Here is a 278086-nt window from a genome sequence, read left to right as displayed (position 1 = left end):
TCTTCGATGGACGCCTGTGTCCCCCACACCACTGAAGTTGCCACACTGCAAGTCTAGAGTGCGGTGATTCATCTTGGAACTGGCAAGGAGTGTGTCTGGTACGCCCTGCTATGCAAGCCCTAATCCATCTGCCAATAGTAGAGGCAGTCACCTTCTGACCCATTGAAGAGGCCTGGAATGAAATGAATAGAGCTTCAGATTTGCGAAAAGAGGCAGTTCGCTTAACTATAGTGATGCAAGGCTCTACGAACGTCCAACGAAAACATGCCATTTATGTTCCAAATCGTGGGATGGCTCAGGACAAAAATCTGGCAGCACAATCTCCTGCCCCCTGTGAAACAATGAGTTGATTTTGGGGACAAAGGAGGCATCTAAGTGTACGACCACCCTGTTGTTATGAAAAATACATGTCATCTCTAATCGAGAGTGCTGCCAATTCCGAGATGCACCCAGCTGATGTGACGGCTACTAGGAAAGCGAACTTGAGTGTCAAGAACTGTAGAATGGAGGTTCTGATGGGCTCAAATGGAGGTGAAGTGAGAGCCTATAAGACCTTGGACAGGTCCCAAGAGGGATATCTGTGAATCACGGGTGGTTTGCTGTTGATTGCTCCCTTGATAAAGGAACCATGGGGTGTTGAGCCAAAGGTTCTGAGGTGCCATATGTGAGCACGGTGGACAGGGCAGCAACTTGTCTGCAGATTGTGTTGGGTGCTAAGCCCTTCTGAAGTCCCTCCAGTAAATAATCCAAAATTCCAGGAATAGGATCTAATTGTTGTCTCCTGCACCAGTTAAAGAAATTCTTCCACGTGGAATCATAAATTCTATTAGTTGCAGGCCTTTTTGAAGCCTGAATCATGGTAATCACATCTGATGAGTAGATCTCTTTTGTTAGGAGTCTCCTTTCAAATGCCAGGCAGTTAGCTGGAGCCACTGAGGCTCTGAATATTGTAGAACCCCCTGGCTGAGGGAGATCCAATCTTGGGGTATCCTCCATGGAGGAGAGATCGAGAGACCTACGAGGTCGGCATACCACGGCCATCTTGGCCAGTGAGGAGCAATGAGTATCACCTCTGCCTGTTCCTGCAGTATCTTCTGGATAACTGCCTGTATCAGAGAGAGAGGAGAGAATGCAGACAAGAGGTCTCTGGGCCATGGGCTGCAGAGGGGATCTACCCTTTCCACCCCTGGAGACAGGAACCAGGAGAAGAATCTTGGGAGCTGGGAAGTCGCCGGGGTAGCAAACAAGTCCAGCACTGGATGACCGAACCTCTCCAATATCTCCCTGAGGAGATCCGGGTGCAGGCACCATTCAGAGTGGTCCACTGTTGCCCTGCTCAAGAAATCTGTTTGACGATTTGTCTCTCCTGAGATGTGCTCCACCTTGAGGAAGGAGAGGTTGGTCTCTGGCCAGGTTCCTAATAATTGAGCGTTGGCCATGAGGGATGTGGAGTGGGTACCCCCTTGCCTGTTGATATGGGCTTTCACCGCCACATTGTCCATGAGGACTAGAATGTGATGCCTTGCCACTGTGTGACAAAAGTGGTGTAGAGTCAGATGTATAGCTCTGAGCTCCAACCAGTTTATGTTGCTCTTCAGATATGACCAGGACCAGTAACCCTGGGCCAACTGGAATTGCAGGTGTGCTCCCCAGCCAAACAAGCTGGCATCCAATGTTAGGACGAGTCAGTTGGGCTCCTTGAATAAAGTTCTCCTGGCCATCACTGGGGAGGCCCACCACTGGAGGGATTACAGGGTCTGTGATGGGACCCTTACCTTGTGGTTGGAGGAACTGGTGCCTAGTCACTGGAACAGGAGCAAGAATATTGGAGGGTTCTGGAGTGAAGTCGAGCCCAAGGAACCACTGCTATGCAGGAAACCATCTTTCCTAGCAGTTGCTACTTGCTCCCTTTGAATCGGGTGACTAGAGATCGGACACTGTCCCAACATTCTTGAGACAGTTAAACCTCACACTTCCTTGTATCTATCCCCATGCCCAGGTGAAAGAGGCGGGTTGTCCTGAAATGTTTATCTTCCCTTCAGTCTGTTCTTCTTGATCCTCAAGTTTCTTCTGGTTTATATAGAAAGTCTTTTTCCTTTTCCATGTTGTCAGTCCCTTTTCTGGGTTTTCCATTAACTGTGTTCGTTGATCAATTGAATCTTCCATCATAGTATTTAATTGTTCCACTTCTTCTATTTTGCGTAGTTGATTCTTTAGCTGTAATCAAAGTTTGAGTTTGTATATCTAGGCTGACATCTTGTTCTTTTCTGTAGCTTTTTATTTCAACAGTAGCTGTAAGGACAGTTTCATAAATTGCTTTCAACATAAAGAGAATCTGTTCTTCATCCATGTTCTCTTAGTAGTGTGTTAAGTTAAAAGCTTTACAATCAGAGAATGAAAATAATTTTGTCACTGAGTATAGAACATAGCTGGGCTTCTCACAGCTGATATCTATCAAAGCCTTATCTATAGTCTGGGCTTCAAGCCAAGTCTCTTTTAGGCAATAACAAGTTGTAATATCAGGTTTAGCCACAAGATTTCTCCCATACCATTTAGGGTTTTTTTTAAGTCCAAACTTTTCATTTTACTTCTTTTTTGTAAGTAAAGACCCAAATCTTCAATAATAAGAAGTCTTTTAGTCCACAAATTTTTATAAAAGATCCAGTTAGAATCAAGTTATTCTTGCAATGTTTTAAACTCCCCTGATAGTCAGTCGCCACTGTTTTTAGAGGGTGGGATAGAATCTCCCTTCCCTCTCTCACAAGGGGGAAAATACTTTGGGCAGCTTATACAGGTGAAAAAAAATAGGATTAAAGAGGTAGATCTCACCCAATCTCATCCACGCTGCTTTATAGGTGTCTGGTGGTAAGTTTGACTTCGGCTGTCTGCAGCCTAGTGATGGGCCATATTTCTATGGCTGGTCTTTCGTCTGCAGTTTGGAGGGCTGCCCCGGATCAAGCGGAAGGGCTACCACCCTCCCATGATCAAGCAGAGATCCCCTCCTTGCTGGTCGCTCCTACAGGGTGACTTTATACCCTTTTCAGGATCCCCCAGCAGTGTGAATTTGGATGTGGAAGATGGAGCTTGCCTTCTGAATGTCTGTGACAGCCGCAGCAGCAGACCTGAAGTCTTAAATTCCTTTTTTAAAAAAATCAAATTTTTCAATTTCTTTTTTTGATTCTTTTTTGAAATTTTAATCTTTTTTCAACTCAAATATCATTTTTCATTTTAAATTATTTTTTCAATTTTTAAATCTTTTTCAATTTTCAATTTCTTTTTCAATTTTTTAAGAATATTTTTTCAATTTTTATTTTTTTTCAATTGAAAAAAATTACTCATTTTAATTCTTTAGACATTTTTAAATTCTTAATGATCTAAGAGAAAAAAATAATAAACCACAGAAAAGGATACAGACACTTCAAAACAGAGAAGACAGTGATGAGACTGATGAAAATTTGGTAAAACAAATTAGAGATCAAGGTCAAGCACATATAAAAAGGATATATAATGCATTGATAGAAATTGACTCAGAAACTGAACTTGTTAAAGATTGTATGAAAAAGTGGGCCCAGAATTTTCAAGAAGTTATAACAATGGATACTTGGGAAAAGATTTGGGTTAGAAATGTAAAATTTACACAGGCCCAAAACTTAAGAGATAACTTTTATAAAATGTTTTATAGGTGGCATTTAGACTCTAAAAAATTAGCAAGCATGTATCCGAACTGCCAGCCCAAATGTTGGGGGTGTGGTTGTGAGGATGCAATGTATTTTCATATATGGTGGACTTGTAAAAAGGTTAAAGCCTTTTGGATTAAAATTTGGTGGAATATGCAAAAGATATTTAAGAAAAGGATAAAGTTTTCTCCACAATTGTTTTTATTGGGTATTATTACAGGTACTACTGTTATAGACACTAAGTTGATGTTGCATCTAATTACGGCGGCAAGACTTTTAGTTGCGCAATATTGGAAGAAGGAGGAATTGCCGACTATAGAAGAGTGGACTTTGAAAGTTTCCAACTTGGCGGAAATGGCAAAGATTTCGGCATATTTGAAAGACCAATCGCAACAAAGATATATTGTGGAATGGAGAAGATGGATTGAATATATTCAGAATAAATATGGGACTAAAATGTTTCATTTAGCATTTGAATAAGTAGTGGATTTTTATGATGTATGATTAGTTATTTGTTACTTTATTAATATTATGACTAGGGAGAGTTAAAGTCCGATAGAACTTAATGTTTTATTTTTGTTGTTAGCATATTTTAGTTTATGTTTGTATTATTATACCCTGTATTCAGCTCTGGGAAGTCGGGGAGGGGGGAGGGGAGGGGAGGGTTGGGGAGAGGGGAGGGGGAGGAGGGAGTTCATTGTATTTAAAAATTGTAAAACTTTTCAATAAAAAAAGAGAAGACAGTGATGAATTATTCAAGACAGAGAACAAAAGGCCAAGAACTTTTGTAACTATTGTAAACTGACAGTTCGCAACAGGGAAAATATTTAATCTTTAGAAATTTTAATTTTTTTAACAAAAAAACAAAAGAAGTCATGGAAATAGAGACTGACACTATAATGACTTGCAAAGTGTATCATATGTTTCAGTTTATGCCCACAGAACACCCAAACTGTGAATGTATATAAAATGTAAACTACTTGAATTACTAGAAGAAAAAGTAAAGAGTCTAAATGCAATTCTAGCCACTTTGAAACTCAGTGATATAAGTGAGAAATTCCAGCCTAAACAGTTTACACCAAAATAAAACACAATAGGGAGCAAACAGCTTCTTAAAATGACCCTATATATGAACATAAAGAAGAAAACCAATACACCCAAACTGAACACAATAGGAAACAAATAGGTTCTGTAAAAACAACTCTACATATGTACCTAAAGAGCAAGACTAATGGAAATATGTTACCAAGAACAAAGCCCCTACTATCTACCCTAGCCCACTCCAATGAAGCCCCTCTGGAACTGGACAATTGTTTTCATAGCCTGCTCCTAGAAGAAAATGTGCAGACACCCACAAAAGAGCATTCATCAATAGTTTCTAAAAAAGAAGGGACAACCCAGCAATCCTGTGACAGGAAGAAAAATACCTCAGATTTCCCTAAGAAAAAAAAGCTGAATATTGGTGACAGGAGATTCAATTTTTAGGGGAACAGAAACTATAGCCTGCAGACCAAGCAGTCAATCTATGGAGGTATATTGTCTTCCTGGAGCAAAATTCATATATGTAACTGAGTACCTTACTAAAATAATCAACCCCATGGATTACTACCCCTTTCTTCTTCTACATGTGGGGACCAATGACACAACAATGAATCTGAAAACAATTAGATTATGAACAGCTAGAGAAGAAAGTTAAAGAATTAGGAGCACAAGTGGCATTTTCACCTATACTTCCAACAAAAGGCCAACATCCAATGAGGGAGAAAAGAATTTCATAAATGAACCACTGGCTTGAAAATTGGTCAACAGAACTTAGGCTTCCTAGACCATGGTCTACATTACCTACATGAAGGGCTACTGGCAAGGGATGGAGTGCACCTCAGAAGAACTGGAAAGAATATACAGTATTCAGAAAATGAATGGCTCATATAATCAAAAGGGCTTTAAACTAAAATTGAGGGGGGAGGGCCCCCCAATCTTCATAGCCTTTAGAACATAATTCCAAGCAAAAACCACTAGATAACCAATCACATAAGGAGGAAGGGAGTAAAGAGAAAGAAGAAATAAAAAAGAAAAACAATGAAGTAGTGAGTTATGGAAGGATACAAACTATTCAAAAGAAATAAACCTAACAAAAGAGGAGATGGATTGCATTATATATAAAAGATCACTACATCTCTATAGAAATACAGAAAAGCGAGGATGAAAACCTCCTAGAATGCATATGGGTCAATACAAAAGGAAAAAAGAATGGCATTGCTATAGGCATATACTACAGGACACACAACCAAGCAGAAGAAATAGATACTCTTTGCTAATCAATTAACAAAAGCATGTAGGAAACATACTATAGTAGTAATGGGAGACTTTTACTACCCTGATATCAATTGGGAGACAAACTCTGCAGCAACTGGAAGATTGAACAGTTTTCTAACCAAGTTAGCTGACAATATTGTCATCCAAAAGGTAGAGGAGAGAATTAGAGGAAAAACTATACTGGACCTAATTCTTACTAATAGAGAAGTAGTGATAGAGGGAGTTGAAATTGCCGGAACCTTGGGCAAGAGTGACCACTCATATTGGAATTAAAATAATGCAAACACAAGCAATAGAATACAATCCAACCAGTATCTTAAACTTTAAAAGAGTTGATTTTAACAAACTCAGAGAGAGCCTAAGCAAAATTTCATGGATAAAAATCCTAAAGTGGAAAACAACTCAAGTTACATGGGAAACTCTGAAAAATATGACCATAAAAGTCCAGTCAACCAATTAAAAAGAAAAACAAGAAATCCAGTAAGAAACCAGCATGGTTGCACAAAGATCTCTCTGATAAACTGAAAGATGTAAGTACAAAAACAAAATGGAATGAGGGACACATAATTAGGGCAGAATATCAGCAGTTAGCCTGAATCTGCAAAGATGAAGTCAGGAAAGCAAAGGCTCAGAATGAACAAAGACTTGGAACAAAAGTCAAGGATAATAAAAAAGTTTTTTCAACATATAAATCACAAGAAAAAAGTCAAGGAAACAGTCAGTCCACTAAAGAGAGAAGATGGCAAGGAAGTAACAGGCAATAGAGAGAAAGCAGAGCTGTTTAATTCATACTTTCCATCAGTTTTTACACACAAAAAATCTGTGGCCCAACCTACCAAAAACATAACTGTAAAAGACAGACTTGAAATAAAAATTAAAATAAGCAAGAAAATGGTAAGAGAACACCTGTCTGATCTTGACGAATATAAATCACCAGGACCTGACAGATTACATCCCAGAGTTCTGAAGGAACTGGCAGAACCATTGTACCATATCTTTCAAAAATCCTTGAGCACTGGGAAACTATCAGAGGATTGGGAAAGAGCTGATGTGGTTCCCATCTTCAAAAAAGTGGGGGGGGGGGGAAACAGCCAGGAAACTACAGATCAATCAGACTAATATCAATACCTGGGAAGATACTGGAAAAATAATAAAAAAACAGATTTCTGAACATCTAGAAACAAATAAACTTATAACTAGTAGCCAGCATGGGTTTGTTAAAAACAGATCATGCCAAACATATCTTATTACATTCTTCGACAAAGTGACTATATTAGTAGACCAGCCAACATCCCAGAAGACAAGCTCAGGATCCAAAAAGATCTTAATAGTGTTCAACAATGGGCCCTATCCAACAACATGATGAAATTTAATGTGTAGAAAATCAAGGTTTTATGCCTGGGCAGGAAAAATCAAAGGTACAAGTGCAGATTAGGTGAGACCTGGCTCAAAAACAGTAACTGTGAGAGGGACATTGGAGTTCTAGAGGACAATCACTTAAACATGAACCAGGAGTGTGCAGCAGCCGCCAAAAAAGCTAATACAATCCTTGCTTGTATAAATAGAGGCATCAAAATTATGTGAAGTATTAGTATTGCTTTATAAATCCTTAGTACAACCACACCTGGAATACTGCATCCAGTTTTGGCCACCATATTACAAAAAAGATGTTGAAATTTGGAAAAAATGCAAAGAAGAGCAATTAAGATGATTAAGGGCCTTGAGACCAAAATATATGAAGAATGTTTGCAGGAATTGGGTATGGCCAGTCTAGAGAAAAGAAGGACTAGAGGTGACATGATAGCAATATTCCAGTATTTGAGGGGATGCCACTTATTTTCCAAAGCACCAGAAGACAAGAAATAATGGATGGAAACTAATCAAGGAAAGAAACAACCTGGAATTAAGGAGAAACTTCCTAACAGTGAGGACAATTAACCAGTGGAACAACTTGCCTTTAGAAGTTGTGGGTGCTTCATCATTGGAGGCTTTTAAGAAGAGACTAGACAGTCACTTACCTGAAATGGTATAGGTTCTCCTGCTTGAGCAGGGTGTTGGACTAGAAGGCCTCCAAGGTCCTTTCCAGCTCTATTCTGATTCTGAACCCTCTCTAACCTGGCATTAGCCTTCTGGAAATGGGATGTCCAGAACTCATCGATCTCATCACTCAGGTAATTAATAAATATGTGGACTAATATTGGCTTCAAGACAGATTCCTGTACTGGTTATTGCTTTCCAGTTTAACACAGTATATCACATCTGGTTCTATACATGTAATTAGCCAGCCAGTTGTGAACCTACCAACCCTGGTGTCATCCACCCCATACTTTAACAATCTGACAATTAACATATCAGATGGAGACTTATGAAAGCTTTGCTGAAATTTATAGATATCCCTGCATTTCCCTTGTTCACTGAAGCAGTTACCCAGTCAAACAAGAAGACAAGATTAATCTCACTTGATCTATGTTTGATAAAGCCCTGTTAACTCTTTGCAATCATCACATTGTCTTCAAGATACTTAGAAATGGTCTGCTCTGTTGCCTGCTTTAACACATTTCCAGGGATAAGTGTTATGCTTATTAACTGGTAATTATTAGGATCTTCTTCTTTTTCCTTTCTTGAAGAAGGGGACTCTGCTGCTCTTCTTTGATTTATTTTAATTTATTCTTCCAAAAAGGAATGGACAGAATACCAGTGAAAGAAAAAAGCAGAAATTGTACAGAGCATTGAGCACTAAAGATATTAACATGGATACACTCGTATTCCTGCCATTATTGGCACTTCTGGGGCAGATGGGAAATTGAAAATATCTTGAAAGAAGGCAGTGGAAACCTACTTCTGTACTGTTGCTACGGCCATATCATGAAATCACCAGAAGATGAGCTGACACAAAAGAATAAAATCCCTCTCTCACACTTCCTCTCTTTGTGTATAAATAGAGTTGAAAAAAAACTATACCCACATGCACACTTGCATTTCATAGTACTTGTTAAGGAATTTGGTTGTGCAGAGGTCTCCTTGTGCTACCAAAGAGTTGCACAGACAAGGAAGGGTACTGAGAGTAGTAAAAGTCACACACAGGAATACACTGAGTTATAAAAACAAAAAGTAGTTTTCTTTTGAGGTGGTGTAAGAACAAAAATGCACAGTCAAAAAATAAACAGTCCAGGTCATAAACAATAGCAACAGTCCAAGCTACAAAGTCTTCTTACCGGTCCAGAGGTCAATACACAGTTCAGGTTACAACAGTAGTAAACTAACAGCAGAGCAAAAACAGTAATAGTAGAGATCAGTGAATTCAGAGAGAGAGAGAAGCTACGTTCCTAGCTTCCTCTTATGGCCATGAGAACACTTACACACCCATTGGCCAATTAACATCTTAAAGACATAGCATTATGGTTAATATATTTTCAACCCAACATTGTAGGCTAACACCATATGCCTAACATTCTCCCCTTTGGGTAGAATAATATATAACTCTTACAATCTTATGCACATTTTTTCACAATTAGTATTGTGTTTCACAGCACTTTGTACCTTCGTAAAATGGTCTGCAATATTTACATCAGATGAACAATACTCTAGCTGTATTAATTTATCCTTGACACATTGTCTGACATTTAAATAACGAAGATCAGTATGTTTAGATCTTGTTCTTACTGCAGCATTATTAGCCATCTTTATTGCAGCTTGATTGTCCTCATATACAATGAATGGATCATTTACATTTAAACCCATATCTAACAATAATTGTTTGTACACTAGCAGTTCTGTACATAACACTGATAGACATGAAAATTCAGCCTCCATTGTAGATAAGCTTATGTGCTTTTGTCTAATGGACTTAAAGTAGTTGCCCTCAGACTGGGTGCAAATACCTCGTCATAATCCTCAGTAGTTTGGGCAAAACCTTGTGCAACCAAACGTGCCTTATGGGTTATAGTCCCATCTACACCCTTCTTTATTTTATATATCCATTTACAACCTATAGCTTGCTCACCAGGTGGCAGTTTTGCTTTCTCATAAACCTTAAGATCCTGCAAAGACTTCAACTCCCTGTTCATTGCAGCTTTCCATGATGCTTGTTCCTTTTCAGGATACATCCTGATCTCATCATAGTTAGAAGGTACTGAACTAACTTGACATATTACATTAGCTTCATAGCGATCAGGTGGATGTCTGATGCGTGTTGAACGCCAAGGAATTACAGGGCTTTGAATTTCAGTCTCCTTTCCTTCCTCTGTTTCATCTTTTATCTCCCCTATCTCCTCTTCATCTTTTATATTTACAGGAGATGTATTATCATTACTAGTTAAGTTATCAGAGGAGTCCTCAAACACTAGAGGATCAGTATTAACAGTTTCTTGCTCTAACCTATCCCAACCAACGTGCTCAAGGAATTTTGCACTCGCACTGTTATATACATTAGTTGTGCCTCGTTCCCAGAAACGATAGGATCTATGGTTAGCTTCGTAACCTACGAAGTATAATTGCCTAGCCCTATGTTGGCCTTTACTCCTGAGTTGTGCAGGAATGTGGACCCAAGCTGGGGTGCCAAACGTGTGCAGGTAATCAAGGTTTGGTCTTCTACCATGCCATATAGTATATGGTATTTTACCAGTAGAAGTATTAACAACTATATTCAGAACATGGTTTGTACATTTTGCTGCCTCCCCCCACAGTCTATCTGTTAAGCCAGAATCTTTTAACATAGATCTCATCATGGCTTGTAACGTTTGCCCACGTCTCTCAACAAAAGCATTATGTTGAGGCCTATAAGGGGCTGAACGTTTATGCTCAATGCCAGCAGATTCTAACATATCAACAAAGCGCTTGTTTGTAAATTCAGTACCATTATCAGTAATTATGCACTGAACCTTTCTTTTTGTTTTTCTTTCCACAAACTTCAGCCAGTTTGCAAATTGTTGGAAAGTGTCTGCCTTTGACTTAAGCAGATAACAAAAAACATATCTAGAGTAGTGGTCAAGGATACTTAAAACATAACATGATCCTCCTAAACTTGGTTTCATGGGTCCCATTAAATCAGCAAGCAAACTTCCAAAGGAACAGTTGTTTTGAAGCTGTTTATCCTGTTTGCAGGAGTTGCCTTACTCTTTTCCTGATTACAGGCATTGCAATTCAAATACTTACTACATGGCTTCAGTTTAATTCCGTGTACTAACTCAACTGTTTTACGTAGTGAGTTAAAGTTTACATGACCTAACCGCCTATGCAATAAATGTATACATTCGTCATGTGGCTTCTTGTTCTCACATATTGAGTTAGCTTTAACTGTACTAACCTGGTTACTTGTGAGAACGAATAAACCATCTTTCAAATTAGCAGTTACACAGGTTCCATTCCTCTCAATAGTGCATTGCTCCCCTCTGAATGTTACCACAAACCCAACCTTAACCAATTCCCTTACAGATAACAGGTTGAATCTTAGTTTAGGTATATATAACATAGGTAACTGTTCATCAATGCATGGACAATAGGAATTACCTTCACCAGAGGCCTTCATCCTCCAACCGTTTGCCAGTGAAACATATTGGTTGCTATTTTTCATATTAATAAACCTCTTTTTCTCTTTAGTAATGCATTGTGAAGCCCCACTATCAACAACCCACAATTCATTATTTCTGGATGTTGGTTCACCAGAAATAGCCAAACCAATGCCCTTCTTAGCCTTTCCACTGCTATTCACATTCTGTTTTCTACCCTTCCTACAGAATTTGGCTATATGCCCTCTAGCCCCACAAGAAAAACATTTGTTGACGTTGTAAGCAGTGGTGAATGGCTGCTCCTCTCGTGGCTGTGTCTCTCTCAGCTGGTCTCTGTCACGCCTCCTTCTGGACTCTTCCAGCAGTCTCCCAGTAATGTTAGTCAATGTCAGTTCCTCTCTGGTCAGGACTTCCAAAGAAGAAACATACCCATCATAACTCTCATCCAAAGATGACAGAATAATGTAGACCTGATGCAACTCTGAAAAAATCAGCTCCTTTTCATGAAGCTCTTGAAAAGTTGCCTTCATGTAATTTAAATGGGTCAGCATATCTCCATTCTTCTGCAGACGAGCCCTAAACAGCTTACGTGTAAGGTGTATATGTGCACCCACACTGTCACGAACATAAAGCCTTCGCAAAACATCCCAACACCTTGCAGCAGACTCCTCACCACGAATATGGACAAGCTGCTGGTCATTCAGTGTTAGTCCAATAATGCAAAGAGCTTTCTCATTGTTTCGTTTAAAGTCGTCTAACTTCTTTACATCCTCTTCGTCATCTGGATCCCAAGCAGTAGTATCTGGTGGGTTATTTACAACAGTCCATAGTCCTTCCTTGCGCAAAAGCAAGCAGCATTTCGTGGACCAGGAAACATAGTTTGTCCCATCCAACCGGGTTATCCAGGAGATGCCCGACAACAGTTCCTGTGCCATTTTACACCAAATAGCTAACACAAACTCAGCTAGGAATACTGTGTGTACTAACTCTCAGTACAGGCCTGTGCCCATAACCAGTGTTAAGGAATTTGGTTGTGCAGAGGTCTCCTTGTGCTACCAAAGAGTTGCACAGACAAGGAAGGGTACTGAGAGTAGTAAAAGTCACACACAGGAATACACTGAGTTATAAAAACAAAAAGTAGTTTTCTTTTGAGGTGGTGTAAGAACAAAAATGCACAGTCAAAAAATAAACAGTCCAGGTCATAAACAATAGCAACAGTCCAAGCTACAAAGTCTTCTTACCGGTCCAGAGGTCAATACACAGTTCAGGTTACAACAGTAGTAAACTAACAGCAGAGTAAAAACAGTAATAGTAGAGATCAGTGAATTCAGAGAGAGAGAGAAGCTACGTTCCTAGCTTCCTCTTATGGCCATGAGAACACTTACACACCCATTGGCCAATTAACATCTTAAAGACATAGCATTATGGTTAATATATTTTCAACCCAACATTGTAGGCGAACACCATATGCCTGTTCCAAAAACAGAAGACAATAGCACTGTTGTATAGCCGGTTCTTTGCAGGCAATAAACGAGCGGAAGGTTGCAAACAGGAACATGCATTATTTGAGTCAAGCAGAACAGAACTGGAACAGTGGCTGTTGCGCAGTTACTTATATGGCTGGCCACTAGGCGGCAGCCAATAGGTTTAAAGGAATTCATTCCCGCTCCAAATCTACCAATGATTTTCTTGGAGACAACAAATCTGGCTTAGTTAGTGACCATTACACAGACACACCACTGAGCAACCTTTAAGCAGGATTTAAACAGACACATGAAGCAGTACAAGTAAAAAACCCAATACATTACACCCCTCCCCCGTAGAATGTACACACATTATTTAATAACATAATCTTGAAGATATTTTGGTGGTCTACGCGACCGTTCAGAACACCTGGGGTTTCCAGGCAACTCCCGGTCTACCTGCTTGCCTGCCGGGCTGGATAGGCCAGGACTTTTGGGTTCACGTGAGTTGGATTGACTCAAGTTCCTTTGGCTGGTCTTTCCTGGTCGGCCCAAACCAAAGTCCAGTGAGGTAGCGGGGTCAGTGGAGCTGTTGTACAGTTCGGGTTGTCCTCCATCTGGAGACCCAAGTTGCATTTCCAGACTGTATCCATCTACGGCCACCTCCCCATTGTAATGTCTGAAAGAGTCCTCAGAGCATGTGAACTGCTCTGTTAGACTGCTGCTGGCTCTTGTTGAGGACCCTCTGGAAAATCCTTGTTTAGTGCCTGTTCAGCAAAACGCCATCACAGCTGATCAATATGTCGGCAAATGACTCACCCCACCCCATCCAGAACCACAGTCTGTGGCTGTTTTCACAGCTACATCCCCAGCATGGAGGGAAAGTTTAGGCAAATCTTGGATTGACAAGATGTGAGTGGCTGGAGCCAGATCTGGCTCTACTTGTGGCAATGGCAACCAGCTAAGGCTGTCTGTGTGGCCCATGTCTTTGCTGGGTTTGTAAAGGCTATTGCTAAGCACATTGATTTGTGCTTCTTAGATTGTAAGCTGCCCTGAGTCTTCGGAGAAGGGTGGGATATAAATGGGATTAAAAAAAAAAGCTGTAGGCTGACATAAAAATGGACCACCTTAACATTCTGGGGGAAAGTATTTGAGGCATCTGCCTGTCTGTGGTAAATAACACCAGCAATGGCTTGTGGTCAGTGAAGACCATGAATTTGCAGCCGTACAAATAATCATGGAATTTTTTAGCCCCGGCCACAATGGCCAAAGCTTCTTTGTCAATCTGATCATAATTGCGCTCAGCCGAAGACAAGGTCCTTGAATAGTAAGCAATAGGGAACTGAGTCCCATCATCTGACAAATGGCTTAGTACAGCCCCAACCCCATAAGGGGATGCGTCACACGCAATACAAACTGGCAAGTTTTCATTAAAGTGCGTGAGCACTGAATTGGAGGACAGTAGTGATTTTACTGCCTTAAAACTGTTTTCCTGGACCTTGGTCCACTTCCACGGGGTGTTCTCATCTAAGAGCCAGTGTAACGGCTCTGCCACTGCAGCCTTGTTAGGAAGGAATGCATGGTAAAAATTCAGGCGACCCAGGAATGCCTGGAGCTCTCCTTTAGGTCTGGGGCTTGGTGCCAGCTGAATTGCCTTCAGCTTGGACTCTTCAGGATGGATGCCTTCAATACGGAACCCCAGGAATTCTGTGGAAGGGATCCCAATTTTACACCTGTCCTTCTTCAGCTTGAGTCCCACTGTGTGGAACTGCTGAAGGACAGCTTTGAGCCACCTTGCCAGGACCTCAGTGGACTCTCCGGTGATGAGTACATCATCAAAATAGGGGCAGACACCCCCCAGAATACCCTTGAGTGTATGCTCCATGACTCCCTGGAAGATCCCTGGGGCTACGCTAACCCCTAATTGGAGGTGCTTGACCCTAAAAGCCCCCCATGTGTCACAATTGTTTGTGTGGCCACTCTGGCCTCATCCACTGGTAACTGCTGATAGGCCTGTGCCAAATCTAACTTAGCAAACATGGTACCCCATTGCAGCAATGCCAAAATTTGGCTAACAACTGGCACCGTGTACACGTGCTGCTGCAGTGTCCAGTTAATGGTGCACTTGTAATCAGTGCAAATCCTGATCTCTCCATTGGCCTAAAGTGGCGTAACAATGGGAGTTTCCCACTCTCCATCTATGGGCTGTAGTACCCCCTGACTGACTAGCTTGTCCAGCTCTGCATTGATTTTGTGTTTTAGTGCAAAAGGCACACAACTGGGCTTAATCCTAATTGGTGCTATGGAAGGAGCGAGCTTAAAGGCTATTGGAGGGCCCTTGTACTCTCCCAGGCTTGTGTCAAAAACATCTGCAAATTCCTCGCATACTGATGCCAAGTTCGCTGCTTGTGTATGGTGGATTCTGGTTACTTGAATGCCCAGTCCATCAAACCAATAAAGCCCAATAAAGCTTATTCTCTGGCCCTCCACCACAATGACATCTAGGGCCCCTGAAAACCCCTTGAATCTTATGGCCAAAATGGCCTTGCCCTTAATGGCTACTCGGGAATTTTGGAAGTCAGTTAGAATAATATCAGACAGCCAAAGCTTGGCCCATCTCTTGCTGTGGCTGCACACGAACCAGAAAGTCTCAAGGGAAATAATGGATACAGATAAACCAGTGTCCAGTTCCATCCTGCAAGGAACACCTTGCAGCTCAACTTGTAGTTGAAGTTTTTGTTTAAGGGGGTGTCAAGCTCCCATGCGGCAGACACTCCTGCGGCTGGAGCAAAACTCTACTCTATGCGGCCCCAGGGCCCAGGTACCTCTCCTGAATGGCTCGTCTGGTTGGTGGTCCTTCTGGCGATCTCTACAGATGGCTGTAATGTGGCCAGACTTTCCACAGGCCTGACATGTGGCTGTCCTGAATCTGCAGTCTGCTTGTTGTTGGTGGCTGCCACAGCCCCAACATTGAAGGAAGGGAACTGCCTTGTAAGGGGGTCTCTTCTCCTTGTTTTGGTGTTGTTGAATCTTGTCAACTTCATGGTCAGAGTCAACACCTTCTCATTGCTTGGTGTCCTCGTGGTGGACGGCTTCTTTGTGTGGTGTGCTTTTGGTGGGTCACAACACCTTCATGGCCCCGCCAGCAGCTTCGTCTACCATGACCCCTTTCAATGCTTCTTGGAGTGAGAGAGTCTCCTTCACGAAAAGTTTTTGTTGGAGCTCTCTACTCCTGAGTCCACAGATAAGACGATCTCGAAATCTTTCTTCCAAGTCTGTGAACTGACAAAGACAAGATGCCTGCCTCAATGCTGCAATGAACTCTGTGGCCATCTCGCCGGGTTGTTGTTCTCACTGTTTGAAAGCATGCCTCCATGCTATCACCGACAGCTTCGGTTGAAAATTGTCACCAAGCCGTTTCTTCAGGTCCACGTAAGTAACGGACTCCAGCTGTGCTGGTGCGACCAAGTTCTCTGCAATGTCAAACATTGCAGGCCCGCACACACAGAGGAGTGTTGCGGCCTTCAGGCCATCTTCGGTGACTTGATTTGCTCGGAGGTAGTTCTCCACCCTCGAAATGTAGGACAACCATCTCTCCGGGTGCGTGACATCAAATTCTTTGAGCTTTCCGACCTTCGACATGGTGAGAAGTCTTTGCGGCCCTGGGACTGGTCCTCAGGGTGGGTTGGTCTCCAGCATGGCTTGTTAGGCAGACTGAGGGGGGAACGCTGTCCCTACCAGGCGCTGTGCAGGTCTCACCCCCTAGTGACTTCAGGCTCTTATGAAGAAGCAGCATCCCACCTTCGTCACCAGTGTTGTGTAGCCGGTTCTTTGCAGGCAATAAACGAGAAGGAAGGTTGCAAAAAGGAACATGCTTTATTTGAATCAAGCAGAACAGAACTGAAACAGTGGCTGCTGCACAGCTACTTATACGGTTGGCCACTAGGTGGTGGCCAATAGCTTTAAAGGAACTCATTCCTGCCCCAAATCTACCAATGATCTTGGAGACAAGAAGTCTGGCTTAGTCAGTGACCATTACACAGACACACCAATTGAGCAACCTTTAAGCAGCATTTAAACAGACACGTGAAACAGTTCAAGTAAAAATCCCAATATATTACAAGCACCTTCTTTTTTGAGAACTCTGATGCTGAAACCAAAACAAATATGCTAGAATTAATCCATGCTGGGAATCATTGCTTTCTCAACTTCAATATGCATTCTTAGTTTTGATCTTATTAAGCAACAGCAAAACATTGCTTATCTTGGTCTAAGAATTATATCCTGCCCAGTCTTCAAAGCAATGGCTTGAAGAAAACATATTGATAAAAGCTTAGTATGTTGAACAGGTGTAAGCACTGAAAAATATTATTAAAATAATATTGCTGCTTCTTTGAATACTAAAGGTTTTTTCAAATAAAATATCTTCAAATTTTACTCTCCCACTTTTCACGTACTGTAATGAAGTTTTACATTGTTTTTGACAAATTCACTAGCAGGAGTTGTTCTAATTTCTTATCACTTTTGCAAGTGGTAGTCAGTGACAGTAAGGTGAAAAAGTGGCCTTGCCAGGAAGTGCTCAGAATAAGCAATTGTTTCCTACAAGGGTTTTGGCCTCAGCAAGATTCTGCTCCTAATTATTAATATATATATACTAGATGCTGTTTTGACATTGCTTCATATCCTCTCTTGCTGAAAATATGGTTTTAATTACTGTCAGTAATTTTGCATAGTGACAAAGCTGTGGCCCTCCAGATGTTGCTATCTTGCAATCCAAATAAACATGAGCAATAGTTGTGTGTGCTGGGAACTGAAGTCTACCAAGAACTGAAGGGTCACCCTTTCTTACACACACACACACACACACACACACACACACACACACACACACACACACACACACCACAGCTTTAGTTAAATGGAAATGGAAATGTACTTAAAGCTTTAATCTATTACCAAATTGTAATACAGTATTCAGTAATACATTTTTTCCTCAATGGAACGTAGATTGTCTTGCAAGTTGGAGAGATAACTACTATAACATTAAAGTTGGGAACTTTCTCCAGAAGAAGGAAATTAAAGTAGTATCCATTAGATAAGTTCAGCAAATATTCTATTTCCCAGACATGGTGATAAATAGTTTATATCTTCATAATTGCATATGTGCTCTTCCTCATGAGATATGTGGTCTTATCTAGTAGTAAAACCAATGATATTTAGCAGAAGAGCAATTATTTGCTGAAGGGTGGTGGTGGGAAGTTTGGTAACTAGTTGATGCAAATACTGACTCTGGTAATTTGTTATCTGTAGGAGCAGCAGGCTGTCAATAAATATTTTAAGCAGTGCAAATGATGCAGAGTAAAATGCATACAGCTCACCTTCAACTGTTAAATTTTATGGTGACTGCCCTTCCCCAGTTAGCTACATAACTATTTGAATCCATAGGAAGCAATGAAAAAATATAGGATAGATGCTAACTTTCAGGACAACCATGAAATGCTGGTCTGGTAACAGCATTTTGAATCTTCAAGTGCTTGCGGGTCCCAACGAACAGCATAGTTTATAGCTCTTCCTAGTTTATATGGTTTACGGTAATGCCTAGCTTGTCCTCCCTTTCTTTGCAAGTGACAGGTAGGTGGGTAGGTGTGTGTTCTGTGAATTTTAATTGCTACTTGTTTTTGTGCCATTTTTAATTGGTAGCTTCCTAGGATGATGCATTTCAGAATGGGCAGCCATATAAATTGAAGTAAATAAATACTGTACATTTTAAATTGCACACATTGCCTTCAAATTAGCTTTAGTCCAGTTTGTGCTGCTGCTGATCTGCAATGTTTTCAACCATTACTGATAATTCTACTTGAATTAATTACCATCAGGTAGTCAGGTTACATAAAGCAGGCCCTGGAGCTGAATATATGGGATGACATTTCTTTTACATGTAATTAAATCAGTGATTATGTTACATTGCCCTCCAGTGCCCTTTTAACATGTAATATATGAATACATAACTTTTGAATTGCTGAGTTGCTGCTGGTGGGTAAAGAGGAGATTATTTTTTCCCCTTAGATTTCATCCCTACCTTTATTTAATGAGTTGATTCCTCTTTTAAGGCTTGTCCTTCTTTATCCAGTTTTAAAAGTCCTAATATTAATTTTAATTTACTTTCTCAATACTACCCTTAGGTAAGAAGTGGGTTGGAGTTCACAGAAAAGCCCAGAAGAAATCATGTGAAAATGAATAATAAGTAATACCGCTAATGTTATTAATCATCAACAAATGGCTATATGGACATGCCAGCAGGTCGAACATGTTCTTTAGCATCTGTTCTTTTGTCTCAGTTGGTGGGAAATTGCTGGAGAAAAGGTTGTGCTACTATTGATGTCATGGAAGCCTGCAGTGAATACACATTGGTGCACTTTAGGCAATACCTCATGATTGGATTTTTCACTACTGAAGAAGAACCTCCAATTGAAAGTCATTATGGAATGCAGATTGTTTATGGTGATGACTATGTTGATGTGAGTACGATAATGCATCACTGGGGCAAAATGTATAAAGAGAGTGCTCCAAAACAAAGTGGATAACTTATGACAACAACCAATGAGTTTCACACAAGAGAGGTTGATGTACTGATTAAGGACAATTGACAACTCACTCAGAGGGAAATTGCTGTCAAGTTTGGTCCTTCACAGGAATGTGTGGGTCACATTATTAATGTTCTTCAATATCAAAATTCTTGCACAAGATGGGTTCCTTGCATACTGACAGCAGAGATGAAAGCTTCGAGCTGAAATTTGTCAGCAATTTTTGTCACACTCTGAGAAAGAAGATAACAAATTGATTCGCAGCATTGTGACAACTGATGAAACATGAGATCATCATTATAACCCAGAAATAAAATATCAGTCCATAGGATAGCATTTCAAAGTGTACCTGCCAAAACCTAGGTTTCAGGAGAAAAAAATCATGGGAAGATATAGATTGTGTTACAGTATTCACATGGCTTTCCTTGAACCTGTCACCACTATCAACTCAGAACAGCACATTGCAACATTCAAAACTTTGAAACAATGATTGAATGGAGTTCAGAAGCACAAGAAAGAAATTTTGTGCAATAGGTCAACACTAGACAGTCACTTGTCTGAAATGGTATAGGTTCTCCTGCTTGAGTAGGGGACTGGACTAGAAGACCTCCAAAGGTATTGCATTGCATTGCATTGCGTTGCGTTGCATTCTAGATTTCACATTTCATTAGCTAACCAAGAGGCAATTATAAATTAGATCTTGTCTTATTAATCCATCAAGCCCTGTGTGACTTCCAACTTTTTCCAAAATTGAAGGACATTCCTTGACCATCTTTTTGACTCAAATGAAGAAATGCAAGAGATGGAAAGTGTTGACAGAATCAGGTTAAAGAGAAAAGGTCTGTTGTTTCATGATGGCTTTAAGAAGTTTGTCTATCAATGGTAGAATTATATAGTGAATGATAGTGATTAAGTGAAGAAGTAAATAAAAATAAAACTAGTTGATTATTTTTTGTTTCCTATTTTAAAATATTCTTATTTAAATTAAAGTTATAGAAGTGGAGGCACAGTTTTTCATTCAACCCTCATATCTCCCAAGCAGATATAGTGTTCCACTTGTTTTTTGGTTCTGGCTTCTTTGGCTTCAATTTGCTTGCAAAAGGCTGCCATTGGATGTGGGCAGGGCAATCTGTGACTCAGTGTCCCTCCTTACCACATTGGAAACATGCTCCTATCCCCTGAAGGGGTCTCTCTCTCCTGGTCCTGGCAACATTACTCTTGCTTCCTTAGTCAGCTGGTTGTCTCTCACCCACAGGATGAGGGCAAAGATCTTGACCAGTAAGCTGTCAGTAATCCATCAAATATTAGTCCACCTCAGTAGTTAACTGGTACCTGTCACAGAGGAGATGGGGCATCCCTCTGGGTAAACAGTTGTAATATAGTTCCTTGTTTCTAACCCATCTCAAAATTGGTAGACTAACATGTGCTCTGGCCAACCTCTGACACAAGCAACCAAGCTACGAAATTCCCAGATACATTCAGCCACTGGTCTCTTTCCTTGCTTGATTATCCAGATTCTCACATCAGCCTTTCTTGCTTCAGTGGAATCTTCAAACCGATTCCATAGCTCTTGCATGAAAGTATCCACATCATGGAGCCCTGGGGCTGCCTCATCATAGAGGAGGGGTGTCAAACTCAATTTAATTGAGGGCCACATCAGCATTGTGGTTGCCCTTGGGAGGCTGGGTGGGTGTGGCCTACTGGGTGGGTGTGGCTGGAGTGGGCATGGCCTACTGGGTGGGAATGGCCAGCTCGACATCACTTGCTTCAGGAGTGCCTGGGCAGGACTGGGGCAGATCTGAGGGTCTCCGGCGGAGGATGGGACCAGGGCGCATGCTGGGACATGGTCCCTCTCACCCTCCCTCCCTTCCTCCCTCTGTTCCTTCCTTCCTTCCTTCCTTCCTTCCTTCCTTCCTTCCTTCCTCCTTTTCTTCCTTCCTTTGTTCCTTCCTTCTTCCCTCCCACCCTCCATTCCTTCCTCCCTGTTCCTTCTTTCCTCCCTCCCCTTTTCTTTCTCTCCTCCCACTCTCTTCCTTCCTTCCTTCCTTCCTTCCTTCCTTCCTTCCTTCCTTCCTTCCTTCCTTCCTTCCTTCCTTCATCTCACCCTCCATTCCTTTTTCTCTGTTTTCCTCTGTTCCTTCCTCCCTCCCTCCCTTTTTCACTCCCTCCCATCCACCCTTCCTCCCTCCATTCCTTCCTTCACCTTCTCATCTCTTTCCTTCCCCCATGCTCAGGAAGGGGTGATGGGAGGTGGAGAGATTGCCAGCACTAATATGCTGCTGCCGGCCATTCCTATACCATGTGGGCAGGCGGGGATGGTCCCGTTGAAAGGGATGCCTCATTGCTGCGAGGCTGGAGGTGCTGGTGTGGGGGTGGGGGTGGTGCTGATCTACAACCTGGTTGCGCTCATCAAAGCCAGAATATACTTAGCCTAAGACCCACTGAAACCAGCAAAGAGCTGCCTCGCCACTTCTGCCCCGCCTCCCTGGGTGTGCGCACAGGAGACGTCCATCACTGGCATCCTGGGTGAAGTTAGCCTGCAGGACAAGACAGCCAGCAGGGATGCTGGACTCCACTTACATGTGCACCCAGGGGGCAGGGCAAGGCTGCCCCATGGATTTAACACTAAGCACATTCTGGCTTTGATGAGCGCAACCAGGTTGTAGATCAGTGCCCGGTCAGCCTGGGCTGGGGTGGGCTGGGCCGAGGTGTGGCAGGCTGGTCCTTCACTCTTTCCAGAACAGGTCCCCAGGCTGGACGGAACCACATATCAGCCCGCAGGCCTTGTGTTTGACATATCTGTCATAGAGGGACAACAACCACTCTGTTGCTTCCCCTTTCAGATTCGCTGAAATAACATTCACCCACGATCCATCATTGGAATATCTGTCTCCATACCTTTCTACATAGTTTGACACCTGGGTCAGGAAATAAGACAGCTTTTCTTGTTGTCTGTCAAATTTCACTTTAAAAGGAGGAGGCTAGGGATCTTCCCTCACCAGTACATAGCCGGGTGGCAAACCTGCTGCCAGTAACACTGCCTGAGCCCCTCTCCGATCAGTTGACCAATGGTCTGGTGGTGTTCCTCCTTTTGTGGGATTGGCAGATATGCTCAACAATTTCTCTCAATTGTTCCATGGAAGGGCTGCGAGTTGGCGTAGGGAGCTTCCAATTCACCGGCTCTCCCCATTCTGCTACCCTCTTGGACACCTTCATTGGCCAAGGCTCAGATAGAGCCAGAGGAAACTGAGCTTCTGCTGCCTTCCTGAGGCTACTTACACACACATTTGGTGGTGCCGGACAAGAAACCTCTGTATCTCTTCCTCCTCCAGCAGTTCGAATTTGCTCAACTGCTCCAGCATTCTGCTTCAAATGAGCCCCCCTGACAAGTCAATCTTTCCCATCTGGATTATAGTCACCATCCTCTGGAGAGAAGTTTCTCCATGAGGTGACCCACAATAGGTCTTCTTTCGCATTTCAGAACTCACAATATACCAGCACTCCTGGGAGATAAAACCAGGTAGCTGTAAATCATTTGAGAGCTAGTTTAATGTCAACCTCCAGCCCGAATATCCAAATAAAGTCCAGGATTACTTTCATTTCTGAAAAGCTTGCTGGTTTATTGAATACATGGCATGGTATAGGTGAAGGAAAACTAAAATTCCAAGGCATCAAACAATAGCATTCCCAGCCAACCCCCCCAGTTGTCCATATAGCTCATGTAAACAAATTCTCCTTGTTATGAGAACCATCTGCTATCTTCTTCACACCTGCTAGAATGTCCTTGAAAGATTTCCAGACAGTCCTCTCTCAGCAAACTTCTGAAGGACTGGGGAGATTTTATTTCTCTAACTAACCCAGTTGGAAGCATCATCACCCACCCCTTACTCTAATGGCAAGATGAACAAGGAGGAACATAGCTGCCAAATTTTCACTCCTGACAACTTCAGTACATTCTAGAACAGACTGTCAAACTTTCTTGAAACTTCTGGTTTGTCAATAATACTTGTGGAAAAGATATTGAAATAAATAATAGTTGATTGCAAATGAAAAATGAGCCAGCAATGACTGCAAAAAGAGTAATGCTGATTTAGAATGCATCAGGGGAAGTATTCATTTTCACTGACAACAGCTTTTTCTGATACCAGGAAAAATAATGAGGAAAAATCACAAGTGATTTTAAAAATATATTCTATGTATGCTAGGACATCTGTGATTTGTGCCACAGAAAGAAAGCACATTACAACAACTTCTGGATTGCAAAATATCCAAGGGATCTTAATTCAGTTATATTTTGCATCAAAGTAGCAAATTGTTTTAATAATTAACAAAGTACAGTCTACAGAGATAACCTCCTATTTCTGTTCATTTTTCTCTTGATCATTGATACAAGTAATGGAGAGGAGGAAAAACTATATCCTACAAGATATGACAATTCCTAAAATCTCAGTGATTTACTTTACTCAACTGCATTATATTTTCAGAAGGCAGAAAAAAGTAATTGGCAGTTTTAATCAAGTTTGGAGTCTCAGTTCTGCCCCTCCCTTCATTTCTTAGCTTATCAATGTGAAATTTCAAGTTCCCTTTTCTTCTATCAACAGAAGAGAGCAGATTTCTGCAATGACATCTGGTCAGTGGGTTTTGCTTTGGTAATCAGCTGGACACTGCTGGAGCTGCAAAGCCATAAAAAGTTGAGAAATCAGATGGTACTTAGAGCTTGTATTTGAAGATAGTCATTAAGGACAAATGTTAAACACCAGGGTTAAATTTTAAAGAGGTTTGTGCTTTTATTTTGGATTGAATTCTTGTAAGATATCCTCTATAAACTATCCTAGCCCATCTCTATGCCAAACTTTCTAAGAGTGAATTTCATAAGGATAAAGTAGACTATCTGGGATACCGCATATCCCCATAGGGCATAGAAATGGACCCTGAGAAAGTCTGGGCAGTTTTAGAATGGGTGCCACCCCGCATGAGAAAGCAATTGCAGAGCTTCCTGGGTTTTGCTAACTTCTATTGGCAGTTTATTCCCTCTTTTGCCCAAATTGCCCTACCAATCATGAATCTACTGAAAACCAGAGGGGAGGGAAAAGCCAAGACAAGCCAGCCATTGAAATGGACAGTAGAATGCCAAGCCACATTTGAGAGACTTAAAAAGCTGTTTTCCATAAAGCCAATCCTAAGACAAATTGACACCAACAAACCTTTTGTGATTCAGGCAGACGCCAGTGATGTAGCAGTGGGGGCTTTACTATTACAAGAAAATGATGAAGGGGCATTGCATCCATGTGCATACACATCGAGAAAACTCACTGAAACTAAGCAAAGATAGGCGGTCTGGGAAAAGGAGGCATACGCAGTGTGCTGAGCTCTTCTCACATGGTGGCACTTTTTGGAAGGGAACAAAATTCCTTTCCAAGTGTGGAACGACCACAAGAACCTGGAGGCACTAAAGACGCCCAGGAAACTCACCCCTAAACAAGCACAGTTGTCACAGAATTTCCACTGGTTCAATTTCACATTGAAACATCGGCCAGGGGAAAAAATTTCCTGGCAGATGCATTATCCAGAATGCCATAGTATAATAGTACCCAGGCTAGTGTAACAAAGTCACTCATGCCAGAAACGCAATTGGCAGCACGAATAACTACCCGAGCACAAGCCAAACTACAAAACCCGCTAGTGAGCCAAGCAGGAATTGGATTCAGAAAAGCACTAGAAACCAATGAATGGTTCCTAGGACATAAGAACTTGTGCACTATCACAGATGGTCTACCCTGGGTGGGGGGTAAAACTACATATACCCAGAAGTCAGAGACTAGCATTCATGCAACTTTGCCACAACTCAAAATCAGCAGACCACTTTGGATTTGTAAAAACATGACATCTAGTTAAAAGGCAATTTTGGTGGCCATCAATAAAAAAGGATATTGAAAGCTACATAGGCAGTTGCCCAATTTGCGCATCAGCAAAAAGATTACAAGGGAAATCACCTGGGCTTCTAGAGCCGGTAGCAACCCCCTCAGTGCCTTGGAAGGAAATCTCTATGGACTTTATAGTGGAGCTAGCAGAGAGCAATGGAAACATAGTCATTTGGGTTATAACGGACCTGTTCTCCAAGCAAGTGCACTTTATCCCCTGCTCAAAAATCCCTACAGCAAAAACACTAACAAAACTGTTTGTTCAGCACATTTATTGCTTACATGGAGCCCTGCAATGCATCATATCAGATAGAGGAGTGCAATTCATGTCAGAATTTTGGAAAAAAGTTTTTGACTCTGTAAGGGACCACTCAGGGACTGTCATCTAGTCATCATCCACAAACAAATGGTGGGACTGAACGGTCGAACACAGTACTAGAACAATATATTAGATGCTTTATTAATTACCAGCAGACCAACTGGACTGACCTACTCCCATTCACTGCCTACAACAACGCCTTTCACTCCAGCAAGGGCTACACTACATTCCAAGTAGCCACAGGGCAATGTTTTAACACATTGCCAGAACTTTCCCCTGCAGAACCTGCTATCCCTTTGTTGAAAGAGTGGACTGCACAACTAAAGAACACCTGGCTGATAGTTAGGAAAGCCTTGGATGAGGCTAGACAAGCATATAAAACCCAAGCAGACAAAAAGAGAGTCGAGCCAGAGCCTTTTGCCATAGGCCTAGGGGAAATGGTTTACCTATCCACTAAGTACCTAAAATCCCTACAACCAGCTAAGAAACTCTGACCCAAATATGAAGGGCCATTCCCTATTGTTAGAATTATAAACCCAGTAACAATAAAATTAGAACTTTCCAAATCCCTCAGGCAAATCCACCCAATCTTCCACTGCAGCCTTTTAAAGGTGAGCAACAGTCACCATTAAGATCAGCTGTTGCTCCAACCCCTCCTCCCATTATGGTAGAAGGGGAACAACATTTTGAAATTAAAGAAATTTTGGATTCAAGGAAATACCATGGCTCCACACAATACCTAGTGGCATGGAGATACCTCCCATCCTCCCAAAACAAGTGGGTCCACAAATGCCATATTAAAGCCCCTAAATTGCTTTTAAAATTCCACACTGAATACCTAAACAAGCTGATTAGCCTATGCATATTTCTATGTCTCCACAGGTGGATCCTTCTTTTCTTTTTTTAAAGGGAGGCAGGAGGCAGAACCCACATTCTAAGGGGTCTCTTTTCTATCTTTGACTCAAACACTACTCTCTCTATGTTTCTGGGTTCTGCCATGCTCCTGGAGGAGGGGGGAAAGCTCTGGGTTTTATTGCTCTGTTTTCTTTCTATCGCTGCACTGTAACACTTTGCTGTCTCTGGATATTTCCCTTGTGAACTATCTCTCCCCTTGAGGTCAGCTAGAAAGTGGGGGAAGAAGAAAGGAATGCACCTCTGGCACTGGTTTATCTCCATGTTTGGAAGGGAAGGTGTGAAAAGCTGACATAGCATCGCTGCAACCCTGAGACAGCCTGGTGTTATCAGCTCTTTCCCACAATGGACTTAACACCTGGGGATTGGCTCATGAACTGACTGGATGAACATTGGGGTGGGGTTTGCTTGGGACACTTTTAATCTATTGATCTGAGTGGGAAACCCATTATTATGCCTGCTATCAGCTTCTCCTAATAAAAGTTCCTTTTGGAAGGAACTGCTTCCTTGAGTTCTGCTTTCTTAGGATGAGGTTTTGAAGTGGGCCCTGACACTTAGTTCACTGTCACATTGAATTACTCTCAGCTCCACATACTTTTTACTACATTTTGCTATTTTTCATATTATTATGATTGTCATTTTGTGTTGTTATTAAAAACTGTTATTAAAAAAGATTGTATAGTTAATGCTACTAGTATTTGATGCTTTTTAAAAAGTATTTAACTGACCTCTAAAAGAAAAGAAAACATGAATCTGAAATCCTAAGATTAGTTACTAACTTAACCTTATCAACCTCTGAGAGCTATGGTGAGGAGAAATTGTGTTGTTTACTGTGCTGTGCATGCTTCAAAAATAAATACAAAGAAATGTTCCAGGATCTCATCTAACTGCAGCACTGGTTTGCTGTTCATTAAGGCCACCTGACTCTTCTTCCATATGAACCTGAATAAAAGCTTCCATTTTTTCTTACAGTTGACTTAGTCTTTATAAATGGATTTTCAACAGAAGCAGCATCTTTTTTCTATGCTTGTATTAAAGAGCTGAAAATGGCTTCTACTTAATAAACAGCAAGTAGGTGCTGTGCTCATTGAAAGTGGGAAACTATTCCTTTGGAAAAATTTTGAGAGACGTACAACCCTATTTACAAGACAGAGAGAGAACAAGCATAATTCAACTGAAAAAGCAATTTGATTCAGCTGATATCCCACAATATCTATTACATTTTTCCCAACTGATATGTGTGCTTCAGCATTTATTCTCTATTTCCAGGTGAATTGAATTTTTAATTCAACACTAGACATACTTACTCAAAAGTTTGGAAGCTACAGTGTATGGAGTGTGATCTTTCTGACACAGTGAAAAATGTTCAGTGATATTTTTAAAAGACATTTTTTTCCTTTCCTAACTAAGGGCTTTTAGAATGGTTGGACCAACTCCCATAATCCCTAATAAACAATATTAGTTCAAACAGGCATATTGCTTGGTGCTTATGGGACTTAAAAGTGCTCTAAGAAGACTGGAAGTGCTCTAAGATAGACTTTCAGAGTGAAAATGTTCTTTGATGACACAAGATACTCCATGCAGTTCAAACTAAAGAATGAATTTTAAAACAGAAGCCTGTTTTTACACATCATCCTAAAAGTAAGTCCCATTGAACACAGTATTTTAAATCATAGTAAATATTCATGCATTAAACATGGTTTTAAAGTAAGAAATACTTCTTGTCTGTATTTTGCTTTCTCAAACAAAATGCAATATGTTGGGAATAATACAGTATTTGACTATGCCTGTCAGGTCCCTTCGGAGCACTGCCATACAGTAAGGAAGGGGAGGGGGAGCACATATTGGTGTGGATTGAGAATGCTTCTGTATTACTAGCATTTTTTCTACTTTTGCTTTGATGTATCTACATGGGAATTAGGGAGGGGGGAATACCCTTGGGGCCCTCTGTTTTCACTCCTGCTGACTGGCAAGACCAAGGTGCCTGAGAAACAGCTGGTTGGCTCAAAGTTCTCATAACACCTTCACACCAGTGGATTGGCTCCCGATGGACTGCGACATTGGGGTAGGGCTGAAGAAACAGGACTCTTAGCTTAACACTTTGGTGTGGGAACTTCAGATTCCACCTTTTTACTCTGCAATCACTATCTCTCAGTAAAAGATCCTCTTTGTAACAATGTCTGTTTCCTGAGTTGTACTTTCCTGAGGGGACAGCAGAGGCAGGTCCTTACAGTGCCTTTCAAAAACATTGCCCATGAAACTCTGCATTTGGATGAGCAAAACAATCTTCTTGTAACTGTTGTAATTCCTACTCATGGGGATTTACACCTGCCAACTAGGCTTACAATTGCTTATGATTTATTGTCTGCCACTAAAACATGGCAATGCCCCAAAGATTTCCACTAAAATCTTTCTCCTCACCCCCACTCCAGTTAAGATTTATTCCAGTCAGGGATTGATTTGGATTTTTAAAACATTTTCTCTATTTCCTGAGATAGCTGCCTTACATCCAATTGCAGATACAATTGGAAGTAAAGCGTATAAGTCATCCTGTTCTAATATGTTGAAGATACATAAGCCATCTCTGTGCCAAATGAATAACATAAAATATTTCTTGATTAGAGAAGATAGGTTTCTTCAATACTACAGAAAGGCCAATCCATAAGCATATTCAGCATTTCACAGCTTTAAAGTCTGGAATTCAGTGCCACAAGTATCTTTCTTTAAAATTCAACAGAGTTTCTATTCTCCACATTTTCATAAAGCTTTTTGAAGAAATGTAGTTAGGGAAACACGACAGTAGGTTAGCTCCTCAATGCACTGAAACTGTTTTAAAAATGAAAGTGAAAATATCAGTGTTGTTGTTGTTGTTGTTGTTAGTTGTGAAGTTGTGTCCGACACATCGCGACCCCATGGACAATGTTCCTCCAGACCTTCCTGTCCTCTACCATCTTCTGGAGTCCATTTAAGCTCACACCTACTGCTTCAGTGACTCCATCCAGCCACCTTATTCTCTGTCGTTCCCTTCTTCTCTTGCCCTCAATCTTTCCCAGCATTAGGCTCTTCTCCAGTGAGTCCTTCCTTCTCATTAGGTGGCCAAAGTATTTGAGTTTCAACTTCAGGATCTGGCCTTCCAAAGAGCAGTCAGGGCTGATGATCTTTTAGGACTGACCGGTTTGATCGCCTTGCAGTCCAAGGGACTCGCAGGAGTCTTCTCCAGCACCATAGTTCAAAGGCCTCAATTCTTTGGCACTCAGCCTTTCTTATGGTCCAACTTTCACAGCCATACATTGCAGATGGGAAAACCATGGCCTTGACTATACGCATTTTTGTTGGCAGGGTGATGTCTCTGCTTTTTAGTATGCTGTCTAGATTTGCCATAGCTTTCCTCCCCAGGAGCAAGCGTCTTTTAATTTCTTGGCTGCAGTCCCCATCTGCGGTGATCTTGGAGCCCAGGAAAATAAAATCTGTCACTACCTCCATTTCTTCCCCATCTATTTGCCAGGAATTGAGAGGGCCGGATACCATGATCTTGGTTTTCTTAATGTTAAGTTTCAACCCAGTTTTTGCACTCTCCTTCTTCACCCGCAACAAGAGGCTCTTTAGTTCCTCTTCACTTTCTGCCATTAGAGTGGTATCATCTGCATATCTTAGGTTGTTGATATTTCTTCAGGCAATCTTAATTCCAACTTTTTAAAAAATGAAAGTGAAAATATCAGTGTTACTGCTTGCTTAAAAGTGCTGATGGGGAGAAAGGTTCCTAGTTTAACTAGCCAACTGATTTTACAGAAAGCTACAGTAGGTACCTCTTAAGGGGAAAGGAACATAATATTGCATAATTATTGTTATTTGTGATTTTAGTCCCTCCTTTGGGAGGTCTAGAAACATGAAATATAAATATATGTAAATAAATAAAATTTGGCATTCCTTTGACCTTTCACTATCTCTGGGTTCTCACTTATATAATAATAGCCTTGATAAATAGTAAAAAATAAAATAAATAAATAAAATAAAAACTCCAAAACTCAGCATTTGGTAGCTTACATGAAAGTCCAGTCTTCTTGGCATGTTATGAAAGTAGTTTCCAATTCCCTTTTCCACACTTTTTTTAAAAAAAGGTTCCAGTCTAGTCTATAATCCTGAAATCCCAAATATCCCAAATTGATTAATTCCCACCAAGGAAAGATATGCTTAGAAAATTTGTGGTTTCAGATACTCAACCTATGAACCCTCATACATAAAAATGACAATAAAGTAGGATTACCTCTTTTTAAAAAACTTTAAAAAGCATCATATTTACAAAAATTATATTTAAACAAAAATTCTTTAAAACCAGTTGAAACTTTCAGCAGCAATAGCTGGTAGATTAGGTAGACAGACAGACAGATAGGTGATAGTTTTTATTAAGGATTTTTTAAAAGGAAGATAAAAACCTAATATGAACTAATATAAAGTAAGAAAGAGAAAACAAAATCAAAGAGAAAGCTAAAACTGCAAGAAAAGAAAAAAAGTAAAAGTAAAAACTGTGAAGAAAAAATAAAAAGAGGTACAGTAGCTTTCAATCTTCTTCACAGCAGTTATAAGTACATATTTACCTCTTACTCTACTCAGTTACAAGGTAATTCTTATTTCTATATCTTGTCTAATCATAAAAGCCATGAATCATAAGTTCATTTTTTTTCTGTTTTATGGAAAACATGGGTTTTCCAGTCAGCAATTAATGTAGATCTTGTCTTTTCTCTGAGAAAATAAGTCAATTTAGCCATCTCAGGAAGTTCCATCATCTTCACCAACCATTCCTCCATTGTGGATAGTGTTGAATCTTTTTATCTCTGAGCATACAATCTTACTGCAGTTCTCATGTACAAAAACAAAATACCATGACTTTTTTTCAACTGTTTGTCCAGGGGTCAGCAACCTGAAACAGTGAAAGAGCCACTCGGAACCGGTTCCCTCACAAAAGGAAGAACTGGGAGCCGCAAAAAATGTGTGTGCATGCGTGTACATGCGCACATGCACAGAACAAGGTTTGACTGAAGAGTGGAGCCAAGGCGAGATATGCACCTACCCTGCATATTTGAATTGATTGGTTAAACTTTTTTAGTCCCACTTTTTTTTGACTACACATAGCAGAAGATTGGGAGCCGCAGGAGATGGCTGAAAGAGCCGCATGTGGCTCCGGAGCCGCGGGTTGCAGACCTGTGTGTTTGTCCATCAGTCCCGAATCTCTGGCCTCAACTGTATTTTAATCTTTAAAATCTTCTGAATCAGTGTATGTAATTAAAATCCAGAATTTTCAAACTTTTTACATGTCTACCAAACATGATAAAATGTTCCTTCTTGTATACCTTTTCAACATAAATTTTGAAGTGACTTTATTATACATTCTAGACAATTTCTCTGGTGACATTAGCAATGGCTGTTCACTTTTAAGGTAGTATTCATTCAGAATATTAAAGTTTTGGAATCTCTTGTGAAGAACTCAGGGAATTTAGGTGTTGCCAACATGTTTATTGGAGTTTAATGATTCCAATTTAAGCAGTAAATTCTGCAGTGTTTATTTTATTTTTTAAATTTATACACTACCCTTCTCACTGTGAAGTGACTCTTTAGCTTACAACAAGCTAAAAACTACAATATAAAACATTAAAACAATAACCATTACATTTAAAATTACAAAGTTAGCTAAGGAAGGAGCAACATAGATCAGGGTGGAGGTAGAATCTTCTTTTAATCCACTAGCCACCTCGAGTAAGAAACATCCCATTGGGACACTATCCTTATTGAGACTCAGCATTCTTTGGCTATCTTGAATGGCAAATTCTGGGAAGCGAAGATCTAACAAGGAGTTTGTTAGTTGGGATAGCCTGGACTATGTCATTTGGCTACAACTCTGTTGTGGCTTGGTTTTGCTCATATTGTCTATTGGTCAATGCAATTGATTGGGGGAAAATTATGATTTTGTACAGAAAAAATATTTCAAAAACGGAAATTACAACTTCTTGTTATTTAAGTGCACATTCCTTCCTGACGTTTATTCTTATTTTTGTTCTTACAGTATATTATCTATTATCAGAGGCCTGGAGACAAAAACATATGAAGAACGGCTGCAGGACTTGGGTTTGGCTAGTCTAAAGAAGAAATAGGGGAGTCATGATAGCAGTGTTCCAATATTTGAGGGGCTGTCACAAAGAAGAGGGGGTCACATTATTCTCCAAAGCACCAGAGGCAGGACAAGAAACAATGGTTGGGAATTGATCAAAGAGAGAAGGAACCTGGAATTAAGGAGAAACTTCTTGACAGTGAGGACAATTAACCAGTGGAACAGCTTGCCTTCAGAAATCATGGGCGCTCCATTACTGGAGATTTTTAAGACGAGACTAGACAGTCACTTGTCTGAGATGGTATAGGTTTACCTGCTCGAGCAGGGGGCTGGACTAGAAGATCTCCAATGTCCCTTCCAGCTCTATTCTATTCTATTAAGGAGACAGAAATATCTAATTTCTTTCCATTAATTCTGAAACCATACACTCTCTGCTTTTCTCTTACATTACTCCTGTTTTCTAAGATAAACATAGATATAGATATAGAAGATGGTGGAATACAGGTACTCCTCAACTTACAACCATTCTTTTACTGACTGTTCAAAGTCAGTAAACTGACTTTGTGACTTACAACTGGTCCTTGCACTTATAACCAATGCAGCATCCCCACAATCACGTGATCAGTATTTGGATGCCTGGCAATCTACATGCATTTTTAACAGTTGCAGTGTCCTGGGGTCATGCAACAATCATTTGCAACTTTCCAAGCAAAGTCAGTGGGGGAAGCTAAATTCTCTTAATAACTGTATTATTCACTTAAGAGCTGCAGTGATTTGCTTAACAACCATGGTAAAAAAGGTCATAAAATTGGGTGTGACTCACTTCCTTAACAATCACCTTGCTTAACAACAAAAATTCTGGTCTCAATTCTGGTCATAAGTTGATGACTACCTGTATGTACTATTCTTAACTTATGTTTTTCAATAGAGACATGCTATTTTAGAAGCCTACGTGGAATGCTCTCTCTCCCTCTCCCTCTCCCTCCCTCCCTCCCTCTTTCTCTCTCACACACAGAAAGACCCCAAGTTAAATCTCTATCACTGTGATATTATTCCCTGTGCAATTTCTATTATTATTCCTTATCCACCAATGTATTATCTCAGCATCAATGCATCCTATTGTGCACATGTCCTTGCTATTCTATGACAAGAATAGAGGATTTCTAAAACAAGGGATGGGGCAGCAGGACTACGACCCTATTTCTCGAAGAGAGAATGTCTCTGAACTCCAGTCACGTTCTGATGGAACCAGAAGCATGCGCACAAGCTGAGCCTGGAGCTGTCCAAGTGCTGAAATTTATAGTCAATGTGTAAGATCACAGCCCTCCATTCCGGCACAGGGAGTGTAGCATTTTTCCTTTTCTTTCTTTTTTGAGCACAACATTAACCATGCACCTTTGATATTTACTACTTGCTAATAAAGAAATGGGTGACAAGCAAACAGCCTCTCTCCCATTTTGAAAATGCTTCAGACAAATACTGATTTGTAAGCCCAAGGGAACTGTAGACAGCTCCGGAAGACAGACCAACGTGGCAGCATTATTCTCATCTCCATAATGTTAAGGTAGAGAAAGATTTGGTTTTCCTTTGGGAGGGTGAGAAGACATTCAGCATTTCCAAAAGAAGCTTTTCAGAGAACTGGCAGTTCCAGATGGTTGTACCTTTTGTGTTGGCTTGGGAATGCTCTTTGATTTAACCTAACCATGATTTTAAGGACTGATACTTTGGATGTTTTTTTATCTCCAATGTATGCAAAGACAGATTTTTTTTCTTTCTGATTATAAAGAAATTTAAATTATTACTGGATTTGGAAATTTAATGAAGACAAGTACTTTCTGACAACCTCTTTTTACTGATGCTGGAATCGTTTATGAAATATTGTTTTCTCACATTCAATACAGAAAACAGGAGGAATGAACCGACAGCTAGTGAGCATTTTGACAGCCTTGTTTGCAGTTTTCCTAGAAACATATCATTTCAGGTAGGTAAAATCTTTCCTTGTTTGTAAGCTTCTATTAAAGATGCAAGGATTTAGAGGTGCTTCAGGCTCACTATTCTTTTTGCTGAATCCATACTCTGAGTATTTAGGCTAGGTATAATTTTGTCATTGGAAATAGCTGTTGCTTGGTAACACACTTAAAAATTCCACACAACTTTAGTCTATGGAGAAGTTACTGAGGTACTCTTCCCTTCAGGGTACAATGTTTATGGGTAGCTAAAATATTTCCTCAGATCAATGAAATTTCATTTATGTAATAATTTATAACTATCAAACAGAATAATTTCTTCTGGTGTGTAAAGTGAAATTAATTTGTGACTGTGGACATACTCTCAATTGTTATTTAATACATGTTAATAGTCCTGCTATATTAAAATTAAAAAGATAAACTAGGTGTGGGGAGGAAAAGAGTGTCCATGCTCCTCATGTGTACTTCCCTCACTACAGCAGTTCTAGTCTATGTTAACAAAATCATGGAGAACTGAAACTTTGCTGAATTAACTAAAATAATTTGTTAATATGACTTCATGTATAATATAGCTGAGAAACAGATTTTTACTAGTGGAAAAAATCTAAGAAGAAGCCACTGTCTCAATAGATGTTAATCAAGAAGCATTTTTTTGATCAGCATGCATATCTGATCCATATACTATTGAAGGAAGGAGTGAATGTTTAAATGGAAAAATCAGTGTTTGGCCTTATTTATTCTGTTTTATTAAATGAATAATTCTGGGGGATAGGTTAATTAATAAATATGTATATAAAGAACATTATAATTTAAAACTATGAATATTAATATATCAATACAGTATGCCAACTTAAAACAGAGAGTTTTGAATGTTACTCTATATAATTATCATATACAGAATTTATTATTATACATTACTGTATATCCATTTATAGAGCTGACTAAATTTAAAAAAAGGGAAAAAATCTTTGCTTAGGAAAGAAAAGGGTTTTTCTTTTTCTCAGAAGAAATGAACAACCAACTCATTTAATTAGTGCCTATTAAGTTGTTTGATTGTTTGTTATTTTTATATGGTTTGGACACTAACATTGTAAAAGTGTTTGCTGACTGTGTGATATGTTTGGCCAGACTTTCACAGATAATGTAGATCCATAATCGAAAAGGAAATGTATGACTCTGCTCTGCAAATATAAGCATTGTTTGAAAATAATTAAATGAAAAACTTATGAATTAAATATCTTAGTCTGATCTTTTTTGGAATTTGATTCCAAAAATTTTGATGTTCTTCACTGTTCTGTAAAAGTTATATTAACATTACACTTTTCCAGTGAAAGTGATGTAACTACCATATTACTCATGATAACTAATATTTTATCTAGGACAACTTTCTGTAAAGAACATGATTCCAGATCTGCAAAATCCCCTTCACAGACACTGTCTCCTTCAGATTTCTTGGATAAATTAATGGGGCGGACATCAGGTTATGATGCACGAATAAGGCCAAATTTTAAAGGTAAACCCTTTTTAGTACATACAAAATTGTTTGTAAAGCACACATTGTGATAAATGAATATGAAAATTTTCAGGTACATTATTCTAGAACAGTTGTCACCTACCTGGGGCCCTTCAGTTAGTTTGGATTTTCTGGTAGCTCCATCAATACTGACTGTTAGTCATAAAAGCTGGAGCTGAAGGGATTTGTAGTCTAAAGCAATTTAATTTGCTTCTGACGGGAACTGTATTTAAGATATATGGAGAGATTCAGATGGGGAAATCTTATGTGGGATAAGGTATGCAGGAGTATTGCTTTCACAGATAATTAGAAGTCTATATTTCATACAAGTAGAAACACCATAGCTGAAATAGCATAGAGATTATGTAATTTTGTATCTCTTCAAATGTTAAATTTAAAAAATAGTTGACATATACAATTTTATACCTTCAAACATCTGAGGCAGAGAGAAATTTGGTATCTGAAACATTTAGTTCTATAAAGTTTATTCTATACATTTGATCATGAATATATAAATTTGGGTGTAAAAATGCTCTTATGAAGATCTTCCTGTGATTCATTATTTTAGTTCTCCAATGATAATCCATCTATGAATCAGCTCTAAAAAGTTCAGCATTCAAACAATACGCATGACATCAGAACTGACTACTTTTGAGTTTAGCGTCACAGAGCTTTGCTGGTGTCAACAGGTGGATCATAGCACAAATCTAAATTTGCATAGCTAAGCATCTCCCACCAGTCATGACAATATGGCACAGGATTAGTACTTAGAATGTATTTAAGTTGAATATATATTAATACTAATGGAGACTTGTAAAATTAAATTAGGTTTGTTTATTATCAGAAGCAATTAATTTTGAAATGGAAGTAGATACAAATATATTTGGATTCCTTTTGTTTAGCCATAACACAATATTTAAAATACATATTCTAGGTACTTATTATAGGTTATGCTATAGATTTTAGTGTTTTTTAATGTATTCCAAAGTAGGTAAATGGTGATTAAATGTGTAGGACATTCAATTCTAATAGAAAGGAAGAAGACTTGGAAGATGGAACCTCTCAACTTAAAATACAGTTATTTGCTTGTATATTTATACTGTTGATTTACCCTATCCTTAACTATTTCATACAAGATCCCATCTTATTGGTTTTCCATCTCTTGTCTAGTTCCCTTCAGAATTTAGAATATCTTTATATGTCCATATTTTATCGAGACTGACTAGATTTGGATGTACAAATGCTTCCATTTTGAGAGCCATCCTGGAGTTTTCAAATAGATCTTACATTTTATTTTTTCCCATGTTAATAATAGTACATTTCTAATATAGTGGTTTTGGAAGTATTTATGTATTTTATTTTTTCCATACTATAAAAAAGCATGCCAAACAGGTTGTAGGTCATGTCCCTCCAAGTACAGCAATCTTTTATTTCTAAGAGTTATCCATTCTTTTACCCATGTTAGCACTGACGCTTGATAATATAAAATCCATTCTAGCAAGCGAAAACCTCCATTTCCCCTAGCTTCTTGTAACATTTTCAATTTAATTCTAGCTTTCTTTCCTTGCCAGATAAATTTTTGAATTAGAAAGTTTATATCCTCAAACAATTTTTTCTTCAGTTTTATAGGTATCATTTGAAACAAAAATAGTATTTTTGGTAATATATTCATTTTCACCATAGCAATTCTTCCTAACATCGACAGTTGCAGATGTTCTCTTTTTTCCAAATCAAGCTTTATTTGATTTAACAATTTAATATAGTTATCTTCTTTTATTGTTGAACATCTTACTGTCAGATATATTCCCAAGTATTTGACCTTCTTGACTATTTGCAATTCTATTTTTTTCTGATAGCTGCTTTTTTTGTTTATCTGTAAAAATTTTAACTATCACTTTGGTTTTTTCTCTATTTATCTTTAATCCTGCTATCTCTCCAAATTGTTCTGTCTTTTCCAACAGCTTAGGAATTGTCTCTAAAGGTTCCTCTATAATGAATACCAAATCATGTGCAAAGACTTGCAATTTATAGGTTTCACCTTTTATTTACAATCCTTTAATTTCTGGATCTTGTCAAATTCTTGTGATTCTTCTTCTTTGTAATTTTATACTTACATCTACAGCTGCAGAACATAAACTATATAATGTAATAGACCTGATATTTTCATCATCAACCTTGTAAAAAAATCCCATTTATATTAAACTGATATTTTATAAATCAGGAGCTGTACGCTGAAAATGTTACACTTTTGAAAATTATTGATTAACATGCTCTGCCTTCCATTTGTTCCACAGTAATTCATTATAATAATCTCGCCAGATAATAAAGTATATGTTTCAAAATATGGAAAGACATATAGTTGATTATATTGAATACTCTGCAATCAAATTGTTTCTCTGGTTAAAATGGCTAGTAAAGTTTCAGGTACACTGTACTGTACCCCTCAATAGCAAATGTTAAATTGTTGCCTTGAACAAGCTACTTCAATTATAATCCCATACCTCTCACATATGGTCTTCTAGAAAAAATAAACTTTGCAAACTTCTAATAAAAGTAGTAAAAACAGGTTAATTACTATGGGTATATAGAAACCACTCAAGAGTTATAAGAAAGGCAAGAAAAGAGAATGCCTCTTCTAAGAAACACCTCTAGTAATTGTGCCAAATCTCTTAGAGCAGTTTACAACCTGTAAAGCAAGATTCTCACAAATTCAGTATAGACTAAATATGTATACTTTCAGTGTGTATATTACGAGTGCCGTGTAACAGAGTAAGCGCCTGTTACTCGTCCCAGCTTCTGCCAACCTAGCAGTTCGAAAGTACGTAAAAATGCAAGTAGAAAAATAGGTACCACTACGGTGGGAAGGTAACAGCGTTCCGTGCGCCTTTGGTGTCTAATCATGCTGGCCACATGACCACGGAGACATCCTTGGACAAGCACTGGCTCTTCGGCTTTGAAACGGAGATGAGCCCAGGCCCCTAGAGTCGGAAACGACTAGCACGCATGTGTGGGGGAACCTTTACCTTTTATATTAATATGGGCCTTCTTGGTGCATTTGATCTTTCCAACTGAATTTTGGTTTAATAGGTAGAATACCAGATATTTATTTGATATTTTAAATATTCCATCTATTTTTAATCTGCAATGTTTTCACAATACCCACTTTAATTCCCAAGTCAGAGAATTCTACCACATAGTCTGGATTATATATCACAGTAAGCCAAGAGTTGGTTTGCTTCTTTATTGCTTACTTGCTATGTGAACTTAGCTATTGTACTTTGTATTTAATAGCTCATGATTTAGGTGAACTAAACCAATCATGACTTAATGTGATGTGTGGAACACAGTAATATGAACACTCAATGTAAGTGCTTGGCTTTCTAATTTAAATCCTTTATTATTTTTTATGAGGCCTATTAGGTATTCTGAAAGATGGAGTCATTTATCAAACTCTTGGCTAGTGCAATTCAGCTAGCCTAAAGGGGATTTTTCCTCTTCCCTAGAACTATCTATACATCCTCAAAATCTGCTTTAGAAAAATGAGGAAAAGTTTAAGGATATGAAGATTGCTTTAGGAGGGAGTTCACCCACACCCATGCTATTTTTATTGATGGAAATATATAACTAAATTTCATACTATATTTTAATTATATTGAATTCTTAATAGACAAGACTGTTCAAACTGTCGAACAGAGTTTGCACATAACTCTTTATTCTATGCAGTTTAAAAGTTCCCTTTTAAACTCCAAAGCATCATCCCACATTACTTAAATTGACATAGAAAAAAAAGCTTTCTTTCTTGAAGCTTTCAAAAGCTGCCTAACCTAACAGCTGGAAAGCAAGTAATTGTAAAAAAAATCTAATTGTGGGATAGTGGGACTATAACTGTGATTCAAATATATCTCATTTGTTGAACTCATGTAGCTTTTCAAACTGCCATGTGCAAAGATATTTTAATAAAATATATACAAGGGTACTTTAGGAATGATAATGCTTACTTAGTTGTTCACATTTCACAATAAACTGCTTTTTCAAATTTACTGAAACCCTGAACATTTTAAACAAGAACAGTGGCTTTAAAGCAAATGGACTAAAATTAATAAGATATATTTGGCTTTTATTTGAAGGCAAATAATAATTAAGAACAAGAAACTCTTTTTCTTAATGTCAATATACTAGTGAATCAGATTGATTCTTTTTAACTGCAAACACAAACACCCTCCATTATGACCAGACCCAGGCAACAATCCACAAATCTACAAAAAATATTTCAGTGATAAAGCTGATATTATCTTTCAGTGCCAGTCCTTCAATATCTCTTTGTCTTGCCAAGCATAGTTGCTTTTTCTAGACTTAAAGCCATTTACAACAGACACCCAAAATATGTAAATTTCTGTTTGTCAATTATTGTTTCAGGGAAACAGCTTTTATTTCACTGAGGACCAATTGATTAGTTCTTGCAAATCATGATAATCTTAAAGTACCATCTCCATATTCATAACTTAAAGCAATCTATCTTCCAGAACCTACTTCAGGGGAGGGAGGGGAAAATAATGAAACAAATGTGCCATTGCAATGCAAGTTTTGCCCCTTACATATTTGCATCATGATGCTTTAGCCATGCACAATAGAGGCAAGGCTTTCATCACGACAGTGTGTCACTTGTATCATCATTTTGATAAAAATCATCAGATCCTGTAAGCCAGGGGTCCCTAACCCTTGGTCCCTGGCATGCCAGAAACTGGCCCCTCCAGTCCATGGAAAAACCTCTCTCCATGGAACTGGTCCCTGGTGCCCCAAAGGTTGGGGGGCACTGCCCTAGGCACCTCTGCTATCATCTTCTTCTTTCTCAGTTTCTCACTTTCACAGACAATATACTGTATAGCCTCTGGTAAACCCATTGGTTTTGATCTTTGCGGGAAATAACCTGAAACTTTTATGAACTTGTTTAAGTTTGTCATTGCCTGAATTTTAATATACTTTTTATTTCTCGAATACTCAGACTGTCCTATTCCTGGGATCAAAGGAAGAAAGGGAGTATTTACCATATTTTCTACTGTATTGAGAGTGAATTCATTAAGCATGCTGAGTGACTGCAACTTTCTTTTAATATGTAACTTTAACCAGATTTTCAGATTTCATTTTTATTTTCCTAAAGTTCTCTTTTATATCTTCTTTACTTTCAGTTAACAAAACTATTTTATATATTTCAAATTGTCAGTCCATCAGTCCACAGCTGCTGCAGATTCCAGCTGCCACTTTAATATTAGAATTGTTTTATATACCGTTACTGACATTATGCATCTACAGTATATCTCACTCCTTGCTCGTATCACTATTTCTTCAATTGCAATTCTTACAGAAATTGCTTGCTCATTATAAAGTTTCTTCAAAATAATAATCAGTAGTTGAGATATCCTCTATCATTAAACTCCACATTCTAGTGTAATCTACAAAATTGAAGTCATTGTTATACTTCATAAAACAAAGGTAAAGTTCTTTATTAAATTCTCTTCCTTTTTCCCTTATTTGTCTGTTTCTAGCTGACTTCTTGTCCTGTTGCCTTTTCTGAAAACTTCACTGTTTCTCTTTTTGTGTATGGCATGTGTATTTAGTGCAATAATTCACTAATATGCAAGTGTTCTAACATATTCTTTGATCAATATAAGCATATAAACAAAACATGTCCAGTTTTGTACATTTTTCCATATTTGTTCACAATTTGCACACAGCAGCTTTAGACAGTTCTAGGATAGAATATCTTTATTGTCACTGTGTTTCTCACAACGAAATTAAATGCTGTCCACAGTGCACACTACACACAAGTAAAAACCATAAGTAAAAACATACTGTAAGGACCTACCTCAACCAAGCCACTCAAGAAAGCAGAACTCTTGAAACAGGAATTGTCTCAAAAGGAACTTTTATTAGGAGCTAGTGATAGCAGGGAAAACAAGGCGAGATGTGGAGAAAAACTCACGCAAGCAGTGTAATAAAAGCAATGTTATTACTCCTCCCCCCCAGGGTCCCAGTGTCCATTTGAATTCCAGCCAATCCACAGGTGGCATAGTGTTTTGGTAACTGGTTTCATTGGCATGCTCTTCAAGGTCTCCCTCACTTTCATTTCCTTCTGGCTACAAGCGCCAACTCTCTCCTAGATAAGGGAGATGCATTCTTTCTCCTGGGGAAGGGCATAGTGGCAAGACAGTGCAAAGCATCCCCAAGACATTCCCACTCCCAACAGACTAGCAGGCTCCAAATAATGGTTACAAAAGCAGCTATGTTTTGGGGGACCTGATACATACTTTATATAAATACATCCTTCACATTCTATTCACCATTGCGCTGCCCCTTCATTGCACTTCAATGTTGCACTATACAGTGGTATTTAATATGGTTACAGCTCTGGTATAAAAACTATTTTTCAGCCTATTTATTTATTTATTTATTTTATTGGATTTGTATACCGCCCTATTCCCGTAGGACTCAGGGCGGTTTACAGGGCAGTTAAAACCATGAATACAAAAAATTAAAAACAAATAAAACAATTAAATTAAATTCAAGCCCCAAGAGTAAATCTAAAACCCAGTTAAATTAAAAACCCCACAGTCTGGACCAAACAGATCGAAGAGCCAAGTTGTCAGGTCCCGGCAAAATGAGCAAAGGTCGGGGGCAGTCCTAAGTTCTGTGGGTAGTTGGTTCCATAGGACAGGTGCACCCACAGAGAACGCCCTTCCCCTGGGAATAACCCGCCGGCATTCATTAACCGGCGGTACCCTGAGAAGGCCCTCCCTGTGGGGGCACACAGGACGATGGGAAGATGATGCAGGCAGCAGGTGTTCCCTTAGATAGTCCGGATGCAAGCCATTTAGGGCTTTATAGGTCATTACCAGCACCTTGAATCTCACCCGGAGGGCAACCGGAAGCCAATTCAGCTCACGGAGAAGAGGTGTTACATGGGAGTATCGGGAAGCTCCCATCAAAACTCGCGCGGCTGAATTCTGCACCAGTTGAAGCCTTCGGGTGGTCCTCAAGGGCAGCCCCATGTAGAGGGCATTGCAGTAGTCTAACCGGGAGGTCACGAGTGCATGAGTGACTGTACGTAGATCATCTCGGTCCAGATAGGGATGCAACTGGCGCACCAGGTGAATCTGGGCAAAAGCCCCCCTGGTCACGGCTCCTATATGATCTTCCAAACTGAGCCGTGAATCCAGGAGGAATCCCAAGTTTGTCTTTGTTTTTATTATCCTTACTATCTGCCAGATGGTAATAGTTCAAAAAAAGAATGAACGGGATGAGATGAGTCTTTAAGAATGTTTTGAGCTTTCCTAAGACAGGGGGAACTGTAGAGTTCATCCAGGGGGATGAGGACAGGGGAGCCAATAATCCTGTGAGCGATGGTAATGACCCTCTGGAGCGCTTTCCTATCTGCTACTGTGTAGTTAGCAAACCACACACAAATGCAATTAGATTAGAATGCTCTCTATGAAGCAACGGTAGAAGACCACCAGCAGTTTTTCATTCAGTTGTTGTTTCCGGGCCTTTTTAACCAATGCTATAACATGAGCACTCCAGGTCAGATCATCTTTTATGGTAACACCCAGAAATGTCTGATCTATTCCTCCTATGGTCTACTATAAGCTCCTTGGTCTTAGTAGTGTTGAGAACCAAACTATTGTCTCTGCACCACAAGAGCAACTGCTCCACCTCATCCCGGTAGGCAGACTCATCCCCCTTGGAGATAAGCCTCACCACTATTGTATCATCTGCAAATTTAGTAATAATATTGCTGGGATGAGTGGGGGTGCAGTCATAAGTGTAGAGGGCATAAAGTAGGGGACTCAACAGACATCCCTGTGGGCAGCCAGTATTAAGGGCTGAAGAGATATAGTTGCCTAATCTAACTCTCTGAGGGCAGCCAGACAGGAAGTTCTATGGGTATCTCATATGCACCTGGTAGTCTTTTATTTATTCTGATTTATCACCTCTCATACCTAACTTTCTGGTGAAGTCTGCTCCTAATTAGATTTCTCTTTTATTCATGTTTTGGTATAATTCGATTTGTAAAGAATTTCATCATAACCTTTCCATTCTCTTGTAATCTCATTTGCCTCTATTAGTCTTAGTCTTCTTCCATGATTACTCAAGTAGTCTCCAAATTATTTTATTTATTAAATTTTTATGCTGCCCATCTCACTAATACAGAATATTGTAAGCCATCGAGAGCCACTGTATTAGGTAAATCCTCAGGTTCTGTTTATCATAAGTTGAGTATAATGAATTAGCTTTTTAATATATTAAACATATCCTTACTGTATGTCCTCTGGGTGAAATCTTACTATACACCTGTTTCTAGTTGTCTACATTTAACATATACTTTGACACCAGTAATTTATGGCCTGTTCTATAATCTTCATCTGGAACTATCTTGGTTAACTTGATTGTTCTTCTCCATTTTCCAGTTCCTATTATATAGTTGATTATCTTAACTTTTAAAATCTAACTTCTGAATTATTTCATTCTCCTAGTCTGGCATCTTCAAATTTGGCATTCCTGTCATTTATTGTTACTCATATTACCAAAACAATAATGGAACAATATTGAAGAATTCTATGGCAAATTAGAAAATGTGATAAATGCAATTTCTAGAAAGGATGTAGTAGCAACAAGTAATAGAAATACCAAGGTTGGAGAAATATAGGAGCCAGAAGTTGTAAAATGCAACAATGCACAAAATAGGTTTATAAAATTAAACTTTATCTGCAAGACTGAGTGCATCAGCAGCTTATGCCATGGATAGGATCATAGGAGTGGCTGAATTCTTCTACCTCTGAAATGATGAAGACCAAACAAAAAGACCACAAAAAGTTGTTCAGAGTTTGGGAAAAATTCAAAGAAGAGCAACTAAGATGATCAGAGACCTGGAGACTAAAACATACGAAGAATGGCTGCAGGATTTGGGTTTGGGTAGTCTAAAAAAAAGAAGAAATAGGGGTGACATGATAACAGTATTCGAGTATTTGAGGGGCTGCCACAAAGAAGAGGGGTTCACGTTATTCACCAAAGCACCAGAGGGAAGGACGAGAAACAATGGTTGGAAACTGATCCAAGAGAGAAGCAATCTGGAATTAAAGAGAAACTTCCTGACACTGATGACAATTAACCAGTGGAACAGCTTGCCTTCAGAAATTGTGGGTGCTCCATCACTGGAGATTTTTAAGAAGAGACTAGCCAATCACTTGTGTGAGATGGTATAGGTCCTCCTGCTTGAGCAGAGGCCTGGACTAGAAGACCTCCAAGGTCCCTTCCAGCTCTATTCTTTTCTTATTCTAAATCTATCATAGCCTAGCAGAAAACAGTACTTTTGGCAGCTTTTTAAAATATAACCTTCTGTATTGTTCCAACATGCCATGTATTTTTAGATTTCCCAATAAATGAAACATTCCTAAAGTGTACAATAATTATAAATTCATATAAACTTCATGAAATTGTTATAGGGCTTCTAAATCTAGTTTTGTCAGGCCTTCAAAGTAAACTAGATTAGGAAACCAAATATATGAACATTACTATTTTAATTATAAAGTTATAACAGACTCTTGCAGGTCTGAATGTATCTTCTGTCCCCCTATATTTTCAAGAGTATTAGGGAGTGGCAAGTTTGAGATAAGTTTGAGATGCCTGGAACTTACATGTCTTTTGTCTGACCTTTCTCTTGAATGTGGCTCTTCCTCCAGTTCTTCAAAGTTGTTCTTAGAGTCCATGTCTTCGATAATTCTTCTCTGGCAAGGAAAGGACTTGAAATAGCTCACAAGTACAGTTGCTCCTTAGCAGGGACGCGGTGGCTCAGTGGGTTAAGACGCTGAGCTTGTCGATCAGAAGGTCGGCAGTTTGGCGGGTCGAATCCCGAGTGCCGCGTAACAGAGTGAGCGCCTGTTACTCGTCCCAGCTTCTGCCAACCTAGCAGTTCGAAAGCACATAAAAAAATGCAAGTAGAAAAATAGGGACCACTACGGTGGGAAGGTAACAGCGTTCCGTGCGCCTTTGGCGTCTAGTCATGCCGGCCACATGACCACGGAAGACGTCCTCGGACAAGCACTGGCTCTTTGGCTTTGAAACGGAGATGAGCACCGGCCCCTAGAGTCGGAAACGACTAGCACGCACGTGCGGGGGAACCTTTACCTTTACCTTTACAGTTGCTCCTTGTGAGGAGATCACAAGACTCCTGCAGATTTAGAACTCTGTGAGATGAGAGAAAAGACATCTTGTTCAAATTGCAATCAGCTCCTTCGAAAGGACACCAAGAACACACACTTGCTGTTCTAATCACTTTTGGAAGCTGCTTGTTAGTGGATTTTCAGCTATTAGGAACCTTTGAACTGAAAAGTTTTACAGCAATAAGTTCATGACCTAGACTCAGAACTCAGATTCAGAATCAGTATCTGAAGAAGCTGCTTCAATTGAACCTGTGGAATATTATCCTCAGGAAACACCAAGCCAAGAATCACACAAGGCTGATCTAATAAAGGCACCACCTGGATTACTGGAGCAGTCAGATGATGTTGACAATGTCAGGCCTCCCAACTCCTGGACACTTCAGTGAAAAGCAGAACAGTGTGATTCCATGAGATTTCTTGCCAAACAAGAGAGTAAATCTCTTAATTTGTGACAGTTGGCTGCAGCCTGATTTAAGAAGCAAGTCTGAATAATATTCCTTTTCTGGAAACAAATTCTGATCACTGGATCTTGTGTGATGTTCCTGTGAATCCTCTTTGTGTTAGATACCTTGAATCTCTGACTTAAAAAATGACAGACAAACCTGTCCTCACTCTCATAACCCTGGATTGGATTTGAACTATTCTATGCATTCATACAAAAATGAACTCTACAGCCAAGTTTCTGTTTTGTTTACATTCTTTGTTAGCTATTTATCTCTTCAGTCTTGAAATAAAATGGCCAATCTCCATGGCAACTGTGTTTCAGTATGTACTGAAACTGGAAGCAGGACACCAGGTGAGTTTCCTTTGATCTGTAGTGAAAAAAGTCTTAACTGTAAGTTTAATAAAAAAAATTAATAAAGAACAAAAGGATTTTGAAATTTTGCTTTTATCAAGTTATAAATCAAGTAAGCATTCAGCTAAATTTGAAATAAGAGTTTGGAATTAATTTTAAGAAATAGTTCTTGGAAAATGCTTTTGATTAAAAAGAAGATAAGTATCTTTAGTACTTTAGTACAGATAAGACTTTCAGAATTGGACACTAAGGAAACTAGAGGGAATTAAACATAACTAAAAAATCCCACTCAAACCCCACTCATTCTACAATTATAGAATGAAGTAAAAGAATTTAACATTGGCTATATTAAAGATTATTTTGAACAATGGACCCAGAAATTAACTTTGATAGAAAGACTGTTTAAATACTGTTATGGAAGACGAACAAATTCTACCTGAACAAAATTGAGATGAGTTGAAAGTAGATTTAAAAGTGACAAACTACAAGAATGAGATGGAAAATGATGCTACATGGACATACAAAAAAACCAGCTGATGTCTTAATTAAAAGGGAACAAAGAGAGCTTCATGGATAATTTTCCTATATAGGAGTTATAAAAAAGGCTTATTAAAACTTTGAAGAAATTTGTTAAATGAGACAAAGAAACAATGAAAAAAATGAAATGCCAATGCATGATTTGAAGTGACTAAAGATGAAGATTGCTAGAAATAAAAAGGAACACATCAGTTTATTGTTCAAGGTTAAAATAAATGTATTGTTTTCTCCAATAATCCTTAATGTATTTTTGCTGGTGTCAGGACTCAAATGATGAGATATTATGGGAGTTTATTGATAAGAGATGAGATAGACAAAGAAGAGATCATTTGCTGTACTTTAAGATAAAATGATAAGTTACTTAAATTGTTGATATTATTTTTGGTCAAGGGGGAAGTCACTTCTTCCTATATTTTTTCTTTATTCTTATTTTTTTCTTTTCTATTTTTTGTCTTGCTTTGCTTTCTTTTATGGACCTTTGTACTTTTACTTTCTTAAAAAAAATGTACTTATTTTTATTGTGGTTGTAATCTTTACTAAAATTACTATAAAAATGATTTTTTGCTTCAATATCTGCTAGCTTCCAGTTTAATTAATAATTCATATAAACATGTTGTCAGGACCTACTTCAAACCCACATCTTAAAAAAGCAGAACTCTTGGAGACAGTTTCTTCCAAGTAGGAACTTTTACTAAGAATAGGAGATAGTAGGCGTAATAGACAGGATCTGAGGGATTCCCTTACAGATTGATATTTTAAAAGTGTCCCTAAGCAAACCCCACCCCACAGTTCATCTGGGTGGTTCAGACCGGCCAATCCCCAGGTGGAAGTCCATCGTGGGAAAGGGAAAATAACATCAATCCAGTTCCATTTGCAGCATGATCATTCCACAGCTCCTCACACCTCCTTTGGAGAAATAAACCAGGTCCCGAAGGTTTTTATCTCTTCTCCCACCACCCTTTTCTAGTTGCCCAGTAAGGGAGAAGAGGTTCAGAGAGATGCATAGTATAGAAAGCAATTTGTTACATTGTAATGGATACGAAGGTGAATAAACAAAAGGTTACATTGTAGTTAATAAAGGAAGTGAAAGCAATAAAACCCGTGTGCCTATCCCCTCTCCCTCTTGGGTGTATGGCACAATCTAGGGGAAGGTGAGATTTGGTTTTAGATCAGAGGAGATAGTTAGAAATGAAATATAAATGGATTCTGACACATGTATAGAACTAGGAAGTAATGGGAGCCATTATCAATGAGATAACTTGAATCTCATTGATAACGGCTTCCACTAGTTCATAGTACAATACTTGTTTTCTCACAGATAATCTCTGTTGAGTTCAGTACAATAGGGAAGTATGATTTTATGGTAACAGTCTTAAAGTACTATATGTCTTTCAGCAACTTTTAGAAACTTCTTCCTATTTATGCTGCTGTTAGTTGCGAAGTCGTGACCGACCCATCGCGACTTCCTATTTATAGCCTGGCCAAATTTTTCTTATATTTCAGTCTCTTCTATTGTCTAAAATAAATATAACTCAGTAACTGCTGTTTGGAAAGCTTTATTTATGGTGGAAAAAGCATTGTGTTTTGAAGTATTTTGTTTGTAAGCTAAATGAAATCCGTTTTTTGCAATAAATAGGAGTTCCATGGCATCAACCTGGAATTTCTTGATTTAGAAGTTGTTCTAAAAATGGAAGGTCTTAAATCATCAGCAACATGCCATTACAAATTAATGTTGTTATCAAATATTAAATATAATCATTTTATGTGGAGTCCTTGGTGCTCCCTGAGCTTGGTTGTTTGCTTGCAGACATTTTGTTACCTGACTTCAGTAGTACTGAAGATGTTACCTTGTTGGGTAACAACATATCTGCAAGCAAATAACAAAGCACAGAGAACCCCAAGAATTTTACATAGTTTAATCCTGAGTGTATACATATTCTCTTCTATTGATAACTATTGCATTTATTTGCAATATTTCTATCATACTTTTTTCCATTTCTAAAAATTCCAAAGGAAATTTTTGATGTCAAACTACTGAAGTCCTGAATAGTGGAAAATGCAAATATTTGTTTTGGGGGGAAATGTTCCAAACATTAAAAGAATACTTAGAACAAAGATGGTTATGTAATTCATCTAGATATTTTAGGGTTAGGGCTAAGCACATAGCAGTCCGAGCAAGTACAGCTGGTGGACTTGTGGCCAATATCTGGAAGTAAATAAATTTTCAGCTCCCAATGAGGAGATATTTCAAGAGGGAAAAAAGTGCATTCATTGCTCTAGCAACAGTTACAAAAAAAAACAGCAGATATACATTAAACGTAGAACATTCTTTCCAGTCTCCTCCTTTATTAAAGAGAAACCCAACTATAGTTTGGTTGTCATACTGTATATATCTTTATAGAGATGCAAGACATAAAATTACTGCCTACTAGACTTGTACTTCCTTTTAATAAATATTACTAATCTTAGTTGTGAGAGTATTGTTCCTTGGTTTAATTGCTTCCCATCCAGGGAAATTTTACATCTCACCAAAGTTCTCCATTTTCCTTTTCCCACCGGGAATCAGCATTATTGTGGCTATTGAGCATGCTCAGTTTGCAGAGGTTTGTGTACGTGTCAATTTAGGATTTGATTTTCCTTTTGGAAACATTTTGCTATGCATTTCTGTTGGACGCATTGTTTTCCCCTAATACAAAAACCTTCCTTTGTCTCTTATATCTTGGCTACAATTGTTTATATACTCCTTGCTGAATTCACAAAGAATTGGAATTATAAGGATATTTTCTTGGATTTATTCCTGTTAATTTATGCTAGCATGATGCTCTTGCTTAACATATGCTAAGATTGATACTGGCTTATTCACTACATTGAAAACCAGAAGGCAAATACTGTTTAATATATTGTCACTGTGTAAGAAATTTTATAAACTGGAATAGCCATAGCAACAAACCAGCCAATGATAACTGTTTTTGATTAAGACACAGTATTGGCTGTGTGATCCAGCCTAAGTCTGGGCATGTCTTAGTCTTCTCTCCCTGTGTCCTGAGCTCCTGACTTAGTTGTTGTTGTTGTTCTCTACCATGTTGCCAAGAACTGAATGAAACAATATGTAACATGTTTAAATATATAAGTTTTTTCTAAATTCTGCCTCCTGCTCATTTTGAATGTGTGTTTAATTTTGGGGCTTATTTTTGTGCTGGAAAGCTGTAAAACTCTTAACATACTGTATATACTCATTCATTTCTACTAAATCAGGATGCTATACTTATATTAAGAATTGATAAAAGTGCACCAATGTTTACTGATAAATGCTTTGCTACTATATTAATGTTTGCTATGTATCTATAATAGTGCAGCTGAAGTAACACAAGGCAGCTTGTGCCCGCCACACAAGGTTTTTTGTGGTTCTTTTGAAAATTACAGTGGTTAATTAATGCACACAAGTCTTCATCTGTATTAGAGAAGATATTACAAAATATGAGGAATTGATTGTATGATAAAGTTGATGGACTATGTGATAATGTGATACCTTAGACAAAAAGCCAGGCCAGGAAAGCAAGCTAGCATTAAAAGGGAATGAAAAGGTATAACAATGTATTCTGTGTTCTCTAAGATGGTCAACTTTTTTCCTGAACTCTTGCCCAAAGGCTTGAGTTTGCATGGTGGTCAGAAACATAATAAATGGAGCCCTCCTTATATCTGTATTGCAACTTTGGGGAAGGTCTATCATTCAGTATAAATATACTTATCTAAAATCTGGCAGTGCTGTCAATATCGGAATGTATTGAATTGAACTGACAGATGATCCAATTCATTAGAAAGCAGCTCTGTATAAGTTAAGTAGTGGGTTCTTTGGTGCAGGAATGAAGACGCAGAACAGAGTACAGGATAACTCATTGTTTATTTCTTGCTGAAACTGTACTGGGGAAAATGCCTGCAACTAGCCATAATATATAGTCTAGCCCCTAGGTGACAGCCAATAGGCTTGAATCAACTATTGCTGCCTGGGGATAACCAAGGAGACTTGATGTCTGGGTTGCTGGAGAGCCGTTAGCTGCTCCAGCAACCCACGTGGTGTTTTACAAGAACCCAGTACATAACAGTATATATATGCAAAGTTTCTGCTTCCTGTGCAGTTCTTTAATGAACAAAATATTAGTCAGCAGAAGAAATTTTATTTTTTTGTCTGCTAGATCAGCCATTAAACAATATTTTACCAGAGAGTTCAGTAAGGTTAACCTATTTAGACAAGCCTCAGACAGGAAAGGCACCTGATTTAGGGATGATTCAGATAAATTCAGAAAATGTCTAAATTGATTTGTTTTGCTTGATTTTATTTATATCCTACATGTATTTTTTAAAACTCAAAGTATTGTACAAAATACTCCCTCTTATAACAACAATCCTTTGAGGTGATTGGGTTGAGAAAAAGTGACTGGAACTGACTATCTCACGGTTTCCACTCCAGCACGGTTTCTGCCTAACGACTCCACTAAACTGCTTACACACGTGTTCCTGGTTTCATGTAAGCTCAGGAAACATGAATACGATACATGATACATGATAGATAGATAGATACATGATACATGAAGTTTTCATTTAATGTATCAGGGACAATACTACACTAGGTAAACCTTTGTGGAAATGCTAGCAAGAATGGATATAAAAACACTTCCCTATCTATAGTTTAAAGTGGTTTGATCCTGGGAAAATTGTACCATGTCAATTTTCATACAACAGTACTCATATTGTTCTTGAGTACATTTGTAACTAAATAGCACTATTATTTTTCTCTCTGCAGCTATTGACACCTCCCTGGATATTTTGAATAAATCAGGTTGTCCTTTATATAGTTTTATCTCATGATGACAGGGCTATTGTTTCATGTTCCAGTGTGCCTCAAGTTGGTCCTTCTGATGAAGATACGCTGCCTGAAACTTCCCCATAGCTCATTATTAGTGAACTACAATTTGGCCACCAAGAATCATAGTTATGAAAAAGAATGTTTGATTATAATTCATGTGTTGACATGTTATTCCCATGCTGGATCAATGAATTTTAAACTGGAATACTGCAATCATGTCACTCCTATTTCTTCTTTTCTATAAACTAGCCAAACTCAAGTCCTGCAGCTGTTCTTCATATGTTTTAGTCTCCAGGTCTTTGATCATTTTAGCTGCTCTTCTCTGAACTTTTTCCAAGGTCTCAACATCTTTTTTATAGTATGGTGACCAAAATTAGTTGTAGTATTCCAGGTGTAGTCTTACTAGGGTTTTATAAAGTGGTACTAATACTTCACGTGATCTTGATTCTATGCCTCTGTTTATACAACCAAGGATTGTATTAGCCTTTTTGGCTGCTGCAGCACACTGCTGGCTCATAGTCAAGTGATCATCTGCTAGGACTCCAAGGTTCCTCTCACAGTTGCTGTTTTTGAGCCAGGTCTCACCTAATCTGTACTTATATCTTTGATTTTTCTTGCCTAAATGTAAAACTTTGCTTTTCTCCACATTAAAACTCATTTTGTTGGATAGGGCCCATCGTTCAAGTCTGTCAAGATCTTTTTGGATCATGAGCTTGTCTTCAGGGGTGTTAGCTATTCCAGCCAGTTTGGTGTCATCTGCAAATTTGATGAGTTCCCCTTCTATTCCCTCATCTAAGTCATTAATGAAGATATTGAACAGAACTGGGCCTAAGATGGAGCCCTGTGGTACCTGACTGCTTACTTCTCTCCATGTAGATATAGTGTCATAGAGGACTACTCGCTGAGCACGGTTTGTCAGTCAGCTACAGATTCATCTGGTGGTGGTGTTGCCTATCCCACTTTTTTCTAGCTTACTAAGCAGCAGGTTGTGCTTTACTTTGTCAAATTCCTTATTGAAGTCTAAGTATACTATATCCACAGCATTTCACTGGTCTGCTAATTTAGTCACTTTATCAAAGAATGAAATGAGATTGGTTTGGCATGATCTGTTTTTGACAAACCCATGTTGGCTACTGGTTATAACTTTGTTTGCTTCTAGTTGTTCGCAGAACTTTTTTTTTGATTATCTTTTCCAAGATCTTCCCAGGTACTGACGTTAGAGTTTCCTGGCTCTGTTTTTTTTTCCTTTCTTGAAGATGGGAATCATGTCAGCCATTTTCCAATCATAAGGTACTTCCCCGGTGCTCCAGGATTTTTTAAAGATATGGTATAATGTTTCTGAGATTACATCTGCCATCTCCTCCAGAACTCTGGGATGTAATCTGTCAGGTTCATCAAGATCACATGAGGTACTAATAGTGCTCTATAAAGCCCTAGTAAGACCACACCAAGAACACTGCATCCAGTTTTGGTCACCACACTATAAAAAAGATGTTGAGACTCTAGAAAAAGTGAAGAGAAGGGCAAAAAAATGATTAGGGACTTGGAGCTAAAACATATCAAGAAAGTTTACAGTAACAGAGCATGGTCTGGTGAAGAGATGGACTAGGGGTAATGTGATAGCAGTGTTCCAATCTTTGAGGGGCTATCACAGTGAGGAGGGGGTCAACTTATTTTTCAGAGCATTGAAGTCCAGACAAGGACAATGGATGGAAATTGATCAAGGAAAGATTAAACTTAGAAACAAGGAGAAATCTGATAGTAAGAACCATCAACCAGTGGAACAGTTGGCCTTCAGATGTTGTGGGTGCTTCATCACTGGAAGCTTCTAAGAAGAGACCGGACAACCATCTGTCAGAAATGGTTTAAAGTCTCCTGCTTAAGCAAGGGGTTGGACTAGATGACCTATAAGATCCGTTCCAACTCTATTATTCTATTCTGTTCTGTTCTGTTCTGTTCTAAATTTTCACAAACTTCCAGAAATGTTCAATAGGGTTCTAGTCTGACTGAGCCACTCTAGGACATTCACAGAGTTGTCCCTAAGTTGTTTTGGCTGTGTGCTTAGGATCATTGTCATGTTGGAAAGTGAACCTTCAGCGCAGTCTGGCTCCTGTGTGCTGTGGAACAGGTTTTCATTGAGGATACCCATGAACTTTGCTCCATTCAGCTTTTCCTCAACCCTGACCAGTCTCTAAATCCCTGCTGCTGAAAAACAGCCTCACAGCTGCCAGTGCCATGCTTCATTTTTGGGATAACGTTGGGCAGGTGATGAATGGAGCCTGGTTTTCTCCAAACATAATTTTTAGAATTGAGACCAAATAGTTCAATCTTGGTTTCATCAGATCAGAGAATCTTGTTCCTCACAGTCTAAGAGTCCTTCAAACACTTTTTTGCAACTCCAAGCAGGCTTTCATGTGTTTTGCATTGAGGAGAGGCTTCCTTCTCGCCACTCTGTCATAAAGCCAGATCAGTGGAGTGATGATTGTCCTTCTGGAACTCTGTCCCATCTCCACACATGATCTCTGGAGCTCAGTCAGAGTGACCATTGGGTTCTTGGTCACCTCTCTTACTAAGGCCCTTCTTCCCCAATTGCTCAGTTTGACCTGGCGACCAGCTCTTGGAAGAGTCCTGGTTGTGCCAAACGTCTTCCATTTGAGAATTATGGAGGCCACTGTACTCTTAGGAACTTTCAGTGCAGCAGAAATTTTATTCCAGCCTTCCCCAAATCTGTGCCTTGCAATAATCCTATCTCTGATCTCTGCAGGCAGTTCTTTTGACCTCATGATTTTTGCTCTGCTACAGTATGCATTGTTAGCTCTGATTTTATATAGAAAGGTGTATGCCTTTCCAAATTACATCCAGTCAATTTAATTTACCACAGGTTGACTCCAGTCAAGATGTAGAAACATGTCAACAATGATCAAAAGAAATGGGAGGCACCAGGGCTAAATTGCAAGTGTTGTTGCAAAGGATCTGAATACCTATGCTAGTAGGATATTACAGTTTTTTTCTTTTTAATAAATTTGCATATATTTCAAAAATACTATTTTCACTTGTCATCATGAGATCCTGAGTGTAGATTTATGAGAGAAAAAAATGAATTCCAACAACTGTATAATCAGACTGCAGCATAACAAAATTGACAAAAGCGAAGGGGGTCTCGATATTTTCTGAATGCATTGTATAATGACTTACGTACTTTAGGTTTTATTCTCCCTGCACTTAAGCCTAATTGCTTAGAAATTGGAAACTTTTGCATGGAAAGAATGAATTACAAAACTATTTAGTAATAATAAGAAAAAAGTATTAAATATAGTATCAAGTAAACAATAGCATGAAAGTTAAAAAGAGTCGTTGAATGGAAAAAGCCATTTAATGGGCCATGAAAGGAGGTCTGCAAAGCAACTGGCGATGAGACACCATTTCACTTTTTCTATTGTTTTAGGTACAGCTCTATGCTTTGAAAAAGATTCAGTGTTGCTCTTGAATGGTTACTCCTTCTTATTTTATAAAGAAAGAAAAATAGACTGTCTGATGGTGGACAATATAATAGCCAGGACTTAAAGGGGAATCCTATCTCTGATATAAGCCAGGTCACAAATCTTTGTATGTTTAATTAGTTTTTAATCAAGTTTTTTTCTACTTTAATTGTGTCATTTATTTTGTGGGATGGTGATAAAAACTGTAATGAAGTTATGTAAATTTTTTAAAAGTACTGTTGAAAGAAAAATCAGCTGTGGAGGCTGAATCTGGGGACAGGGCCTTCCTACAATATCCCCCCTTTGTGCCATATAAGTGTGGGTGACACACTTTTACTGGCACAAAATTAAGAATTGATCTGATCAGGGAGACTTGATGGGTGCTTTTATTTTTCCAGGATGTGGGGGAGCAAGTTCTCAAATTGTTAATACAAATGGGAAGCAATTGATAGAGGCAGCAGAAAAGGATCCCTGCAGTGGTTCCCAAAAGGAGAGTTTCAACCCATGAAGGTAGAAATAAAATGTATAGTATCCAATATTTTGTGCCAATTCTTTTATATGTTTGGTGTCACTTTCTGTGAGCTTTCAGTCAGACTGAAGCAAGCACATACTGTATCCCATAATTCTTCGCAGCCATGGTTTTGCCTTAGTAAAGCATTTCTGGCTACCCATTTTCAAGGGTTGCTTCCTGAACCTGCCTTAGCTCTTAGTTTAGTGCATCTAGGGTTTATGATGTCAAATTGTGGTTAGTCAGTGTGCAAGCCAGGCTATTAATATTTCTTAAATTACACACAGCAAGTCCTAGGACTCCCACTAATGAGACCACCAGTACAACATATTCTGCCTTACTGGGCAGCATCATTTTTGAGTCACAATCAAGGGTTTGGAGATCTCTTTTCTGCTACCTCTTCAGTGTGGGCATATGGATTTTTAATTGTCTGGAATTGGCATGGGGCCTTAGTGCCACAGAGCAAGAACCAGCCTAGGGGAGTTTTACGTGGAGGTAGGTGAAGGGGATAGCCTCAGTGTGGTTCTGAGTGTGTGTGTGTGTGTGTGTGTGTGTGTCTGTGTGCAGTACTTGTACAAGGCAGGTAATACAAACATCCTTGACAGATTTCCCTCCCACCAGATAGAAGTCTGAAGTGTTCGGGACTTGCTGTGCCAACCACTTCCAAATGCCATCTCTCCATGAATCTATTTAACTGACTAATTACAATGTAAATGAGGCAAGGGAAAAAACCTTACAATGAGTTTCTGCCCTCCCCCCATAGTTTTTCCAGTTGTCTTCTGAGGCTTTACGTGGGGGCCAATGGATCCAGAAGCAGGTGAAATTCTTAACAAACATATTAAGTGATTGCATACAAGAGAGAGGGAGCGAAGAAATCAATGTTCCTATATTGTTTCCATTTCTTTTTAAGCAAAGGCTACTCTTTACATAATTGGCATGGACACTTCTTTTTCATTCCCACCTGGGTGGGTAACTTCCTTTAATCCCAGCTTTTAGCAGTCTCCCTAAAGGAGACATGGGCAGAACCTTGGAATCAAAGTTTCCAATATTTTCAGGCAAGACTCTGACTCATTTACCTGCAGTGAGTCTTTTTCCTTTACTCTCCTGCATCCCCAGGATGATTCTGTCCTGGAGTCCCCTGTTCTGGCAAGGCAGTCTCTCAGCCTTGGCCCCTGGTTAGGCAGTCTCTCAGATCTAACCCACCAAGGCAACTTTTAAGCTGCACTAGCCCATGCAAGGTGACTTTTAAGCCACCCTAGCCCTGTGCTCCAGTTTCAGACCCTAAGGGGATCTGGGAGGACTCTGTCTTCCTTTTTGTAGAGTATGAGGGTCCCTCCTAGAAGAATGGAACTATGCCCAGAGATTTCAGCCAGTTGCCCAAATGCCAATCCTCCACTCACCCTGTGTTCTTCTTTCACTTGACTTCTTTTCCTGTCAGAAGGTCCCACACTCTGGCCAAGCCCCTTGCCTTCCAGAATGCAAATCTGGGTGTGGCTAGGAAAGGCACAGAAGAGGTGAGATCCAGCTGAGGTAGAGGAGGATTGTCTCTTTGCACTTCCACACACTTCTTGTACTCACTCCCCCTTCGGGCACCCAAAGACAATAATTTTGTGGTACTAACCTTCTTTCAAGCAGCCATTGAGCTAAAGACTCAAAACTCCCTTTACTATCCTTGCTCCAAATGGGCAGGATCTGGGAAACCCTCCCACAGACACAAGACGACTGCTGCCGGCAAGGTAGAGACTTACCCAGGTCCAGTCCATTGGTCAGGTTAGTTAGGAGTCCCATTTGGGGTGCCAAATTGTTGAAAGAAAAATCAGTTCTAGTTCCAAGCCAGGAATAAGATGCTGGAAATAAAATGGAGGCTAAGATGTTGGAAATAAAATGGAGGCTAAGATGTTGGAAATAAAATGGAGGTTGCTTAGGAAAGAAGGTTCTTGTTTATTGATGAGCAGAACCAGCAACAGCATGCAATTCTGGGATAGCTGACAAAATCAAGTTGAGAGTGATGGGTGAAGTGGCTGAAGGACCACTCGGGACGACAGGTTAATCAACTAGGATTTATTTTAGAACAAGGCAAAGAACAGTATAACTTGTCCGGCTTTTATAGCCGGCGGCTGTCAGTGTAGTCCAATCAGGTTCATTTCTTTTGGCGCCGCGTCTTGTTGATCCAATCACCGCCGTCGCGTCTTGACAGTTCTTCTTTCCGCGTGGTGAGTCGGCTTCTGTGTTTTGACAGCCGCGAGCTGTCAAAATGGCCGCGCCTGCCCTCTGGCGGGGAACTTTGACAGCTGTCAAAGTTCCCGCGTGTTTCCCTGTCAGTGGTGTTTACCTCATAGTATTAATTGCTTATAACTTGTTAAATAACATTTATACATGTGTGTTTATATACATTACACCCCTTACCCCCCCCCGATTGTTTCCACCCTCTTGTTGGTTGTTGGAGCCGGCCCATTCATAGTCCTGTAAATATGCTGGTGCCCTTCTGTTCCGGTTAGAACGTCTTGGGGGTGGTGCGTTTCCGTGTTCTGGCGGCGGTATGTTTTCTTGCTCCCCTTCCTCCTGTTCTGGTGGAGGTATTATGTCCAGGGGGGGTGGGGTTTGGCTGTCTGGTGGGGGAAGGTTCGGGTGGTGTTGTGGTTGCCTTGGCCTGAGCTGATCTATGTGCCGTCGCAAGTTGCCTTCAGTTGGCGTATGTATTAAATAGGAAATGGGTCCTGTTTGTTGTAACACTGTCCCTTGGACCCATTTGTTCTTGGATGTGTACGATCGTGCCCAGATCATTTGCCCAGGTTTAAATGTGCGGGGTGGGGGGTGGTGGTCCGGTTCCGCTGTATAAGTGTCAGGATGCAGTCTGTCGAGCCGCGTTATCAGCCTCCTTCCCCATCTTAGCTCCGCTGGTGTCTTGCCGGTCGCCGAACAGGGAGTTGTGTGTTGTGCCATTAGGAACTGGTTGAGTCGTCGCTGCCAGTTCCCTTTTACAAACTTTTTTAATGTTCTTTAGTTGAGCGCACCATAATTTCAGCCATGCCGTTCGTCGATGGGTGGAACGGTGCAGAAGTGACCAGCCTAATACAGTTCTTCGTAGCGAACATCTGAAATTCACGAGAAGTGAATTGTGGTCCATTGTCTGAAACTATGGTGTCTGGGAGGCCGTGGGTGGCGAAGATCTTCCTAAGGGCTTGTATAGTGGCTCCTGAAGTGGTTTTCCTAAGGGGGATTACTTCTAGCCATTTTGAATAGCTGTCAACTATTATTAGGAAACTCTGCCCTTGCATTGGTCCTGCAAAATCTAGGTGTATGCGTGACCAGGGGTTTTTTGTTGTTTCCCATCTATGTATTGGGGCTTGGGGTGGTTCGCTTCTCGTTGCTTGGCAGGGGTAGCACCCTCCCACATATTTTTCAATATCCTTATCTATGCCTGGCCACCATACATAACTCCTGGCTAGAGCTTTCATTTTAACTATGCCTGGATGTCCTTCGTGTAGGGTTTCTAGGGTTTGTGCTATGTTTTTGTCTGGTATCACTACTCTGTTCCCCCACAGGAGGCATCCCAAGTGTGATGACATTTCGTTTTGTCTGTTGTAGAATGGCTGAAATTGTGGGTGTGGATTTTTGGCTGGCCATCCCGTGGTCGTCCACCTAAGGATTCTGCTCAGGACTTTGTCCTTGGCCGAATTTTTTGCTATGATTTTGGCGGAAAGGGGGCATTCTGGAAGTTGGGAAATTGCCAGTATGAGCCCTGCAGGAGCTGGGTCAGTGTCGTTGCTTTGAATGGGCAGTCTGCTGAGGCAGTCTGCGTGTCCTAATTCTTTCCCTGGCTTGTATATTAATTTGTATGAATATGCTGACAAGAAGGTGGACCAACGCAGTATTCTGGGTGATAGAATCTGTGGGGTTGTTTTGTCCCAGGTGAATATTCCTAGCAGGGGCTTGTGATCCGTGAATATAGTAAAGGGTCTCCCATAGAGATAGTCATGGAACTTTTTTACCCCTGCGACTATTGCTAGTGCTTCTCTGTCAATCTGCGCGTAGTTTCTTTCAGCTTTTGAAAGTGTGCGGGAATAGAAGGCTATGGGTCTTTGGGTGCCATCTTTGTACAGGTGGCTTAGCACCGCCCCAATTCTGTAGGGAGATGCATCGCAAGCGATGCATACTGGTGTGTCTTCTCTAAAGAGTGTGACAGTTGAGCTGTTACAAATAATGTTTTTCAATGACTGAAAGCTATTTTCGTGCATTCTGGTCCAGGACCAGGCAGTGCCCTTGTCCAGGAGCCTGTGGAGAGGTTCAGCTATAGTGGCTTTGTGGGGGAGGAAGGCATGGTAGAAGTTTAACAATCCCAAAAAGGCTTGGAGTTCTTGTTTATTTTTTGGAGTGGGAGCTGTTTGAATAGCTTTTAGTTTTTCTGTAGTGGGGTGGATGCCCTGGGCGTCTATTTTGTAGCCTAGGAATTCTGTGGCAGTGACTCCGATGGAGCACTTTTCTCGTTTTAGTTTGAGACCGGCTTCTCTGAGCCGGCTCAGCACAGCTGACAGTCTGTCAGCTAAGTTTGCTTTGTTTTCTCCGGCGATGAGGACATCGTCGAAATAGGGGCAGACCCCGGGTATTCCTTTTAAGGTTTTCTCCATGATACCTTGGAAGATACCCGGGGCTGCCGAAATGCCGAATTGAAGTCTTTTCACTTTAAAAGCTCCGCGGTGCGTGACAATTGTTTGAGCTTCCGCAGTGTCATTTTTGACAGGCAGTTGCAAGTACGCCTGCGTCAGATCAAGTTTAGCGAAAATGGCGCCGGAGCGGATAGAAGCGAGGACGTCCCTCACCGCTGGCACCGGGTAAGCATGGGGGCTTAGAGCTAGGTTAAGGGTCGCCTTATAGTATGCACATAATCTAATTTCCCTGTTAGGTTTCACTGGGGTGACTATTGGGGTCTCCCAGCTTCCCCCTTCAGTAGGTTCCAGTACCCCTAGTTTTACGAGGCATTCTAGTTCGTTCTCTATTTTTTCTTTGAGGGCGAATGGAACCCTCCTAGCCCTTATCTTAATGGGTTGGATGGTTGGATTTAATTTTAGGGAGATGGGAGGGCCGGTGTATTTTCCTAGTGTGCCATCAAAGACGTCTGCATACTTGTTGCAGACGGCTTCGAGGCTTGAGGCTTGCACTGTGTTTACCCCAGTAATGGCGATGCCCAGGGGGCTGAACAAGTTCAGCCCAATTAGATTGGTGCGGTTCCCTGGAGTCACTAAGACTTCTAGGGGTCCCTTGAATTTTTTGTATTCAACTGTGACCTTTGCCTTCCCTTCTAGTGGAATGGGTTTTTTTTGAAAGTCTGCTAGGTGGACCTGGGTTTTTTTAAGAGGAATTTCCCTGTTACTCCATTGGCAGATCTCCTGATACGTTTTAAACGATATTAAGGAGACTGCTGACCTCCACCTCCATGTTGCAGGTGACTCCTTGAATTTTTACCCTGATTTTTACTTTCGGGCTTAGACTGTGCACCTTGTCTATTGTTTCCACTAGGCCCCCCGGTGTTCCTCCCCTGTTGTCATGGGTGGTTGGCCTACCTGGGGGGTTGGCCTCCAGATCATGCACATTGTCGCGGGGCCGGCTTCGGCACACTGGCTTGATGTGGCCGGTTTTACCGCAATTGTGGCATTTTGCGTTTCGGAACCGGCAGCTCCCCCTGGCATGGTTGCCCCCGCAGCTGGCGCAGGTAGCCTGTTGATAGTGTCATGGTGGCAGGGGGTTTCTGGTTCTTTGACGGTCTGATGTGTCGTTTCTTCGCTGTTGTCGTCGCTCCATCCTGCGTTGTAGGGCCTCTCCGTTGGTGAAGTCTACTGACTCGTCGTCGTCGCTAAAGGTTGCGTTTTCGTGGTATATGGTTGCTTGACTTTCCGGTGTTGACGTGGTCGGTTTTTTCTTGTGGTTGTATTCATAGGCCATTATTTCTCGGGTAAGTTCGGCTAGGCTCATGTCGGGCTTTGATGTAAGTTTTTTCTGGAGGCGTTCATCCCTTAAGCCTATTACCACTTGTTCCCGGATGCAGTCTTCCAGATCTGGAAAGCTGCAGTTACGAGCGGCATGCCGCACCCCGGCGATGAAGTCATTTGCGGGCTCGTCCGGTCGCTGCTTCTTCTGGGCGAATTGCACTCGCCAGTACAGCTCTGGGCGAGCTGGCATGTAATGTTTGTTGAGCTGGTCGACCAGGTCCGCGTAGGAGACTTCAGTGATGGGCACCAGGCTGAACAGCCCGACGGTGGCGGCGTATACCAGGGGCCCGCTGATGTACAGGAGGGCGGCGGCCTTTGCTCGGTCGTTGGTAATTTTACTGACAAGGAGGAAACCCTCGACCTGCCCCAGGTGTTACTGCCATCTCTCCGGATGGCGGGTATCGAATTCCCTCACACGCCCAAAGTTGGCCATGTCGTCCGGTCCTGGTCTCGCTCCATTCGGAAGTTAAAACTTCCAGTGACTGCTCTTGGCCGGGAACTCCCTTCCTCGGCCGTGACTTCAGCTCCGGAGCGATCCCATCCTCGTCGCCAGTGAAGTGGCTGAAGGACCACTCGGGATGACAGGTTAATCAACTAGGATTTATTTTAGAACAAGGCAAAGAACAGTATAACTTGTCCGGCTTTTATAGCCGGCGGCTGTCAGTGTAGTCCAATCAGGTTCATTTCTTTTGGCGCCGCGTCTTGTTGATCCAATCACCGCCGTCGCGTCTTGACAGTTCTTCTTTCCGCGTGGTGAGTCGGCTTCTGTGTTTTGACAGCCGTGAGCTGTCAAAATGGCCGTGCCTGCGCTCTGGCGGGGAACTTTGACAGCTGTCAAAGTTCCCGCGTGTTTCCCTGTCAGTGGTGTTTACCTCATAGTATTAATTGCTTATAACTTGTTAAATAACATTTATACATGTGTGTTTATATACATTACAATGGGTTTTTATACCTTCTGATTGAGATGCTCCAGGGGTTTGTGCAATGTAGTGAGCCTTGTGTCAATGATGGTGGGTTAATCCTATTATGTCCTAAAGGTCATATCATGTCCTTAGAATTTGGGTAGGGGAATGTAAATTCTTAATCCCATCAGCTGTGGGGGCTGAAGGTGTTCTGTTTATGAATAGATTGGCCCAGTCTTTCTGAATATCCATTCAAAATGTCCTAATGACTGGCCTTTTTGCTTGAGGCTTTTTTCCTATAGTAGGAAGACTGGGGCTGCTTTCTGCCTTTGTTAAGATTTTTTCTCCATTTCTCCTTTAAGAGTGATATTCTACCCTGCCTCCTTTTCAATATTAAGAATAAAGAATACTTTAATCTAGGGAGGGGGGCTTCCTCCAGTACATAAAAAAGTGCAACTATCTGGGCACCAAAATCATGCTGAACTAGTTTACTGTGAACTGTACTGTGAACTGTTAAAAATCCAAGATGGCAACTGCAATCTCACAATAAAACTCCCATCTTGACTATTTTTGACATCTCTCCACATGTTTCTATGGTATTACTGTGGCAACTGATATACTTCTTTTCTACTTCACACCCCTGCCATTTTGCTAAGTTTTAAAAAAATAAAAATCTGATTAAGAGAGATTTCTATTGTATTATCTAAATCCTCAAATGCTCCCATCACCTTTCTTTTAGTCTGAATAAATCTGAATAAGTGAATCAATGAGATTATTTCCACTGCAACTATAATACACTTTGTAAAGAGTTATATATACACACACACACACACATACATACACACACATCCTCCCCAATGAAATTCTCCTCTGCATTAGCTAAAACTATTCTCCACATGAAAACAAATCATATTGTTTATACACTAATGCAGCACACCAGAAAAAAAGAGATGACAGTCCTAATTCACCACCATAAACAAAGCTGAAGACATACTTTCATGAGCTTGTTGCTTGGATGAATGAATCTGTCACTTCTTTTTTCTCTCACTCAAATGCTTTCAGTCCAAGGAAAACATACCAAACATGATGTTCACCTTTCTCTGATGGTATCAATCATAGGGATCTCATCCCTGAACATAGTCCAGTCTTCCACTTTCAGAACTGAGTGGGTTAATAGCTATCTACTCTTTTAACTCTGGAGCACTCTCTTTTAAAAATATATTTTACTATGGAAACAAAATATATTTGAAGCAAAGCTTCAATGACAATAAGCTTTCTCATATTTTTATTCTGCATGGAATAGAGTATAATATGGAACTGTAGCTATGAGAACACAACATAAAGTCACAGGGCATATCCAGTCCTCAAAGCTTTGACCTAAATATCTCCAAAGGTGCTTCCAGGTTGTGTGGTTTAATTAACTATGGAATAAACATATTAATTGTAATTTATTTTTAATTTAAATATAAAACTAAGTCAGAATTTATTTTTTCCCTTCACCGTATTTATTTCTTTAGCCCAGGTCTGTATACCTGCAAAGATCAAATGTAATTCAAAATATTTTCTGCCCACAAATGTGGTATACCCCTAGCATATTGGCCTTGATCTGGAGCTAACTTAGTATAAGATAAAATAGAAGGTTGATATTCAAAAGAATGGATCTTTCTGAAAATATTCTGATTCTTTTTTTTTATCTTATCAAAAACGCAGAAAACTTCGGTTTTTTTAAATGATCTAAAAGCAGAATTGCAAAAAATAAATAAATCTAAGGATATATATAGACATGTATACATATATACATGTGATTGTGTGTGTGTGTGAGAGAGAGAGAAAGGGGAGAGAGAGAGAGAGAGAGAGAGAGAGAGAGAGAGAGAGAGAAGAGAGAGAGAGAGAGAGAGAGAGAGAGAGAGAGAGAGAGAGAGAGAGAGAGAGAGAGAGAAGAGCCAGGGCACCAAGGAAGGGTACAGGCAAGTATTCAGGAATTATGGAGACTGTAATGTATTGGGCTTTGTCTTACCAAAGAGTATCACGTGGGGTTAATTGCTGGAAGGTTGCTTAAGCAGGGAAGCTGGCTAATGGCTCCCAGCTCCTCAGACAACCCGTCTCCAGCACCACCATTGGCTGCTTCTATGGCGGCAATAGGTTGCTTTAAACCTATTGGCTGCCACGTAGGGGCCAGGGTATAAATAGCTGCATTCGCAGCCCTGTTTCTCAGTTTAGTTCCTGTAAGCAAATAAAGAATGATTCTTGCTGAACTCACTCATCTCATCTCTTCAATCAAGCACAGAACCCAGTATATAACACTGGCAACAAAGGTGGGAACCTGCTCCTCCAACAGAGCTGAGAGTCACTAGGGGAGAGGCCAGAATGCGCCTGGTGGGAAAAAGCAATTTCCCCCCCATGGTCAGTCTAGCACAGCCATGCTAGTGACCATGTGCCCAGAGGACCAGTCCCTGGGCATATGGAGGAACAGGATAAGAATACAACGAGCTCCAGCCATGAAGACCAACAGAAATGGCAAAGGTCGGAAAGCTGGAAGAATTTGATATAGCTCACCCGGAAAGATGGTCTTCATTATCTATCCAGGGTCGAGAACTATCTCCGCGCCAATCAAGTCGCCGAGGATGGCCTGAAGGCCGCTATGCTCCTGTGTGTTTGCGACCCAGCCACATTCGACATTGCGGAGAACTTGTTCGCGCCGATGCCATTGGAGTCCGTAACATTCATGGACTTGAAGAAACGGCTCGGTGACCATTTCCAGCCCAAGCTGTCGGTAATCGCTTGGCGCCATGCATTCAAGCAGAGGTTTCAGCAGCAAGGTGAAACAGCGTCTGAATTCATCGTGGTGTTGAGGCAGGCCGCATTCCTGTGCTAGTTCCCCAACATAGAGGAGAGGGTCTGGGACCGGCTCATCTGCAGCCTCCAGAATTGAGAGTTACAGCAAAAACTCTTTGACAAAGAGACCTTGACATTCCCAGATGCACTGAAAGAGATCATGGCAGATGAAGCCACCAGCAGGGCCGTACGAGCCATGTGACCCACCAAAACAGCACAGCATGAGGAAGCCGTCCACCATGAGGATGCCGAACATGCGGAAGACCCTGAAGGCAACACGGAAGTTGACAAGCTTCATAGGCACAATGACCAACAGCGTCACAGCGACAAGCAACAAGGGGCAACTTACTAGGCAGATCCCTTACTTAGGTGCCCAGTGTGTGGAGGCCACCACCAATGCATTGACTGTAGGTTACGGACAGCCATGTGCTGGACCTGCGGGAAGACTGGCCACATGGTGTCCATCTGCAGAGGTCTCCAGAGGGACTGGCAATCGAATTGCCAGTTGGACATTCCGATTAGGAGAGGTACCGGGGCCCTTGGGCAGTATAGCATAGGGTTTTGCTCCAGCTGCAGAAGCATTTGCTGCACAGGACCTCACCGCCCTATTAAGCTGAAGTTTAGACTTAAGGTGGAGCTCCAAGGGGCCCCATGCAAGATGGAGCTGGACAAGGCTCAGCCGTATCCATTATTTCACTTGAGACATTTAATTTTGTCTGCAATTGCAGTAAGAGATGGGCCAAGCTGAGGCCATCTGACATTATACTGACCGACTTCCAGAATGCTAGAATTGCAGTCAAAGGTGAGGCCACACTGGCCGTCAAATTTAAGGGGTTTTTTGGGCACCTGGACATTGTTGTAGTAGTGGGTCAGCGAACGAGCCTGATCGGGCTCGATTGGTTTGATGCACTAGGCATCCAAGTAACCAGAATCAACCGGACGCAAGTCACGAGTCTAGCGACAGTATGCGAGGAATTTGCAGATGTGTTTGACTCAGATCTGGGGACGTACACAGGCCCACCAATAACATTTAAACTAGATCCAACTGTTGTATCAGTCAGGATTAAACCTTGTAGAGTGCCATTTCCTCTTAAACACAAGATAGACGCTGAGTTAGATAAACTCGTAGAACAGGGGGTATTTCAGCCCGTAGATGGGGGTGAATGGGAGACCCTGATCATCACACCACTAAAAGCCAATGGGTAGGTCAGAATCTGTGCTGATTACAAATGCACAATTAATCATGCACTCAAACAGCATGCGTACCTGGTACCAGTAGTAAGCCACATCCTGGAGTCCTTGCAAGGTGGTACAATTATTGCAAAATTAGATTTGGCTCAGGCCTACCAACCTGTGGATGAGGCCATAGCCATGGCACAGACAATTGTAACCCACAGGGGGCATTTAAAGTAAAACGCCTGCAATTTGGGGTCAGCGTAGCCCCTCGCATTTTTCAGAGCATTATGGAGCGAACACTCAAGGGCATTCTGGCGGTTTGCCCCTATTTTGATGACGTGCTCATCGCTGGTGAGTCTACTGAGGTGCTGGCAAGGAGGCTTAGAGCCATCCTTCAAAGGCTGCATGAAGCAGGCCTTAAGCTTAAGAAGAATAAGTGTAGTATTGGAGTCCCTTCAACTGAATTCTTGGGTTTCCGTATTGATGCCAATGGCATCCATCCTGCTGAGTCAAAAGTGAAAGCCATTCAGATGGCAGCCAGCCCCAAAATGAAGGGAGAGCTTCAGGCCTTCCTAGGCCTCATAAATTTTTACCATGCATTCCTTCCTAACAAGGCCGTAGTAGCAGAGCCATTACACCAGCTCTTGGGACAAAAATACTGTGTGGAAGTGGACTAGTGTTCACGAAAGCAGCTTTCAGAATTGAAGGCTCTACTGTCCATCAGTTCTACAATCACTCACTTTAAGGAATCGATGCCAGTATGCCTTGCATGTGACACGTCCCCATACAGGGTGGGGGCTGTCCTAAGTCACTTGGAGAGCGATGGGACTCAAGTCCTGATTGCTTTTTATTCCAGGACACTGTCCTCCACAGAGAGTAATTACACACAAATTGATAAGGAGGCATTGGCCATAGTAGCTGGAATAAAAAAATTCCATGACTACTTATATGGCAGGGACTTCACAGTCTTCACAGACCATAAACCGCTATTGGGGTTGTTAACTACAGACAGACACCCCACATCTTATCCCCTAGAATGGTCCATTTTTTTAATCTGTATACAGCTTTAAGCTAATTCACAAACCCGGCAAAGATATGGGCCATGCAGATGGCCTGAGCAGGCTTCCACTGCCTCAAATTGAGCCAGATCTGGCCCCAGCAGCCCACATTTTGTCCTACCCCCCCCCACCAGAAGTCAGGCAGACAGAATCCAATCATCGGCCAGGATGATGTTTTGGTAATATCTCTGGTCCAGGTGCTCCGCACCACTCTTGTACATACCATTCCCAGAACAGTTGGCACTGAAGATATTAAACAACCCAAGCTGGGGACTCAGAGAGACCAGCTGACTACTGGTGTGGGGGGGTAGGCTCTGGGGTAATATTCAATTTGTTTTTTTCTGTGTGCATTTGCTTCAGACCTTGCCCAACTTTTGTTGTATTCAGTTTGTTCTTAGTAAAAGTACCTTTTCTCTGAATCTATGGAGTCAAGGGTTTTCTTTCATAGGAATTGATCAGAGGCAGCTCTGACAGTTTGTCTGAATGCAAATTGTTTCCAACGTGATTCAGTTCAAACAGTTGTATTCTCAAAGAAATATTAATTGAGCAATGCAAACTGTTCTGTTTTCATCATCGGTTTTCAGCAATTCCACTCTCACACCACCTGTACACTTCTCCTGAATGCCGATTGCTCCCTCCCTCCCATTTCCATGGCAGATGGCATCAAACTTGAAGAAAGGCAATTATGGCCTGAATGACATTTCAGGGTATTTTCTGTAAAAGGTTTGGAGGAATTTAGGTGCCCAGGCATGTTTGGCATCCAGCCATTCAGATTGAGAGGGAGGAAATGCTTCCAAGCAATTAGGTACTGGATTTTCCCTTTATGTTTCCTAGAGTCTAAAATCTCTTTAATTTCAAAATACTCTCCTTCAATTAAAATGGGCACTGTTAGGGCATCAGGTGTAGGGTGAAGAGGAGAAACATTTTCAGGTTTCAGCAACCTGCAATGAAACACGGGATGAATATGCTTAAGTTTCTTGGGCAATTCCAATTGTACTGAATTGATTATTTAAATAATGGGGAACAGCCCAACATATTTGGGCCTAGTTTGTTGGGTGGACTGTAAATATTTCGTGGAAAGGTTAAATTCTATCACCTACTTTGTAATCTTTTGGTATCATGCTTTTTTGTCAGCTTGTTTCTTATGTGCTTGACGTGCATCCTCCAGAGCCTTAAAGGCTACCAGTCAAGTATTTTGAAGTTGCACCACCCTCTCCGCCAAGGAGGGTATTTGAAGTTTCTCTTGAGGCAGCTCTGGCATTGCTACAAAATCCTGACCAGAGGTCACCTTAAATGCAGTAAACCCTGTACATTGAATGGGATAAAACCTATGCACTGAATTATTATATTCCACTCTACGAACAGCAAGAGAGCAGCCCAGTTGTCCTGTTGGTAATTAATATAGCACCTGAGGTACTGTTCCAGGACCAAATTAGTCCTCTCACATGCTAGTTTGACGGTGTGGAAAGAGCTTAAGCCCTGGGTGATTCCTAACAGCTTCAAAAACTCCCACCAAAAGTGTGATGTGAGCTGCAGCCCCATATCAGAGATGCATTCAGGAGGACGATGCAATCTATACATGGGTTGCACAAAAAGCTTGGCTAATGTTTTTGCAGAGGGAATCTGAAGCAAGGGACAAAATGCACCTGTTTTGAGAAAAGGTCTGTAATAACCCAAATAACAGTGTTCCCTCCACTCTCAGATAGTTCCACTATATCTCTTTCCAAGGGACCGGGGCTTGCCACACTTTGCAAGAGTCCCATTGGCTTCCCTTGTGGTCTCTTTGCTGCTGCACAGACTGGATAGCTTGCCACATAGCTTTCAATGAGGGCCACCAGAGCTGCCACTTAATCAAGTGGGAGTTTTTATGAAACCAAAATGTCTTGCTGTCATGAGCACCCCCTGTAAAACAGTGCTCCTCAAGCTCAAGGGCACATACAATTTAGCTCCAACCCAGGCCAGTCCTTCGTACATGGTGCAGTCATTCTTATGAGTAGTGAACCACTCATCAAATTTTAGTGCTTCTTTCTGCTTCTTGCACAGTTCATTTGAAATATCAGACTCCTTTATCACCTGAAATCTAGTGGTCACTGGAGCAGCTAGCTGCTTAGAGGTTATTGAATCCAATGGACTTGCTTACATGGGGTTTTCGGAGCCTCTAGATTTTTATGATCAGTCCACACCTCGAACAGTGTTTTTGCTCCCTCTAGATTAAGAGCCACCAAGTAAGCAAAGTCCACCATACTGCATATATCTCCTTTTTCCATACTGCCCACCTCTGCTCAGTTTCAGTAATTTTTTTAGAAGTGTATGCACAGGGTTGCAGCAGGCCCTGGGCATTCTCTTGTGGGGGCATTCTCTCCCCATGGCTATATCACTAGCATCTGTCTGAATTATAAAAGGAGCATTTGGGTCAGGATGCTTTAGCTTGGGCTCTGCTGCAAACAGCTGTTCAAGTTTTTCTAATGTTGCTTGGCATTCCATAGTCCATTTAAGTGGCTGACTTGGCTTCAGCTTGTCCTGGCCCTTAGGTTTTAAAAGGATGGTGATTGGTAATGCAATTTTGGCAAATGAAGGATGAATTGCTATAGAAATTGGCAAAGCCTAAGAAACTTTGTAATTGCTTCCTGGTGTGGGGAGGGCCCACTATGAAATGCAGAATCTCTTTGGGCTTTCCCATTCTTATTTTCACTGCTTTCTCATTCTTATTTCTACTGGCTCAGTTATAAAATGAGCCACCCCTCCCCCCTTACTGTCCCATCCAGTTGGCAAAAAGCTATTGGCACCTTCAGTTGCTTAAGTCTCAGTCCCAACTTTTCCACCACCTCAGGACTATTCAGAGACCAACACCTGGTACAGTCTGAGTCTAGTAGAGCCAACATCCTACTCTGGGTCCCTGATGAAGGCACCACTAAATTCATAGGAAGGTTTATGGGGATTACATGTTGACTTATAAAGGAGTCATTGTCAGAATTGGTTTCACTCTCACCCGGGCTCCCAGCCCCTAATAATCAGGAGGAGCGAACTTACAATCTCCCTCCCTTTCAGCACTATCTCACAGGACCTCAGTTTGTTTCTCTGCCTTTCTTCTTGGAGTCATCATGGCCTTGGGGCTGGGTTTGGTGGATCAGCAAAGCATCAGAAGGCAAGACAAGAAATAACAGATGGAAACTAATCAAGGAGAGAAGCAACCTGGAATTAAGGAAAAACTTCCTAACAGTGAGGACAATTAACCAGTGGAACAGCTTGCCTTTCAGACATTGTGGGTGCTTCATCACCTGAGGTTTTTGAGAAGAGACTGGACAGCCACTTGTCTGAAATGATATAGGGACTCCTGCTTGAGCAGGGGGCTAGACTAGAAGACCTTCAAGGTCCCCTCCAGTTCTATTCTGATTGATTGGCATTCTGCAGCTCAGTGTCCCTCTGTCAAACCTTCAAATGCTCTGATTTAATATTTCTTCATTTTTTGTTTGCCACAGCAATCAGAGGAGGAAGATGCTTCTTGCAGCTTAGTCAAAACAATAAACTTTCTTGTGGGAACCAAAGTCAAGCAGCCTTAATGTTTGGTGGGCTAGAGCTACCGTTAGGGAGCCCGCCAAAGGTGTTAATTGAGGATTGTGATTTATGACATAGTGGTGGGGATTTCAACTTTTACTTTGTAACTTTTTGGGGGGTAACTTTCAGTCTTGCTTTCACCTTTGTTCATGCTGCTATTATATAGCCATTAAAAGTGTTCTTTGAGGAAAGCAATTGCCTCAGAGTTCTTATTTTTTCTGGTCTCATCTGTTGGAACCATGACATTAAACCAAGACTCCAAATTTCCTTCATTATGGGGTCCTGAGCCCTGGTCACCTACCCAAGCCTTGGGTGGACAACAAAGACTCAGGAAAGATGCAGAAATGGGGAAAAAAGTGGAATCACTCCCAAGCCTGGGAGCAGCTGCAGCGGATGGGGTGTGGGCTGCTACTTTCATGGAGAGTGTGATTGTAACAGCTGGAGCAAGACTAAAGACCTGTGAAGTCCCGGTGGATAAGCTGACTCAGAAAGAGGAAACCACCATCCTCAGGGGGACCTGGTGGTCTGATGCTACGCTGCCACTTAAGAGCACACTGAAGGCTGCAGAGGTTGAATTTCCACTGATTTCATTGCAGGGTCTCCCTTCACCAGTACCAATGAAGGCTAAGTGGCCAGCAGCCTGGGACGAATCTGGTGAGTGGAAGTGCCTGATGGCCATCTATAGCCACTCAGTGGAGCACCTGAGGGAGAAGTTCAATCGGCTGGACATGGGTGAAAGGAGACATGCCATCCACCAGATATTCACTTGTGGGCGAGAAGGCAAATGGCCACATGAACCGCAGCTGCCCTGGTGAAGACTTAGTCTTGCAGTGATCAAACAGGCTGCTTCCCCACTTCCAAAGCCTGACCTGACATCGAGCCCGGTGCACTGGTGGAGCCCTGACTGCTACTGATGCCAAGCCAGTCCGGATCATCCCCAGTGACAGGTTAGTCCTGAATATTACAGATGATCCGCTAGTCCCGAGCAACTTAGGTGTCCCCTTAGCCCAGATCGGCACCATCGGTCTCCCAGTCCTGATTGCTACTGATGCCCCACAAGCCCAGAGTGCTATCAGTGCTATGCTAGCCCTGATTTCCATGTGCATCATGCCAGTCCATATCACCAGCAGTGCCCAATACAACCTGACCCTTATCGATGTCGTGCCAGCCCTGACTGCCGTTGGCATCCTACCAGCCCAAGACCTCCATCAGGGGTGTTATAAAGAGGGAGATTGCAGCAGCCTCAACCACAGTTCCCTGGCTTAATGCAAGCTTTTTGGGATCACCACCCAGCCGACACACCTCACCTTAAGCCCACTTTTCATGGAGACCCCGAGAAAGTGACTACCTTCATAAATCAGGTATGGTCTCATGTTAATCATTATGAAAAGGCTTATTTGGACAAAGCAGAGATGATTGATGCAGTGGCTGCCAACTTAAAGGGGGAGACTGAGGAGTTGGTAGCTGGCCTATGGGAGGAGCAAGCACTTGAACTATGGAACTTTGACCTGTTCACACATGGGCTGAGGGCCAGATTCGAAGATGAATCCCAAGTGGTACAGGCAGAAAAAGACCTACACGATTTTAAGTAGAGGGGCTGGCCAGCAAGAGAATACATGAGAGAATTTCACAGGCTTACAGGGAAGATCAGGCAATGGCCTGAGCAATCGTTGATCCACTATTTCAAAGCAGGGTTGGATCGTAACCTATTCCAGACATGCATCTGCAGTGGCAATCCTGATCAACTCTATGATTGGTACCACTTAGCTACAAACATGGATATCGAGCTGACATGGTACCACAAGTCTGCTGCTTCAAAGTCTCAACCAAAGCAAGTCCCTGTGAGGTGTCAGCCATCGCAATGGCCTCCACCTGCCACAATGCATGAATCTGTTTGAGCATCCACTGGATCCCAGATCAAGTGCTTCAGGTGTGGACAAACTGGACATCAAGTTACAGAGTGTCCGGTCCCTTTCCCTCCACCAAAAAGTGCAACTGCAGTTCCGACGAAGCCAAAGAGACAGTCTTGGCTAATGCATGAGAAGTCAACCAGGAGCAAGTTGTACAAGCCACCTCTCCTCTCCAGGAGAAGCAAAAGGAACCAGCTGAAAGCCTGCCTGCACCAGATCATTATGACAGTGATGATGGGGTGGGGAGTCAGCCTGTCCCACCTTTTGCCTTTTCTGCCAGACTAGTGGTGCCTACATTAGGGACTCAGATGGACTTGAACATTTTAGTAGATTCGGGATGCACCCAATGCTTAATCAACCTCCCTACCATACTAAAATTGCACATTAGAGTAAAATTGCTACCCCTGCCCATGAGGTTTGAGCAGGCCGATGTATATGTCATAGGGGGAGCCCTAGTACCCACCTGACTGAGCTAGTGCGTCTAGAAATAAGAGAACATTCTGGGGTTGGCCTGGCTCAAAAAATGGCACCTTATGATTTGGTGGGAAAATGGAGTCAGGACCTTAAGACTAGCAACCAGACTGTTGCCTCCTACCTCAATCAGCAGCCCAGTTGAAAGGCAGGTACAGCACTTGGAAACCTTGAAATCTGCTGTTAGTTCTCCGCCAGGAGGACCTATCATCTCAAGTGAATATAGAGACTTAGCAGAAGCATTCAGTGAGGTAGAATGTGACATCCTGCCACCCCACCGAACCATGGACTGTGCCATTGAGATTTTACTGGGGACAAAATTACCAAACCAAAAATGTATTCTATGACCCCTCGTGAACTGAAAGACCTGAGAGCATATATTTATAACAACTTAGAAAAGGGATTTATCCAACCAGCAAAATCCCAGATGGCCACCTATTGCTGCTTAAGGAAAAGAAAGATGGATCAATGAGGCTGTGTGCTGATTACAAAGGGTTAAATTGCAGGAGCGTGGAGAACATGTACCCCCTCCCCTTGATGAAGGACATGTTAGCCCATTTGGCAAAAGGAAAAGTTTTTACCAAATTAGACCTAAGAGAAGCATACTACAAAGTAAGTATCAAGAAAGGAGGTGAATGGAAAACCACTTTTAACAGCCCCTTGGGAAGTTTCCAGTTCAACATCATTCCTTTCAGCCTGCAGGGGGCTCCTGCCATATTCATGCAATTGATAAATCAAGTAATGCATAATCACTATATAAGGGGGTTTTAGTCTACCTTGATGACATCCACATTTACACTAAGACCATGGATGAGCGTGTTAAATTAGTGCTTGAAGTTCTAAAAAAGCTGCTAAATGCCAAGCTTTACACAAAACTCTCAAAATGCGAATTCCATCAAACACGCTTGGTTTACTTAGGATACAGGATCTCCAGTGAAGGCATTGAAATGGACCCAGATAAAGTGAAAGCAGTACTAGTGTGGTAGCTCCCACGAACCCAGAAGCAACTCCAGAGCTTCTTGGGGTTCGCTAATTTCTACCGACAATTCATCCCCTCCTTTGCTGAAATTGCCTTGCCACTGACTGAGCTGTTAAAAACAGGGAAACGTGGTGGGAAGTTGTGACCCTGCCAACCGCTCCCATGGTCCATAGAATGCCAAACTGCTTTTGAAAATTTAAAAAGACTGTTTGCAGTCGAACCCATTCTCAAAACCCCAATCCTGAGAAACAATTTACCATTCAAGCCGACACCAGTGATGTAGCTGTGAGGGCCGTTCTTTTGCAAAAGAATGACAGCAGAGATTTACAGCTCTGCACTTACACCTCCAAAAAGTTAATGGACACTGAATGAAGGTGGGCAGTTTGGGAGAAGGAGACTTTCACTGTGAAAGTCTCCTTCTCCCAATACAAAAGCCATCGAGAAGAGATTGTAAACTCTGTTATTCTGCAATCATAGTTGATTTCTCAGGTAAAAACAGGGGCCCCATCGCAGCTGAAATCAACTGAAACTGACAACCTGATTACTAAGAGACTAAAGGAGTGGTTAAAAGCCGATCTCTGGTTCTTAGCAAATAAAACCATACTGACTTGTTGGGTTGGGTTAGCTTGGAAAGAATCAAAACTGTATCTACCAGAGACTCTCAGAGTTCAGGCTCTCCAATGCAGCCATGATAGCAAACAAGAGGGTCACTTTGACTATCCAAAAACTTCACATTTGATTCAACAGCAGTTTTGGTGGCTGGGACTAAAGAAGGACATTGAAAATTATGTAAATAGCTGTGCGACTTGTGCAACCATGAAAAAACTTCCAGGAAAAACCCCTGGATTATTACCCCCTGCAGACCCTTCCCAGCCCTGGGAAGAGATAGCCATGAATTTTATTGCAGAATTACTGGAAAGTAGGGAAAATACAGTAATATGGACTGTAATAGTCCTTTTTTCTAAACAAGCTCATTTCATTGCCTGCACTGGTCTCCCCTCCGCAAAGAAGTCGGCAAGAATGTTTCTCAAGCATATCTATTGACTCCATGGAGCTCCAAAACAGATCATATCAGATAGGAGGGTTCAATTCACTACCAGGTTCTGGAGAGACTTTTTGAAACTTATTGGGTTCACACAGTGTCATCCGTTTTTCATCTGTCTACTAATGGAACTGCTGAAAAGGCTAACTCAATGATGGAGCAATATATTAGGTGCTATGTTGACTACCAACAGATCACATGGGCTGACCTCTTCCCCTTTGCTGAGGTGGCTTACAATAACACAGTACATAGTAGCACTGGACTCACTCCTTTTAAAATCGCTACTGGTAGAGAATTCATTCCCATGCCTGAGCTCCCTGAGGATCTTCCTGTTTCTCAAACTTTAGATGAATGGGTGACTTCCTGGAAAACTGTGTGGAACAATGCAAAAGCAGCTTTAACAAAAGCCTCAAGAATTTATAAAAAGCAGGCAGACAAGAGAAGAGCTCCCCAAAGATCATTTCATGTGGGAGAAAAGGTTTACCTCTCTACAAAATATCTAAGACTCAAACTTCCAAGTAAAAAATTGGGACCAAAATTCCTTGGACCTTTCCCTATAGTGCGGATTATAAATCCAGTTACTGTGGAATTAAAACTTCTTCCTCTTCTAGGGAGAATTCACCCCGTGTTTCACTGCAGCCTCTTAAAACCATACAGGGAGTCCACATTGAGACCTCCTCCAAAACATGCACCTAGTACTCTTGTTGTGGAGGGAGAGACTCATTATGAAATAAAATGAACCCTCCATTCAAGGTTGTATAAGGGTAAATTACAGTATCTAGTGCAATGGAAACCCACTATCAGAGGCCACCTAGGTGAAAAGTGCTGATGTTAAAGCTGATAGATTAATACGTAAATTTTATGATAAACATCTGAATAAGCCTAGGAGTTGGATTTCTGATTCTGAATTCTTTTTCTATTCACAGGATTTCTCTCTTCTTTAAGGGGATCTGACTGTCAAACCTTCAAATGCTCTGATTTCAGCCATATTTCTTCGCTTTTCATTTGCCACAGTAATGAGAGGGGGGAAAGATGCATTCTTACAGCTTAGTCAAAACAATAAACTTTTTTGTGGGAACCAAGGTCAAGCAGCCTTAATGTTTGGTGGGCTGGAGCTACTGCTAGTGAGCCCGCCAAAGGTGTTAATTGGGGATTGTGATTTATGACATAGAAAGTGGTGGGGATTTCAACTTTTACTTTGTAACTTTTGGGGGGGGTAATTTTCAGTCTTGGTTTCACCTTTGTTTATGCTGATATTATGTAGCCATTAAAAGTGTTCTTTGAGGAAAGCAATTGCCTCAGAGTTCTTATTTCTTCTGGTCTCATCTGTCAGAACAATGACATCTTCCTTCCTGCAATTAAAACACATATGGAATGTTGTCTGTGCCCAGATTCATCCCTCACTGACTTCTGGGTCTCCTTTCATCCAGAGGTCGGATTTGTGCCACCTGCGACTGCCCCAGTGTTGGTCTCTGGCCAGGACGATCTCTACTTCATCTGCCAGCACATACCAGTGTTTTAGGATGCATGGGGCCCTGTGTGAAATGTAGGTGTGGTAAACATCATCGTTGAGGCCATCTTTGAAGAATTTGATCAGGATGTCTTCAGACCACGTGACTAGCCAACACACCAACCCTTGGAACTCTTGGGTGTACATGGCAACTGACTATCGACCTTGGGTGATGGTTTTCATCCAAGCCTTGCTCTCTGCCAGTGGGTCATCAAGCCATTGGTGAAGAGCTGTCATGAAGTGGTCATAGTTCTGCAGCTGGGGGGCATCATCTTTATGGAGGGAGACCATCCACTCAGCTGCTGCACCCTCAAGAGCTATGGTCATGTATCTTACTTTTACTCATCCAATTCAGCCCCATACTTCTGCATGTAGTTCCAGACTTGTGCTAGTTGCTTGGGGTATCCTTCATACTTCACTCACAAAGCTGGGACCTTCCACGTCCAGTATCTCTGAGAGGCAGCTCCTGCAGATGGAGAGGCCTGCACAGTGGCAGCTGCTGCTGGTGGTACCCCTGGTGCTGGTCCAGACAGAAAAGATGGCAGCTCCACCCAAAGCTTGGCTTGGGGTGGTCCAAGGAGCCTGAGTGGTCATCTGGGCAAGAGTTTCCTGGGCTCTCTGATTCTCAATGAGTTCTTGATAAGTATAAGGCATGGCTCAGCATGGTGTCCTCTGGGTCTGACTGTGCCTCAGCTAGCACTCCCAAGGAAGCAGAACTACTGAAACTGGCATAGTTTCGAAAGGAACTTTTATTGAGAGATAGTGATAGCAGAATAGCAAGGTAAGATCTGAATAATTCTATGCAAAATGTTACATTAAAACTCTCCTTTCAACCCTCCCCAGTGCCCAATGGTCCAGTATTATTTTGGCCAGTCTACAGGTATGAAGTTGTTATGGGAACCAGAATGATAAAACACAGTTCTCAGGTGTTTTATGTTCCTTCCTGTCTGTTCCTGGCAGAACAGAGATAAGACAGATGGCCCCAGGCACATTCCTTCTTCCTTTCACACCCAGAGGGATGCATGAAAGGTGAAAAGAACAAAGTAAATACATGGGAGTGTTGGGGTTATTTTATTTTTGTTTTTTAACTTTTCTGGGGGTTTTTAGTGTTGTATTTATATTGTTTTTAACTAGGGCAATTTGTTTAATCTTTTTTTTAATGTTTGTATTCACTATTTTATTCTGCCCTGTGAACCGCCCTGAGTCCTCAGGGAGAAGGGCGGTATATAAATGTTATTAAAAATTAAATACATCCCAAAGCCCACAGAGCTTCCACCCTCCCCAAAGAGCGAAAACTCCCCCCTTTTTCACCCCATGCCCAATGACCATCTGGGCATGACAGGTTCCTGGTTGATTTTCAGTTCCTCCAGCCATTCTTTTTGTCTCTAGCACAGGATGGCCTAGAAGGGGACACGCCCCAAACCCCGGTCTTCTCCAATTCATTTTCATGGTTGGACATTTAGATACTCAGTCCCCATGGTAGACTGCAGTCTCTGGGTTGACTGTTAAAGTAGACCCTGCCTAATGTCAGGGCTGCCTCTGATCAATTCCTACAAAAGAAAATCATTGACTCCATATATTCAGAGAAAAATTACTTTTACTAAGAATGAACTGAATGCAGCAAAAGTCAGGCAAGGTCTGAAGCAAACATGTGTGAAAAAGACAAATTGAAAATTACCCAAGAGCCGACCCCCAGGAGTCAGGCAGACAGAGTCCAGTCATCAGTCAGCATGATGTTTTGGGAATGTTTCTGATCCAAGTGCTCCGTGCTGCCCTCATGCATACCATTCCCAGAATGGTTGGCCTTGAAGATGTTAAACAACCCAAGCTGGCCTCTCTGAGTCCAAGCCTCCCCGAAGGTTTTCAGCAATTCCACTCTCACACCACCTGCACACTTCCCCTCCCGAATGCCCATTGCTTCTTCCCTCCCAGTTGTGAGGGTGACATAAACTAGTATTCTTCCATCTTAGTGATCATCTGCTAATTTGATTATGGTTGATTATTATGTATAGTGCTGTTGTAATATTATAGTTAAAATTTCATTCCGAATCAGGAACTTTCACTCTAATGTCATTTCTGTCTTGGATATCTTAATTACCCTTACTACTTAATTTTCAATACTTGGTTTCATCTCTTTTTCCCTTGTGCATTTATTTAGTAGAAAAATAATACTAGTTTATCTTTTTCTATGACTTTTAGGATTATATGTCTGTAGTACTGTCAGTATAATGCATTGCATATTTGCACAAAATATATATGATACACATACCAAATTATGACAATACCTTAATATGAAAAAGCATGTGATCCAATAACTGCTTAGTTGCTGTCAAGTTCTTGGCCACAGCTAGACCACAACTATCTTTCTATCTCTTATATATCGCTGCTGTCTTTAAAAAGGCAGGAACAAAACAACTATTCCAAAAGGGGATTTTCCCCCCTAAAATACACTGTCTCCAGTTTTACACTTTGCTTGTTATAGAAGATGGTCTTATTTTAAGGTTGTTTTTTTAACCCAAATGAATGCCATAAATCGTTGTTCTATGAAAACCGATGATTAGATCCCTACATTTACCCAAGAAAAATATCAGAAGCAAGTTTAGCTCACTTGTGTTATGTGGCTTTCTTCTAAGAATCCTTTTCTCCTCCTTCTATCCTCATTTAAGACTGACAAAGGGAAATGTGTAGGAAAACAATACATCCAAATAATCTAGTCTAGGTTTTAATACAATTTATCAGAAATGAGAATTCCAGATGACAGTACTTTCTCTGCAGAGAATCCTATGGTTATCTAAGATTACAGTGACTATTTGTGCTTCAAGATCACTTTTGCTGCATTTGTCATTAAACCATAAATTGTATTAATAAAGTTCACTGCAATGGGGAGAGGGAGGCAATAAAAAATTATCAGGGTTAATATCATTTGTTGTTTTGTCTCACATTTTGCTTAATTTTAGCAGTTACTGCTCCGGATTGCATAGATGCAAGAAGTTTTCTATGATATATATTGCAACATTTTTATTGCATTTCACAGGTTCTCCAGTAAACGTTACTTGCAATATTTTTATCAACAGTTTTGGATCAGTCACAGAAATCACAATGGTAAGTGTGGCAATGCCACTGGCACTGAAACAACTATCCTTAATATATGTCATAAACACAAACTGTCATTTTTTTCTATTTATTATTCAACTTGCAGGTCCTCCTGTAAATGTTACCTGCAACATATTTATCAACAGCTTTGGTTCAATAGCTGAAACTACAATGGTGAGTGGGGTTGCCTATTGAAGCTATCTTGTGAAGGAGAGGCATGTGCCATGGATCTGAGGTTTCCTAAATCTGGAAGCCTCAGATATGAGGGTGTCCAAGAACGTCTACTGTCTTTCAGAAAAATGTAAAAAGTCATTTTTAAGGGGAAACCCCCCCAGCAGTCAAATATATTAAAGAATGGTGGGCATACACAAATACAGGCAGTCCTCGACTTATGACCACAATTGAGCCCAAAATTTATGTTGCTACATTTGATAAGTGAGCTTTGCCCCATTTTACAACCTTTCTTGCCACAGTTGTTAAGTGAATTGCTGTAGTTGTTAAGTTAGTAACATTGTTGTTAAATGAATCTGGTTTCCCTATTGACTTTGCTTATCAGAAGATCACAAAAGGTAATCAGATGATCCCTGGACACTGCAGCTACCAGAAACATGAACCAGTTGCCAAGCATCCAGATTTTGATTATGAAACCAAGGGGATGCTGCAACAGTTATAAGTGTGAAAAACGGTCATAAGTCACTTTTTCAGTGCTGTTGTACCTTGGAACAGTCACTATGTGAACTGTTGTAAGTTGAGGACTACCTGTATCAGTTTTACAAGGCAGAATAAAAATATAATAAACAATGTTTCATGAAGATCAAAACCAGCCAACTGAAGCAGTTATCTTTCTTATATTCCTTATTGGCAAGGAAGGCCTTATGTTTTTAACTCTGCATGAAAAATTGGGCAAATTACAGTATAGCTTTTGCTTACATCAACAATGGCCAGCTGTTTTGGCAACTGCGTCACAAATCAATCCAGAATATAAAAGAACACTATTAGTAATCTATTACTATTACGACTCCATCTACCAAGTTGTGTTTTTCCTCTTAATTTAGTGGGATAGCAGAAGGAGAAACAACTGAGTGTGCAGGGTAAACATGAGGCATTTGGGCTTTCTTGCTTTCATTCACATATAATTGGTGCCAAATGCAACAAAACCTATTCAGATTAGGCCATCTGCTTCTGGAATGTTATGGACATAAACTTTATTTTTGAGAGGAAAATGCCATGAAAGTCATTCAAAATTTTAAACTCCAGAGCAAGGGAACTATATACTATAGTTCTATACTATGGTAGTGATAAAGCTAAGAAGTTGCTCCCAGACCACATTCAGTGGCTGATTAGCACAATGATATGAAAACTGGCAGAATTTTCTTTTATCTTTCTCACATATATTAAAGCCACATAGAAGATATTGCAGAAATAACAGAATCCTTCAGATCCACCTATAGTTCACTTCACCATAGATTTTTATTATTTTTTTGCTCTACTTGAGAAAGGGAAAAATAAAATTAGAACATGAAATGGAAGCCCAAAACCAGCAACATAAAACCAGACCCTTTAACAGTGTGCTGCTACGTACCCTGTTAAGTCTATACTTGGGAGAAAGGATTATGAGACAGTTTCTACTACAGGAACAGAGCTTCTGTGCCTTCCCCAGAATGGAGACGTATCTGAGATATTCTCAGCCATCCTTCAATTCACATTAGTTAAAAAGAAATATAAGCATTGTTCCATTAGTATTGATAAGCCCACCCCCTTATTAACTTTCTTCATTTTCAAGGATCATACTATTTAAATTCCTGAATCAACCATGCCTTGGAATTCACAAATTGACCACATGGTTTTATTTATCACTAAAGTAAGCATGTGTCTGTGAGCCAGTTCAGTAATACAAATTATGTTTCTCAATTAGTATGTGAGATTAGTTTCTGCTTCTTAAAGGCTGGTTTGCAACAGTATTTCAGAGGGTGGGGGTGGTTTCCCCCATACTTTCAGGATTTCTTCCACTCTGGGACAACTTTACATTTTACATCTTTACATTTTACAGCTTTATGCTGTATTTAAAAAGCAGGTATTTGCCGTGTTGCATTCTGCCCTGTTTTCATTCGTTATCATATAACCCTAAGCAGAAAACCAATTGGAATAAAGATCCTTTTTGCCTGAATTCTCCAAATTACATTGTTACCCTTAACTAAGTAATTTTTAAGTCCTATTCCTGATTATAGGTCAGCATGATTGATAATGAAATTTTAAAAACTGAAGTAAGGTGAATTCTACTTGCCACTGGCTTTGCAAGATGGCATTCAATGATGATATTTGCATGAACTAATGCTGATTGCATTAATCAGATTCATCCATTGCATTTTATTGTCTCTATAATATGCATCTATTGTGGGTTTACTACTGCCTTTCAACTAACAAAAAATAGCTAAATATTGGAGTAGCTTCAAACCAAGACTTTCAGCTGCCTCATTTGCTAATAGGGTCAAAGGAGATCTATTTAGTTCAGCGCTGTTCAGATGTCTGTGGGTGAGTTTCTTAAATCTGTCATCTCACCAATAAGTATCTTTGAAACTGAACAAAGGAATGCTGTTGAAGGCAGACATCAGCTACTACTCATCTGCTTTGCTTTATAAAGCCAATCTAATGATAACATAAGCAGCATTGTGATATAATAAAATTTTGAATTTTCCAGGACTTCCAGAAGTTATTCTGCTCAATATCCTATTTGCCTAGGTGTTTGAATATGGCTGGATAAAGTGAAATTGGAAAATGAATGCAAATTGAAAATTACTCATAGTGTGTTGATATAAACCTACTTCTTAATCTGGAATTATTGTTTCTGGCAAGGAAAAAAAACCCTCCTCCTGAAACTTCCTTTTTGATTCTCATTTTTATTTGAGATGGGTTTAACAAATATAAATGTATGTAGGTTTTAAAGTTTAAATTGAATATTGTCTGCAATTTTAAATTTAAACAATCTTTTTGTTTCTAAACTTCTTGCATTGAAATTTTTAAAATTGGGCTTGATATATATTCATGTACATTCATTTTAAATCAATGCACTAGGATATATATATATATATATACATATACATATACATATATATATATATATATATATATATATATATATATATATATATATATATATATATATATATATATATATATAATATTCATATACATTCACATTTTAAATCAATGCACTAGGCTTTTCTGTGGCTTTTTCATTTTCATCCCTGCCTTTTTTTTCCCTCCAAGTGCTTGGCAAGGTGACAAGTATTTCCAAATTTTTGTGTCACTATTTTTATGTTAAATATTTTTCTGAGTCAGAAAGCTAACATTTGTTAGATGAACAGCTCTTAAAATAACATGCTGCTACATTTTAACACAGTGCCAGGACTGAGCATTTCCAAAGATATCAAAATTATAAATCTATATTTTATACAGCTTTAAGAAGTTATATCTGTACCAGTTTTAATCATTTTATATACATATGTATGAATGTTGTCAAGGAATTCAGAAGTTCAGCTTACTTTATTTCTTTTATTGATATATTTATTTGCCAGGCAGATATTCTAACAGAACTAAATAATGTTGCCGTTTAAGATTTTGTAAACCTCCTTGCTTTGGACACATATACATTTAAATAGTGTATACATAGAAATATGCACTTTAAGAAGATTTACTATGAGAAAATATACTACCTTGATATATAATGTTTTACTATCTAGATAAATAGAGTATATTCTTGGTCTTAGATACATAGAGCAAGCATATAGCAAGAAAGTACCTTACATGATAAAATATAATCTTCAAGCCACTAATTGTACCATTTTAATTCTTTCCCACACTCATAATCTACTATGTCAGAAAGAAGAGACAGGATCCACTTAACCAGCTCTCCTTTCTACTATATGTCTGAAACCTTTCCCCATGCTCTAGTGTTGAAAAACCACTGGTGGGAGTTGGCTATACTGGTGAAAATTCCCCACTTGCTCTAGAATAGTAATGGTATATGAAAACCTCTGTAAAGAAGTGCTGATTCCTTTACAAACTAGATCCGGGTTTGATGTATGGAGGTTGACAGGACTTGATGAGGGTTGAACATCCACAATGGGGAGATGTCTATACTTGCAAAAACTTCCTGTTTTGCCTTTGAATGCTGATTGCATACAGTTGTAATTGCATGGAGAGCAATATATACATGACTTACACTATATTTTTTTAGTTTCAGTGACTGAAGGCTGGCCAACCTGGTCATAAAGAACTTAATAACAGTAGGAACAGGGAAATATTCTTTTTCTTTCCCCAAATAATGGGTTACATATGAGAAGGACTAGTAGTTATAAGGATTATGCCAAAGTCCACTTTTGGTTAATTTGGGATTTTTGCTGATCTATCAAAAAAATACACCCTAGCAAAGGGTACAAAGGAAATCCACTTTCAGCTCAACTTTGTCAGGTTGTGTCAAAGCATTGAGTTCATCCTCCAGTCTGTTACTTAAGACAGGAGAAAAATGTTTAATGTGCAGGAATGGCATTTAACATCCACGGACATTTTTAAAATTATAAAATATTTGAATGCTTTAACATTGCAATTCCACTTATCCGAGAGTAAGCTCCCAGGAAATTAGATATGAGAATCCTTTGTTGGACTGTAGATTTTTAATTTTGATGATTTTCCAATTTTTTTCAGTGATTAAAAATGATTCTCTTTTAAAGCTACTTCTAGGACCTCTTTTTTCTATTTCCCTGGAACAAAGATTATATTTGGTCACCCAAGTTAAAATCTATATTATGTCTGTTGCTAAATATAAATATCACACAACAGAGAAAATAATTAATTCATAATTTAGTGGACTGATAATAACTTTAAGAACAAACTCCATACTATCTAGATGTGTATATATGCACAAGAGCATATGGTATGCATTTGCATAACATGTGTATGAAACATCTAGTCATTGTCCATGTTTCTCTGATGGAAAACATCTTTTGATTGCCACATGAAAGAAATAAAACTTCAGAGCTTTATGAATTTGTTTCACCCAAGCAGTTAATTGTGATTAGAAAGCTCATAAATATAAATATTTATCTATCCTTGGATTATACCCACTTTATGATGACATATTACCTGTGATATATTCAGAAAATTCCAGAAAATGTCATCATGCAAAGCCCAGATACTATGGCAGATTCCGCTTTTACATAAGATTATTCTTAGGAACTGCTGGAATAACAAAACAATCTTCACTCACACCTCATTTTAGGATTTGGCAAATTGCCCAAGGTTAAAACATTTGGGGGGGGGAAATTGCAATCAACAGAGGATATTTTGGCCCAGAAAATTCCATTCTATGTGGAACTGATTCTATATCTTTTAAAGAACATTATATGCAGCATCCCCTTCATGGATTACTGCCTTGTCGTGGTGAAGGGGCTTGCGTAATTCAATGAAGCTATGCAGGGCCACCCAAGATAGACAGATCATAGCAGAGAGTCCTGACAAAATGTGATCCACTGGAGAAGGAAATGGCAACCCACTCCAGTATCTTTGCCATGAAAACCCCATGGACAGTACCAAAAAGCAAAAAGATATGACGCTGGAAGATGAGCCCCTCAGGTTGGAAGGCATCCAATATGCTACTGGGGAAGAGCAGAGGGCTACTACTAGTAGCGCCAGAAAGAATGAAGCGACTGGGCCAAAGCTGAAAGGATGCTCAGCTGTGGATGTATCTGGTGGTGAAAGGAAAGTCCGATGCTGTAAAGATTTTTTCTCCATAGGAACCTGGAATGTAAGATCCATGAATCAAGGCAAGCTGGACGTGGTCAAACAAGAGATGACGAGACTGAACATCGACATCTTAGGAATCAGAGAACTAAAATGGACAGGAATGGGTGACCATCAGGTATACTACTGCAGGCAAGAATCCCTCAGAAGAAATGGAGTAGCCTTCATAATCAATAAAAGAGTAGGAAAAGCAATACTGGGATACAATCCTCAAAATGACAGAATGATCTTAGTTCGAATCCAAGGCAAACCATTCAATATCACAGTAGTCCAAGTCTATGCCCCAACCACTGGTGCTGAAGAGGATGAAATTGACCGATTCTATGAAGCCCTACAGCACCTTGTAGAACTAACACCAAAAACTGACATCCTTATCATCATGGGGGATTGGAATGCTAAAGCAGGAAGCCAAAAGATTACCAGAATAACAGGCATGTTTGGCCTTGGAGTACAAAGTGAAGCAGGGCACAGGCTGATAGAATTTAGTCAAGAGAATATAATGGTCATAGCAAACACTCTTTTCCAACAACCCAAAAGACAGCTATACACATGGACATCACCAGATGGTCAACACAGAAATCAGATTGACTATGTGCTCTGCAGCCAAAGATGGAGAAGCCCTATACAGTCAGTAAAAACAAGACCAGGACCTGTCTGTGGCTCAGACCATGAGCTTCTCATTGCAAAATTTAGGCTTCAACTGAAGAAAGTAGGCACTAGGCCACTCAGGTATGAACTAAATCATATCCCTGACAAATGTACAGTAGAGGTGACAAATAGATGTAAGGAATTAGATCTGATAGACAGAGTGCCTGAAGAACTATGGACGGAGGTTCACAACATTGTACAAGAAGTAGCAACTAAAACCATCCCAAAGAAAAAGAAATGCAAGAAAGCAACATGGTGGTCGGAGGAAACTTTGCAAATAGCTGAAGACAGGAGGGAAGTGAAAGGCAAGGGAGAAAAAGAAAGATACAACCAATTGAATGCAGAATTCCAGAGAATAGCTAGAAGAGATAAGAATGCCTTCTTAAATGAACAGTGCAAAGAAATAGAACAAGACAATAGAATAGGGAGGACTAGAGATTTCTTCAAGAAAATTGGAAAGATGAAGGGAACGTTTCATGCAAAAATGGGCATGATAAAGGACCAAAATGGCAGGGACCTAACAGAGGCAGAAGAGATTAAGAAGAGGTGGCAAAACTACACAGAATAACTATACAAGAATGAGCTTAATGTCCCTGATAACCACGATGAGGTGGTCACTGACCTTGAGCCAGACATCGTAGAATGTGAAGTGAAGTTGGCCTTAGGAAAGCTGAGCATCAACAAAGCTAGTGGAGGTGACAGTATTCCAGCTGAGCTATTCAAAATCTTAAAAGACAATGCAGTAATAGTGCTACACTCAATTTGCCAGCAAATTTGGAAAACTCAACAGTGGCCACAGGATTGGAAAAGATCAGTTTACATTCCAATTTCAAAGAAAGGCAGTGCTGAAGGATGTTCAAACTATCGCACCATTTCACTCATTTCACATGCGAGTCCCTTTCACTGCAAGGCGATCAAACTGGTCAGTCCTAGAGGAGATCAACCCTGACTGCTCTTTAGAAGGCCAGATCCTGAAGTTGAAACTCAAATACTTTGGCCACCTAATGAGAAGGAAGGACTCACTGGAGAAGAGCTTAATGCTGGGAAAGATTGAGGGCAAGAGAAGAATGGGACGACAGAGAATGAGGTGGCTGGATGGAGTCACTGAAGCAGTAGGCGTGAGCCTAAATGGACTCCAGAAGATGGTAGAAGACAGGAAGGCTTGGAGGAACGTTGTCCATGGGGTCACGATAGGTCGGACACAACTTCGCAACTAACAACATCATATGCAGCATATTCAGGCTTTAATTTTTCTCCTATTATTTATATCACAATCCACTGACATCTGCTATGGCAGAAATGATACTAAGGTGTGGAATGTGGATCTATTGGAAAAATTAATTTCAATTATTAAAGTAAATTTGAACAATTTAAACTAGAGGGATAATCTGGATATATTTGGTTTCTTTTCACAGTAGTTCATCATTTCATGAAATGTTTGAATTTTATGCATGCATATGTACATTCAAGATGATAGATAGAGATAGATAGATAGATAGATAGATAGATAGATAGATAGATAGATAGATAGATAGATAGATAGATATGACAGATAGATAGAGATGATAGAGAGATGGAAATATAAAACATTTTTTAAATCTCTGATTTAGGAAATATGGTAATCATTCTTTCTGAAATACTCATTGGATATTATAAATAAATTATAAACTCCCCCTAAGGTTTTATTGAATTAACTTAGTTTCCAGATTATAAAATACATATTTGTTTTCCTTAAACTTTGGGACAGTTAGTTTTCGAATATGGAATACTCCAATTTTCAATTACTGAAACTTACTTTCATGAATAGCTTTTATAAAAATCCTTTCCAAATGAAGTTTCAGTCCTGCGAAAGCATTTAGACAATTTAAAGACTGTAACAAAAATAAAACTGGATGTATTGGCTTCTGTTTTAAGTAAATTGTATTCCTCTAGTGATCTTATAAAAGTTTTAAAATATCATTAATAATTACCTGATTGAAAATGTCTATCACATTGTCTAACTATATTTTTCAAATGTTTCCTACCCTTATAAATTTTAAAGTAGAATTCTTAATTTTCATGTGAATTCAAACAGAAAAATTGACTTCTTGTCCAGTTGTGCCCAGAAATGTATGTACATGTTTATGTATCTGATAAAAGGTTTTTTGTTTTTTTTTTTACAAAAAATACAATCCAAATAATGCAAAGGGAAATATCTAAAAAATAAAACCCCAAAATTTTAGAAAATAGGCATTCCAGAAACATCTGCTACCTATTCTGTCTAGCCTAAAGCCTGGGGATGAGTCCATTTTAAGAACTTCTTTATGTAATGTCAGAGTCGGGGTCCATTCAGAGCAGGGTTGACTCAGAATGGCCATGCTATTCCAGAGGGTCTCTAAGGTTATGAGGTGCCTTATTTGATGGAATATGGACCATGCTGAATCTGTCAGATTATATAGGATGAACTATTGGGAGACAGGCAGTCTCTTCAAAATGGCCAGTTTTTATGCCATGAATGATTTTATAGTGATAACGAGAAGCTTAAATTGCATTTGGAAGCCAACTGTTAACTGACAAGTATCCCTTGGTAGTGAATACATTGTAAGTAACAAAAAGTTCTAGATAGCCGAACAATTCTGCATTCACTTTCTGTATGGGATGAGGGGGGGAAAGAGAAATGTTTCCCTGTTCCCCAGGGTTGATGGTCAAATTCTTGTTATGTTGTTGAAATAATCATAAGTGAAATGATGATATTTCATTACAAGAACTTTGCCCAATCTGCTACAGCTACACTTAGTATATGACTGACTGTGACAGTGGCTAGGTATGTACTGTATATGCATTGAAAATGCAAACAAGTAAATCCATTCAAATGCAAGATTATGTTCAAATGAGCACATGTTTGAATGACACTCTTTCACATTTCTTGCTCAGTTAGAAAGCTAAAGAACAGGTGATTATAGCATGACTTGTGTCATTCATTTATATCCAAGAAGCCATTAGAACCTTTTTGGCACCAGGGACCAATTTCATGCAAGACAATTTTTCCACAGACATGTGGGGTGGGGTGGCAAGGGGTGTGCAACCTATATTCTTCACATGCACAGTTTACAGTAAGGTTCGTGCTCCTATGAGAATCTAATGTCTGATGATCTGAGTGGAGCTGGAGCAGTGATGCTAGCATTGGGGAGCAGCTGCAAATACAGATGAAGCTTCGCTCACTTGCCCACTGTTCACTTCCATCTGTGCAGCCCAGTTCCTAATAGGCCACAGATTGCTATTGGTCCATGGCCCGGGGGTTGGGGACCCTTGCATTAGGGTGAACATACGTATATGGAAAACAAAACAAATCAAGCATTATCTTAACTGTAGCTTGATTTTTTAAAAAAATGAAATTAGATATCTATTTAAAAAGATGAAGACTGGTGGGTCTTCATGCCATTGCTCCCCATGTATCTTTGATTAGCAAAACTAACCTCATAGTAGCCTTGAAGTAGATATCATGTCAGGACTCACTCATACAACATTTCTCATTCACAAAGATATAGCTGAAAGGTGAGGGGAAAAATCAGTAACAGCCTCCACTCACCTTCAAAGACATTCCACATCAAACAACTCTGCCAGTTGTTACACAATGATGCCATAACCATGTACCATTAAGGAAAAAACTCCTAAAGTTACTCAGTCAATATTTTCCATAATGTTTCTGCATAGCACAAAATGTCAATGTTATCAAATGTTAGTTCTTCCTAGGACCCACTGTGTTTACCTTCCAATAATTCAAAATGCATTCTCTGAAGTGAGTTTAATAAATATTATTCACAGATTCCTAGCTAATATTTATTTATAAATTACTCTGCTGGATATACTCTATGAATGCTTAGCTAGAGACTTGCAAATTAATCAGTGAGGAGGCAATCAAAATTAGTCTTTAAAATTCTGGCAGGTTTTTATAATGTTTAGACAGTTTTTATTCTCACTATTGTGGAATACTAATTACATTTCAAAATGTTTCCACTATGCTGAATAGATAAATTTTATTAATTTTATCAATAAAACATATGGTAAGTGAAAAGCTGGACTCTGTGATACAGAGTTTAATTTTGTTTTGGTCCTAAAAAGAATGAGGTAAAATTGCCACTCCATAGCTTTATGATTTCAGTAAACAACAACAACAACAACAACAACAACAACAACAACAACAATAATAATAATAATAATAATAATAATAATAATAATAATAAATCAATGGTTGTATCAGTAATAATAGGAGCAATAGCCAAAAGGCTGCCTAGATACATGGAGATTTTGAACTTATCAGATCTGAATATTCTGATTTTGCAAAAAACCATCTTACTCGGAACTGCCTTAGACGTTACCTTAACAGGTCCGTGATTAGGACTTGAACTGTTAAGTTTTTACCAGTCCCAGAATGTGAATTGAATTGAAGATTAAATCTTAAATAAAAATAATAATAATACACCATTGGCATTAATAAATGCGCCATCAGTCAATTGCAAAGGTGGTTTTACTGAGAACAGCTTCCATCCTGCTGTGATACCTGTAACACCATCAAACAACCAGATCTGCCTGTCCCAGGTCCTTGGTAAGGACTCGATAGATAGACAAAAATGCCAAACCCAGTCTGAACATCTGGTTGGCTGTGCGATTAATAATAATAATAATAATAATAATAATAATAATAATAATAATAATAATAACAACAACAACAACAACAACAACAACAACAATAATAATAATAATAATAATAATAATAATAATAATAATAATAATAATAATAATAATGAACTTTTGATTCCAAATAGACATTTGGCTCACAGGTGATGCATGAATGGAAGAAAAACAGTTAGAAAAAATTACAAAATACCACAATCTGCAAATTGAAGTTGAGTGATTATGGAAGAAGAAATCAATGGTTGTACCACCCTTGAAGCAATACCCAGAGGGCTGCCTAGATACTTGGAAATTTTGAATTTATTAGACCTAAATATTCTGACTTTGCAAAAATCCACTTTACTCAGAACTGCCTATATACTGAGACGTTACCTAAACAGCTCTTAGGTCCTTGGTTAGGATTTGAAGTGTTAAGTTTTTACCAATCCCAAACTGTGAATTGAATTGAATATTAATAACAATAGATTTTCCTTGACTAATATAAAGTATAATATTGTATCAGATAATTCAATAATTGATCTAGGGTTCAAAGTCTAAAAGCACAATCATTTGGACAAGAGATTAAATAATTGGTATATCTGACATTTCTATAGGACTACAGAGTGAACATTTTTTTGAGGCAGCAGTGGAACGATTCCCGTCTTGCTTATAGTGAATACCCTGATGACTCCTTGGATTTGGATCCATCAATGTTGGACTCTATTTGGAAACCCGATTTATTCTTTGCCAATGAGAAAGGCGCAAACTTCCATGATGTTACCACAGACAACAAGCTTCTAAGGATTTCCAAAAATGGGAAAGTATTATACAGTATCAGGTATGTACATGTTGGGCATATTCTTGGTTTTTGAAAAATGTGTCTTAGATCACAGAATGGAATTTAAATATCCAGCTGAGGTTTGAATCCAACAGGGCAGAAAAAAGGTCTCCACTATGCTTGGCTTTCTCTTCTCAGATGAAAAAACCATCAGATGATGATGGTTCTCATCAAGACCATCAAGGATTGATAAGACATAAAAGAAGCTTGCTGCTCCAAAACCACTTTCCCATCTTCATGAGCTGGGAGTGCACAAGACCCAGGCGCCTAATGGATCCTGAACAGTTCCAGGTGGCACTTGGACCTGTGCCTGCCATCTTCACTCACAGCCCGGTCGATGCCTTAGTGGAAGCTGGGAAAGGGCAGCCAGGGAGGCACTTGACCACGTTGTGCCTATGCAGTCCCTGTCCCGGCACAGATCCCGGCGGGCTCCATGGTTTTCCATGGAGCTCCGGAAGATGAAGCATCGGAGACGGAGCCTAGAGAGCTGTTGGAGATCCAGCCGGTCTGAATCTGACCGATTGCAGTTAAGAACCTTTACGAGGTCTTATCTCGCAGCGATGGAGGCAGCAAAGTTCAACTACTTCGCTGCCCCCATCGCGTCCGCAGATAATCACCAGGCTGCCTTGTTTAGGGTGACTCGCTCCCTCCTTAATCAGGAGGTGAGGGAGGAGCCCTTGCAGGGTTGTGCCAAGGAGTTTAGTCAACATCTGGCAGACAAAATCGCTCAGATTCGAGCCGGTTTGGACTCCGACTGGGCGGAGTCTGACGGGGGGGAGACGAGCGGTCTTGGGAACGTTATCTGGGAAGAATTCAACCCTGTGACTCCATAAGAGGTGGACAGGATCATGGGGAGGCTGAGTTCCACCACGTGTTTATTGGACCTGTGCCCCTCCTGGCTGGTATATGCAGTTCGGGAGGGGATGCAAGGCTGGCTCCAGGCAGTAATAACTGCTTCTTTGAGGGAGGGTAGCTTCCCTGCCGCCTTGAAGGAGGCAGTGGTGAGGCCCCTCCTCAAGAAGCCTGCCCTGGACCCTGCTATTTTGAACAACTATTGTCCGGTCTCCAACCTTTGCTTTCTAGCGAAGGTTGTTGAGAGTGTGGTGGCACATCAGCTCCCTCTGTTCCTGGAGGAAGAGGATTATCTGGACCCCTACCAATCGGGTTTTAGGCCCGGGTACAGCATGTAGTTGCGCTGGTGAATGATCTCTGGCGGGCTCAGGACAGGGGTTGTTCCTCTGTCCTAGTCCTATTAGATCTCTCAGCGGCTTTTGATACCATCGACCATGGTATCTTACTGCGGCACCTCAGGGGGTTGGGAGTGGGTGGCACTGTTTTACAGTGGTTCTCCTCCTACCTCCTGGGTCGTTTGCAGTCGGTGTTGGCAGGGGGGCAGAGGTCGGCCTCAAGGCCTCTCGTTTGTGGAGTCCCTCAGGGGTTGGTCCTCTCGCTCCTCCTGTTCAACATCTATATGAAGCCGCTGGGTGAGATCATTCGTGGTTTTGGGGTGGGGTATCATCAGTATGCTGATGATACCCAACTTTTTATTTCAACCCCAAATCAACCCAGTGATGCCCTTGCTGTGATGTCCCATTGCCTGGAGGTGGTTCAGGTCTGGATGGGGAGGAACAGGCTTCATTTTAATCCCGACAAGACCGAGTGGCTGTACATACTGGCATCTCAGGTTACCCAGTCTATTCCATCTTTAACTATGGGGGGTGAGGTGTTACCCCCCCCCCGTAGATAGGGCTCGCAACCTGGGCGTCCTCCTTGATTCACAGCTCAGTTTAGAAGATCATATAGGAGCTGTGACCAGGGGGGCTTTTTCCCAGGTTCGCCTGGTGCACCAGTTGCGGCCCTATTTGGACCGAGATGCCCTATGTACAGTCACTCATGCACTTGTGACCTCTCGGATATACTACTGCAATGCTCTCTACATGGGGCTGCCCTTGAGGACCACTCGGAGGCTCCAACTGGTGCAGAATGCGGCCACATGAGTTGTGATGGGGGTCTCCTGATAGTCCCATATAACACCTCTGCTCTGCGAGCTGCATTGGCTTCCAGTTGCCTTCCGGGTGAGATTCAAGGTGCTGGTGATGACCTATAAAGCCCTAAATGGCATGGGCCTGGATTATTTATGGGAGCACCTTCTGCCGGTGTTAACTTCCCATCGTCCTGTGCGCTCCCACAGCGAGGGCCTCCTCAGGGTGCCGTCGGCCAGGGAATGCTGACTGGCAGCCCCCAGGGGGAGAGCATTCTCTATGGGCACACCTGCCCTCTGGAACCAGCTCCCTGTTGAGCTCCGGATGGCTTCCGACCTTCGCTCCCTTTGCCGCCACCTGAAAACTTGGTTATTTGAGCTTGCCGGCCTGGACTGAGGGATTGGGATTTTAAATTTTTAGAATGTGATTTACTTGTTGGGGCTAATTTAATTTAATTTATTTTTAACTATATATATTGTGTTTTAACTGCCCTGTACACCGCCCCGAGTCCTTCAGGAGAAGGGCGGTATATAAATCCAATAAAACTAAATAAAATAAACTTGTGTAAATTGCATTTCAAAGCAAAAAGAAAATGTAGTCTACTATATGCCTGAAATCATGCCCCATGTGCTAGTATTGGGCTACTAATAATTTAATTTTTGCAATGGAGCCTTCCAGATAGAAAGTACACTTAAATTATGAAGCTAAATTAATATTTTCTATACAGGTAGTCCTTGATTTGCAACAGTTCATTTAGTGACTGTTCAAAGTTACAATAGCACTCAAACAACTGACTTATGACCATTTTTCCCAGTTACAACCTTTGCAGCATCCCCATGATCATGTGATTAAAATTCAGATGCTTGGCAACTGGTTCATATTTATGATGGTTGCAGTGTCCCGGAATCATGTGATCAACTTTTGTGACCTTCTGACAAGCAAAGTCAATGGGAAGTGAGAATCACTTAACACTAGTAATTATGTTACTAACTTAGCAACTGCAGTGATTCACTTAACAACTGAGGCAAGGTCATAAAATGGGGCAAAACATACTTAACAAATGTCTCACTTACTGTACCAACAGAAATTTGGGCTCAATTGTAGTTGTAACTTGAGGACTACCTGTATTCTAAATAGTTCTCTTTCTTGCTGCAATATTTTTTATTACCTGGAAGCTACATATTCATTTAGTGAAGAATTTGAAACTATAACCCAAAAGCTCACAATTCTACTTAGATGCAATAAAGATATAAGAATTTTCACCCATACAGAAACACACACACCCATTTCAGTGTATTTTCTACTTTATCTTCTACAGTTTCTGATTTTATTTATCCAACTGTGAAGAAAAGCAAATTAATTTTAACCCAAGTCCTAAGATCCTTTTTTAGGTTAACGCCAGGGACAAGCAAATGCTGGTTTTTTGAACTATTGTTGCATTGTTATAGTTGTTGCATTGTTGTAGTTGTTGCATTCCAATAGTCATTATAGGTTGGATACTGATATAATACTATTACTGGTTTACTGAGGACAGAGACAATATTTTAATTGGTTTTTTGAGTTTGCAGAGGGTTAGTATTTTTTCTCGTAAACGTTTTTAGGTATAGGAAGCATATTAGGGACTTTTACTCCCTCAAAAAAAAAAATCAGCAGAAATCACATCATCATTGCTTTATGGATTAGGCTGTGTTCTAGTGGCACAATCTCCTGGGCTTTGGAAACCATACAAAGCAATTTGAGTTGTTTGCAGAACAGAAACAAATAATAAGGATAAATAAAAAGAGAATTCAGGATGAATTCTAAGGTTAAACCTACAATCGTGGCTCTACATATTGCATAGAATTCAGTATTATTTAATTGTGACCTCTGCTCAGATTATGGAAGGCCTGGTCTAGGCTTAGAAAATCCAAAAAGCTATGGTCTATTGACTCCAAGAGTCAAGATAAAAGATAAGAGGACTTCACCCCCTGAAACTATTCTCTCAATAATTTTAGAACTGCTTCTAACAGACATAACTACTCAGCATTAGCATAAACTATTAATTCCAACTCAGCAGTCCAATCACTGAGATAATATCTTCACTCTTTCTGAGACATCTTTTGAGTTATCAGTCTAGACCAGAGTTTCTATGCTGGCTGGAGAATTCTGAGAGTTGAAATCACACGTCTTAAAGTTGCCAAGGTTAAGAAAAGCTGGTCTAGACTACAATCCAAGGATTAAGCAGTCTCACTTTGTAATGTATTAGCCATAACTGTTTTAATCACTTGCTTAATGTCTGACCTAGATTGCTGTATTGCTTAACAATTGCTGTTACTGAAAGCCAGACTGGCTGTCTCCAAGCTGATAATTAGGCTTGGGGCAGGAAACTGTTACTTTAAACCTATTGGTTGCTGCCTAGAGGCTAACGGTATAAATAGCTGTGCAGCAGTCATTAGGGCTGCTTCTGTTCTGAGTTAATAAACTTGTTTGCTATTTCAACACTTCCTCTCACTTAATGCCTAAAAAACCCGAAGGTACAACAACTTATATTTAGCTTTTAAGGCCAAAGTTAGCTAGTCGTGGTTAGAGGATCTTTCTGCAGGGATTTTGGCTACGCTTATGACTATCAGAAACTCAATCTCATGTTGTTATTTTTTGTTTATATACTTGTATACAAATACAATTATTATATGGTTACATAACTATACTTCTATTTTATTAAATTAAATTATTTTCTAACAATAAACCCAAATCCAAACATGCAATTAACTGATTTTCTGTATGAGAAAAATTAATGAGGCACAAACATGTTTATTCAGTGTGATATTCTTTCAAGATAGATCAGCAACCAGAGTGAATGACCACCTGAATTCTCAGTAGAAGTAAATGTGTTGTTACTTAACAGTTCTATTTTCACCTGTTTAGAATAGAATATAGCTGGAAGGGACCTTGGAGGTCTTCTTGTCCGGCCCCCTGCTCAAGCAGGAGAACCTATACCATCTCAGACAAGTGACTCTCCACTCTCTTCTTAAAAACCTCCAGTGATGGAGTGCCCATGGTTTCTGAAGGCAAGCTGTTCCACTGGTTAATTGTCCTCAGGAAGTTTCTCCTTAATTCCAGGCTGCTTCTCTCTTTGATCAGTTTCCAACCACTGTTTCTTGTCTTACTCTCTGGTGCTTTGGAGAATAGTTTGATCTCCTCTTCTTTGTGGCAACCCCTCAAATACTGGAATACTGCTATCATGTCACCTTTATTTCTTCTTTTCTTTAGACTAGCCAAATCCAAATCCTGCAGCCGTTCTTCATATGTTTTGGTCTCCAGGCCTTTTATCATTTTAGTTGCTCTTGTCTGAACTTTTTCCAAGGTCTCAACATCTTTTTTGTAGTATGGTGACCAGAATTGGCTTCTGTATTCCAGGTGTGGTCTTACTAGGGTTTTATGAAACGGTACTAATATCTCACGTGATCTTGATTCTATGCCTCTGTTTATACCATCCAGGATTATATTAGTTTTTTTGGCTGCTGCTGCACACTGCTGGCTCATAATCAAGTGATCGTCCCTCTCACAGTTGCTATTTTTGAGCCAGGTCTCTCCCAATCTGTACTTAAACCTTTGGTTTTTCCTGCCTAAATGTAAAACTTTGCTTTTGGTGTTTACACTGGGTTTCTGATAAGAAATACTTTTACCTAAAAATGAAATTCTCAGTCATCTAATATTCATGAAAAGAAAACAAACTACTGTTGATGGCAAAATATCAGAGGAAAGTGAAAGGAATTTACAAAAAAAAGCCAAAGGATAGAGTTTGAAGAATTTTACTCTACTACTTTATAATACTAAGACCCTTGATTAAAGGCCCAAATGATCACATTATTGATTACTGGATTAAATACTTGTGCTCATTCATTTATTTGTATTTGAGAGGGGGGAGAGGCAATAAGCCCTCGTTTTTTCTATCCCAAATGTGTCATTTTCTTTATTGCTGTCACTATGTTCTTTTAGTTTTTACATCAGGGAACTTAATGGTACTTGTACAAATATAATACAAATAGTCCTCGACTTACAACCACAACTGAACCCAAATTTTTTGTTGCTAAGTGAGACAGTTGTCAATGAATTCTGCCCCATTTTATGACCTTTCTTGCCACAGTTGTTAAGTGAATCACTGTACTAGGTATGTTAGTAACACCATTGTTAAGTGAATCTGGCTTTCCCTTTGATTTTGCTTGTCAGAAGGTCACAAAAGGTGATCACATGGCCCTGGGACACTGCAACTGTCATAATTTCATTTTAGTAGCAATTCCAAACTTACTAAACACATTTACATTTCTTTGCATTCCTTTAGGCTAACATTAACTTTATCCTGTCCTATGGACCTAAAGAATTTTCCTATGGATGTACAAACATGTACAATGCAACTAGAAAGCTGTAAGTCATATATTATATTTTTTTAAAAAAATACACCAGTCATAATCTGACTCTTCAAGATGTACTATTTAATATCACTTCATGTAGTATAATACTGAGCTTCTGGCATATACAGAATATGTCACAGAAAACAACTGGAGAAAGCAAACAGAAGAGGGATACAGTATCCCTACTACAGCTGCTATTATTTTTTTTACTTTACTGTTTTTGAAAAAGAAAAGGTAATTTTATTGGCCTTAATTTGTTCTTGTAATGGAACCTATTAAGGCATCTTAAGACCTGATGGCCTTTGAGAAGACAGAACTACATGTTCTAATTCAAATTCCTATAATTTGGCAGAACCTTTTATTCTCCAAATCCCTCAAAGAAGGTGACTGGGAATTCTGGGATTTGCAGTCCCCTATATGTTTGAAGAGAATCTTGGGGGGAAATGATCTTATTTCTCAACCTTGAGGAATGGATATGGCCTTTATGGATAGGGTGACTAAATTCTGAGCTGTCTGTTAATGTTTATCAGTAAGCAAGCTATTTGCTTTCTCTATTTCTTTCTCTTTAGTGATAGTATACTGTAAATGGTTTTCCTACTTAAGGTCCTGAATAAAAATTATCTTTGGATAATTGAAATTTTTGACTTGGAGGACTATTTGACACTTGAAATACAAAGCCAAAGAATAAATACATGGAGTAAAGAATGACATTTCTGAGGCAGGCCTTTGGGGGTGCATCTTTATATTTAACATACAGTATCAATCCTCCATATCCCCATAGGCAAACAGCATGAATTGGATGGGGGTAATAATAGTAAAAGTGATAGGTATAGAAGCACCTGGATATTCCTGAGGCACTCAGATGTAATATTTAAAGATGCTAGTGTTATTATCCAAATAGGATTGGAGACTTGATAGCATCTAATGCAGATGTTTCCAATATAGAGTTGTCCAAATATATTATACCTAAAAGTGCCTTAGTTTGTGGCTGCCATGCTATTGTAGTTTATAAATTGTAGTCTCAATTTATATCAGGGTAAAAGATGTAGAAAGTCCTATCCACTTCACTTTAATATCTTTGTTATAAATATGCTTATGGTCAAATGTTCCCCAAGTTTAATCTAGATATTCCTGATTTATTGATGTCACATCACTCCATGCATTAACCATAATCTGAATGTATTTATCTATTAGTGATCTTTTCTCTTTCAGAAATTAAATAATTTTCCAATTGTTACTATTTGCCTGTTGTAGCAATTCTATTATTATCTAATCACAAATAATTTGTTCTAGTTGGCTATACAATGAATGACCTGATATTTGAATGGATGAGTGATGGCCCAGTACAAGTAGCAGAAGGCTTAACTCTGCCGCAGTTTATTTTGAAAGAAGAGAAGGAGCTTGGTTATTGCACAAAGCATTACAATACTGGTAAGTATTGTATTACTCAACAATGATTTCCAAATTTTATGGGTGATGTTAGAAACTTATTAGAGAATCCTGGTTGTTAATATTAAAATTAATGCACACTTATTACCTAATTGAATCAACAAAATGGATTTGATTACATTTCTTTTAAAAAGAACTAATTCAAATCATGAGCCAATATACACTTATCAACAGTGAAGCTGCAAATTGGGTATTGATTTATTTAACAGTATTGCATAATACTTTGGCTATTGACATCCTGATGTCTTGATAAATTGCAAATAGTAGTATCTGGCCAAGAAAAACTTATCCATTGATGATAAACAATGATCCATCTTTAAAGTCATACCAACCCTCTTAAGAATTATGATCAAAATTTGAAAATGCTAGATTAAGGCCAAGCCATATGAATTAGCATTGCAATTCCTAAGTTAAACTTCTAACAACACATTGTATATAATCAGTTTTTATTCAATATATCCATGACGTCTGGTGCACCAGAAATAACATTAACATAACATAGTTGTGAACTTGTTGGTTTGGAATTTGGAAAACATAGGTTCTAGTACAGTTGCAGCTGACCTGGTTACTTTCTCCCAGCCCAGCCTACCTTACACGATTGTTGTGGGAAAAACTAAGAGAACAAAATAGTATGTGTGTTGCCTTGAAGTCCTGGCTGAATGGTGATATATAAATTTAAGAAGTTTTATAATGAAAGAAAGTAGCTTCATAGCTTTGAAAATAATCCATCAAATCTCATTAATAATGACTTTCAGTTTAATTTGTTTCCTTCAATTTCTTATAAAAATACTAAAACCAAAATTTCAATTCATTTTCAAGGTTTTAATAGATATGGAATTTCAAAGGACATGATTCAAATGTGTAACTGGGATATATCCAGCCACAAAAGGCCCTGAGGACATGCATTCTCTAGGAAATCCCAGAATCAGAAGGCATCTCATAGAGCCTTTTCTAAACTAACAAACTGTATTAAGAGAAATTAGGTTTTATTAATATACATCTTTATTATAGACCTTGGAATGGAGCAGAGCATGAGAAAACACTATCTAGGCATACCCAGATATTTTTATTGCAATTTGAAAAATACCAAAGAGAAAAAGTGATAAAGCCAAAGAATAATTTTTAGGAATACCAATTTATAAATGCAGTTGTGTACTGCAGCTCCATACCAGGTCTGATAATTATTTAGTTATTCAGATTTTTTAAAAAACACCTGGTCCCTTATATCAAGTCAACAAATGCTCTCATCAAACTCTTTGTGGTCTGAATCTTAAAATGCACTGTTTTGTTTATTATTTTGTTTAAAAAGTATAAAGCAGTATTAATTTTTAAAGCCCTCATTTTCAAAACATTAAAAATACTCAACAAGACAGATCAGTAAATTGAATCAATTGGTATAATTGCAGTCATCTTTGTGTAAAGTGATATACAACTCTCAAATGTCTAACTTGGGGTTGATTCCTTCAGGGTAGAATGTCAGTCAAAATATACCTTGTATTAGTACTGAAGGAACAATGCCCATCCAATTGAATAAGATCTGACATTTCACTGTTCATGTGCCTAAGGCAATTAATTTATTCTGATGATATAATAGGATTAAAAGTACAAAAATGATTTATAAAAACAATTTCGTGTTCTAGGAAAATTTACATGCATTGAAGTAAAGTTTCATTTGGAGCGTCAGATGGGATATTATTTAATCCAGATGTACATTCCTAGCCTGCTGATCGTCATTTTGTCCTGGGTATCTTTCTGGATCAACATGGATGCTGCTCCAGCCAGAGTTGCACTGGGCATAACTACAGTTTTGACAATGACCACTCAGAGTTCAGGCTCCAGAGCATCTCTTCCAAAAGTAAGTACTTTCCATTAATTCAGAACTAACAAACTAAATAGAGATGATTCCTATAATCTTTTGTGTTATGTTCCTTATTTTTTTCATGCATTGAAATTATAAGTAATGTATTTAATAAATTTGTGAACCAGATGTCTTTTATTTCATGTATATACAAGCGAGATTTATTATACATTATATGACTGAAGGGTAAAATTAAGATATAGGGCATTATGTGAAATACATTTCTTTTTATTTGCATTAAGGATGGCAGTTGGTTACACAACTTATTTTCTTATTTTTTATTTTTTTTAAGTACAATTTTTATTATATTTATTTAATATATAAAATACAAAGAAAAATAGATATAAGAAATTAGGGGAAGGAAAAAGAGAAAGGAAGAGAAAAAAAAGTGAGATACAAGGGGAAAAAGAAAAGGCATTGAATTCCAATTTTCTTTAGTGCAGTACAGAATAAAAACATGCCAGCTTCAACATTTTGCTTTTACACATTAGTATTTGACTAATTTCCATAATGACAAATCTATCTAATCGACAAAACCAGTCAAAATTTCATTTTTTTTTCATCACAAAAAATCCAGAAGTGATATCCAAGTGAAAAAGGTAGTTAAACATATTCTCTTCTTTGAATAAAAGTCAATTTAACCATTCCTGCTTTATCTTCTTTACTGTGGAAATGGTATGTATTTCTATTTGCAGCTAATAATCTTTGTGAACTATCCCCATTTTTATTAACAAGGTTCACTGTATTCTTTCAGATTCTTTGACCTTACAGGGAAAAACACTCTTTTTTCATTTCTTTTTCACCCTTTTTAAAATGCTAAACTTTTCTTTAACATTACTAAAATCAAAACTTTCTCATACATTTTTAATATCTTAACATACAGATTTGAACTTCAGTATTAAATTTAAATCCCTCCCTCCAAACTACTCTTAGAGAATAATATTTTTTTCTTTTATAAACATCCTTTTTAAAACTCAATTTTTTCTTTAACTATTAAAACATTTTTTAACTTCCTCTTAACAAAGATATTCTCAAACACTTTCAATAACATTTTGCGTACATTAAGAATCACTTAAGCATTCTATATATATAAAAATTTCATTTCCAAATTATGGATTAAGATTTTCAGTTACAAATATCAAAATCCATCCTCCAACCTTTCTTTTTTTTTATTGAAAAGTTTTACAATACATTTTTGAATACAAAAGAACCCCGCTCCTCCACTTCCCCTCTCCCCAACCCCCCCTACCCTACCCTCCCCCCTCCCCGACTTCCCAGAGCTGAATACAGGGTATAATAATACAAACAAGCATAATCTAAAATATGCTAACAACAATAATAAAACATTAAATTCTATCACACTTTAACTCTCCATAGTCAAAATATTAATAAAATAGCTACCAACTAATTATACGTCATAAAAATCCGCTACTTATTCAAATGCTAAATGATACTTTTTAGTCCCATATTTATTCTGAATATATTCAATCCATCTTCTCCATTCCACAATGTATCTCTGTTGCGATTGATCTTTCAAATATGCTGAAATCTTTGCCATTTCCGCCAAGTTAGAAACTTTCAAAGTCTACTCTTCTATAGTCGGCAGTTCTTCCTTCTTCCTTCTTCTTTGTGCTACTAAAAGTCTCGCTGCCGTAATTAAATTCAACATCAACTTTGTATCTATAACAGTAGCATCTGTAATAATACCCAATAAAAACAATTGCGGAGAAAACTTTATCCTTTTCTTAAATATCTTTTGCATTTCTAACCCAAATCTTTTCCCAAGTGTCCATTGTTATAACTTCTTGAAAATTCTGGGCCCACTTTATCATACAATCTTTAACAAGTTCCGTTTGTGAGTCAATTTCTATCAATGCATTATATATCCTTTTTATATGTGCTTGACCTTGATCTCTAATTTGTTTTACCAAATTTTCATCAATCACCTTCTTATCATACAATAAATATGCATGCCAACCAAATAACAAATCATGACCCTCAAGATTTAATAATCTCCCTTGTGTTAAATTAAACCAGTCACTTATCGATGACAAAGCAGCAGCCTCATAATATAATTTAAAATTAGGCATTTTAAGACTGCCTCTTTCACGCGTATCTTGCATTATCTTAAATTTAACCCTGCCCAAACAAATTTATTAGTTTATTTATTTTTATTTTATTTTATTTTATTTATTTATTTTAATCCCATTTATATCCTGCCCTTCTCCGAAGACTCAGGGCGGCTTACAATTTAAGCACAAACCAATGTGCTTAGCAATTCCTTTTTGCCATTCCTCCAAATTTAAATCCTTTTTAAGTATAGGTATCATTTGAAATAAAAATAAAAATTTTGGCAAAACATTCATTTTCACTGCTGCAATTCTTCCCAATAAAGATAATTGTAATTTTTTCCAACTATCTAATTCTTTTTGTATTTTTCCCCATAACATTTCATAATTATTTTTATATAACTTCACATTTGAGGCTGACAGATATATCCCCAAATATTTAATCTTTTTAACTATTTCAAATCCCGTTAGCTCTTCTAAAACAGCCTTTTGTGATACAGTCATATTCTTAGACAATATTTTAGTTTTTTGTATGTTTATCTTAAATCCAGAAACTTTCCCATATAACATTATTATCTCCATCAATTCTACAACTGAATAATCCGGCTGAGTTACTGTAATAACCAGGTCGTCCGCAAATGCCCTCAATCTGTAATCCTGATCTCTTATTTGGATTCCCCTGATTTTATTCAAATCTCGTATTTTAATCAGTAATATTTCCAATGTTAAAACAAATAATAAAGGTGACAGCGGACACCCCTGCCTTGTGCCCTTTTCAATATTACATGGTTCTGTCAAACTGTTATTTACTATTATACGGGCTGTTTGCTTTTGATATATTGCCCTAATAGGTTGTAAAAAAATTTCCCTAAATTCCATTTTCTCTAATACTTTCATCAAAAATTGCCAATCCAATTGATCAAAGGCTTTTTCAGCATCCAAAAAGATCAGCGCTGCGGGGATCTGATTATTTCTTTCCAAAAATTCCAATAGATCTACAATGTGTCTCACATTATTCCTCATTTGTCTACCACTTATAAATCCAGTTTGATCACTATGAATCACTTGTTGCATTACCTTCATTAATCTCTTAGCTAAGACTTTTGCAAATATCTTATAATCAGTATTTAAAAGCAATATTGGTCTATAGTTTTTGGCTTGAGTGGCATCCTGATCTTCCTTTGGGATCAACGAAATAAAAGCAGTTTTCCACAATGGAGGTACCCCTCCTCCCAATTGAATTGTCTTAAACAGTTCCCTTAAAGATTCCACCATTTCTAACTGTAAATTTTTATAGTAAACGGCGGTCAAACCGTCAGTTCCCGGCGCTTTACACACTTTTAATTGTTTAATTGCTAGAAAAATTTCTTCATCAGTTATCAATTGGTTCATCCCTTCCTTTTGTTCTTGCGTAAGAACAGGAATATTGGCTTTTATCAAATAATCATCTATATCTACATCTCTAATCTTATCTCTGGCATAGAACTTAGAATAAAAATCAACAAAAGTCTTTTTAATAAGATTCTGCTGATACACTACTTTACCCTTATGTTCTATTCTATCTTTGCTTCTTCCTTAACAAGTAAGCTAACCATCTACCCGGTTTATTAGCATTACAAAAAGTGTTATGTCTAGCATACCGTAAGTTAGTTGCCACTTGATCTGCCATTAACGTATCAAACTGACCCCTTAATAAAGTAATTACCTCTTTGATCTTCCCATCAGATGGATTCAGAATTAAAGCCTTTTCTTTTTCCTTAATTTCATCCTCTAATTCTTTCCTCTTAAATTCCAGTTTACGTCTATGTTTATTATTCAAATATATTAATACACCTCTCATATAAGCTTTACTTGCATCCCAAACCATCTCAATAGAAGTACCTTTATGCATATTAATTTAAAAAATTCTTTCATCTGTTTTTTACACTCTTTACACTCTTCCACATTTTCCTGGTATCTAAATAAATTTTCATTTAAACTCCAAGACCGTCTATCTCCATTATCTTTTTCTATCTCCAACCATACTGGACTATGATCAGATATAGTTCTTGGACAAATCTTGATCTTCCTAATCCTAGGGAAAAAATCATTAGTAATTAATACAAAGTCAATCCTGGAGAAAGATTGATGACTGTCGGAGAAAAAAGTAAAGTCTTTTTCTTGCATGTTTCTTTCTCTCCAAACATCTCTCAATTCCAAGTCATCCTTCATCTCAAAAAAAGATTTAGGCAGTTTAGCATGACTTGGCGTGCTTTTAAAAAGGCCTCCCTTGTCCATTTGTACATCCAAGACGCCATTCCAATCTCCCATAAAAATACAAGATTTATAATCCCACTGAATAATCTTGCTGTGTAGTAAATTGTAAAAATCTCCTTGCTGTTGATTAGGAGCGTATAGTCCAACCAAAATAGTTTTCTTGCCTTCTATTAATAATTCAATTATAACATATCTTCCTTGTTTGTCTGTTTCAATTAAACTCGCTGTTAAAGTATCCTTAACATAAATAACAACTCCATTTTTCTTATCAGGCGCGGAAGCAATAAACTGTGTGCCCAACCTAAAGTTTACCAAGTACTTTTGATCAGCCACTTGAATATGTGTTTCCTGTAAGCAAATAATATCGTTTTTAAATTGCTTTAGATATTGAAATACTTTCTTTCTCTTATGTGGTGAATTTAGACCATTAACATTCCAGGTTAGAAGCTTTGTCGCCATCTTTTGCGACCTGAAGCTTTTGGAGCGCCTCTTCCAAAATCACCTGCACTCTCTTTGGCCTCGCTCCTCCCACTGCTTCACTGTAAGTAGGTTTTTGAGATGCCGTCATAACTCTCTGCTGTTCTTGCTCTTATCTCATTTGTCTAGCTGCAGCGCGTGTCATTCTTTGGTCTCTGACCTCCTCCGTTGGTACTGAAATCTGATCCACTCCTGTAACTTTCTGGAATTCTCCATCTTTCAGCTGTGTGACTCCTTCAGCACCTTGTGTACTCTCAATTTGTGATTGACGCTCTCCTTCACCATTCTTCCTTTTGGATTCCAGAAGTGGTATGGGGACTGCCTTCAAAATGTTGGCATAAAAATCACGTGCCTGTAACACTGTGAGAAGACGATATCTCGTGCCTGCATGCATCACCACCATACCTACTGGGATCTCCCATCTGAACTGGATATCCCGTCTTCTTAATTCTTCTGCCAAAAATGCAAACTCTTTCCTTCTCCTTAAAATTCTTGGAGGGATCTCTTTTAAAATTAAAACTTCTTGCTCTGCAACTGCAAATTTGCTATTATAAAAGGCTTGAATAACATCATTTCTAATTGCTCTCTTTGTAAAATAAACCACCACATCTCTAGGTAGTTTCCTTTGTCTTGCAATCCAGGAATTGACACGAAATATTTTATCTATATCCACCATAATATCTTCTGCTGAGCGCCCCAAAACCTCTTCAAGGGCTTCTGAAACTACTTTTTTCAAATTTTCCTTAGGGTCTTCCTTCATCCCTTAATTCTCACAGCAAATTCCATCTCTCTATGCTGAACCAATAATAAATTGTCGTCAATCTTTTACATCACCGTTTCAGCATCCGTCATTTTGGCATCTAATCTCACACTATTTTGGCTAAGTTCTTCCACTCTCTCATCCAAACGTTCAATACAAACAGCCATGCCTTGAAGTGCAAGTAAGATGTCTGCCCTTATTTCTGTGTTCTTCTCCTCAATAAGTTCAGCTAATTGTTGAGATTGCTTTTTCAAAGCCTCTTGCAAAACATCCTGCAGATCTTTTATTGTCAAGGCTGGTGCGGGTGCAGGTGCTGGGGGGGCATTAAAGCCTGTAATGAAGATTGCTGAACTGGCCCGCGCTTCTAAGAACTTTAGATGATTTGGCAGCCATTTTCACCCACTTAATTCTGTTGCGCACTTTCACTTTTAAAAGTCTCCACAAAATCTACTGAGTTAAAGTTCATATACTTGCTCTGACAACATTTTCCTGTACAGCTCTTCCTGCATCCAAGTAATCCAAAGTTCACTCTCGCTGGCAGGGATGGTTGCAGCGTCCTGCTCTGCTCCAAAGCCCTGGAGCAGAGGCGTCCCGAAGTCTGGAGCAAACTCAGGCTTTGGGGGGGGCTCAATCCTTCAACCACCAGAGTTTCAACTCTGGCGGTCTAGGAGAGCTCTACCCCTGCCTGGGCTCTCACCCCCTCCTCTTCTCCTGAGGAGCGGGCTTCCGAGCTGCCAAACAGCTGATCGTTGCTGTTTTTGGTGGCTCTACGGAAACAACGGGGCTGACAGCCGAAATGGCTGCCGTCAACGGAGCCTTGCCACCCGGAAGTCCTTCAACCTGTCTTCATGGAGTAAGATCTTTTTCTTCTCTGGAAAGTTTATCAAGTAGTTATAAGCAGTGGTGAGATTCAAATAATTTAACAACTGGTTGTATTCATCATTATCACTGGTGTGTTGTGCATTATATTGACCATCACCGGCACAACATGCATCGCATTGACATCACCGGTGTGATGCATGTTGCATTGATGTCATTGATGTGACATGCCTTGTGTCAGCGGTGTCACCAGCCTGACATCCCTCGATTTATCCTAACCGGTTCACTGAACTCAACAAAAAGTTAGGTGTGAACCGGTGTGAACCGGCTGAATCCCACCACTGGTTATAAGCCTCCCTTTTTATCAAGGATTTCTCAACCTTGTTAATGTCCTTAAAGAAAAAGTCCCAAACTTGTCTTTTTAAGAATTGCAAATTTTCTTGAAGCTCTTCTTTCAATTGTGTAGAGAGATTTATGTTTAAACCATCAGAATAAAAGTTGGTGTCAGGTTTATATTCCAAAATTGCAGTTAACTCCTCTGCATTTTCAGCTACTTTTAAAGTTGCCTCAGTAGTTCGGTAACACATGTTTACATCTCTAAAGTAGTTTGAGAATTTTTTTTATCACCCTTGGAGCACAGCTGGTCAACAAACTAGTGGATTTTATTTAGAGAATTTTCAAATAATTTGCTCCTCCATCTTGACTCCCTCTTTGGTCACAGAATAGCTTTTTTTTTTGGTAAGTCGCTTGGGAATTGCTTTTTATCAGAAATAATAAAAATCAGAAAACATTTAGCCACCCACAGCAAAGAAGACCAAGCTACAAGTTACTACAATAACTTGTCAACAAACTGGTGGATTTTATTTAGAGAATTTTCAAATATATCTCTAATAATTTGCTCCTCCATCTTGACTCCCTCTTTGGTCACAGAATAGCTTTCTTTGTAAGTAACTTAGGAATTGTTATTTATCAGAAATAATAAAAATCAATTTTTTTAGCCACCATACAAAGAAGCTGCAAGTTATTACAATAATAAATTAATATCACAGCTTTTAGTCTTTATGTTTCTTTTCTTTCTTTTTTTTTTCTTTGCTCCACACTTCTTTATTTTGGCTTGCCTTAGCAGCCTTCTTTCTTGTTGCTTAACACTAAAAAAAATCCCCAAACTGGCGCAGGTCTTCAAAAAAGCGTAGCAGGCTGTGGCTAAAGAGAGCTTCTTTTAACTTAGTAAAGATTAATAGTCCTTAAAGGTGAATAAGAACTTACTGTCCATTTGAAAGATAAATTTCAAAGCGGCAGCTTCAACGACAAACAGATTGGAGCCTTTCTCCCCCTAGTATTTGGCACACAGCAGCCTTGAAGCTCAGCTTGTGAGGTTGCTTGCAGAACACAGCTGTATTGGAGGCTTTTGAAGGGTAATCCTTAAACTCTCCCTGATCCTGGTGGGTCATAAAAACTGAAGGAATGCCAGTCCCTTCAGTTAGCAATTGAAGAGCTACATGCCAGGGAAAAACCCTTCAAGGATCCTTCCCTGAGCATGTATTCAGTCGGCCATTTTCATTGGAAGTGACACACACAACCTATTTTCTAGGCTTAGGCTGAAGGCTGTACTCAACTTTGGAATATCTGACTAAAAAGTAGGTGGAGAAAAGAAAAGAAAAAGTAGGTTGATCAGTATAAAATTATACATGTTACATTAATTACAGATAATAGGATTCATCTTGTAACCTGCCTCCAGAAGCTGTGAATGCTCCAACACTGAAAGTTTTTAAGAAGAGACTGGACAGCCATTTGTCTGAAATGGTATAAGGTTTCCTGCCTGAGCAGGGGGTTGGACTAGATGACCTCCAAGGTCCCTTCCAACTTTACTACTATTATTATGATTATACATTTCTTAATTTTGTCCTTGAAAAACTTGGAGGGCTGTACCCAAAGTTTTAGGGGCTACATGGTTACATATCTCTATGACACAGGATGAGATTCTGTCAGACCATTAGTTTCTGACCTTTTTTGCCTTTCACTCAAAGCAAGTAGTTTTAGCACATGTAGAAGTAAATGTGTGACATTTTACAGAACAGTTGACCATATTTAATTGCAATCATCCATATGTTAAGATTATCTTTAGGCAACAACCGCATAAGGTGGTTGTGGTGGGGAAAATAGGAGGAGGAAGGAGTATTAGGTATGTTCACCACCTTGAATTATTTATAAAAAATAATGGAGGCAGGGTAAAAAGAAGAAAAGAAAAAATTAAATTCATTCATAAGTCACAGGTTACTTCATGTCTTCAATGTACTAGTAATCAGGGGCATCAATTTGTGTTTCCAGTATAAAAACTAATTTTTGGCAGTGTCAATTTCTATAAAGCATCATCCAAAACTATTAAACTTTATCACAAAGTCAAAATACTATATATAATTGGTTCTTCACAAAACATAGCAACTTAGGAAATTGCATGTGAATTGCATCTCCAACTACACTTTATTCATTCTTGTCTAAGTATCTCAATACAATCCAATAAGTTTAAAGTATTATTTGTTGTATAAGACATAATCTGAGATCTAGTGAGGTTTCTGGTATTAAGGTAAAAATATTTTCCTATTATTTAGACAAACTGATGATCTTCCATTCTTTATTCCATTCCATTGCTTTAAAATTTGCATATCAGATTGATTTACTGATAATAGATACGGGCTGTTGGTTTGATCGCCTTGGTGATTTGACTGCAAACATTTTGTGTTCATTCAAGCGGACATCTTCAGTGTGCTTTGAATTGTGCTCATCTGCCAGAGCACTGGCCTTTAAATATCTTCTTGTGTGATGTAAATTGGTGTGGTTGTTATTTGTCGAGATGTTTCTGAATCATGGTCTGGTTTCAGACTGTTTGATTGGCTGGTGGTTGTTGCTAGGCCATAGTCTTTGGTGTTTAAGTATCATCTGTGTGATGCAAATAGTGTTTGTTCATTTGGTTGCCTCTGAATCACGGCCTGGTTTTGGGTTGTTTGGTTGGCTGGCTGTTGTTGTTAAGATGTGGTCTGGTTTCTTGTGGGGTGTGTGTGTGATTTTTGTTGCTGTGTGGTGGGGTGCCTGTTTGATAATAGATATTTATAAAAATTGATTATGGAGTTTTTAGTGTTAGAAAAATTAATAATCTCTTTTTGGAGCCGTTGATTTAGGTGGTACACAAGTTTAATAAAATTAGTGGTAAGTAGGAATAATAATAGTACTAGTATAATGTCTCTATGCCTGAAAATGTCACTTTTCCTAATAGATATCTCACTAAGTATTGTAATTATAAATACTGCCAGTAGATTGTAACAAAAATGGCCTTTTATTCTTTAACGCAGAAAATAGTATAAATTCATTGTTGTAATCAACTAGTTGATTTAATGTAAAGGTCCCAGAATCCATTCAGATCTTCCATAAAATCATTTTTTTCCTATGAGCGTGATATCTGAATTGCCATAGTTTAGCATTAGAAAAAGGACCAAAATGCATTTTTCAAGAGTAATGTATCATTGAATTGATATAGGAAACATATTAAAAATATTATATTTTAAACTCCAATTTATTTCTAATTACCTAAAATATACAGATATTCCAAAAGAGCTCAGAAAGAAGAATCTGCAATAAGCAAAGATGTCCAGAATTTGTGACCAAAGTTATGTGATATAAAATCTAAAAAAACCTCCAAACCTCTTATTTTTACATATTTTTCTAATATAATTTTAGAATTGAAGAGCCCCATAGAAATGTATGAAATGATGTACCAGGTGGCCTACATTGAGTATCGTCTATATTGAGTATGAGCTATATTGAGTACATGTTAAGCTAACAGATCCTTATTGTAGAGAGTTTTGCACAAGTAATAGCTATTTTCCTACTCATCAGTGGGTAGCAATATATATTTCATTATTTTCTGTGTGCCAATTACATATCCATTCTAGATTCTATAACATCTGAACTTGGGGACTGTGGACATTTAGCAGCAAACTGCAGAGAGTCTAGTCATATTTTATTACTGTTATGACTTGTATTTCAATGTAATACAATCTGCTTCAATTGAATATCTTGGAGAAATGTTTGAAGCAGCACAGACTTTGTTTACATTGCTCTTCTGATTGTAACATGAAAAGTTAAAAAGGCTGATGATTTGTCATTGTTGGTTCAACCTACTAAGTTGCTTTACAAAAATCATGGATATTCATGCACACTGTGCAGAAGAAAATCCTTCATGGTAAAACTTAAGACTCAGTGTGTGAGTTAGTGACATGTTCTAGTTTGTTTTTTCCTAAATAGTCATACAATATATTGTTCACTAATATTGACCAGCAGGTCTTTTGTGAGCCAGAGTAGTTTTTCAGAAGTTGTTTTCCTTCTCATGCAAGCTTTTTTTAAAAAAATTATGATGCTAGCCCTGAAATGTAGATTGTGTTCATGCAAAAATTCTACTGTCCATCTGTTCAGTTTAGGTTATTGGCAGTTCCAGTTAGCAATTGCATAAGAGGTGCAGTTCAGGTGATCCAGAGATGTGATCAGAATTTTATATTGGTTTAAATATTTCACATTCACCTGCACGATGTCATGGTAAGCTATTGTTGTATATTGGTTAAGGTATTGGAGACTCAAGAGTCAACTCTGTCCTTAACATGGTCCTTGCCCATTTTCAAGGTTTTTGTAGAATTGATGCTGATTTGCTCTAAAATGCAAATTCTGCTGGAATTGAATTATTTGATTTAGTTATTTGATTGATCTTCTCTGCAATAATATATTATTAATACATGCTTGTTATTACTAAAATGTACTTACATGAAATTAAATGTTATGTAGTATTATTTAGCCATATTTTGGAATCGCATCCGCATGGTTACTTCATAATATACATTTGATAAGCATAATGCTCCTTCATTTCAAACTCAATGAATGTGACCATAGTGGTGGTTCCCAAACTGCAACCCGAAACCCACTTGTACATCACCGGGTGCTGGGGGCATGGCCACCAAGTGGGCATGGCACCAAGTGGGCATGGCCACCAAGTGGGCTTGGCTATGGTAGTCATGGTAGCATGGGTGGGTGTGGCCACTTCAATGTCGCTTCTGGGGAGGGATGCCTGTGGGGGCCAGGCAGGCAGAATTGGGGGAGATCCAGGGGTTCTCTGGCAGGTGGGGCAGTGGGTAGGAGGCTCACCCTGCAGGGTGAGGTGAGGCAAGGGAGGGGGCAATGCAGGGGTGCCATTGCCATGGGGCAAGGCAAGGCCAGGCAGTGGCTGGAGTTGCAGACAAAGGGAGACTCTGGTGAGGAGGAGGAGGTGGAAGAGGGTTTAAGCAAGCTTAGCAACCAGTGGGGATCTCCCCCCAAACAAACATGCTTTGTGGGTAATCTCAAAGCACGACAGAAGAGACCAAAACCTGCTTCAACCAGCCAGCAGATGGGAGGGGAATAAAAACCAAACAGCCCCCCCCCGCAAAAGCCTCGGAGAGGGGGAAGAGCTGGCAGGCTGGTGCCTTGCTAAGCTGGTGGCTTGGAGGAGAAGGGCAGCTACACCCCCTCCCAAACACTGCCCTCTCACGAAAACAGGATGAAAACTCCAAAAAGCGACAAGGAAAAAAAGTTAAAACAGAAGGGTGCCTCATGATGGTTTTCTTCCCCACTTCCTTCTAGCTGCAGGTTAAATATGTAAACACCAGAAAAGAAAAACTTGGCTTTCTCTCTTTTTAAATCAGAAGGTTAAATCAGAAGGAAGGAATGGGAGGATTGGGGAGGATTGTTTCAAAGGAAGGGAAAGAGGGGCTGGGGGAGCACAGCAGCAGAACGGTGATTGCACAAGCTTCTGGCTATGCAGGGGGGGCATTGGGGTGCGTTCTTTTTAAAACAGCAAAACGAGGCAAAAAGGAAAAATCCCCAACTCACTCCACCTCTCAAAAACACAACAACAGAGCTTTCAATGATACAAACAAGTTTTTATTGAAAAGTAAAAGTTTGCATTTGGCATGCTTTTAAAGAATTAATGTGATTTTTGCTATTATATGCCTGCTGATAATTTATCTACCCTTGGCTCATAGTTTGTAAGTTTGAGAGCAACACATGCAGCACTCAGGTCATCTGTTAGCCTGCTTCTGGTGTCTGATTTGATATAATTCATAGCTGAAAACAGCTGCTCACAAGCGTAAGATGATCCAAACAAAGTAAGGAAAGCAATCCCAAGTGCTTTCATGCATTTAAAATTATCTGGCAGAGAATTCCACACTTTGAGGATTTCGTTCTCAGAACTAACTGTGCTGTCCTTTCTCATCCCTTCCATCTTCTCTAGTGTTTCACTAGAGAATTTATTTTTCCAGATAGTATTTTTTTGGAATTCCAGTAGCTCCATTTCCAGATTTCCTAAATCTAACCACTCCAAGCAGGAAAGATCAAGTTCTTCAAATTTGGCTTTATCTGGAGAAGTAAGAAAACACAGGGTTGTCTTCATCTTACGGAACTGTGAAAATCTGTTACTAAAATTTAACTTTGCAGCTGCAACAGTGCTAGAAAACACCTTGTAGATTTCCTGATGGTTTGTAGGATTGTCTGCAAATGTTATAGAATTTTCTAAATGAACTTTTAGACTAGGAAAATATTTCAGCTGCCCACTTTCAAGGTCTCTTTCAAAAACCTGCAGTTTGCTCTCAAATGTTTTGATATCACAAAACATTCTTTCTGCTGTTTTCCCTGCACCTTGTAATTGTTTATTCAGCTGGCTGAAGTGGTGTGTAAAGTCTGTGAAAAACATGAGGTTGGTAAGCCAGGCCATATCAGTGAGCTGTGGATATTCTTGCATTTTTTCATGCATAAAAAGCTGAATTTCATGCAAGCAGGCCACAAATCTCTCCAGGACTCATCCTCTGCTCAGCCACTGGACATTGTTGTACATAACTAAACAATCATACTGTGCCTGAACCTTCTCAAGAAGTACTTGAAATTGCTGATAATTCAGAGCACGAGCCATGATGTAATTCACTATTTTTGTGACATCTTTGAGGACATTGTCAAATTGTTTGTTGCTTTCCTTGGCATAAAGAGCTTCCTGGTGAATGATGCAGTGGAATTGAATTAATTTATGTTTTGTTTCTTGAAGAAACAACTGTATGAAACCAGATGTTGCCCCTATCATAGAAGGTGCTCCATCACTTGTAACTGAAACCGCCTTTTCTGGTCTTACGTCTTGTGATAAGAAAGCTTCCTTCACAGCATTGTAAATATCTACACCTTGTGTTCTTTCAGGCAAAGACATCAGTTTCAGTAGCTCTTCTCTCATGGTGTCACCAACAGCATAATGCAAAATTACTGCCAGCCTTGCATGGTTATTGATATCTGTGCTTTTGTCCAAGCACATGGAGTAACAGGCTGCCTTTTGTAAGTCAGTGGTGAGCGGTTGATTAACATCACTTGCCATGTGCTGGACTCTATCTTTAATGGTGTTTCTGCTCAGTGGTATCTCAGAGATGTGTTGAATAATTTTATCCTTGTTTGGGAAATCATGAAAAAGTGAATCACTCCCAGACAACAGGGCCGTTTTGATAATATCCCCATCAGAAAGGGGCTTACAATGTTTTGCTATGCACAGTGAAATTTTAAAACTGGCAGCAGTCAGATGATTCGTTCAGGAAAGATAGTTGGAAAAACTAAGATGCTGGAAATGATAGCTCAACTTCCCTTCAAGAAACTCTTTCCTTTCATTATCACCAAGTTGGGCTACATTTTTATGGTTGGTTTCAAAGTGCCGTCTGACAGTTGATGTGCGACACACAACACTTTCGTTGCATAGAACACATAATGTTTCCCACTGCGTTCAATCACTCCAAATGTGTCCAGGCCTCTTGGAATGATCTTCCACTATATTTTTATTTTTTATTTTTTGGCTGTCGTCATTTTTGGGTGGGTGTACAAGACTCGGGGTCTAAAAAAACACAAAATCAAAAAAATGAAGCAACCAATACAAATCTATCAGAGTAACTAACACTATTAGTTAACACTAAAGAAATGGATATTCCCTGAATCAACAATATAGGAGGGGGGAATCAAACAATGAAAGCAGTGTCCTGGATTTTACAGGTTGTTCAAAAAGTACTCATTTTACCAGATACTGAAAATAGCAGAGAAATCTGAAGCAGAACACCTGTATTAGCAGATGCAACTGATATAAAATCTTGACAAAGGATGGTCAATAAAGCATTCTTGGTTGTCTATTTTTATCTTTCCTAATAAGGTGTAACCAACTTCCTCACTTAACTTTGCAAAACCTGTGGGTCCCACGCCACTCCACATACCTGCAAGAAAGCAGCTGCAATCTGGGTAGTGGAACAGGGCTTTTCCAGTCACCTAGCAAGGTGTCAAAAGCTTGATGTAAACTTGATGACACACACAACCCCAAAAAAGGGAAAAAAGCGATAAAGTACAGTAGTCTTCACCTTACACCAGTTCACTTAGTGACTGTTTGAAGTGACAACGGCACTTTAAAAAGTGACTTAAGACCATTTTTCACACTCCGGCGCTTGCACGCCCACCCCTCGCTGCTGCCATGAGGCTGGGCAGCCGGTGAGTATGAATGCTGCCTCTTTGGGGCCTGTTGAGGCCAGCGGCCAGCTGAGGCAGCTTCAGACATGAGGCTGCCCCCCCACCATTGCCACCACCCAAAGAGGCTTGACAGCTGGCTGAGGCAAGGCAGCCCCCCACCCCACCATTTTACACAGAAAGTTAGTAAATAATAAATAAGAATAGGCTCCTTTCATTTGAACTTTATAGTGGGGACCTGGAGGGATTTTCTTTCAGTGAAGATGAAAGAAAATATATAAAAGTGAGGGAATAAAAAGCAAAGCAGAAAGGAATAAAAAGAGTGAGAAATGGCATGGAGGTTAGGTTTCCTGGATCAGAAATAAATAAATGGAAGAATCAAACTAGTTTTAAGGGAATAAAAGGAAATAAATGGAAGAATTAAACCAGTTTTAACAGAAAAATGATTGGCTTGAACTCTTAAATGGAGAACCAGAATGCTCAACCCAGCAGAAATAGTAAAATTATAAATTTAATTCTATTTACAAAGTTATAGCTTGCAAGCTGCCTGCAGTGTGTAGGAAAAGCACTCTGAGCATGGCCAGAGACATGATTTCTGGGCTTCCAACTAGGACCCCAGCTGTTAATGGCAGTTGGGGGCCAGTGGGGGCTGTTTTTCTTGCCTTGTGTGCCCCATGTGAGGTACCCCCCTTCCCCTCCCCTCACGGGGCCCTGCTTACCCAGGTGGTGCCTAGCTCCATCATCACCTCCTTGAAGGCTGCTGACTCCTCGCCCTGTCACTGCTTCTGCAGCACGATCTTCTGGCTAAACTTGCACGGGTTGGACGCCGCTGCCACCGCAGAATGGCAAATCGAATGGCTTGCAGAATGGCAGATCGAACCTCTGCCGGCGGTGGAGGCTTCCAAAACAGCGGATCGAGCCTCTGCCGGTAGCGGAGGCTTCCAAAACAGCGGATCGAGCCTCTGCCGGAGGTGGAGGCTTGCAGAACAGTGGATCGAGCCTCTGCTGGCGGCGGAGGCTTGCAGAACGGCAGGTCGAGCCACTGCCGGCGGTGGAGGCTTCCAAAACGGCAGATCGAGACTCTGCCGGCGGCGGAGGCTTCCAAAATGGTGGATCGAGCCTCTGCCGGCGGCGGAGGCTTGCACAACGGCAGATCGAGCCTCTGCTGGCGGCGGAGGCTTGCAGAGAGGAGAGTGGCGGACTGCACCTCTGTCAAGGTAGCGGGAGTGCTTTGGGGAAGCCTCGCATGGCCAGCGGGAGGGGAAAGCTCTGTGCCGCCCGTCGCTCCGTCCTCCTCTCCCGGCAGCTTCGAGGGTTCCCGACCGGGGCCTGCTCAGAGCGTGCGAGCGGGCTTCCCCTCCACTGCCCCTCAGCAAGATGCGCCCCAGCGAGCTTCTCCCGTGCCTGCTTTGCCTCTCTGCGGCTTGCGTTTTCCTACAAGCAGTCCAACTGCAAGCCCATCCCCGCCTTGCTGCTGCTGTGCCACGGGATCGAGGACCCCACTATGTGGCTGCCCAACCTGCTGGGCCACGAGACAGTGCAGGAGGTTTTGGAACAGGTGAGTGGCAGGCCCGCTGGTGCAGAAGTAGTGCCACCCGGACATGCTTGCAGAATGGTGGATTGAGCCTCTGCTGGCGGCAGAGGCTTGCAGAGTGCGGATCCAGCCTCTGCCGCTGGCAGAGGCTCGATCCGCCGTTTTGCAAGCCTCCGCCGCCGGCAGAGGCTCGATCCGCCATTCTGCAAGCCTCCGCCACCGGCAGAGGCTTGATCTGCCGTTCTGCAAGCCTCCACCGCCGGCAGAGTCTCGATTCGCCATTCTGCAAGCCTCCACCGCCGGCAGAGGCTCGATCCGCCATTCTGCAAGCCTCCGCTGCTGGCAGAGGCTCGATCCGCCGTTCTGCAAGCCTCCGCCGCCAGCAGAGGCTTGATCCACCATTTTGCAAGCCTCCGCCGCCCCATTCTCTCAATGGGGCGGTGGAGGTTTGCTTCGGCTGCTTTTCTTTTGGCAGAGCCATCCATACTGGAGGTGGATGGGGGCAGGGCTGGTGCACGTTTTGCCTTGTTTTGCACATGCATGTGCGTGCATGCACATGCACACACATTTTGCGGCTCCCACTTTTTTGTGTGTGTGACGGAAATGGTTCTGAGTGGATCGTTTACTGTTTCAGGTTGCCAACCCCTGGACTAGACAATCACCTATCTGAGATGGTATAGGTTTTCTTGCTTGAGCGGGGAGCTGCACTAGAAGACCTACTAGGTCTATTCTATTCTATTCTATTCTATTCTATTCTATTCTATTCTATTCTATTCTATTCTATTCTATTCTATTCTATTCTTCACTTTCTGAAGTACATCTCCACTCATTCAGACATTTACAGACATTTACACAGCTGTGCATACCTAACCAATTCAAAGTGGCTGGCCCAGGATTGAATTCCAGAAGAATGTAGGCAAGTTGTACACCATACATCAGGACTTTTCAACCAGTGGTACGGGTACCACCTGTGGTACATTGGCACCTGGCAGGTGGTACGTGACCATCGTAGAAAAGTAGCGGGGGAGGGGAATGAGTTGAATCAGTGGCATCACTGCACAAGCCTGAGCGAGAGATGGCTGGAGCTGCAGGGCTGTCAGGGCTCAGAGGAAGCACCAGGATCAGCGCCAGGCTCCAGCTGGAGCTCGGCACTGATCCTGGCACTTCTGCTGAGTCCAGAAGAAGTGCTGATCAGCTGGAATGTTGCAGCATCTCCAGGGTCTTGTGATTTACATTCAGATGTTTGGCAACTGATTCATATTTATGATGGTCCCAGTGTCCCAGGGTCATGTGAAGTGACCAAAACCTGCTGCAACCACCCAGCAGAGGGGAGGGGAATAAAAACCAAACACCCCACCCCACCCCCGCTGCCAATCCTCAATAGAAATGCTCACAACAATGAAAACCTTGGAGAGGAGGAAGAGCACCAGGCAGGCAGGTGTCTTGCTCAGCTGTGGCTTGTGGGGCACTTTTTTCAGTGCCATTGTAACTTCAAACAGTCACTAAGTGAACTGTTGCAAGTCAAGGTCTACCTGTACTTCATCACCTTTTTCCTTCTTTTTTTTTTGGTCATCAAGTTTTTGACACCTTGCTAGGCAACTGGTGATACTTGGATGTTGCCATATCCTAAAAGTGGTAAAATGGGTGAAAAGGTTGAAAAGCCCTACCATACATAACCAAATTGTAAATGATGATGCCAAACTGGCATCCTATTCATTTTTATACTTTCCCTTAAGTTCAGTATTTAATGAAGTTTGCTAGCATTTTTCTCTAGTACCTGGGACTTTTTTTCTGGATAAGAATGCTTATTAGTTCATACACTGGACTTGGAATTGTCTATTGGTTTGGGGACCATCTTTTGCTACACAAACTGCATCTTCCTTACCTTTTGTACTCCTCAAGGTCATTATTTTCCATTAATGTATAAACTATAATCTTGAACAAACCTTTTTGCCTTTTTTATCTGCTTTGAGTGAATGTCACATTCTCAATATTTCACAAATTCATGGCACAAAGCTGCACATTATCACAACATCATAGGATTATATAATGATCATCACTGTATGCTAATAACCTTATACCAGTATTAATATAGTGATATATATTATTCATTAGCTTTTATAATTATATATGGTTAACATAGTCTGACAGAATGGACTTGAAAAGGTATTATCTTATCCATTGTATCTACAGCTCTTTGGACTGGGTTTATAACTCATGGTATGATTTGTTGAGGCTTACACTCTTGAGTAAACATAGCCAATAAATTATAGTTGCATAAACCTTACCACACTCTGACCTAATAAACCCCATCTCACATACAGTAGTTATTCAGTGTAGGGGGTTAAGAAATGCTGTGCTAGAAAAGAGTACAATTTTTCTCCATTGGTTTGTTTATTTATTCTTTATTTTATAAAGCAGTGCAAACCTGAGGTGATCATTTTTCAAACCTAAATAATAAAGGAGGCTTGATATATGCAAAATAATTAAAAAGTGTTCTGGACGGTGGGCAATGGTGTGACATTCATCTTGATTAATCTTATATGTGTACTTTCTTTGGAAGTTTCAACTCAATAGCAATTCTAATTCTACTGAGAAAATCTAAAACAAATTCTTATATACTGTATAAATCCTTATGTATTTCTATTTCCTAAACCTGACTAAAAACCTAAAAAAAAAGATGGGATGAAGAAGAAAAACTGATATGCTTTCTATGATGGGTTATCATTAAGAGAATAAAGGAATTATATTGCTCTTTGTATTGTCTAGGTAATTGTGCACAAGATAGGATATTCTTTGATTATTATTTTCATTATGAGGCCAAAAACAGAAAGAGCCTCAAAGAATCTGTAGAAAGTGAAGATAATATACTATCAGTCAGTTATTAATTAAATGTATATGTTTCTAACTCCCATCAACTCTGGGTAATTACAAATACAAACTTTTTTAAAAAGACAAAAATAGAGCAATAAACAAAATGAAGAGTGAATGTGGGAAAAACTGAACAGGAATGAAAAGTGACAAACCCATATATAGGTAGTCCTGGACTTAGAACAGTTCATTTACTGACCATTTGAAGTTACAACAGTACTGAAAAAAGTGATTTATGACCATTTTTTACAGTTATGACATTTACAGCATCCCCATGGTCATGTGATTTACATTTGGATACTTGACAAGTGACTCACATTTATGATGTTTGCAGTGTCCTGGAGTCATGTGATCACCTTTTGCAACCTTCTGGCAAGCAAAGATAATGGGGAAGCAGATTCACTTAATGATGGATTGGATCATCAAAATTGCAAGGCCAAGACTATCATGGAGCTGAGTGAATTGAGAATATGATATATGAATGGGTTGTGTACTGGTGTCTAAGCTAGAATTATAGTGTAGCAATCTATAGTTACATATGCCCACTGGGTTGGCCACAGCTTTAATTCAGTCTTTAATTATGCCATGTCAGCTATTCCAGAAGTGAGAAATGTCTTTGGAGTTAAAAAATGTCTTTAGAGTTACTTTATGCATAGTATCCAACATATTCACTTTTTGAGGTATAAGACAAAACTACGTTGAGGGCGTTATATGCAACCAAATTGTCAGCATGCAACAAGGCTCTAGTTCACATACATTTCCATTTTAGAGAGGTTCACAATGTATTATCAGATAATTCTGGGAGACAGGGATGAAATAATTGAGACTGGTGCTGGGTAATCTCAAAGTGGAGAATTTCCAGTTTATGTTTTTAACTATGCTCACAAACATTACAGAATCTTCAAACTGCATTTGAAAACATTTGCAGTAATTAAAACAGATTTAAGCAAAACTGTAGGGCTTTTTCTGCCAGTACAACATGTGTGAAAGTGCTATGGCAATGCCTCAGCCTTGGTTTGTATCTCAGGAATTTTAAACCATTGTATGCAGTACTGAATATGTTTCATAATAACCTTTTGAAAATCAAAGATCAATGTCTGTAGACAACCAGTTCAGAATAAATGTGGTCTTGATAGCATGACATAACAGTATCAGATAAAATATAGATTTCAGATGTGAATAAATAGTTTCAATAACAGTCAGTGACTGCTAAGAGATCATATGTAACAATAAAACTCTGGTCAAGATAGAAGATAGTGATGATTTATGTTGCTATTATTGCCCTCTGTCTAATTGCATAAAATAGAATCTTTACTGCATTCAGTGATCAGTACATAATAAAACTTGATAATATGAATGGATTACATATATATAGGGGTGTTACTCATCAAATCAACTAGATATATCAATTAATTACATATCTTTTTAAGTAGAACATAGCAAAATTTAGCTACAGAATAAGTAACAGAATCACATGTATCCAGTGCTTTTTTTGTAAAAGAAAAAGGTGCTGGAACTCACACATGTCATACAACCTGCCTTGCCTACCCTACAAGGTTCCATCCAAAAAAGGTGCCGGAACTCCGTTCTGGGCGTTCTATGAGAAAAAAAGCCCTGCATGTATCTAAAAATAAAACTGGTACATAAATGGGGACTTTATGTAGATGTGAAATGATCAACCATAAATGTGTTATACATACAACAGACATGGCATGGCATGGGCAAAACGTCAACCACAGAGGAATGTCCTTGTACTTGAGGTAAATTTATCAGTGCTAGAAGGAAGTGGGGTTTGCACTCTGTTTACATACGAGTGGCTTGGGGAGGAGCCAAGATGGTCGACAGGCAGTAAAAGCTGTAAGAGCTCCTCCAAAAGTAAACATTTTTAATTTTATTTTAATTTATTTTATTTTATTGAATTTATATACCGCCCTTTCCCGAAGGACTCAGGCCAGTTTACAGGGTACTTAAAACATTGATACAAAAATTAAAAACGATTAAAAAGATTAAATGTAATCCCTGAAAAAATATAAAAAAACCCAATTAAAAACTCTCAGCCTGGGCCGGAAAGCTCAAAGAGCCAGGTCTTTTAACTTTTTAAACCTTTTTAACCTTGCATTTTAACCTACATTTAACCCATTTTAACCTAGTGTGTGTGTGTGTGTGTGTGTGTGTGTGTGTTATAGGATTAGGAATAAGGTAGGGTCAGGATTGGGGTTGGGATTTGGGTTAGGGTTGGGGTTGAGGTTAGGTTTTTTTCAAATAACATTCTCAATATTTAGCAAACAGCATAGTGTCTGGGTTGATGTGTTTAAAAATAACAATGAGTAATAGTTGATTATCATAAACAGTATGTTAATTAATCACTCAATGGTCTTCTTCTTGCTAATATATATTCAGAATTGCCTATCACATTCCTTTCTCTCTAACTTGTTTTTCTAGCCATTGATTTTAGCTATGTTCTAAAATACACTGAGTCTTCTTTCTCTTTTATCTTTAAAGTCAATCTATCCATTTCTGCACTCTAAAATTTTCTTAATCAATTATTCAGTTGGTAAATTTTCATTTTTTCAATGTTGGGAAAATACAATTCTTGCAGCAATTAGTATGTGTAGAATTTGTACAAGCCGGCCTAGCCTGATGGGGGATTGGTGGGGTTTTTTATTCTTGTATTCTTAATATTATCTTTGGGGTTTTATAATTGTAATGTATCAATTGTTTTAAAATCGGGCAATTATTTAATTTCCTTTTAATATTTGTAACTTTGTATTTTATTCTTGCCCTGTGAACCACCCTGAGTCCTCAGGGAGAAGGGCGGTATAGAAATATTATTAAATTTCCTTTTAATATTTGTAACTTTGTATTTTATTCTTGCCCTGTGAACCACCCTGAGTCCTCAGGGAGAAGGGCGGTATAGAAATATTATTAAATTAAAATTAAATTAAATTAAATATATAGTCTTTCTCATAATTTGCTCCTATTATGCCTAACAAAAGTAATTCTGGATTAAAGTCTATTTGTTTTTTAGTCATTATCTCCAACCATCAGTGTATTTTTAACCAAAATCTTTTTGCTTTAGGGCATGTCCACCAGATATGGTAATAAGTACCTGGTCTTTGTTTGCATTTCCAACACTTGTTTGAAGTATTTTTAAACATTTTTGCTAATCTCACTAGTGTCATATGCATTTGTAAAACATTTTATATGTTTTCTTTATATGCCACTGCTTTCATTAATTTAACATTTCTTTCCCATAACTTTTTGCCAGTTTTCTAATTCTATATTATATCCAAAGTTCTTTGCCCATATTATCATTGTTTCTTTTACTTATTCTTCCTCCAACTTTAAGCTTAACAAATATTTATAGTTTCTTAACCAACTTTTCATTTGTTTTTAACAGTATCTGGTCAAATTCTTCTGTTCTTTATAAAATCCCATTGTTTTAACATCTTTTTCATATCTTGTTTGGATTTGCAAATATGTCCACCATGATAGATCAATATTTTGTTCTTGTAAATCTTGTCTGTCTTTCAATTTCCCTTCATTGTCCAAAATATCTTTATAGGTCACAACTTTGTCGTAATTAATTAAATTTGGGTAAGCAAATGCTTCCATTGTTGAAAGCCATCCAGGTATAAATTTTCGTTTTTATTTTTTCCCATTCTAAAATAAGTGTATTTTTTATAAAGTGGTTTTGAAAGTATCTATGAATTTTATTCTTCTCATACCACAGAAAGGCATGCCAAACAATTTGTAGGTCATGCCCCTCTTGGTATAATAGTCTTTTGTCTCTAAGCATTATCCATTCTTAAGCCTTGTTAAAATAGTTGCTTGGTAGCATAACATCCAGTCCAGCAGTCCAAATCCTCCACTTTCTTTCACTTCTTGTAGCATTTTCAGTCTAATTCTAGCTTTTTTTTCCTTGCCAGATAAATTTCAGTATTGTTGTATTCAGTTCATCAAAAAAGGCTTTTCCCAGTCTTACAGGAATCATTTGAAATAGAAAGAGTATTTTTGGTAAGATATTCATTTTCACTGTTGCTACTCTCCCCAGCATTGAAAGTTGTAAGTTTTTCCACTTTTCCAGATCGAATTTTATTTGTTTTAGCAATCTTACATAATTATCTTCTTTTATTGTTATGCATCTTGCTGTTAGATAAATTCCCAAGTATTTAACTTTTTTAAGTATTTGAAGATTTGTTTTTTTGCTAGTTGTTTTTTTTCTGTTAGATTTTTTGTTAGCACTTTAGTCTTTAGTATTTTCAACCCTGCCACTTCTCCAAATTTTTCTATTTTCTCCATAGGTTTAGTGCTTGTTTTAAGTGGATCTTCCAATATAAAAACCAAGTCATCTGCAAATGCTTGTAGTTTATATTTTTCATCTTTTATTTCCAGTCCTTTAATTTCTATAGCTTGTCTGATGTTTCTATTCAATACTTCCAGTGTTAGTATAAATAATAATGGAGATAGTGGGCATCCCTGCCTTGTGCCTTTTTTGATGTCAAAGTTTTCTGTCAAATCTCAATTTACAATTATTTTGGCTCTTTGTATACAATAAATTGTTTTAATTACATTTATAACGTTTTCTCCAAAGTCCATTTCTGCTAGTTGCTGAAACATAAATTGCCAGTTTACATTGTCAAATGCTTTCTGCACATCAAGAAATATTAAAGCTATCTGTTTCCCTGGACAAATTTCATAGTACTCTAACACATCAAGAATCATTCTTAAATTATTTTTTATCTGTCTTTTAGGTAGAAAACCATTTTGGTCTGTATGTATAAATTCAGTCAAAAATTTATTTAGTCTTTCTGCTATTATTGAGGCAAAAATTTTATAATCTACATTTAAAAGCAATATTGGTCTATAGGTATTAAGGTAATATTGGCTTCAATCCATGTATTTGGTATTTTAGCCTCCAAAATTATTTTATTACACAGTTCTTTCAAAATAGGACTTAGTGTATCTTGTAATGATTTATAAAGCTCTTCAGGTAATCCCTCTGGACCCAAAGTCTTATCATTTTTTGCCTTTTTATAGCCTCTTTTATATCATTGATATTTTTCCATTTAATATATTTTGAATATTCTCTGAAATTTTTGGTAAGTCTGCTTTTTTAAATACTGCTGTATTTTTTCTTTTGGAATTTCCTCTGCATTGTAAAGTATCTTGTAATAGTCTTGGTAATTTTTTTTAATTGTATCATTTTGAAACTGTAATTCACCTTTTGAATCTTGCAGCTTATTTATCAGTTTTTTCTCTTTTTTCTTTTTTCAGTCTATATGCTAACCATCTCCCCAGTTTGTTGGCATTTTCAAAAAAGTTCTGTTTAAACCTTTAAATCTGTTGAGTCATTATTTCCATCTCAGCTAGATTTAATTTGTGTTTTATCTCCATTTGTTTTTTAAGTATTTTCTTTTGTGGGTCTATTTGTAATTCTGATTCTAACTTTCTGAATTCTTCCTTCAACTTTAACTGTTGTTGTTTCTTTCCTTTATTCTTTTTAGCAGTATAGGTTATAGCCGTATCCCACACGTTTTGAAGCAATATTTCTTCTTTCTTGTTTATTTTGAAAAAAAAAATCAATTTCCTTTGTTGCTAGTTGTATAAATTCTTTTTCTTTCAATATAGATTTATTCAAGGACCATCTTAATTTTTTCTTGGTTCCTTTCCAAGTCATCTTTATTGGGTTATGATCTTCCCAAACATTAGTTTCTATCTCTTTCTTGTATCATCATATTAAGTTCCAGAGATGTCCATATCATATCAATTATAGACCATGATTTATGTCTATTTGAGTAAAATGTATATTGTAATTTCTTTGGATTTTTTTCTCTCCATGTATCTTAGATACAGAGTTCTTCTGTCACTTTAAAAAATGCTTTAGGTAATATATTTCCTCCTTTCCTCCCTTGTTTAGCGCTTTTATAGTCCAAAGTTCCATCTGTTATTGCATTAAAGTCTCCCATTATACCGAGATTTTGATAGTTCAATTCTAATATTTTTAATGTAATTTTTGGTAAAATTGTTCTTGTTTATCATTTGGTGCATATATTGTTACCATCAGTATCTGTTTTTGATCTATCATTATTTCCACCATTAATATTTTCCCCTCTTCATCCACATAAATTTGTTTGGGGTTCATCGTTTCTTTAATGTATAGAGATATTCCTCTTTTCTTTTGAAGTGTTAACGCAAAGTGAAATTTACCAAATTTTGGTTGTTCTAACAACTTATAATGTTGTCTCTTAATATGTGTTTCTTGGAGGCAAATTATATCCATTTTTAAATTTTGTAGTCATGTAATGAATTTTCTCCTTTTTGAAGGAGAATTTAGTCCATTTATATTTATTGACAAAATCCCACTCTCTCCATCTCTTTCAATTATATCTAGGTCTTAATCTTCTAGTCGATCTTATCTGTCTCTGATCTCTTGGTCTTGCTCCTTCCTCTGTGTATGTGTTTTTAACTTCTTCCTCTCTTGGTTTGATTTCTCCTTCTACTGCCATTTCTTCCTGTTTCTTTGTTTCTCTCTTTGTATCAGATTCAAAATCACCTCCTTCCAGAAATGCTCTATGGTTGTCGTAGAATTCCATTGCTTTAGGTGGCATATCCAATCTATATCTTTTTGTATCCCAATAGATTAAAATCCCTTTTGGAATCAGCCATCTGAAATTCACTCCTTTTTCAGTTAATTTCCTAGTTAGAAACTAGTATTTTCTTCGGGATTCTCTTATTCTCCTTGGGATTTGTTTGAGGACTACAATTTCTTTTTCTTGTATTTCAAAGGTTCATCTCTTACTCTTCTCAAAATCTAGTCTCTTATAGATTTTTTGAGAAATCTTACATGTAGTTCCCTGGGGACTTTATTTGTTCTTGCATAGTTTGAGTTGACTTGATAGATCTGATCCAATTCTCCCACCATCTTTTGTTTCCCAATTCCCAATGTGTCCACCAATAATTCTGTTATCAGGTCTAGATGATCCTCTTCCTTATCCTCCACTATATTTTGAAATCTTAAAAAATATGAGGCTCTTTCCATCTCCATAATAGCTATCGAGTCTTCTAGTTCTCCATTTATTTGCATCAATTTCTGATTTTCATCTTTAAAGACTTCTAATTTCTGGTCAACCTTAGTTGATTTATCTTCTATTTTTTATTCTTTGTTGGTTATCTGTAATGATATGTTTGAAATTTTATTATACTAAAAAGTTTAAATTACAAGCTATGTCTGGGCATCTAACCAAGTTTTAGAGCTCCAGTCAAAACAACTTAGTATGATAAAAAAAACAAGGTTAAATGTAGTTCTCAGTTTTGCCACTAGATGTCATTAGATGTCCATTCCCACCAAACTTTAAAAAGTTAGAAAGTTAAGATCTGATGGTTTCCAAACAAGGAATAAAAAAAGATTTATAAATGCAAAAGTTTCCCAAATTATCCTTCTTTTATCCCTCAATTATCTTCACAATATTGTTATAAGTCAGTTTTAATTTCCCCAAAGCTTACAGCAAAAAAAAAAAAATCTCCCCCTCCCTAAAGCTTGGGGACTTCTTGCTTTTGAGTGCTTTTTTCCAGAGCTGGTATTTTTCACTTGTAGAGAGGTAAGGAAAATAGTCTCACCCACATCAGCTGTTTCGCTTTACACTTGTTAGTATTCTTGTCTCTGATGATCAGCTGCTTCTGGCTGACCGCATGGGTGTGGTCAGCCTTTCTTCCTGCCGGCCCCGAGGGCTACATTGGATCAAGCGGGTCAGCTACCGCTGGCCCACAATCTACAAAGTTTTGCTTTTTGGCCAGTTGCCTCTACAGGGTGACTTTCAGTCCTATTGGACTCCCCAGCTGGTAGAAATCAGGCTTGGGGAACAAAGCTTCATTCCCCTGTGCCCATATCACAGCAACATCACCGGAAACTGCCCTAACCCATTTTAACCTATTTTTAAACCTGTTTCAATCCCTGTTTGACTTTTTATAACAGTCAAAGACTTTTTATAAAAGTATATATACTGGAGAGGCTACCATTGTTTTACCTACATTTTAACAACTCTACAAGCCAGTATTATCAAGAATGGGGAAAAGGAGAAAGAGATAGCATGCACACTCAGCACCCCAGATTTCTTCCAAGTGACTGAAGCAGCAGAAAAATGGAAGATTACATTGAAAGTAGACAGTCTGTTCCAGTATGTAATTCATCTGCAGTCTTCCCACCAGATAGATCTAATTTATGTGATTCATTGGGATGGGACGTACAAACCGAACTCGAAAGCAAACAGCATATAGAACTTTCTGCCTCTCTCACAGAAAATATCTCCCCTCCTTGGAACTTAGCAGCCTACCTCAACAGCCGCTTTCTTTGCTCAGGATGGGAATGTAGCAAATTCAGAAAGGGAGAACGCAACAGACTTCCTTTCCAGACAATGTTGCTTACAGCTCAAACTGTAAAGAAAATCTATGAATTTTTATCGACTGTTATAAATAAGGTTGACTGCTAGGAAGAGTCTTTTGCAAAGTTTATTAAGAGTTACCCAAATATTGCAGAAGGATCCAGGAGGACACCTACTGATAGACATGGGGTGGCTAACTCAGAAATTGAAACGAGAGCAGGCCCTTCTCTTCTCCCCCCCAAAAAAAAATGGGAGAGGAAAGAATATCTACAAAGAAAATAATACTCAGTCAGATAGTCCAAGAGGTGACCAACATAACTTCCGTTTGCAGACTAACCAGGTTACCTTGCAAATTTATGACAACAGAATGAATAGAGGGCATTGGAGTGATAGAAAAGCTGTTAGGCTGTCTCTGAGTCAGCTGCTCCGTTGTGAATACACTCTACTACATGCAGAATGTTTGCCAGCCAGAAGGCAGCGTATGCGAATTCTGCTATCTTTCAAGCAGCCCATAATTCCCTCTATGCTTTTTAAAAATGAAGCCCTTCTTGAGTAGTTTTTCAATCTTTCCAATATGTGTCTTCTGCACAGAGAAAGGGTGCCCACTCCTGGATCAGCCTCTCCAAAAGGGAACTATTGATTTAAACCCAAACTGCAACAGACCTCATACTGATAAGCTTGAAGCAGGCACAGCTGAATCGACCTTGAGAAAGCAAAGGAGTGAGTGATCTACAAACAGCATTACCCACAACTACAGAATCTGCTGAGGACGTGCCAGAAGAAATGCCGATTGACTTATTCATTCCATTGCCAGAACCTGAGCAAGCTAACATTATTCAGAGATTGGATGATCTAAAAGAGGCACTGACAACAACCCAATTCACAACAAAGCCTTTATTTAAATTGGCTTCACCAAATGCTCAAACTTGTGACAATATAGTTACCCAACAATCTACTATTTCCTCAACAGCAAAAACAAGTATTTTCACGCAGGCTGACAATGGGATAACTGCACAGACTTACTCAGACCCTGATAAACAGGAGAAAGACAAACTGTCCCATCGTACAGTGCCCTTTAAGCGTGCAGAATCTAAGGATACAATCCATATACTGTACCACCTTCAGTAGAGTCAGAAGTGCCTTTAACACCTCCTCACAAGATGACCCCCAACTGTATCCCCCCCAAAATTGACATAAATTTACATGGGTGATAGTTGGGGATTCTGCTGAGAAAATTGCTAAAGGTGAAGTTATGACTGTATGTGCAAAACCATATAAAAAAGCAACCTTGGCATAATGCCGTATGTGCATTAATAGATAAATTGCATGCCTTAGCCATAAAGGTATGCCATAACCAGCCTTGTTAACAGAAGGACACCATGAATTAGGCTACTAAACTGTATCCTGCTTGGTTAAGTTACTTTTCTACTGGTCTTGAACCGTAATAATAAATTTATCTATCTTGTACTTCCCCTTTAAAATGGCTTTAGGGAGGGCATTAAATTGTTACAGGGAAAATGTTCTCCTTTATTTAGAAATTGTAATTTGGCTTAAATATCTGTCAAGTTTAAACAGGGAAAAGCAATTTGTTGCAAATATGTCCTTGGGGAGAAATGCCAGGTCTAGCTGAATATCAATATCTTTAATCTGTTGCCTCAATTCTGCTATTACCCACACCCTAGCGTATAGATTTGAGTTAATGGGAATCCAAGAAGCCTCATTTTAAATCTATTGCTTTAGACTATGATGACACAAAATTATCAAGAAGAATCTGAGGAGTCAGACCTAGAGGATTTGCCTATTGTGTGAAAGTGTACAGCTAGATGTTGGTCTCAATTTTCCTGATACTGGCCTTGTAGAAACCTATTGCAACTGAGACACAAAGGTATTTTTAATGTGTTCCAAGCAATTTAGTATGGACTTTTTCTAGGACAGCAAAAAGGAACAACATGGGCCGACAGGTTACAAAATAACAATTGTACTCTAACTTTGGTTAAATACACAGAGATAAGTGATGTATGTCCCTTTAATTTAGAAAAAAGATAGCAAATGGTAGATCTGTCAGATTTTTGCATTATTTCCTGTGCAGTCTGAGTGGGTCTGTAGCATGAAAGACTATGCCTAGACATTTGGACAATTTAACCTGTTCATGAGATGTAAATATATATTTTGGGCTATTTGGCAAAAAAAACACATTTTAGTCCTATTTATTTCCAAGGCTTCTGAAACTCATTAGTCTGTCGATGCTTGCAGTGTTTTTCTTAGGCCGTATCATTTGCATATAAAAGAATTAGATTATATTTAATTGCTAATTTCAGGGGTTGTTAGGAGAAGTCATTCATCTTGGTCCTGGACGAGCCTCTGTGAGAGGGCGGCTCGTATATGTTATCATCGTTACCAACCAATTACCATCTGCTGCCTCCCTAGAGGTGAGAGATCTAGGGAGGTATGCCTTCTTGAGTTGGCAATTGTCCATCCCATCGTAGATCTGGGCCCTTCGTGAGAGGGAGGTGCCTGTTCTATCTTGGAGTCATCTGATTGGTACCCAGCTCAGTGGCAGGGAGCTGGTGAATTGGACACTTTCGACCTTCCAGCTTTTCAGCTTTTCAACTTTTGACTGATGGACTGCCTGACTGGACTCCCCCAGACTAATGGTTTTATCTTACTCCAGCACAGCCTTACTGGCGCTCAGGGGTGCCCCCCTCTCCTGGGTGCGACCCGCCTGCCTTTCCATTGTGCCTCTTGATGACGGGCCCAATTATTGGGACCCCGAGAGATGGCTGGGCAGGGACAGGAGCCTCTCTCCCAAATTTAACAAGAGGCCCCTGGTGTGTTTTTTAGCCAAATGTTTTGAGGGGTTAGGGAGGGGGGTGGGCTTATCGGCTCAGTTGGAAACTAGGGGGGTTCCACCAACCGTTTCTCAGACCAGGTCAGGGACTGATCGTGCCGTGGTAGGGGCTGGGGGCTTACGGGGCCTCGGGGCGGGGTGTGGGATTATCTATTCCCACGGCGGTTGGGAATGGCCGCAGGTGTAGGAACAGAGGGCCACATCAATACCCGGGGGTGCGTCCCCGCTGTCTTCAAGCGGTGATGCGCTCCGACCCTCTGATTTCAGCACGTGGTACTGGGAGCGAGGATGAGCAGCCACCTGAGCTCAGGCTCGTGTATTTCAATGCCAGGTCCGTAATGAATAAAGCACCTCTCATTCGCGATCTGATTGAGGAGGAGCATGCAGACCTGGCTTGCATTACGGAGACCTGGTTGGGCCCAGAGGGCAGGGTCCCCCTGGTTGATCTTAGCCCATCAGGTTTCCGGGTGCTGCACCAGCCTAGGGCTCAGGGAGTGGCAGTTGTTGTGAGGGAGACCTTATGTCTGCGGGAGGCCACCATAGTCCAGATAGCCGGGTGTGAGTCCCTCCTCCTGAGATGCGGTCCCAGAGCTCAGTTGGGCTTGCTGCTGGTGTACGTTTCACCTAGACATGTGGCAGCAGCCCTGCCTGAGCTTCTCGATATCCTCTCAGGGTTGGTGGTTGAGTTCCCCAAACTTATAGTTTTGGGTGACTTCAACCTACCATCCCTGGGGGGATCATCTGAGTTAGCTCGGGAGTTCATGGCTTCCATGACGGCCATGGACCTGAAGCAGGTTATTCTGGGCCCAACTCACGGGGGGGGGGTCACACGCTCGATCTGGTTTTTCTATCCGGACTGTGGTTAGATGATCTTGGGGGGGTTCCCCAATTAATTCACACCTGTCATGGACCGATCATCATCTCCTGCGGATGGTCTTCCGTTTTGCCACTCCCTGTCGTGGGGTTGCTGAGCCAATAAGATGGTTCCGCCCTAGACGCCTTATAGACCCTGAACGGTTCCAAACGGCGCTTGGGCCCCCACCTGTCCCTTTTGCTCACAGCTTGGTCGATGCCCTAGTGGAAGCCTGGGAAAGGGCAGCCACGGAGGCACTCAACCAAGTTGTACCCATGCGGCCCTTGACCCGACGCAGATCCCAACGGGCCCCATGGTTCTCCATGGAGCTCCGCGAGATGAAGCGTCGGAGACGGGGCCTAGAGAGCTGTTGGAGGTCCAGCCGATCCGAATCCAACCGGTTACGACTAAGGTCGTTTACGAGAACTTATCTCGCAGCATTGAGGGTGGCTAGGTCTAACCACTTTGCCACCCTCATTGCGTCCGCAGATAATCGCCCGGCCACCCTGTTTAGGGTAACTCGCTTTCTCCTTAATCAGGAGGTGAGGGAGGAACCCTTGCAGGGTCGAGCCGAGGAGTTTAGTCGATTTCTGTCGGACAAAATCGCTCGGATCCAGACCGGTTTGGACTCCGACTGGGCAGAGTGTGACGAAGAGGATACGGGTGGCCTTGTCGATTTAATCTGGGAAGAGTTCGATCCTGTGACTCCTGAAGAAGTGGACAAGATCATGGGGAAGCTGAGCTCCACCACGTGTTTGTTGGACCCGTGCCCCTCCTGGCTGACTTATGCAGCCCGGGATGGGACACGAGGCTGGCTCCAGGCAGTGATTACTGCTTCTTTGAGTCAGGGTAGTTTTCCCGCCGCCCTGAAGGAGGTGGCGGTAAGACCCTGCCTTGGACCCAGCAATTTTAAACAACTATCGTCCGGTCTCCAACCTTCGCTTTTTGGCGAAGGTTGTTGAGAGCGTGGTGGCGCATCAGCTCCCTTTGTTCTTGGATAAAGCTGATTACCTAGACCCGTACCAATCGGGTTTCAGGCCCGGGTACAGCACGGAGACGGCATTGGTCGCGCTGGTGAATGATCTCTGGCGGGCTCGGGACAGGGGGTTGTTCCTCTGTCCTAGTCCTTTTAGACCTCTCAGCGGCTTTTGATACCATCGACCATGGTATCTTGCTGCGACGTCTCAGGGGGTTAGGAGTGGGAGGCACGGTTCTCCAGTGGTTCTCCTCTTACCTCCTGGGACGTTCGCAGTCGGTGTTAGCAGGGGGGCAGAGATCGACCCTGAGACCTCTCATTTGTGGAGTTCCTCAGGGATCGGTTCTCTCGCCTCTCCTGTTCAACATCTATATGAAGCCGCTGGGTGAGATCATTCATGGTTTTGGAGTTGGGTATCACCAATATGCTGATGATACCCAGCTTTTTATTTCGACCCCAAACCACCCCAGTGATGCCCTCGACGTGATGTCCCGTTGCCTGGAGGCGGTCCAGGTCTGGATGGGGAGGAACAGGCTTCGACTCAACCCTGACAAGACTGAGTGGCTGTTCGTGCCGGCATCCCGGGAAATTCCGATTATTCCATCACTGGCCATGGGGGGTGAGCTATTACTCCCTGTAGATAGGGCCCGCAACTTGGGGGTCCTTCTAGACTCACAGCTCTCTTTGGAAGAGCATATTGGAGCTGTGACTAGGGGGGCCTTTGCCCAGGTTCGCCTAATGCGCCAGTTGCGGCCCTATCTAGACCGGGATGCCTTGCGCACAGTCACTCATGCGCTCGTGACCTCTCGTCTAGACTACTGTAATGCTCTCTTCATGGGGCTGCCCTTGAGGTCCACCCGGAGACTCCAGCTGGTGCAGAATGCAGCCACGCGAGTCGTCTTGGGAGTTTCCTGATACTCCCATGTTACACCTTTGCTCCGCGAGCTGCATTGGCTACCGGTTGCACTCCGGGTGAGGTTCAAGGTGTTAGTTATGACTTACAAAGCCCTTCATGGCATGGGTCCGGATTACCTACGGCAACACCTGCGACCGGCATCAACTTCCCTCCGTCCAGTGCGCTCCCACAGAGAGGGCCTCCTCAGGGTGCCGCCGATCAAAGAATGCCGATTGGTGACCCCCAGGGGGAGAGCGTTCTCTGTGGGCGCGCCAGACCTCTGGAACCGCTTACCGGTTGAGCTCCGGACGGCCCCCGACCTTCGCTCCTTCCGGCGCGATCTCAAAACATTCTTTTTCGAACAAGCTGGCCTGGTCTGACGGGATGGGGTTGGGTTTTTAAAACTAGTTTTAACCTTAATATGTATTGATTTTATGGGCATGATGTTTAATGGTTTTTTAATTTTTGTATTTGATTTTTATTGTGTATTGCCCTGTTCACCACCCTGAGTCCTTCGGGAGAAGGGCGGTATAGAAATCAAATTATTAAATTAAATTAAATTAAATCTTGATTACCAGCTCATTAATTGAAGAGGAACAGGTGAGAATATAAATTGATTTAAATAAGTAAATGCAGCCCTAATAGACTCTTCTCTTAACAAGGACCTCATTAGTTTAACGTCCTTGGCAGCTAGATCTGACATTTATAGTAGATGCTGTAGATTGTGTTTGGAGACTAAATCAAAACCAGTTTTAAAATCTACAAAGGATGTATAAAGTGAACCAAGCTGGACAAAAGAAAAAAAATTTGGTATGTACTTCTTTGATTATAGAAACACCTTTGATTGTGTCAGTAATGTCAAACTGAATGTCCTTAAGAAAATGAGAATCCCAGAACATCTCATCATTCTCATCTGAAATCTATAGAGGTCAGAAAGTTTCAGTCAAGACAGAATGTGACAAAACAGACTGGCTCCACATTGGCAAAAGAGTGAGACAATACTGTATACTCTCTTCTTGCTTATTAAACCTATATGTCGAATAGATATTGATAGAAGCTGGGCTGGAAAAAGATGTGTAGTATTAAATTTGGAGGAAGAAATATCAATATCACTGTCTCTGGCAATCTAAGAAAATAGGGGAAGCCAGGCACCACACAAGTTATGCAGCAAGTAAACACAGGGTCAGTCATAAAGGACTCAAATGTCTATACACTAATGCACAGAGTATGAACAGTAAGCAGGGTGAACTAGAAATTCAGGTAAATGAGGGCAGATATGATATTGTTGCCATTACGGAAACATGGTGGGACGAAACCTACAAATGGAACACACAGCTAGAGGGATTTAAACTATTTAAAAGAAACAGACTAAACAAAAGAGGAGGAGGAGGAGGAGTTGCTCTATATATAAGAAATAACTTTATCTCTACAGAAATAGAGCACAACAATGACGAAAACTGTAAACTTGAAAGCATTTGGGGCAATATAAAAGGGGAAAAAATGACATTGCCATAGGTGTATACTATAGGCCGCCCAACCAAGCAGAGGAAATAGATGAACTTTTTGCTAGTCAGCTAACTAAGGTATGTAAGAAGCACATCACCATAGTAATGGGGGACTTTAATTACCCTGATATCAACTGGGAGACAAACTCTGCACCAAGTGGAAGATCAAAGAGATTCCTGTCAAACCTAGCAGACAACTTTCTCTCCCAAAAAGTAGAGAAGGGAACTAGGGGATTAGCCATATTGGATTTAATTCTCACAAACAGAGATGAAATGATAGAAGGTGTCGAAGCCACAGGAACCTTGGGGGGAAGTGATCATGCAATATTGGAATTCAACATTCTGGAGGCACAAGCAATAGAACACAGCCAAACTAGAGTCTTGGACTTTAAAAGAGCTAATTTCAATAAACTTAGAGAGACCATGGGAAGAATTCCATGGATGAGAATCCTAAAGGGGAAAACAACTGAAGAAGCTTGGGAAATTTTGAAAAGTGAGATAATAAAGGCCCAGTCTAGTACAATACCAACAAAGAAGAAAAATAACAGCTCTCAAAAGAAACCAGCATGGCTGCATAAAGAACTCTCTGATAAATTGAAAGATAAAAAGGACAAGTATAAGAATTGGAAAGAGGGGCACATAACTAAGTCAGAATATCAGCAAATAGCCCGTGCCTGCAAAGATGAAGTGAGGAAAGCTAAGGCTCAAAATAAACTAAGGCTTGCGACCAAAGTCAAAAATAACAAAAAATGCTTCTTTCAACATATAAAAAACAAGAAAAAAGTTAAGGAAATGATTGGTCCATTAGTGGGTGAAAGTGGCAAGAAGGTGACAAGCAATAGGGAGAAAGCAGAACTATTTAATTCATTTTTTGCATCTGTCTTTACACAAAGGGAAAAAACAGTCCAACCTACCCAAACCAGTGCCATAAAAAACAGAATAGAAATGCAAGTTAAGATAGGCAAGAAAATGGTAAGTGAGCACCTGTCCAGCCTAGACGAGTTCAAATCACCAGGACCAGATGGATTACACCCCAAGGTTCTCAAGGAACTGGCAGACATGATCTCAGAACCACTGAACTATATTTTTCAAAGATCCTGGAGCACTGGGGAACTACCAGAGGACTGGAAGAGAGCTGATGTAGTTCCCATCTTCAAAAAAGAGAAAAAAATAGATCCAGGAAACTACAGACCTATCAGCCTGACCTCAATACCTGGGAAGATTCTGGAAAAGATAATCAAACAACAAATCAGCGAACACCTTGATGCAAACAATGTCATCACTAAAAGTCAACATGGGTTTGTCAAAAACAGATCATGCCAGACAAATCTTATTACATTCTTTGACCAAGTGACAAAACTAGTGGACCAGAGGAATGCTGTAGATATAATTTACTTGGACTTCAGTAAGGCATTTGATAAAGTAGATCACAACCTACTACTTGATAAGATAGAAAAATGTGGGTTAGATAGAATCACCACCAGATGGATTCGTAGCTGGCTGACAGGCCGTACTCAGCATGTGGTCCTCAATGGAACCGCATCTACATGGAAGGAAGTGTGTAGTGGGGTGCCCCAGGGCTCTGTTCTGGGCCCAGTGCTCTTCAATATCTTCATTAATGATTTGGATGAGGGGATAGATGGGGAACTCATCAAATTTGCAGATGACACCAAGCTGGCAGGAATAGCCAATACTCCAGAAGATAGGCTTAAGATACAGAAGGATCTGGACAGACTCGAACACTGGGCACTATCTAACAAAATGAAATTCAATGGTGAAAAAAGTAAGGTTCTACATTTAGGCAGGAAAAATCAAATGCATATGTATAGTATAGGTGGTACCTTGCTCAATAGTAATAACTGTGAGAGGGATCTCGGAGTCTTAGTAGACAATCACTTCAATATGAGCCAGCAGTGTGCTGCAGCTGCCAAAAAAGCCAACACAGTGCTAGGCTGCATTAACAGAGGGATAGAATCAAGATCAAGTGAAGTACTAATACCACTTTACAATGCTTTGGTAAGGCCACACCTGGAATACTGCATCCAGTTTTGGTCACCACGATGTAAAAAGATGTCGAAATTCTAGAAAGGGTACAGAGAAGAGCAACAAAGATGATTAGGGCGCTGGAGGCTAAAACATATAGGGAACGGTTGCTGGAATTGGGTATGTGTAGTTTAATGAAGAGAAGGGTGAGGGGTAACATGATAGCAGTGTTCCAATATCTCAGGGGCTACCACAAAGAAGAGGGAGTCAAGCTATTCTCCAAAGCACCTGAAAGCAGGACAAGAAGCAACGGATGGAAACTAGAGAAGGAGAGAAGCAACCTAGAACTAAGGAGAAACTTCCTGACAGTTAGAACAATTAACCAGTGGAACAACCTGCCTCCAGAAGTGGTGAATGCTCCAACACTGGAGGTTTTTAAGAAGAGACTGGACAGCCATTTGCCTAAAATGGTATAAGGTTTCCTGCCTGAGCAGGGGGTTGGACTAGATGACCTCCAAGGTCCCTTCCAACTTTATTATTATTATTATTATTATTATTATTATTATTATTATTATTATTATTATTATTAATAATAATAATAATAATAATCTCTGCTGATGATACTACTGTGATAATCTAAAATGGAACGATCTGTAAACTCTAGCACTGAAACTCAAAGAGCATGATAAAAAAGAGATATTAATAAGATTAAGTATAAAGAAGACCAAATAAGTGACAAGTCCAGCAAACAGTCTTATAAATGACAATAAAAATATTGAAATGGTGGATAGTTTCTGCCTTTTAGGATCAACTATTAGCTGGAAAGGAACCAGTAGTGAAGAAATATGCCACAGACTAGTATTTATAAGACCAGCCGTGAAGGTCATGGTAAGATAATCAGATGCTGGGATGTGCCTACATTGACAAAGATCAGAATCATGCAATGGTTTCTCTGTGACACACTATAGAAGCAAATGTTGGACTTTGACAGAGAATTGACACTTTTGAACTTTTGCATTGGAAAAGACTCTTTTAAAAAAACAAGAATAAACAAGAAAACAAATAAATGGATCTTCAGTTAAATCAACCCAGAATTCTCACTTGAGGTCCAAGTGACCAGCTCAGATTATCTCTAATAGCTCTTTGGAGAAATGTATAATACTGAGAAGGGTGGAAGGAAAGAAATGAAGAGTAGCAGGATGGATGGACTTAATTACAACAGTAATAGATCACCATTAGAAAAAATGAACAACTAGGTTAGAGACATGATCATTATTTTAATGGAATAATATGACATATTAAGATATAGAAGTGAAAATGTTATTTACAAAAGACAGTATGCCTTCCATAATAAGGTCCTACTTAATTTCCTCCCTCTTATGTCTCTTTCCTTCACTTTCAACTTGTAATTTATTATGGCTTTCTTCCCCTGTTTATCTCAATTACTAATACTGGAATATCTCTTAATTTTCTCCTGATCATCCTGCTGATGAACAAAGTCTTTAACTTACACAGTTTCAGTGTCTAGCATCTGAGACTTGGTACACACAGCACAGTCCACTGTCATGGTCTTTCCATAAGCTGCTCCAAGATTTTTGCCCAGTCTTCCTCCACATCTCAGGGGTAGAAGCTCTGATTAGTCCTCCAACCTTGCTCTATATTAATGGGGTGTAAGGACCTGTCTCTGTTGACCCTACCAAGAAAGCAGAACTGTTGAAACTTGCATCATTTCAGCAGGAACTTTTATTGGCAGGTACAAACAGCAGAAGATCTAGGCAGGATCTGAGGGTTTTCCCGCCTGAATCAATAGGTAAAACCATGCAACAGAAACCCACCCCATCTGTCAATCTGAACAGTTCAAACAGGCCAATCCACAGGTGATACCATACTGTCGGAAACCAGCTGATAAGGTGCCCCTCTCAGGGTTGTTAAGTCTTCCCTGTTTCCTCCCTCTGCATTGAGATAAAGCAGATGGCCAGAGGCATTCCACTCACACCCCAAAGAGAATACATCAAAGCAGATAGAGGAAGCGTTCTACATGTGATACATGCTCCTCCTCCCACCTTAGGAGAATGGCAGAACCCAAACAGCTTAAACATAAGGAATATAGAGAATGAAAAAACTAGCATTCTGACATGGGGTGATGTTTTCTCCAGCAATATTACCTGCATCATCTAAAATATACTCCTCATATCCCTGGTTTCCCTTTCTCTTTTTATCTAAGGCAGAGGTCTCCAAACTTGGCAACTTTAAGACTTGTGGACTTCAGCTCCCAGAATTCCCCAGCCAGTCTTAAAGTTATGAAGTTTGGAGACACCCTGATCTAAGGCAGCAGTCCCCAAACTTTCTGGCTCCATGGACCAGTGGTGGTGGTGGTGGCAAGAAGGAGAGGAGATGGATTTATGTGCTCACCTGCCACATGCACAGCAATGGCCTGCAGCCCAGTACCAAGCCTCAGACCAGTGGTTAGAGACCCCTGATCTAAGGCAGGGTTCCCCAACCTATGGGCTGTGGCCCTGTATTGGTCTGTGACCTGGTGGTCACTGGGCCAAGGGAATGGTTGGTGAATGCATTCACATGTGTGCGCTCTTCCCCCACTCATGCTAGTGCCTCTGTGAGGGGGCTAGCTACCGCACAGATCCTAGCAGCCCTGTTTGCGCATGCACAGGGGTGCTAGTACCACTGCCAGCATCACACGGGTGATAGTGGCCCATTTGTGCATGTGCATGGGCACTAGTGCTGGGTGTTAGTGGCCTGTTTGTGCATGCATGTGCACATGTGCAGGCGTATATAAATTTCCTGCTCCTCCCTTTCCGTCTGGGCTATCAAATGGGAAAGGTTGGGGACCTCTGATCTGAGGCATGCATGTGCCACTTTACAGATACATTCTAGCATTTTCTTTTTGCTTGCCTATGTACCCTTGGTCTTGTTTTGAGTTATCTGCTTACCCTAAAAAATATCAACAATTTATAACAACATAAACCAGGTGCTTCATCCTGCCACAGACACATCATCAACCAATGTTATAGTTGGATTTCTTTGAGCATGAGGAAGACAGTATTTCACAATCTGGGCTGATTGGTAGGCATTATCAGCACAGGAGTTTATCATTGATCCCAATTCTAGTATTGATATTGTCCACAATCACTACATGAGGGGAAGGGAGCAAATTTCAAAAGGTTGTTTAAATAAGCTTCAAGATCAGCCCGTTGGCCTGTATTTCTGAATAAACAAATCAATTTGTTCTGGTTTTGGAGTGAATACACAGAGATCTGAGCAGTCCCAATTCTGTTAGCCTTTCCTAAGGCTCTGAGGCCTTGACTGTTCCCTCAGGCATTTGAGCACAGAGGGTTATGTAAGCCCTGTGGTGATGTGTCTTTTTGTTTGTGGGATTATTGCTTTAACTAGGGTATCATAGTTGATGGTAGTTTTATTCTTTATATGTTGCCCAGAATCATTGCTGTGAGTTGGGTGTCTCTATAAGTCATTTAAATAAATAAATAAATAAAACTAAATAGATGCAAGGAAATCTTAGTAAATCTAAATGAGATAGCCTGGGAATGATGGTTCAGTGAATTTAGTGTGTAGCTTTGATTTTTAAAGTGAATGAGCAACACCTACCAAGCCTTCCCAGTGATCAATTCCGACCAGCCTCCCAGAATATAACCTTAATATAATATAATTTGTGAATCTGGGAACCTTACATCTTACATGCTGCCCCTGCAGTATTCCGTAATAAAAATGTCACAGAATTCTTTGTGCTTAATGTAAGAATAGGTCTTCTGTAAGTGGAAGAGAGTCCCATGAGACTGAACTGGCAGTAGGTAAATGAAAACTCATTTGACATGGTGGGTGAATGGATATATGAATAGTCAGTTGAGTCTATGGGGATCTGGAAGTCAGTCTCAGTTACTGTCAGGAGTGAACCACTGAATTGTATCATGGTGGAATGCGAGGTACGTTTTGCTATAATCATCATAATAATAATACTGAGGAGCTGATGGAAAGATGATATTGCTCTCTGTTACATAGAGATTAGTAGTAGAAAGCCACCTTGAAGTCACTAAAGGCTTTGGAGTGGCTAAATTGGCAGAGCAAATCATCCCCCATCTGCAATAAGTGCATATGGATAGAGCAGTTTGGCTTCTGTCTGCTCAATTATCCTGCAGTAGGATATTTGTATCCTGATGTTGTCACTATAGGAACTTGATAGTTGCTTAGTAACCTTGCTTAGCAGGTTACTTTGCTTTTGAAAACCCTTTCCTCTCTTCCCCCTCCCCAACTACTCTGTCCTACCTTGCAGCAGGGGAGAGAAACGCCAAAAAGTATGAAACTTTCTCCAATAATCCCTCATTCTTTTAACATTGTATATTGAAAAGTAATGAACATCTTTGTAAATTTAGCATCTTGATAGCTACCTGATCTCCTTGAATTCACTAGAGGAGACTTGGCAGGACAACAGTTATGAGAGTGAACAGATTATATAGCCCTCCCAGTGTGCCCTCTGACACAGTTGGGGTTGTTCTTCTCAGCTAGAAGCATCATTCTCTCTGGCTGGAGAATGAGCCTGTCACTGATTCTGGTACCACAAAGGCATCTTGGGTATCTGTCTGACAGGGTTGTGATTACACCTGATCGCTAATGGATTTTTTGTCAAGTGGACAAGAAGAGAACAAAGATGACCTTGGAAGAAATCAGCTATAATCATTAATAAAACAAGAGTTTATCTGGGGAAAATAAGAAAACATGAGAAAGAAACTAATGATTCTCTTTGATATAAGAGAAAGGGAAGGGAAGAACACAGTCAAGCCCTCAAGATTCTGTTATTGTATAGCCTATGTCAAGAAAGTAGAGTTTTATTTTTTTTCTTCTAAGAAAATAGAGTTTTAGTGCTTCTTCTGATATCTGTTTCCTGATCTGACCTACTTTTAAGTGGACAAATGGACTATCTATCATTGTAAACATAAATTGCTCCATTAGAGAGGTTAAGTTATCAACCTTAGTGTTAGCCATTAGCAGCTGAGCATAAACAACATAATCAGGAAGTGATTCTTGGCTACCAGACCCATAACTAGGTTTGGGATCTGGCTTTATCTCCCAGATCAAGATGAAACTTGTTCTCTGAAGTTTATCTTTCTAAACTGTCAACTCCTTGCTCTCATAATTGATTATGGAGCAGATAACTGACACATTTTATAAACTGTAATTGTTCAATGAAGCAAAACAAGTTCTCACTTGTCATCTGACTGGGGCTTGAGATACTGTTTGATAATTCAGGGCTTATCCATCAGTGTTTCTTTGCATTTATTTTGCCAAATTTCAGATAGTTCTTGCTTCTCCTGTTGTTGTGTTTGCATTCCCTATTTGCAAGTTTTGTTTTATGAGAATGATGGCTACTTGTTTCTTACATGGTTCTTTTGGTTTGAAATCACCCATATCTTACCAGGGAGATCGGTGGCTTATAAATTTAATAAATGGATAAATAAATAAAATTCCAGTTAATTTCTGTTTGCTGATTCCCAGAATGTCAATATTCATTGTTGATATTTTTACTTGGCTTATGGTTCTGACACTTAATTTACCTATAATACACATACCTTTGGAATGTTTAACATTCCTTTGTCTCTGACAATATCAGCAGCTGGATCTGTTTTGGCTTTAATCCAGCCATATTGTAAAAACAAATATTATTTGCACTTAAACCTTTGCTCTTCCCCAGACACTCTTTGGCTAAGAACAGCTCCTCTTCCAGAATCGTCTTAACATTGTATTGGTTGTGAATGCTCATTTGGTTTTCTTAGTAAAATGTTGGAGTAGATGACCATTTTCTTCCTCAATGAGTCACATTTAGCCTAACTCTACTTCCATGGCCACCCCTTTTTGGGTGGTTAAGGTCCTGATAACTGATAGTGTAATTGAAATTCATTATACACCGCTACATTACAAGGTATTAATCCATAATAGAAATGAATAAGATTGCCTTCTGAAGAAATGTTTGGAATGAGCAAGTACATATTTACAGATGTAGTTGAGGCATTGAGATGGTTTTTGAACCTATGACCATCAAAGATGATGGTAAATATCACATGCTTATAAAATAGAAATGAATCTTACAAGAATCTCAATTAAATGTTAAGATAACCAGATGTGGCAGAGGAAAAGATATTTCTTGAGCTGTGAAATGATCAGCTGCATCTATATTTATTGTATTCACAAGATGGAAAGAAAACCCTGTGTGTGTGTGTGTGTGTGTGTGTGTGTGTGTGTGTGTGTGTGTGTGTACTCCCTGTAAAATACTATTAAAGGAAATACTTGGGGCCACATCAAAAAGGTATGTGATCTTTCACATATATTTATAGTAACAAGCATATTCAATATAGAAAGCTTTAAAATGATATAGATTCCTGTAATTAAATTTACTGTATGCAACATATTAACAACAAAAGAAGGGTGATTGGTTTTTTTTTTAAATGGCTTAGGAAATTTATGTTACTAATTGCACACTTCGGGGAGGGTGAATAGAAAATTTCTGTATTTTCCAATTATTTGGATATAAAATTCATTTTTTTCCAGATGGAGATCTATTTAGAACTCCAGAACAGAGTTAAATATTCTGTGGTCCTTACCATTACCTGCCAGCATCCCATGCTGGATTATGTTGCCTGCACCTACTATTTTATCATTTTCTCTTTTTCTTCTATGTAATACAACTTCTATTTATATAATAGCCACATGCATAAATGGTGTCACACAGTGAACCACTGCTCAAGAGATCTAGCTTTGATTCCTGAAAAACTAAAGGTCAGTATGATAGCTGCTTCCACAAGATCTGAGAGATACAATATTTATCTTGTCGATACCAGTGGGAGCTTTGCTGATGGTTGCTATGGATGCAGAGTTTCATACCCTAGATATCATGTTTTATTTATTACATAGCAATGAAAATATAGCTTTGTTTTGCATAAATTTGTATGTAGTTCTACCTTGGGAAGAATTCATATACAATGCTGATTAGCAGTGCTTTTTTTGTAAGAAAAAAAGGTGCTGGAACTCACACATGTCATACAACCCGCCTTACCTGCCCTGCAAGGTTCCATCCAAAACAGGTGCCGGAACTCCATTCTCAGCGTTCTATAACAAAAAAAGGCCTGCTGTTTATTTAGAAAAATGCAAATGTATGAAAGTATTTTATATCCATGCATGTTACGCATGGATTTTATTGTCCATCTACACTAGGGATGGAAAAAATTGTAAACAGGATAAAATAATACTTGATTTTACAGCAATTTTTATGATGGTTGTTAAACAAAACATTGCCAGAAAACATTTTAAAAAGTTAAAAAGTTTTAAAATGTACTCATGTGACTGCAGGACACTGCAACTGGTTATAAATATCAGACGGCTGCTATAACCTTGAGGGGATTAGTACAGCAGCTGTAACTATTATTGTTGTTGTTAGTTGTGTCCGACCCATCATGACCCCATGGACAATGTTCTCCAGGCCTTTCTGTCCTCTACCACCTTCTGGAGTCCCATTAAGCTCACACCTATTGCTTCAGTGACTCCATCCAGCCGCCTCATTCTCTGTCTTCCCTTTCATCTCTTGCCCTCAATCTTTCCCAGCATTAGGCTCTTCTCCAGTGAGTCCTTCTTTCTCATTAGGTGGCCAAAGTATTTGAGTTTTAGCTTCAGGAACTGGGCTTCTAAAGAGCAGTCAGGGTTGATCTCCTCTAGGACTGACCGGTTTGATCGCCTTGTAGTCCAAGGGACTTGCAGGAGTCTTTTCCAGCACCATAGTTCAAAGGCTTCAATTCTTTGGCACTCAGACTTTCTTACGGTCCAACTTTCACAGCCATACATTGCAACTGAGAAGACCATGGCCTTGATTATACGCACTTTTCTTGGCAGAGTGATGTCTCTGCTTTTTAGCATGCTGTCAAGATTTGCCATAGCTTTTCTCCCCAGGAGCAAGCGTCTTTTAATTTCTTGGCTGCAGTCCCCATCTGTGGTGATCTTGGAGCCCAGGAAAATAAAATCTGTCACTACCTCCATTTCTTCCCCATCTATTTGCCAGGAATTGAGAGGGCTGGATACCATGATCTTGGTTTTCTTAATGTTAAGTTTCAACCCAGTGTTTGCACTCTCCTTCTTCACTTGCAACAAGAGGCTTTTTAGTTCCTGTTCACTTTCTGCCATTACAGTGGTATCATCTGCATATCTTAGGTTGTTGATATTTCTCCCAGCAATCTTAATTCCAACTTTTGATTCATCTAGCCCTGCCTTTCGTATGATGTGCTCTGCATATAAGTTAAATAGGCAGGGCGACAGTATACAGCTTTGCCAGACTCCTTTCCCAATTTTGAACCAATCGGTGGTTCCTTGTCCAGTTCTCACTGTTCCTTCTTGACCCACATATAGGTTTCTCAAGAGACAAATAAGATGGTCTGGTATTCTCATCTCTTTATAAACTTGCCACAATTTGTTGTGATCCACAGAATCAAAGGCTTTAGCATAGTCAATGAAGCAGAAGTAGTTATTTTTCTGGAACTCCCTAGCTTTCTCCATGATCCAACATATGTTGGCAATTTTATCTCTAGTTCCTCTGCTTCTTCGAAATCCTGCCTGTACTTCTGGTAGTTCTCGATCCACATACTGCTGGAGTCTAGCTTGTAGGATTTTAAGCATATGTTTACTAGCATGTGAAATGAGTGCAATGATGCGATAGTTTGAACATTCTTTGGCACTGCCTTTCTTTGAAATTGGAATGTAAACTGATCTTTTCCAATACTGTGGCCACTGTTGAGTTTTCCAAATTTGCTGGCAAATTGAGTGTAGCACTTTTACTGCATCGTCTTTTAAGATTTTGAATACCTCAGCTGGGATACTGTTGCCTCCACTAGCTTTCTTGTTGCTCAGATTTCCTAAGGCCCACTTCACTTCACATTCTAGGATGTCTGGTTCGAGGTCAGTGACCACCCTATCATGGTTATCAGGGACGTTAAGCTCATTCTTGTATAATTCTTCTGTGTATTTTGCCACCTCTTCTTAATCTCTTCTGCCTCTGTTAGGTCCCTGCCATTTTGGTCCTTTATCACGCCCATTTTTGCATGAAACATTCCCTTCATCTCTCCAATTTTCTTGAAGAGATCTCTGGTCCTCCCTATTCTATTGTTTTCTTCTATTTCTTTGCACTGTTCATTTAAGAAGGCATTCTTATCTCTTCTAGCTATTCTCTGGAATTCTGCATTCAATTGGGCGTTTCTTTCTCTTTCTCCCTTGCCTTTCACTTCCCTTCTATCCTCAGCTATTTGCAAAGCTTCCTCAAACAGCCATTGTGCTTTCTTGCATTTCTTTTTCTTTGGGAGGGTTTTGGTTGCTACCTCTTGTACATTGTTGTGAACCTCCGTCCATAGTTCTTCAGGCACTCTGTCTATCAGATCTAATTCCTTAAATCTATTTGTCACGTCTACTGTATATTCGTCAGGGGTATGATTTACTTCATACCTGAGTGGCCTAGTGCTTTTCCCTACTTTCTTCAGTTTAAGCCTAAATTTTGCAACAAGAAGCTCATGGTCTGAGCCACAGTCAGCTCCTGGTCTTGTTTTTACTGACTGTATAGAGCTTCTCCATCTTTGACTGCAGAACACATAGTCAATCTGATTTCTGTGTTGACTGTCTGGTGATGTCCATGTGTAGAGCCGTCTCTTGGGTTGTTGGAAAAGAATGTTTGCTATAACGATTGTATTCTTTTGACAAAATTCTGTCAGTCTGTCCCCTGTTTCATTTTGTACTCCCAAGGCCTAACTTGCCTGTTATTCCGGTTATCTTTTGGCTTCCTATTTTAGCATTCCAATCCCCCATGATGATAAGGACATCATTTTTTGGTGTTAGTTCTATAAGGTGCTATAGGGCTTCATAGAATCGGTCAGTTTCATCCTCTTCAGCACTGGTGGTTGGGGCATAGACCTGGACTACTGTGATATTGAATGGCTTGCCTTGGATTCGCAATGAGATCATTCTGTCATTTGGGGGGTTGTATCCCAGTATTGCTTTTCCTACTCTTTTATTGACTATGAAGGCTACTCCATTTCTTCTGAGGGATTCTTGCCTGCAGTAGTATACCTGATGGTCACCCATTCCTGTCCATTTTAGGGTGAAGAAGACCCATAAATCAACATAGGGCACATGATTAGCATGAAGAAGTTCCCAGGCTTGATATCTCACATTTCCAAACAGGGGTATCAAAATCTTGAAATTCTTTCCTGTATAGGTAATCCTCAATTTACAATAGTTCATTTAGTGACTGTTCAAACTTACAACTGCACTGAAAAAAGTGACTTATGACTGTTTCTCACACTTGCAACCATTGCAGCATCTCCATGGTCACATTATCAAAATTTGTATGCTTGGCATCAGACTCATTTTTATGACCGTTGCAGTGTCCCAAGGTCATGTGATCACCTTTTGTAACCGCCTGTCAAGCAAAGTCAAGATTCACTTAACAAACATGTTACTAAATTACTGCAATGATTCACTTAACAACTGTGGCAAGAAAGGTCATAAAATGCAGCAAAATTCACTTAACAAATGTCTCACTTAGCAACAGAAATTTTGGGCTCAGTTGCGATCAAGGATTAAATGTATTCTAGTCAAGGACTAACTGTATTCCTAAAACTGATACCCAGAGGAATGGAACAAATGAGCATCTTAGAATGGCAAAACGTAACAAACAATGTAGATATTTGAAATATGAATGTTTCATGCTTCTCTGACAAATACCATTAAATTCTTGCTTTCAAAAGCAATAATAAAATATAAAATTATTCAGAGGAGCCCTTGTAGATACTAAGAACAATTATTCTGTGTACAACCTACATCTCTGTACACATTGCCAGCCTTCTTCTTAAGCGCATCTATCATTTCCTCCAAACCTGCAAGACTCCATAATTTTATTTCTTGCTTCCTTGTCTTGCAGGTCTCTTATGTAAAAGCTATTGACATCTGGATGGCTGTATGTCTTCTCTTTGTGTTCGCTGCATTGCTTGAATACGCAGCAGTGAACTTTGTGTCAAGGCAGCATAAAGAGTTTTTGAGGCTTCGAAGAAGGCAAAGGAGGCAACACAAGGTACAATATCCTATTTTCAGAATAATTATAACTGTTCATATATTCAATGAAAGGAATTGAGAATATAAAAGAAATTCATTACTGCTGGTGGTCTTTGTAACTGACATCATACAAATGAGGACAAGCATGCCCACATTTAGTCAATATTCAGAGTGAGTGTCTTTGTACTCCAACATATGACATTTACACAATTTCAAACTAATGTTGAATATTACTTTTCTATTTAATGTAAATGACTTTTCAGCACTTGTCCTCACTCGATGCTTTTGACCATTATTCTGATAATTATGAAAAGGTTTATATTCTACACCATAACACCATATTTATGTAAAGGAATGGAAGGGCTACTAAAAATAATCTATTTATTCAGAGCTGGTTTTGCCTTGGATTTCCTTTGATATTTACCAAGCCATCATAACTGTACTATTTGGGCTATTTGTTTATTATTTAATTTGTCTTTTCATAGTCAGCTTCAACTGATTTTCCTCTGAATTGCTTCCTGCAGTTTATTCTGATCCCATTTACTAACTATGACATTCTTTTTGTTATTTTACCTTGCTCTATGTGTTATTGCATCATTTCCATTTTTATTTTATTGTTTTATTACTTGCTGATCAACAAATTTGACAACAGACACAGGCTGGGACAGTTGGAAATGAGGACATCAGTTCATTAAGTTAATGGCTTGAGGGTAAAAGCATCATTAATATATGGAACAATGGAATTAGAGCACCAATCCAAATTTCTGGGTAAATTGAGAGATGGATAAGGAGACAAGAAGCTAATATATGCATGATAATTATAAACTGACAGTCACCATTATTCATATATACTCCAGTTCTTCTAAGTTTCATGAACTCTCTGTGTATTTCTTTTGTCCTGGATTTCTTCTAGGTTTCCATCAACCCAGTTCAATGGCAATTTTAGTATCTCATTCCATTTGGACCGATATGGATTTTGGTTGTTCAGTTTTACAATGCACAGTTATTGAAAACATTATGCAGTAATTAGATGGTGACATTAAATCAGGTTCAATTCCTGGTGACTACATGGTTTACATCACAGGTGTCAAACTTGCCACATCACGTGACATGTTATGACTTATCACAACTCTTTTTGCATTGCCAGCAATAGGGTGGGCGCGGCTTCAGTATGATGAAACTGACCCACGGGCTGGCAGTTTGACACCCCTGGTCTACATTCAGATTGATGAGTCATTCTTTTTGCAGACCATAGTGTAACTGCCTCGAAATCGGTATTTCCTTAGTATACAAGCACATATATATGCATGTAAGAATTCACCTATCAAAGAATTCCATTGCTTTAAGTGGCGTGTCCAGTCTATATTTTTTTCATATCCCAGTAAATTAGAATCCCTTTTGGAATCAACCATCTGAAGTTCACTCCTTTTTCAGTTAATTTCCTGGTTAGAAATTAATATTCTCTTTCGGATTCTCTTATTCTCCTAGGAATTTGTGTGAGGACTGCAATTTCTTTTTCTTTGAATTTCAAAGGTTCATCTCTTACTTTTCTCAAAATCTTGTCTCTTGTAGATCTTTTAAGAAATCTAATATGCAGTTCCCTGGGGACTTTATTTCTTCTGGCATAGTTTGAGTTGACTCAATAGATCTGGTCTAATACTCCTTCCATTTGCTGTTTTCCAATTCCTAATGCATCTGCCAATAATTTGGTTATCCGCTCTAGGAGATCCTCCTCCTTATCTTCCATTATGTTTTAAAATCTTAAAAAGTATGAGGCTTTTTTCATCTCTATCCCCACTATCAAATTTTCTAATTCTTCATTTATTTGGATCAACTTCTGGTTTTCATCTTTTAAAGCTTCTAGTTTCTGGTCAACCTCAGCTGATTTATCTTCTACTTTTTGGATTCTTTGTTGGTTATCTGTAATCATCTGTTTAAAATTTTCAAGTTGAGAATCCGTATTGTTAATTTTTTGGTTCATTTTATCAAATTCACTTTTCAACTCCTCATGGTTTTTCGATGTGACCACCATGTGTGTAGCAATTGCCTCTTGAATTACTTGTACGGTCGCTTGGGTGTCCTTTTGGAAGGTATCAGTCTTTTCTTATTGAAGCATTGTAGCAATTGATCTCTGATGGACTGGACTTGCAGAAGCTGAAGAGGGAGCAGAAAATCCTTTTTTCCCAACTTTAGATATGTTAAGAGTGCTCATCTTTTTCTTTAAGTCATACGTTGTAATCCACCAAGAAAGTCAAAATTTATAATCCAATAAGCTCCTAACAAGTAGGAGAGGTAAACATTAAAAAGAGTAAGTAGTAAAAAAGAGCAGGAGGGCAAAAAAAAAAATAGAAAAAAGAAAAAAGAAAACCAAAATTTGTAATCCAAAGTATTCTATTCAGAGTGGTTTCTTGTTATTCACTCTTTCAAAACAGCTTGTAAAGTTTCCAGGTCAAGCTGTCTTTATAATCCAGGGAAATCCGATGACTTCAAACACAGTTTTTATTTATAATTGCAATCCATCCTGTAAGACAGGGCAATCCAAAAAGAGTCTTTCTTTCCCAGCCGCAATCTTCAGGACTTCAAATTCCAAGGACATCAAGATGTTTAAAATATAAGCAATGTCTGGGCATAGAGCCAGGTTTTGCTCCAATCAGAGCAAACTGCATGTAGTTCTCAGTTTTGCCACTAGATGTCATTAGATGTCCATTCCCACCATATTTTGAAAAAGTTTAAGAGGTTAAAAAAATCACTGGTTTCCAAATAAACAAACAAAAAGGATCTATAAAACCCAAAGTTTTCCAAATTATCCTACTTTTATGCCTCAGTCAGCTTCACAAAATTGTTCTAAGTTAGTTTAGTTCAAGAAGGAGGGGTAAGGAAATCCCCCTCCCTGGAGCTAGGGGCTTTGTCTTCAAATGCTGTTAGAATGCTGATTGGAATGCTGTTGCACAGAACTGGTATTTCTACTTGAAGAGAGATAAGGAAAGTAGTCTCATACAGATTGGCTGTTTGCCTTCCGCTTTAAAATTCATTGTCTCTGACAATCAGCTGCTTGTGGCAGACCGCATGGGTATGTTCAGCCTTTCTTCCTGCCAGTCCCAAGGACTCCTTTGGATCAGGTGGGGCATCTACCACTGGCCAGCGATCTGCAAAGTTTCACCCTTTGGCCAGTTGCCTCTATGGAGCAACTTTTGGTTCTATTGGACTCCTCAGGTGGTAGAAATCAGACTTGGGGAAGGAAGATTCATTCCCCAGCACCCATCTTGCAGCAACATCCAACCATAGAGCATTCCTGGAAAGAGGTGACCCTGAATCCGGTACAAAGAGAGAAACAAAGAAACAGGAAGAAATGGCAGTAGAAGGAGCAGTCAAACAAAGAGAGGAGGAAGAAATTAAAAACACATATACAGAAGAAAGAGCAAGATGAAGAGATCAGAGACAGATAAGATCGATTTTGTCAAGGAATATAAATGGACTAAATTCTCCTTCAAAAAGGACAAAAATCTTTACACGATTACAAAAAATTAAAAATGGATATAATTTGTCTTCAAGAAACACACATTCAGAGATGACATTTTAAGTTGTTAGAACAACCGAAAATTTGGTAAATTTTACTTTGCGTTAGCACTTCAAAAGAAAAGAGGAATAGCTCTATCCATTAAAGAAACGATGAATCCCTAACAAATTTACGTGGATGAAGAGGGGAGAATATTAATGGTGGAAATAATGATGGATCAAAAACAGATACTGATGGTAGCAATATACACACCAAATGATAAACAAGAACAATTTTATCAAAAACTATACCAAAAATAGTAGATTTAAACTATCAAAATCTTTGTATAATGGGAGACTTTAATGCAATAACAGATGGAACATTGGACTACAAAAGCGCCAAACAAGGGAGAAAAGGAGGAAATATATTACCTAAAGCATTTTTTAAAATGACAGAAGAACTCTTTATCCAAGATATATGGAGAGAAAATAATCCAAAGAACAGCCAGACCACGCATTGCTCCTGGAAGCAGCAGGACGAACACTCCGGCCTGATGATGACGGATGGGATTTCGTCGAAACGTCGCCACAACTTTCTGAAGATGAAAGGAACGCGGGAAGAAACCCGAGACTCTAGATCTACACATACAGACACCCGCGAGAATCTACGAAAACATATATATATATACATATATATATATGGCTTACAATCTAAGCACAATTCAATGTGCTTAGCAGTAGCCTTCATTCTATGTATATGCCTGCTTATTAGGGCTTTCGGGGCCCCCAAGCATCATTATTACAAAGTCAGCTTATTGCGCCCAACAATCTGGGTCCTCATCTTGAAAGAAAAAGAATTTTACAACTAGCAACAAAGGAAATGGATTTTTTCTTTAAAATAAACAAGAAAGAAGAAACATCACTTCAAAATGTGTGGGATATGGCTAAAGCCTATTTCAGAGGGTTGGCTATAACTTACATCGCTAAAAAGAACAAAGAAAAGAAACAACTACAGTTAAAGTTGAAGGAAGGACTGAGAAAGCTAGAATCAGAATTACAAATAGATCCACAAAAGAAAATACTTAAGAAACAAATGGAGATAATAAAACATAAATTAAATTTAGCTGAGATGGAAATAATGGCTCAACAGATTAAAAGGGCTAAACAGAATTTCTTTGAAAATGCCAACAAGCTGGGGAGATGTTAGCATATAGACTGAAAAAAGAAAAACAGAAAAAATTGATAAACAAGCTGCAAGATCCAAAAGGTGAATTACAGTTTCAAAATGATACAATCAAAAAATTATTAAAGATTACTATGAGATACTCAATAAGGCAGAGGAAATTCCAAAAGGAAAAATACAGCAGTACTTTAAAAAAGCAGACTTACCAAAAATTCCAGAGAATATTCGAAACATATTAAATGGAAAAATATCAATGATGGAGATTATAGAAGCTATAAAAAGGCAAAAAAAGGACAAGACTCCTGGTCCAGATAGATTACCTGCAGAGTTTTATTAATCACTACAAGATGTATTGAGTCCAATTCTGAAAAAACTGTGTAATGAAATTTTCCTGGAAGCTAAAATGCCAAATACATGGACTGAAGCCAATATTACTTTAATATCTAAAGAAGACTCTGATTTAATGCAAATAAAAAATTATAGACCAAAATCATTATTAAATGTAGATTACAAAATCTTTGCTTCAATAATAGCAGAAGGACTAAAGAAATTTTTGACCAAATTTATACATACAGACCAAAATGGTTTTCTACCTAAAAGACAGATAAAAATAATCTAAGAATGATTCTTAATGTGTTAGAGTATTATGAAACTCATCCAGGGAAACAGGTGGCTTTAATATTCCTTGATGTACAGAAAGCGTTTGACAGCGTAAACTGGCAAATTATGTTTCAGCAATTTGCAGAAATGGACTTTGGAAAAAACTTTATAAATGTAATCAAAACAATTTATTGTAAACAAATTGCCAAAATAATTGTAAATGGAGATCTTACAGGAAACTTCAATATTAAAAAGGGCACAAGACAGGGATGTCCACTATCTCCATTACTATTCATACTAACATTGGAAGTACTGAATAGAAACATTAGACAAGATATAGAAATTAAAGGACTGGAGAAAAAAGATGAAAAATATAAACTACAAGCATATGCAGATGACCTGGTTTTTATATTGGAAGATCCACTGGAAACAAGCATTAAGCTTCTGGAGAAAATAGAAAAAATTGCAAAAGTGGCAGGGTTGACAATAAATAGAGAAAAGACCAAAGTGCTAACAAAGAATTTAACAGAAAAACAAAAAAAAATCAACTAACAAAAAAACCACACACAAATCTTTAAGTAGTTAAAAAAAGTCAAGTACTTGAGAATTTATTTAACTACAAGATGTGTAACAGTAAAAGAAGATAACTATGTAAGACTGCTAAAACAAATAAAATTGGATTTGGAAAAGTGGAAGAACTTCCAACTTTAAATGTTGGGGAGAATAGCAACAGTGAAAAAGAATATCATACCAAAAATACTCTTTTTATTTCAAATGATCCCTGTAAGGCTGGGAAAAGCCTTTTTTAATGAACTGAATGCAATAATATTGAAATAAATCTGGCAAGGAAAAAAAGCTAGAATCAAAGTGAAAATGCTACAAGAAGCAAAAGACAGTAGAAGATTTGGACTGCCGGACTGGAGGTTATATTACCAAGCAACCATCCTAACATGGCTTAAAGAATTTATAATGCTTAGAGATAAAAGACTATTGTACCTAGAAGGGTATGACCTGCAAATCAGTTGGCATGCCTTTCAGTGGTATGGAAAGAATAAAATACATAGATATTTTCAAAACCATTTTATAAGGAAAGCACTTCTTTCGGAATGGGAAAGAATAAAAGAAAAAATTTATATTAAGATACCCGAATGGCTTTCAACAATGGAAGTTTTTGCTTACCCAAATTTAATTAATGATAAAGTTTTAACCTATAAAGATATTTTGGGCAATAAAGGAAAATTGAAAGACACAAGAGTTACAAGAACAAGGTATTGACTTAGCATGGTGAACATATCTGCAAATTCAAACGAGATATGAAAAAGATGTTAAAACAATGGGATTTTATAAAAAAAGACAGACTTTGATCACATACTGTTAAAAACAGATGAAAAGTTGATTAAGAAACTTTATAGATTTCTGTTAAATTTAAAGATGGAGAAAGAACAAGAGCCTTGGTGGAGCAGTGGGCTAATGCCTCCTTAAGTAACACCAGCTGCCTGCAATTAGTGCAGGTTTGCATCCAACCAGGCTCAAGGTTGACTCAGCCTTCCATCCTTCCGAGGTAGGTAAAATGAGGACCCAGATTGTTGGGGGCAATTAAGCTGACTTTGTAATAATGCCGCTTGGGGTGTGTGTGAAAGCCCTAATAAGCAGGCATATACATAGAATGAAGGCTACTGCTAAGCTTGTAAGCCGCACTGAGTCTTCGGAGAAGGGCGGGATATTAATGGAATTAAAATAAAAAATAAAAAAATAAAAGAAACAATGATAAAATGGGTAAAGAAATTTGGATATAATATAGAATTAGAAGATTGGCAAAAGTTATGGGAAACAAATATTAAATTAACTAAAGCAGTTCCATATAAAGAAAACTTATATAAAATGTTTTACAGATGGCATATGACACCAGTGAGATTAGGAAAAATATTTAAAAATACTTCAAACAAGTGTTGGAAATGTAAACAGAGACCAGGTACTTAATTATCATATCTGGTGGACATGCCCCAAAGTAAAAAGATTTTGGGTTAAAATACATTTATCGTTGGAGAAAATGATTAAAAAACAAATAGACTTTAAAGCAGAATTATTTTTGTCAGCCCCTTCATGGATTACTGCCTTGTCGTGGCGAAAGGGGCTTGCGTAATTCAATGAAGCTATGAGCTATGCCGTGCAGGGCCACCCAAGACGGACAGGTAATAGCAGAGAGTTCTGACAAAACGTGATCCACTGGAGAAGGAAATGGCAACCCACTCCAGTATCTTTGCCATGAAAACCCTATGGACAGTACCAAAAGGCAAAACGATATGACGCTGGAAGATGAGCCCCTCAGGTCGGAAGGCGTCCAATATGCTACTGGAGAAGAGCAGAGGGCTAGTACTAGTAGCGCCAGAAAGAATGAAGCGACTGGGCCAAAGCCGAAAGGACGCTCAGCTGTGGATATGTCTGGTGGTGAAAGGAAAGTCCGATGCTGTAAAGATTTTTTCTCCATAGGAACCTGGAATGTAAGATCCATGAATCAAGGCAAGCTGGACGTGGTCAAACAAGAGATGACAAGACTGAACATCGACATCTTAGGTATCAGCGAACTAAAATGGACAGGAATGGGTGAATTTAATTCAGATGACCATCAGGTATACTACTGCGGGCAAGAATCCTTCAGAAGAAATGGAGTAGCCTTCATAGTCAATAAAAGAGTAGGAAAAGCAATACTGGGATACAATCCTCAAAATGACAGAATGATCTCAGTTCGAATCCAAGGCAAACCATTCAATATCACAGTAGTCCAAGTCTATGCCCCAACCACCGGTGCTGAAGAGGATGAAATTGACCGGTTCTATGAAGCCCTACAGCACCTTATAGAACTAACACCAAAAAATGATGTCCTTATCATCATGGGGGATTGGAATGCTAAAGTAGGAAGCCAAAAGATAACCGGAATAACAGGCAAGTTTGGCCTTGGAGTACAAAATGAAGCAGGGCACAGGCTGATAGAATTTTGTCAAGAGAATACGATGGTCATAGCAAACACTCTTTTCCAACAACCCAAGAGACGGCTCTACACATGGACATCACCAGACGGTCAACACAGAAATCAGATTGACTATATGCTCTGCAGCCAAAGATGGAGAAGCTCTATACAGTCAGTAAAAACAAGACCAGGAGCTGACTGTGGCTCAGACCATGAGCTTCTTGTTGCAAAGTTTAGGCTTAAACTGAAGAAAGTAGGGAAAAGCACCAGGCCAGTCAGGTATGAATTAAATCATATCCCCGTTGAATATACAGTAGAGGTGACAAATAGATTTAAGGAATTAGATCTGATAGACAGGGTGTCTGAAGAACTATGGACAGAGGTTCGCAACATTGTACAAGAGGTAGCAACCAAAACCATCCCAAAGAAAAAGAAATGCAAGAAAGCAAAATGGCTGTCTGAGGAAGCTTTGCAAATAGCTGAGGAAAGGAGGGAAGCAAAAGGCAAGGGAGAAAAAGAAAGATACGCCCAATTGAATGCAGAATTCCAGAGAATAGCTAGAAGAGATAAGAATGCCTTCTTAAATGAACAGTGCAAAGAAATAGAAGAAAACAATAGAATAGGGAGGACCAGAGATCTTTTCAAGAAAATTGGAGAGATGAAGGGAACGTTCAATGCAAAAATGGGCATGATAAAGGACCAAAATGGCAGGGACCTAACAGAGGCAGAAGAGATTAAGAAGAGATGGCAAAATTACACAGAAGAACTATACAAGAATGAGCTTAACGTCCCTGATAATCACAATGAGGTGGTCACTGACCTCAAGCCAGACATCCTAGAATGTGAAGTGAAGTGGGCCTTAGAAAAGCTGAGCAACAACAAAGCTAGTGGAGGTGACAGTATTCCAGCTGAGCTATTCAAAATCTTAAAAGACGATGCAGTAAAAGTGCTACACTCAATTTGCCAGCAAATTTGGAAAACTCAACAGTGGCCACAGGATTGGAAAAGATCAGTTTACATTCCAATTCCAAAGAAGGGCAGTGCCAAATAATGTTCAAACTATCGCACCATTGCACTCATTTCTCATGCTAGTAAACATATGCTTAAAATCCTACAAGCTAGACTCCAGCAGTATGTGGATCGAGAACTACCAGAAGTACAGGCAGGATTTCGAAGAGGCAGAGGAACTAGAGATCAAATAGCCAACATACGCTGGATCATGGAGAAAGCTAGAGAGTTCCAGAAAAACATCTACTTCTGCTTCATTGACTATGCTAAAGCCTTTGATTGTGTGGATCATAACAAACTGTGGCAAGTTCTTAAAGAGATGGGAGTACCAGAACATCTTATTTGTCTCTTGAGAAACCTATATGCGGGCCAAGAAGCAACAGTAAGAACTGGACACGGAACCACTGATTGGTTCCAAATTGGGAAAGGTGTCCGGCAAGGCTGTATACTGTCGCCTTGCCTATTTAACTTATATGCAGAGCACATCATGAGAAAGGCAGGGCTAGAGGAGTCAAAAGTTGGAATTAAGATTGCTGGAAGAAATATCAACAACCTAAGATATGCAGATGATACCACTCTAATGGCAGAAAGTGAAGAGGAACTGAAGAGTGTCTTGTTGCGAGTGAAGAAGGAGAGTGCAAAAGTTGGGTTGAAACTAAACATTAAGAAAACCAAGATCATGGCATCCGGCCCTCTCAATTCCTGGCAAATAGATGGGGAAGAAATGGAGGTAGTGACAGATTTTATTTTCCTGGGCTCCAAGATCACTGCAGATGGGGACTGTAGTCAAGAAATTAAAAGACGCTTGCTCCTTGGGAGGAAAGCCATGGCAAATCTAGACAGCACACTAAAAAGCAGAGACATCACCCTGTCAACAAAAGTGCGTATAGTCAAGGCTATGGTCTTCCCAGTTGCAATGTATGGCAGTGAAAGTTGGACCATAAGAAAGGCTGAGCGCCAAAGAATTGAGGCCTTTGAACTCTGGTGCTGGAGAAGACTCCTGCGAGTCCCTTGGACTGCAAGGCTATCAAACCGGTCAGTCCTAGAGGAGATCAACCCTGACTGCTCTTTAGAAGGCCAGATCCTGAAGCTAAAACTCAAATACTTTGGCCACCTAATGAGAAAGAAGGACTCACTGGAGAAGAGCCTAATGCTGGGAAAGATTGAGGGCAAGAGAAGAAGGGGACGACAGAGAATGAGGTGGCTGGATGGAGTCACTGAAGCAGTAGGCGTGAGCTTAGATGGACTCCAGAAGATGGTAGAGGACAGGAAAGCCTGGAGGAACATTGTCCATAGGGTCGCGATGGGTCGGACACGACTTCGCAACTAACAACAACAACATTTTTGTCAGGAATAATAGGAGCTAATTATGAGAAAGATTGCAAGATATCTAATACTACACATACAGTATTAATGGCAGCAAGAATTGTATTTGCCCAATATTGGAAAAATGAAAATTTACCAACTGAAGAAGTACTAATTAAAAAAATTCTAGAGTGTGCAGAAATGGATAGATTGACTTTAAAGATAAAAGAGAAAGAAGACTCAGAGTATTTTAGAACATGGGATAATTTTTATCAATGGCTAGAAAAATGACTCAGAGAGAAAGGAATGTGATATGTAATTTTGAATATATATTAGTAAGAAGGCCATTGAGTGATGAATTAACATATTGTTTATGATAATTAACTATATCTATTATTGTTAGTTAAATACATGCATCCAGACATTATGCTGTTTGCTAAATATTGAAAATTTATTTGGAAAAACCCCAACCCCAACCCTAACCCTAACCCAAACCCCAACCCCAACCCCACCTTACCCCTAACCCTATAAAAACTAATAAAACCTATACAAAAAAAGAATTCACCTATCTTTATTATGACGGTTTGTTACACAGTCAACCAGATGTTTAGACTAGTTTTGGCATTTTTATCCACTTATCAAATCCTTCCCCAGGACCTGGAATAGGCAGATGTTGTTAAAAATATCATCACAGGATGTAAGCCGTTCCAAGTAAAGCTACCTTTTATAATTGACTGATGGTAATTTTACCAATGCTGATGGTGTTCAAGTGGTGGTTCAGTTGTTTTCGGGTTGCACCCTAGGACCTACTACTATGGTTATTGGCAGTTGTATATGTGACCCATGGAATAGGGTGTGATTTTCACTACAAGAACAATACATTGGAAAATATTTACTCTACAGACAACATGAACCTAATTCTCATTTTCAGTGTCACTTAATGTACAGGCAATTCTCAATTTTCAATCACTTGTTTATCAATGTTCATAGTTACGACACTGCTGAAAAAAATGACCTATCTTACATTTATGACTGTCACAGCATCCCCGTAATCCTGTGATCATAACTTGGGTGCTAGGCAATTGGCATGTATTTACAATAATTGCAGCATCCTGGGTTCATGTAATCACCATTGGTGACTTTCCCAACCAGTTTACAACAATCAGTCAATGGGGAAGCTGGATTCACTTAACAACAGTGGCAAAAATGTTCATAAAATCAGGCGCATAAAATCAAGCACAGTTGCATAATGGCTCACTTAACTTTACTGCTTAGCAATAAAAGTTCCAGTCCCAATTTTGGTCATAAATCCAGGATTATCTGAACTTTGGTCTTCACAAAGTGAGGAAGTTCCTTTGAATTGCTAGAATTCATTTTTGTCATCTTATTTGGTCCAATAAGTTGCTGAGTCAGATAAAAAATCCACTTTCCTTAATAGTCAACTAAATACTTCTAGGAATATTTCTAAGAGGGCTTAAAGACAATAACCATCTTTAGCCAATGTTTTTTATAGCCAAATCTTCAGCATGAAGATTTCATGAAATGACAGCCTTTAATGTTTTATCATCTGTGACTGACTTATCATCTTTTAGAATTATCTATGCTCATAATCATTGTTACATCATAATGTCATATTTCCTTTTTAGGAGATACTCATATCAGGATAGTGTCTACGTATTATGCACTCAACTTATTGTGATTTATAATTTGTCATTTTAAAGGGATTCTTTAAAATTATTGGCATTTTGTATTGTAAGGAAAGTGTCAAGCTTGTGATCAAGACATAAAACACAGTGCGTAATGCAAACATCTTTTTGTTGTTTCCCCTGAATAATTTAACAAGCTCTTGTCACATGTGACAAGTCATGCAGCATTTCATCTATCTCCCAAAAGACAAAACATCACAACACTGACAGCCAACATTTCATACAGTATTTGACCTGACAGTGTTTATTCTTATATTAGCACTTGTGTTACCTAAACCTTGAGAGCGATGACATCAAAACAACGAGCAGAGAAGAAGAAAAATAATTGATGTTATATTAATAAAACAATGTTCTGAATGCATCCATATGATCCAGCCAAGGTTCTGGAAGACAAAAGTCAATTCTTCTCTGGGTTACATTGATGACTTGTGACTTGCTGATCTATTAGTAGGTCAACATTAAACAAAACATTACTTGTCCTGAACACCAAATCATACAAATGGAATATTCCTGGGCACATCATGGTCTGTCCAATAGACAAAATCAGGGGGACACATCCTTTACGATAAAGGAAAAGAATGAGCATGTGACATCTAAGAACAAGAGAAAAATAAAGTCTAAGTAAGCTTCATATGTGTCAGTGTAGTTATCACATGAATTGGGAACTATGATAAATCTTTTAAATATATGTTGTAACTTGTTATATCTTCGGTTCTTTAGGTATTATGCTAGACCAGGGGTAGGTAGCCTCAGCTCTTTTATGACTCATGGACTTCAACTCTCAGAATTCCTGAGCCAGCCATGAGTTGAAGTCCATGAATCATAAAAGAGCCAAGGTTGCCTACCCCTGTGCTAGACGAAATGTTGAAACAGCATACAAGTTTATTAACTCAGAACAGAAGCAGCCCTAATGGCTGCTGTGCAGCTATTTATATGGTTAGCCTCTAGGCAGCGAAAAGTTTCCCATCCCAAAGCTAATTATCAGCCTGGAGACAGCAAGTCTGGCTTTCAGTAACAGCAACTGTTACATAACAGAGAAATCTAGGTTAGACATTAAGCAAGTGATCAGATATTAAGCAAGTGATTTAAAACAGTTATGGCCAATACATTACACCCCTTCCTCCTAGATAGCTCAAACTCTCAATTGTTTGACATAATCTTGCAGATATTTAGGCGGCCTTCTTGACAGTTCAAAATGTCGAAGGGTTGCATGGATCTCCCGGTCTACCTGCTTGCCTGCCAGGCTGGGTACACCAGGGCTCTGAGGTTCAGTGGAGTTGGATTGACTCAAGTCCCTTTGGCTGGCCAGTCCCAGTCGCCCCAAACCAAAGTCCAATTGTACAGCAAAGTCTGCAGGGCTGTCTCTCAATGCAGTTTGCCTGTCCTGATCAGCAGATACAGTTTGTGTGTCTGGAGGAGACTCTTCTACAGCCATCACCCCATCTCCTTGAGCAAGAGTTCTGTCGGAGCGTGCAAGCTGCTCTGTTGGACCGCTGTCACATGGGCCCTGTGTTCGGCCCGCTTGAGAGTCCTGAGACAGCGACTGATCCGCTAGCCACCAACACAGCTGGTCAATGTGCCAGTGAATGAGTCGCCTATCTTCCAGGACTACCTCATAGGAGAGTGGCCCTGACACCTTAACAAACACTGCTGCCACCCACAAAGCCTCTTGCCCATAATTTCAGGTCTAAACACGGTCATCCACTTGTAAGCTTCTTGGTGCCTTTGGCTGTTCAGTGTCTGAGGTGACTCTGTCGCGGTGTAGCCTTCCAGTTTGGTGATCAAGTGTCGACCCCAGAGGATCTCTTTTATTTGTATTCTTAGCAATATCTCTGCATTTGATTTCATTTTCCTAAATTAAAACTTAAACATTTGAAACAATACTTTTTCAAATTAAATAAGAATGGTAGAAAATATACAAAATAAATTTGCAACATACTGCTAGTCATATTGAAAATTCTCATAACTAGAAAGAAGTTATGAGCCAATGACCTTTATAGAGTAATAGTTTTATCATTCTTTATTATGTTTTGAAATGAATTACATCTGTCTTGCATTTCATTGGTAAATGTATTCATTCCCTACACTGATCAATATATTTATATACACTTTTGAGCTAGAAAATATAATTATCAAATTTTCAGAGGACAGACAAAAAAGGGAGAAAACAGTATCAAAATTTAGGAGGATCTTGACAAATATTGGGCAACGTAATATAAATCTCAACAAAGAAAAGTGAGGAGTTTTATGTTTAGAAAGGAAAAAAACAAAGCCATGAGTTGGGAGGAAAGGCCATACTGATCAGTGGACAGTAGAACATGTGCAGGGGATATGGGTCCTTTGGTGAATCACAAGCTGAACATGGCCAGAAGTGTGGTATAGCTGCAGAAAATTGCAATCAAAAGAAGAGTGGTGCCAAGATTTTTAAAAAGTCATTGTTTTTCTCTATTTTGCATTGTTCACACTTCAACTACAATCTTTTACCAAGTTCTGGGCAATAGGAAAGACATTGTCAACTTGGAACATATCCATTGGAATGAATATGCTAAAAGTAAGCAGATCTGCAGAGGGGAAGAAGTCTGTAATGAATGGTTGGAGATGTTAGGAATGTTAACTTGGAAAAGAATGTGAAATCATATAGATACCTTCAGGTATTTGAAGACCTGCCATATAGAAAATGGAGCAGAATTGTTCAGAATTATTCTAGAAAAAAGGACAATAATTTAAATTAATAAGTAGATAGATTTTTAGCTGCCCAATTGGAAAAGTTTCCTAATACCAAACAGTGTTCAACAATGGAGCATGTTACATTGGAAGGCAGTAATTTCTCCTTGGCTGGGGGTGTTTAAATAGAGGTTGGAAGGAATATAGTAGTGAATGTCTGCACTGAACAGAATACTGGAACAGGTTTCCAAGATTCTTCTCAACCTTTCAGACTTTGACTCTGCAGAAAGAAAATTCTCTGGTTCATTTTTCCAGCCGGGACTAAACGGTCAGCGCTGAAAGAGATGGACACAAAGCGAAGCAAGCTGCCAGAAAGTGGAACCTTTATTTCTGGAAGCCAAGACACATAGTGACACAGTGATTGGGTTCCAGCCTAGCTAGGTAGCTAGATGGACAAGGGGTACAATCTTTATACCCTTTCTGGGCTATTGAAATTTTGATAAGATTAAGTACAGCTTTTGTTTTTGTAATTTTCCAGCCTGGTCTTTTCCTGGCAGGAAAAGGTTAATCTTATCCCCAGGGAAGGGAGATGTCTCTCTGATGGGTTTCTGTGTGTGGGTGTTTATGTTTATTCAGGGGCTACCTGCAGCCCATTCCTGTGGTTCTTCTTATCCCATTCCTGTGGTTCTTTCTTATCACAATTGTATCTACTTGCTAAGTGGTTCTTGGCTGCCTGCCCAGAGCTATTACTGAGTGAAGTGGGGGAGGAGAAGGGAGGAAAACAAACAAACCAAAAAACTTTCTGATGTACCTTTAATTTTTTGGCTCCTTCCCTTTCGAATATTCCAACAACTCTAAACCAAAATTTGTCTAAAAAAATTTCCTTACTTGTATTCCCAATAGATATGTTTTCTACTTCCTTTATGGACTACTGCCTTGTTGCAGCGAAGGGGCTTGTGTAACTCAATGAAGCTATGAGCTATGCCGTGTAGGCCACCCAAGTTGAACAAGTCATAGCAGAGAGTTCTGACAAAACGTGATCCACTGGAGAAGGAAACGGCAACCCACTCCAGTATCTTTGCCATGAAAACCCTAAGGACAATACGAAAAGGCAAAACGATATGACGCTGGAAGATGAGCCCCTCAGGTCGGAAGGCGTCCAATATGCTACTGGGGAAGAGCAGAGGGCTAGTACTAGTAGCGCCAGAAAGAATGAAGCGACTGGGCCAAAGCTGAAAGGACGCTCAGCTGTGGATATGTTTGGTGGTGAAAGGAAAGTCCGATGCTGTAAAGATTTTTTCTCCATAGGAACCTGGAATGTAAGATCCATGAATCAAGGAAAGCTGGACGTGCTCAAACAAGAGATGACAAGACTGAATATTGACATCTTAGGAATCAGTAAACTAAAATGGACAGGAATGGGTGAATTTAATTCAGATGGCCATCAGGTATACTACTGCGGGCAAGAATCCCTCAGAAGAAATGGAGTAGCCTAGGTCTTCCAAAGCTTTGGTTGGATGTTCTAATGAGAAGATATTATACTGATACTAGGATGATTCAGCAAGCCATTTTAGGTCCATGTAAATTTAAAATTTCATAAAAGATGTACAATAATGTGTAAGAAAAAAGACTTGCCAATAGCAAGGGAATTGCCCACGAAAGGGTGCAGCAAAGAGAAAAACTATTCACAGTGCAAACCAAGGCAGGGATCCTTCAAAGCCAAGTCATGCTAAATTCAATGCCAAAGAAAATAGAACAGAACAGAATAGAACAGCAGGGTTGGAAGGGACCTTATGGGTCATCTAGTCCAACCCCCTACCCAATCAGGAGTCCCTACACCATTTCTGACAGAGGGCAGTTCAGTCTCTTCTTGAAAGCCTCCAGTGATGAAGCACCAACAACATCTGAAGGCAGTCTGTTCCATTGGTTGATTGTTCTCACTGTCAGAAAATTTCTTCTTATTCCCTTGGTTGAATCTCTCCTTGATCAGTTTCCATCTGTTATTCCTTGTCTGGCCTTCAAGTGCTTTGGAAAATAGGCCCCCTCCTCTCTGTGACAGCCTCTCAAATATTGGAATACTGCTATCATGTCTCCCCTGGTCCTTCTCTTCACTAGGCTAGCCATGCCCAGTTCCTGTAACCATTTTTCAAATGCTTTAGCCTCCAGTCCCCTAATCATCTTTGTTGCTCTTCTCTGCACTTTTTGTAGAGTCTCAACATCTTTTTTATAGTGTGGAGACCAAAATTGGTTGCAGTATTCTAGGTGTGGTCTTACTAAAACTTTATAGAGTGGTATTAGTACCTCACATGACCTTGATTGAATCCCTCTGTTGATGCAACTTAGGATTGCATTGGCTTTTTTTGGCTGCTGCAGCACACTGTTGACTCATATTTAATGGATTGTCTACTATGATTCCAAGATCCCTCTCACAATTTCTGCTATTGAACCTGGTCTCACCCAATATATATGTGTAGTTTTGTTTTTTCTTACCTAACTGTAAGACTTTACTTTTCTCTATGTTGAATTTCATTTTCTTAAATAAGGCCCAGTGTTCAAGTCTGTCAAGATCCTTCTGGCTCTTGAGCCTATCATCTAGGGCAGGGGTGTCAAACTCAATTTCATTGAGGGTCGCATCAGCATTGCAGTTGCCCTCAGGGGGCCAGGTGGGCATGGCCAGCTCTACATCATTCGCATCAAGGGTGCCTATGGGGGCCTGGGCAGGAGTGGGACAGATCTGAGGGTCTCTGGCAGAAGGAGGGTCTCTGGGCCAGGGCCAAGGCAGTGGGGGCCGTTCCCTCATTGTTTCCAGGATGGCTTCGCGGGCCACATGAAACCACTTCACAGGCCGGATCCGGCCCCTGGGCCTTGTGTTTGACATGTCTGATCTAGGGTGTTGGCTGTTCCTGCCAGTTTAGTGTCTTCTGCAAATTTCATAAGTTCCCCTTCTATTCCCTCATCTAAGTCATTTATTAATCAAACTATTTGTGAAAAACACTTGGTCATTTGCTGCACAGGTGTAAAACTATTGGATCTGGAATAGCAGCCCTTATACTGCTGGCACTCAGCAAGAGGACAATATAGTTTTAAGTTATCTGTTCTTTTATCAAAAATATATTGGTCTTATCAAAGCAAAGCAATTTCATAAAGCCATCCTATTGGACAACCAGAACCCCAATCTTCTCAACCCTTGAAGGAGGGTCTAAGACATCTTACTGTGGCCAACTTGCCACAGCCAATTCGCTACAGCCAATTTTCCACAGCCAACTTGCAACAGCCAATTTGCTGTGGGACAATTTGCCATGGAACAAGAGTTATACTAACATTGAAGTAATGGTGGAATAGAATAATTAAAGAAAATTACACTATCATTGAAGAAATGGTGGAATAGAATAATTAAATAAATAATACCAAAGGAGAGACAGAATGATATGTAAATGACAAAAAGTAAAATATTTTAAAAATTATTTTAAATACATTGAATTGTTGAATTGTCCTGCACCAAGTTGTCCTGCGGTGATTTGGCCATGGCAATTTGTCCCATGGCAAATTGGCTGTGGTGAGTTGGCCACAACAAGTTGGTCATGGCAAGTTCTTCATTCCATTGAAGGACATCTTAAAGGCATACTGTATAATGGAATTTAGTCAAATTGATTGTTTTTGTTATTTCTCTTAATTTCTTTTGTTATTTCTTCAGGAAGAAGTTGCAGCTCGTGATAGCCAATTTAACTTTGGTGGCTACGGGATGGGCCACTGCCTACAAGTAAAAGATGGCACCACAGTCAAAGCTACACCTCCCAATCCTCCACCACCTCTCATGCCAAAAGATTCAGATTCCATCAAAAAGAAATTTGTGGACCGTGCCAAAAGGATTGATACAATATCCCGCGCTGCTTTCCCACTTGCCTTTCTCATCTTCAACATATTTTACTGGATCACATACAAAATTATACGTCATGAGGATATTCACAAAAATAAGTAACTCTTTGTAAGCTGGGTTTTCTACGCAAAGTGACTTCCTTGTAAATAGTGAAGTGTCTTTTTTTGTCCTTGACACTAAAGGTTTGTTGTCTTGTGATGCTAAACAAGTAATGGGGAACAGTAACCATTGCATAAAATAAGATACATTGATACAAGATTGCTAATTGAGAAGGTACTCTCTATGTGGTTCTTCCAGTATTCTTGCCAAGATCACATACACACAGGGCACATTTGTTCCAAGTTGTCAGTGTGTTTCAGCTCTATTTAAGGAATTCTTAAAAGCATTTGTCATGGGATTGTCTGTAATGGCTGCACTCGTGAGTTTTAAGAGCACCATATTTTTTTCAGGGTAACACTGCTTTCCTTTAGGAAACAAGTACAATACACTACTAAGCTCTCTAGTTAATGGTTAGCACAGAATTCCTCTTTGTCAATGGTAAATTATTTCTACTAATAGGGCATGAGAAGAAGAGCTTTATACTTTAATAACTTTATGGGTGTACATTTTAATATTCTTGCTTTCTTAGAACTGAGGTCCAACTTGCACGGGCTGTGATTAATTTCACTGCTTTCCTCTACACAAATGGCTTGTGTTATGGATAAGGTTCTTGTTTTAAGATGGTGCACTTATTTCAATTTAGTTTTTTTTTTTAAATTAACTACATGCAGCTTAAGGTGCCAAACCATACTTTACGTATAATAATTCTACACCATGTTGTTGATTATGAACTTGTGTCCAAGAGTAGCTCAGTTTAGCATTGAATTTTTATTGCTGATCTCCTTGTAGTTGCGAGTTGATAGCTCTGTACATAAACATGACTTGTTTACAGACCTTGACTTTATATCTTTACTAAAAAAAACAGGTAGGTGTCATTTTAAATACAGTATCATTAACTTACTGAAGAGTTTTAAACTGTATTGTGATTTTCATAACCTATTAACCTTTTGGTGCCTGTGCTATGTGGTCTAAATCCTTGCTATGTGTTTTAAAGTACATATGAAAAGAAAACAATTTTTAAAAACAAACATAAAATAGAAGTATTTTTGCTTATCCAGAAAAAAACCCAACTGTAATATTTAAAACAAAGCAAACATTAAGATTTTACATTTGCAGCTTCCAGTTTAGCGCAGTTGCACAGCAGCTGAGGGATCATGGGGCTCTGCACTCAGGCTGATTTCTGCCTGATAGGGGACCCTAAATGGGCCTGAAGTTGCCCCATAGGGGCAACAAAGAAGGAAGGCAGTCCCACTGGTTGTGGAGAAACAGTGGTCGATCTGATCGGTTTGGGAAAAGCCCTCCAGAAACCAGCAGGAGAAAGGCTAGCTTAACTTCAGAGTCTAGTCCAAGCTAAAAGGTAAAAGGTAAAGGTTCCCCCGCACATGCGTGCTAGTCGTTTCTGACTCTAGGGGCCGGTGCTCATCTCCGTTTCAAAGCTGAAGAGCCAGCGCTTGTCCGAGGACGTCTCCGTGGTCATGTGGCCGGCATGACTAGACGCCAAAGGCGCACGGAACGCTGTTACCTTCCCACCGTAGTGGTCCCTATTTTTCTACTTGCATTTTTACGTGCTTTCGAACTGCTAGGTGGGCAGAAGCTGGGACGAGTAGCAGGCGCTCACTCTGCTACGCGGCACTCGGGATTCGACCCGCCAAACTGCCGACCTTCTGATTGACAAGCTCAGCGTCCTAACCCACTGAGCCACCGCGTCCAAGCTACAAGCAGCCAAAGCCCAAAAGCACTACTTTAAGCTAATTGTAAACAACATGTTTGGAACTGGGTAAGAATAGTGATTTTCTCTCTTCTATTTGAAAAATTAATTCCCTGAAAAAAAAGAAAAACAAAAACCCCAAGAAGCAAAAAAAATCTCTGAAAATGAGGAGGGGAATCTGCCCCACCCTCCTGCAGTGTATTTCTGTTTCAGGGGAAGCAGAAATACACTGAAATGAAATGAATATAATACTTAATTTGGAAAAGTTTGAAATTGGTGGAAATTGTTAAGATTTTCCTTTTAAACCATGAAAATAGAATGAAATAATACAAGTAAACAATTGTCTATTACTGAAAAATGAACTGGTTGTGACACCTAGTGGTAGATGAAAATATACGACAGCAGTTACTCTGTTACAGGAGCTGATAAAGCCCAGGAAAAGATAACTTGCTTTTGATGACCTTCAATGTCTTTATAACAGAACAGCTACGACAAGAGAGAGAGAGAGAGAGAGAGAGAGAGAGAGAGAGAGAGAGAGAGAGAGAGAGAGAGAGAGAGAGAGAGAGAGAGAGAACATTTTGAGCTATTTATAAAGTGAGAATTATAAACTTTAGGGAGGAAAAACTGACCTTTCTGGATTGCAAATACCAACTCAACTGTGACTCTAAAGCTACCTGCAGAGAAAGGAAAACCCTGATTTTTGCTATCTTGGAAAACCAGAAATCTGCAGAAAGAATATATCAAGAAAAAACAAATACTTTCCAGAAGGAGATCTATGCTATGATGAAAGAAATCCAAACAACAATGATCTCAAACCATGCAGAAATTAAAAATAACTTTGAAAATATAAATGAACACATCTCCAATATAACTTTACAATACAAAAATTCTCAGAAAATAAAAATAGAGAGTGAGCAGAAAAAACAGACAATTGAATACGAGACAGAGGAGAGAGGTTTTAAGATGGATCTTAACAATACAAGAATATATGATTTAACCCAAATGGGAAAAAGATAACCTATACTCTAAGACACAGGTCTGCAACCCACAGCTCTGGAGCCGCATGCAGCTCTTTCAGCCGTCTCCTGCGGCTCCCAGTCCTCTGCCACATGCAGTCCAAAAAAAAAAAGTGGGACTAAAAAAGTTCAACCAATCAATTCAAATATGCAGGGTAGGTGCATATCTCGCCTTGGCTCCACTATTCAGTCAAACCCTGTTCTGCGCATGCACGCATGTATGCACATGTGCACACATTTTTTGTGGCTCCCAGTTTTTACTTTTGTGAGGGAACCGGTTCCGAGTGGCTCTTTCACTGTTTCAGGTTGTTGACCCCTGCTCTAAGATCACAAAATAAGTTTGAGGACAAGAAAAAAGATTTAACAAAATGGAGAACTACAACAACTTGAGAGACACAAAATGATAAATAAAATCAAGAAAGAAAGGAAAAGATTCTCAATGAATACAAAGGGATGAAATCTTCTTATAAAACATCTTACCTATTTTGTCTTTTGTACCTGCAACAACACTTACAAGATTATGGGAAGATTCTTTGATTCAGCAAAGCATATTGATCAGGAAAGATGTTTGGCAAAAAAAAAGGCTAAAATGAGAATTAAGAAATTAGATGGTGGGATTTACCAGAGGTAATATTTAAAAATTAAACATCTGTTTCAATATGGTTGAAGAAATAGAAAGATTTTGGATATAAATGTAGATTAGTTTAAAAGGGATGAACCCTCCAATTAATACAGTATTTTTTCTTCCTTTTTTTCTTTTGTGTTTTATTTTTTGACATGAGAAATATAAAAATGTTGGGATGGTTTGTATAAAAGAAATGTTTTCTTTGGGTTTTTTTCCTTTTTCTTTTTTTTTTAATATATGAATAATGTAAAAGTGTTGGGATGGCTTGTATGAGAAAAAAGTGTAACTAAATTGAGAAAATCTTATACCAGTAAGAATGTTTTGAATATTGGAGAAAACAAATTTAAATAAGAATTTTGTAAACAGGATCTATGATGAGGCAATCAAGATAATCAATTAGAAAAGAAGTTTTATATTGATGTGGTTAGTATTTGCAGAAATATGAGAAATGTTTATATTTAATTGTCATTTATTCAAATAATAAGAAATTTATTCATTTAAGGTTGGCAAAAAAGAATATTATTGGAAGAAGAGAAAATCAAGCAAAGTCATTACATGGACTATAGAATTATAGAAATTAATTGTTATTGATTGTTTTTAAATACTAACCAAGACAACACACTGTTTACCAAATATTAAGGTGATTATGTTAAAAATCAGTAAAACATATTTTTAAAAAAAGATTTTACATTTGCTGTAAAAATTATTACAGAAAAGATAATTGTTCAATTTCAATAAAATTAAGTGTACCATTCATTTTTGTTCATTATTCTTTCCTATTATGCAGTCCCTAAATGATGGTGCATCAGGTCAAGTGTAATTTTGTTATTAGGGTTTTTAGTATTTAAATTTTAACTTTTATGTGTTGATGCCTTATAAGTCACTTAGAATCTTTGGAAATGGAATGGCATATAAATTAATGTAATAAATAAATTACTGCTTTTCTCATAAAAAAATACATGTAAACCATCAGATATACAAATATACAGAAAACTTCATCCCACGATCTTACAAGAGTATTTTTAAGTATAGAAAAGTACAAACTCATGATTTATTTCATAGCTTGTTAATTGGTATCAACATGTCAAAGAATCCTGGGAATTACAACTGTTGAAAAGCTTTACTTCCTGAAATGTATACTTTAAAACTTGGTTTTTCTATGGCAAGTAGGGTTATTGTTTCAGAGACATTTCCTTACTTAAACAGAGAAACAGAATGACCATGGGTAGGCAAAAAAAATGTGAGAATGGGTATGTCTATGGAGATTCTCAGTTATCCAGGCCATGGTTGTCCCAAAGGTACTTTTTCAAAAGGCAACTGGACATTCTTTGTTTTTCCTTGAAGACATTTTGCTTCTCATCTAAGAAGCTTCTTCAGTGAGAATGGGAATTGACCTCCAGCTTCTTGCCAATTTCCCCATTGAGTTTCCTTGTGGTAACCTGGCAGAGTGTTGAGCAGGGATCATGTGTGATTCAGTGCAAACAAAAAGACAGAGTCCAGATCTCTCTTGATAAATGAAACATTTTTATTCAGCTGAACAAAGGTAGGTCGTCCAATAAGATTGGAAGAATCCTAAATGAAGTTTTTAGCAAGTGTATATAGATTTCTTACCAAAGGTCTTAACATCAGCAGAGGGGACATTCATATTTAGTTGTTCCCTCCAACTGTACAAGAATAGGAAGTATGTCCTCTTGAGAAGCTTTCCCAATTACAGTGAGGAACATGGGAAACCCATCAGGGCTATCATACTATTGGAATATTATATGCTTACAATGAATTTAAATTAAGAAATGCCATTGTATAAAGGCTGGGTCCAACAAAAGTAAATAAGTTATGATGTAGTAAAACCCTTGTAAAGGTATATAGCCTATGCATAGAAAAACATATCTGTTTTACCTCTAGATAAAGATATATCTCTTTAACTATAAAGTGGCACCTGCTTTAACTCTAAGGAAACATTTACTTACATTCCATTCCGTTAATAATGTTTGGCTAAATCTCTAAACTACAAAACTCTGTAAAAAAGGAGACAAGGAGCCGTTCTTTACATCTGCCCATCCAAGGCTACTTGATAACTTTGGACTGAATAAATATTTTCCCTGAACTCCACTGATCATCCAGTGATTTTATGTATGTATTATATCTTGTTTTGTTTTGTTTTAATATTTAATTCTGGTCTGTGACTGTAATAAAAGTTTGTTTGATTGATATGGATTACCCAGCTTAGAAACAAACTAGAGAAAAGGAGTCTGATGCATCTCCAAAAGAATTTTAAAACAAAATGCATATGTGATAGAAGGAGTATCCTCTCTAGGGTGCAAAACTCTGGATGTTAAGGATTTTTAGTATTTCTTTTATGATACTTTTGCAGCTCAGGTATGTTAGGTATTGCCATTAATGGGCAATTACAAATTGGGAATCTTTCATTTGAAAACAGAAAAAGGATTCCCAGAACTAAAGAAAAGGAAATATAATTCTTCTGAGAAACCCAACTATATAAGCACTCTTGAGACAACTAGCCTTTTAGGTAATCCTCAATTTACGACCATTCATTTAACAACAGTTCAAAAATATTGACCTTGGAAAAAATTACTTACAACCTATACAACTGTCACACCACTCCCATGTCATGTGGCAGTTGGCAACTGGCTCACATTAATAACCAGTTGTGGAGGGGGGGAGGAGTCTTCAACGGCTTGATTTTGATGCACCTAGTTTGACTTCTCCCGACCCTTTCATTGTGCCTTTCCTGCTTAGAGGTGGTGACTGTGCTGCTCTTCATCAGAGGAATTGGTGCCAGACACTCAGCTGCTTGGTGCCCTTGCTGGCCACACTGGTAGCACTTAATAGGCGCCCCAGCTGGTACTCTGGGGACACTGGCCATGGAAGTTGCTGCTGGATGCCATCTGAACTGATGTCTCTCCTGACTGCGCCTTGGCTTTGATTCAACAGCATGGGGTTTCTTGTAGCGACCCAATTCAATATCAAGAATCACTGCCATTCGATGCCACTCACAAAGCTGCTTGAGGATCCCCCAGTAGGCGCAGGCATTGAACAGTTCACAGTCTAATCCTTCCATGAAGTGGTAGATGAGAGATCATTCTGGCCACTGCCTTAATCTGCTAGTGGCCCTTCAGAACTCTCAAACAAATTATTTCACCAGTCAGCCCCTCTGCTTCAGATTGTGGATCTCTATCTCTGCTTAACATTAAGAAAACCAAGATCATGGCATCCGGCCCTCTCAATTCCTGGCAAATAGATGGGGAAGAAATGGAGGTAGTGACAGATTTTATTTTCCTGGGCTCCAAGATCACCGCAGATGGGGACTGTAGCCAAGTAATTAAAAGACACAAAAAAGCAGAGACATCACCCTGCCAACAAAAATGTGTATAATCAAGGCCATGGTCTTCCCAATTGGAATGTATTGCTGTGAAAGTTGGACCATAAGAAAGGCTAAGCGTCAAAGAATTGAGGCCTTTGAACTAGGGTGCTGGAGAAGACTCCTACGAGTCCCTTGGACTGCAAGACGTTCAAACCGGTCAGTCCTAGAGGAGATCAACCCTGACTGCTCTTTAGAAGGCCAGATCCTGAAGTTGAAACTCAAATACTTTGGCCACCTAATGAGAAAGAAGGACTCACTGGAGAAGAGCCTAATGCTGGGAAAGATTGACGGCAATAGAAGAAGGGGACGACAGAGAATGAGGTTTGCTGGATGGAGTCACTGAAGCAGTCGGTGTGAGCTTAAATGAACTCCAGGAAATGGCAGAGGACAGGAAGGTCTGAAGGAATGTTGTCCATGGGGTCGCGATGGGTCGGACATGACTTTGCAACTAACAACAACAACAATTTCTGCTTTCAGGACTTGGAAGTTATCTTCAAATCTGGCTCTCAGTTCCTCCAGGAAAAGGTTTATGTTTCCCAGTTCCAGTGCATCTTCCTCATAAAGGCTGGTCATCCATTCCACAGCTTCCCCCTCAAGGTTCGTGGCTATCACGTTCACTATCACCCTGTTGTCAGGGTAACAATAATGTAGCAATCCAGGTGAGCCCACACATGATTCAAGAAGAAAAGCAGCTTGTCTGGGTCCCCATCAAAAGTAGCCTTGATTGGCAAAGGGTCCACTGGGGGTGGAGGTGCCCAGTACAACAGGCACCATCTGTACTGTTGGTACTGACCTTGTGAGTGATGTTGAGCCCATCTCTGGAATTGTCTCGGTTGACCCATGGGGCTTGCTGCTTGCCAGCAGTGGGGAGGGCTTGGCCTTGGTGCTGCTGCTGCTGATCTGGGGAGTAGTAAAGCTGCATGGGCCATTATAATCAGGCTTTGGGTTTGCTGGACAGGGAGTGGCTGCGTGGCGCTGGCTTCAGTTCCATTTGAGACATTGTACCATGCAACCAGGGCAGCCCCCTTGACTTCCTGCCAGTTGAACTTCTCCTTACGTTTCTTGACTGAAAGCCCATGGATCGCCATCAGGTACTCCCATGCTCTCAACTCATCTCCACCCGCTCATCTTTTCACCTTCCATTTAGCGTTATAGGAAGAAATCAAGGGGAATTCGGCTTCAACCACCTTAGGAATGTGCCTATGTTGGAGCTCTTCCTCTGCTCGGTACAGGTCTCTGGTAGCCAGTAGAGCCTCCTGAAGTGACGACTGGCCAGGCTTGTTGACTCGGACCTTCAGGCAAGCTCCAGACAGCAGAATTCCATCACCAGTCTGGGTTGTCACCCGTGCCCCCTCCACAGGGGTTGTGCTGGGAGTAGATGATTCCACCCTATTCTCCATCCTGGGATTCTCCGAGTCTTCACCATCCTTCCAAAAGAATCAAGTAAGTGGTCAGGCTCAGGACCCCATAGTTCTCTCTATGATAGCTCTCTATCCTGAAGCAGGAAAGATGTTTTAGTAGAGTTGGTTTAATGTCAAGGTTCCAAATAATGAAACCAAATAAAGTAGAATTCTGAGGCTTGAGAATTCCTCAAAGAACATATTCATTGGACACATAGTATTGGCACTATCAAAAGTGAAACCAATTCTAAACTTTCTCCCAGAGATTCAAAGTAATTAAATTTAACAATTCCCTCCCTTCTATTATGCAACTTATCACATTATCCAATAAGTGTATTTGGTGGTCTTCTTGACAGTTCTTCTCTCCACCTTCAGGGTCTGGTGAGAATGACCTTGGTTCCCATGGGATCTAATAGTCTAATAAAAGTAAAAGCAACCTGATTTTCCCCCCACACCTCTTTATGTGGCATCTGAGAACAAATGACAAATATGGCATCAGCTAGGTTCATTTCAGAAGTTAACAATATATTTATAATACATTTTGCCAGAATTCATATTTGTCTGATTGCAGAATTGTCTATTTAAAATAATGGTAACTTGAAAGCTTGGCCCATTTAACTCCCATTCTTAAACTTAGTTTTTAATTTAAATACTAAGTGATCAGTAGATTTTGTTTACCAAGAGCCAGCAAAATAATAATATTTGGGGGTTTTTTATTTTCTGTTTCTCTATTTCTTTTCATAAGCAATTTGTCAAGGTTCCAACTGATGGAACCAAATAAATTAGAACTCCGAGGCAAGAGATTTCCTCAAAGAACATGTTTATTGGATACATAATGTTGGGATGGTCAAATGTGAAACCAAATCTAAAATCCCCCCAAGAATTCAGAGTAATTAAATGTAATAATTCCCACCACCCACCCCCTTATTTAGCTACTGTATAAATCACATTCTCCAATAGAACTACTTGGTGGGCTTTCTAACAGAATGTCCCTCCTTCTCCATTACAGTGTGGAAATGACTTTGGTTCCCACAGGATCTAATGTTTAGACTAGCAGAAATACCTCCCTTTCCTGTGGCAACCTAGAGCAACAAAGAAGGCTGCAGCCAGGTTCAATGTACTTAACACTATTATTTTTTTCCACATGAAAGAGCAACATTTTTTGTTATGAAAACTGTGTGAGATAGGTTAAAATTAAGGATAATAACTTGTCAGTGTTTTATAACTAAACAGGAATGTGAAGCCACTGTATGGCTGTGTTCACATGATGCATTTATGTCCCTCTTGGTTAAGACCTTTCAGATGTTATGTGATAACTGGATCCATGAGGAAGTTAACTGTTACTATGACATAGGGGGAAGGGTCCATCAGCTTTGAAAAGTAGTATCCACTCTTTCTTAAAGAAGCAATTATTGGATCCAACAAGACAATTTTAATTGGTGTCCATTTCTTAGAGAAGTTTACTGAGCAACCCATAGGCTTGTGGTTCCAAAGGACCTAAATAAACCAGATTGTCTAGACCCGTTACAATTTGATTTCAGACAGAATTATAGTACCGAGATTGCATTGATTTCACCTTGTTAATGATCAGTAGTGTGCTTGGGATAAGGGTGGTGCATCAGTCCTGACCTTCCTTGATCTTTCAGAAGGTCTCCTTCCTTCCTTCAGCTTTCATGTTCAATATCCACATTAAAAACCACTGGATGAGGGCATCCATCAATATAGAGTGAGGTATTATCAATACTCTGATGTTACTCTGATGCTACTTAGTTATATAACTTGGTCCATGGCATTTCAAATGAGGCTGTCAAGGTTCTTTTCTAAGGCCTGGAGACTGTGGAGATCTGGATAGGGAAGAACAGGCTTAACCCTAATAAGACCTAGTGGTTATGGGTTTTAGGGACTTCCCAAATTTGGATATTTGGGAATGAGGTAGCAACCTCAAAGACAGAGATGGTAAATAATTTGGGGGTTCTGTTGGACTCAGGGCTGATGTTCAATAGTTATGGCCAAGAAAGACTTTGCATTTGTGTGTCAGTTGCAACTTTTCCTGGATTGAGAGACTTATTTATACTTACCTTAGTCACTTTCTAGTTGGACTATTGCAATGAATGATACATATGGTCATCTTGAAGCACATCTGGAAGCTGCAAATAGTCCATATGCCATTTTGGGTGTACCACAGTACATCCATATAACACTGCTTTGTAAATTGCACTGGCTCAGTTAGGTTTTCAGGTGTAATTTAAAGTGCTAGTTGTTACCTGGCATGGTACAGGGCCAGAATGCTTGCAGGATGCCTGTCTACAACTGTTTATGCCCATTTCAACAGCTCTGGCATGAAGGCCATGCTATGGGTCTTTTCTGTGAATCAATGTCATGTAGAATAATTCAGGAGATAGGATTTTTGCTTGTTGCACTTGCCCTACAGAACCAATTTGGATGGTTGTGGCCTTGTATAAATCTAAATATTTAGCCTTACATAAATCTTTAAGGAATGCTAGCCATGTTATTAGCTGAGCCCAGTATATATTATAGTAAGTTATGGGCCTTTCCCATGAACCTTGGTTGCATTTTATTATTGAATCTTGGGTTTCCCAGTTTAATTTCCAACATATTGCAAATATCAGCTTTAGAAGCATAGGCTTTGGCAAGAGAAGGGGAGTGCAGAATAGTCTTCACACACACCTTCTGAATTTTTACCTACTGCTTCAACATTACCTGGAGAAGGTATACAAATTTATACAAATATTTCCTTCCTGATCCTGCCATCATATGTAATATGGTACTTTTCCAAATTCAAGAACATTAACCTGCTCTAATATAAACAAAATACATCCAAAAATATTTAGTGGAAATGTAATTAAGAAAAAACTGGCTTTCAAATAGTACCATCCTTCATTGGTTCACAGCCTTATTTTTAAGCAATCTTTCAACTTATTATTATGAAGACCCTAGCAAAAGATGCATTTTCTCCCAGATTTTTGTAGGACAGCACACACACCCCACCAGAGAAAGAAACATTTTGGGAAATATTAAACAGGCAGATCTTCCCCAAAAGAATAATGGAGAATATATTTTTTTTAAAAAGGCAGAAACTTCTCCCTCCCGCCAGCCAGAAACTCAGCAGAAACCAGGTCTGTAGAAACGCAGATGTGATAATCCTTTCAGAAAGGCTGGAGCCTGGAAGCTTGGAGCTCATGAGATTAGAAAGACAAAAGATCCCTAGAATCAACAATCCCTCACCCCAAAAAATCCAACAAAGGACATAGTCATCAGCCACAGCCCCAGGGAAGCAGGATATGACCTTTGGGACATAATAGGATTAACCCACCAATACCAGAAAGGCACATTGAACCTCAGGTCAAAGTTCATGCAACAGGAAGAACTCTAAACACAAAAGCCCAAGAAGGTGTAAAAACCCACCACTCCCTGCTACATGTGGTCAGCTGCTCCAGAGCCTCATGTCTTGTGGTTCTGCTCTTCAATAAACTACAACCTTCTTTCTAAAGCAGTGTCCATTTTGTTTATTCCCAACTTGGACTGGACCCTGATGAAGACTTTTCTTTCAACACTTTCTTTCAAATTCAGCCTATACCACAAAAATCATGTTTTTATTCAGGTAGTTAGCTAGTTACCATTGATTCATTTGGAATTCCTTGTGATTGCCTGGACAAATACTAGCCAGAAAGGAGGCAATGACTTGTTCCCACCAATATTTTATAGTCCTTCAAATGACATGTCAGGAATTTCTTCTGCTATAAAGTATCCATTATCTCCCTTTTATTACTTTCTTCAATCTTGCCAAATTGAGAGTTTGTTCTAGTCTAGGGGTGAGGAACAATTGCTCTTTTATGGCTTGTGGACTTAAACTCCCAGAATTCCTGAGCCAATAACCCTGTTCTAGTCCATCATTTATATGCAACACATGACCAAAGCCTGTGTATTTCAAATTGTTAGCATTGCCTTAAGGGAATAATCAGTCCTGATTTACAGTATATGAGGATTAATTGCTTGGTTCTTGTAGAAACCATTATACTTTTAATAAAAATCTCTAGATCTTTTTAATAAAAATCTCTAGATTCAAAACAGTTTTGTCTATCTTTCTTTCCTCACCTTTTCTCAGAAACCATGTTGTGTAGCCGGTTCTTTGCAGGTATTGAGCGAGACGGAAGGTTCAAAACAGCAACATGCTTTATTGAAGGTTAGAACAAACAGAAGCAACAAGGGAGCTGCTGTGCAGCTATTTATATGGTTGGCCAATAGGCAGTGACCAATAGGTTTGAAGCTAAGGTTTCCCACCCAAAGACCTACTTAGCTGGCTGGAGACAACCAGTCTGGGCCGGCTAGCAACCATTACAAGTATACATGTGAACTAGTATTAGCAATTGAATTAGCAAACAGTGCAACTCCAAACACTTACAATATATATACAACCCAATACATTACACCCATTCCCCCTGGATGGTACACACATTCATTTGGTTACAAAATCTTGAAGATAATTTGGGGGTCTTTGGGCTTGTTCTGAGCATTGGGGGGTTGTCAGAATCTCCCGGTCTACCGGTTCGTCTGCCGTGCTGGGTAGACCTGGGCTCTGTTGTTCGGTGGAGTCAAGACAGCTCAAGTCTCTTTGGCTGGCCTGTCCCGGTCAGCCCAGCACAAAGTCTGATAGTGCCACTAAGTTGGCATGGCTGCTGCTGGGTGTCAGGTGACTGCCCAGCCCCTGCGGTTCAGTCGGGGGAAGTGATTTTATGGCCCTGTCCCCATTCTTCCGCGTAAAATGTTTCAGAGCATCCGAACTGCTCTGCTGAAGTATGAGGCTGTGGACCCCAGGTCTGTTCCCCTTGGGAGTCCTGGGCCAATGACTGCTCCGTTAGTCGCCGGCACAACTGATCAACATGTTGGCAAATGACTTGCCCATCTTCCAAGACCACCTCGTAGGAGAGTGGTCCTGACACTTTAACAACGTTTGCTGGCACCCATAACTGCCCTTGCCTGTAGTTCCGAGTCCAAACCCAGTCTCCCACCTGTAAGTGCCTAGGTGTCTTTGGACGTGCCGTGTCGAAGGCCACTCTATTGGGTTGCAGCCTGTCCAATTTTGTTATTAGTCTCTTGCCCCAACACAGCTCTGCAGGTCTCTTACCTGTAGCCAACCTGTGGTGCTAGTCCCCTGTAGTAAGGCATTTAAGGGACTCTTTGGTTGTGCAAACCATCTGTTCTGCTTACCCGTTCGACGACGGATGAAAAGGAGCCAATGTGAGATTGGCCCTGAGGAAGGCCTGGAACTCTGACACGGTGAACTGGGCTCCGTTGTCAGATACTAAGATGTCCAGTAGCCCATGCATTGCAAACAGTGACCACAACACATGGATGATCCTTGCAGTGGTCATATTGGGAATTGGAACCACCTCCAACCATTTAGAGTGGGTATCGACCACTATTAAAAACAATTGTCCCTGAAAAGGCCCGGCGAAATCTACGTGGATTCTTGACCACGGTGTGTGCGTTTTCTCCCATTGATGGACAGGGGCCTGCAGCATCTCTGATCTGAACTGTTGACACGTGTAACACCTGTGTACTTGGGCCTCAATAGCTTTATCTAGCCCTGGCCACCAGAGGTAGCTCCTCAACAGTGCCTTCATCCGGATGATGCCTGGATGGCCTTCGTGCAGAGACTGTAGAACCCTGGGCCTGAGTGAACTGGGGACTACAACCCTGCTATCCCAAAGGATGTACCCCTTGTGAGCCAAAAGCTTGTTTTTCTGGCTGAAGAAACTCTGGAACTCAGGGTCCCCACTATTTTCCAGCCACCCTGTATGAATCCAAGACAACACGTGATTTAGGATTTTGTCAGCTGCCGTTTCTGCAGCGGCATCTCCCGCATGTAGGGGAAACTCTGGCAAGTCTTGAATTGCTAAAATGCATGCAACTGGAGCCAGATTGGGCTCCACATGTGGCAATGGCAATCTGCTAAGGCCATCTGTGTGTCCCATCTCTTTGTCAGGTTTGTGAACCAGCCTGTAGTTGTAGGCCGAAAGGAAGATAGACCACCTCAACATTTGTGGCAACAGAATTTGAGGTGTCTGCTTGTCCATTGTGAACAAGCCTAGCAAGGGCTTGTGGTCAGTAAAGACCGTGAACTGCCTCCCATATAAATAGTCATGGAACTTCTTAACCCCGGCTACAATGGCCAAAGCCTCTTTGTCAATTTGCGCGTAATTGTGCTCCACTGAGGACAAGGTCCTCGAGTAAGAGGTGATGGGTGACTGTCTCCCATCCACTGATAAGTGACTCAGCAAAGCTCCAACCCCGTATGGGGACACATCACACGCGATGCAAACTGGCAGCTTTTCGTTAAAGTGCTTGAGCACCATGTTCGAGGACAACAATGCCTTTACTGCCTGAAAACTCCTTTCATGCAGCTTGGTCCACTGCCATGGAGAATTTTTGTCTAAGAGCCAGTGTAGCGGCTCTGCCACTGCAGCCTTGTTGGGGAGGGATGAATGATAAAAATTCAGGAGGCCCAAGAAGGCTTGAAGCTCTCCCTTGGACCTGGGGCTTGGTGCCAGCTGAATCGCTTTCAGCTTTGACTCTGCAAGATGGATGCCCACAGCATCGATTCAAAACCCAAGGAATTCATTGAAGGTCAGAACAAACAGAAACAACAAGGGAGCTTCTGTGCAGCTATTTATACAGTTGGCCGATAGGCGGCGACCAAGAGGTTTGAACCTAAGGTTTCTTGCCCAAAGTCCTACTTAGCCAGCTGGAGACAACCAGTCTGGGCTGGCTAGCAACTGTTACAACTATACACCTGAACTAGTATTAGCAATTGAATTAGCAAACAGTGCAACTCCAGCAAACACTTACAACATATATAAAACCCAATACATTACTCCATCTTTCATATTTTACCATTGAATAGACCACTGTCTTTAGTACTTGGTTCTTTGTTATGTTTTATCTTTCATGATTTTGCCTATAGTAAGTATATCTTTACCTTTCTTCCTACAATTAATTTTTCTATATTTCTTTCTCTCTCATTATTTGCCTTAAGTTAGTGACTTGAATTAGTGTCTCTCTTCTCTTTTCTGAAACTTGTTCATTTGGCATTTTTCTCTCCACATGTGGCTTTATTATTCTTTATAAGATCTTGAGTAAATTTTCCTCACATGAGGAACATGGTCATTCACAGCAAAGTCAACAGAACCATAATGAAGGACCCAGCACTTAACATGTATTGTATGAAGTGAGAGAGCTTCCATTGCTCCAGTCTTGCCCAACATTTTAATACTGTAGACCCTCTGAGGGACATCTTTGCATGAGGAATTGGTTTAGCTTCCCAGGTTTAGAACTACCTGGTGGGTCTTCAATTAGTTTTAAACTAAAAATAGAAAGTTTACTTTAAATATTTTTAAACATTTTTATGGTTTCTGGGATATAAAAAATAAATTTAAAATGCATTTATTTTTTATGTATGTATGTATGTATGTATGTATGTATGTATGTAACTGAAAGAGCATTATATATAAGAAAGAGGAGATAAATTTCTTGGAATATTTAATAATTATTGATACTATGTTAACACCGGCAATTCTTACTGGAAAATCTTTTTTCCAACCTAGAAAATTATAACCTGTAGTAAGTAAGCAAGTAAGTAAGCTTACTTACTTACTTACTTACTTGCTTACTTACTTACTTACTTACTTACTACAGGTTATAATTTTCTAGGTTGGAAAAAAGATTTTCCAGTAAGAATTGCCGGTGTTAACATAGTATCAATAATTATTAAATATTCCAAGAAATTTATCTCCTCTTTCTTATATATAATGCTCTTTCAGTTACATAGACATCTACAGTTAAAGAATGCATTCATTACTAAAACGTATGGATGGCTGTATTAGTTGTAATCATATATAATAAATGGACAGTAGTTGCTGAAGTGAAAATGCTTACTAAAACTGTCCTAAGAGAAATATTAAAAGATATAGGTTTGCAAGCTGAAATCACAGAAAATGTGAAATTATTTTCTGAATGTGAAATTTGCTTATCAGTTGACAATGGCTCTTTTAAAATCAGAGGCTAGTGCTTGAGTATTAATGGAGACAGAAAGATATTCTTTGGCCATGAAACAGAAGACAGCAAAAAAGTAAGGAAACTATAGGAATAGTTGGAAAGTTCCAGTTATTTTTACCAAAGACATTCTGGATTGTGCAGCTAGATGCTTTTGAAATGATGGCTTCCCCTCATCACAGCAATCACTTGCTTTTTTCAATCCACTTATTCTTTTGAAAAAGTTTTAAAATCAAGAGTCTGATATATATGCTTTAAGCTATAGTATAGACCATACATTTTCATTTTATTTCTTTGGTAGTGCTTTGCCGAATGTGTTCTGAATGTATTTTAACAAATTGTAATTATCTAAAGCAAGGTCTGACTAGCATTTTGCCCATAGCAATCTAAGAGTGATCAAGAAAAAGTGAAAATTGTAATTATCAAGTTCCATAATTGCCAGAACAACATACCTTATTATTCTATGCACAGGATTACAAAAAGCACACTGCCAATTTCAATATTATATTTTGTTATTAAACTGTAGATACAGTTTATTACTACACTGCAGATATAAGATGATTGTAGCTATAGGTAAACTAGCATATGATCAAGTGTGAATGCTGATTCCTGTTAATATGTACAATATGAATCTAAATATACGTTGTATGCTGACATTGAACATAATAAGTTAAACATAACATAAAATATCTTTGTTATATTTGTAGTCAATACAAAAGATACATCTACAGAACACATGAGATAATTTAATTTACTCATGCAGCAGGTTCTCATACAGAACTCTGCAGGTTCTCAGATTTCTTCAACTATTCAAGAATATCCTTAATATAACTATCTACGGCCACCCACAGCGCTCTATAGATAAAAACTCCATAGTGAATATTAACTGAAAAAAATTCCTGAAAGCTGAAACTAAAGCAATCATACATCATTCCTGCTGTGACAAATATTGTCTACAGAAAAATAAGTGAACAATTGATAGCTGCTCTTAATATCTCATTGCAACAAGGTGCCTATCAATCATTCTAATACAGCTATCTGTGGCAGGATTTTTTTTCTAGGTAACACAGCTTAAAAAACTCAATGCTGATTATAGCAAATGTCAGGGTATACCACTATACAATCCTTTATCTGTAAATGGTACCAAATCAAGTATTTCACTCTATCCTCCTCCTCTCCTGTAAAGACTCATAATTGCTGTTCTAGAATAAACCAATATGTGAATACAGAATTGTGAGAAATGCAAATATACTGGTAAATGTATGTCTGCTTAGGCAAATAATAATAGTCCATAGCCCTTGAAATTTTTGCAAAATAGTTTTCTTGTAATAGAAATTTCCTAGAAATAGAACTAAAACACTAGCAGGCTTGGTTTATTTAATCTTACAGGCTAATTAAATGTAGACTTAAATATATATTATAAATGAATTATAGTTGTAGTTAATAAATACTGCATAATAAAGTCAGAATGAAGAGCATTGCCATGACATCATATCAGAATTCATCTGCAAATCAAATAAATTCAAAATATGCTTTCTGAATAAGGAACCACTCACTGTTCTATTCATACTCAGCATACTTGGCTTTTGTTCCTTTATAAATGCTTCTTTGAAGTGTTCGACTGCGGAGCTACTATTATTATTTTCTTCTTCACTTTTCAAAGAAAAGTTATTTCCAGTATGTCTTAGAGCTGACGATAAAACATGTTGGAAAAATTCTGTTTCTTTTACTAAAGTCAGTCCAAGCTGTTCAGCAAGTAGTTTCTTATTTCTTAACTTCAGTAATTTTATCTTGCAAGTTGGTGGTAGCAATCCAATGAAGGCATGAAGGCATTGGAACAAGGTAAGCTGATGTCTGTGAAATAGATGAGCAAGTCAGTTGTCACTGTGTATTCACAGTGAACTAATGGAAAACAAAATTCTTCACAGCAAAGAAACATGACTCTACTTTGGCTGAAAAAATAAATTTTATCTTTGGAATAAATGCCAAGCATAAAAACAATGTTGAAAAGGCCTCAATAATTGTTATGCTGACTACTAACACCTGTCCTATATATTCAAAAACTTGCAAAAATCAGAGGCAGCATTATGTACCATGTTCTCATAATTTGTCATTTACTTATCTGTTTCTTAGCAGCACTATGACAGTGAAGAGATTACTTATCTTCCATAACATTACATAATAAAAAAATAAAGGTTGATTAATGTTAATTCTGAAAAAAATAGTTTTTTTTCAAATTCCTATTAATTTCTCTTATCAGATACTGCATTAAGCCAGTAGTTAATTTTTTTTTTAAATTTTTTTTATTAAATTTATTATTTAAAAACATTGGACACAGTACCAGCGAGCTGACAAACCTTTTTGTCTACAATGTTTAAATATATATATATATACATGTATATATGTACATCAAAAATACACTTAAATACACTTAGATTACAAATCGGTGAAATACCACAATATTTAAAACAGTGAGCTAGTCTGTAAAACCTAATAGAGACCTTTCTTTTTATCCATCCAAAGATACAATTTGTTCCAAATTCTATAATAGTCTGATTGATCTTTATTCTTTAATTCCAAAGTTAATTTGTCCATTTCAGCGCAATCCCAAATTTTCCTAATAACCTCTTTTTGTCCTGGGATCTCATTCTTTTTCCATTTTTGCGCAAATGATATTCTAGCTGCTGTGATAATATGGATCGTTAAGTATAGCACATCTTTAGGATATTTCTCTTTCGTGATTCCCAACAAGAAAAGTTCTGGACTAAACTCCAGATCTTGTTTCAATATTTCTTTCAGCCAAATCCAAATCATTCTCCAAAATTTTTGTGTTTTACTGCAAGACCACCACGTGTGGAAGTATGTGCCTATCTCTTCAGAACACTTCCAACATTTGGGAGATGCTGTTGTGTACATTTTTGCTAAGCGGGCTGGGGGAAGATGCCATCGGTAAAACATTTTAAATAAATTTTCTTTATACGATGAGGCCAGTGTTATCCTATTATTCCTATCCCAAATTGTTTGCCAAGTATCTAGGTCGATGTTATGTCCTAAATTGTTAGCCCAGATCAACATGGGGTCTTTCACTTGCTCTTCAAACAGCTTATATCCCAAAAGTAATTTATAAAAATTCCTTATTTGTTTAGAGTCCGGTCCCAATAATATTTTGTCCAATGCTGTTTCAGAGGTATATATCCCCCATTCATTTTTATCCTTCCTAAATCTCGATTGGATTTGTAAGTAGGCCCACCAATCGAGTTTTATACCTTGTAATTCTAGTTCATTCCTAAGTTTCAATTCCCCCTCCTCATTCAGAATATCCTTGTATGAGATTATGTTACCCAAATCAAACAGATTTGGGTAAACTATCGCTTCAAGGGTGGATAGCCAGACCGGTATTTTGGTGTAATTGTGAGATCTAATTTTTTTCCAAGTATTGAGTAGCGCTTGCCTGATCCGGTGTCTTTGAAAATGCGAGAAAAGACCTTGTTTCTCCGTCCATAGGAAGGCATGCCAGCCATATTGCAAATCGTGACCCTCTAAAGTTAATAGTCTTCTATTTCTCAAGATTACCCATTCTCTAATCCAGCTCAGGGCCGCGGCGTGGTAATATAATTCCCAGTCTGGCAATCCAAAACCCCCATTTTCCTTCGTGTCTTGTAAATATTTCAATTTAATTCTTGGTTTTTTCCCCTGCCAAATAAAATTTAGTGATAATTTATCCAAATTTCGAAAAAATTTAGAGTCGAGTTGAATTGGGATATTCTGAAACAGAAACAGGATTTTAGGCAGAATATTCATCTTAATGACAGCGATTCTTCCCAATAATGAGAGTTTTAGGTTTCCCCATCTTTCCAGGTCACCTTTTATTTGATTCACTACACTATCATAATTATCCTTTTTGAGTGAAGTGCATCTAGCCGTAATGTTAATCCCTAAATATTTTATTTTCTTGACTATTTCTATATCCGTGATTTCGGCCAGATTACCTTTTTGTTTATTGGTCATATTTTTAACAATCATCTTGGTCTTATTTCTATTTATTCGCAGTCCGGCAACCTCACCATATTTAGATAATTCTTCCAATAGCTTTGGTCCCGTCTGACATGGATCCTCCATAATAAAAACTAGATCGTCCGCGAAAGCTTGCAATTTAAAGGTTTCCTTTTTAATGGTTAATCCTTTTATCTTTGGGTCGTTTCTTATAGTTCTCGTTAATACTTCAAGAGTCAATATAAACAGCAACGGTGATAAGGGGCAGCCTTGCCGTGTTCCCTTTTGAATTTGAAACTTGCTAGATGCTTCCCCATTAATAATTATTTTTGCTTCCTGATTGTCATAAATTGCCCTAATTATATTTATAAATTTTTCTCCCATATTCATAAAGCTAAGCTGTTGGCACAAAAAAGACCATTTAACATTGTCAAATGCCTTTTGGGCGTCTAAGAAAAGTAATGCCATCTGTTGTTCGCTATGTAATTCATAGTACTCCAATGTATCTAATATTATTCTAATGTTGTGCTTAGTGTGTCTCTTAGCGAGAAAACCATTTTGATCTGCGTGTATGAAATCATTCAGAAATCGTTTCAATCGTTCCGCTATAATTGATGTAAATATCTTGTAGTCCGAGTTAAGAAGTGATATGGGTCTGTAATTTTGGATTAATGTATGGTCTGTGTTATCTTTCGGAATAAGGGTTATGTTTGCCTCTAGCCAGGATTTAGGCGTCCTTGCGCCTTCTAATACTGCGTTAAATACCTCCACTAGGGGTTGAGCTAGGATATTTTGTAATTCTTTATAAATCTCTGATGGAAGACCGTCGGGTCCCGATGCTTTATTATTCTTTTGTGCATTAATAGCTTTTATCACCTCAGATAGTCGAATTTCCTCGTTTAACATATTTCTGGTATCTTCTGTGACCTTAGGTAGTTTGGCTCTTTGAAAATATTCCTCCATTTTCTCCACACTTGCCTGGCTATCTTCTTTATATAAACGTTCATAAAATTCCTGGGCTATAATTTTTTTTTTTTCCTCCTGGTGGAATATTCTCCCTTCCTCATCTCGTAGTTCGTGAATCCAGTTTTTCCCCTTTTGTTTTCCCAATTTGTATGCGAGCCACCGGCCCGGTTTATTTGCATTTTCAAAAAAATTTTGTTTCGTGTTTCTCAATTGTTGTGCCAATTTCTCTTTGTCTAGAATGTTAAGTTTGTGTTTAATCAGATCCATAGATTGCTTGATATTCTCTTTTTGTGGATCTTGTTGGAGTGTAACTTCTAAGCTCTTATATTCCTCTTCTAATCTTTCCCGTTGTTGTCTTTTCCCCTTATTTTTATATACCATATATGCCCTCGCTACCCCTCTCATCACTGCCTTAGCTGTATCCCAATTGTTTTGTACTGAGGTGTCTATAGCTTTATTTTCCTTAAAGAAAAAACTTAGTTCTCTCTCCATCTTAGATTTGAATTCGTCTTCTTTTAAAATTGCTCTTTGAAGCGTCCATCTGGATATTTTTTTGGAACCTTTCCAGATAAGTTTAATAGGATTGTGATCTGCCCAAGTACCTGTCGCTATATGTACCTCATCTATTTCTGAACTAATTTCTTTCGTCATCCACACCATGTCTATTCTAGACCATGAGTTATGTCGGTTGGAGTAATATGTATATTGTCTAGCCTTACGATTTCTTTCCCTCCAGACATCTTGGATATTTAGTTCCTCAGCCAAGTTAAGAAAAGATCTCGGTAGAGTTCTTCTCTTCTTTTTCCTAAGCGTCTTTCCCATATAATCCAAATTTATATCTAGGATAGCATTAAAATCTCCTATTAAACAAATCTCCTCATAATCAATGCTACATATCTTATTACTTATCTTCCATAACATTACATAATAAAAAAATAAAGGTTGATTAATGTTAATTCTGAAAAAAATAGTTTTTTTTCAAATTCCTATTAATTTCTCTTATCAGATACTGCATTAAGCCAGTAGTTAATTTTTTTTATGGCACCTTATGTAAACTATTTGATTTTGTTAAATAAACAAATGAATCACTTGCTTATTTAGCAGATACCAGAGGGACAAAAATTGATCTTTTAGGGGTCCTCTAACAGCAACATATACAATTATTACCTCTACAAAATAATTCAGCACAGTTGTAATACTTCCTAAGAAGCTAACAGTCTTTATAAGGCTTTCAATGGCTGCTACCTGCAAAATACTGTTAAAAATCCTTCAGAAGGTGTTTTTAGATTCCACTTGAAAAGAGTGCCATTCAGATTTCCTGATTTCCAGCAGACCATATAATCAGGATATTGCTTGACTGGTGCGCACTCCATTTGTTCCAATAGCCACTTGTTCACTGGAAGCAATGTGCAGTCAGGGGAGATTATTTGGAAAGAGGATTTTTTTGATATTGCACAGAGTGCCAAAAGATCTTCTGTAGAACCTGCAACACCAAAAGAAAAAAAACAGTAACAAAGCTAAGCAGTACAATACATTTAAAATCGATATTTACTTAATTTTGTTTCTAAAATGAATTTTTATTCTGTTTAGATACCATTTCAAACATGACAAACTTTAACTGGCATACAAAAATGCATAACAATATATAATACATACTCTTTTTTGTAATGTATTTTATTGATTTTTTTACACATAAATCACTTAATAATTGGTGAGTAGTGCGTTGTCTGGGTTACATTTGTAAAACAATCATTAACAATTGATTTCTATAATCCATAATCCACATAATGGTTTTAGTTGATTTCCTCTTTTCCCAAAATATTCTCTTTTGCAAACATTGAGTTAATACAATTCTTATTATTTTGATAGATAACAATTAAATATATATTTCCCCAATATTCCTAAAAATAATAATCACATCAATATATTTCTTTTCTATCCAATCATTCTGGTTGCCTCATCATAGTTCCTCTTCTAGTCCTTATTTTAGTTTGTTTCTCCTACCAAATTCTAGGTATTCTTACTGATTAAGATTTTCTCAAAAATTAATTACATTAAAAAATGTACCGTAAGTCTATTTTTCCATATGAACCATTTCACACTTTTACATTTCTTAAGGAATAGATAAAACAATGAAAAAAGGAGAGCAAGAGTAAAACATAAATAACATACTACTTAAATATATATCCGTCCTAAGCTAATATATATTTATTTCCTAAATTTCTTATTCTTTTTAACTATAATTAAAATATATTTAATAATAATAATAATAATAATAATAATAATAATAATAATAATAATAATAATAATAATACAAAGTTGGAAGGGACCTTGGAGGTCATCTAGTCCAACCCCCTGCTAAGGCAGGAAACCCTATACCATTTCAGGCAAATGGCTGTCCAGTCTCTTCTTAAAAACCTCCAGTGTTGGAGCATTCACCACCTCTGGAGGCAGGTTGTTCCACTGGTTAATTGTTCTAACTGTCAGGAAGTTTCTCCTTAGTTCTAGGTTGCTTCTCTCCTTGACTAGTTTCCATCCGTTGCTTCTTGTCCTGCTTTCAGGTGCTTTGGAGAATAGCTTGACTCCCTCTTCTTTGTGGCAGCCCCCGAGATATTGGAACACTGCTATCATGTCAACCCTCACTCTTCTCTTCATTAAACTACACATACCCAATTCCAGCAACCGTTCCCTATTTAATCTTTAAACATTCCATTTAATACATCTAGTTCTTTTAACTCTTTTCAAAACATTTTTATCCATTATAATTTTCTTAAATTCAATCACATTTAAGTATCTAAAACATTTCCTTTATCTAAGTCATTTCAACTTTTTTATATTACTCATATCAAGAAAGAGAACAAAAAAAGGAAAAAAAGCATACTATATTATTTAGGGAATTCATCCCTCTTAGAATGACATATATATTCCAAATCTTTTCTATTTCTTTAACCATATTCAAACAAATGTTTCTTTTTTAAGTATTCTCTCTGGTAAGTCCCATCGTCTATTTTCTTGGTTTCCACTTTAGTCTTTTTCCTTTGCCCAGTATCTTTCTTAATCAATGTATTTTGCTGAATCAAAAGGTTTTTCAGTATGTTCGTAAATGTTGCTATAGATATAAAAAGTAAATCAGGTGAAGTGTCTTTGTACGGGGCTTCTGCCTTTCCATCTTTTTCTTTTTCTTTCTCTCCGCTTCTTATCATTTCCTTTCTCTCTGATGTTCCTGTCATCTCTACAGTCCATTTTATCTAATCTGTTTTCTTGTCCTTGGATTTATTTTGTAGTCTTAAGGGATAACTTGTTTTTTCCAATTCTTGTGAATTTTTTTCCACTAGGATTAAATCATTTTTCCTTGTTTTGTTAAGTTCCATCTTGAAGTCTCTATTTTCAATTCTATATCCATTTATCTGTTTTATGTGCTCCTTCTCTTGTTGTTTTCTGGAAAAATTTTTGTTGTAGAGTTAACTTAGAAATAGATTGATTTATATTATCAAAGTTATTTTGGATTTCTTCGTGGTTTAGTCATTGTTGTTTGAATTAGATGCACTATACTATACATCTCCTGTGAAGTATTTGTTTTCTTGATATGTTCTTTCTACATGTCTCTGATCCATGATGGCCAAGAATTTGAGTTTTTCTTTTCCTTTCTTTTCTCTACAAATAGCTTTAGAGTCCCAATTAAATAGATATTTGTAATCCATTGTTCAAAAAAGATTTTTTTCCTGAAATTTATAATTCTCTTTGTCTACAGCCCAGATTATTGTCTTTTTTTGTCACAGCTGTTCTTTGTTGTTAAAACTTTGAAGGTCACAAAAATAGATTAGCTTTTCCCAGGTTTTGCCAAGTGTTATATTAAACTCATAGCTGTCATAGTCTTTATCCACCACTAGGTATCAGCAACTATTTGTTTTTTCAATTTCCAAAATGAACAATTATCTTTAAAATGAGTCTTAACCATTCAAACAATTTTAGATTTATCCAGATTTAAGTTTTAAATTTCAGGTTTTATATTTACTTCCATATATTTTGATCCTCCATAAAAAGTTTAATTCGCGGCTTCCGTTAGTATAAGGGTGGGGTGGAAATCTCCCTCCTTCCCTTTCGGAGGTATTTTGCTTCTTGGGGATCTTTTCCAGGAAATTAAATGTAGAATAGAAAACAGAAGATTGAATTCCTCACCCAGTTTCAAGCATGCTGTTCACAGTTATGCTAGTTAGTGCTTTTGGACTATGGTTGCTAGTATTTTGGGCTGGTCAATACAATACGGCCAGCCTTTCTCCTGTCAAGTTAGAAGGCTTTCCCCAAGTCGAACAGAATGGCCGCCGCCGTTCCAGTATTGCTGTAGCACCCTTCTTTCTTCATTGCCTCTCCAGGGCAACTTAGACCCATTTAGGGTCCCCAGGCATGGCAAAATTAGCTGCGTGGATGCGGAGAATCCGCAAGCCTGCAACCGGTCACTAGCGCGCAAGACCAGAAGTCTATAATATGTATTCTTAATACTATAATGAAAGCATCTAATAAAATAGCAAGTGCATGCTATTGCATTTTTTTGGTTTAGGAAAGTGTCATATTTTTGATACTTAGAATGTTGGGGTCGTAACTGAAGATATTATAGGGTTATAAGTTAATTTGCAATAAAAAATAAATTCTAAACTTTCTTCCAGAAGCCTATAAAAACTGGGTACAAGTAAAATCACTTTATAAGGAATGTACTTCTTTTAGAATGGGAAAGAATAAAGCAGAAAATATATATTAAACTACCTGAGTGGCTTTCAACAATGGAAGCTTTTGCTTACCCAAATTTAATTAACTATGACAGTCCTTACCTACAAAAATGTTCTAGATAAGGAAGGAAAATTGAAAGACAGACAAGATTTACATCAACAAGGTATTGACTTAGCATGGTGGCCATATTTACAAATTCAAACAAAATATAGAAAAGATGCAAAGACAATGGGTTTTTTATAAAGGACAGACAGAATTTGATCAAATATTATTAAAAACAGATGAAAACCTGATTAATAAACTTTACAGATTTCTGCTAAACTTGAAGATTGAAGAAGAACAAGTAAAAGATACGATAACATGGGCAAAAAACTTTGGATATTCTATAGATTTGGAAGACTACAAAAATTATGGCAAATATTAAATTGGCTAAAGCAGTTTCATATAAAGAAAATTTGTATAAAATGTTTTATAGATGGCATATGACACCAGTAAGATTAGCTAAAATGTTTAAAAATACTTCAAATAATTGCTGGAAATGTAAACAAAGGCCAGGTACTTACTACCATATCAGGTGGGTATGCCCTAAAGCGAGAAAGTTCTCGCTTAAGATACATACAGTACGTGGTTGGAAAAGAAGACTAAAATACAGGTTGAATTTAAACCAGAACTGTTTTTGTTAGGAATATTAGGAGCTAAGTATGAGAAGGAAAATGAGTATCTAATATTGCATGTATTGACAGCAGCGAGAATAGCATTTGCCCAATACTGAAAAAATGAAAACCTACCAATTTAGGAGATTTTAATCAAGAAAATTTTAGAATGTGCAGAAATGGACAGATTAACTTTAGAGATTAAAGAGAAAGAGGATTCAATTTATTTTAAAACATGGGATAAATTTTACCAATGGTTAGGAAAACAAACTAGTGAGAAATGAATGTGATATTTTGAATATATATTAGTAAGGAGAATGATATGTACTAATTGACACCGTATATGATTATCATTTAGCATATGTATTATAGCTATTTACTGTTATACTAATTAGACTTAACTGAACATCTCTGCCCGGACAATAGTCTGTTTGCTAAAGCTTGAAAATGTTATTGGGGGGCAACCCCAATGTTGTTTCCAACCCCGTTCCTACCCTAATCCCGATCCTAACCCCATCCCAAATCCTGATCCTTACCCTGGTCATATCCTCTTCCTAACCCTATAAAATTTAATAAAAACTCTTATAAAAAAACTGGGTACAAATGGTCCTCAACTTACAAGACCATTCAAAGATATAATAGCACTGGAAAAAGTGACTTTATGACCACTTTTCACACTTATGACCATTGCAGCATCCCCATGGTCACATAATCAAAATTCAAATGCTTGCCAACTCACTCATATTTATGACCGTTCCAGAGTTTCAGGGTCATGTGATACCTTTTGCCACCTTCTAACAAGCAAAGTTAATGGGGAAGCCAGAATCATTTAACAACAAAGTTATTAACAACTGTAATGATTCACTTAACAATGGTGGCAAGAAAGGTCGTAAAATGGGGCAAAACACTTAACTGTCCCACTTAGCAACAGAAACTTTGGGCTCAATTGTGGTCATAAGTCAAGGACTACCTATAAAGGGAAATAGAAGAAGGGTTGAGACATGGTTTTAAGGCAGTGATCAATAGAAAAGTGTTGTCTTATTTATATTACATAAAATGTTATTCTAAAGAAAGTATTTTTTTAAAAAAGGTACTTTTGAAACAAAAATATAGAATTTGACCATAATTGTAACATACAGACAGTACTGTATGCAATATATAAACACTAAAAGAAGTCTTATTTTGAAAAAAATATAAAGTTTCATTCTTTATTTCATAGGGATATATATATTTCTTATAGTAAATGTATATATTTACCTGGATATTTATAATCTTTCAAATTTATTGAAAGCTTTCCAGTAGAAATCTCTACCAGACTTAGTAAAAAATCTCCACATAGCAAAGTCAATCTTTTGCTTTTCTGCTGGTTTTCACTGTTACCACTCTTCTTTGCATGAAGCAGTACCACACAAGTTATTTCATGCCATGCCAAGAAAGGGGACAGATGAGTAACTGCTGTAATGGCTTTTGCCTTATTCCTCTTCACTTCAGAGTCTTTTCCATTGCACTTGCTTTCTTCATTAAAGCAACTTAACTTGATTCTTTTAGGCAATGGTTCCAAGTGCCAATATGATAGAGGCTCAGCCTCTGAAGCTTTTGTCACTGTAACTACTCTACAGTGGCATTTTGATGGAGAAAATGAACGGCGCTTCTGGCCAATTATCAGAGATAAACAGCCATCACTGAGTTGCCTGTTTCAAAACAAAAGAACACAATGTAAACAAATATATTTATAGCTTCAGCATTTGTAGCGTACTATGCTCTTGTGTACAGGTAGTTCTTGACTTATAACCATTTGTTTAGTGACTTTCAAAGTTCAAGTGCCACTGGAAAAAGTGACTTATGATTGTTTTTCACTGTTTACGATTGTTGAGACATCCCCCAAGGTCACATGTTCAAAATTTGGACACTTGGCAACCTGCATATAACTCAATAACTCTCTTGTTTAGTAAGAGATTTTGGACTCAGCTGTGGTTGTAAATAGAAGATTACCTGCATTTGATATCTATAATTCACAACTATTTTGTATCAACTTTTATCAAATACAATGCAATCAAATATATCTTCAAGTTTTACTCATAAGATGTATCTTATAACATTTTGTCTTGGAATACTTTTACATATTTATATATCTAGACTTTTTTATTTTGGAATTCAGGCTTCAACCACATAAATGCCACCAATGATATATGTTCAATTTTGGAATTCAGATTTTGACTATATAAATGCTGCCAATGATTCAGTGTGATCGTATAGAATTTAAACTACTCACAAGTCAAATGTTTCCATGATTTCTACTCCAACTATTAATTGGTTATCCACCACACGATACCAAATATTTTTTACAATTTGTTCTTTATCTTCACTTGGAGTCAATGCACCATTATGAAATTCTTCCTCTCTTTCATCCCAAAGAGAAATAAGATTTTCCTTAGATGGAAAGATGATTTATTTAAAAAAAATATAAAGCCAAGTAACTTTTTGAATAATGAGAATTTATTATTGTTACAATCGTGGAACTCAAAATGCATTTTAACTAATATATAAACTTGAGGATCGACTAAAATTACCACAGTAAGATACACATTTACAGTAGATACGGGCAATTTTAAATCATCCTTATCAAGTATTTATACCCATTCTGATTTTCCCCCTCAATTTCAAATTGAGTAAACTGCACTATACAAGTGCCCAGGCAATATGATTCCATATAAACTATTGAAAAGTTATCATTAACCTGAATATTATACATATGTGTTATTGGCAGGCACAATATTTCAGTGATCTCTGAACATTATAGCAACAATTTTTCAACCAGCATTATGTTAAAAATTAAACATTACTTGTTTAACTGGACCCATTATTATTTTTGCTTGTTACTAGAAACGGCAAGTTCTATACCTATGTAATAGGGGAAAAAATTACACACCATTTTTAACATTGCTGCAAAATACCTTTTTGATCCTAGGAATTCTTTGTTTCCTATCTTGAACAAGATCTAATAATGCATGACAGCTTTCAATCAGAACTTTTTCTTTGAGGCGTAAATGTTGTTGAATGGCTCGAACAGATGCAAAACCAGCCTATATAAGAGAACAGAGGGTTTGTGATGATATTCTTGTAAGCATCATATTTGACATACCATGGTAAGTATTTTCTTCCTATTTTTATTCATATAGTTTAAGAATTATTTAAGTTAGAAATCAGGCTTCTAGACTTCCAGAAATGTATTTCTAAACTGAAGTAAAATAATATATATTTAGTCATGCTTATAACTGTGAATAGTTGCTAATGTTCTACCTACATAGTAGATGGACTAAAAACATGTCAAAATACAAGTTTCATTAAATAAAACAAAATATATATCCAAGAAAAAGATCCTACCAACCTGTAATCGTGCTTCAAGTGCTTTGATAGTAAGAAGGCGATTCTCTTGTATCTCTTCAGGAGAAGACAAGACATTTCCATAGTTTACATTACTCTAAGAAAAAGCAATACTAATTAAACACCAAAAATTTACAGAGCACTCTGTGAAGTGGAGAACATCATAAGAACCCAAACATAAATTTAAGATCTTTCCACAGGGAAACTGAAATTAATCACACCCTTCTGGTCAGGCAGCAGAAGAGACTGACACTGCTTTGTGTGCACCCCTGTATATTACAGGAAACTCACTCACTCACCCACCTATTCCCATACCAGATATACCTTATATGCTGCATGTAGTTGCACTCTAATTTTTGATGTAATATGAATTAGGTGGGAGGGGAATCACAATTTTATAAAATATTCTAAAGATGCCAATTACACCAACAACGTATAGTAATTTAAAAGCTTGAAAAAGAGACATACACAGTGGCCGAGTTCAATCAGAATGCTAAATCACACAAAACTAAATAGTGTATCTTGGACTTATGTGTTACCATCTATATATCAATATCAAACTCAACCTTGTCTTTTAGAAACAAAAATCAAAGCTTAGTATGTCATTCAAACCCTAATCTTTAGAATTAGATGAGGTAAATCATGATAGTCTCATGCATAAGTTACAGAATTAATTTTATGCTATTCAATAAGTCATAATTAAGATTAAACACAGCTATGTTTATATAGTGTACCATAAGGTGCCATAATATGTTTTGTTAGTTTTAACTTAACATGTGTGATTCATTCCACTGTAGTTTATATGCAATTTATTTCACTACGCTATTACTAAAATATGAGAACCTGAAATAAAGCACAAATGGAAGCTTTGAACTACTTGTACTTATAATGGAGATGGTGACTGAAATCTACAAGCCCAATGCTTAGAAGTACTTTGTACTGGAATAATAAACCATGTTAAGCCTTACATAGGAAGGCTTTTGTCTGCTTTGTAACTAATTTAAGTGGTTAAAAGTTTTGATTTGCAAGATATTGACATGACCAAACTCAGCAATTTAAATCAAAATGTTCAATGAAATCCTGTATTTAATACTACAATCTGTATTGAAATATGAACTTAATTGTTAATTAAAAATTAAATTTAAATAAACAAAATTAATTAAAGCAATAATCTACATAATTCTTTTTAAAATAATCCTTTCCCAATTATTTGTAGCACCTTACCTCATAATTAATATTTCCAAAATCTGCTATATGAAATGCCTTTAGTGTTTCTGAAAAAGAGTCACTCTTTAAAAATACTAAGATTTGTTCAGTTCCAATACCAGCAAAATCATCTACCAGAACAGATTCCACATTCTTCCAGCAAGATGCCACCTAGCACATAAATCAGATTAGTTTATTAGTTTAGTCACTTTGTTGAAGAATGAAATAAGATTGGTTTGGCATGATCTGTTTTTAACAAACCCATGCTTGTTATAACTAGTTATAACAAGTTATAACTTTGTTTGCTTTTAGTTGTTCGCAGATCTGGTTTTTTGATTATCTTCCCAGATACTGATATTAAACTGATTGGTCTGTAATTTCCTTGGGTCTGTTTTTTTTTTCCTTTTCTTGAAGATGGGAATCACATCAGCTCTTTTCCAATCCTCAGGTAACTATAACTATAAACTATAGTTAACTATAAACTCAGGTAACTATAAATTATAACTATAACTGACCATAATTATGTCCAGCCTGGTTTGATATAATGAGCAAGGATTTAATTAAGACAGAGCTGATATAAAATTAAAAGGAGTGAATTGATTACATTATGATGTCAAAATTGTATCACTCATTTTAGAAAATAACCTTTGTTTTTACAAGGACCAAGAAAACCTTTATATGTCAGAACTCCATAATGCACATCAGGTTCCTATGCAAACAATGGCTGTCCTATATCATAACTGCAGGGAAGTTTTTGTTTGATTGAATGTTCAACACTTAAGCAAAATAACAGTACATGCACCTGCATTTCTTTCATGAATCTGGACTGGAATAACTAGACAGATAATATTTTACAAAAACAATGAGACAGAATCCCAAAGATGCTTTTTAACAAGACAATAAGACTTTGTTCTTCTTTGAAGATGTTTTGCTTCTCATCCAAAAAGCTTCTTCAACTCTGACTGAATGGTGAGGAATGCAAGAATTTATACTCCTTGCAGACAGCTGGTCATTAGAGTTGTTGAGGCCACCTGGAGATTTGTCGTCAGGGTCACCTGAGTAGTGCAAATGATCAATTTCAACAGCTCTCAACAGAAGGGAGGATACGACATCAACTATTTTCAATCTACAACATAGTCCTTTCAACAGTTCCAAGATGGCTCCATAGCCATTTGTACTACTTAGGTGACCCTGACGAAACAGATAGACCTCCAGGTGGTATAAACAACTCTCAAAAAGAATGCAAATGACCAGCTGTCTGAAAGGAGTATAAATCCTTCCATTCCCCACCATCCAGCCAGAGCTGAAGAAGCTTCCTGAATGAAAAGTGAAACAAAGAAAAACAAGAAAGTCCAGTTGCCTCGTAAAAAAGCATCTTTGGGATAACTATGACTTGGATCATAGATCATGAGACAGAATCTCCACAATTCTAATAAAAATGTTTTAGGACATCAGTTCAATACCTGCAAGTTATGTTTCCATATAGCACATACATCTCCAGAAGCAAATGTCACGATCACTAATTGGCGATCTCCATCCACTGCAGCTATTTGTACTGAAAAAGGATTTTCATGTGGAAGCTGCAAAAGATGTTTAGGCCAACCATCCTGAAAGAAAATCAATTGGCCTTTGCATGTAACTGCAACCAGTGACGTCTTAAACTTGCTTCTTCTTACTTCAGTTTTGCAAACGTATATACAACGCACCACACTGCCATAAGCGTGAGGCAAAAAACTAGCATTCAATAGTACTTTCTGTTTGTCAACTCCATATGCAAAACACTCATATCCCCAGATGGCCAGGTCTGAGCTAGCATTACTTTGCTTATTGTCTCTTGGAAAACCAGCAGGTCTGGTTCCTAAAACAATTGTACCCTCACTCTTAACTTGACCAGCCCATTGGATAGAAGAAAACTGAATAGGGGCACATAAAACAGTGCCAGTTTGGGGAGAAATATGTAACAGATGTCCTTCATAATGCCATATTATGGTTGGACCAGACAATAATTTTACAGGTTCTTTGATTGCATAGTCTAATTTAAACTGCAGAACCAGTTCAAATTTATTATGGATATGAAGCAACAATAGTATATATTTATTTTTTTTCTTTTTCTTCTTTTTCAAAAGAATATAAGGTTGAAGAATTCCAGTTCTGAAGTCAGATGCATTACTGCAGTGAATAATTTCAATATTTTCACCATATATGCAAAATGATCCAGTAGACACCTCATTAAACAATTTAGTGTCATTGTCAAATGTCATTCTTTTCACATGCAATGTAGTAATTGTGGTATCATCACTCTGTGAATTGTTCCCTCTTGATAATTGGAAAAGAAGCAGTATCCCATTATAAGACAACAGTTTCTCTTGCTGATCCATCAACATTTTTTTGTTAACTAGATTCCATTGTATTAAGATTGGTGTTTCTCTGAATTCTGCTACAAGGATTCTTCTGTTATTTTTGATCCAAAGAACATTTTAAAATCTGAAAATGTAAAGAGCCTTATTAATACTGCAAACGATTTAGATTTACCTTCAATAAATAACAATCAGTAGCCACAATATTATGAATTTATACTTTTAAAAATGTAATGTACCAAATTCTGAAAAAACACCCTAATCCTAAACAATATATATTTAAAACTAGGTACCTTTGACTCCTTTATTAGAATAGGAAAGAATGAAACCATCAAGGCATACTTTTTCATAACAAAATCATTAAAATGTTTCATAGTAAAATCCTTTGCAGCTGTACTTGAGTGAGATTAAAATATTCTTCTAAAATAAGAAACAATTCCAGACATAGAAAAGAATTAGCTGAAGGCAGAACAAATGAAGTATTTACATCAATATAAACAAATGTTATTTATAAGAATTACAAAATATAATGAATATATGGAGTTAAGTTCTAAGGTGGCTGTGATAGTTGATCAGAGCTCCTCCATTTTTTATGTGCAACAGTTTTAGCATTTAGGAAGAGAGTTAGCTTAGTTGCTTTTCTATTAATACATAATCCTTAAAAGGGCTCTTCTGTAGGAACCCTGCCTTGGTCTAATTCAGACAGGAAATATAGCAAAGGAAAATATTTTTCCCCACTCTGCTTTCTCCTGTTTTCCCCACTGGAAATGGTTGTTAGCAACACACAAGAAGGGGATGCTTTCCTAAGAGCTCACAATTCAAGAATATCAATGTTAAATTGGATTGCCAACAAAGTTTTGTCTGTGACAAAACAGAACACAAAATTGCTTTCTCCTTTGAACTGGGGCATTTCCGACCAAGTTGCCTCTCCTTCCTTCCTCTTTCCCTCCCTCCCCTTCCCTTCCTTTTTCCTTCACTCTCTCCCTCCCTTTCCTTTCCTTTCCTTCCTTTACCCCCTTTTTTTTAAGTTGCCAGAGGCTCCAGGCAGAGATGGCAACAGGCAGAGTAGGCAGAGGCTTCCCATTTTGACCCCTCCCTGTCGTTGCCTGTGCATGGCACTCAGTGCAACTCTCCCAGACCCACCCGTGTGTGTGTGTTTGTGTGTGTGTGTGTGTGTGAGAGAGAGAGAGATGTCTCACCACTTGCAGCCCTGTGCCCTAAACTTCTGCTCTTTTTTTGGAGTTCTTTTTTGCCCCTCAATGTGCCGCCAATCGCATCGCACCTTGCCCCCCTCAGCTCCCGCTCCCAGCCCCATGGAAGGCTGCAAGAAGCTCCCATCGCAGCTTCTTATCTCTCCCGTTCTTTTCCTCCCCAATGTCACAGTGTGGAGCTACAAGGACTGAGACACACACACACCCCATGCGCATATACACACACACATGCACACACACACAGGTGGGTGAGTCGGAGAGAGGTGAGCTGAGAGCCACGCAGAGGCCATTCAGGCACAGAGGCAATGACAGGAGGGGAAGGGTTAAAATGGGAAGCTTCCTGCCTGGAGGCTCTGGCAACTTTAAAAGAGCCTTGGTGGAGCAGTGGGCTAATGCCTCCTTAAGTAACACCAGCTGCCTGCAATTAGTGCAGGTTCGCATCCTACCAGGCTCAAGGTTGAGTCAGCCTTCCATCCTTCCGAGGTAGGTAAAATGAGGACCCAGATTGTTGGGGGCAATAAGATGACTTGTAAAAATGCCGCTGGGGTGTGTGTGAAAGCCCTAATAAGCAGGCATATACATAGAATGAAGGCTATTGCTAAGCTTGTAAGCCGCCCTGAGTCTTCGGAGAAGGGCGGGATATAAATGGAATTAAAATAAAATAAAAATAAATAAAACTTACAAAAGTAAACCTGTAAAGCACTCAGAACACAGTCCCCAGGGACATTAGGCCCTGTGCGTCCAGCAGGCAGGGTGGGCCAGGGCTGAGGCGGCCCATCGCTGGTTCCAGGACTGTACTGTGGAACTAAGGCTAAGCATGTTCTTGCTTTGATGGTAGGTACGCAGTGTAAATCAGCACCTTGTTGGCCTGGGCTTGCCTCTTTTCTCTCTGAGAGGTCAGCAGGGATGCCAGGGAGCAGGTGCACAGCCAGGGGGGGGGGTAGCCCCTCGCTGGCCCTTTCCTACCAAAACCTCTTTTTATATCTTTTCCTCTCTCCCCCCCCTTTTCCATGCACCTCCAGCTACATGCTCCTTTTGGAAGTGTCAGTCAGCTGGAGCCCAGTGCTGAGCCCCAACAGCCCTACAGAAATGCCGATCAGCTTGTAGCCACGCGTACAGATATGCGGAGCCCCAACAGCCCTGCAGCTCCAGCTGTCTCTCCCTCAGGCTTCTACAGCGTTGCCGCTTATCTCATTCCGCTCCCCCCCCCACACTACTTCTCCTCTAGGATGGTTGCATACCACCTGCTAGGTGCCAAAGTACCACCAGTGGTACACATACTACTGGCTGAAAAGCCCTGCATTAGAATCTCGTTTCAGTATCACGCCACAGAATGTAACACTTTCAAGGTAACCTAAATAAAGAAAAATGTGGATTAGTAAGACCACACCTGGAATACTGGATCCAGTTTTGGTCACATTACAAAAAAATTGTTAAGATAGAAAAAGTGCAGAGAAGAGCAACTAAGATTATTAAAGGCCTGGAGTCTAAAACATATGAAGAATTGGATATGGCTAGTCTAGACTAGGGAAAAGAAAGACTAGAGATGACAAGATAGCAATATTCCAGTATTTGTGGGGCCGCCACAAACAAGAGGGGGTCAACTTATTTTCCAAAGTACCAGAAGGCAAAACAAGAAACAATGGATGGAAACTAATCAAGGAGTGAAGCAACCCGGAATTAATTAACAGTGAAGACAGCTTGTGTTCAGAAGTAGTTTGCATTTCATCATCATTTCATCATCACTGGAAGCTTTCAAGAAGAGACTGGACAGTCACTTGTCTGAAATGGTATAGGGTCTTCTAGTTGAGCAGGGGGTTGGACTAAAACAGGGGTCCCCTGGCATGCCAGCAACCAGTCCACACAAACAAGCAAAGCCCCATCCGCGGGATACAGGAAGCACACAAAACCACACACCCTCCGGTCTGCAGAAAAACCTCTCTCCACAGAACCAGTCCCTGGTGCCCAAAAAGTTGGGGACATCTGGACTAAAAGACCTCCAAAGTGCCTTCCAGCTCTGTTCTGATTGGATCAAGGCTCAGTGGGACTTAAATCACACACCCCATTTTAATTAACAAGTCTGTGGTTCAACTTGCTTTTTCTTTGTGGGTTGAGATCTTGCGAAAGAGATTACATTGTGACGCTTAAATTCTAGATTCCATGACAAGCTAGCAGGCGCTACTAGGGACGCACTCCTCTTGATAGTCCAGGCTACCAACGGTTTTACCCACCCACCTCCTGGGCTTGGGATCTGGATCCCATCTTCCCAATCGAAGACTTGGACGTGCAGAATGGAGCAGGGTAGGGCAGTACAAATAATTTATTAAAACATACCACACAATTACTTTTACACCAGAATGCGTTCTTCCCTTTCATACTCCATGCAGTAAGATCTTCCGCCGACCTTCTCTCGCGCCCAAACCCGCCCTGACATCCATCAAAGAACCCGCCACGCAAGGCATTACGGGGGCGGATTGATACGGCCTGAGTCTTGGCTGGCTACTGGCGTCACGGGGCGGGACATCAATCCCCTGAGGAGACACCAACGCAACCAATTAGCAGACAGCGAAATTGCGCAAGGAAAGGGCTGGATGCGCTTTGAAAGGATGCGGAAGTCGAGGGTGGGAACTTTCTTCTCTGCTGTTATTTATTTATTTATAGGACAGCTGCCGCTGAAGAAAAGGACAGGGATTGGCTTGCAGCAACGTCGGACGTGTGGTGGTTGTCGCCGAAGGTTTCCAGCGCTGGCTGGTGTCAAGTCTTACTTCTGTCTGAGTCACGCGCCTTTTTCGTTTGGTTCGTGTGTTTCTTCTCTTTTTCTCGCTCGCCTCGCTGCGACTCCTAATCTGGTGTGAGCAGGACCATGGCGGATGTGAGTAGCTACGTGCTTTTGAAACTAGGCAGTCTGGAAGACAGACCACAAGAGGTGGAAAAGATAGTATTTTTCCCTCCTACGGAGAGGGGATGTGATGAATTCATTTGGGGGACGGTGTGGAGACGGATCAAACAGAAAGTCAGGATATAAATCCAATAAAAATTAAATATAGTAGAGTGTGTTTCCAGTGACAGACGGCTGAGGTAGGAAGAGAGCATCCTCTTTTTTTTAGAGTCTAGTAAGGCAGATCTTCAGAAAAGATAATTTAGTCCTGGTTTCTACAGAATGTGCTGAAGAACAACTCTTCTTTCCACAACCTGTGACCATACTGGTCAGAAATGATCCCAATTATATACCGATATATATAGAGGCTCCTACATAGGAACCGTTGACTATCGGATCCTGTGAAACTGGTGCAGTGTGTTTACCCCCTCACACTTCCTTTCCCAGATGAGTTTAAAAAGTTATAAGACCTGCACCCCAAGTATTCCATTTTCAGAAAGCCAACCAAAGAAACTTTGGTTTAAAACTGGCTTAAAACTGACTTAAGCAGAGATTCAAACTTATTTATAAGGGGAATGTATTTAGACCTCCTCTTGCAGAGGAGGTTTTGCAAGTTAAGACTCCCATAATCAAGGATTTTTTTCAGTGTATGTTATTTTGATCTGTGATATTCAGCAAATTTCTTCATGAATAAGTAGAAAGAAAAATATTTTTCTTCATTGATTGTATCTCTAAGGATTTATTATCGAAAAACATTTCCCCTTATAACTTCATACATATAAACATACGTTTTAGCACACCCATTCTTTTGAAGGGTTGGACAAGGATGAATGATCTCAGAATAACTTGTAACTTTGCCCAGGTTCGCCTGGTGCGCCAGTTGCGGCCCTACCTTGACCGAGAGGCCCTGCGCATGCACGCGTGACCTCCCGATTGGCCTACTGCAACGCTCTCTACATGGGGCTGCCCTTGAGGACCATCCGGAGGCTTCAGCTGGTGCAGAATGCAGCTGTGCGGGTTGTGATGGGGGTTTCCCGATACTCCCACATAACACCTCTGCTCTGCGAGCTGCATTGGCTTCCGGTTGCCCTCTGGGTGAGATTCAAGGTGCTGGTGATGACCTATAAAGCCCTAAATGGCTTGGTCCGGGATATCTGAGGGAACACCTGCTGCCGGCATCAAGCTCCCTTCGTCCTGTGCGCTCCCACAAGGAGGGTCTTCTCAGGGTACTGCCGGTAAAAGATTGCTGGCGGATAACACCCAGAGGGAGGGCCTTCTCTGTGGGTGTGCCTGCCCTTTGCAACCAGCTGCCCGTAGAGCTTAGGACTGCCCCTGACCTTCGCTCATTCCGCCGGGACCTGAAGACTTGGCTCTTTGAGAGTATTAATTGGGGTTTTAAATGGATTCTAATTGGGATTTTTATTTATTCAAGGTTAATGTAATCATTTTAATTGTTTTTAATTTTTGTAATTGTATTGTTTTTTTTTAAAAAAAACCTTGTGAACCACCCTGAGTCCTACGGGAGAAGGGCGGTATATAAGTTTAATTAATTAATAAATAAATAATAATAATAATAATAATAATAATAGTCCTGTCCTCTAGGACTTGTAATTCTGGTAGTAATGATAGTAGAATGACTCTGAAATGAAGCAACCCATCCGATGGATGAGATGTTTATAACAGAACATGTTTCTGAGTTCTGCACGTGCTTAGAAGCACTGCTTACCTAGCACTTATTACTCAAGCTTGAAGTCCATTAGAAAACCAAAGTACAGTAGACCGAAACAGTGTGAAGTTTGCTCAGCCTGAAAATATAAATGTTTAATGTGTTGATGAGTTTTTGTGTTCTTTCTCAGCAGGACAACAGGGGCCCATTAATAAGTGAAATCAGACAGCGTTTTGAGACCGAATATTTATCAGGTTGGTAATATGAATATTCTGTTCACGCTATAGTTTATCCTGTACATTTATAACATTATAGATCAGGGGTGTCAAACTCGCCAGGTCACGTGACATATCGCAATGTATCGTGACTTTTTTCCCCTTGCCAGAGCTGGGGTGGGCTTGGCTTCCACGTGATGCATCCGGCACACCATGCAGGAGTTTGACATCCCAGTTATAGATTGTCTGCAGTAGGAAAGATTAAAAAAACTTGATACTTGTCAGGTACATAGCTTAAAAAAAGTGGAGTCTTCTTGAATTTCTTTATATTTGTATTCTGTGACTACTAAAAGCTGTGTGAGTGACTACAGTTTTAAGTTTGAAAATCCTCATGGTTAAGTGGTAAACATTTGGTTTCACTTGTCTTCTCATGCACTCCCAATGTAATGTGTTTACTGCAACCATTTGCCTATTACATCATGCTGCTCCTTGAGTCATCTTCATTTGCTTTCATACTTACAATACTGCTTATCTAATTTAAAGACCAGATGCAGAGTAAAGAAGCATTGCTCACATTCCCATATTATACAATTATAATAAAAAAATATACACTGGTTTTGGTTACAAACAACACTTAACACTACCCTGTTGTAAATTTAACTTTTTTGTATTGAATTTGTGCTCTTGCCTAGGTTTTCACAGCATATGGGTTCTTTGATAAAGAAAACAGAGAATCATATAGATAGCCAAACTTAAAAAGTGATATGGTTAAATCAAAAACACGATTTTCCAGTTCAGTTGTGCAGCCTTCTCAATAGCAGAAACACTAGTCTGCATTTTTCCTGCTAGCTCAATATGATTTTGACAAAGTATTTCCTCTGCAGGCATTTAGGTTTGAAATATTCAAGGATTTGAAAATTGGTTAGAACTCATTTGCAATTTTGGTGGGTTTTTTTAATGTCCATAAGTCAAGAAAAAGTATAGACATTTTGTTTAATTATTTTATAAATTAAATATTAGCTAGCTACAAATACTTCTTTTAAAGGCATTTTTATGACCCAGTTTTTATGAGAAAGTATAATAACAATCTTCTATTCATATTGATCAGCAAAAAGAAATAAATATGATTCCAGGGATATAGAAAGATTGCATCAAGATGATACCTGGGTTGATAATTTCTTAATATGGCGAGATGATATTGTGGATGATACATTGAAGATGATTGATGAAAGCTTTCAGTGGAGGAAAGAATATGCAGTTCATGGTAAGATATCTCTATTGGTTTGAAAAATGTTTTGATATGCATTTAATAAAAATATATAAGAAACAGCTGAAAGTAACTGTTGTCAGAGGAAACTGCGCAAACGGGCAGTGAGCACATGCACAAACAATGGTTCATTTGTGTGAGCGGTGTACATGTGCGCCTGCTGCTTGTGCAAATGGAGCTGTGCGTGCTCACCTGCCACTTGTGCAGAACCATCCCTTCTCCTCCCCCACTGCTACTAGTCCGCAAAGCCAGAAAGGTTATGGACTGCTGATCTAATTCACAGCAGTCTTTATACAGTGTCCAAGAATTAAACCATGAACTGTGCTTGCAGATTCTCAGTGTGGTTGCCTAATTCCCTCATTATTGGGTTTTGCAGCTATTACATGAGAATAAGAATAATTATATAATTAACTTTCAACTAATATTTTAAACTCCATTTTAGATTTAAAAATCTGTATCTAAATTTGGCATTATCCTTTAGGTAGTAACTATTACTCTTTGATCTAAAATATAGCGATTGGAAATAATAACTTTTCTTTGGATTAAAATATAGCAATTTCATCTACCCTTCTTATTTAAGATTTTAGACTGCTGTTACAGTATGTGATATACTAAAATAATTATTTTAATGATACAATGACTGATTTCTTCAGATGTGACTGAATCTTCTTTTCCAAAATTGATGCTTGATGTTGGTGCTGTTTACCTACATGGTTACGATAAGGAGGGCTATAAAATATGTAAGTCAAATTTATAATTTTATTTACTCATTCATTCAAATGCAGAACTTAAAGTAATACAGGGATTGGGATAAAGTCATTGAAATCAGTAGCATTGGTGGTGGTGGTATATATTTCTTTAGTTCTGATATACATTTAAAATTGCTTATGGCATCTACATTTAAGAGGAGTAATGCAATCTTTATATATCTGTATTAAAACAGTTGCATTTTTAATTTTAATAACAGGTATAAATTAAAAATAGAGCTTTAATACTATATTTAATTTAGAGGTGATATAACTATAACATAACATACTTTAGGTTTCATTTGAAATTTGAAAGTGCTAATTTTTTTTTCTTATTCTGTCTAGTTCAGGGTTGAACAATCTTTTTGTTCACTAAGCCATATGGTTTCTTGGGTGTTGACTTAAAATAAGTCAAATTGTGGTTTATTCAATAAACCATAGTGAAATAAACTATGGATGATCATGTATGAACATGTTCAGTAATTTTTTTGAGTTGAGGGCTGTAATGATTTGAGTGATAATTCAGAACAAATTGGGCTAGATTGTGGATTGAATTAATGTTTATTTGGTATTCTTTTGGGAAGGATTGTGATTGTATTTGCAATTCAAGTGGCTAAATTGTGTACAAAATAGTTTTTTGTATAAGAAATCTATCACACGAAATGATAGAAAATGTGCCACTGACTGTTACCAACATATAAAAGTGGATTCAGAGGTCTCTAGATTTTCCATGCATAATGCTCCTTTTTGAGGGTCGTATACAAAGATCCTTGTTCTGATTAAATTTCTGTCTGTTTTTAGTCTTCCTACTGAAGTTTACATTGTAACTATAGAGTACTTCAGACCTGGCTGGTACAATCCAATTCAGTTAAAATAAATAATTATTCTCATTAAATTTGATAGGCAGTAGGGTCATATTGTCACTGCAAGCTTAGCAGTTTTATTTGATGAATACAAAAAGGGTAAACTGCATTCTGGAAAAAATTAATTTGAGGTTCTGAACATTTGTGGAGCCCAGCATGGCTGACTCTGAAATCTATACTTTTATAAGATGCTAGAGGAGCATAGTTTTAGGCATTTTAGATTTTCTAGACATTGCAAGATGTAGGTGAATACTTTTAATTTAGAATGAATAGCCTTTATAGTAATTGAAATATCCAAATTTGCAGGTATTGTTAACAGGATCAAATGTTCAGAATTTTTCTGAAGTAGTGGTACATAATCAAACAGCAATTTTCAAAGGTTTTCTGGCCCTATTTTAAGTTGGATAGCAGATACTGTGCAACTTAAAATAGAAAATTAGATTTGGAAATTATATTTGTCAAATCATCCAGTTTGAATTGTTTTTAATTCAGAAACACTGATTTTTAATGTCACACTAATAAATAAAAATTAATTTTACCTTATTTCTGTATAAAATGTTTTTGATTTGTAATGTTTTATCTTCTAAGATTTTAAATTAAAAGAATACAGAAGTTATAGAGACACATGAAAAAAAGAAAACATACATGTTAAAAAACAAATAGTATCTTCATTTAGAGATAGCCTGAAAGATGTTCTTACCTTTTTGACACATTTATATGTATTTCCCCCTCCCCCCCCCATTAGTTTGGTTCCGGGTGAAATTACATACAAAAGATTCTAAAACACAATTTGAAAAAAAGAAACTAGTAGCCTTTTGGTTAGAGCGCTATGCAAAAAAAGAAAATGGAAAGCCATTGACTGTGGTGTTCGACATGGCTGACACTGGACTGAGTAATATCGTAAGCATTTTTAAAATTATTTCATATTATTGTGGCTTGAAAATTGAATTTATATGAATGGCCTTAGATAATCTTCTAGGTAGAGTACTGGAATTTAAATTAATTATTTGCCCTTTGGCATAAATCTTAAGTATTCTGGATTGACTGGCTCATGAATCACTAAGTTAGCTCTTTAATAAAAGCTAGCATAAGTATTCTATTTACTTAATGGAAAATTATGTATTAATGTTTGGTGGTTTTCAAACTCCCATGGAAATCTATTTAAGATCTACCAGCAACTCAGCATTATATAGCTGTTGAGAAAAATGCATTTGTATCAGTCTTCTGATGAAGCAGTCAAGTGTTTTCTTGTGACAAGTCAGCAAAGAACCTCATGAGAGTGCATGCAGGATGCCACATGGATTGGTTTTGATTCTCATTGCAAATAATACAAACTGTTAGAGGCTTTTATTAAACCTGCACACCCAGTTAACATTATAGGTAATTTGAATAGATTGCTTCAGTGTGTATATACTTAACAAAGTTTCTTAAGATTTAACCTTTCAATATTTTTTCCAGTAAGGAAATACAATTTTCTATATTGTGTGCTACATAAAAATGCTTGAAACTCTTAACTCACTTCTAAAACTCTCTGTACCTTTAAGGGTGATTTGGGAAAGCTCAGCCCTCAAGATGCTAAGCAGAATATCTGCTGACTTTTTATTAACTGATAATCTGTTTTTATTTTAGGACTTTGACTTTGTCCGGTATATCATTAACTGTTTTAAAGTATATTATCCTAATTTTCTCAGTAAGTATGAAGGCATCCATATCAATTCAAATGTTTATGAAGGGCTTAAAACCACCAATGAGATGGCTAAAATAAAGATGAAGTAGAAAAAAATGAAGCCAAACAGTTTTCCGTCACAAGCAGAGACATATGATCAAATTGGGCAACCCAGGATGTTAGAGTCAAAACAATGGTCAGATGAGAGAAGTGATAGATAAAAGCCATCCTCTGTCAGATAATTTCTTCAGAATAGGGTGGATAAATGTTATCTGTGATTGCCTGGGTTAAGAGCAAAGAGAAGCATATACCTCAAGCACTGGACTACTGAGCTGTCCTCTGAGGACATATAAGCTGATGTATAGGAATATATTTGCAATGCTCCAACAGCATGACAGAAAGCAGTTGATCTGGTCTAGTCAGAAAAACAGAAAAAGTTCTGGTCTGTGAAAGAGAGGTAAGAGGCACATATTATATCCATTTTGAAGATCCCATAAGATTCAAGGTGATCGAGTTGAGGATCAGTGTTACAGATATGCTGCTGAAGAAAACTTGTGACATTTTCATTTTCAGTGAGAGCCCCTGGGATTGCAGTTTTAACTTTTTTTTAACCAAATTGATTTAATTGTGTCCTTAAGATTCAGAAGCCAGACCCGCCAAGAAAAAAAAGTTAATTTTAGGCAAAGGCATTGTTACTTTATAGCACTCCATAGTTCCAGAGAATACATTTTTTAAAAAACTAAACTTTTTTTAAAAATAAGAATTATTAAAATAATACCTCTGAAGAGAAGGAATTGAAAAAAATGTAGCAGTTAAAAATGATCAAAGCACACTTTCTATAATGAGCTCATGGAAACAAAAGCCTCCCTGAGTTGGATACGAGATGGGCAGCAAACTTTCTAAACATAATAATAAGTAAATAAAAACTATTTTTTGTTCTTGCAGCAAAAATTGTGATTTTTGAATTGCCTTGGGTAATGAATGGTGAGTTGCAATTTTAAATTATCTTTAGAGAGTATCTTAAAAACTGTAGAAGTTAATATTTCTTCAAAGACTTTTATGATTTAACAGTTGAATTAAAAGCATAAATATATTTTAGATTTCTATGTCTATTTTATCTGAAGCATCAAAGGTCACTTATAAATTATTTAAATAAATTTACATGTTTCAGTTGATTCTGAACATATTGTTCCCAAACATGGGACTCTCTTAAGTTATTCTATATGATTCCCATTTTAAGTAATGGCACTAATCTGAAGTGAATTTGTATTATATGTCATATTAATAAAAATAGGTTAGTAAAAGCTTTTACTATCGTGATTATTCCTCTCTTTTTATCTAGCTGCTTTTAAAATTGTGAAAAATTGGTTGGGTCCAGAAGCAGCCACCTTGTTGAAATTGACCAATAAGAATGAAATCCAGGAGTACATAAGTGTTGAATACCTACCACCCTATATGGGTGGGACTGTAAGTATGCAATTGTGCAGTTATGATATATACATAATGCATATGAGAAGACTTAATAAATGTACAAGAATTATTACTTCTGATATATTCACTCACTATATTTGATATTGAATTACAGTCATTAACAGGGAAACAAATCTTTTGTTGAACCTTTATAATTTTCCATTTTGTTTTATGTCTACTAATGCTTTCTCTGATTTATGATTTTTTTTAAAGTTAAGTGCAATCTTTTATCATCTAGCCTTAATTAGCCAGCTGCAGGATTAACAATAAAGAATTAGTTAATTAGCCAGCTCCAAGGTAGTGCTTTGTAAGCCCTTATATGGATATTTTTCAAATATTGTTTGTGATTAATAGAGGATTTCATGTTTGGATAAGAAAAGATAGAAGGCTAATTATGGTTGAAATATTCAGTCATTGTGTTTTAGGGATGTGCAAATCCCTCTACGTATCCGTTTCCTTTATTCTTTCCAGATTCAGTAGTAGGAATGGCTGCTTTGGAAGGAATCTGAAAGTATGATACTCCAAATGGGGAAAAATATTCAGTTGTGACATTTCATTGCAGTTTAAATCTGTAGTTGTCACCAGGAAATAGTGCTGGCAGTTGTGATGTATTTCTTAAGATCAAATCTTTTATCTGATAGAAACTGCAACCCACAGTTCAAGGCTGCCTCAAAGTGCAATTGGTGGAAGGTACTGTATATGTTTCTTTAAACACCGAGTCAGGTTCTTAAAGAACCTAGCACTTCCTTTCCAGTGTTAGGAGCAAAGAGAGATTTTTCTGCCATTTGGTAGTCTCCCAAATCCTCAGAATCTTGTAGATTCTAGATTTATGAAAACCAGAACAAGCAAACATTTTCAGCTTCTGCTGCATCAAAAACTGTTCAGTTGAAATGTAGCCACTTAAAGAGTGAATCAAGTTGACTGTTCCACCCACATCTTTTGGGGGATTGTAATTGAATCCAGTTTCTTCTCTATAAAATTTCATACCCAGTCCACCCACAAATCTTTTCTTTCATAGTCACAAATAATGTATTTATTTCTTTTTGTTATAGGATGCTTTCAAATACAGTTATCCTCCATTAGTTGATGATGATTTCCAAACTCCATTATGTGAAAACGCACCCATTACTAGTGAAGATGAAGCTGAATCCAAAGAAGTAGACAACGATAACAAAGACAACATAGATACTACTGAAGAACAAGCACTCAATTCAAAAAAGGTATCCCTCAACGGAAGGGTACATAAGAGAATGTCATCTCTGTTACATGTCTATTTTCCCATGTTACTGTTAAATTGCAGTGTCTAATAAAAATGCCTAAGAAGTATTTGACCATCATACCTTGCTGTCAGAATCAAAAGTCCATGTTTTAAAAAACTGATATGCTTATTGCAGATAGCCAATTTTAATTCCTGGTTAATATTGCCAAATTTCATCTGAGAAATAATTTTTGTTCTGATGAGGATTTTTACTATTTTCTGTTTCACTTTCTGATATATAACTTTGATTCCTTTGTCTGTTATAAGAAGTTATGTAAAGTACTCACTTAATGACCTATGCAGTCCTCCAGTTACAATGATAACTGGAACTGCTGTTGCTAAGTGAGGTGGTCATGTGACATTATGCTTTATGCCCATGAGCAGTTGAAATTCCGGTCCCGATCATAACCCAAGGACAACCTGTATTTCAAAAATTGATGCCCACGTGTAAAATGTAGATTAAAACAAAGGGGTATTGATAATGGAGCTATTCCAAGATTCATATTTCTACTTAACCTAAGGAAAAACAATCTAGCATCATCAGAACGTTTTAGCTAAAACACCCTATATTCCTACCAATACTGACTGGTACTTAAGCTACAGTCCTGTCTTCCAAAACATTCACAAAAAAATTGATTTTGTAGAAGTGACATCTAATTTTTACATTTAGAACCTAAAGGGTGTGGGTGTGAATGTGTGAATGATACACATTTATATCTTTATCTCAGTAACTTGACAGACCTATCCATTTCAAGAGTACATGCTGAAAATCTCTTTGTCCCCACTTTATTTCATCTATATGTACATTACATGTAGTCCTCAACTTATGACCACAATTGAGCCCAAAATTTCCGTTGTTCAGCAAGGCAGTTGGTGAGTTTTGCCTCATTTTATGACCTTTTTTCCATAATTGTTAAGCAGTTGTTAAGGGAATCATGCAGTCATTAAGTGAATCCAGCTTCCCCCATTGACTATGCTTGTTGGAAGCCAGCTGAGAAGGTTACAAATAGATCATGTGACCCTAGGACAATGCAACTGTCATAAATACATGCTAAGCACCTAAATTTTGATCATGTGACTGAGAATTCTGCAACAGATGACACTGAATTTGAAAGCATTGCAGCAGTCCATGAAATCTTTACCTTCGACAAGACCCATGAAAGATGTACAGACCATTTTGTCACTTTACTATCTGCCAAAATTTTAATGTTTACACATTCACTAGTTTCATTTAAATGTACAAATGGTTAGATGTAAGATCTACAGCTACAGTTTTTTTTGCTTACATCTTAACATCAAAATCTACTTGCCATTGCTAGTAATTCAAAGCAAGGATTGTGAGACCAAACTAACATATTGTATTGTTCTCAGTATTTCATTAAAATAAATATAGCAATAGTAGTAATCTTAAAAAGAGCTATATTAGACGAAAACCTGTGTCCTATAGTAGCAATGTACAGTATAAACGTAATAAGGCACAAGACACAAAAAGCTGTACTATTTCCTGCTCTTGTTTCTTGTCATATTTTCAGAAAAATTCAGTCATGCGTAACTAATAGGTATCACTGGCTTTATCCTGCATTAATCTTCTTGTCCCTCTTCAAAGCTAAATTTGTAGTCTCCATATACAACATTTTCTTGTCTTTTCTCTGTTTTCAATCTTGTTGGATGATCATGGATTTTTACATATGTACTAAAATTTCCTCTTCTTTTTAAAAACGAAATAGTACCTACATTTTGAGCACTTTCCACATAGAATTATGCTAATCTGATCATCTTGGCAATTTTTTTCTGTCTTTTCCAGCTTTATAAAATGCTTTCTGAAGTACAGTAAACAAAACTGTCCATGTGTAGTTGTACAAGATTTATGTAAAACCGTCATAATACTCACAATATAAATAATCAATTTCTTTTTGAAAAGAAAGTGAAAGTAAGAATTATTTATAAGTACTAATTCTTCCAAAGAATTCCCAGTATTTATCAGAGTATCATCTTTGCTGTGGAGGTTTAGGATACATAATACATTACTTACAATACCAAGCACAACCATCTTTTTTCAAAAAGCTTTATCTTGTGAAAAAGATAATTATTTCTATAAAATTTTGCAGTGTTTGAAACACATACATCAGTACAGACTATCTATCCTACATTTGTGTCTCTCTGCGTGTGAATTTATTATATGTCCCTACTTACATTTGGTATTCTTATTTTTGATGTACTGTAATTCAGTAGCTGAAAATTTATAATTGTACCATTCTATTCTATTGTACAAAATAATTAACTCTGAATATACATAGCTGCTATTTTTGTTTGTTTGCTTAGGCAAATACTTCAGAACAAACTCCAAAATCAGAAGAGTATGACAAATTAGATTCTAAAACAAAAAATGCCAAGAAAGCACTTACCACTTTTAAAGGATCTTTATTGCATATCAGGTAAATGACAGTAATAATCACCTTCACATTGTAGACCTTTATATGTTCTAAGAGTAGTGCAGCCTTTATTGAAGAAATAGGTTATTTTGGATAGGACAGGCTGTAAAGGCTGGGTTGCAAACACTTTTACCAGTTTGGACCAAAATAAATATACCTTACTTTCTATAAGCTTTTTATAGTCGTTTACAGAAACTAATGTGAAGAAATTGTCTATTCTAATAACAGTACGTATTACAATGTATGGGTTTGTGTTTACTGAATGGCAGTTCATTTTTTAAAAATATAATGGAAGTTTAAGTAACCATTTCTAAGTTGACATGGACAGTTAAATTTAAAATAAATAAATTACAAATCTTCATATTGCAAATTCCTTCATCCCATGTAAGGTATATTTTTAAAGCCAATAACTTCAGTATGCAAATTATGATATTTCCGCTATAGACTGGCAGATGATGTGAAAAAGCAAGTTTAACTTCAGATGTTGAAGACTAGTTTGTACATTTTCAATTCAAATTCTTTTCTACTTTTTCTAAAAATTATTTGATGGAATAGGGAAAGACTTTGAAGAGCTGCTGCTATACTGAATAAATATCAAAGTATAACATCCATCATTCTTGTTCAACAAGATACTGACCATATTGTTGTGAAGCACAGGGCATGAGACTTAAAAAAAAAAGCTTTGAGAAGACTTTTGTTACTTGCTCCTATGATTGCTTTGCCCTCCATTCACTGGAGTTTGTATTTCTTCAAATAATGCCTTTTCAAACATTGCATTATTTTAACAATATTTCATATTTTGGAATGCAAAGGAGAATTTCATCTCCATTGTGCATTATACTGTATACTATAAAAAAATATCTAAAGTATTGTTAGATGTCTTTAAAATTTAAAGCTTTTGAAGTATTTTCTTTGTCTGATAAATCACATATAATTATTTTACAAAAAATTATTAACTATTTTAAAGAAAATGATGTAAGTCTTTCCAAATACTTATTGTAGAAAATGTTACATTTTTCAATAGTCCAGCAGAGGAATTGCATTTTGGGTCCAAAGAAACTGCAGAGAAGAAATGTTTGATAATTCTGACAAATGTTACTAAAAATGCAGTGGCATTTAAGGTAAATAATGCACTTTTTATCTTATTTAGATGGTAGATAGGCAGCTAAATATATTTGCATGTTTGCCTTTACAAAATACCTTCAGTCATGGGATTCAGAATGCTTGATTTTTTTCTGTAGTTCCCTGGATGGTTCTATATTCATCAATAAAGATTCAGGTTACCTGAGTAATATTCCCTAATTGAAAGAATCCTTTGAGCACAACTGGGCAATGATTATTATCTTTTTGTCATGATGCTGCATTTCAAGGAAAATCCAAATGAGTGCTATGGAAAGAGGTGGTTGATTTTCTTGCACTGAATTTTGTCATTCTTAAGACTGTTAATCTGGAGTTTATAAATCACAGAGCTAAAGAGCATTAAACTACGAAATGCATGTTTTAAAAGCATTCCTAAAATATGTGCTTCGTTCCTTACAAAGACATGAAAAAATTGAAACTGAATTACATAGCTTCTTTAAAAATAGAAATAGGCTTCAAATATAAAATGGTTTATGGGAGAACTGTTGTTCTTAATCTTAATATCCTTCATATAGGTGAGAACAACTGCTCCTGACAAGTACAGAGTAAAGCCAAGTAACAGCAGTTGTGAACCTGGTACTTCGATAGATATTGTTGTATCTCTTCATGGTGGTAAGTAACATTTACACATAGAATGCAATAATTGTCTAATATACTTTGCTTTGAGAAGGTTGACAGTTTTTGTACAAGTTCCAGAAAGAAGGTAGTGTTGAAATCAGATCATCTATTTAAACTTAAGTGGCAGCTTTTAAGTTCTGCCTTGATTAAAATAACTTAGTTCAATTATCCCCATGTTGGATGGGAGAAGAAAGCATCAAAACTGCTCGTAATATTATTGAAGTAAAGTAGTCACCAAATCTAAATTCTCAGTCTTTTTACTTACCATTACTGTCTTCTAATACTATTCTTAAAATATATCCAAAGTTTTTTTCAATTTCATAAAAATAAACTATAAATTTACAATGCAATTTCAAGTTATGAGCTATTTGAAACAATTTTAAATTTGAAAAATATTAAGCTTAGAAAATTAAATGTTGTACCCTACAGAATTTAATTAAATTATGCTAATGCTGATTAATATTTTTAAATATCCTCCATTGCCAGTTACTATACAAATATGTTTGTGTGCAAATGTGCCCTGTTCATTTTTAAAATTTACAGCAGCTTGATTTTAGATGAAGGTATTTTATATGACTTTCTCATTGATAAATTTAAAATATATATTAATTGTATCATAATGATTTAAAATTACTTAGGACATTATAATAACAAAATAAATAAAATAATCCAGTTTAACCTCTGCTATATTTGTTCTAATTAGTTTTCTACATTGAAAATATTGGTATTTCAATTAACTTAAAAAATTTGAATATAAGTTATCTTATTGTCCATCAGTCTTGTAAGATCATCAGCTCAGACTATTCTTTCTGTAGTTTTGCACCTGGCTAAATACATTGTCAAGTTTAGAGTTCATAAAGACTCTACATTTTTCCCCTTTTCATCTTCTACTCTTCTCAAGTTTTGTAATATTTGGGAGTTGCACATTTGTGTTCAGTATTGGCTGTGCTACATTTGTTGTAAATTATGTACACATCTATTAAAATATAATATTTCCTGCTAAGGCTGTTGATTATATCTAAATGAAGTACAATAATTTTTACTAAACTGTCTATTGGTTGAATAGGTTGTGTGGCTTGTTTGCAAGACCGTTTTCTAATTATGGCAGCAGAAATGGAACAGAGCTCTGCACTAGGGGCACAGGAACTATCTCAATTTTGGAAGGAAATTCCTAGAAACAAAGTGATGGAGCATAGGTAAACATTTTATATTCGCTTTCAAATTGACATTATTATACTGTATGCCTTCTTCCAGAATATTTTCTTCTCAGTCAAACTTAAGCTTCCTGGTGGTTTGTTATTAAAGAATTAACCAGGCTGGATTACCTTCTGAGACCAGCCAAAGTTGGCTAAATATTGCAAAGATAGTTTGGCATAAAACACAATATGTGTAAATTGCTTATCTGTGTCATCAGGCTATTCTATTTTGACATAGATGGACTCTTTGGCCCCTCTTTCAAACCAGCGATCCTCTCTGTCCAAAATGTGGTCTTTGCTATCTTGGAAAGAGTGGCCTTTGTCTTTTAAATGCAGAAGGACTGCTGAATCTTGTCCTGGTGGGTTTGTTCTCTTATGTTGTGTAATGCATATATGAAGTGGTTGTTTTGTTTCCCCAATGTACAGATCTGCACATGCCTCACTGCATTGTATTGCATATACCACGTTGCTCAGTTTGTGTCTGGGTGTTTTATCTTTGGGGTGAACAAGCTTCTGCCTTAATCTATTCTTGGATTTGAAATGTGCACATATGTTGTGTTGGCTGAAGATCCTCCTGAGCTTTTCTGATATTCCTGCAACGTATGGAATAACTACATTGCTTCATTTATTGTTTTCTTCCTTGTCTGTTATGGAGGAGTTCCTGCTGGGTCTTTTTTGAAATTTGATGAAGGCCCACTTGGGATAGCCACAAGTTCTTAGGGCTTTCTTGATGTGTTTCAGTTCTTTTTCTTTTCCATCTTTATTTATTTATTTATTTATTTATTTATTTATTTATTTATTTATTTATTTATCTTTGCTGGTAGGTAGGCCTTCAGCTTGGTGGTGTACGGTTCTGGTAACTCCCATTTTGTGTTCCAGTGGGTGATGAGAATGAGAATGTAAATATTGATCTATGTGTGGGGGTTTTCTGTAAATTTCAGTGTTAAGGTTTCTGTCTTCCTTACTGCACAGTCCAGGAAGGCTAGTGTCAGAATCCATTTATATCCCATTCATAAAACTCTATCTGTATGTTTCTAAAATCTTATACCTCCCCCTGGATTCTGCCATTTTTCCAAGCAGGAGAAGAGAGGGTGTGTATTCAGCCTGCCAGGAGGCTGTCTTCAAAGACCAGGGGAAGAACCTTTGAACTAAGAACAACAAAGGAAGGGAGGGGGGAAGAGATCTGGTTTGTATCTCCGATTAGAATCTCTAAAGGAAGGGAGCAATTGTCGTAAAGACATGAGAGTTCCCTCTTTCCCATGGAAGGATTTGACACCTGAATTTTAATTGATCCAGGACAAACCAGATGGCTTGGAGGGAGAGGGTTCGACCCGGGGACTCTTTAAAAAGCACCAAACTGTAACACAGTTCAGATCCTGTCTAGTATATCCCATTACCAATCATGTTTCAGTAAAAGCTCCTGTTTCAAGAGTTCGTTCTTTCCTAAGATGTGGATTGGGGTGGGTCCTGACAGCTAGACTATTTTCTTTTAACATCTTCATGTGTAAATTTGATGTATCTGTCCACTGAGTTGATATGTTTGGTGAATGCTTCCAATTCCTGTGTTTTGATCTTGAGCCTGTGAAGGAGTTTAGGGCTTTGGTTCCTACCTCTTCCATGTAGAGATTGGGTACAATGGGGGACATAGGTGAGCCCATGGCACACTGTGTATTTGTCTGTAGAAACCTTCACTGTATTTAAAATAGGAAGTGGTCAGGCAGAGGTCCAGCTTGTCCACCCCAAGCATATAACATCCAGACACAAACTGAGCAATGTGGTATGTGCAGTACAGCACAGTGAGCCATGTGCAGATCTGTACATTGGGGAAACAAAACAAACCACTTCATAAACACATGGCACAATATAGGAGAACAAACCCATCAAGACAAGATTCAGCAGTCCATCTGCATTTAAAAGACAAAGGCCACTCTTTCCAAGACAGCAAAGACCACATTTTGGACAGAGAGGAGACTGCTGACTTGAAAGAGGGGTCAAAGAGACCATCTATGTCAAAACAAAACAGCCCTCTCTCAACAAAGGGGGAGAGGTATGACATCATCTATCTCCAGTCTACAACACGGTCCTTTTAAAAGTTCCAAGAAGGCTCCACAACTTTGTTTAGTGTCATTTTGTTGATGCCCTGATTTTCTGGATGTTCTTCTCTTTGATTTTAATGCCACAAAGTAAAGGGGGAAAAAACATTATAAAATATGAAAAACTTCAGGATAAAAAAAATTAAAAAAATGGAAACCCAGGGATGAAAACAACGATAATTCTGCAGAACTGAACTCAAAATAATTGCTTTCTGTTTCAGGTTAAGATGCCATGTTGTAGAAAGTAGCAAGAATTCTTTAACTATAAATGAAAATGCCTTTAACAGTCCTTCAAAAACCAATGAAGATTTACACTTTCAGGTAACACATATGACTATTACTTTTCTTTCAATTTTTATGCTACCATTCCTTAAGTACATTATAGTTAAGGAAATAAAAAAATGGGATTTTTTAGTCTATCCTCCCACCTACCAAAATCTCTTTAAAAGGCAGGCTCTAAAAAGTTGTTGACATTTCCAAAGTGCTGACATAATAGAATATCATCTGTTTTCCAGTACTATATATTACATGCACAAACATACAACTCATAGATTCTCAGCTTTGTTCTTAACTAATTTCCATAATTTGATATTATATTTCCATAAAAATTCATTCTTAAACATACATTTATATTAAAAAAATTTCCTTCCCTGTTCACCTTGAAATTGATTATCTCCTGAAAATAACAGATTCCTTCTAAGACAATTGAATGTTGAAAACATGCTTTTTCATTCACACATACACTGGTCTTTATTACGAAATTCAAGACTTTCATGTAGGCTTTATTTCTTTGTACTAACTAAATCCTGTAACATTGCTTCTTAGATAAAGCAATAGAAACTTAGAAGAACCATATTTAAAAAGTTATGGTTTTAGCAATGTTTACATGTAAAGGTAAAGGTTCCCCCGCACATGCGTGCTAGTCATTTCCAACTCTAGGGGCCAGTGCTCATCTCCGTTTCAAAGCCGAAGAGCCAGCGCTTGTCCATGGACGTCTCCGTGGTTATGTGGCCGGCATGACTAGATGCCAAAGGCGCACGGAGCGCTATTACCTTCCCACCGTGGTGGTCCCTATTTTTCTACTTGCATTTTTACGTGCTTTCGAACTGCTAGGTTGGCAGAAGCTGGGATGAGTAACAGGTGCTCACTCTGTTACGCGGCATTTGAGATTCGACCCGTCAAACTGCCGACCTTCTGATCGACAAGCTCAGCGTCTTAACCCACTGAGCCACCACGTCCCTTAATGTTTACATGAGGAACCCTTAAAACTGGTCTTTTCTGTTGTATTTGATTTTGTAGATTTTTTCATTTAAATGAATAAATAATTCTGATATGCATAATCAAAATAATCTATACTTCCAAACTAGTTTGTTTTTATATATTCAAACTATTAAATCGTAAGATTGTGCCTTTCCTTAAAATACTACTTTTGATACATATGAGTAAAATACGTTTTGTTTCTTTTATAAATTAGTTTATGTGTGTGATTCGGTGATTTTTTTAAAAAATATAATTGTTTCTAACTATTTATATCCTAACTGTATTGTATGTTGGTAAACTGTAGCAAAGTCAAGTGGGAAAAACAATTCTTTGTTGATAACGTCTTCTATTTTTCCCCCTTTTTTCCAGTTAAGGCAACTACTACAAGCTAATAAAAGACTTCAAGAACAGATTGACCGTTGTGTCTGGTTCCAACAACTTACACTTTTCCTAGTCTTTATATTAGTCACTATTGTTTGCTTCTTTCTGTTTTGTACTCCAGGAAGCTAAATATAATGTCACATCTATACAATTGTGCTGTAAAAAGGCAAAGAACCTTATCCGCCAAAAGTGAGATCTATATAGGTTTTCTTAAAAAATTTAAAAAATGGAATAATGTGATCTTTGCTTTTAATCAGCACATACAGTATGCTTTTGCTAATTTATTACAATCAAAAATACGAGGTAATAAGAGTCTTTCCACTGGACATCATAGTAACTTACAAAGTGAAAATATAATTTTCTCTTTATTTCTGTCATGCAGAAGCTATAAAAGATAAATTGCTTAATTTTGTGCATAAAATGTAACATTTCCTTTGAAATGTAATTAGAGAATAGCAGACTAGAATTTCCTATAACACAACATCCTGATGCCCATATGCTACCATGGTCCATGAATGTACAGTTTAAAACTGAAGAACTCATTCCTAATTCTTATTCATATCTTCCAGAAATTTTGCAACTATTTTACCCTCAACTATTTACAGTCAATATAGCCCTATTGTCAGTATAACCCTATTAACCCAGAAGTGGTTGCCATAGTTCCAAAGATTCTTATAAGACTCTTGTAACTTGTTTCATTTGGAAAGGTGCTATATACAGTACTATGACTTCAGTATTCTTTTTAGTGAAAATGTGTCTACAGAATAACAGTCACAGATCTCAATTTCCTGATACAGTATTACTGAAATGATTTAATATTCCTTTCACTTAATTAGGCTCAACATTTCATGAAAATTAATGGAAGCTGATAAATATCAGCTACCCACATTTATTAATGTGCAATCTTTTTTTTAGTTCTTGTCAAACTGAGAAAATGTAGATATATGGTTCAAAGCAAGTCTTAAAATCAGTTCTGAATGTTTTTCTCACACTGCAAAATACTGTAAAACAGAGATGGGAGAACGATGGCCCCTTTATGACTTGTGGACTTCAACTCCCAGGAATTCTGGGATTTGAAGTTCACATATTATAAAAGGGCTATCGTTTCCCACCCCTGCAAAACATAAGGCATATCATATATAAGGAGTTCTCATTTGCCATTGCAAATGAAATAAACATTTCTGCACAGAGAGATTTTTGTTACATTTTCAGAGAATTCCTTTATTATTTTAAAAATCTCAGATTACCCCAAATTCTCCCTATGTAGGGAAATTATTGGATAATAGCAAAAACTAGCATTCAGGGCAGAGCATATTTTTGTTATAAAATGCAACAGCTGTCACAAGTGCATATCTTGATAGTACTACTAACATCTTTTTTCTGGATTAAGTAATTGCCATTGTAATTAGGACACTTAATGCATTCCTGTAAGTTTACAGGGTTTCAATAGGCTTTTGCATTTAACTATATTGGATGTGCAGCTTTAATGGGTATAATTATGATTTGTTCATTCTGCTGGTTACAGAATACTAATTTGGAAGAGCCCCATTTAAAAAAAAATACTGCCCTGCTGTCATTGAGTCTAGTTAACCTTATTTTTACTCTTAGAGACAGAGAAATAATGAAACTCACTAAGAATTTTGATCAAAAGGCATATTAATTTACAGGGCAATTTCAGTCCAGAACAATTAATGATACTTGTATAATAATATATTTCCAAGGTTACCTTTTGTGTTCCTGGATCTATTCTATAGTGTTTTGTCATGTTTAGCTGTTTTTCTGGGATACACTCAGGTTATCTTCTTTATTTATATATATGTTTTCCTGATATATCCATAAAATTATGCCAAATATTAATGTTAATATTGTAACATATTTTCAGCATATTTTATAACAGTCATATTTTCTATGTGAAATTTAGTAGGTATTTTCTATTTTAATATGTTACAGATGAATAATTCAAATTATGAAATAAATTAGTGTTCATTGCAATTCTTTAAAAAATCCCACCATTTTGATACATTTTCAAATCTATAATCCTTTTCTTGCATCTCAGTATAATCTGTATTTAAAATGTACTGTTAAACCGCCTTCCACTCTACCTGGTTTTGTTTGTCATCAAAGGACTGGTTTTATGCTATTTGCTTTATATCTCCAGAAAATTCTACTTGAATTACTCATTTACTTCAATAGAATTTGAGTGAAAATTTAACCTTACTATGCAGATTGTTGGACTATTACTTGAACAAAATGGGATGAAACTGTAGGTTTGTGATAGTACAGCTTTTAAAAAGAATAAAGGTAAATAGGTCCAGTCAGCTGACTCTTATTAATAATGTAAGAAGCCTGTTGGATATTGTAGTACATTATAGCTGGACTAGGATAGTATTCCCATTTCATAAGCACATATTTAGAAGTATGAAAATTCCTTCAATTTTTTTAAAAAGTAGGGAGTATGACATCCCTGGGATCTTGTTCTCCATATTGGGACTCCTTGAGAGGAAGAAAAAAAAAACCATCCTCCCTGCCAGAATTTCCATTCACTTTGCTTGTGGGAAACTAGCAGGGAAGGTTTCAAATGGCAATCATGTAACTGCAGAACACTGCATCTGTCATAAGTGTGAGCCAGTTACCAAATTTATGGAGTGTCATAAGTTTGTACAGTCATTGAGTGGTCATAACTCAAGCTACCTTCATTTTTTACCTTAAGTCAATCTGTGTAAAGCCTGTAAACTTGGTCAATCAATTATGAATTTAGTCACTAAATCGTATTAGTTCAAACGGCTGTTTATTTAATATTTTAGCTGGTTTTAAGTCTCTTAGTTATGTCTGCAGTCCAGAGTTCACTGGATGCGGACAGTCAATAAATTTAAATGAAATAAATATTCTTACTGCAAGGTATGACATCAGAATTGTTATAAATGAATAAGCTCAATATTGCTTTTCTTTTGCTTTTTTATACTGATGATTGAAAGATACTTCCAAAGTATTTCATAAAATACTTAAAACAGGGGAAAATGTACTTGGAAAAAGACTGGCCCAACTCTTCAGGAGGGCTTTAAACTAAAATCGAGGGGGAAGGGTGACCAATCTCTAGAATCTCTTGAACCCAAAACCAATCACAAATCCCAAGAAAACAAACAAAGAGGTAGGCAGTGATGAGGGGAAAAAAACTCGAACAACAATCAGGAGATGTAGGAAGCAAATCCATGGACAGGCATAAAAGTTTTAAATGCTTATATACAAATGCTCAAAGCATAGGGAACAAACGGCGAACTAGAAGCAATAGTACATGAGGGAGGGTATGACATAGTTGGCATTACAGAAACCTGGTGGGACGAAACCCAAGAATGGGATGGACTGATGGATGGATACAAGTTGTTCAAAAGAAACAGGTCTACAAAAAGAGGAGGGGGAGCTGCATTATATGTAAGAACACTACATATCTACAGAAATGCACGTGATCAAAGATAAAATCCCTCCAGAATGTATATGAGTCAATATAAAAGAAAAAAAAACTGACATTGCCATAGGTGTATAATACAGGCCACCCAACCAATCAGACGAAATAGATGGACTCTTTGCCAACCAGTTAACAAACGTATGTAGGAAGCTTACCACAGTAGTAATGGAGACTTCAACTATCCAGATATCAACTGGGAGACAACTGCAGCGAGCAGAAGATCAAACAGATTCTTTACCAACCTAGCCAACAACTTTTCCATCCCAAAGGTTGGGCTGCCTGGCTGCCCGCTCGAGCTGGGCTGCCTAGATTGGGGTATGGGTCTAGAATATGCTGTGACTCACTGGTACACTGCTTCCAACAGTCTTCCACCTTGTCTGTTATTCAGCTGCTGGTTCGCAGTTCTCAGTTGCCTTTTTTTTCCAGTATCAGGCTACTTAGTTGTAATCCTGAGCTGGCTCCCTCATTTTCTGTTGCTGGCTGTCTTCAACTCCACATGCTGCCATTCATTCGCTTTGCTCCTGTTTGCTGGAGTTTTCCTCTTTACCCCAATTTCTTCTTTTCCTTTGTCCTTTCCATTGTCCTTATCTAACTTTCTGCTTCTTTTTCCTCCCCTTTCCCCCTCTCCTAGTACCTTTCTACTTAGTTTGGTTACTTCTGTCCCCATGATCCAATACTGCTTCCTACTCTGCCACCATCTTGGATTCCTCAAGAGCTCAGTTTTACTATTTGGGCCCTGAAATGGTTGAAGAGGATTATTATCTTATTACCTACTTGAAGTATATCATCTTTCCAGAGAACTACTATATTTTTAGCTTGGTATTCAAGATAAAGTGATACAAGTGACCTCAGTGCCAATATGGCCTTCAACAAACCATCCTGCCTCTATAGATACTTTTTCCTCTGTGCCTGGCCAGAGGTTCTTATGTGTGCCATGTGTGCCATTTGATTCAGTGTCAATGTTGTGACAATTAAGAAACTGCAACCATTTTACCTTTTGCTTTTACTGTGCTTTTTCTGCTGTTTGAGATATTTATATGTAGAAGGGGGGATGAGGGGAATGCTCAAGTGTTTTCAGTTAGCCATAACAATCACAGCTGTGTGTGAACTCAAGGTCAATGTTAGATAAAGTTTTGGCAGGTTGAGAAGTTGGGAGGAGAGCCTGAAGGAGGAACCTGTCACCAGCACCACAACCACAGCTACTACATCAGTGGATGGAGCGCAGGCCATTGCACTGATAGTGTGGTTTCTGACATTCCAGCAGCAGGAGCGAGACCAAAGACCTGAGAGCACATCTGGTTGTTGCAATGCACCCTGCCTAGGAGAGACTCATGGTGTTCAGAGGTGGCCCAGCTGAAGAACCGAGTTCTTCAAAGACCGCTGAAGTTGAATTTCCACTGTTTTCCTCCCAGGAGTTGCACTCTCCTAATCATAGAGCAGCTAAACGGGTGGCACCATTGGATGAGCTGGGTGAATGGAAGTATCTGACAGCAATCTGAAGCCAGTCAGTCAAGCATTTGAGGGAGATATTCGAAGAACTAGACGTGGGAAGCTAGGAGCAGGCTACCCGCCCATTGCTGACCAGCAAGCGAGATGACAGGCGCCTCCAAGATTGTTCCCAGTCCAGTAGAAGCCCAGTCCTGTTGGTGGGGCCAGAGCCACTTCCCTGCTACTAAAGGCTCCAGCTTTAACCTCAAGCCCAGTCAAATGAAGCCCAGGTCATCGGCAGCAGCGTGCTAGCCCCAATCGTTGTCGGCATTCGCCATCAGCAATGCAGCCTTGAATACCATCACTGATGCTACACCATCCCAGAGCCCATGTCAAGGTTTGATCAGACAGGGCGCATTCAACGTGACCTGATGCAATAGTATGGCTACCTGCACGCATTGCTAGACAGGCAGCAACCCGTAACACCCCCACCTTTTAAACCCACTTTTGACGGAGACCCTGAGAAGTTAACTTTCCTTTTGAACCAAGTGCGTTCCTACATGAACCGAAATGCCAATGCCTACATGGACCCTACAGCGATGGTCGATGTCAAAGCAGCAAATCTGGAGGGGGAGGCATCGGAGTGGCTGAATAGCTTGCACAACGAGCAAGTGCCAGAGTTTACAACCTATTCATCCAAGGGCTAAAAGCCAGGTTCGAGGACGAATCCATAGTTCTGCAGGCAGAGAAAGACATTCATGAAGTGAAACAGGCAGGTAGACCAGCGAAGGAATATGTGCGTGAATTCTGGGGGGTGGCTAGAACAATCCCTCATGCACTATTTCAAGAATGGCCTGGACACCAATCTGTTCCAAGCCTGTGTCTATCATGGGATTCCTGACCAACTGCAGGAATGGTACCAGGTGGCAGTAAAGATGGGCATCAACCAGGCTTCCGGTTTCTGCTTGCAATGCTAGCGGACGTGCAGGGAGAGCTCTCCTCTCCCCTGCCCGGTTTCCCTCTGTTGGAAGACCCTGAAAAGGGTTGAAAGTCGCCCTGGAGAGGCAACAACCGTGAGGAGGCCCTCTGACTGATTGTGGGGGGGGGCAGCAGTCCCTCTGTTTGATCTGGAGCAGCTCCTCTAGACCGATGAAGAAAAGACCGGCCATCAACATGGCCGATCATCAAGCCATACCAGCCAAAATCCAAAAGCACTAACAAGCACGACAAAAGCAATGTGGAGGAATTGGGTGAGACCCTACCTTTCTTTTTTTCCCAACTACTTTCCTGTGGGAGCGTCTTGAAAATTTCTTTTTCCCCCTTTTGGAATAGCAGCGTTTGCCTACTTGGGGAGTTAAAGCTTTGAAGAGAAAAGAAAAATATAATTAAAAACAATAACAAAAAAAATATTGGACTTGTACCTTTTGGAAATTTGGGATCCCCAAAACTTCCTATTTCTATGGGGACCTATTACCCTATCTACTTGTCAAGCTGGAGGGGGGGAAGGAAAAAAATTAAACTGGATAAAAGCTTAATTGGACTTTGGAAAAAGATTTTATATGCTACTGAGGACATCTTGTGGCAAACACTGGTACAGCAAGGAAATTTATTTTTTACTGTGTGATCTGGTTACAGCCTAGCTGGCCTTGGCCCTATCAAAAAAAGATAAGAATTTGAAACAGCTGGTGGTGAAAACAATTCCAAGGAACAGTGGTGGTGGACATTCACTGACTTCTATTAAAAATAGCCTCCACTAAAGAACAATCTGTAAACACCTTAGAAATGGAGGATCACTGCCCACAACTTAACCATAAACTTATACTTGAAAAAATCCTTGAAGTCACTGAGCTATGGAACTCCAGACTGAAAGACAAAAGTGCCAGCCTAAATTTACAAAATGAAGCCCTGATTTCAACTGATGAACTTAGAATCCAAAAAGCAACAGAAGAGGAAGAAATTAATATCAAGATAGAGGACCTTAAAGAACAACAAGTACAATCTACTGAGAACTTCAATAGCCAAACCTCGATCTCAACTATAGAATCTACAGCTCGAAAAACAACACAAGCTGAAGAAAACAACACTAAGATAGAGGGTCCTAAAGACCTACAAATACAGCATAATGAAAACTTAGACAACCAAAAAACAAGTACAACACTGGACATGAACTCTTACTCAAGTCAGATGAAACCGGTGGAAGAAGACCAGACCGAACTGATGACAAATATACTGATCCAAATATGGAGATTTGAACTATTAGAGCAACAACTTAATGATTACAAAGGGGCCAGCTCCCTTGAAAAATAGACAACTGGATGGTCTCCCTTGATTCAAATAACGTGTAGGAATGAAAGGAGATCCATTTGAGGATTTAAGGGCACTGGTATGGAAGCCTGCTTGGCACAAAAAGAAAGCCAGGGTTAGACTTAAAAAATGGGTTTTTTTAATATATAATGGAAGAGTCTAAAATTTTACTTGATGGGCTAAGGGGAGACTTTAAAATATATTATTTGATTTAATACTTAGGATTTAGATTTAGATTTGCAAGAGAAATGTAAATTAGCTATTAGAATATAGTTTTGAATTATAACATTGAAGTTGGATTAAGACAATAAAGGATATTTTATTAGTAAGTGATGAGGTACTAGGATGACAAATAGAATATATTTGTGAAATATATTTGTGAAATAAGAATGTATTTAACTAAGCAATATGTGTATGTTAGATATGATAACTATTATGTAATGAAATAGGGGAAATTTGGGCTACCTGAAAGTTAAATATTATGGATCTTAAAGGCTAAGTTGGAGCACTGTAACTGAAAATTGGTAAGAATTTAAAAACAGGACATACTAATTATAAGTAAAAATATTTTGATAAATATCTTAACTGATTGTGCTATAGCTAGAAATGTACTAACTTGATTGTGATATAGCAATTATGGGAAACTTTTGATGATCTAACCTGAGATATGTACAAATGATTTTGTTATTGGACTATTAAGTACCTGATCACCACGTTGCTTTCTAAATATCTTGACATTTTGATGTAAAATTGGAAAATTAATAAAACTTGTTTATATAAAAAAAAGATGGACATTGACCTGACCTGTTATAAGAAGCCGACCACTCCCGCACTGGGACTGAGGCCAGAACCGGTGAGATGACCACCACCTCAAGGACCCCCAGTGGCAGGTGCGGCGGAACCTCCTAGACCGGCATGTCAAACTGCCATCCCACGGGCCAGACGCATCATCCTGAAACTGCACCCACCCCATTGCTGGCAATGGGGAAAAAGTTGCGATACATCGCACGCCATCACGTGACATCGCAAGTTTGACATGCCTGTCCTAGACCATCTTTGGCTCCACCGATCAAATGTTTTAGATGTGGCCAGCCAGGTCACTGGGCAGTTGCTTGCCCTGTCCCGTTCCTGCAGCAGAGAGGCGGCTCAGCCCCACCAGAGAAAATTAACCCAGCCATCTGGCAGGGAGAAGTCAAATTGGGTCGTGCAGGAACCAGTTGCCCAGGTCACCTCTCCCACTTAAGAGAGTCGAAACCCCAGCTGATTCAGGTACCATGTTGGTTCCTTATGAAAGCAATGATGAGGGGGAGAATGACCCGATGGTGAGTCGACCTATTCCACCTTTTTCCCTTTCAGCCAAACTTATAGTTCCTAAGACAGGAACTTAAATGGACTTACGGGTACTGGTAGGGTGCTCACGCTGCATTATCAGCCTGCCAATTGCTCTCAAATTGGGCATTCAGGTGAGGTTACTCTCCAAACCCATGAGGTTTGAGCAGGCAGATGGGTCTTTAATGGGAGGAACCCTAGTCACTCACCTAACTGAGCCAGTGCCGCTAGAAATAGATAAACATTGGGAGCTTATCTGTTTTGTGGTGGCTCTGAAAATGACTGAAACAGTGATTTTAGGCCTAGCTTGGTTAGACAAGTGGAAACCCTTTATCTGGTGGGAAAAGGGGATGAGAACCCTAAGATTACCCATAGGGACATCCCCTCCCAATCCTCCTTTGACATTAGCAGCGACATGGAGCCGCTGGCCAACACAATAAAGATAGCCACTATCTCCCTGCCTGGAGAGCCACTCATCCCCAGTGAATATCGAGACTTGGTAGAAGTGTTTAGTGAAAAGGAATGCAATGTCTTGGCACCCCACAGACCGAATGACTGCGCCATTGAAATTTTACCGGGAGCCAAGTTACCAAAGCCAAAAATGTATGCAATTACCCCCCCCCTCAAGGTGGAGGAATTGCGGCAATACATTGACAAGAATTTGGCTAGAGGATTCATTGAGCTGGCAAAATCCCAAGTAGCAGCCCCAGTACTATTCAAAGAAAAGAAAGATGGGTCACTCCGCCTTTGCATTGATTATGAGGGGCCCAACCACGTGAGTGTAGAAAATATGTACCCCCTCCCTCTATTGAAGGATTTGTTAACCCATATGGCGAAGGGGCAAATATTTACCAAATTAGGTCTGAGAGAGGTGTATTATCGCATAATAAGAGAAGACGATGAATGGAAAACTGCTTTTAACAGCCTTTTGGGCAGCTATCAGTTCAAAGTTATGCCATTTGTATTACAAGGGACTCTTGTTGTTTTTCATGCAGCTGATCAACCAGGTTCTACACAATCATTTGTACAAAGGTATTTTGGTGTATCTTGATGACATCTTAATCTATACTGAGACTATGGCAGATCATGTATGTTTAGTGCGAGAGGTGTTGAAAAAATTGCTAAGCGCTAAACTTTATGTCAAACTGTCAAAGTGTGGATTACATCAGACATGTTTGGATTATTTGGGCTATGGAATTTCAAATGAAGGCATTGAGATTGATCCAGCTAAAGTTAAAGCTGTAATTGAATGGCAGCCTCCAAAAACTCAAAAACAGATACAAAGCTTCCTGGGGTTTGCCAATTTCTACCATCAATTCATTCCATCATTTGCTGAAATTGCTTTACCCCTGACAGAACTGTTAAAAACTGGCAAAGGTGGGCAGAAACCATGACCTGGTCAGCCACTACAATGGACTATGGAATGCCAAGCCACTTTTGAGAATTTAAAAAGTCTATTTGCTGTTGAACCAGTCTTAAAACACCCCTACCCAGAGGAACCATTTGTTATTCAAGCCGATGCCAGTGATGTGGCTGTAGGAGCAGTACTTTTCCAGAGAAATCGTGACGGGATTTTACAACCCTGTGTTCACTGACACTGAGTGAAGATGGCCTCTTTGGGAGAAAGAAGCCTTTGCAATTTGATGGACTTTGTTGATGTGGTACCATTACATAGAGGGGAGCAAGATGCCTTTTGAAGTATGGACTGATTACAAAAACTTAGAGGTATTGAAAACTCCCCATAAACTATCTCCCAAACAAGTATGTTGGGTGCAATATTTCAATCATTTTAATTTCACCCTAAAATACATATTGGGTGGTGAGAATTTTCTGGCTGATGCCCTATTCAAATTGTCCCAGTATAAAAGCCAGTGCAAACAAAGCATAGACTCCATTATGTCTGCACCACAGGTTATTTCTCAAATAAACCTGCAGAACCCCCAATCTGCTAAGATTCCTAACCCTGATGATCCTATAACAAAGAAGTTGAAACAAGAACTGATCAATGATCAATGGGTTAAGGACAAGCAAATCATCCTTACACATAGAGATGGGTTGGCTTACAAAGGGGGAAAATTATATCTGCCTGAATCACTCAGGCTCCAAGCACTCCAGCGCAGCCATTATATCAAACAGGCTGGTCACACCTCCAATAAACAGTCATAAATCATATTCCCCAATTAGCTTGAAGTGTGGGCTTTCTCCCCAGTTCTCCAGTCCACCGAAATGCTATCAGCTGTGGGCCCAATGACCTTGGGTTCCCATGGCAGAGTTATTATTGTTATGACTAGCTGGACTCTCATCCCATTCCCCCCTCCCAGCATCAACTAATTCTAAAAGAATAGAGAAAATGGCTGCATTTTCATCTGTTGTCAAAGCAAGAAAATCTGATGTTAGCAGCGTTGACACCCCTCCTTGATTCTAACCTGGTAGTATGCCTCTCGCAAATCCAGTTTAGAGAAAATTTTCCCCTTCGATAGGTGGGCTAGCATGTCTTTCATGAGTGACAAGGGGTAGATATTATTTACGCACATTGTGTTTAGAGATCTATAATCCATGCAGAGGCAAAGAGACCCATCTTTCTTTTTGTGGAACAGCACCGGGGCAGCCACGTTTGGTCTCGCTGGCTGAATGAAACCCCCTGCCAAATTTTTCTCTATGAACTTTTACAGCTTCTCTAACTCCCAGGGGGTCACCGAGTAGAGTTTGGGCTTGGGCAGCTTAGCCCCTGGGTCAATCTCAATGGCATAGTCTGTGGGGCAGTGAGGGGGCAACTCATCGGATTGTTCTTTGCTGAATACTTCAGCTAGGTCCTGGTATTCCCTGAGCACACCTTTCAATTCTTGATTGTTGACAGACGCTGCTATTTTCCCTCTGGCCCTGGATTCTACTTCCTTAGCCATGCCATTCCTAAAATCAGAGTTTACTCCATGCCAGGGGCCATTATAAAAGTCAAGGTCTCAGTGTGGTTCCCCATGGTGAGTTCTACCGGCCACATGGCAAGGGTCGACGGGACACCCCCCCTGCAATGGACCCATCTAGCTGGCCAAATGAAATAGTCTTCTTCAGTCTCCTCATGGGAATTCCCACGTTTTCCACCAGGGTTGGGCTTATCAAGCATCTGGTGCAGCCTGAGTCCAATAAAGCCTTCAGGGCCACCTTCTCCTCCATCCCTGGGCTTAGCAGTTTTATGGGCTTGGTGAGGGATGCTATGGGTCCACTTACCATGGGTTCATCATTGGAGTTGCTGTCAGATGCCTCTGCTCACTTCTCTGGCACGGTCAGAGTTCCCCCTCCCGATTTTTCGGAAGGTTGGAACTTGACAACCTTGGTGCTTTTCATTGCAGCTTCCTTGAGGTGCTGAGGGGTTTCCCCAGGTTTCCCTCCCAGGCTGGTCTGGCTTCCTGACTGGGGTCTTTGAATGGCATTCCACAGCTAGACGGCCTTCTTTACCGCACTTAAAGCAGACAGTTGAGCACAGTGCCACTGCTGTGGTTTTACTCTCCAGTGGGGAGCATCTCCATGACTGACCAAATTGATGCTGATTCTGGGCTTGGTCAATCTCTGCCTCCTCGGCCAGGTTGCACCAATCATGGAGACAGATAGGGGCTCCTCAGGCTATACAAGCATGGTAGAAATCATTATTCAGCCTGTCTTTGAAGCAGCTCACCAAGATTTCCTCTGGCCTGTCTTTGAAGCAGCTCACCAAGATTTCCTCTGGCCTGTTGAGATGGCAAACTAGGTCTTGGAAATCCTCGGTGTACTCAGCCACCGGGCATTGGCCCTGCCTACTGTTTTAATGCAGTACCTAGCCTTCTGGTCGGCTAAGGAGTCCTCAAACCATCTCAGGGTGGCCATGAAATGGTTGAAGTTCCAAAGGTTGAGGGCATCGGCATTATGTAGGGTCACCATCCAGCAGGCTGCTGTGCCTTCCAGAGCCATGGTTACAATTCTGACCCATCCACTCTCACTGGGGATCTCCTGGCCATACTCATACATGTAGCTCAGGACTTGAGCCAGAAAGAACCCCAGATGCTGGGGTTCCCCATCCTACTTCATACTGAGGGGGGAAGTTTTCCATTCAAGTCGGCAGGTTCCCCTCCTTCTAGCCCTGCATCCATCACCCCTGGCTGGGGTGGCTCGGGCTAGGGTCTCTACAGCGGTTATAGTCCCCACAGCCTCTGTGATACTGGTGAAAGGGGTAGGGTTGGTGGGTTCACTTTCCCCCCTTTCCTCTTCCTCCTCCAGCCTTCTCTTGATCCAACCCTGACAGGGTTCTGCTTCTTCCTCCTTGAGGTTTTTGAAATCTTCCAGCATCAGGTTTATGGCTTGTTTAAGGAAATGGTCAGACCAGGTCAGTCTCTCATCTTTTTCCTTGCTGAGGTTGAGCTACCATTCCATCTCCCATTTCCACCCCAGCTGGTGGCTGCCACAGTGGAGGGTTACTTTCTTGGACCTTCCTTCCCAGTCCTCCTTCATCCCCACGCCAATCAACCATCTCAGCTTTATGATTTTTTTCTCCCATTTCTGCTTCATCATCAGAGCTGGAGAAGTCCGAGCTGCTGTCACTCGGGCAAGCTTTCAGGGGGGCCTCCACCCAGTGCTCCCCTTCTCTTTTCTCACTGCCATGATTAGACATTGCTTGCACAATCCCCATGGTAGGGGTTTTCTTCCCTCTGGATCTTTGCAGATTCTGCTTAATGTAAGGACCTGCCTCAATTAAACCTCCCAAGAAAAAAGAACTCTTGAAACTTGCATCATTTCAACAGGAACCTTTATTGGGAGGTATTAACAATAGGAAAGTAAGAGAGGATCTGAGGTTTCCCCACATGAAACAGTAAATTCAAAGTAGAAATCCAACCCCACCCCAACTGTCCATCCAGCTGGTTCAAACAGAGCCAATCCAAGGTGTCAAATTGTTGTGGGAAAGAACCGATAAGGCGCTTCTCTCAAGATTGTCAGGTCTCTCTGCAGCTTCTTCCCTCTGCCTGGAGACATTCCATTCTCACCCCAAGAAAGAGATACTTCAAAGAGGAAAGAACAAAGCAAAGAAACTACACTGTGGAATACCCATAGGCCACCCTCCCCCCCAACAGAATGGCAGAACCCGAAAAAGGGAAGAAGGAAATAGGGAAGAGAGGAAAAAGGTGTTCTGACAATACCTCAGATGCTATGTTAACTAACAACAGACTAATTGGGCAGACAACAATACTGTGCATAGTACAGGACTTACTCTGTTCAAAATAACCAGTGGTCAGGAGTTGGTCCCTATGCCCAAATACCCCCAAGAACCTCCTACTTTACAGACTTTAGATCAGTGGGTGATATCCTTGCAGACTGTTTGGGTGAATGCAAAAAGAGCTTTAGCTCAAGCAGCAAAAATGTAAAATGAATAAACCAATAAGAAATCTCCCCAGAGACTGTTCCATGTGGGAGAGAAGGTTTACACTAAGTATCTGAGACTGAAATTACCTAGCAAAAAATTGGGAGTTAAGTTTCTCGGTCCTTTTCCTATGTCAGAATTATAAATTTGTCACAGTTCAGACAAAACTCCCACGACTATTAGGGAAAGTCCACCCCATTTTCCATTGCAGTTTGTTGAAACCAGTCAGAGAATCGTCCTTGCAGCCAATTAAAAAAAAGTACTCAGACCCATTCTAGTAGACAGGGAAACTCATTATGAGATAAAACACATTCTTGACTCTAGATCAGTGATGGCGAATCTTTTCAAGACCGAGTGCCCAAACTGCAAACCAAAACCCACTTATGTATCACTGGGTGCTGGATGGGCATGGCCCATTGGGTGGGCATGGCAGACTGGATGGGCATGGCCAGGGTGGGCATGGCCACCTTGATGTTGCTCCTGGAGATGGATGCCTGTCGGGGCAGGGCAAGGTTGGGGGAGATTCAGGGGGTCTCTGGCAGGTGGGGAGCTTGGCAATTTGATATATAGGTTGCCATATCTGACTACCACTCCATTTTCTGTTTAATTTGCTAGTAATTCCAATTGTACATTAAACCCAACCCCTGTGAATCCACCCACCTTTTAACCCCATTATCTGTGACACTCTTGAAATAAACAGAAAGGGATAAGACTCAGAACACCAGCAGGCAGTATTCATTCCCAGTACTTGATAGTCTCAGCAATATCTGTTGTGAAGCTGGTTCTTTGCAGGCAATAAGCAGGACGGAAGGTTGCAAACAGGAACATTGCTTTATTGAGGCAAACAGGAACAGAACTGAAACAGAGGCTGCTGCACAGCTACTTATATGGTTGGCCACTAGGCGGTAAGCAATAGGTTTAAAGGAACCCATTCCCACTCCAGATCATCCAATGATCTTCTTGGAGACAACAAGTCTGGCTTAGTCAGTGACCGTTACACAAACACACCATTGAGCAACCTTAAGCAGCATTCAAACAGACACGTGAACGGTTCAAGTAAAAATCCCAATACATTGCAATATCTTTCCTATTTTTGATGTAAAAGGGAAAAAAGTAATCTGATTTTTTTATGCAAAAGAACAAAAAGATTTTTTTAGCTCCAAATTGCAGATTATAGTTATTTCATTATACTTTCTTCAAGAATTTTCTCAAAAACTCAGTAAGAGAATGTTGATAGAATTCTACTGGCTAAGGTTCTGGATTCTAGAAGTTACTTTTGTAAGAGTCTGGTTGGATATCTGCTTCTACACAGAAAAAAAATTTCAGAACACATTTCATGAGTCACAATTATAAAATGGCTTATGTAAACATAAAAGACCCATTTACTGCATGGTAAACCAATGAAAACCCTTGAAGCAACTATCTCTAGTTCTCCCCACTGCTCTGCCCCATCCATATTTAATTTTGTAGTTCTTTACTGAGTAGATGGGAAGAATTTTAAATAAAGAATTGAGCAAGACATTATTTTATAAAAATGTCTGTGTAAATCTTTTTTATAAACAAAGATGAGGCTGTAATCTGCTGTCTTATTTTATAGCATACTAAATTTCTTTTCAATCTTTTATTACAGGTCAATGACCCAGACTAAATGAAACTTACCTAAGTTTCCCTTTTTACTATTTTAATTAAATTCAAGAAATCTAAACATGCCATGGAAAGTGTGCCCATACCAGTTCTTAGGAACATCACACTGCCAGTCCATGATTCATTGTTAAACAATATAATTTCCTGGAAACTGTTAATATAATAACAATATTACTTTGTTGATTAGTTTTGGACCATATCAGAGAAAATTGTTAATAATAACAGAATACAGTACTGCATGTGCTTGGTGTCTTGTATTTACTATAGAAGCATTTATAACACATCTCAGATAACCAGCTGTATGGAATTGAAATTCTGCTACAAGATCTTATTTTTTGTACAAATAGGAACTAACAATTAAAATATTCATGGATAAACAAACTAGCTCTATTGAAAATCCTGATCGGGTATTTGGAATGTAAATTGCACAAGCAATTTTTGCTAGGAAGTAAAACCTGTACAGTATGTATTTTAATTAATTAATCAGCAAGGAATATGACACTTTTTACAGATACAAAAGAAACCTCTTTAGCTCATCTGCTAACATAAGTTCACTAATTCTCTTTATTTTTCACTCCCAAGTAACTCCAGATGCACAGGTGACATAACTGCATCAAGAAAAATAGCCCTAAAGGGGGGGGAAAATGCCACCCCCACCCCCCACCCCCACAAGAATGATCTTAATACTTGTTTTCTAAAGGATTAAAAACTAGGTTTAGTTGTTTGCAATCCAGAATAACAATATTTATCGGAAACATTTACTTCTAAACTGGGTATAATAAGTGGAACATTCCAAACTGAATTATTTTTAGTTTATCCTAATCTAGAATAACTGTTGAAGATTAAGTTAATCAGTCCCATAAAGTAGTTTAAAATGGATAAATAATCAAGTTTCTAAATCTGTGTTGATGGTGAGATTCATGTTTGTAACCTTTAAAGCATTCGCAGCAATATAATACCACAAAGATTACAAAAGGTACCATATAATTGTTTTAATTTGGAATTAAACGATCCTGTTACAATACCAGCCAAAACAATTTACTATAGCAGAACAAACCTTTTACAAATCTTGTGTCACTTTGTGTCTTGGTTTTGAAAAATGCCATATATAATAATGTGTACAGTCATGCATGGGTACATATTTACTGAGAATAAAAGTATTATGAACCAGTTTCCTACTGGAGATATATTCAGCAAAATATTCATATGTAATACATACACATATGTAATACATAGCTACAAAGTTTTCTTTCTTTTTGCACTTTTCTGTTGAACTCGATAGCTTTTTAAAATCTACAAATGTGAATTAAGATTGTAACAATATCATATCTCAAACTTTAGGTTTGGGAAAAAATCCATTCTTCCTTTTGTCTGAAATCTGTGTCTCACAGGAAGTACTTGGATCTATCTCCATGAGCATTCCCTTTAACTATTATAAGGTTGCACCCATTATGGCATTAGTGGTCGCAAGTTAGTGGAAATATTAGCAATATTGTATGTGATAAGAGCACATTCTGGCATATTGGTAAGAGTTAACAAAATGATACAGATATGCCCATTCAAAGCATGCCTTGGGATCTTTACATACTGTACTCTGTGTTTGAAAGAAACAAAGGTTAATGGGCACTTTCTCTCTGCAGAAATACCTGCATTAGTGCACTATTGGCTGGAACCAGCTCTATTGGCCTTTTTCCTTCTGCATTAATCACCCTAGTATTTGCTCCAAAGTCAATAAGCAAATGGACCATGTCAACATTGGAAGTTTTAGCAGCTATGTGGAGAGGAGAATCCAGGCCTTTTCCACTGTTTGCACTTGCTCCTAAAACAAATGAGATAGAACTATTAGACAAACAGTAATTTAACTTACTTATTTCTTTTGCTATCTCAGATCCATCTGAATAATTGTCAGTTTATAGATTGCCAAAGGAACATAAGATCTCCTAAATAATCATTTCTTAATTTGAAATAGCTTCAAACCTTTTAATTGCTGGGGTTTACTGCCAAAGTAATGAATCAATTGTACTAATCTGAAATGGGACAATAAGAATGCTCAGTATCATTAATGCAACACAGTGGTGCAAATTTTTTTTGCAGGAAGCAGTGACAGTTCATTCATTTTCAAATAATTTCAAATTGGTTTCTGTTTACAATGCATGTGTTCCCCAAGGCTGTGGTTTTAAGGAAAAAGTTGCAATTAAAAATTAACCAACCAAATTCTTCAATCCTGACACAATTGCTGAAGAAAGACCCTGAGAAAATATGGATGTTTATACAATCTACTGAGTAGGCGGCATGTAGAGTTTTGTAAATATATCTACAGAGGAAAATTCATTACTGTGCAGGAATATCTTGCCAGAGTTCCAAGCCAAACTGATGAAATCAAAAGAACTAGAAGCCACTGTGTTTTGGCAATTATATTCGATTAAGTTTCTTGATAACCCTATAGGAACCTGCTGCTTCACCATGAATTCATTGTGGATAAACATTCATGAAAGATGAAGATGGCTAATAAATATTAGTCAACATGACTATTACTTCTCATACCAAAGAGCAGTATTCTGAGAAACATGAGTAAGAGGAATGCATTCCCTCTTCCTGCATTCTTCCTGCTCCTGTGGTTGACCGTTATGGAAGAAGGCTGGATTTACTGAGGCTTTAGTCTGATCCAATGTAGCTGATCTTCTTCTCTTGAAGCATGGCTTATTTTATTAAATTAAGAGGGAATGTTTCTGAGTGGACAAACTGAAGAGAGACACAGGAATGTTGTAGCGCTGTACTATCCTAGTTACCATACCCTTCCTTCTCCATCATAATACAATCTACAAATACTACTGGCCTCCCAGAACTATTCCCATGATTGTCTGTCCTCTACCCATAGACATTTTCAGGCACGCAAAATGATTTGTTGATATTATATACCTTTTAGTGAATTACCTGACTCAAGTAACTTTTTCGCACATTTCAACTGTTGATTCTCACAAGCGACGTACAGTGGAGTTCCAAGATGTTTTATGTTATGGTCAATACTGACTCCATTGGATAGAAGAGTTTCCACACATTTAGTATGACCTTCAAAGGAACACAGAGAATTAAAAATTAAATTAAAACCCCAAAACCAGACTCCAGCTGCTTACATGTGAAAGGTGAACAAAAACTCACTGTTTTTTACAAATAACTGAAACTTCAAAACTTTTCCAATTTTTCCAATTTCTTTCTCTGAACAACCTTCTTCCATTGTAGTTATAGGTTCATACTCAGGCTCTTCATAGCCCATGCCATCTGGCTATGCATAAGTGGCTGAACCAGTGCCCCTAAACTGTAGTCAATGTGTAGCTCCCCCACTGGCCAAAGATGGTGACCACCATCACCACAAAGCAAAACTCCAATAGCATCAAAGAAGCAATGCAGGCTTTGTTCAGCAGCAGTCTTCATCTTAGCAGTTTTGCCCTCCCAATTGAATCCTATCAGTGCCAAGGCATGAGGGTTACCCAGCTGAGAACCAAGAAAGAGCAACGTCTATGGATTACAGGGCCTCAGCATGAGCTTCTTCCTTTAACATTTTCCTATTACAAGGCTTAAACTTTCAACCATTAGGGAGTAGGAAGATGGAATTACTATCCTGATTTCCAGATTGTGCAATAAGACACATCTTGCTAGGCTGCTTTGGACTGGGTGAAGAAAAGGCATCTCAGAAATCTTCTTGTGATGGTCAGATTCCCTTTATGCATTTCTCAGAACCTATTCCATTTCCGTCCCCTAATCTCTTTAATTTCCAAGGTGAACAAAACATTATAAATAAATGCAAAATACCTACATTATATAAAAGACAGTTTGAGCCATGAACCTGCCCGACCTGTAATTTCAGGAAAGCAACTGGGGATTGCTTTTTCCAACAACAGGTGATACCGAAAAGGAAATGCAATGCTGGCCAGAAGATCCCCAATCATTATCTTGAAAGTATCACTGGGGGATAAGACCGCAACAGAGACCAGCTTTATTGGTGAAGAATTGTAAGGTAGACTGTGATGGCAGCTTTTATATCAAACATACTTTGCTCTGCACTCAGAGCATATTACTGTGGCTACAAGGACAAGTTCTACATTCAAGCCCAGTTAGACAGTTAGGCTTGGAGCCAGAAATCCTTGTCAACATTCTAAAAGCAATTCCATGGCTTGTTGGCAGTACAAGTAGTCCTTGACTTACAACAGTTTGCTTAGTGACCATTCAAAGTTACAACGGCACTGAAAAAAGTGACATATGACCATTTTTCACACTTATGACTGTTGCAGCATCCTCATGGTCACATAATTTGCATTTTGATGCTTGACAAGTGACTCACATTTATGACAGTTGCAGTGTCCTGGTTGCAGGTGATCATCTTTTGCGACCTTCTGACAAGCAGTCAATGGGAAAACCAGATTCACTTAACAACTGTGTTACTAATTCAACAACTGCAGTGATTCACTTAACAAATGTGGCAAGAAAAGTTGTAAAATGGGGCAAAACTCAACAAATTTCTCACTTACCAACATAAACTTTGGGCTCAATAAGTTGAGGACCACCTGTATATCAATAATAACATTTAAATATTTTTTTCCAAAGATAAGAGAAATTATAACCAATATTAATGTTCATATTTGGGGGGAAGAGCAGCAGGGTCTTTCCACACAAAGATTCTGTGCCAGTTGAAAGAGATCCAGACGCTTCTGGAGTCAACAGTGCTAAGTCAACAGTGTTAGGAAGCAGGGAATATTTATTTCCAGCTCAGCAGAAAGTCTTAGAATTCAATAAAGAACAGAATCCTACAGAGCAATTTCAAATACTCTTCTGTAGCTCAGATAAACAAGCAGGGTGAAGAATTTTATTCTCCTTTTCCCCTTCTTCAACATTGGATGAGCCAGCCTGCAAAACACCAGACTACCATTGAATTTGTTTTTCCCTTTTGTCTTGTGCAGAATGAAAATATAGGAATTTTTGTTGCTAAGGAATTTGCAGCAGCTAAGGGCAGAGCATTTATTTTAGCTTGATGTTTTTCAGCATTTCAAACCTGTAATGGGTGAAGATATAAAAATGGAAGTGATGTCAAAATGATCTGACCAAAGAGGAAATTCTAATGCTATGAGTGAAGGATGAGGAAATGATGAGCTTTCCAGATGAACTGCAATGTTCCATGTCCTTCAACATTGCTCTTGAGGTTGCTGGGAATGGCTACTCTGTATCACATGAGGGGCTGATATTATTATTTGTAACACACCTAGACATTTGTTTTATAGTCCAAACAACAGATAGCTAGCATTTGGTTATATAATATTCATACAACAAACAGACATCATTTAGGAGCCTTGGTGGAGCAGTGGGCTAATGCCTCCTTAAGTAACACCAGCTGTCTGCAATTAGTGCAGGTTTGCATCCCACCAGGCTCAAGGTTGACTCAGCCTTCCATCCTTCCAAGGTAGGTAAAATGAGGACCCAGATTGTTGGGGGCAATAAGCTGACTTTGTAATAATGCCGCTTGTGTGTGTGTGTGTGAAAGCCCTAATAAGCAGGCATATACATAGAATGAAGGCTACTGCTAAGCTTGTAAGCCGCCCTGAGTCTTCGGAGAAGGGCGGGATATAAATGGAATTAAAATAAAAAAAAAAATATGGATTTGTGTAGAATTCATGTGGAATGAAACAATGAATATATTGTTTCACAAAGTTGTACCCCTCTTGTGTTACCATGGTATATAGGTACATATGCTGACAAATTTACCTCTTTTGGCAGCTTCATGGATGGGGGATGCCAGGTCACAAACTGGATGTGGGCTGGCTCCGTGTTGCAGTAGCAGGTTCAAGCAGTCAACGCTACCACTGACACAAGTGTTGAACAGGGGTGTGTTCCAGTCAATAGTAGTGGCATTTACCTAAAGAGAAAAAAACTGGTAGTTTAATGTTTTATTTGTAAAACATATTGAAAAGTTTTAAACATAAAATGATGTAGGAAAAGTGTTTTGCAATGACATTTTATTATCACACTAGCTCCATAAATATACTTTAGTACAAAATAAATCTAGGATCTGGGCTCTTTTAACATTGTCCATCCTGAGTAGGTGAATGTGTTTGTGTGGGTATAAATGAGTTTCTGAGCATTGGCAGAAAGTACATTTTTTACCTTGTTCCAACATAGCTAAAATGAGAGGACATTTCTGTCAAGGATATTTTAATCCCCTTGTTGACCTTTCTTCGCAAAAGAAATTAATTCAACTGTGAATTAGTAGCAATAAACAGATAGCAAAAACACTTCCAGCACATTAATCCTGATTTGTGTTTATTAGGAATAATACTATTATTATAAATCAGATTATTTTTCCCAATATTAATTGGATTACCATTGTTGGAAAAGTGTAAGAGGATCTCATTGGCAAAGGTAGCAAATTATTATTATTATTTTCTTGCATGCACTATAACTAGAACTTTGAGTACTTACGTTGGCTCCATGTTTTAATAAGACACTGACACATGCAGCATGTCCTCCTAAGCAAGCTTCATGGAGAGGAGATACACAATCTGCTGTCCTAAAATTCACACTAGCTCCCTGGTACAATAACAAAAATCATAGTTAGAGAGAGATCTCAGATGTTGTTTGCAAATCTAAACTAATTAAACTAAAGATTGGATCTACTGTTTCCACCAGTAGATTAACCCGTTATTTGGGTTTTAAGTAGCATCAGGCCATTATAATAATAGTAGCAGGTCATCTTTGAACCACTTAAGTTTATTCTGGGCTTCCAGATTTTGGTGCAGCCACATGTGCGAGGGAATCGCTCCTTGCGTCGCCTGGATTTTTTCATTGGGGGGCCCCTGTAAAGGGGTTGAAACTCACCCTGGAGGGGCAATGAGCAGGAGAGAGGTCTCTCCAGTCGGCGGTAGAAGGGCGGCAGCCCTCCCGTCGGCTTGGAGCTACTCTCCGAACCAAAGAAGAAAGCATTGGCCACTCCCATGGCCCATTGTTTAGCCGTTTGCTGCCGAAGCCAAAAGCACAACAAAGCACTTGAAAGCACTTGAAAACTGGGTGAGAATTGCCTTCTTCTTTTCCTAATTGTCTACTTTCCCTGCCAAAAGCTTTCCGAATTTGCTTCCCCTTGCGAGGAGAGAGGGAAGGGATTTTTTTCCCCACCCTCCTTAATAGCGGCCTTTGTCTACGTTGGGAGAGAAAAGAAAAAGCCTTGTACTAAATTATACTGATTAATTGGACTTACTGCCTTTCTACTTTTGGCCGAATGTTCCTATATTTACAGAAATGGACTATTCTACCTATTAGTCTAAAAAAAAGGGGACAAAAAAGAAATAAATAAAAAGACACAGTCTGAAAAGGATTTGAAGTACTCTGTGGACATCTAGTGCAGGGCTTTTCAACCACTGGTACTTATACCACTAGTGGTATGCAAGCACATGGCTGGTGGTACGCGTAGGACCGGTTGAACAGCACTGTAAAACAAAAAAGTAAAAAAAGGTAAAAAGCGTTTTTACTAACCTGCTTTCAGCTGCATTCCATTTCTCCATTCGCTTCTTTTCGCGTGTTTGTGGGACAAAAAAAGTTCCATGAGACTTTCTAACTTCTTGCAAGAAGTTGTCCCACAAACACGTGAAAAGAAGCGAATGGAGAAACGAAATGCAGCAGAAAGCAGGTTAGTAAAAAAAACACTTGGGAGTGGTGAGGGCATTTGGGTGGGGGTGGAGGCTGGCAGAACCTGGCTAGAATTGTTTTGTCCAGATGTCTTTTGTGCTCACCGAATGGAGGGAGCCCCGCCTTTCCTCCTGAACGCTCAAGCGGGGTTTCTGCAGGGTCTCCATTGCAGGGAAGTCCATGCCTGCAGCCACGAGGATGCCACTGGGATTTCCCTCCCCACAGCATGATGCCGGATTGGCAGAGCTCCCAGTGGTCTGCTGGCTCCCTGGCGGCGACCCCAGCCGGTGAGGAGAACGGGGGAAAGGGCTCCTGGCATTCCGCTGGCCTCCCGGAGCAGTCGGGGCTGGTTCCAGGCTCACCACCCCCCTCCTGCTCTCTTCGCTGGCTGGAGCCACCGCCAGGAGGCCAGCAGAATGCCGGGAGCCTTTCCCCCATTCTCCTCACTGGTGACCCCCTGTAGAGTTCCATCAGTGACATGGCCGGGCCGGTGGGCCGCACAGCTGAAGGGGCATGAAGCGGCGGAGGTTAGTCCGTGGGCAGCCCCAGAGCCAGTTGGTGCAGGTGGAAGTGACAGGCAGCCCGCAGGCACCACTTGCCCTCTGCAAGCCAAGCCCAGGAAGCCAGAGTGCACCGCCCACAATGGGGCCTCACGGTGGCACAGCCAAGCTGCAGAGGGCCAGGCCAGATGCCCTTGGCTCTTCACCTGCGGAGTGCTCCCAGGCCCCCTTTCCTTGAACTCCCCGCTTTTGCTGCCAGCCCTCTTGGCTTCCGCAGAGGGTCCCGAGGCAGCGCGGCAGGCAGCCTTCCTCTCCTGTGAATAAGGCTGGGAGTAACGGGCTGGGAAAAGTGGGGTTCTCCGGAGTGGGGAGATGCATCCTGTGCCCGAGTCCCATCTTTTTTCCTCACACACACACACACGCCCCTTTTCCCAGCCAGGATAAAAAAAAGGAGCAGCCCTGAGTCTCTATCTGTCAGGTAGTAAGGTGGCATCCTGACGTCCCTGGAGAAGCTCTGGCAAGACCAGGTGGTCCTCCAGTTCGCCCGATTTCAAAAATTCTTGGCAAGAGAGGACACCAAGCCCCCCACCTGCTGGAGGGTGCCCGGTTGAGAAAGCTGCCTTGTCTCTCCTTTTTTCTTTTTTTTTAAACTGCTCTGGAGGGATCTGTCAGACAATTTTACCGGCTGACCAAATGGGGAGGGAGGGAAAGGGAAAGTACGTGGATGGGGAAGGGAAGGGAAGGGAAGGAAAAGAAATAAATGGATAAAAAAGGGAAGGAAAGAAAAGGAAAGGGAAGAGAGAAATATGAGAGAAAGCAAGGAATAAGAATGAGTAGGGAAAAGAGAGGGAGAAAGGTGGGGAAAGAAGGAAAGAGAAAGTAAAGGATATTATTATTATTATTATTATTATTATTATTATTATTATTATTATTAATAATAATAATAATAATAATAATAATAATAATAATAATAATAATAATAACAACAACAATAATAGTTTAATTTCTATACCGCCCTTCTCCCGAAGGACTCAGGGCAGTGTACAGGGCAATAAATACAATAAAAAATACAATGTACAAAAGTTAAGATAGAATTAAATATTAAGCCCAATTACAATAAAATTAATTCAAATTAATATTAAAATTCCCAAACCCATCAGACCAGGCCAGCTGATTCAAATAAATAAGTTTTTAGATCACGGCGGAAGGAGCGAAGGTCAGGAGCCATCTGGAGCTCAACTGGTAAACGGTTCCAAAGGTCTGGCGCGCCCACAGAGAACGCCCTCCCCCTGGGGGTCGTCAGTCAACACTCTCTGACCGACGACACCCTGAGGAGGCCCTCTCTGTGGGAGCGCACTGGACGAAGGGAAGTTGATGCCGGCAGCAGGTGCTCCCGTAAGTAAACCGGACCCATGCCATTTAAGGCTTTATAGGTCATCACCAGCACCTTGAATCTCACCCGGAGGGCAACCGGAAGCCAATGCAGCTCGCGGAGTAGAGGTGTTACATGGGAGTATCGGGAGACCCAATAAAAGGTGAGAGGAAGGAAAGGAAGGAAGGAAGGAAGGAAGGAAGGAAGGAAGGAAGGAAGGAAGGAAGGAAGTGTTGTGATTCAGCGTCAGCCTGTGGTTTCAGCAGCTGAGTCGGACAATTCTGAAGAGGAGGAGGAGGAGGAGGGGTTTGGAGAGCCTTTGGTTGCAGAGGAAAGTTCTGATGCACCGCAGAGCTCTCAGCCAGGCCCCTCCTGTCTTGTTCCTCCTCAGACCCAGCTGTGTGAGCCTGAAAGATTGGAAGAAGACGATCCACAGCTGGCTCTGTTCAGGGACGCTCGAAGCAGGAGGCAGACTAGCAGAAGTGAACAAAGAAAAGCAGTGAGGCACCTCGGGAGAAGGCAAAGAGAAGCCATGCCTTGAGACTCCTGTTTAAAAGGGGAATGTGTGGGAGGTGCTGGTTGCTGAAGGCAACCGTTTGAAGAGCTTCTGATATAGTCTCGGTCTGTATTTGTTTAACTCTGTTTTGAACTGTTTCGTTTAGCTTTTGCAAATAAATTTGGTTGGCTTAATTCCAGCCTATTGAATATAAGAAAGGGGTTGTCCCTGACATTCCAACAGGGCCGGTCGTAGACTGGAACAGAACAGGAAGGAAAGAAAGGGACAATGGGAGAGAGGGAGGGAAGGAAGACACCCATCCCAGTCCCACCCCCCTCTACCAGAGACCCATGGATTTCCCCACCACAGGCACCCTGCAACCTGAGTTATGAGCCGCCACCACCACCCCAGCCATTGACTTCACTTGTCAAAAAGTTGCAAAAGGTGATCACATGACCCTGGGACACTGAACGTCATAAGTATGAATCAGTTGCCAAGGATCCGAATGTAAATCACATGACCCTGGGGATGCTGCAACAGTCATAAGTGTGAAAAATGGTCATAAGTCACTTTTTTCAGTGCCATCGTAACTTTTAACAGTCACTAAGTGAATTGTTGTAAGTCGAGGACTACCTGTACTTTATCATTTTTTTCCTTTTGTTGGTCAAATTTTTGACACCTTCCTGGGCGACTGGTGGTACTTGGACATTGCCTTATCCTAAAAGTGGTACAATGGGTGAAAAGGTTGAAAAGCCCTGATCTAGTGAATACTATTGGCAAACAAGCTTGCTTACATTTTGGACTGACTTTGGCATTAAGATAAATACTTGAAACAGCTGGAGATGAATTTGGCTTAGACTTGAGGAGGTGGACACTTACTGATTTTTGTTTGAAAAACAGCTTCCACCAAGGACTATTTATAATTATTACAAAAGGGAGAAGGATCAGCCACAAACCTCACTTGACTAAAACCTTATACTTGAAACAATCTACAGAGTCACTGAGATGTCTATCTCCAGATTCAATAATTTACACGTCAACCTTAAGTCACAAATTGAAACCCAGACTGCAACTAAAGAATTTACACTTCAGAATATAACAAAATTAGAAGATATTACTATTGAGACAGAGGAATATAAGCAACAACAACAAAGTACTGAAAAAACTAATATCCAAAACCTGACTTTACTCAAAGAACCTACAATTTTTAAAGTACAAGGAACCACTACTATGACAGACAATCTTAAAGACCAACAACAAACTAGGGAAAAACTTAATACTAAACTTCTGACCCTCTCCAAGGAGCCTACAATTTCAGAAGTACACTACATGCAAGATAGTGATGCCAATACAGAGGAAGCCGAAGACCAATGAAGACAACCTGTGGAAAGCTTGGACAGTCAATTACTAACTATAAAACTGGATAAGATTTTCTACTCAAAACAGATCAACCCAGATGGAAGAAGAATTCAGACTGAACCGCAGATAGAGATGTCAGACCAAATAAAGAGAGTGGAATTAACATGGCAACAATATAATGACTATAAATGGTTCAACCTTTGTATATTGCTGGATGGCCTCCTCTGATGCAAATAATATACACGCGAGCAAATGAAGACCTACTTGGCAATTTAAAGCCCTGGGTCTGGAAACCCGACTGGCAAAAGAAGAAACCTAGAATTAGATTTAAAATATGAATTCCTACAGAATTATCATAGGTCATTTTGCTAGTAATTAGTGACTTATTAGGATCTGAAATAGAAAATATTCATGAGATAGAATTAAAATGTGTTTAAGTATTTACTAAGCTTATTTTAAATATTATAAATTTATATATTGATATAATGGAAATTTGGCTTATGGATCCTATGTTTGATGTTAAAATTTTAGTTATGTATAAGTAGAAGTAGATTGATAAATATAGACTCTCCGATTGGTAACTTGTGATGTATTAGGATATGAAATAAACAATGTTTATTAGGTAGAAGCTACCTATTTAAATATTGGGTATATGTTAGATGATACAATTTTTGGTGTAATAAGATAAGGGAACTTTGGGTTGTGAACACTATTTGGGATGTTAAAGGTTAAACTTGGATACTATAATTAATATCAAAATTAGATAAAATTTAATAACAGGATATAGATATACCTTATCTAAATTGGATTGACAAAATCTTCTTTAATTGACTATGCTATTCCTAGAAATTTGGTACTTTAAATACATTGTATTGAATGTTGAGGGAAATAGAGAAGGATGCTATGATAATGTAACCTGAACTATGTATTGAAAACTCTGTTACTTAATTGATGACTACCCAGGTATCATGATGCTTTTTAAATATATAAGTTGTAATTGATGCTGAGCTTGTCGATCAGAAGGTCGGCAGTTTGGCGGGTCGAATCCCGAGTGCCGTGTAACAGAGTGAGCGCCTGTTACTCGTCCCAGCTTCTGCAACCTAGCAGTTCAAAAGCATGTAAAAATGCAAGTAGAAAAATAGGGACCACTACAGTGGGAAGGTAACAGTGTTCTGTGCGCCTTTGGTGTCTAGTCATGCCGGCCACATGACCACGGAGACGTCCTCGGACAAGCGCTGGCTCTTCGGCTTTGAAACGGAGATGAGCACCGGCCCCTAGAATCAGAAACGACTAGCACGCATGTGCGGGGGAACCTTTACCTTTACCTAATTTGAAAAACTAATAAAACTTGTGTTTTTTTTTAAAAAAAGTTTATTCTGCAACTTAAAATGTGATAATTTTCCTAAGCAATATTCTCTTTGTTGGATGCTGATTTTTTTTCCCAATACTGTTACAGTATATCTTAAATATTGTGGCAGAAATATATGGGAAACTATTTGCTTTGCAAATGTCAAGCCTCAGTGAAAACCCTAATGGAAGGATGCTCTTGGACTCAGGTCTTGGCCCCAAATTTTCTACTACATGAAATGGTCATAATGAGAGTTGAATATTGGATCAAAAAGTCTTTGGCCTGATCCATCTCTTGATAGAATCTTAACATCAGCTTTTATCATGTCATTTTTTCACTAACTTCTTTTTTATATACAGTACATAGAAAAATGGCATAAAACAATTGCCCATTTTAAGACATAAAAGGAATAGAGAAAATACTCTTCTTAATCAGAATCCTCCCAGAGACATGACAGCATAAGAGTCCAGCTGGAATATTCCTTAATGTTTAATGCAGCAGATTGGTTAATATTAATGCTCAAAATGTCTATTGTTGGCATTTCAGAAAAATTACAAGGTCAAAATATACGTATATGGAGTGGCATTTTAGCAACAGAAATTTGGTTATTATGTGGACCAAACATTTAAGAAACAAATAAATACATAAACCAGGCATCTTTTATAGATTCAACTTCTAATAGCAAAAATGTCCTTGAGTTGATCTTGATTCCAGGGATTACACGGACATCTCTATGCAACAGTAAAGAACTGTTTGCTCCTGACCTCTTCTGGGATATTTTTTTTTTTTGGGCTTCTCAGTCTACATTTCAGCTCACCCTAACAGGCCTGACCAGGGTCCCAGCCCAAACAAATACTGTCACTAACCATGAATGATGAATTGTAAAAACATGAATCCAAATACTACATAATGGTAGGGGCAGAGTGGAAGGTTTGTTTCCATTTTTAATGTTAGAGATGAAATACTTATATGTTATGTCTAAGTAAAACTAAAATCTTGCTTCTGTCAACAGTATACAGATTCCATCTTTTTCAAACTGTTCATTAGTATATTTTCAGACTACATGACATTTAAAATACTGCCCTCCTGCAGTTAGCTGGAAATGGAGTTGAACTTCATAAAAGTTCTCTGCTCACAAATACATTTAATATAACAATAGTTCTAGCTAACATTAATTGAAAATTTTCAGTTTTGACATCAGCCTGTTTTACTCTTTCCTGTACATCTGAGCTGGGAGAGTAGTGATGAATAGCCCTGATATGCCCCTCCAGGGCTTTCTAAAATTGACACATGTCAAGATCCACATCCAACCACAACTACTACCACCACCACATGGAGAAGAAAGACTTGACTTACTTCTCATCATTTTATTTTGGTTTTTCAAAAGCATAAAAGTATGGATTCAAAAAAGGCAAAAAGAGAAATTAAGTCACTCAAGCCTTCAAAATAAAATAACATTTACTTACAAAGATAGTTTTACTTAAATTGATTGATTTATTTGCAAAGTTTCAATAACCAGAGGGCCACAGGCTACAGCCTCAGAGCAGAAGGCTGTCTTGAAATCTCAAAAATTATTTTTATGAGTCTTTTAATGTGAAGGAGAAAGAAATACATTCACAGAAATCAATTTTAATTGAATCCTGCTTGATCACGTGTAATTTGGTCCTGACTTTCACCATGTTTATGGGTGTATTTTTAGCAAATCATTGAAAACTTGAGTGCTCAACCGTTTCCCCCTGTCAAAAATATCTATTCTTCTGGATTAGATGAAGAAGAACCTACACAATTATATTGCATTTTAACTTATTTTTATTACATTTTACTTTTTATTTTTCTACAAATAACTCAGCAAATCAGGGCAGAAGTTTACAGAATCCTTTTTTCCCAGCTATCCTTTTTTGTTTCCCACCTATTCTGTTCAAGATGAAATGTCAAGCATGGATGTAAGTTATTTTTACACACTTGGTTGTTGCTGTTGTTAGTTGTGAAGTCGTGTCCGACCCATCAAAACCCATGGACAACGTTCCTCCAGGCCTTCCTGCCCTTGTTGCCTTTTGGTACTGTCCATGGCGTTTTCATGGCAAAGATACTGGAGTGGGTTGCCATTTCCTTCTTCAATGGATCATATTTTGTCAGAACTCTCTGCTATGACCTGTCCATCTTGGGTGGCCCTGCACGGCATAGCTCATAGCCCCTTTGCCGCGACAAGGCAGTTACACACTTACCACAATGAAATCAAAATGCATGAATGCCACATAATCAGTAGCTATAACAAAATGAATCTGCAAGGAACTCCAAGGTTTTTTATGGACTGCTGCTTTTCCCCATATTTTTTAACTTCTGCATGAAAAAGCTGGAGAAGCTCATTCACCAATTGAAGTGTTATCCCTATGTGGATGGTAGTGCAGATAGTCCTCACAATCCCAGTTGGGTCCCGAATTTCTGTCAGTAAGCAATGTGTCAAGTGAATTGTGCCTGATTTTACAACCTTTTTTTGCTGCAGTTGTTAAGCATCTCATGTTGTTAAATGAACCCACTGACTTTGCTTGTTGGAAGTCCTCTGTGAAGGTCACAAATGATGTTCACATGACCCTAGGGCACTACAATTATCATAAATATATGCCAGCTCCTGAATTCTGATCATGTGACCAGAAGGACTAGTTGTAAGTCACTTTTTTCAGCACTTCAGACAGTTATTAAATGAATTGTCATAAATTCAGGACCATATGTATCCACATACTGTATACAATAACATATAAGCTCAACCAGAGATACCATGGAATTCCTGAATGAGTGTCTGAAGACTGTAAGGATTTAGTTGGGGCCCAACAAGCTTAGATTAAGAATGAGGTGGTCATAAATGCAGAAATCATAAAGTGAATGCAGTGGTGATAAAGTGAAACCATTGTTAGCTATGGCACATTTTTGCTGAAAACCTGAAGTAAATGCTAGTTTGGACAAAAATATTGTAAAACATATGACTGCAGAACACCACAAACAGCCATAAATGTGAGTTGGTTGCAGAGCACCTGACATGCAGTCACATACTACAGGGGATGTGACTATCAGAATTTCAGAACTGAGTCATAAAAACCTTTGGAGTGGGTGTCTATTGTAATTTTGAAAGATCACTAAGCAAATGATCATAAATTAAGGAGTACCTGTACTCCTATTCCAAAGTCACATCATTGGTTACCAAAAGGCTACAAGGTTCAGTTCAAAGTGCTGGTTATAGATTTAGATTTAGATTTATTTGATTTTTATACCGCCCTTCTCCCGAAGGACTCAGGGCGGTGTACAGGGCAATAAATATCAAAAATACAAGATACAAAAGTTAAAAAACATTAAATAATTGTGCCCGATGCAGTACATTAGTTAAAATCAATGTTAAAACCCCAAACCCATCACACCAGGCTGGCTTGTTCAAATAAATAAGTTTTTAGATCACGTCGGAAGGAGCGAAGGTCGGGAGCCATCCGGAGCTCAACCGGTAAGCGGTTCCAAAGGTCTGGCGCGCCCACAGAGAACGCCCTCCCCCTGGGGGGTCACCAGTCGACATTCTCTGACTGGTGGCACCCTGAGGAGGCTCTCTCTGTGGGAGCGCACTGGACGAAGGGAAGTTGACGCCGGCAGCAGGTGTTCCCATAGGTAATCCGGACCCATGCCATGTAGGGCTTTATAGGTCATCACCTTGAATCTCACCCGGAGGGCAACTGGAAGCCAATGTAGCTCACGGAGCAGAGGTGTAACATGGGAGTATCGGGAGACCCCCAACACAACTCGCGCGGCTGAGTAATGCGTAAGTCTTTTACAGCACAACACAGCACTGGGAGATACCTGGAAATATCTTTCTAAATTTGAATGTTACACCTGCACAGTTATTTAGTGAACACTAGTTGCTGGTCCATCCCCTCCAACCTATAGTGTTCAAGAGGTATGGATCACATAGCTTAGCAAGCCCCGGTAGTGGCCCCCATTTTATGGAAAAGTCTCTTCCTCAAAGTTAAGGGGGGGGTCTTAACTCTGTAATTACTTTGAGAGGAGGCAAAAGCAGCACTGTTCAGCAGATTTCTTGCCCTCAGATTGTCAATGGCACCTTTGATATACTAGTGTTTTTAATGATGTGCACGGTTGTGTGTAAATAAAAATGAGAAAGGTGGCTATAAATATTGTAAAGAGAGAGAGATAAAGAAAAAGAGAGAAAAAATACTGCAATATAGATTTCCTTGAAGTCACAGCACAGTCAACCTCATATTGTTACTGTGTGAAGTACAGCCTGTCTTCAGAAAAGTATTTAATGATGAAGATAAGCAAAAGATTGATCTCCTTTTTATCACCATACCTGATTGATGAGTTCCTTCAGAGCATGTAGTCTCCCATGAATGGATGCTTCATGTAAAGGAGACCAGTCAGAGACAAAATCTGTATGAAGATAGACAAAAGGATATAATTTAATTAGTATATCTCTATACTTGAATTCGGATAATACCTAAATAAAGCTCCAACTACCCTAAGGGATTTTCTAAGATTATATGCATCTATGGGTTTCAGTATGATTAAATACTTCATACTACTTCAGTAAGCAATTTTATTTTATTGCCTGGCAGGTCATTCTTATCTTAAGACTCATATAACTCGGGGGGGGGGGGGACCAAAATATCACACTTGGTGAAAGACTGCTGCCATCTCTGTACCTTTTGCTATGCTGCTCATTTTGTTTGGTTGCCTAATGTGGGAAAAACAATTTACAAAAAAGGCACAGCTTTTTACCTCCAACAAAACTGAAGGAATGTAAAACCCCTTAACTATAGCAGATTTCATGCATGGCATTAATCAGGGCTTTTTTTCTCATAGAACGCTCAGAACGGAGTTCCGGCACCTTTTTTGGATGGAACCTTGTAGGGTAGGCAAGGCAGGCTGTATGACATGTGTGAATTCCGGCACCTTTTTCTTTTACAAAAAAATCACTGGCATTAATGCACATGACATAAGGCAGGAATGAATTTCAAAGTCTGCTCCTGAATTTCAGATCAAGAATTCTGAATGTGAACTGGATCTGGGGCATATCAATGAGTAGACCCCATTCACACACTCTATTCCATATGTAAACATGGGCAGGGAGGTGGAATGGGACTTGTCAAAATTTGCTCATCAAATGTATTTATATTAAACATGGCTCTGATTCCACATCAGGTCTAATATTCCAGATTTCTTTCCATTCCTAGATCCATGTATTAAATCCATGACCTGCGCTTTCTGTCTCCACTTATAACACAAAATACCTAATTGTGACTGTTGTGTAGCGGGTTCTTTGGTGCAGGAATGAAGACGAGGCAAGTGAGTTCAGGAAAGCTCATGGTTTATTGCTTGCAAGATCTGAACTAAGAATTGGGCTGTAACTAGCCACAATATATAGTGTAGCCCCTAGGCGGCAGCCAATAGGTTTGAAGCAACCATTGCCGCCTAGGGACAGCCAATAGCAGCACTGGAGACTTGTAGTCTGGGTTGCTGGAGAGCCGTTAGCTGCTCCGGCAACCCAAGTGGTATTACCATTGAGTCCAATACATAAGTGACCTTGCTCCTACAGCGATACCTGAAGAACTTAAACAACTTCATTGTTTCTCTCTTGCTGTCTTGTATGGCTAATCTGTTTACCAGAGAATTAAATAATCCTCCATTCATCTAAATGCTACTTCTAAGACTGCCTCTTCTACAAGGGGCCTGAGCTGCTACATTGTACATGAACTCAGCCTACAACTCAGCTTAAATATCTACTACATAAAACACAGTAGTTAATTTATAATCTCTACCTTCCTTTCCTTCATTTTCTCTTTTTCACTGATGTCAAAATTTAGAATCTAAGTTCCTTGGTGTATGGGTCAGTAAATTCTATATAGTATTTGGTTCTAAAGTAACAAATTGAATGCCAGTATAGTAGTAATACAATATATTGAAAAGTTATTGTAAATGTTTCCAAGAAAATGTCCAGCAGTTGGCAATGACTAGATTTCCGCTCAGTTTGATGATAAAAATGAAAAATTGCATTTCCTGACACAATTATCTGACACAATGTGAAAAAGAAGTGTCACATAATTAATGTAATGCTAAAGAAACACAATTCCACAATAAAGGCTAACAAGAAATACAGATCAGCAAAAATGTTATCCCTCTTACTTACTGAAAAAGAATTAAAAGAATCTTTCAGTTTCATGACTCTTCAATCATTTTAAATTGTCTTTTACTTCAAGTATGGACTTGGACAGTATAGCCTCATTTTTTAAGGATAATGTTCATAAATATTCTTGTTTTTGGTTAAGTAAATTAAATGATCAGTTGACCCCATTCAGCTCAATTTTCTTTCAGATTTGTGGCCTTTCTAATTTCAATATACCGTATTATTATTATTGTGATTGTGATTGCAGATGCAGTGCTGTTGAAAGAATATCAGGTACCACAATGATAGATGATTTGATACCCCACCCCACATGCATGTTGGATTTCAATTCCCAACACTCCCAGCTGTTATCTAAACTATAAGTACAGGGCTTGATTTGGATGTGAGGGCAATCTATCTACAACCTGTCAATCCATTTATCACCAGAGTTAATTTAACTAATCTGGCTGACTAGGCAGGTGTCCCATTCCTCTCTCATTGCTCCATGTGCATCCCTCGCAAAGCTGTGAGTTTGATGGAAGAGGACGACCATCCCAGGCATGTACTGATCTTCAGTCAAGGGTATATAATACCTCCAAACAAGCTATAAATACAGAACTTAACATCTGTGGTGGTGGTGGTAGTAGTTAGTTCTAAGCTATCATCATTTACCTTTTCTACATAGTTAATTTCCAGAAAACAAAGTCCCTAATCATGAGGAGAATCACATACCATGTTAGCAAATGTAGGGGAGTTATAAGATCAGTAGCACAACTGATTTCACAGAGAAAGGTTTTCAAATAAAAGTGTGTGCTGAGTTAAACTATTCAAAGGTTTCAATAATTAAAGACAGCAACAAAACTAGTCTTGCTCCTGGCTAAAGTAACAGGCATTGTGCCAACAGTGTCAGCTCAGTCAAAATAAATTAATCAAAATATCCTTTCAAAATGGGCACTGAATTTGGTGAAACAGCTCTATATTCTGCGGCTATTATTTGCTTAGGCAGAAAGGTTAAGTGTTAATAAACCAGGCATGCCCTCCCAACAATGTCTCTTGTTAAAGATGCAAAGTCAGCATTTAATTTTTATATCCTTATTCTAGTCCATTAATACCCTGGGCTGATTATATCAGCTTATCCAAACTACAGAATTACCACTAAAATAACAGGAAAAATGTAAGAAAAAATAATTGCTTTGAAGGATTTCTGCCACAAGGCAAAATTTACAAAAATAATTTCTTTGAGTAAGATCTGTACTGGAAGTATTAGAGATATGTTTTAGCATATAATTTACTTTTGCTAAAAAGAAAGCAAGAACCTGGGTCTGAAGAAATTTTAAAAGGCAGTTATTTTCTATAGGGATATAAACTTCTATAATTTATTGACTATTCTTATATATATTTAAATTCAGTTTAGAAGAGAGTCCTTGTTCAATTCCTGACAGTTCAGCAGGGTAGCATTGATGGAATTGATGGAAAAATACAATCTTTCCCCGAACGTTGGCCGACCCAAAAAAAAGCCCTAGCTTGATTTTGGGGGGTGGGCCTAATGTAAGCCCTACCCCAAAAATAAGCCCTAGTTTTGGGGCAAGGCACACACCTAAAAATCAAGCTAGGGCAGGGGTAGGGTGGTGGAACTGCCTCATGTGCCCCACACACTCTTACCTTGCAGCCAAGCCTTTCCTCGCTGGCCCACTTCTTCTGCAGTGTCCCCAGGCCTGCATTTTGCAGTCAGAGGCCTTTTCAGAAGGCCGCTGAAGCTGAGAACCGAGCTATGGATTAAATCCATAGCTCAGTTCTGCAAGGCCTCTACAGCCATTGCTTGGTTATTGGCTTCAGAGGCCTTCCGGAAGGACCTGACTGAAATGGAGGCCCAAGCTCCATTCTGAGTTGCAGAATGAAGCTGACCCTTTGGGCGCAGAAGTGGGCCAGCTGGACGAGGCTGTCAGTGCTGCTGCCACGAGGTGAGTGGAAAAGTCACCCCCTGAAAATAAGACCTGGTGCCTCTTTGGGAGGCAAAAAAAAGACCAGGTATTATTTTGGGGAAAACACAGTATCTGCCAGACACCTTTAAGAAAGTTGCTGTCAAGAGTAAACGTTACTGTTCAAGAACCATTGAACTGAATACTGTTAAGATAGTGTTGTCATATTTCAATTGTCAGTGAAGGTCCTGTAATATATACAGTATAGGAAATTTCCCTATATGAGAAACTCTGTATAAACAAAATAATCAAAAAATATACTAAATATAAAAGTTATAATTCTTCAATACACAATTGTTGGCAGATGTAGGAAGTTTTACATGCTATACAGAGGGAAGCTAAGTTTCATATTGATGTAAAATGTTTCCAGGATGAAAGAAATATATTCTTGTACTTATATTTAAGAGTTGATTACATTGGTTGGTTTCCAATCTTTTCTTTTTATACATGCTATAAAATAGCTTTTAGTTCAATTGCATTCATACTAAAAACATAAAGTATCATCAGTGAGCATCATATATGTGAATCATCAGTGGTATGCACGGGATGCCCAAGTAAAATAATATATAGCTTAAAATTGATATTTTTAATGGCTGAAATTTTATTAGATCACCAGATCACCACCTCTGACAATACTGTAAGGGTTGAATTACATGTATATGGTACTTATAAACTATTCCCATGCAAACTGTTTGTGTTCAGACCACATATTCAGCCTGCCAGTGTGGTTTGTCCATTAGATATAAGAATTGTGTACATGGACAAATTTTATATAGAAACCTTCCTATAACTTTTAGAAATTATTTAGGGGATTAAAAGATTGCAGAAATATATGAATATTTTTCTCTGTTTAACAATGTAGGGACTCATCCTTAGAATGAGCCTCAGAAAAAATCTGAACGTGAAGAATGGAACTGTTTTTCTCATTTTTAAAAAATCGTCCATCCCACACCTCTTCTGTAAACTCCTTATGTTTCTCTTCAAGAGTTGGGGTGGAATAAAATCTTTCTGACTACTGAATATAAAGAAACTATTTACGATACAAGTTTCTAGATCTGTAAAAATGTCATGATTCAGATTTGTCTTTTCTCTCAGTTTTAATTTTTTTTGTTTTATTTTTGTAACCTGTTTAATATATAACTTTTTGAATTAAATTGCATTTAAGATTATATGACCCAACTTTAAATTTATATAAACTTCTATTATTGAAATGATAAATGGAATACTCTATAACCATAAGTAGGAATAACTACTAAGGTTAATCTATTTTTGGTTGCAGAAAATCAATATGTTTGCTGAGAGCACTGAAGACCTATAGATATGTTTGCAGATCACAAACATATCATTGTAATTATTTTATGTGCATACTGCCATTTTTAATAAATATTTTTAAAGAAGTTTGCAAGCAGAAAGTCAACAGTGAGACATTATGGTGTGAATGCTAAGGTCATTGTTGCTGTAATTCCAAAATTATACTGAACGAATTATCCCTAGTTGTTCACAGACTCCAATATTATTCAAAACATCATACATACAAGTAATAAGAGGAGGACCATTATGCCAGCTAATCAACTTTCTCATATATTTGATGCTGATGCTATGAAGCAATGCAAAAGTCAAACAGATAATCCAATTTACATTTGTAAATCCCCAGCCTTAAAAAAATTTCTATTTTAGCAATTTTTTTGCACACTCTTCTGTGTTTTCTGTATTTAATCCTTTTTATTGATTATTCTGTTGAAAAAAAAATTGCATTCATGAATGCAGAAATAAATTCTGCTAACTGCCAACTCACAACTTCTCTGGCTTTTTCACTTCTGCTATGAAACTGCAGATAACAGAGTGTTTACTTACCACCCATCAGTAGATTAAGTAGATAACGTGGATGAGTGATCCTTCCTGAACTTCGAAATAGGCAAAGACCAGTATTTTCTTCTTCCATATCCATTGCAATACTGGGCTAGTTATTCCACTTCAAAGTTGAAATCATGAGAGTTCAAATTCCAACTGGCCTCTTTTAAAACAAACAAACCAGCCCAAACCAAAAACAACCTAGATTCAAGTTCCATGAGTTATTTATTAAGGGATTTCTGCAGCTACCGTTAGCAGTGACCAAAACACCTAGACATTTTCAGATTTCAGACACACAGAACAAAGTGAGGAATATGGCTGATGTCATATCCTTTCCAGTACTATATCCAATCAGCATGCCTCTCTTCTGTTTTTATAAGAAAGTAACTTCTCTGTTGCCAACAAAAAAAGACAGAAAGAGCTAGTTTAACTTGTTCAGCTAACTGTGCCTTCAGGGGATTTATAATTAGAAAAAGGGGAAAGGGGAGGGAAGGGGAGAGGGGGAGGGAAGGAAAGAGAGACATTTTAGTATCATCTATTCTGCTTTTATCACAAAGCATACATTATGTTATTTTCAGACATAGATGCACTAACATTCAAAAATGGCATGAGGCAAAGTATCCTTCTTCAAGTAGAAGTGGACACCATTAAGGAGTGGATATTAAAGCCATATGTTTGAAAAACTAAATTTTCAATGTTATGATTCCTCTGACAGTTTTCCTCACCCTCACATCCTCTAGTTGTATTGGGGCTAAACTCAGCATGCCTACCCACCTCTTTAGGGGAGGTGTCATTGGGAGCTAATGGGAGTTGTAGTGCAAATGCATATAGAGGATGGCAGGGTAGGGAAGTCTGGTTTTTGTTAAAAAAAACTAAAATCCAAACCCAGAGCATTCATAAAGACTTCTCAATTAATGGGCATATTTCATTTTCTGTGCTAATTAAGTGTGAAGATAATCCACAAAGGACAACAGAAATGCCACTAGAACCAACACATCCATTCACATGATAATCATAACATTGCTTAAAGAACAAAAGTCCATGTATGAAGGGATGAATGGAGAAAAGCAAAGATAATTTGCAAGAATGGAAAAAATGTGAAGATATAGGGATGTAAGCTAGTTTTTAATGATGTTGGCTTTTTTCTTATTGCAGGTCTTTAATTTATACAGCTTAATATTTCCAACTCCTTTTCTGTACTCTGAATAATATCTGTTCGTAAAGAATATAGTATGATCGGTTTATATAGATCAGACGTGTCAAACTCAAGGCCCATGGCTCAGATCCGGCCTGCAATAGGACTAGATCTGGCCCATGGGGCCACCCTGGAGTTGGCAAGGGGCCGGCCCCCACCGCCTCAGCCCTGGTCCACCCCAGTCAATCCAGATGCTTCTTCTGGGCATGTACACAGGAGGCGGCGAGCACACAGGAGCAGGCAGTGCACGGCATCAGCTGCAGCTTGTTGACCCTTCAGCCACTGATATGATATGAGCCGGGGCGTCCAATAAGCCACGCTTAGCCATGCCCCACATGCATTATACTTACGTACCTCGGGCCCCACAACTAGGCCTCTCCCCCTCGTCCCACCCCACCACCTGCCTTGCCTTGCCTCGCCCCATGGTGGCGGCAGCAGCAGCAGCCCTGTGCAGCAGGAGGCCTACTGCTCCTACACTCTCCTCCAGCCTGGGAAGCCTAGCCAGCCCAAGGAGAGTAAGCACAACAGTAGCAGCCTTGAGGAGGAAGTAGGTGCAACTGGGCACTCCCTCAGGGAAGTGGGGCTGGGCTGAACTGGACTGCAAGATCTCAGTGGCCTGGGAGCTTGAGGGCCAGACTGGGCACTTGCGCTTCACTGCCCAGGGCTCTGGGTAGCCCAGGGGACCATTAATCCTAACTGGGTGCCCAGTTCCTCCTCCAGGTGAGTTCACACCCAGCCTCCTCTCTGCTTGGGCTGTGGCATTCCATTGGCCCTCCATCCCAGAATCCAGATATCCTTCTCCACGGGGTGGCTTGTGCATCATTGGGTGCCTGGCTGTTCTAGGCTGCAGCTCCACTTCTGGTATTCACCTGCATCTCCGAGGGTGCGATTTTTCTCTAATGTGACAGTGAGCAACCATCCTAGTGAGGTGCCTAAACACCGTCCCAGAGAGACCCCAGCCTTCCAGCTCCCTGGCATGACCATTGTAAGTGCTGCGTTCCCCTCTCTGCTCTGCCACATCGTGGTGGTGTGATCTGGAGCCGGCCCCTGCCAATGCTTGGCTCATGCCACCCCATGCTTCCATCTCCCCATCTGCTGGTTTGCCTTTCATCCCACAGGCCAGCTCCTGTCCGCCACTTGGTAGATGGGCAGGGAGGGACCATTTTGGCCTCATGTGCAGGGGACAGCAAGCCTCCTCTGGTGGACAAGGTTTTGGCGCTCACCCTGGTCTTGCATTCCTCCGCTGCAGCCATTCAGATCCCCCCTCCCAGCCTTGCCTGCTCCCCCCCAAGCACCCCTCAATGTGAGCAACATCGAGCTGTCCATGACCACCCAGCCACATCCACCTGGCCCTTTGAGGGCAACCATAATTCTGATGTGACCCTCAGTGAATTTGAATTTGACACCCCTGATATGGATCATGTATTGTTTCCCTTCAACCAAACATCTATCCATTTCATTCATTGTGTAGTCAGTATAGTGTATGGTAGCTAAAAGAAGCAAACAGTCTTTAGTAGGCTTACTAAGTTGGGAGAGCTTTTTTGAGATACCTCTGGCAATTTCTTAACCATGACAAGAAAACAGATTGCCTACTCATAACCTTAGACTACCTGATTAAGAGGTTGATTGAGTATGAGACAAGCCCTCCAAAACATTCAGTCATTTCCTCCAAACTAGAAAATACAGACCATACATTATTTTCATTTCCAGTCCTCTTTTTCACTGCCATGCAGAGACAAATTGCCTGATAAAAAATGCAACTTTAAAATAATATAACAAAACAAGAAAATCAACATACACTAAAGCAGAGGTGTCAAGCTGCCAGCCCACAGGGCAGACGCATCACCAGGAAACCACACCCACCCCATTGCCAGCAATGGTGAAAAAGCTCTGATACATTGCCCGATATCACGCGATGTTGCGAGTTTGACATGTCTGCACTAAAGGGATAAGTAAGAAAGCATTCTATTATACAATTAATGATAGCAGATACAAGCTTGTGAAATGGCAGGAAAAAGATAGTGCCTAGTATCTTTGCTTGCATCTGATGATTGTCCAGATTTTTTTAGCTCACATCCGGTAGCCCTAATACAACTGTGTACAAGAAAATTCAGACAATCTGGAGAGGCAAGTAAGTATAATATTCTCATACAACCACAATTAGCATAAACAAAAAAGGAGGCCTTTTTTAAACACAGTATAGCAAAGCATAAAGAGAGGAAAGGTTATCTCTCCTGATGCAGTCCCAAAGAACCATCTATGTGACGAGTAACCTATGAGTAACTATGGATGAAAAGTTTTCACTGTTACTAAAATAAATATCCATACTAGAACAAATAGCTAATAAAGAGATGATTTTCATGAATTTCCTACTAGAAGATATTAGTCCCCTATTTATTTGGGTTTTTTGGGAACAGCCAGAATTTGGCCTCCCAAGAATTTGGCCTCTCAGCCTTCAGCTTTCCCAAACCCCCTTATTGGCCTCCATGTGAGTTGCAGTGATGAGCATACTCTCCTGGCTCACACAGAAAGGCAGGTGGGAGGTTTGGGAAACGCTATGATAAAGCTTTCACATATATCTTTTAGTATCTTGTTTTTGTAATGATCTCATAGGCACGTGAGAAGTTCTCACTATGTATCTAATTATCTCTATGGAGTTTTTTGTAATGTTGGTATTCAGAAGAGGGAGGTGAATAAAAGTTCAGCGGGCAGTTGCTCAGGAGGTTTTTTGGGGAGACGAGGCTGCCTGGCTGGTTCAGAGCATTTCTATCAATCCGGGTCTGAATTCTTTTCCCTTCAGGGTTTCAGTGAGGATAAGACATATTCATGGAAGAAACAAATGCATAAGTCTACCAAGGGCTATAAAATAGCCATACAGTTCCTGCTGAATCAGAGAGAGTGGATCTGAGGTATATGTTGTTTGCAAATATGAGCAGATTCTCTCTGTGGACTTCCCCATGGCATCTGATTGGCCGGAGAATAGATTGTTTTTAAGTTGTCATTAAAATTACAAAATTAATGGTATACATTAACTTATAAATTACAACTGTGTGTCACAATAATTTCTTTAAAATATGAAGAGAGAATTTTAAGTTGATTTTATTCTACTGATATCAAGAGCTCTATTTAAATTATATGTAAAATAGATAAAAATGGGAATAGCAGCTATGGCAATAAAATGGGGAAGGTGTTTGTAAAAAAATTCCTGTGGTTATATTTGTCATAACACACAGCCCACACTCAAAGTTTGCTAGTTAAATGTTAAAATGTATTTGATGACAGCAAATAGTTGATTTTATTAATCATCAGCATATAACATTAGAACAGCTGTCAATTATATTTTACCCAGAACTAATTAAGAGTTGCTACTAACAACTGTACTTTTGAAAAATATTTTGTTCTTTTAAATGGTGTTTAATTTTATGTAATCCTATTTGAACATAGGAAACATGACATACTAACAGATAAATAAAATCAAGGTAACAATTAATTCATGTATTCTCAATCTATCAACAACCAAAGTGTGCTGCACTTTTTTTTAAAAAAAGTAGATGAGCTTAATCTACACAATGTGGCTTTAGAAATGAAAAAAGATGGTATTAACTGAATTTGTTGGAAGGGAGAAAGAGGAAAAGATGATAATAATGAATACAATGGCCTTGTTCAGGGTGGAAAAAACCAGAATGAATAACAAACAGTATCTTCTACTAAAGACTTGGCAGTTCTCCCAGACCTTCCTCCTATGGGAGAATGCTGAGCTTCTCTTCATTGTATTTTGTTATAATGTATGTTTTTAGTTCCCCTTCATGGATTACTGCTTTGTCATGGCGAAGGGGCTTGCGTAATTCAATGAAGCTATGAGCTATGCTGTGCAGGGCCACCCAAGACGGACAGGTCATAGCAGAGAGTTCTGACAAAATGTGATCCACTGGAGAAGGAAATGGCAACCCACTCCAGTATCTTTGCCATAAAAACCCCATGGACAGTATCAAAAGGCAAAAAGATATGATGCTGGAAGATGAGCCCCTCAGGTTGGAAGGTGTCCAAAGCAGAAGGTGTGATCTTAAATGGACTCCAGAAGATGGTAGAGGACAGGAAGGCCTGGAGTTGTGATGGGTCCATGGAGTTGTGATGGGTCGGACACGACTTCACAACCAACTAACAAGAAAATGTTTTTATTTGGACTTGCACAGTTCTTTTTGCCTGTTTTACAGGATTCCCCACCCACCCCCCAATGTTCTAAATTGCTATATTCCCAGATGGCATCAAAAATGTTATAAAATAATCAAACAAAGAAATATTATCTTGAAAGTTTGATATTTTATTTACTTTTAACATTAATTGCATTCTTGGTCTCCATTTCTCTCAGCTTTAAAATGTTTGCCTTTGTCCTGAACAGCCATAATAAAGCTCCTCAAAAGACTGTATTGTGAATTACAATTTCCATTCAGCAGATCTGATTTATAGGATATGTTCACAGGTATCATAAACCATGGATAAGTATAAAATATAGAAATACTGTAGGTCGTGTTCCAAGAGAATCAAGCACATAGAGTTTTTTTTCTCTTATGTAATTGATTCTACTTGTTATCCCTGAATTTGAGATTTCTGTTCAAATTGTGGCTGATGAAACATAGAAGCCATGTACACCATGTTTTCAAATTGGCTTGGCAAGTCAGGAACCGTAGGTTCTTTTAAAAGACAATGTATAGATAATATAAACTTAAAATGAACATGAACAGATTCTTTTCCCAAGGTATACAGTACATCCTTAGTTTCATGTACAGATCAGCCCACAATGATGTTAAGTCTTTCCATTTAAAAATTCAGCTCAGTTTACTATCCAATCCATTACTAACTAAACTTTTTTCCTAGATCAGTCAAGGTCATTAGGTACAGGCTTTAATGAAGAAATCCAACCAGCATGTGAACAGTCACAGTGTTTCCTGACCTTCACCATCTTTTTCTTCCTGCTGCTGATAAAGGCTGCTGACATTCTGCTGCTGATATCTCCCTGTTGATGAAGCCTGGGAAGGTCACACAGGAAGGTCTTGCATGGCCAGCAGCTGCCTCACAAAGGACCAGGCTGAACCTACCTTGTCAGAAGCAGGAGGAAGAAGATGGTGAAGGTCACCTGGCAGGGCAGCATGCAGGGTGGCAGTGTGCCGGGCAGCCACAAGTGCAGAAATAGGGGGAGATGATGGGGAGTTGAATAAGAGGCAAATATAACAGGGCAGGAGACATGTGAGATCCTTGCCTAATAACAGAGTGCTCTTGGCCTAACAATCTGAACCAGGACTACTGAAGCTGCCATCAGTAAGTGTGTCCATATGATGTTTCACCTCATGCCTGCATCAGTTAGCAATGTAAATTTCAGTCTCAGTTAAGGTCATTAAGCCAGAACTACCTGTATCAAATTGTGGGGTATAAGTTAGAAAAAGATGGGTGCCAGGAAAGGAACCCAGTATATTGATTAAATAATTTTTAAATTAGAGAAAGCGAATAGAGACACTTTATAATACAAGCATTTTGTAAACCAACTCATTTTTATAAGATTAAAATGCTAAAATTAGTAGGTAGTGTAGGAAGATGGTACCCCCTCCCCCGAGAAGAAAATGGTTTTGGGGATATTTAAAAAAGCAGAATATATTTCCCCAAAGGAATAATAGAAAATCTTAGGCAGAAACCCCCTCCCCCAAGTCTCTCTACCCCAAGCAGAAACCAGTTCTGTAGAAATGCAGATTTGACAATCCTTTCAAAAAGACTGGAGCCAGGAAGCTTGGAGCTGATGGGATTAGAAAGACAAAGACCCCTAAAAATCTACATTTCCCCCCACCCAAAATCTAAAGACATGACCTTTAAGACTTAATAGGATTAACCCACCACCACTAGAATACCAAAAGGGCACACTGAACCTCAGGTCAAAGTTCATGGCACATGAACAGGAACTACTCCAAACACAAAATCCCAAGAAGGTATAAAAACCCACCACTCCCAGCTCCATGTGGTCAGCTGCTCCAGAACCACATTTCTGCCTGGTTCTGCAACTCAATAAACTGGAACCTTCCTTCTAAGCAGCCTCCATCCTTATTTCCAGGGTCTTAGCCTCCATTTTTGTTTACTCCTAGCTTGGACTGGACCCTGATGAAGATTTTTCTTTCAACAATTTGGTGACCCAAATGGGACTTCAAGGTAACCTCACCAATGGACTGGAACAGGGTGAGCCCCCATCTTGCCAGTAGCAGACCCCTTGTGTCTGTGGATTCATTTCCCATACACTGCCCATTTGGAGCAAGGGTAGTAAAGGGAATTTTGAGTTTGAGCTCAAAGGCTACTTGGAAAGAAGGTGAGTACCTCTAAATTTTAATAAAAGCCCAGGAGGCAAAAGAACATGTGTGTGTAGGTGGAATCTCTCTCTGCCACAGCTGGATCCTGCTCCCTCTGTACTTTTTCCTAAACACAGAAAGATCTGTTCAACCAACAGACCCTGGAAAGCATTGGGGTTTGGCCAGAGGGCAGGACCTTTTGAGAAAGAGAAGAGAAAGTACATGGGAAGTGAGTGCAAAGGAAAGAAAGGGTTTCACTCCTGAAGCTAAGACTAAGACTAAACTAGCTAAGAATCACTGCGCAGAGCCCTATTCTGGAAAGGAGGTATCCATACTCTGAATTAATCTCGGCAGACAAAGATGGGGTGTGTGTGGCCTGCCTGGTGTTTAAAGCTGCCTCAGCTGGTTACTTGGCCTCAGCAGGCCCGAACGAGGCAGCATTCACTCACTGACAGCATTCACTTGCCGACTGCCCAGCCTCATGGCAGCAGTGAGGGGTGGGCATGCATCACATTGTGAAAAATGGTCTTAAGTCACTTTTTTAAGTGCTGTTGCCACTTCAGTCACTAAGTGAATTGTTGTAAGGTGAGGACTACTGTACTTTATCACTTTTTTCCTTTTGGGGGGGTCATCAAGTTTTTGACACCTTGCTAGGTGTCTGGAAAAGCCCTATTAGAGTACCCGGATTGCAGCTGCTTTCTTGCAGGTATGTGGAGTGGCGTGGGACCCACAGGTTTTGCAAACTTAAGTGAGGAAGTTGGTTACAGCTTATTAGGAAAGATAAGATAGATAACCAACAATGCTTTATTGACCATTCTTCATCCAGATTTTATATCAGTTGCATCAGTTGCATCTGCTAATACAGGCATTCTGCTTCAGATTTCCCTGTTATTTTCAGTATCTGGTAAAATGAACAACCTGTAAAATCCAAGACACTGTGCTTTCATTGTTTAATTCTCCCCCCCCCAGATTGTTGATTCAGAGAATATCCATTTCTTTAGTGTTAACTAATAGTGTTATTTAGTGATAGATTTGTATTAGTTGCTTCATTTTTTTTAAATTTTGTGTTTTTGTAGACTCTAAGTCTTGTACACTCACCCAAAAATGACTACAGCAAAAAAAAAATAAAAAACAGATAGTGGAAGATTATTCCAAGAGGCCTGGACACAGTCATTTGGAGTGATTGAACGCAGTGGGAAAGCGTTATGTGTTCTATGCAACAAAAGTGTTGTGTTTCACACATCAAGTGTCAGAAATGAGTTTCTTGAAGGGAAATTGAGGAACTATCATTCCCAGCATCTTAGTTTTTCCAACTATCTTTCCTGAACGAATCATCTGACAGCTGCCGGTTTCAAAATTTCACAGTGCATTTCACAGAGTCTCTTTTTTATGATTTCCCAAACAAGGATAAAATTATTCAATACATCTCTGAGATACCACTTAGCAGAAATACTGTGAAAGATAAGAGTGCAGCGCATGGCAAGTGATGTTAGTCAGCAGTTCACCACTGACTTACAAAAGGCAGCCTGTTACTCCATGTGCTTGGCCGAAAGCACAGATATAAATAATCAAGCAAGTCTAGCAGTAATTTTGCATTATGCTGTTGGTGACATCATGAGAGAAGAGCTGGTGAAACTGGTGTCTTTGCCTGAAAGAACACAAGGTGTAGATATCTACAATGCTGTGAAGGAAGCTTTTTAGTCACAAGACATAAGACCAGAAAAGGTGGTTTCAGTTACAAGTGATAGAGCACCTTCTATGGTGGGGGCAACATCTGGTTTCATACAGTTCTTTGTTAAAGAAACAAAACATCAAATTCCATTGTATCATACATCAGGAAGCTCTTTGTGCCAGGGAAAGCAACCAAAAAAATTTGACGATGTCCTCAAAGATGTCACAAAAATAATGAATTACATCACAGCTTGTGCTCTGAATTGTTGACAGTTTCAAGTACTTCTTGAGGAGGTTCAGGCACAGTATAATTGTTTATTTATGTATAATAATGTCCAGTGGTTGAGCAGAGGACGAGTCCTAAAAAGGTTTGTAGCCTGCTTGGATGAAATTAGGCTGTTTATGAACGAAAAAGGGCAAGAATACCCACAGCTCACTGATATGGTCTGGCTTACCAACCTCATGTTTTTTACAGACTTTACACAACACTTCAATGTACTGAACAAACAATTACAAGGTGTAGGGAAAACAGCAGAAAGGGTGTTTTGTGAGAAAACTGCAGGTTTTTGAAAGAGACCTTGAAAGTGGGCAGCTGAAATATTTTCAAAATCTAAAACTTTATTTAGAAAATTCTACATTTGCAGACAATCCTACAACCATCAGGAAATCTACAAGGAATTTTCTAGTACTGTTACAGCTGCAAAGGTAATTTTTAGTAACAGATTTTTACAGTTCCATAAGATGGAGACAACCCTGTGTTTTATTACTTCTCCAGATAAAGCCAAATTTGAAGAACTTGATCTTTCCTGCTTACAGTGGTTAGATTTAGGAAATCTGTTAAAAGGATCCACTATTAAACATGGCCCACAAATTTTAGAATTTCTGGGAATGGTGTGGCAGCCAAAACAAGTAGCAGTCATACATGTCAAGGGACATGCTAAGGAAGACACCCTTTATGCGAAAGGTAACCAGGCTGCAGATAGGGCTGCTAAGGAAGCTACCCTATGACACACAGAATTAACAGCCTCCCTAATCCCTTTCCCTCCCCAAGTACCTTTCCTGTTAAAAGCATTTTGAAAATCTATCCCCTTCTGAGGAGAGAGGGAAGGAAACTCCATTATCCCACCCTCTAAAATGGCGGCTCCTGCTTATTCAGGGCAAACAAAGCTTTGAAAAGATTAACTTATCACAATTGGATATCTGTCTTCTGTTTGGAATTTAGGGACCCAAAAAGTTCCTATTCTCACTGGAATCTGCTATTTTGCTTTATTTGCAAAAAAAACTAGATAAGAATCTAGCCCGGGATCTGAAATAGACTCTAAATACTATCAGGAACATCTTGTGGTGAAGCTCAGTACAGCAGTTTTATTAACTCTGACAAAGAGACTTGTTCACTGCCCAGATCTGACCTTAGTATTATCTATGAGAGACTTAATTTTGAGAGAGCAGCTGGGTAATGCAATTGGTAGGAACGGTAGAGGTGAACACTAACTGACTCTTGTTTAATAAATAGCCTTCACTAGAAAGACCGTCTCTAACTATGTCAGAAATGGAGGAGGAAAAACAAAAGATCTCGGATATGCTAAGACTTATATTTGAAATCATCTTGGCAAAACTCAAAACTAATTTGAAAGACAAAGATGTCAGCTTACCTCCAGAAAGCAAAATCCTGATTGCAGCTAGAAAACGATTAACTCAAGAAAAAAAAAACTAGTGGAACAAGTGGATACCAAGACAGAGGGCTTTACATAACACCAAGCACAGTCTACTGAAAATCCAGACAAAAAAACAATAATTCCAAAACTGGAAATGACCTTCTATGCAAACCAGAAGAAATTTGAGGGAAAAAAGGACCAGATTGAATTGAAGACAACTATATCAGAACAAACACGGGGATCTAGGATATCAGGGAAACAGCCTAATGATTATAAATGGGCCAGATTTTTCAGAAAATTGGCAATGAGATGGTCTCCCTTAATTCAAATAATATATACAAGAATGAAGGGAGATCTATCTGATGATTTAAAAATATTGGTATGGAAGCCTGGTTGGCAAAAGAAGAAAGCTAGAATTAGGTTGAAAAACTGGGGCCTTTTGATTTATTAGAGAGGACCCTAAATTGTCAGCTAGTGGGCTAAAGGGAGATTTTGAGACAAAGGGAAATTTGATTACTAGATTTAAAATAGTTGGGAGATAGCAAAAAAAATAAGGGATTAATCTGCTTAATATTGAAGATTTAGGTGTACAAGGGAAATGTAAATTATTAGAAAATAGGTTTGAATTATTGACTAGCCCAGAGAATATAGATGATGGATTTGAGCTAATAAAGGACACTTTATTATCAAGTTGGTGATGTATTAGGGTGGAAAGTAGAAAATGTTTATGGAACAGAATAAGAATACAGTTAAATAAATAATATGTGTATTTTACATATAATTTGCATGAAAAGAGATAAAGGAAATTTGGGTTACCTGAAAGTTAAATACTATGGATATTAAAGATCATACTGGAAATATGTAATTAAAAATTAAAATTAGATAACATTTAATAACAGGACATTGATTGTTCATCAAGATTTATTAAGATATATATAAGCAAAAGTGGTAGAGGACAGGAAGGCCTGGAGGAACATTGTCCATAGGGTCGCGATGGGTCGGACACGACTTCGCAACTAACAACAACAACAAAGCAAAAATGTATTTATAAATGTGATACTGAAGTTTATACTCAGTTTTGATACAATTAGAAATTTGTTAACTTAAATATGAAATAGCAAATGTTAAGGGAAACAGAGAAGAAATATTTGATGTTATAACCTGAGATACCTACCAAAGATTGTATTACTGAACTATTGTTCAACCCAATTACCACATTGCCTTCTAAATACTTATATGTAAAACTGGAAAATCAATAAAATATCTTTTTTTTTTTAAAAAAAAAGGTACAGAAAATAATTAGGGTTTAAAAGAGGTGGATCTCACTCAGTCTCTTCCGCACTGCTTTAAGAGTTGCCTGGTGGAAAATGTGACTTCGGCTGTTCACAGCCTAGGGACGAGCCATAATGGCTGGTCTTTTTTTGGAGGAATCGCCAGGTCTAACGAGAGAGTTGCTGCTCTCCCGTGATCCAGCGAACGCCCCTCCTTGCTGGTCGCCTTTTGGGGCTACTTTTGGCCCTTTTCAGGGCCCCCCCAGTGATGTGAAACTGGACAAGGGGAGAGAGAGCAAGTCTCCCAGCTGTCTATGGCGGCTGCGCGGCAAACTGGAAGACGCGCCCATGATTTCTGAAGGCAAGCTATTCCACTGGTTAATTGTCCTCACTGTTAGGAAGTTTCTCCTTAATTCCAGGTTGCTTCTATCTTTGATTAGTTTTCAACCATTGTTTCTCGTGCTTCCCTCTGGTGCTTTGGTGAACAACCTGGCCCCCTCTTCCTTGTGGCAGCCCTGGTGGTGATGTTGTCTATTCCACCTTTTCCTTATTGAACAACGTATTGGAAAACATCCTGCATATACTAAAATAATACAAAAATGCCAAGTTCTAATCTTACTAATTTTTCTGTTTTTGTGCAGCTACCAGAGGAACAGCCTACCTTTCATCATCTGCTTTCACTCCTGGAGCACACAGTAAAATGTCAAACCTGGAAATTGAATTCATCTTAAATGGTGCTTCCATTCTTCTCTTTTTGTTCTCAAGAAGTCTTATTCTAGGGCCATCTCTTGAAAAATTGTTATTAAATGGGGGATTTAAGCAGTAAATTAATTAAAATATTGCTCAAAACCAATGCAGCAATGCATGAACATTGAAATGTTTAAAAGACAAAAGGGTTTTGTCTTTTTAAAAAATGTATTGTAAAACTTTTCAATAAAAAATGTGGTTTTTTTGCTTTCTGAAACTAATATATTTAAAGTTGGTATGTTTTTGTCTTGCTTTCAGATTAAGCGTGAATACTGGCACTGAAGGAGATAGGAGAGTCTCCATTGGACAGCAGAAAACAGTGAAGAAAGTTGGTGTCAAACTACTATGAATATCACACCTATATTACAGTTTTGAAGTCATCTTTGAAATTGTTGGGTTATGAATTTTCTGTAATCTTCATTAGTGCAACATCCTTTTTAGATCAACTGAACTCACAATAATGTGCAAATTTTTGTATTCTCAAACACTAATCAGGAAAAATTGCACCATGGATTTTTATCTGAGTTTGTTTAACACATTTGCTCACATGCAAATTATGAAATTTCTTTTAGTTATCACTTTATTTTTTTTGAAAGTTTGTTCTTTTTTGTTGCAGTGCAATCTGGAAGTTTTTAGAAATGGGGTGGGGCAGATATGTTATTATTATTATTATTATTATTATTATTATTATTATTATTATTATTATTATTATTATTATTATTATTATTATTATTATTAATTTTATTTGTATACCGCCCTTCTCCCAAAGGACTCAGGGCGGTGAACAGGGCAATACATATTAAAAAACAAGATACAAAAATTAAAAACGATTAAACAAATGCCCATGAATAAGTTAAAACACATTAAAAAATAGATTAAAACAGATTAATAAAGCCCAACCCCATCCCATGAGGCCAGGCCAGCTTGTTCGAAAAGGTAGGTTTTGAGATCGCGCCAGAAGGAGCAGAGGTCAGGCGCCATCCGGAGCTCGACCGGAAGATGGTTCCATAAATCCGGCGCGCCCACAGAGAACGCCCTCCCCCTGGGGGCCACCAGTCGACATTCTTTGACCGGTGGCACCCTGAGGAGGCCCTCTCTGTGGGAGCGTACTGGGCGGAGGGAAGTTGACGCCGGCCGCAGGTGCTCCCCAAGGTATTCCGGACCCATGCCATGTAGGGCTTTGTAGGTCATTACCAACACCTTGAATCTCACCCAGAAGACAATTGGAAGCCAATGCAGCTCGCGGAGCAGAGGTGTAACATGGGAGTGTCAGGAAACTCCCAACACAACTCTCGCGGTTGCATTCTGTACCAGCTGGAGCCTCCGAGTGGTCTTCGAGGGTAGCCCCATGTAGAGAGCGTTGCAGTAGTCCAGACGAGAGGTCACGAGGGCGTGAGTGACCGTACGTAAGGCATCCCGGTCTAGATAGGGCCGCAACTGGCGCACCAGGCGAACCTGGGCGAAGGCCCCCCTAGTCACAGCTACTATATG

The 278086-nt window shown here is 39.0% G+C and overlaps 4 protein-coding genes across 7 annotated transcripts; 2 read left to right on the top strand and 2 right to left on the bottom strand.

Moving 5' to 3' along the window:
• Positions 1–34715: 34715 nt before the first annotated feature.
• Positions 34716–169607, top strand: GLRA2 (glycine receptor alpha 2; the record flags this gene model as incomplete). Its single annotated transcript, XM_083361287.1, has 9 exons — positions 34716–34783; positions 36149–36282; positions 81140–81207; positions 92913–93136; positions 99440–99522; positions 100803–100940; positions 102599–102813; positions 150569–150718; positions 169323–169607. 9 exons carry the CDS (start codon positions 34716–34718, stop codon positions 169605–169607), a joined length of 1365 nt encoding a protein of 454 aa, XP_083217413.1.
• Positions 169608–187175: 17568 nt separating this feature from the next.
• FANCB (FA complementation group B) lies at positions 187176–206767 on the bottom strand. Its single transcript, XM_083361917.1, has 9 exons — positions 206638–206767; positions 202199–203219; positions 200754–200906; positions 199534–199626; positions 199100–199228; positions 198418–198575; positions 197403–197836; positions 192013–192250; positions 187176–187662 (listed from the first exon to the last, which is right to left on the bottom strand). The coding sequence occupies exons 2-9, from the start codon at positions 203117–203119 to the stop codon at positions 187272–187274; spliced, it is 2517 nt and encodes an 838-aa protein (XP_083218043.1). The 5' UTR covers positions 203120–203219; positions 206638–206767; the 3' UTR covers positions 187176–187271.
• A 168-nt stretch (positions 206768–206935) lies between these two features.
• MOSPD2 (motile sperm domain containing 2) lies at positions 206936–228904 on the top strand. 4 transcript variants are annotated; one of them, XM_083361920.1, is made up of 15 exons: positions 206936–207175; positions 209038–209101; positions 210171–210326; positions 210983–211069; positions 212684–212838; positions 213568–213628; positions 214550–214588; positions 214947–215071; positions 216127–216294; positions 218655–218767; positions 219789–219885; positions 220420–220516; positions 221589–221718; positions 224033–224132; positions 225441–228904. In XM_083361920.1, the coding sequence occupies exons 1-15, from the start codon at positions 207167–207169 to the stop codon at positions 225579–225581; spliced, it is 1542 nt and encodes a 513-aa protein (XP_083218046.1). In that variant the 5' UTR covers positions 206936–207166; the 3' UTR covers positions 225582–228904. The 4 variants fall into 4 exon arrangements, with proteins under 4 accessions (XP_083218046.1, XP_083218044.1, XP_083218045.1 ...); XM_083361918.1 differs by lacking the exon at positions 225441–228904 and having other exon boundaries at positions 224033–225418; XM_083361919.1 differs by lacking the exon at positions 225441–228904 and having other exon boundaries at positions 207004–207175; positions 209041–209101; positions 224033–225418.
• A 12965-nt stretch (positions 228905–241869) lies between these two features.
• Positions 241870–264078, bottom strand: LOC310640491 (ankyrin repeat and SOCS box protein 9-like). The gene is made up of 6 exons (XM_083362790.1): positions 263734–264078; positions 258089–258168; positions 247472–247579; positions 246758–246908; positions 243938–244072; positions 241870–242822 (listed from the first exon to the last, which is right to left on the bottom strand). Exons 1-6 carry the CDS (start codon positions 263825–263827, stop codon positions 242620–242622), a joined length of 771 nt encoding a protein of 256 aa, XP_083218916.1. The 5' UTR covers positions 263828–264078; the 3' UTR covers positions 241870–242619.
• Positions 264079–278086: the final 14008 nt, after the last annotated feature.

Source organism: Vipera ursinii (genome assembly GCF_947247035.1).
Source record: "Vipera ursinii genome assembly, chromosome: 4".
In the NCBI taxonomy this organism is placed as follows: domain Eukaryota; kingdom Metazoa; phylum Chordata; class Lepidosauria; order Squamata; family Viperidae; genus Vipera; species Vipera ursinii.
The sequence above is the reverse complement of the archived record's forward strand: the minus strand, read 5'-3'. Positions and strand labels throughout refer to the sequence as shown.

Bases quoted from the DNA above. Each gene is read 5' to 3' on its own strand.
- LOC310640491 (XM_083362790.1), bottom strand. From the start codon at position 263,827: ATGGATATGGAAGAAGAAAATACTGGTCTTTGCCTATTTCGAAGTTCA. The intron at 246,909-247,471 runs GTAAGTACTCAA...TTTTCTCTTTAG, and splicing joins TATTAAAACATGGAGCCAAC to GTAAATGCCACTACTATTGA. The intron at 242,823-243,937 runs GTAATTCACTAA...CATTTGTTTTAG, and splicing joins GAAAAAGTTACTTGAGTCAG to GAGCAAGTGCAAACAGTGGA.
- FANCB (XM_083361917.1), bottom strand. From the start codon at position 203,119: ATGTTGATGGATCAGCAAGAGAAACTGTTGTCTTATAATGGGATACTG. The intron at 192,251-197,402 runs GTAAATATATAC...TTGGTGTTGCAG, and splicing joins GAAAGATTATAAATATCCAG to GTTCTACAGAAGATCTTTTG. The intron at 187,663-192,012 runs GTAGCAGCCATT...TCTATTTCACAG, and splicing joins TTTTTAACAGTATTTTGCAG to ACATCAGCTTACCTTGTTCC.
- MOSPD2 (XM_083361918.1), top strand. The intron at 215,072-216,126 runs GTAAGTATGCAA...TTTTTGTTATAG, and splicing joins CACCCTATATGGGTGGGACT to GATGCTTTCAAATACAGTTA. The intron at 220,517-221,588 runs GTAAGTAACATT...TTGGTTGAATAG, and splicing joins TGTTGTATCTCTTCATGGTG to GTTGTGTGGCTTGTTTGCAA.